Below are 288358 nucleotides of genomic sequence, written 5' to 3'. Positions count from 1 at the left end.
TATCAAATGTCATACAATTGATTAAACATAATAAACATAAACCTTTTTTAGAAAAAAAAACTACTTATAAGAAGAATGCTCACTAGGTTCACACACACGCGCACACACACACAAAACAGCTTTAAAGCATGTCAAACATTCCTATCTTTAAAGCACACTGAAAATAGTTTTAGAAGCTTCTTTAATTAATTTTAAATATAGAGTCTATATGGAAGAATGCACATTATAAAGTGATAAATGCCTGTGTCTAATATAAGAGAAATTCTACTAGAAATAAGTAAGAATAAACACAAATCTAGTTGTTTTTAAAACCTGCTGAGATTCAGTTCCTCTGCCGAAGATCCAAAAAAGTGTGAGACAGAATAAATATCCTATTTTCTTTCTTGTGCCTGGAGATTACTTTAGTTGAATAGGTGATTTCGTCTTTTTTTCTTTTTTTCTTTTTTTCTTTTTTGTACTTTTTGTAATTCTAGGACAATTGCCAATGACACGTTTTTCTCAACTATTCTAAGGCAGCAATTCAAACTTGTTTACACAAAAATTTCCAGGAAAAATATTTAGCTAAAATATAGTCTGTCTGTCTGTGTGTCTGTCTGTCTCTCTCTCTCTCTCTCTCTCTCTCTCTCTGGTCAGTGCTCCCCATCAAAAGGCATTAAGATTTTTTTCCTGTGGCAATTAATATGAAATTGCCAACATCCATCATTTTTAATGCAAGTAATATTCAAACCCATCAGGGAAATATATGAAAGACAAATATCCAGATTGTTTAAGGTTGGTCTCAAGGTCAACCTTAACGATTCACCAGAAACATTTTCAGGCAGCTGAAACTGCTTATAATTTTTTAGTAATCTTTTAGAGCACTCTTCAGCAGATAAGTTGTATCTCTGTAATTTGAAGTGGTCAACACACGTTTGACTCTAAGAGACAGATCTGGACTGGGTTAAATGAAAGAGAACATTTTTGTGGCAAGGGAAAGCCAATGTAGACATCTCCCCCCATGGTCTTTTCCACTAGAGGGTTTGATATACCTCTTTGATTTAATACAAGATTATCTAGAAATAAACCTTGTACTTATTTTTGTTTATGGAAGAAATAAACAGTGTGAGGTTTGAAAAATATTTCGCTTCTGAATTTTTTTTATGGAAGAGTTATCAATTGAATAAATCTAGAAGATAAATTCCAAAACTTTAGCGAATTTCTAAATTGGATATCCATCCAATTTTACAACAGACTTTGAAGATGTCAGTATGTTTCTTACATGAGATGGTGAGCCCTAAGTACAGAAGCCTTGAATATAAACTAAAATAAAATTTGAAACCAGGACAAAATATCCTCTTATAAGAAATTAGTGAAAAAATGCTGACAATTTAGCAGCATAGACCTTAGAAGAAAAATAAACGTTATTTTTTTTTTTTCAGCAGATGGGGCAAAAACAAAAAAGGAACCTACGGATTAAATTTCCAAGGAAGTCAGTTAAAAAGAAAGGGCAGGTATCAACGCTGTCCTACAATTTTATAATAGTATGAGATTAAAAGGAACCACCAGGTGTTTTCATGCTTATTTTTTCCATGAAGAAAAGTTGTATCAGGTCTGGTGGGGCAGATCAGATGATCTGAGAAACCACATCCTCATTACTCAGAACCAGATTCCACCTCTCGGTATTTCAGTATTATTAGTTCTGTCCCCAATTTCTTCCCTTGAAACCACTGCGTCTGTTCTCAGTGGTCCAGTGACCACTACTGATGTTAATCAGGTCCCTCATTTTCATAACCATAGTGATGTTTAACACGAAGTAGGTCAGGCAAAAGAGGGAAAAGTTATAACTGGGGAGTGGGTCAGCATGCATTAGAAATGTTAAGTGCGCACACACACACACACACACACACACACACACACATTCACAAACACACTAACCTTTCTGTGTTAAAAATGGCTGTTAGAGTTAAAATTGATTGTCTGATTTCTCTTTTCTGAGTTTTTAATGATACCTGCTCACTATTGGTGAACACTTAATCCCATTTCGCTATTTTTATAGTAGTTCACATACCTAGACGTAAACGTTTCCTGCCTTCCTTTTGCTTCTGCACTCAGTCCTCTCTGTGGTAGAAGTGACTTATCTGATTTGAGATTGGAAAGAGGCTGCATTCTCCTTAGACATTAAGAGTTGGGCCATAATAATTAGACATAAGTCACTCCATGGAAACAAGGACACTTCCCCTCTCCCTCTCCTGTTGCCCCCAAATATAGGATAATCTCCAATTCCTTTTCCATTTGTAAGGAAGGCCAAGTGAGTTAGAGCTTCTTCACTCTGAACTCAGACTGTGACTTGTTAATTCAGAGTGCAGTAAAGAGGCTCTCCTTTGTGTAATCTAGTTTTACCAATGGGTCAGTTATCCACAGCCACAGAACAAATCACCTCCAAAAAACACAATCACCATTTCTAATCTTTCACAGTTTCTGTGAGTTAGAAAGTCTGACAGAGCACAGTGAGGTCAGCTCACCTCTGCTCCATGATGTCTGAGGCCTTAGCTAGAACTTGAAGATTGTAGCTTTAATCAACCAAAAGCTCGTTCACTCATGTGTCTTGCAGTTGATATGGGCTGAGACTATAGTTGGGCTGTTGACTGAAGCACCTACACATGGCTTTTCATGTGACCTAGGCTTTCTTGTAACATGGTAGCTGGCAAGTGTCCCAAGACAGAGATAAAGAGACACAGACAGAGACAGAGAGAGACAGAAAGACAAAGAGGCAGAGATGGGGAAAGGCGGCTATATCCTTTTACGACCTAGCCTCCGAAGGCACACAGCATCACTCCCACTATACACTGTCGGTCAAAGAGTAACAAGAGGAGGGGACACAGACTGGCTTCCAGTGGGAAGAGTGTCGGCCACATTATAATAACAGCATGTGTGATGAAACATGTATTGGATGCAATACCTTTGAAAAACACAATCTGCCACCACTAGCAATAGAATGATACTGTATGTTCGACCTCAGTTGAATTATTAGGCTCTCTTAATCTCCAACTATTTTCAACAATTATTTTAGTTTCATGAGCATGAATTTTCTCCATATACAAAGCAATATGCTAGGTAATATTACAAGAATATTTTTATACTAAGATATAGACTCTGCCTTCACAGACTTGATCATTTTTAATGTCTCACATTTCCATAGTGTTTTATCTTTTCAAAACGTATGCTATTAACTATCTTACTTTATCCCTTAGAGATTTTTATGATTGATTATATCTAATTTGTATATGAGTACATTGAAACTAGGGAGTGTTCGGGGACTTACCCAAAGTCATACAAGTAACATATAATGGAAACAATATTCACATTACAGAGAATACTTTCTATTATTTCTTTATTGTCTAGTGAGGTGCTTTTCTATCTGTTTTTATTCTCTCCCGCTAGACTTTAGAAGTTTAATTTAATCCAAAAAGAAGTAATTTTATTACATAAAAATACTAGTTCGAAGAAAATTATTATAATCTTGTGTTTAGTACTCCTCAATACACTCCCTACTCCCCACATCAAAAAAGGAAGAAGACTAATTGAGATAGCTACAGGTAGAAACTGCCAAGGCAGAGATGGCCAATAAGGAGAACCAAGTCAGAGAGCCACTGGGCTTTTCTCTGTCTTTGGTTGGAACTGACTACGTACAAGTCAAAGTAGTGGCTATTTCCACTGCCCTTTGTGCTTTGTGGACACACCTTGAAGGAGTAAAGCTTATATTTCACTAATGTAAATTTTAAGAATGCTTGATGTCTGCACAAAGGCAAAAATAAAACTCAACACAGTCACATCAGTGAAAAGACATCTAATATTTGTCTGAAGTTTGTATTCATTTTCTAGGATTACCATAACAAAATACCACAGACTGGGTGGCTTAACCAACAAAGATATATTGTCTCGCAGGTCTAGAGGCTAGAGTCTAAGGTGTCAGCAGGGTTGGTTCCTTCTGAGGCCGCTCTATTTGGCTTATTAATAGCCACCTTCTTGCTGTGTCTTCATGTGAACTTCCCTCTGTGTGTGTCTCTTTCTCTTCATGTGGTGCTCTTTTCATAAGGACACCAGTCACACCGCATCAGGGCCCATCCTAATGACCTCATCTTAACTAATTATATCTGCAATGACCCTACTGTCAAATAAAGTCACATTCCGAGGTATTGGATTAGGGCTCCAAAATATAAATTTGGGGGGAGGGTACACAATTCAAGTCAAAACAGAATTCCATCATCTCTATCGCATAAAAATAAATAGAAAGGCCTCGCTAGTAACATTTAAGACAGGCGGCCATTCAGTGGTACGCTGATCGGGATGAAGTCACATTTCACCGCACAGAGCAGAGCTCTATGGTGAAACAAAAGACACAAGTAGGGCCCTGGGAACCCATCGCTGCTCGCGGGTGGGCTGAGTTATTGTAGAGGAAGATGGTATTTATATTTTCATTCTGGGGCCAGAGCCAACACAGAAGCATTTTTCTATTACTTTTTAGCTCATCTATCTACCACAGTCTATTTACCTGGGTTGTCTCTATAATACCCTTTATGTCTGGGTTGCTATGAATGATTCCAATAGAGAAAAAGACAGAATCTACTCAGAAAGCTAGTTTCATAATGGTCTTGCTGCCCGATGTGCAAGTAGAACCCAAGGATTTATGAATAAGGCACTTTCGGGTGCCTTGCCAAATATATTCAAAGCACCGAGAGAAAGGAAAATAAATTTTGATTCAAGACTAATCACAAGACAATGAATTTAATAACAATTCAGATTTGACTTTAAAATGTTAAAATTGATCTAGATCATATCTATTTTCAGTACCTTTATCATTTCATTATGTCTCTTCTTATTAAAAATATAGGAAGGAAATAAGCTTCCTACTACATCTTTCTTTTAGTTTTTGCAAAGTCATTTAAGTAGAGACATAAGTGCCTAAACACATTAAATTTTAACAGCAACTTGGTAAATCCCACATTAAAATAGTTTTTTATGAAAAAATTTAAAACATATGAAAAATAGAATAAGATAATTTATTTTATACTTATAACGATATTCAATAATTATCGAGAATTTGCCACATTAACTTCACCTATTGCTCTCTGCCTCTCTCTTCCCATCTCTGTCTCTTACCCTTTCTCCCCACTTTCTCTTTCCCCGAGTTATTCCTTGGAGACCCAGGCATCATTTTACCCCGACATACTTCTACGTAGATCTCTAAAAATGACAAACATTTTCTCACAATGCTCAGTGCTGTTACCAAACCGAACAGAATACGACACTCCTTAACGCCACCTCAGACCTCATATACAAATTTCCCAGATTTTCTCCAAGAATGTTATAGTTGCTTTGTTTAAATAAGGATCTGGTCTACAGCCATGCCACCCTGAACAATCCCGATCCCATCTGATCTCAGAAGTTAAGCAGGGTCAGGTCTGGTTAGTACTTGGATGGGAGACCACCTAGGAAGACCAGGTGCTGTAGGCATAAAAAATTAAAAAATAAGGGATTGTAAACTGACAAGGTCCTTGCAATCTGTGAGGTCAACCAAGGGTTGCCTCGCCTAAACAAAAAAAGATCAGGATCTGAATAAGGTGCTTGCATCGTCGCTACTAGTTGCAATCATTAAAGTGTTTTGAAAACTGAATTAAAGGTTTTAAGCAATGAGCTCATAAGACTTATATGAGGCTTTTCCTTATGTACCCCACTTAGAGAACTTCCCCACCCGGCACTGTCTTGACTTTGTTCCAGCATACGCGCTGACCCCAAGTCAGGCCTCAAATGGCTCAACTGAGAAAATCTCGCGCACCAGGGAAGGGAAGAGAGAGAGAAATCACAGCAGGACAGGAGAAGGGAAGGGATATTCTGGGGCAGGATTTGTGAAATTTTACTTTTGGGAGAAGAATTAAAATTTTTCAGAAGCAAGTAGGCAAAGAAGAAATATTGATGACCATACCCCTACTATACCTATGAAGATACTATTTCTGGACTCTAAATTCAATTTGTAGCATTTATCTCTTACACAGAGTCCGTTGTAGGAAATGGTTTTACTTCTGTGCTTCTGAAGTGTGTGGTGCTTATCGTACTAGAACACGTAGAGGTTTATGCACTGAAGCCCAAGGAAAGAAACTCTCCTGTCTACTAAGTAAATCCACATGGGCATGAACACTAATATAATTATAATCACAAAACACAGATGTATTTTGGCAAGCAGCTTCCAAGATGGTCTCTCCCTGGTGTAAACATCTTGTATCCTCATCTTCCCTTGAGTGTGGGCGGGACCCATGCATATGATGAGATAGTTGCTCTCTTGATTAGGTTACATTTTGTAAGACTCCCTTGTTCCAACCTGGGGAGAGCTGGAAATCAAAAGCATTGTTAGCCTGGAAAAAGTGCCCGTCCATGTTTTAAACTATCTCTGGGGGTCACGGGATGGGGAACTGCCACAAACTCTAAGAGCAGGGAGCCATTCCTGGCTAACAGCCAGCAAGAACATGGGTACCTCATTACTACGCCCACAGGAAACTGAATTCTACCAACAATTTGAATCAGCTTCAAGGGGGACCTAGAGCTCTGGATGAGAACACTGGTGTGGCCAACCCTTGACTACAGCTCTGTGAGACCTTGAGCTTGACCCAGGCAAGATCCAGCTTGCCTGGAATCCTGACCCACACAACCTGTGAGATGATAAATACGTGTTTTAAGAAGCTAAATTTGAGGTAATCTGTGGTGCAGCAATAGAAAAATATTATTCTATGACTATTTATATATTATAGCTGCATATATTTACAGATAAGAATAACAGATTACAGTGAGTCTGGGGTCAAGAGGTAATTACAGTATAATTGTGATGAGTAATATTAGGAACAACTGTTTAAACTTCTTCCTGAATTACTCTTCCTTGCTAAGAAAACCTTGATTTTATCCAACATGTAGGTGTGTCCTTTGGGGAAGGAGCCAGCAGCCTCAGAGGATGAATCCAACTTGGCGTGAGCCTATCCTGGTGGCCTCGTTGTCCTGGTAGTAATTAGTTTAGATGAGCATGGGGCAAAGTTCTGAACAGTCGCCTATAGAAGGAAATATTTATTTTTATTCTCCGAGACTACCTGGATATGCTGGCTGCAACTGCATAAGCTTTCTTGGGTTAGTAAAGAGAGTCAGCATAAGAAATAAATCCAAAATGCTGAAGGCAGCAGAATAGAAAATTAAAATATGAAGCTATGACCTTGATGATGTCATTGACCCCTTAATTAAAAAAACATGAAGTCACCCTACTATAAGACCTTTTGTTGTTTGAGTTAATAAATAATAAATTAAGCCATTCGGATGTATTTTTTATTTGCTACCAAAGTCATTTTAATTTATGCTTCTGTGAAGTATTACACAGTGTGTGTGCGTAGAAAGAATACATACCTGATGAGTGTTTATTATCAAGATGTCCAAATAAATTGCCCAAACTTTCTTCTCTCTTAATATATTTCAGATCCTTCCTAAATAATGTGAAGATGATTTTTTACTAGAGCAAAGAGAGTCTAACATTCAACCCATACTCTAGGCAAGGCTCTATGTTCGATACTCTCATATACATTTCTTACTTATTCCCCAAAATAGCTTTTCAGTGTAGATATCATACATAAACTTGCACAGTGTTTCCCGGAATTTATGGTTTGTCACAAGAATACTGCATCCTCAAACTCTTCTCCAAAGAGTTCTTTTTCTTGCACTCATTGAAAGCTGATTCTCGCCTGTAGACAGTGCTTCTCCTTTGGCTTTCTCAAGTAATGCAAGCAGTTTCTCACTCAGCCCCTATCAATAAAACTACATGTGGGGTAGCTATCCAGCTTGATCCCCTGGCTGCTTCCAGACCATCCTCCTTGCTTAAAACCCCATGAGATCATACCACCCACTATTCATTATTCCCACTCCTTCTCCTCATTTCTCTTTTGATTCCTTCTCACTTCTCATGGCTCCCTGTCACTCCAGAATGACTCCCATCTTACTTCTTGGCCATGTCAGTATGCCCAGCGATAATCCTTCCAATATTCTCAGTCTTTCAACTCTTGTCTTTCCATTTGACCGTCTTATCTCAGTGACTTCCTCTTAAGCACCTGCATCAGACTTTGTCATCATCAATACCTGCAACCTTTCCACAGTCTCAGTTCCATGAATTACTCTAAGCCTCATCTCTTTTCACTTCTTTTCTTTTATTCTAATGTCCACAATCTATCTATTTTACTAGGACTTTTAATCTATTGATCCCATCACTATTCAATGTTTTTCACCTCCGTGATTTCCTCTCTTTCCTCCTTACCTGGATTAAATTCCATAGTCAATCATTTTAAACATTCCCTAGCATAGACATTCAATTCTATTGCCCATTAAAGCCTTCGTTGGACTCTGACAAAACCACAAACGTAGTAAAAACCAATCATCTGTGCCCTTTGCAGCTATATAACAAAAGAACATAGTAAAAGAAAAGCACAACCATACTACCTGGTACCATTTATAATCATAATAATCAAAATCCTCATAATCATAAATAATCATAAACCCCAAGTGTGCTCTGAATAATACCCAGCAATCATACTATGACTCTGTAGTCCATTTACTCTCTCACTGTGGTAACCGCCTCTTTCACACCTTCTTTTTGTTCCTGAAACCTCCAGCATTTCCTCTCCTATCCTCGTGCACACCTGATGACTTTGCTTCTGACCAGACTAAAAAAAGAAGAAAAAAAGTGAAGTAATAAATGATTTAATTTCAAGTGAAAAGGGACTAGACAATTCCTCCATTAAAAATAAACCATGAAAGCTGGAAAAAAATATGTATGGAAGTTTTTGAAGGCAAGAAAGAACCAATAACATAGTGAAGAATTGTGACATATGATCCAAGAGGAGAAGAAAACCCAGATATAGTTGAGCCTGCCATTTGTCCCAAGGATACCTGCCAATTCGGGATGAGGAATGTAAGAAGATGAGAAGCTACATAGCACTTTCAATATCCTTTCTGGTCTAGGGAGACAAATGGAAAATAAGTCCTGCCAAGAAGGAGAGACCCTGATAAACTACATACACTTTGAGTTCAGATACTGAAAACCAGTTATACCAAAAAAATAAAGCAAATTCAGAAATAGACAAGGTTTGAATTACTTCAATCTCTGTAATTGGATTACATGATTTAGATTGCTGGTGCCCCTAGATGCCCACCAGAAACAAAAACATATCCTTCCTGAAGGGAGGCATCATCTGCAGTAATTTTTTAAAAACTATTTTGCATGCTATGTCCAACACTTAATCAAAATGGCATGCATGAAAGGTGATAATACCACATGAATAATAATCATTAAGAACAGAAAAGAAAATAGATACACAGAAAACCCACAAAACTGTTATTAAATGACTATGTTTAATATACTTGACGAGATTGAGAATTTTATTTTTTTAATTAATTAATTTTTTTGGTGACATTGGTAAGATTGAGAATTTTAAAAGAACACCGAAAACAATAAAATAAAATTTTAGACCTGAAAAATATGATGACCAAAATTAAGAATCCAATGAAGAACTTTAGCAGCAGATTAAACAGAGCTTAAAAGAAATGTTGAACCAGAAGGCAGACAGAAGAAAATATTCTAGACGAAACAAGTAGGAAATATATGCATAGAAAATAAAAAAGAGGGAGAGAAAAAAAAAGAAGCTATCTAAAATATATGTAAATTCCCAGAAAGAAAGAAAAATAGGGCAGAAGTAATATTTGAAAATATAATGATTGAAATTTTTCAAAAATTGATGACCATTATGAAAAACAGATTCAAGAAGCACTGTGAGACATAAGCATTATTCATTTTTAAAAAATAGGTACATCATTCTAAAATGTTGAAAATCAAAAATTGAGAAAATCTGATAATCACACAAGGGACAAAGAAAGGACCAAGAATTAGACTGCAGGAGACTTTTTCAACAGAAACAACAGAAATCAGAAGACACAAGGTTAATGTTTTCAAAGTATAGATACAGAATGCCAACACAGAATGCTACACCCAAAGAACACAGTCTTCAAAAGTGACGTACAACAAAGATATTTTCTGACAAAGGAAAACGGAAAATTCAGCTCCAGCAGACTTGCACTAAAGGAAATACTGAAAAGTATTCTTCAGACAGAGGGAAATGAAACCAGATGGAAGCTCAGAAATCCATGAAGAAATGACAAGCAATAACAATGATAAACGTGTGTAAAGATTTGAACGGATATTGCTTCTAAAACATAATAAGAGTATAGTGATATTTAACAAATATATATGTACATATGTATATATGTGTGTATGTGTGTGTGTATGCGTTTGTGTATTTGTAAAAAAAAATGTGTGTGTGTTTGTGTACACACAAAGACAAAAAATACCAGTATAAGCCAGGAGGAGAATAAATAAAGTTGAAGTGTTATATGGCTCTTGCTCTGCTTGGGAAGAATATAAAAGTCCCAAATACTCTGATACGCCAAGGATGCATGATGTAATTTCTAGCACAATCACTAAAGGAGGAGTGGGAGCCTATACTACATAAGACTAATCAAGCAACAAAATGATAAAAATAGTAATAATAACAATAATCCAAAGGAGGCAAAAAGATAAAAGGGGAACATACAATAATGGGGAGTTAAGAGAAAAGAAATTGTGAGATAGTGAATTTAAACCTCAATATATCAGTAGTACATTATTTACTGAATGTCTCTATTTAAAAAAAAAAAATCAGGTCCAATTCTATGCTGCTAAAAAGGTAAATATTTATAGTATAAAGATATAGAAAGGTTAGCAAAAGTATCTCCCAGAGTGATTACATATTTCACTATTTCTCCATATAGTTCTGCCAAATTTTACTTTATATAAATTGAGACTGTGTCATAGGTGAACACATATTCCTATAATACATTTAAAACCCATATTGAACAAAAAGAAAAGTTTTCGATTACCTAACAACTTGACCTAAAAGATATACACTGCTACCAATAACTGCAGAATATTTTATTTTAAAAAACTTTATTTTTTAATAAATTTCAAGTTATAGAAACATTTCAAAGATAGGACAGAGCATTCTCATATAACTTCTATGTAAGTTCACCCAGTTTCCCCTATTGTTAACATTTTACATGTTAACTTGTAAACTTGTACAATAAATACCATTAACTAAACTATAGAATAAGGTTAACCTTCACCATTTACTTAACATGGCATCTGCCAGGTTTCTTCACTATAAAGTTACTGTTTTTCGCCTTCTGAACTCTATTCTTCAGAATAAAGTCGCTAAATCCTGACCACACTCAAGGGTAGAAGAATTAATTTCCATTTACTTATATAATTATGGACTCATGAATATTTATTTTATTTGGGGGTTTATAATCCAATTTCATGATTACTTATTGTGTTACTCAAATTGTTCTGCGCTGGCCACTGGGCAGTTACTCAGAAGGGATCCTATGTCCCTTTGACTTGCCTTTATCTTTATGTTTGGTTGGTTTTGTTCTTTGAGCACATCCTTCTTTCTGGCACTACAGGAAGCTCTAAATTCATATTTTTTCTGTCTCAGCAGTAGAAATCAACCACTTAACCAAGAAGTCCTTCTTCCTTTCATTGAAAAATGGCACTTAAAAAACCAAGATCTGGGTGCTGGATGTGTACACTGCTGCTGGGTTGTCACTGCATCTAGGTCCTTTATGGGAGAAAGCTAAGAAGTATACTTATATATGCTGCCTCAAATACACATACATGAGTTCATACTGATTCCTCTGACTCTAACCCAATACCGCAGGTTCATTCTCGTCTCTCCTCCTAGCTTATTTATAACTTCTTACTCTAACGGTGAAAAACCTAGCTTTATTCTAAATGCTATTCTTAAGCACATAAAAAAAATTATAAAAATCATTATAAATTGTCCATGAAATGTTTACTAAATTACACAGAATCAAAATTATGCAGAGCATATTCTCTAACTCTAGTGCATATATCCTATACATAAATAACAAAAAGGAAAAGTCTTCTAAGTTTGGAAATTGAGAATCTCCTTTCTAAAAGTAACCCTTGGACTAAAGAAAAATCAAAGTGAATATTAGCAAATATTTTGAACAAAATGGTAATGAAAAGAAATATATCAAAATTTACAGTATGTAGGAAAGCTATGCTTAGACAGAATTAAATGAATACATTAGGAAAGTACAATTATAATTAATTGAATTAAACATCCAATATGAGACGTTAAAAAGCAAATAGCAAATGAAACTTAATGAAAGTAGAAGGAAAGACATCCAGAAAAATAATAAAATAGAAAATCAATAGAATCAATAAAGCCCAAAACTTGTTCTCTGAGATTAACAAAATTTGCAATTCCCTGGTGAGACTAATCAAAAAATAAAGCACTAATATATAATACAAAGATTGAAAAAGTGACAATGCGGATTCTAAAATACTTAAACGATTATAAGGGGGTAATATAATTTTTATGACTAAATTTGAAAAATATTAATGAATTGCACTAATTCAGTCACCTAAACAGAAACAAGAATAAATGGAAAAATCTGAATAATCCCACAACTATTAATGAAATTGAATCCGTAATCACAAACCTTCCCAGAAAGAGAATTTCAAGACCAGATGGCTGTACCTATATTCTATCAAACATTTAAGAAAAAAATAATGGCAGTATTACAGAAACTATTTCACAGGAGATAAAAAAAGAAAAACTTCAAAAATCATTATTATAGGAGATGAGTATAACCCTGATACCAAATGATGAGGACATTATCAGAAGGGAAGATTATAGACGAATGTTACTTGTCAACATTAGATGCAAAATTCCTTTTAAAAATGGCAAATGTAATCCAGCAATATGGAAAATACAAATAAAATCACAACTAAGTAGTTATTCCGGAAATGCAAAATCAACTTAACCTTTAAGAATAAATCAAGATAATTCATTTTTGATGGTTTTGAAAACTGAAAAAAAAATGCATATAATAAAATTCAACATCCATTCAAGATTAAAACTCTCAGCAAACTAAGGCTAGAAGAATATTTCCGTAATCTGTTAAAGAGAAAACCTACAAGAAACATCATAACCATTGGTGGAATGTTGAAGTTTTCTTCTGATAAATGGCATAATCATTATCTCCATTTCACTACTTATATTCAATATTTTGCTGAAAATTCTAACCAGTGTGGTAAGACAAGAAAAAAAATTAAAGAAATAATCATTGGAAAGAAAACTGTCATTATTCATCACAACATATGATGTACATGCAAAAAAGTCTAAAAACTCTACATATAAATTATTCAAAATATTACTAGAATATATTAATTATTTTTATAAATGTTTCTAGATGCCAAAATAAACTATTAGAAAATGAAAATCAGTAAAACACCATTGATAATAAAATAACATAAAAAATTACATGCCTAAGAATAAATCTAATGAAAGTTGTACAAGGTCATTAATACAGAAAATTAGGAAACAATTTGAGAGAAATTAAAGAACACAATATACCAGGCTTATAGTTTGGATGACACAATTTTATAAAGATGTCAATTTTCCCAAAAATTGACTGACAAATTCAATGTAATCTTCATTAAAATCCCATATGTTTTTGAAATTTAAAAGCTACTTTCAAATTTATAATTAAATGAATAGGGGTGTGTATAACCAAACACTTAAAGAACAAGCAGCAATGGTAGAAGGACTTACTCTTTAATTTAAAACAGATTATAACACAACACTAATCAGATAGCATGGCATTGATTAAAATGGAAATGCAGAGACTAATAACATGGAATACAGACCAAGAAACCTACTCAATCATGTATAGATACTCAGTTTAAGACTAAAGTGACACTTTGGAGATATGGAAAAGAAATGGTCTTTTCAGTAAGTGGTGCTAGGAAAATTGTTTCCTTATGAAAAAAATAATTAATTTTGACACTATTTCACACACACCATACTCAATTCCAGACCAGTTATAAATCTAAAGGTGAGAAACCATCAATACAACTTCTATAACATAATATCTTTTTAATCAGGCCTAGGAAAAGTTTTCTTATAGTATGTAGAAACCACTAAGCGTAAAAGCAAAAAGTGATAAATTGGACTACAATAGTCCCCACTTAATCACCACGGTTTTAGTTAGCCACACTCAACCGCAATCCAAAAATATTACATGGAAAATTCCGGAAATAAACAACTCATAAGTTTTAAATTGTGCACCATTCTGAGTAGCAAGACGAACTCTCACAGCATCCAGCTCTGTCCAGCCCAGGAGGTGATTCATGCCCTTGTTTCTAATATCAGCCCTAGTTGAATATTCAACATAAATGCCCCACACATGTACAATAAATTTCATAGCAGGCTAAAACTTCAAAACAAGAAGCAATCCCAATGCCCATCAACTATAGAATGGAAAATCAAAATATACAATCTTACAACTGAATATTCAATAGAAATAAAAATAAACGTACTACAGCTATGTGCAACAAAGTGGTCGAATTACATAAACACATGTTGAAACAAATGCAAAACATTATATATTAGACTTCGAAGTTCAAAACTAAACTGTAGGGTTATAATTCTAGATTGCGGTGGAGGGGAAAGTGCGTGAAGATTATGAAGGAACATGTAACGCTTTCTGGGGCGCCGATGATTTTCTAGTGTTGGACCAAGATGAGAGCCACAGAGTCCTCTTGTAGTAATAACTTATTGAGCTGGTATAATTTTCTGTGGGTTATTCTCAGCAATAAAAAGTTTTTAAAATATTAAGCAACCAGAAGAGAATTTTCAAATTTACCACCACCAAAACAATCCACCTACCTGTGACTCTACTCATATACAGTCGATCCTTCGACAGCAGCGTGGGTTTGAACTGCACGGGTCCACTTATAAACAGATTTTTTTTTTTCAATAAATACAGTAGGCCTTTCCCACCCTCCAACTTTGAGTCCTCGGGTTTCTGTCCTCAGGTTTCTAATCTGCGGATTAAATCAACTGCGGATTGAAACAGTATTTGCACATTCCCAGCAGCAGATTCGCAACCCAGAGCAAAACCTGTTTTTCATCTGAAGTTGGTTGAATCTGCATTTGCGAAGTACCAACTGTAGAGTCAAGAGTTATACATGGATTTTCTACCGTGTGGGGGTCAACACTCATAACGCCCTCATTTTTCAAGAGTCAACTGAACTGTCTTCTCATTTAATACTGTTGATAAGGCCAGACCCACAACCTGTGCTATAAATTTCATCCCTGCCTGCCTCCTCAAAAACATCACTCTAAAACTTCTTTCCTATCTCTCCAGCATTAATATTTTACTCATTTATGAATCATTTCATCAACATTTAAACAAGTTATTCTACTATTGAAAAAAAATACATTAAATCGATGCTATTTTTCCCACCAGTTAACGCCCTATTTTTCCAACTTCTCTTTGCAGTCTGATTTCTGGTAACAGGTGTGTCAATGTGTTGCCTTCCCTTTCCTCTCCTTTCATGTTCCCTTAAATGCCCTCTCAACCAACCTTTTCCCTCACTCCATGAAAATTATTATCTTGTCAAGGTCTCACTAATGACCTCCCTATTGACCTTCCGATGACCTTCATCCTCATCTTGTTTAACTCATCTGTAAGACTGGATAAAATTGATCTCTTGCTCCTTGACATTCTTTCTTCCACTAGTTTCCAGAGAGCCCCACCCTGGCTTTCCTTCTACCTCACGATGGGTTTCTTAATTTTCTTTTCTGTTTCATCCTCTTTTTCTAAATCATGTAATGTTCTAACTGAGTCTTAGTTCTCTAGTCTACATTCCATACTCTCTTTATGACCTTATTCGGTTTCGTGGATTCAAATACCCTCTGTAAGTTGACACCAACTCTCAATTTAAATCTCCAAACCAAACCTATCTTTAGAACTCCAGATTCATCAACTCCACTACCTACTTGATATCTTCATTTGGATTTTGACATCTTAAATTTCCAAAGCTGAACTTTTGATTTGATTCCCAGTTTGCTCCACTGACTTCTCCCCTATCTCAGAAGCGATCCCATCCTTCCAGCTACTCAAAACAAAAATCTTCACCATCCTTGATTCTTCCCTTTCTCCGAAACTCCACATTTAATCAATTAGGAAATCCTATTAGGCTCACTTTTTAAAAATCATCTAGAGCTTGACACTCCCTCCACATGTGCCATCTTGTTCCAAGCTACCATCATCTCCCCCCTGAATTACTGCAATGGCCTCTTAAAGGTCTCCCTGCTTCTACTTTATCTTCCTCAAACTACTCCAAAATTGGCGTCCAGAGTGATATTTTAAAACTACTGATCAGATTATACCACATATCTCTTTAACCTTTTTCAGTGGCTATTCGTCTCATTCAGAATAAAAGCCCATGTCCTTAGATCTTGATGATTTGCCTCATGTTACTTCTCTGTCCTCATCAGCAGGATGCTCCAATTTACAAGTTAAAATCCTCTATCTCCTTCCTTTGATACAGTCTGGAGCAATATTTTCTGGGGAAAAGAAAAAGATCTCTTATCCATGCTCAACTAAGGGACCTTTTTTATTTCTCTAAATGGTCATGCCTCGTTAATTCCAATCTTCATCCCCTCCTACTCCTCGTTCATCCCCACCTGCTCCTCCTCACCTGCAACAGCTCCTTGCTGTTGCTCACATATGCTGTACATATCAACATTCCAAGGCCATTGAACTTGCTCTCTGCCAGAAATGCAAATTTCCAGATATTCGGAATTATTTCCCTCACCTACTTCTGTCTTTGCCCATATTTAATCTTCTCGATGACTCTTACTCTCAGCCTTCCATTCAAATTGCAACCTGCTTCTTTCCACCTCACACTCCGGATTTCTTTAGTCTTATTGTATTTTTATAGCACTGATTATCTTTATAATACTAAATAATCTATATTTATTTATTGTGTTTGTTATATACTGTCTGCTTCCCTCACTAAAATATAAGGTCACAGGGCAGCAATTTGTATCTGTTTTGTTGATGTATTCCAAGTGGCTCACACATGGTAGGTATACAATAAATATCTGTTAGATCAATGAATAAATTTATACAGTCTGGATATGAACCCAAAGCTCTTTTACATGCTTCATGAATATATTCAAGGAGAGGAAAGCCACTGAAAGATTATGAGCAGGCGAATATTTTTTTAAAGCACAAAAAGAGAAAATTAAAACTGATATTGATTTTTAAGAGTAAGATGAACAAGTTATGATCATATAAATAAAAAGTTCTGTTAATTGAGCATAGATAAGAGATCTTTTTATTTTCCCCAGAAAATATTGCTCAAACTCTATCAAGAGAAGGCGATAGAGGATATTAAATCTAAAATTGGAGAGAGTGGGGGAAGATAGAAAATGGTAGAATACTACACAATCATAGGGCATTAAAAAAGTAGAAATAAATAAATCAGATGGCTAGTACAGAGAAATTTCCATCATCCCTTACTTTATAAAGAAAGGAATGCCACTACTCCTAGTATGATGTGCTAGCCTCACCTGTGACATTCTCACTGATTACAACAATGTGATGTATGCTCAGCACATTTGCAAACTTAATTTTTATTAACTACAGAATGTTGTTTTATCTAAAACTCTAAATCTAGATTATTTCCCTTCATGATCGCTAGCATTCACACTTAAAGACAAGCTGTTTTATAAAAATATGTTCTCCCCAACACTAGATATTTGGAAATAAATGACAAGAAACAAACAAACATCCTACAACCTCATAAGTCTCAGACCTCAGGCAGGAGGAGGGCACCTGGACTTGCTCTAGGACAATCTTTAATTTACCAAATAATGAGAATTCTTCTGTAGCTGGTTTCTCAAAATCTGTACCTATGCTCTCTGTCACCAAGGGTCTACTTTGATCAGAATAGAATGGTATAGGTAATACTATTACTGAGAAGAATCAAAGAGAAATCAATACCTTATATGGAAAAAAAACATGTATATAAGGCATATGAAATGCTCTAATTATTTCATAATATTTTTTGGAAAGGAAAGAGACTTCTGCTATAACATTTAGAAGAAATCTAAGATAATTCCACTGAGGCCTTTAAAGAACAGACTCAGATCTATTCATTCATTCATTTGTTAACACTGTATATTGATTGAACACCTACTGTGTGCTGGGATCAAGGACAAAGCTCCTCAAAAAATTAACAATCTATCTCTGAGAGAGATAACTGTACTAATATTTTGAGTGAAGTGTTGTAAATATTATGTTAAAACTAAATAAGGAATAATTCATGGACCACGGGAACAAAGAAGAGAAAAATAATCTAGCTCAGATTAGAGATCAGTTAACCTGTCACAAATTCAAATAGAGAAAATAGAGAAAAGGGAAGACAAGAGTCACAAGGGAGGAAAGAACAAAGGTACACATGCCAGTGCCTTTAACAGTGAGCCAGCCGTCTGTACGTCACATTGTCTGTGGTGAGGCTCGCAGATGAGAATGAATGATAGTTAAAGCTAGAAAGAAAAGCATGGACCTGATTATGAAATGCTTTGTTTGCCAAGCTCAGCAGTTTAGACTTTTCTGAAAGCTATGACAAACCGTTGACAGAATTTAATCATGGAAATGCCATAATTTCATTTTAATTTAATAACCCTCTGTAAGTCCTGTGAAAAATGAATTGTAGAAAAAAAAAGTTTGAGGGCAGGAAGAACATTCAGGAGATTATACAATAATCAAGGCAAGAAGAAATAAAACAGTAAACTAAAGCAGTAAGAAGTAGGAGAGGAGAGGGTGTGTTCCAAATAAAATATGGGCAGTAAACACAAAAGAATCTGGTGACCAAGTGATGGTGAGAACAGGACTGGCAGAGAAAAGACTTAGACTGATTTCAGGTTTCTGGTTTAAGAGACTGAATGTGATGGTATCAGAGACAAAATAAAGGAAAGAACCAGTTTTGAAGGGAAAGGATGGAGTCCAGTTTTCACCATGTTGATTTTGAGAAGAGTGTAAAACAACCAAATGAGAAAGATCAGCTAGTAGCTGTGCTTATGATTTTGAAGTTAAGAAAAGAAATCTGGGCAGTGGATATAAATTTGGGAATCACCAGGTGTAGGCAAGTTTACTAATAGGGAATATATAGATAAGAAAAGCAAAAGATCAAAGATTGGAGGCTGGGAAAGACTAATTCAGAGTTGGATCGAGAAGGCAAGTTATCAAAGGAGACTGAGAATGAGATGCTAGAGGTTGAGAAACGTGGAAGTCAAAGGAGGGGAAAACTCAAAGAAAGAGAGGATGGTCCACAAGATCAGATATCACAGGGCAATTCTGTGAGATGAGCACAGAAGAAAATCTGCCTTATCTGGAAATCGGAAAGTTAATGACTTTGGTCAGAGCAGTTTCCACTTGTGATGGGAAGATACTCAGGTGCATTGGGTTAACAGGTGACAATGTGATGAGGTGGAAATGAGTATGCATCATTTTAGGAAGTTTGCTTTCAAGTGGAAGGAGAAGTCTCCTTTTCCTTCCTTAAAATATAGGGATAGAAATACCTATCTCATTGGGACAATGTAATAATTATTATGATTGCAGATATAAAGCAGTTAGCAGATATAAAGCAGTTAGGCCCCGTGATAGTTTCTGAGGACTGGTCGAGTAGTTCTTATTATTGTAATTGTCATTGAAGCCGCTTGTTAGCTTTCAACCCTCTGGTAATGATGACCACCAAGGGCACCCTATTGCACTTTTCACCAAGCCAGAGTCTGTAACTCATGTACTTGAGCAAAAGCAACAGGAGAAAGGGAATGATATCGTCAGGTTTTACCCTAGGAGGAAGAAAAGAATAACTAAGATTTTGTTTTTTGTTTGTCTTTGTTGTTTTGTAATTATCTCAATTGTTACTCTTGCGGTCTCAAAAGCGAACATCCCAGATCATTCCTGAAAACTGGCATTCATTTCCGTTTCACCTCCAACAGGGGTCTCCCTTGACAGCCTTAGCAGCTGGATACGGGTACAGCCAAAAGTAAGTGGGGGCTTCCTTTCAGCTCCTTAACCCTGTTGAGCAAGGGCCCCCTGAATGCTTCCAACCCGACAGCACAGACTTTTGATCCAACACCTCGAATTTACTCTTCTTTGTATTCCAAGTTTTTGGAAGTAAATCGTTATTCACTTTGAAAAGCACACATTTGTGTGTCCATTTTAATGTATAGAGAAAATCTACACTATGTAGATTTACTGTGGAGAAAATTCTTAGCGTTAAAGGAAAAATTTTTGTCTATGGCCATGCCACCCTGAACAAGCCCAATGCTGTCTGATCTCGGAAGCTAAGCAGGTTCGGGCCTGGTTAGTACTTGGATGGGAGACCACCTAGGAAGACCAGATGCTGTAGGGGTAAAATATAAAAAAATAAGGGATTGTAAGCTGACAAGGTCCTTGCAATCTGTAAGGTCAACCAAGGGTTGCCTTGCCTAAAAAAAAAAAAACCTTATAAAAAAAGAAAAAACTTTCCTCCTAAATGTTTTTGTCAAGTCTTGAGCATATTCTATATATCAAATCTTATATATGTTCTATGTGTTTCATATATTTTAAGTAATTTCCCAACAATACACTAAATGTTATAAGATAAAGAACTACTTAATCGAAAAGGCATCTTTTTCAAACACAAATTAAGGAGTGCTATTAAGATTAATCACTGAAACATAAAGTTGTCTATTTACAGCTTGCATGTATTTAATTTTCCGACTCACTGTTTTCATTGGTTTTCAATTTTAATTCTGTTCTGATAAAATTTAAAAATATGATAAAATTATTCAAATCTCTTAATTTAGTACTAACAACATAATGAGATTATTTCTGTCTCAAAAAGATTTTTAAAAAAAACCTTTCTCACTCCTCCAACAATTCATTTGGCTACTGACATCAAGAATTTCAGAAAATATCACACAAAGGTTGTTATTTTAAAACTACCTTTTCCTTTTCTTCCTTTCTTCCTTACTTTGTTTCTTTCTTTCTTCCAATATATAACACTTATCTGACTGTCGATAAGGGACTATCCTAGTCACCCAGACATAAAATGCAGTGAGATGCTGTCCATGCCTTTGTGCAGGTCACCTTCTTGGAAGGGAGACATAGATGAGGCACGAGATGAATTTGCATCAGGACTGTCTTTGTAGGAGTATTCAGAACAAATGAACCTCTCTAAATAATTGCCATTTCAAACACTCTGCTTTCTAAATCTTTGTTGATTCGTTGAAACTTTAAGTGGACAGGAGCCATCTGAGCAATCTATTGACGTGCAGATACCCAGCCCTCAACTCCAGAAATCTTAGTTCACTACATCTTGGTAGGGACCCAGAAATCTGAGTTTTAAACATGCACAGACTAGGATGAAAATGCTCCACAGACCACACTTTGAGAAAAGTTCTATTTGTTGTGTCTTGTGCAACTTCTTTTTCTTATCATCATTGTTAACATCCTGCCACACCAGTAGAAATCTCAGAAAACTCTTCATGCTCAAAGACTTCAGGGATTGCAAGTGCCTGGTGTGCTGAAAAAAAACAGTCTAACTTTATTTGGTGTTGCTCCTCAGTCATCTGATTAACGTGACTCACATTCATTTGTAGCTTATTAAATATATGTACATTCGGTTATGATTATTTCCCTTTGTTATATTGTTTATATTTGCAAACTTCTGTCATGTGTGTACGAGGGGAAATTTTTGTATTGCTGGTAAATGTACAAAACAATATTACATGTGGTTCAGAATTTATGGGCACCTTTCCCCAGAGGTGCAGATTTTAGAGTACCTGAGTTTTGTGTTAAGCCCCACTTTTACATCAGTCACAGCTACTAAGGGTTGCACGTACAATTAGACTCCGATTTCTCTCTTATTGATATTTTCTCCTCTTTGAGTCCCCCTTCACATTGAAGCTGAATTTTTCATTCCTAAACACAAACACATAATACACTCTGCTTAAAGATGCATGATGTCTCTATGTTGTCTATAAATAGCTCTTGCTATTGTAGCCCCAGCACCTAGAATGTCACTCTGCACTTAGTAGACACTCAATAAGTGCTTATTTAATGATCAACTTGATGAGGCTATGTGCTTGTGTGCATATATATCACAATATATACACATACAAAAATTCTAGAAATTACTTTTATATACAGGCTTTCTTTCCATTTAGAGAAGTTTCTCTTTCAAGATGTCATGTGATGTTTTTATTTTGCTTGAAAGTGAGTGCACTGCCTACAAGCTAAAGACGATGAGGAAACAAGGCTCTTTGCTGAAGTCAATGCATAGCTCTTATTTTATAGTCGGATTGCATCTGTCCTTTCAGAAAAATAAAAGCAAGCATGCTCACGAGGAAAGGGCAGCCCATTAAGGAGGAAATTATATTTTCATGACCAAGAACAGCGTTTCCTTTTGGAAGTGCAAGTGCAAAGAGATGAGGCTGTAGTCGCTTTGCCTTTGTAGAAATTACAATATAAAGTCTCTAGGACTTTCCAAGAAGTCAGATGAAATTTATTGTTTTTAAAACCACAGGCCAAAGCTTCTGTTGTGACCTCCAGCTGATCTTCCGTTGCACAGATTTTCCAGTGCAGTTTTCCCCAGGTAGCTCAGGCCCAACTCGAACACGCCTTTCAGATTCTATAAGGTCATTTCTGTAGTCATGTCTTGCTTACATGGGCACAGTGACAAACCAAAAGTAAATGACTAAGAATATATTTTATTAATTTCATGTGAAAATGTGTATTTTATTTCAAGAGAGGATTTTCTCATCTGTTCAACAGCATTTTCAAGAGTAAATATCCACCTTACACCTATGAGGGCAATAGAGGTAGACTCTTAAAAAAAAGTAAATGTCTCAGAATGTAAAATTCACACAATGTCACCATACACAGCTAGATGCTTAATTAATGACTTAACATGCTATAATAAAACAGGAACTCGTTATTTCTTTCCACTCCGACATGCTCCACCTTCCATATTCTCTATCTCAAGTAATTGAGTCCCCATTTTTTTCTTTTCTCCTTATCCCAAACATATAGGTAATCATTAGGTCCAGTCTATTATATCCACTAACTATTTCTCAAATCTATTTCTTTCCAACTCTTCTGCCCTTTTCCTAGTTTAGGCCATAATCACCTTGTCCCTGAGACCTCTAATCTTTATGTGTTCCTGCCCATTCTCTGCTCTGCAGTCCACTTCTTACCGTTCTCTTAAGACACTCTGTATATCGGGAGCGCCCATCCATCCTATTCTTTCTGTTAGCCCACTCTCTTTAGCAAACTCTGGCTTATCATTCCAGAACCAGCAGAGTCGCAGTTACATCATGCCCATTTAGTAAATTCAGCCTTCCAGGCCCACTAGGGTGACAATGTCACCCCCACAGTTCAGCAGAACAGCTCTGCAGTGGCTCTCTGCCTAGGTTAGGTTTCGACTTTAGAATTTAGGGGAAACACAAACATTTGGTCTATAGCTGAGTCTCAGGAAACAGTGCAGTGAAGAACCATATTGAATTTCATTTGACTCAGGAGCTCATTAATTATCATTTCATAGGATTTCTCAGAATTATAACCTTGCAGTTATAAAGAGAATCACTGTGCCTGATTTTCCCAGACTCTATAGGCCTTATAAACACAGGCAGTCCCAATAGCTAGCTCACCAGCCAGGCTCATCCCAGGACTCTAGTAAGTTGCAAATATCAGGAATCATGAGGAGATAACAATAATAACACAACTGGCATTTATTAAATGCCTACTACTTGTCAGGTAGTGTATTGTTCTTAGCATGTATTAAAATCCAATTCTTAACAATGCCTCCTGAGATAAGTAGTATTAATACATCGTTTTACAGATCAAGAAACTGAGACACTGAGTTGTTAAGTTTTTTGCCCAACATTACTCAGTTAGTAAGAACTAGGATTTATACCAAAGCAACATGATTTCAGACTTATGGTCTTAACCACATGCTGTAGCCCATCTAAAATAGCCCAATCCAGCCCCATTTCAGTCTCTCCCTGTCACAATTGCCAGTTGAGTTTTATCATTGTAGACTCACTGTGTGAAAACGTCTCATATATCAGATATCTCCCCCTCCCATTGGGATATAAGTTCTACGAAAGCAGGAACTACCTGTGCTTGGTCTAGTTATGTAGCCAATAAGCTTAGAACAGAGGCAAGTATATATTTTGTTAAAAGGAAGATGAAAGGATGGGTGGATAAATGGATTGATGGCATTAGAGTACAACAACTGAATTTGATCTTTTTCCATTACTTGTTTCACTTTGGAACGCAATTTAGGCTCCATGAGTACTTCACTGGATAAATTTGAAAAATAAAAGGGATATATAATTTTTGAAAACATGTCTAAAACTGTGTTTTTCTCAATACTAATGTTCCTTAAGACATCAGAAGGTGGAATGAAAAATTAAGAAATACTGTGTCAAATGAAATTCAATATGGTTCTTCATTGCACTGTTTCCCTGAGACTCTGCTATAAACCAAATGTTTGTGTCCCCACCTAAATTCATAACCTAGGCAGAGAGCCACTGCAGGGCTATCCTGCTGAATTGTGGAGGTGACCTTGCCACCTTAGTGGGCCTGGAAGGCTGAATGTTGAGCCAAAGTGGATTATTCTTGAGCCTTCACGCCTAACAGAATTTGCCCCATTAGATTTTAGACTTACTTGAAACTTGTCACTCCTTCCTTTTTTTCTATTTCTTCCTTTTAGATTGGAATTCTATCTTATGCCTGTTCTGTGGAAGCACATAACATATTTGATTTCACAAGTTCATAGCTGGAGGAGAATTTGCCTCAGGATGAATCATACTTTGAGTCTCATAGTTTATTTAGAAGATATTTAAATGAGACTTTGGACTTCAAAGTTGATGCTGAAATGAGTTAAGACTTTGAGAACTATTGGGATGAAATGAATGTATTTTGCATGTGAGAAGGACATGAATTGGGAGTGGGGCAGGAATGGAATACAATAGATTGAATATTTGTGTACCCCCAAGAGTCATATGTTAAGTATAAGCCCTCAAGTGATGGTGTGAGGAAGTGGGGCCTTTGGGAGGTGAGTAGGTCATGAAGATGGAGCCCTCGTGAACAGGATTAGTGTCCTTACAAAAGAGACCTCAGGAAGCTCCTTTACCCCTTCTACCATGTGGTGACACAGCAAGACTGTCATCTGTGAACTAGAAAGCAAGTCCTCACCAGACACTAAACCTACCAGTACCTTGATCTTGGACTTCCCAGTGTCCAGAACTATGAGAAACAAATTTGTGTTGTGTACAAGCTCCCCAGTCAATGGTATTGTGTTATAACAGCCCTGGGTATTTAAGACAGACTTTGATTTGCTAAATGAGCACCATGTAACTGCAACACTGTAAAATGGTTTTCAAATTTTTTTAACATAAAATCCTTTTTTCCTCCTCAGATCACTCTATGATATATTAGCTCTCCATGAGAACTGTTTTAGAACACACTGAATCTTAAAATCGTTAGGCATTTTTATTATTGTTCTACAATTACATAAATGGATCATTAAGTTGGCATTACCTAAAGCAGAACAAATGAAGCCAAATTAGATCCCCAAATCATACTGAATATTATGGCTGGCTTAGATTAATGTGTAAAGCTTTTCTCTAACCTGGATAAATTTTAATAAACATCCTATGTAGAATCCCATGATCACCAAGGAATACACTGCAACCTTCTGATAGCCAAACGATTCATCATGGTAAGAAATGCTTGCAGAGGAAACTCCCATTTTACTGTCACTTATATAGGATAATAAATTAGCACTGTTCACTCTAATAAGGTGTCCAATAAAATTCTAACTCATAAAAAAAATTCAGGGCATTAGAAAGATGAGCAACATAACTAGTTGCCATATCCTTATGATGTTTCAAATGGGAAATAAAATTGACTGTTAAAGATAGTGAATATCCTCTAAACTTTAACTATTTTGGAGTACCTACTATGTGCAAGAACCTCCACTAAACACAGTAGCACAGTAGCTAACTTCTGGTGAACTTGTGCTTGACTCAGAGGCTGGTTCTTATCTGTGCCTCCCTTCTATCTTGATGGTAAGTTTTCTCTGGTAGTTGCATAGGTTAATGGCAGCAGCAATTTCAGTGGGGACAGCACTGCCACCATGTATATATGCCCCAAGATCACAGAGTTTTGTTTGCTTTAACCTGCCTCTGCACAGAACCCCTCTATTTAAAGGAGAAAATCAGGTTGCAGAGGAATATCAGAAAATATTGTAGCATTTGCATATTTATAATTTTGTACCAAGATACATATTTTACTGAGAAAATTAAATATGAGGCCAAGAGTCTTTGGATGTTTGTTCGCATCTAAATGAATGTCTGTGTTGGGTTTTTTTCTTAACCCAAATATTGTGCCATTATGAGGCCAAAGCCTGTAGAGAAATCCTTAAGAATCTGGACTCTGAAAATTTGACTCAGATTCAATAGTCAATTAAATGAATAATAACTGCAAGAAATAAACATGCAATTCTTGGTTTACAGCTAGCCAGTTTTAATCAACAACTGACTAAAGATTATATTTCATGGGATCATGTGTTTTAATTTTTTCAGAGGTTAGTACCTATTCATATTCATATTTTATATATGTGATAATTGACTCTAACTCTCAGTAGGTTTCCTAATTAATATTTATGTTCTCTTCTATGCTTTAGTACAAATTCAATTTTTCAATCAATGTTATTGAGATATAATTAACATATAATAAAATACTCATATTTTGTTTTAAAGATATAGTTCAATGAGTTTTGAAAAACATACTCATCCATACAGCCACCAACCCAATCAATACATAGGTTTCTATCACTCCAAAAAATTCTCTTATGCCCCTTTTAGTTAATCTAGCCCTGCCTCTTGCCCAAGGCAATCACAGATCTGATTTTAATAACAATAGGTTAGTTTTGCCTGTTTTAGCACTTTATATTAGTGGACTCCTCCTATAAATGTATCTCATTCCACATCTCACCTCTCTCTGGTTAGAATAAGGATTTTTTATGACATGGAAGCTGTTGAAGATAGACATATTTGATAATTCTTTGATTTTCTTCCCTAAGAATCTAGTCCATTTACTGTAAATGCCTTACTAAGAGAACATTGTCCACCAAATTTAGTACGTTACCAAAAGTTATTTACAGATTGTAAATCATTTAAAGACTTTTTCGCTCTCTGCTTTCCAAAATTTGACCAAAATTTCCGCTTCTCAGCCAAATGAGATATTTACAGTAAGCATTTGCAATCTGTCTAAATATGTAATAGTGCTATGTTTTTTAATTATAATTTTAATAGGTTTTTTAGTCTGACCCCCAAAACTCATGAAAACATATCATTCCACTGTTTTCATATTTATAATAATCCCTTATTTAAATTTTGAAATTTTTTTCTCTTATTAGCTTATTTTTCTCATTTTTTTTTTCAGTTATACCAGTGGAAACTTAGTAACATGTTTCCCTTAAGATAGAAGACTCTGACGCACACTCATCGTTATCAAATATGACACACACCTCAGGGATTTGCCTACATATACAAATAAGGAGCAAGTTGTGTTTGAAAAGGAAAGAAAGAAAAAGATGCTTATTGCAGTGTGATAGAAGCTCCCAGGCTTGAATTGTTTTAAAACTAGGAGAAAAAAGACACAAACAGCAATGTAAACATGACTGTCAACAGTACCATCCAAAACCGGTCCCATATGGCCAATGTGTGTCAACAAAGCAATCCCTGTTTAAGCAACGCAACGTAAAATTACAGAGAAATGCTGCCAAAATCTTGCAGAATGCAATCGGCCTCCACACATCAGGAAACAAAGAGACTCTCTGAACACATGAGAGGAAAGATGGAAGCTCTGCCCCTGGTGATCTGCCTGGGAGCCAGACCTTACCTGAGGCAGAAACACGAAACTACTAGATGGCAGTGTGTGCATTTCAGAGGCGCACCTGAGTCAGGAGGCAGACACAAGCGTGTCAAGAAAGGCAAGTGACAACAGTCATTATGGCCACGATGACCATATATGAGTATGCATTAATCATATTCTAAGCACTATATAGGCAACAATTCAGACAAATAGGTAGTATTATAAAATTAATGGATCAGCAAAGTAGAGCTCAGAAAAATTAACTTGCTTGCTCATGATCACTTAGCTGGTAGAGGACTAAGTTGAGATTCAACTTATATCATCCCTTCCTTCAAAGTAGTTGTCATTCATGAATGTTTATCACCTACCGAACACGGTAGTAGGTGTTTTATGTACATTAAACCACTTGCTACTCACAATAGTAAATGCTATTATCATTGTTCTATGTAGCAGAAAGTGGAAGCTTAGAAAGGTAAAGTAATTTTGTAAAAATGGCAGAACAGGGATACAAGTCCAGGTCTACCTGGTAGCATAGCTCAAGTTTTTTCAGAAATGTATGTTGTCACATAAAAGTGAGTCCACTCTTAAAATGGGGGATGAATGTTTATATTCCAGTCTTCACCTGCATCATACTATAAGTCTACACATGAATTTACTCTACAAGAAAAAGGAAAAATGACAATCATTGAGAAAGTTCTCTAACCTAGACTACAAACATCTATTGCTACGTGTAAAAAAGAAGAAAGTAGATAGATATAAAAATATTTCTCTAAGGAATTGTTCTTATACAGCAGAAGATGTTCTCCAAATAGAAACATAGTTAAGAAAATAAAGTTTTTCTTTTTCAAAATTAAGGCCTTTGAATTCAAAATATTTAAGTGACTTTCAGAGGAAAAATAGGAGAAAGTCACTCTCAGTGAGCATGATGATTATCTATTCTTAAATACTCAAGTACAGATTATTTTGCTAATGCAAAATTTTTATAACAATGATAAACAATAACCACTTTATGAAATGCTGAACTGGATTCAGAAAATATTGTAATTATACATAGAATTTCAGAGGCCTCAACTAATAAGAAAGGTAACTCAGAAAGTAGGACTTGAGCCTAGTATTATAAATCTAAGTCCCTTGATGACATTGCTTTCATCAAAATAAAATGTTAAACATACATATAATTTCCTTAATAATATCCACTCTAAAGTAAGCTATGAAAAGAAAGCAATTGACATGCTGAGAATTTGCAGTTGTACTGCATTTCTTTGCATATGTTCAGAATCGCGGTCCTGAGCAGGACCCATGCTCCCTTGTGATTTTCCACAAGCCACCTTAGCTCAAGTTATCAAAAACAGATGACAAATGGCTAAAAATATTTCTAAAGAATGCTAAACCAGCAGCAGCCCAGCTGAAGACCAGCTGACTCACCAAATTTGGTAAATCCTGCCGAGAAATGCTAAAATAGTCCAACCTTTGGATCAACTGTCTTATAACGCTGCTTCATCAGAAGCAAATTGTCCAAATAGGAGGACAGAAAGACAACTCTTAGTCCTGGAGAAGCTCAAGGACACAATGTTCATATTGACAGAGCTTAGGCCCTTTCCTGTCTGCCAGGCACCGAGAAGGATGAAATGAGTTGGTAGAATAACCATCTCCACGCAAACAATACATTTTTAGCTTAGAATCTTAATTTCTTTTGCATTGTTCCTAGCTAAATTATTCTTACATATTCTCACATATTTTTACAAAAACTACAGAACAGAAAAAAGGTCACAGACTCATGTGTATATCTTCTGAAACTTTTGGCCTTGTTGTAAAAAGCGTTATCCCTATAATGAGCTCATTCCATCACTCCATAGAATGGTGCTCAAGTAGAAAGAAGACTGCAGTAGGTCCTCCTTTTATCAGGTATGAGAAGTGGGATAATAGTGCTGATCACAGATAGACAAGAAACAAGCACTGCAAGATATCAGACCAGATTCATGGTAGTACCAACTGACAAGGCCAAACAAAATACCACGTCCAGGTAAACAAAGTGAAGTAACAACTCCACTGAAAACTAGGAGAAGGGAAAGGGAGAGAAGGCCTTAAGCATTTTCTCTAGCTGACAAGCCAGAGTCCATGCTATGTGCTAGCATTTTGTAGAACGAGGTCTCCAATTGCTGCAACTAATAATGATACCTACAAGAAAGAAGCACAGAATCTTTCACCTTATCAAACCACAAATCTAAAACTGTCATAAAAAATGCTGAGCTAATAGTGTTTATTCTGGGTATTTCCAACAGTAATCTCTTGTAAATGTAGACACAACTTTATAAGAAAAAAAAACTGCTTATATTAAAATTTTAAACTATCTGCAAATACTTGATTTTTTTTAAAATAAGTTTTTAATCTTGTTTAAATCAATGTCTGGCCCTTCTGAGGTTTAGGGATTATTAATTTAGTTTGGGTCACATCTAATGTTCTCTAAGAAATTTTCTTTCTGGCCATATGCAAAGGATATTGATAATATCATTGTCTTATATTCTTATGTATTGAATTTACTCTTGATACTGTTATTATCTTTGTAAAAATTGTCAGACTTTACTTTGTCTCACACAGTTGCTGCCAAATTTAACTTTTTTTCTATTCCACAACTAAAATGTTCAATTTGAAGTAAATAAGTATGATATTAGGTCATGTGGATTCTCTCCGTGTAAGACTAAATCTCCAATGAGAACAAAATGTTCTCCTATAAAAATCTAACCTAAAAGATTTTTCTCACATCCAGATCACTGTTGGGTTATATCAAGGCTTAAGCAATGATTTTCCTTTAGATGACAAACCTAAACTCATTTTTCGTTAAAACTAAAGATCCTTCAATTAAGTAATAGTTGTTACTCTTGATTCTGTCTTCCATTGTAATGGACGTTAAAGACTATGGACTATAGGCTGGAACTTATAGCATCTTTGTCAATAAAAAAATCCTCCTGTCTAGAATGAGTTAGCGATTAGGAAACAAAATCTCACATGTACCCATTTGGGCACCTTAGATTCAGCAGGTGCTTGAAAATAAATAGAAAGTAATTTATAAAACCGAATGCTAGTATTCTTCAATATACCATGATCAGTGGCAATATCTAAGAGATTGCAGAAACCACACACTGTGCTTGATCTGCATGACACAGGGTGGGAGCACAGCGAAGTAGACAGTATGGATGGATCATGGCCTCTATACGAAAACATAATGTCCAAATCTTGGCTCTCCTATTTTGTCAGCTGTGTGGCCTTGGATAAGCTACTTAACTTTTCTGAACATCATCTTCCTCACTCATAGAATGAAAGTGGTTATTCCCATTTTATGAGTATATTATGAGTAATGTGGTAGGTGTCTTGTAAGTGCTCTTCCTTTCTTCCACAAGAACCTAATGTCTTTCCCATGAGCTAAAATAAAGTGAACAGAACATAAGCACCACAGACTGAAAACCTCGTCTTCTACCGTTCTCCCTCCCCCTTCCTCTATCCCGTCACCTCGTTCTTTCCCACGGCTTTAGGCTGGGTCTCCCTCCCTCAGGAATCTGTTTCTCCCAGACACCCAGACACAGCACTTCTTTCCAGGCTTTGGCGAAAATGCCATCATCTCAGTGATGTAATATTTTGTAAAATTGCAACTCATATTCTGATCCTCCCCTGCCACGCACTTGACCACTATCATCTAGCTCTTTTTTATATATCATTTACCATATTTTAACTTCTTCCTTCCTTCTTTCCTTCCTTCCTTCTTTCCTTCCTTCCTTCCTTCCTCCCTTCTTCCCTTCCTCCCTTCCTTCCTTCCTACCCTTCTTATTCCTTTATGTCAGAATACAACACGCTATAGTAATGTAAGTGCCACAAGGATAGGGATATTTGTGTTTGTTTATTGAAGTATGTTAAATGCTTAAAACAGTACATTATAGGTATTCAATAAATACGTCTTATTTTACACTTTATAAGAACACATAAAGCTATTAAAAAATAGGTTAAAGCTAGATATCTCACTTTAACTTTTAATATTTTTATAATGTTCCCTTAAACTTTTTCAAGTTTCTAGAATAATTTTAGATTCACAGAAAGCTTACAAAAATAATACAGAGTTCTCGTATACCCTTCACTCAGCTTCCCCGAATAATAGCATCTTAAATAACCATAGTACATTTTTTAGAACTAAGAAATGACGTTCTAGCAATAACTTTTTAAACAAATGAACTGTTATAAAGCACCAACATATCTATGAAGTTTATGGTCTTGTGTTCATGTTATTAACCCAGAATAGATAGTGACAAGAACAGAATGTCCTAAAATTATTTCACTTCCTCTCTGTTTTCTTTCATATTTTGTCATCTTAGAATCCTTTTTGCGTGAATAACATGTATATTTAAGGGCTTGGGTTGGTAGATTTGCAAAAGAGTTTACTGCCAGAGATCTCTAGGAGACCCCTGAAAAATCTCTGCTAGAAAAGCCTTTACAATTCCGGTAAAGAAATCCTGGGACTGTCTACTAAATCACTAGCTGAAAAGAAAAGCTCCTTCATTTCTAAAATAGCAAGATAAAGCACACAGAGAACAGATAACATTATTCTTAATGAGAAGCTTGTTTTGTCTCTAACATGTAAATGTTTACTCAGTGCCCTGGGAAATGGTTCTAGAATGCCAAGGTGTTGACAAACTGCTAAGGACTGTGCTAAACATCCTCATTAGCTTAAGCTTAGATAACAGAACTCACAAAGCACCCTCCATGCTTCACAGTTTGTCGGCAGGGGATCTGTGTACAACAGCCATCAGTTTTTCCAGTCCCTAGCAAAAGCAGCTGGGAAGAAGCAAATGCATGATGGCGCTCGATCTGTGACTAAATTAAGCTGGATGGTACAGCTGGGACTTTTGCAATTGCAAGACATTCAGCATTTGCAGTTTGTGGGACTCTTCAGTGAACCTCTAAGAATGTTTCTAATCATACGTGGTTCTGGTCTACCTTGCCACCATCCCTCTTCTTCATTCGCCATCTTATCTAGCATGGCCTCTAATCTTATTTCAGTTCAACTCATTTTATTCACTAATTCAACAAGCATTTAGACACCATTTGCCAAAGAGACTTATACATGTTGTTTCACTCAATCCTCATCACAATCCTAGGACATATTACTACTCATTGAATAAATGAAAAACCCGAAGTTCAAAGACCATAACAAACTTGCCCACAAAAATAACTGCCAACAAGTGGCACAGCCAGTAATTAAACCCATGTGATTTCGAAGTCGTTATCCTTTCTATGATGCTTTCCTGCATTTTGAGAAAAATAAAAATTATACAGGAGTTTCTTTCTTTCAAAACAATTTCGTGAAATCAAACAAATTTGATAAATTGACGCTTATTGGACAAAAGAATCTTATGATTAAGGTTAAGCCAAATTAATGGGTTCTCGACGTCATGAATTTGTCATTATGCCATAACGAGATGTGGAAGTGGGGAAGGGGAGAGCAAAAGAGAGACATGGCCTTTTCTTCAGTGGATCATGGAGAATATGGAATGAGAAAATGGGCCCCAAATTTGTTCAAAGATGTTCTTCTCTACGTCCCAGCTGAATAGAATACCTCGTGCCCCAAACCCTCCCTGGGCTCTTCCACCTCAAAGCTCATGAGGATCTCTGCTCTTACATCCTCCCTATACCTTGGACTTCGATTTGCATCTCTCTGCTCTATCAGATGGTATTATCCTATAATGGCATCTACCATGATGCCTGCATTTGCAACAAATTTTTAGTTGGAAGAACAAGCTTCCCAAGATGGATGTCCTAAGAACAAGTTACAAAAACAAGATTCCCATTTGATAAAGCAGCGAAGGTCAAGGTGGGCTGGGGGAGGACATGCTGAGAGAAGGCCATGTCATTTGAAAACAAAGAAGTATGTTCCTTTTCTTGAATTATGGTTAATCATAGCAATTATTTATCCTGAATTTCAAATATCACAAATGGAGATCGTGAAATTTATACTTGCTTTATGAAACAGGAATGAAAATTATTTTAGCTCTCTGTGCCTCAGTTTCTTCATCCGTAAAGCAGGAAAAATAATCTTATTTGTAAGGATTGAATAAAATTATCTATTAACACACTTGGGCCATTATCTGGCCCACAATAATCACTCAAAAGAAGTAGTCATTTGCATTGTTATTAATATTGATATCATTGCTACTTTGTAAATTTTGACTACCTTAAGCAGATCTCCACATCTTTCTCATCTGTATATAATAATATCCTTAGTACGCCTTTCAGATATTAACTTCTAATATTTTAAGCTTCACGATAGTTATATATTTCAAATTGACCCAGCATTATATAAGAATTTCAGGCCTCTAATATTTTCTTTCACCACAGTTTGTGTATTTACATGATAATTTTATGTATTTATTTCCCTGTATGTGTGTGGTACATGATAGAAAAGTTTGAGCCAAATAAAACTTATTTTTCACAACATTCTTAAGCAACAATTCAAACCTTTGGAATATTAAAAATATTTTTACACAGTTTTAAACTGGTATTACATTAAGTCTGAGAGAAATTAAAGTTGTTACAGAGAAATTTAAATCAGATGTGTTCTCATCAATATTTATTACCTCCTTGGTATATTTTGAAGTTCTAATCTGTTATGATTCTTTAAAGTAAACAACACTCGATTTAACCCCAAATCCAATATTTTGATACGAAAAAGTAATTTTTGATATTCCATCCCTTTTCTTATTCTTAAAATAAGATATTTTCAGCTTATCTATTTTCAATAGTTTCTAAATAATAGTTTGCTTTGGATGATTGACCATAGGAATTTTGCTCATATGGTATCTCCAAAGCATGACATTTTAAATCATATACTCTTTTCACTTGTAATGTTTAAAGTGAATTTCACATTGTTACACAATTTATCTTTTGGAGATGGAACAAGATATTTACATGGATTCCATCTATACCTCCACAAATGAAAAAGTACGGCCAGGTTTTTTTGAAACCACGCCTGCTTGGTTATCACATCGGAATGGCATTAGGGAGGAATGGTCTTCAGTGTACATATTCGAGGGCAAACACATGGAAATCAAGGCCCAGTGACACAGAATGACATACAGGGCACTGATCTTCCTTCCAGGGGACTTTTCAGAGATCCCTGTAAGAACACACACACGCTGTGAACTTCCCACTGAAATATAGCACCACTCTCTCCTGCTTCTACCTCCCTGCCTTCTAGGTCACTTCTATTGGCCCCACTTCCTCCAACTTCCCTGAAACCTGTCGGTGATCCCCAAGGTCCAGTCCTTGTACCTTTTTAAATTCTAAAAATTCTCTAAGCCCTCTCCTGGCTTCTACTCCAAAACAATATCACTTGTCTACACATCTCTCATGAGCTTCATATCTGTATGGCCAACAACCTACTAGACATGTTAATTTAGTCATCCCACAGCGAGCCAAACTCCTCCATCCCTACAAAACAAGCTCAGTGTCTTTCCCTTAAAGTTCCATATTGGTTCTACACATCCCGCCCTGTTAATGACAATAAATTCTTTGGTAGTCATTTCCCCATGTTTAAAAATTAAAAACCTGAATTTAGTGTTCTATCAACCCATTCATCTGTGATGTAGGAATCAAACAATAAAACATCACTGGGAAACTCAGCGGATAAATGAGATGCTGCGTTCAGTAGACGGTATTTAAATTTGTCAGTTGAGCAATACTTATGTGAGTTAAACTTAGGTGAACAAAAGTATGACTGGAGAACAGAGAGACAGAGATCCTCAGACACATGTGGTAGAGGAGTGGAGCAGGAAAGCTTCAGTGAGATATTTAGACTCAGTGGAATAAAAGCTGCAACTTGGGAAATCTTAAGAAATAAATATTGGTTATGTGGGACTCAACTGGGAAGGGTTTTGACAGAGGGGTTTGAAATGAATGGGTTAGACAGCCAGGTGACATTACAGTGTATCATGAGAGATCACTGTGAGAAAGAGTGACTTGACAGTAAAACAAAAGATGGCTGAGAAGGGAAGAAAACGAACAGGACGTTTGGTAAAAGGATTGGCTCTGTAGGCAGACAGTGCGGCCTTGAGTCCGGGGTCAGCCACTGACTCCATGCTGCCCACTGGGCCTCGGTTCCCTCTCTGTGAAATGGAGCATGGTGAGGAGGAAAGGTAAAGCCTGTGGCAGGAACTGTCAGCTCTTGTTGTGGTTTTTGATGACATGAAGTGTGTGATGTAAGCCCGAATAAGGTGGCGATGCGACTGAAATCACATCAAAGACGTGCTTTGAAGACAACACCAAGCCAGAATATAGGGGGAAGAAATGTAAAAATGTAAATCTCATGTTAATAGCTTGGAAATTTGAAGAGCTACTGAACCTCAGAGAAAAACAGGGATAGTTGGGGAGGGAGCTTTGCCTGATGAAAAATTGCATGATCGCCCTGTTGGTCAGCCTAGGTTGCTAGGTCATTTTATCATGCTTTGCACACAGAGATATTTGGGAGAATGGAAGCCATTTGTATAATCCTAAAATGAAGGAGAATAATGGTAGTTCCAACTAGAAAATTGGGGAAAATGAAATATCCACAAATTTACTTGCAATTTGGCATTTAATATTTCATTGATTCTGCATATGACCTTAGATATGTCATGTCAAAAATTCTAGGCTTGACATGCACCAAATAAATGTTTACAGTCTTTTGGCTTTTAAAAATAAAAAGCAACAAAATTTTAGGACAAACTTCTTCTGGCACCAAATTATGACTGAATAAAGAGCTAATATGCACTGCAGGTGCATATTTGGGGGTGGGGGTATCTATCGAATTTATGCCTTGATATTAAAGGGGCATACAAATTCACTTCACTGGGACATTGACGTTCAGAGTAAAACACAATTACAGATTTTTCTAGAACTGTGATGTATCCACACACACCTGAGCATAGAGTTCAGTGCAAATGGAACTCATATAAAATCAGTGTTTAATGATGTCAAAAATCTAACTTTTGTGTTGGAAATTACTTTCCATAACAGAGGTAAAGGTATTGAAAAATATTTGATATATTTACTATTATTATTAATACTACAGTAATAAAACCAATCTGTATTTTACAAAAACCGTTTCTAATGATCCATGCAACATTTTTTTAGGCGTAAACTTGTATGCAATTCTAACATACTCAACCTCTCAATGAACATCAATATTTGTAAAGTGCTTATTTTATATAGAGCACTGTGTTGGGCACAGGAATACATCAATGAGCAGACAGGTGTGGACCCTGCCTTTCAAGAACTAACATACAATGTCATTTGTGAGAAACCTGAAGTTCAGACAACTTGAGTAGCATCAGTCTTTTTAGTAAGGCAGCAGTATACCTAAGACTAGAATCCAAATCTCCTACAATGTGATATTCTATCAAAGATACCATTATCATTTAACATGAAAACCAGCTAAAGTCAGTCAATCCCTGGCCCATGCAATCTGTCCCCAAAACCTCTACATTCAACCTTCAACTCATCATACCCACCCTTTTCACATTTCTTCCACCATCACCTAGTCCGTCTCACCATCATATGTGTCCACGCAACTATAATAGCCTTTTCACTAAAAGTTTGTCGTCTAATCTGTCCCCACTACCCATAGATAAATTTTTCTATATTGCAACCTAAGTGATCTTTCCGAAAAGCATATTCTGATTATGTCATATACCCATCTCTCATTCCTATGACGAGGACAATGCAATGCCTGCACTGGGCTCATGAGATATGGATCATACTTCTCCATACGCTTTACAGGGCCCTCTGCCTCTTCTCGTTTGTCTTGCATGTGCTTCCTTCCACAGTCCATACTGCAGCCGCACTGGCCTTCTAGCAGTTTCTCAGTACACCATGCTCTCTTTCGTCAAAGATTTTGCACATGCTCTTTAGTCTCTTCTGGAAGCACTTATTTCATTCCATCTTTCACCTTTGTAACCACTCCTTTGTTAGATAGCAGCTCAACCATTGCTTCACTGGGGACTCCTTCCCTGATCCCTTAGACAAAATCAAACCTCATAACATTCATTTATCATAGTTTTAATTTTACATATGTATGTGTGATTATGAATATCCATGGCCCTTACAAGCTATGGGATGTTTGAATGTGGATATATCCCAGGTAGTTAGAATGTTGTCTGGCATATAATAGAAATTCAATGATTTGAATCAAATGAAAAAGACTGCCTCTGTTTTTCCACACTATTATGTCCCAGTGTCTAACACTCAGTCAGTACAATATCGATAAATCATTGTTAAGTAAATAACTAAATTCAACAAATACTTCTTAAGTAAATCTTGTGCAACACCCTTATAGGAATGATAAATACGAAATATATGTCTCATGTTCATATACATTTATAGATATAGAAAATAACTAGAATCTATTTTATATGAAAATAAAAGCACTGTAAAAAGGGCATGAAGTCATCATCTTTTAGAGTACCATAAATGTGTGGATGATCTGAGAAACTATAGAAGGATATACTCCATCCCACAGGGGACTCGAAAGCAGTTTTTATCTTTTATTTTTAATCTTTTGGCATTGTTTGAAACTTTTAAAATTATAATGTATTAATTGCCTATTTACAGATGAAATAGTAACTATTTCTAGTTTTATAAGAAAAATAGAAATCAAATTTAAATGACAACAGAATATAAAAATATGTTCACACATAATTATTTACTCAGCAATTTATCACTAGCAGATACTCAGAGAAAACTACTTACAGATATTCTTCAGCATAAAAGAAAAAAATGGTCTCAAAAGTATCAATAAACAAAATTGTTGGTTATTTATAAATACAAAAGCTTTTTGTCTATGGAAATATATTAATAATTCTAGATAATTCTAACATGAAAATTATAGGATGAAGAAAAGAAGGCGAGTGCTAAAGTATGTTAAGCTTTTATTTTAAAAGGAAATTCAGATAGTCTTAAAGCTTTGGGAAGAAATATAAGTTTTTGTGTGTATATTAAAAAATTTGTTCATATATTATAACACCAGCTCTCAAACTGTGATCTGGGGATTTCTAAGAGCCCTGAGATCATTTCAAGGAATGCATATTGTCCTGTCTTTTCTAACCATATATCTGTATAAGATTTTATTTTATTTATATTCATCAGTTGAAATAATATGTTGGAACAGATTAAATGCAGAAGCATATGAAAATCAACCTATCCTCTATTGAACCAGACATTAAAGACATCTGTAAAACAATGCTGTTCTTCTCACTAATTGTTTTTGTTTGGAAAATACAGGTTTCTTTTAATGCATTATTTATGTTAACACATAATAGATTAAATTTTATTTTAACAAATTGATAAATAATTTTTTATATAGTAAATGTTGAAAGATATAACCCACATGAACAAAAGCTCTTTGTGGTCCTGAATACGTATTAGGACGTAAAAGTTTTCCAAAACCAAAACATTTGGGAACTGCTGTACTAATATAACAGCTATGCAATGTATAACTTCTAATAAATCAAGAAAAAAGGAAGAAAAATTTGATACTTTTTTGTGAAAGGATTTTTACCATTTACTTAATTACTATATCCATCCTCTCACATATTTATCTTTTTTTGTAAGAACATTTAAGTTCTCCTCTCTTAGCAAATTTTAACTGCATAATACACATTATCGACTGCAGTAATTATGTTTTACGTTATATTCTCAAAGTGTATCCCTCTAATAAATAAAAATTTGTTTAATCAATCTTTTAGAAAATAAAAACAGGTAAAAACCTCCCCTCCTCCAAAAAATGTTGAATAGAAAACACAAAATGGAAAATATAAGTCCAAATATATTAATAAAAAAGTAAGAATAGAATGGTTAATTCACCTATCAAAATATAAACTATGTTTATTAGAGTTCCACAAAAATAAAATTACCCAGAAAATTTAAAATAAAGACAAATAATAACCTAGAGATACTTCAAAATAAATAGAACAAAAAATAACAAAATAACAAAGAGAAACTGACATCATAGGAATAGCAGGAAATTTTTAGCTTAATTCTCAAACTGATACATCAAGGAGATATAATTGACAAATATTTGAATAACAACTTCAATAAGCAAATAGATCCATAAAGAGATCAATTCCAAAGAACGATATCATTTATACTGTCCCTAACCATAATGCAGTAAATTTGGGAATCAAACCCTAAAATATAGCTTCCTCATTCCTGTACAAAGAAAATGTATAAAAACTTAAAAAGAAACCACTTCTAAATAATTCCTTAGCTACAAAAATAATAAAGAGCATATATGAATTAGAATGCTAAAATAATGAAAATTGAATAATTATTTCATATTAAAAATGGAATGATATGAACAAAAATATATTTAGAAGCAAGTTTATACTGTTAAACTCCCATATTAGAATATAATAATAATTGAAAATAAGTGAGGCAAGCATTCAATTCAAAAAGTAGAAAATAACAGTGAGCAAACTCAAAGAAAAAGAAGGAAACAAAGTTTAAAGAAAATGATTAAATAGAAAACACAAACATACATGCATATGTTCACAAAACAGTAAATATAAACATTCATATGTTCACATGCATATATACATGCATATGTTCACAAAACAGTAAATATATATAAATATAAATATAAATATATATATATTTTTATATTTTAGGTGAGGCAACCCTCGGTTGACTTCACACATTTCAAGGACCTTGTCATCTTACAATCCCTTTTTTTTTTTTTTACACCTATAGCACCTGGTCTCCCTAGGTGGTCTCCTATCCAAGAACTAACCAGGCCCGATCCTGATTAGCTTCCGAGATCAGACGGGATCGGACGTATTCAGGGTGGCATGGCCATAAATCCAGGTGATTTTAAAATGTACTATATCTTATAGTAATCCAGAACTCATTACTATACAAAATATTCCGGAGAATAGAAAGAGAAGGAAGAAATAGAAGGAAAAGAATTTTGTAAATCACATCTAACAGTATATCAAAATATAAGATAATGCAACAAAGTAGTGTGTATTCCAGGAATTCAAGAATAGTTTAACCTCTGGTAATTTATTTGTGCTACTTGCCACATTACCAGATTAAAAGAGAAGAAAAAAACACACACAAAAAGAGTCATTCAATAAAACTTAATGTCCATTCAGGATGGGGGGAAAAAAAAAAACTCTTAGGAAACAAATGTTAGAAGGGAGCTTTAATAGCCCAATAAAGAGAATTCACGTTACATCTAGCATCGTGATTAATGGTAAAATTTTAGAAACAGAAACATTAAAGTAAGGAATAGGACCAGGAAAACCTCTAGCATTCCTTATATTCAACATTGTACCAGAGGTATTAGTTATTGTAATAAGACCAGGTAAAAAATCAAGAGGTAGAAAGATTAAAAAGGAAAGGCCAAACTGCCATCATTTGCATATAGTATATATAGAATCAATAGGCAACTCTGAAAACTAGTTCGAGACTTCAGTAAGATTTCCAGACACAAGTCAATGTACGAAAATTAATAACGTTTCTATATGCCAACTATATTCAAATATTCAAATATAGCTGGCATATAGAAATGTTAGGAAGCCAGAAATTGCCTTTACATAATGATTAAAATTCATGGAGTCACATCAATTGGGTTTCAATTCGACTACTTTGATTAGTATCCTCATGGCATTGGTCAAATTATTCAATCTCTCCAGACTTTGATTTTCTCATTTGAAAAATGGGAATAATAACTGGCACTTTTCTCAGAGGATTAATGAAAAGATTAAATGTAATATTACACATAAATTACCTTAAATGGTATCTGGCTCAATTTGTGTAGTAGTAGTAGCATTTGTAATACACATATAGGCAGGAAAAAAATGTAAAATGTTATGCATGGAAATAAAAGAATTGACAAAATAAAAAATATTTGGCTATATCTGGCCATTATCTTGAAGATTTTGAATTTCCCCATTTTAGTCTATCAATTCAGTACATTTCCGATCAAAATGCCAATAAGACTTTATGAAACTTGAAATACTAAATCTAAAATTGGTAAGAAAGAAAAAAGTCACAAGAATAGCCAAAACAATTTTGACATACAACAAGAAGGGCACTAAGAATTAAAATATATTACAGAACTATAGTAATAATACAGAGTACTAGTTAAAGGAATAGACTGACTATAAAAATCAAAAACAGTTCCCTGAGTATGTGAGAACTTGGAATATGATAGTATTAAATAAATGAAGATTATTTCTTCAATAAATGAGACAACTGGTTTTCCTAAGAAACATTACAAAGGTAGATTTTTATTTCACACCAGACACATTTAAAATCTCAAGAACTAAAGGTGAAAACATTTAAATAATCAAAAGGAAAATATCTATATATATTATCATGGTAAAGGTTAAAAATATTTTGCATGAGTTGATCTATCTGCAGAAAAATGTTTAAAAAATAAAATTCATACAGATTTTTTGAAACACACAAAAATCAATACTACTACCATTTTTTACATATTTGTATATAAATATATTTAAATGAACATTAAGAGTACATATCAAAGTCATAATTATGAGTTCCAAAGAAAAGATAGAGAAGTAGCAGTTAAAGAGAAATTTAGCTCTATATTTAATATCATTTTTAATAATACCATCAGAAAAAAAATGAGAATTAAAACATATTTTTATATGTTCACAAAATTCAACAACAGAATCTCCAATAGTTAGAATCTGCCAGACAAATCTCATATGGGAAGGAGGAGAGAAAGACCATGCAACTCAGCACCGTTCCCTAGAAACCAATTTTTCTTTTAAAGTTTACTTCAACCATCACCTTTCTGGTCTCAGTGGGGGAGGGGGAAAGATGTATTTCCCTTTACAGTGGCTCAAACTAGCATACGATGTTTGTTTGTTTGTTTGTTTGTTTTGACTCCCTGCATCTAGACTAATGCTTTAAATATCAGAGAAAAATTTGTTCTGGAAAATAGCAAAGAGAAACTAAGCCCAGTACCTGAACTTAGAAGTGGCTTAGATCTCAGATGCCCTCACATCCACATCTGCCAAACTGCTGACTTGCTCTTTCTTCCCCCCATCCCCTCCTCCCTTTACCTTCCCGGAACAATGGGAAAAGTGTGTCATTGCCACCAAACAACCCATCCACCTGCATTTGAACCTGATCCCCTCTCACTTTCCCAAGGGTTAACCTTACTGTATGGTTTGCTGAATCGGGGACGGGAGGGCTGATATGTCTCCAACAGAAGGACAACGCATTAACTCCTTCAACAGTCCTTCAACATGCATCACACATACACAAGTAAATCTGGGGAACCAAATTTAGTTGATACTTCATTTTTACCAAAAAATGCAAGAAAATCATGTTGTCTTTTTTTAAAAAAAAACTTACATATGAAATTATTTTTCAAATCATCCCCTACTGAATATTAAAGGTAGGCTCATTCTAGAAAGTATATTTATTACAAACTGATCTTTAAATAATGCTAACATAAACACATCCACTTGTAGGTATTAACTGCAGCTTCTTTACTTGTAGGCCAGATGCTACAAATAAAACAGTATGGACAGGCAGCATGCCCATTCTGTCTTAACAAGCACACAGCATCTTTTAATCAACAAGTCGCTGTACTTAAAAAAAAAAAAAAAAAAAAACTTCTTTTCTTTTTCATTCTGAAATAGAAAACTGGTAACATTTCTTCCAGTTAATTATCATCTTTTTAATTTAATTGGAGGATTTCAAATGATTCGTGACAAAAATCTGACCTCAGTGAAAACAGAAGCTTGGGCAATTGTTAAAAAGTATGGGGTTTTTTTTGTTTTTTGGTTTTTGGTTTTTTCGAAAAGTTAATACTATTTTCATCCTCATAAAATTCCAATTCTGTCAAACAGGGAAGGTGACATAAGCCAAGAAATACATATCCTACCACTTCTACTTTTATGATTTTAGAAACCATTAAATTACTGGAAAAAAATTGAAATGCAGCCAAGTAGGAGAGAAAATGGGACTCTGTGTCTTTAAGCTAGGGAGAAAATAAAGCCCAATCATTCCAAATGTATTGCTTCAGTCATCTGGTTTCATTCTATTAATGACCTTTAACATCTGCAAAAATATTGTGAAAAGCTAATTTTGTTTGTACTGAGGTAGTGCAGAACAGTTTCTGGCTGTCACTCTAGGATGTGCTATAAAATAAAATTGTCTTTCTGGGAGTCTGACAAAAACCTACTGTACAGATCTAGTTTATTTACAACATCTAGGAATGAAAAGAAAACAGAATTTTACAATATGCCAACATGCAGAAAATGAATAGTACTTACACATTTGTATATGTGTTAGCAATACCACATACAGATATTTCCCAAGATTAAAGATTTTTAATAATATTTTATGATATCCAACAAAAACTCTAACCAGCAAAACTATTTTTCAACAAATGTTATGCTGCTAAAACATGAGAAAGCGTTATTCAATGTAGTATTTTGATTTACTGCAGGAGCTCTTTCGAAAGGTGAAATGGTCTCATTTCCTCATTTTGACAAGCCTTATGTTTCTATTAATTAAATAAGAATCTTTTGAAAAGAGGTAGCGTCATCAGGGTTAATGTATTGACTTTACATCCTTAGAGGCCAAGGTTAAAAATACACCAAATAGCCATCAAAAAGAATAAATGTAGTCATGCTGGCCCTGGCCTTGTATTCACTCATTCTCAACTGTACTATCCAATTTTGTGAATGATTTGTGGACCCTGCCGTAGGAGTGTCTGGGCCTGAAGAATGCAGGCATTTCATAGCTCAGAAGTTTGATGGGAACCATAGGCACAGCTCAGAGGCCATTGATTAGTGGATATCAGAGCTGGAAGAGGCCTTACAGACATCTAGCCAAGGTTCTCACCTGATAACTAAGTCATCCCGACAAAGTACCTGCCATGAGGCCAAACACTGATGCTTGATAACTTCTAATGAAAGAGCATTCACTACCGTCTAAGGAAACATTTTATTTTGAGAAAGCTTGGCCAGAAAGTTTTCAAAATATCCAGCTGAGTCATTTCTTCTGAAAGGTCCCCTTTGGAGCCTAGGGGAATTCCCCTCTGCAGCATCATCCTTCATAGATTTGAAAACAGCTAAAATTTGTCTTGTACCATGAACACATGGTATGATTAAGATCCACTCATTATCAGGGGTTTTCAGTTATTTATACATAGACAGCAAAGATGAGGATGAACGAATAGATAGATGATGATAGACAGGTACATTTTTGCAAACATCCTGAAAAATGATCACTGAATCACAAGTTATTGCTTCCCTTGTCTGGGTATCCAGATTTTGGTAATAGTATTATTTGGCAGACACATCACAACATTTACCCCATACTGAACTCACCAGCTTAGCCAAAATTGCTAAGCCTTTCACAGTCATTCCTAAACTTATTTCCTAAATCTGCAATAAAGGTTTTAAAGACCTAACTCAGAACTTCATATCATATGTTTGAAGTTTGATATTACCGAATATGTTATATCTTCAATAGAACTACAAGGGAAAATACCCATCTCATCCAGCACACCAGAGGATGGGTAAGAAAACCAAACCTTCCCATTTGTACTTACGGAAGAGTTTTACCCTCCCATTTTTAACCAGTTTTATTTTGGCCTCCTAACTGTAGTTATAATGGAGGGAATTTCAAACTTACACTAAATGGTGCCAAATAAATACTTGGTGGGGTAGAATTCACTATATGGGTGTGGAGAGACAGATATCTATAAGCAGTCTTCAAGTCAGTTGACAGGGTTTCAAGATGGATAAAGTTTTATTTTAACCTTTCCTTTATGATTGCCTATTCTCTCCCCACTTAGCTATCATATTCTCACTCTTTTGCGAGAGCATAATGACTAGACTTCAGAGTTATGTATTTTCTTTTCATCTCCAAATACATACAGTTTTATAATGGGCCATCTGTCATTTTGTGATTCCATGTAGACAACAATGCCCTAAAGTTTTGTTGTCATAGAAACCACACCAGAATCTCTGAAGCAAACTCTGTAGTCACCCTACTCTCACGGTCTATCCAACATGGGCCAGAGGTGGAGGCTACAGTTTCAGAAAATTCAAGTTCCTAATAGTTGCTGTCTATTCACAATTAATGCTTAAGCTACTACACCTCAAATTTCAATGAATTAGATTATAATTCTATTATTTTTAAAAAAGAAGAGCAAAATGTCTTTTATAAACTATAATTTATATTGTTTTAGGTTAGTTTTGTTATAGGGCTTAAGTCTCAGTTTGAATTCTAGAGAGATATCCCAATGTAGCAATCAAAACTTCGTTTTCAATTTGCTGCAGACCAATTCTAGAAGGAACAAGAAAAAATTCAGCTCATTGTTCATGTTCTTATCTCTTAGCTCATAGTATTCCAGAGCATCATGCCACATTATAGCAGAATAAAGGATCCAAGAGTAAATTCTATGAGAAGGGGAGGGTGAGGAAAGCATAGTTTTTTTGTTTTGTTTTGTTTTTTATCTCGATTGACTTTATTTGTTTCTTCAGAGACTATCTTTTACTTATCTTTAACATCTTTCCTTTTCCATAGGCATGAGAACGATTCATTTTCTTTCCTTTTTATTTGCAATTTTTAACAGCTTTCACAGAAGGTATATAAGCATGGCGTGAGTGGTACTGTTTCACAAAAAAATGAAACAAAGTCAGTTGGTACCTACTGCTTTTAATATAATTTTTGTTCTTCCTTATTTTGACCCCTTCATCATAGTTACAATGGTGGAAATTTCAAACTTGTACTAAATGGTGCCAGATAAATATTCAATGGGATAGAATCCTCTATATGAGTGGGGAGAGAGATTTTTTTTGTCTCTGTCTTTGCTCTTTGCTCTTCCTTATACTGTCTCATTTCTTTCAAGCACTTCATAGTTTTGTCACGTTTTTTTAAAATTAAGAAATTGAGATTTAATTAATTTAGTTACTTATTGAGAAAACTATGGAAGTTGCCTGAGTAAGAGGAAGGAAGGAAACAAGTTGTGAGGATATAGTCAGAGGCCATTGCAAAAGTCTGGGCAAGGAGCAGAAGTAGGGGCCCTGGGGATGCAGAGAGGATATCGTTTGCAGAAAACATCTTAGGGTATTCAGTCATTCATTCAACAATATGGTGGACACTGTCCAGTTTAATATAAAAGAAGCAATGCAAAAAGTAGTAAAATATGATCCCTATAACTGAGGGTGTGGAAAATGGGCATTCTCACATATGGTTGGCAGGAATAAAACAGATACAACTATTTGATAGGGTAATTTAGCAGTATACATGTTTAAGGTATAATGTTATTTCATTTTTATTGTACTATAATGCATGCTCATTATTTGCAATATTAAAAAAGAAAGAAAATATATATTTTTAAATACTCATGGCCTCATCACCTGAAGATAATCATCCCTAGCTTTTCTCGTGCTATTTTTACATGGATGTGTTTTATATATACAAATCACACATATATTTCATATATATAATAGTCATGTCTATATAATTATTTATAAGTTTATGTTAATATATAATTATATATTTCATATAACTTTATATATAAGTATATATTAATATATTATTTATACAAATATATGTAAAACTAAAAATATGTCATATATTTATATATATTTCATTCTGGATTGCCTCCCTTAATATGAAAGCATAAGTACTTTGCGTGTTAGCACACTGTATGATCATCATTTTTAAAGATTTTGTAATTGTTCATAATGTGCTTATACCCTAATTTTACTAAACCAAATGCTAACATGATACCATAGAAATAGTATCTACTAGATTTTCCACTTTTAAAATATTTTCTTAAAATATATTCAACAAGTAGAATTAATATTTCCAGGGTATAAAAATTATATTAAAAACAGTAGGTACCAATTGACATCTCAAACAAACCTTGTATGATACTTTGGCTTTCCTTGTTTTCATTGTCCTGCGGCTGATGTATGATTTCCTGAGTATCTGAACCACATGCCCAACTGCATCCTTCTAGGGACTTACGGGGTCAGAACTTCCTTGTACTCTTTGTCATCAATCACATGGACCTTAACTTTGTTCTTTCGTTACGATTTTCTCAATCAGCTCACTAAAAGAATAAAATTCCCTCAGTATTTCTTCTTCTAGGGACTTCATTTATCCTTGTGAAAGTTCTTTCAAGCTTGGCTGAATGGAATGGCTTTTCTGGTGAACTGAAGGAGTCCTAATCTATAGGTCCTGAATTATTTTAGACCATTTTAATCTTTATATTTCCAGTGTTCATTTCCAATCTATTTCCCCAATGGTACCTTATAACAATCCAGTCTTCTTTATAAAAATGCATCCCCTGCAGTAATCCTGTGCTTAATAAAATAAAAACAATGTTAACGACTGAACATGTCTCCCCAAAATCCATATGTTGAAGTCCTAACTGTATTTGTAACTATATTTGGAGAAAGGTTTTCAAGGAGATAATTAGGTTAAATGAGGCCTTAAAGGCGGGGACCTAATCCACCAGTACTGATGTCCCATAAACCAGGAGTGCATGTGCACGGAGGAAAGGCCATGTGAGGACACAGCTGGAAGGCAGCTGTCTGCAAGCCAGAAATAAAGGCCTCAACAGACACTGACCCTGCCAGCACCTTGATCTTAGATGTCCAGCCTCCAGAATTAGGAGAAAATAAATTTCCACTATTTAAACCACTCAGTCTGAGATATTCAGTTCTGATGGTCCAAGCAGATTAATACAGATTTTGGTACCAAGAAGTGGGGTGCTGCTATAACAAACACCTAAAACATGGAAGTGGCTTGGGAACTGGGTAATGGGTAGATACTGGAGGAGCTTTGAGGTGCATTTTGGAAAAACCCTAAATTGCTTTAAAGAGACCGTTGGGGAGAAGAAATGGACATTGAAGATGCTTCTGGTGAGATTTCAGATGGAAATGAGAAATATGTTATTGGAACCTGGAGGAAAGGTGATTATTGTTATAAAGTGGCAAAGAACTTCACTAAATTGTACCCTGGTGTTTTGCAGAAAGTAAAACTTGTGACAAATACCTTGGTGATTTAGCAAAGGACATTTCTAAGCAAAGTGCTGCAGCCTGGTTCCTCCTTACCACTAACAGTAACATGTGAGAGGGAAGAGATAAATTGAAGAAATCGTTAAGCCAAAGGAACCAAACTCGAATGCTTCACCTGCCTTTAATCATTTAATCCTCACAACTTCCCTACGTGATAGATAATGTAATTGCTCTGATGCAGCTTTAGCCGCATTGGACCATTTGTCCAAAGGGAATGACAAAACCGAGATTCAAGCTCAGGTCTGTTGACTGCAAAGGCTATGCTACTAAACTCCACACTGGGCTTGACACGTGTTAAGGAAGAATTATTGCGAGAAGTTCAAAGCAACAGGAAATTGATAATTCTCAACGTAATGGTCCGTTGAGGAGGTACGACTTAAGATGGCCTTTGAGGTAGGAGCAGAGTACTAAGATATGGAGACTTGTGTAGGTATGTAAGCTTAGAGAAGATTTAGATTAAAATCTCGAAGAAGAAGGGATTCTAAGAAATTTTCTAAAGAAACTGAGAATTTTAGGTTTTGTGAACAGGAAGCTGAGACAATCATATTATAATACTCTTTCATGAAGGTGCTTCCCCAGAGTGTGAGAAACAATAAAGGTCATAAGCTAACACATTAGAAATTTCAAGCTTTCATAATGATGAAATAGTGTGATGAAGTAACAGGATGTTTCACCAATGAAGACAATGTGCTGACTTCAAAGGCTTAAGGGGAACAGGCATCCTCCAATCACCGTGGAGACCTGGAAAAGTTCCTCGTTGTGGATTATCCAAGCCCATTTTCAGCTCAGTGAGTCGAGTGCAAACCTCCTTCTGTCCATATGGACCATACTTCCTCTTTAGAGGCTGAGGTGTAAAATAGGAGAGTCTTTTCTAAAAGCATCTGTTTGAAGTCCCATGTACCCAAAGTCCATGCACCTGAAGCCTCAAATGGTATAAATGGTGTGTGTTTGTGTGTATATAAGTGTGTCAATGTTTTGTGCTTGTACATATGTATGGATGCATATGTACATACAGTTGAACAATCATAACTTCTCCTTTTTACATTCCTTTACATCGATAACATAGTTTCAAGATGGTAAAAACCTCATAGGCATTAATCAGTCGTTGGAAAAGGTGTCTCTCTCCTTGAAAGTTTATGACCGAGGTAGGGGATGATGAGCAATATAAGGCACCAGTTAACCTTTATACTTAGCTCTCATTCTAAAAGAGAAAAATAAAGGCTGCCGAACACATTCATCTCACTGCCTCAATTACTTGAAGAGGATAATCAGCTTAACACTGTAAGAAGATGCTGAATACGTGTTGATTTTTCTTTGGTATTGATTGCTGTGCGTTGACGTACTGTTCTTGTTATTCTGCACCGAGGCACCACCTGGCATCATTGTCTGTCTTAACTACTCACACATCAGGTGATCGTCTTTTTTGCAGTTTTTCTTCATTGTATTTAGTTGCCGATGTATATGCCTAGAATTTGAGACATGGGTTATTAGTTTAAATAACAGTTTATATTTTAAAATGCTGTGTTTTGAAAACTACACAGGTTTAGATAAAAATCTTCTCTAAAATTCAATGGCAGATTTTTCTGGAATGCATTTTCCCTCAAGTTTCTCTTACGAAAAGTGCTATTTCTCATTTTAGGTAACATTTCAGTTTCTTAATAGGTAAAGGTCCAAATGTCAGTTGCAGGTGCCCCAGGGCACACATTCTTTGCATAAATGTCCCTACACGAACAACCAAAATATGTGCATATGTTTATTGAACAACCATAACGAGAATTATTATTGTCAGCTTCCACAAAGAAGCATATGCTTAAATAGGGCACTGTGTCTTCCTATCCACCTATCTACCTAGCACCAGGCCAGCAACACGTGGCCCCCAGGTAATCAGCAAAGCTTGCTTCGTGCACTGTGGGCACCTGAGATCCAGGCAGCGCTTTTGTAGCTCCAGCACCTGAATTGCTAGCGTAGAGAGCGCTCTACAAACATTTTAGTTGCCCTTGAGAACAGTGTCCATCAAGTCAAATCCTGCCAGTAATCTGTCCCAACCATTTCCCTGCCTTTGATGTGTAAATCCAGGAGAACACTAGCCTTACGCGTTGCCATAGCTCACATTTTATAAAAGGAATATCTGTGCTGACAGCCCAGAGTCTCTTAGTCTGAGCAAGTCAATCAGCTCAGTCCCAGCCAGGGCTTGAGGCTTACTGGTTTTCTGACCAAGAGCCAATAAGAATCAAGGTCCTAAGTGTCCTGAAAGCCCCTCATTCCAACTCTCACTAGGCATGAGGGTCTGGTGCTGGTCTCCGCCTCCTCACCTGCTACCTGATGTGCTCAGAGCTGAGCTGCTGGAGACCACCGTGAGCACAGACCATCTCTCTCCTCTTCGCCAACACGCTAAGGGGAAGTACATGACTTCTCAGACCTCCCAAGTCTCTGTAATTTGCCATGTTGGCCCACCCTGGGCAGCACCACTGGCACTGTCCTCGCTTAGCGTCCAGACCCCGAAATGCCTTCTGTGACAGACCACGTATCTAATCGGCTAATGATGAATCTCCAACTCTCCCAAGAGTACCAGCTCTTCAGTTTATGGCAGACACTCTTATACGGGAATTTGTCTTTGGAAGAGCCTCAGCCAGAGAATCTGGCAATTGCTTCTCCATGGAGAAACTAGAGCCTGCCTTCTCCGGAGATGTGGAATTTACTGCAGGATTGAAGGCATGTCCAGTTTAAAAAACAGAATCTGCAGAGATGAATTACAGCTTGGGAAATAATGCTGTGCCTTCTAAACTTGGAAAAATACACTAGTCGTTGACATATTTAATCTAAAATGGAGATATTTAAGAATGGAGTCTGCCTAGTCAGTGTATGCTGGAAACAGTCGGGCTTCCTATTCTGCGCTCTCCCCCAACGTGAAGTGGCCTCATGGCAGCTCTGAAGGAGTACGTTTTCCATGCTAAGGATGAAGCTGGTTTTAAAGAAAAAATTTCATACTCCATACCTTCTCCCCAAACACACACACACACACAGTTGTTCCAGTTCTCTTAGGAAGTGGCCAGGACCCTAAGATTTGGAATTTCAAGTGAACTACTATTATGACTTCATTGCTTTATGTTTAAGACCAGTACAATCAATGAATTGACTAATTTTAATTTCTATATGAAAACGTTTTTTGGCCCCTTTGGTGTTTGTAGACATTTATCACTTTTCTTCTCTCCGATAACGCAGAAATTGGTGTTTTAGCATTCAGGCCTCTTATTTTTTTTATTTTTTATTTTTTACATAATTCATAGGCTTCCAACTAATCTATAATGACTAGACAAGCAATGAGGAGGGTGAATTTTCATAGAAGGACATTGAGCAGCAGGACCAAGAGACATTGAATTCTTGGTGTCCGCGTGGTGCTTGCAGTGGCCCAAGAGCTAAAAACTTGGGTTGCAAGCTTCACTGCAAGAAAAAGTGTAGAATAGAAGGTAGCGAAAAGGATGTTGCAATGAACTTTCTCTCCTTTGTCTTCTCACCTTAAAGTGTATCATCCTTTTCTCTTTTACAGAAGTAGATCTTTGGGTTTCCTTGTTGCTCTGACCTAGATTCTGCTTGGCATGTTTCCATCAAATATCCAAGGCACCGGGGCAGAGATCCACTGAGGCCAGCATTGAGCTTTTGCCCATGGCGGGCAGTGTCTGTTAATCACATCAGTGCAGATAACTGCAGAATAGAGGCCAGGGATACAGGAAGCCAGATCTTGATAGTCTTTCTGCTAGAACGTACCATCAGATATCAAGATACTTATTATCTGTACTGGTTAATTCATATTCTTCATATTGCTATAAACAAAAACATCTTCAGGTTTTATCGTCACGATCTCTTCCACCAACCTTGCCTCCACTATCAAATCGGCATCAACATACAGTCAGACCCGCTCAGCCCCAACTAAACTGAAAACCTTCCTAAACTTGGTCTCGGGGCACTGATTTATGCTCCCTTCTTCTCCCCACCCCCACATTCTCCACACATAGATGCATAAGCAAGTTCATTTCCCGGTTATGTCTCTGATTAGCTGTGTGAACTTGTGCAAATCGCTTATTCTATGAGTTTTGGTTTTCACATGAGAAAAATGAAGGAAATGATGTTTGCTTCACAGAGTTATTATGGGAATCAAGTAAGATATTTCTATGGTAAAGCACTTTGATGAAGAATATTGAATGTGCATATGCCGCCCACAATTGGGGCTACTTCCTCAGATGTGTGCACATCCTCTTTCCCGTCCTACATCAGAATGTTCTTAATAAATCATATCTTTAATGGAATCCATAAGACCTATATTTGTTCCCCAATAAGTGAGCCACCTATTAAAATGCACAATGGGGCCAAGTAGCTATTTTTCCTCTGTTTAGATTTTTTTTAAACCCTCTACTTATTTTTAAAAAGCAAGTCTCTATCCTGGAATCAAAATTAATATATTCTAAAGCAGTCCTTATGCCTTATACTTTGCTCCTGTAGTAAATAGGGATCGTGGCTCCATCTTAACTAGCATAAGCCTTCATTCGGATTAGTAACAATTCAGTCAGAAGATGTAAAAACATTCGAACCCAGGAATTTAAAGAGGAGCATTGTTCTTGAGCTCTATAAAATGAAAGAATGCATTTTGGAGAGTAAAGAGTCAAATTCTTCCCCTGCCTGAGTTATCATGCCAGCCCATCGCTCCCCCTTGCTGCTATTAGCCTCTCATAATGTAAAACATTTCTTCATTTCCAGCAGATAATACTTTCAGTGAAAAGGTAATTTTTGAAGTCTATTACTTGTATTCTTAGTGAAGAGCACAATGTAGCATTTTGTTCTAATATGCCATTGAAATTGTTTGAGTAGGTACACCATGGAATCAAATACAAAATGTCAAAATGGTTCCATTAACTATGCACATTTGCACTGCTTCCGTTAATGGCCATGTTTTTGTTCTTTTCCTTCATCTTTGCATCTATAAGATGAAATGATTCAGTTGATGTAACTGAAAAGTACATTGAAAAGGTAGAGAGCAAATTACAAAAGCATCAAGCCACAATTCCACCCACATGCTTTATTTTATAATGAAGTTTAATAATGATAAAAACTGTCGCTAGATTTAAACATCCGTCATTTCAGCAATTGTACTTAATGTGAATATCTCATACCAAGTAATGTTTTATAAAAACATGGCAGGGATTGTGTATTATATTGAACTGAAATGTCATATTGAAATTTTAACTAGATGCTATTATTGTAATATATATTATGTTAAAAGAAATTTACTTCAACTTGAAAAGCTAAAATAAGTACTATATTTCCTTCAACATCATAAGTTCAGATAAAATCATTTTACTTGGAAGAATTTTTTTTTCTTTTCTAGACTTAGCATGAGCACAAATTAACACCCACTACTTATTATAATAGGTATTGTAAATAAATAATAATATTTTTGTTGTGTATTTACCACCAAAATACATGTATTTTGGTGGTAAATACACAACAAAAATATTATTATTTATTTTTCTTTGACAAAGAATTAACTCTAGGAAGAAATTTGTGATTCTTATACAGTAAACATTTACTAGTCCCGAAAGTATTTGAGTTTCTCCTTAAATCTATCTTGAAAAGGAAAAGATATTTCCAATGGCAAAACCTTAGAGCCAACACTAAACAAACTCAATTACAAGAAGGGAGAGCCCAAGGCAGCAAGAGGAAAGCTGGGCCAGGTGGCCATGCTTGCTGAGTCATTCAGCAGCAGCCTTCTTTGCTTTGCTTCCTGGTAGCATGGGTTCCTGCTGACGACTGCAAAGCAGGCATGGTAATATCAAGTGAAATCGGCACCTGACAACTCTCTCATTTTCCACTGCCTACCCACTTTCCACCCAACTCACAGCAATCTCTGCCCACATCAAAAAGATTTAGCAAATCTCTGAGAGTGGTGAGGAACATTTCACAATTTCATACTCACATGACGAAGGAAGAAGCGTGCAGCAAATTTTCATCTCTAAGTATCATACGCTTTCTTCCTTAGACTAGTAGAAAGGATGAGAAGAAGAAGGGTAGCCGGCTTTCCAGAGCATTTTATTTCCCTGGAGTCCATAGAAGTTTAAGAGTGATTAGGAGTTCCAGAGCAACTGGCCACAGCATTCTCGTGCTGTGCATGCATTTGGGGCAGTTTCATCACTTTCACCTCACGAAATATTTTTTCTTGTTAGTTTTGGTTCCCTGGAGTTCTCTGTGCTTTTATGTGCCTTTTCATATTAGAAGTTTCACAAATGCTGCTGTAGAAACTCACTGGATTCCACGATATGTCCAAAACAGTTCATCTTTGCCACCAGATGGCAGCGTAATACCATTCATGCGTGCAACAAGGATCCAATGGGCTTATGGGACTTTGGATAAGTACTACTCACTAAGCTATCCCCTAAAATTTGATATTTCCTTTAAATATTAAAAATAGATACTTGAAGATAAAGAGATTCATTGCTATGGAAAAGGAATACTATTTCCTTTATATACTGCTGTGCAACCAACCATGCAACAAAATTAACTGGTATAAATTACTATTTATCATAATTCTGTGGTTGAATGCACTCAACTGAGTCATTCTTCCAGATTTACCTTTGCTCCACAGGATAGAGCTCAGGTCTCTTATGTACCACTTTCCACTGTGATCAGGGCCGGGGCTGAAAATCCTTAGATGGCCTGTCATTCTCCAGGGCCCTTTTTCCCTTGGCTTATGACTATTTAAATCTAGCACAAACTTCCCCTAGAGCATGGCAACCAGCTTCCAAATGATAGCTTTCCAAGTGAACACAACCCATTTTTAAGTGTCGAAAAAGTCCTCCTCCTCTGCTAATGTTCTATTGGCCAAAACAACTGGCCAAGTGGCCAAGCCCACAGTCAAGGTGAAGGGGTCTATACCTGGGCATAAATACAAGAAGGCAGAACCAGCAATGAGACAGTCTATCGTAGATCCACAGAAGGATCCACAGCTCGGCAAGCACAAAGAATCAGAAAACTCTCCAATTCTGATTTACATTAGAAATGTCATAAATTGCTAACTTCTTTTTTTGGTAAATTATAGGTAAAACAAATGGTGCTGGCAAGGTTTTAAAATGTCAGACAGACAGACCACCTGGCTGCTCCCCACAGCACTTTGCTCTGCGGTAGAAGAGCACTATTCCAGGCTGTGGCCTTAAGAACGCAGAGCCTGAAACTCACATTTTAAAAAACATCCATTATGGATCAAGCTATAGAGAAAACTAGGGCTAAGTAAACTTAAAAAACACAACGTCATCAACCAGATGTAAATTCAATGGTTTACAAAGGCAAATCTGTCAGGTTTATCAATGGAGGCTATTTGCAGACACTATCCTGGTAGATAAATCCCTCTAGGAAAACACATTACAAAAGTGGAGATTGCTTTATGAACACAAATTTGAAACAAGGGGAGCAGGATACTCCTAAGGGATAGTTCCATTAAAGTTGATGAACTGTCTTTCTCCATTCTACAAACATCTCTATTTTAAGAACTGACTCAGTTCCATCGAATTACAGCAACATTGCCTCTTAACAAGACTAGAATAACACTGATATAACATTTTCTTTTCATTAGCAAAGATTATTTACAGGATTAAGATTGAAAGTCAAAACTTTTTCTCAACATTATGTGTTGCAAAAGCCAGTATTTTTTTTCATCCAAGATAATATTCATACTCATTATGCATGACCCAGAAAGCACTGTTGAAACATAATGTTGATTCAATAATGAATGCACTTCCATTTTTAATCTGATAATCCCCATGGCTAACAGGTTGCCATAGCTAAGCGATGCTTTTATAGTTTAGTTAACATCTGCCAATGATTGAACCTAAGGACAGTATCCTTCAGCAACTCCAAATTTGCTTTTCAAATTTCTAAAACTAAATAGCAAGGTCTTGCATCCTTTCAGGCAGCCTTTTAAATTCATTTACATATAAAATTTATATGCTCTGCAAATGTAACTGATACATACTGTCATTATTCTTGATCTTTCAGTGAATTAGAAACAAAATGAGAGAAGGGGCATTTATCAAAACTTTCAGTAAAAGTTTGTGTTCTTGTTTGGGCATTAAGATAACAAATACATAGTCTGAGAAATGGAATATGATTTATATAGATAGCATTTCTTCATTTGAATCCTGTAGGCTGAACTCTCAACGTTCAATTTTCATGAGGGAAATTCAAGATGATGATTGTTCTTTCTCCCATGGCAAAATATTCTTCTTTATAATATAGCCAAGGATCAAGTGATTCATTAAGTGATGATAGAGAAATATTCAACCCATTAACTGTATCATTTGTAAAAGAGCTTTGTCTTTTTAAGTATTAAATACCTCATGTGTCAATATCAAGATGCCAGTTAAAAAACATTGCTACACAAGGCAGGCTCTCTTAAGAAATGTATTTATTTGAGCATTTATTGAATGTTATGTTCAATACATGAAGAGCCAGAAAGTGGCTCTGCATTTGGAATCACATTAACTATTTTAGGCACCTAATTCTTGAATTTACAACTCACAACAAAACAGCTCACAGTGGAATAGTCTGCCATCACCTAAAAATCGACGTGTTGCGTTGGACTCGATCAGTAATATTCATGTTGTTCTCTGAGAAATGATGCGGATGGAGGGGGAGAGTTTCCACAGCTAATCAAGAAGTGACAGACTCAAGAGGGAATCTTGTAGAACTTGAGACTCTGCCAATTCATTTCAAGCAGAGAAATTCTTTCACTTGTTTCATATAATGATTTCCCCTAAAACCTTTCCAATTTGGGCCAAGGGAAGTAAATATTGAGCACATGATATGTGTTCAATACACATTTATTCTCTGTTCCATTCTCTCCTCACTCCACCCCAAAATCTGGTATAGCTTGCCAAACTCTCCTGTTTCTATCAACATTAATATTTTTCCCTAGTTTTACAGTCTTGAGACTCTGAATTCCTCCTAAGCTATTCCTTTCATTCATTCCCAATAGTCAATTTTAGTGTGTGCCGTAAGTGATCTTTCATATTTCTCAAATTCATCCCTATCTCTCCATTCCCTCTAATATTATGTTCAAATATTCTTGTGCTGGAAGTCCAGCACCAGCTTTAGATCTGAATTGCCTGCCCTGATCTCTTATTTTCATCTGGACAATGCTGCCACCTTCTGCAGCTCTCCTGCTCTGAAATACTTTCAGTGTAGTCTATGGTATGGACTTGTTAGCCTGCTTAGGTGCACTCTGTTATGCAAAGTAACTTTTTAAAAAATCTAAAGCTACGCCTACTTCAATGCCTTTGAAAAACTCATCTTCGCCTGAGACCTACTGGTGGTAGTTCTAGTTGATATTATGTGTTCAAATAGTCAATATATAATTTAGTAGGGCATCCCCTAAAGAATTTTCTAAGCTACTCTCTTCAGATCTTCCTTTAAAAAAAAAAAAAGGAAGACAGAGAGAGAAACCACTTGTCAAATGAGTTTGAGAATCTCACATAATCTATTACGTTCTCAAGTGTAAAAAATGGATATTGCCATATTACAGGCTCTGATAAGTACTGCAGTAAAGAAACCTGCTTAACTTTTCTTAACTTTCTATTCCACAAATTCATTTAAAGATTAAATCTCTACTTTTATTGTTTTTATTATTATCTTTGCAAAAATTATTAAAATCTTGTAGAATGTGTGTTCTAAAAAAATTTGGTAAATGCTGCATTCGTAGGCACTATGGGGAACACAAATATTTAGTATAGTAAAGAGTAGTTATTACTATACTAGTATTATTCAGAAATGTCTGGTAGATTAAGCCCAAAGTACTGATTCTGTAATTCATGATCCTTTACTATTTACTGCATCTTATGTCCCACCCCACCCCCTTATAGAGGTGACAGTGAAAACCATCGGTTAAGTCTGATGTTCCAATCCTAGGTCTGCCACTTGCTAGCAATGGGATCCAGGGCAAATTGCTCAGTCTCTCTACCCCAGTTTTCTCATTTGTAAAATGAGAATAATGACGGTACCTATGTTTCCTGAGTGGGTGAATTTCTGGACTCATCACATCTACTGACTCTAATCTTCTAGAAGAACTCCCTGCATTTTCATCTCCCCTGACAAATCTCACTTAAGTGAAGTTAAAGAGAAACATTAATCTAGAGGGAGTAAAGTAAATTTAGTATATGAAAGAGGAACATCACTGCTCGCGCTAGTAGAGATAGTGTGCCCCATAAGAGGATACCGGTTTTGTCTGGGCCCAAAAGACAGAACTAGGATCCTGGTACGAGTAAGAAGAGGTAGATTTTAGTTCATTATAAAGATAGACTTTGCAACAACAATGGCTATGCAAAGATTGTGAAGACTTCTATGAGAAATAGATGTCTGCCCTTGTGCCTGAGATTATTCATTTAATTGGAGACTTCTCTTTTAGAGGACGTTCGTGCATCTCTAAGTTTACCTTCCACTCTTAGGTGTTACAATTGTGAACATATCACACATGGGAGCAGACGTTCACCAAGTCACGTTCAGTCCTGAATGCACTTGTTTGTTCCTCGTTTTCACTCTTAATACATTTGTTCAACGAAGAGTCTCTTTAAAAGATTTTGGTATTTAAAGTGTTCTTTGGAAGTTATCTTCAAATATTCTCAGCTCAGGAAACTAAATCATGTATGCTAAAAATGCTCTAAAAGCATCTTGTCTTAGAAAAACACATAGGAAGCTGTCTCCCAGAAGGCAGAGCTACCAGAATACCATGGAAGAAAACTTCCTGGAGGCTCTGCTGGAGATCCAGGTCCACCAGCAACCATTTCTTAAAAAGCTGGACCAAGCTCACAGAGCTCTTGTAATTAATCTTTGAATCCTGAAGGAACCATTATGCTTCTTCTCACAGCTGCTGCTATGAGTCACATAAAACATCACCTTAGTTATGAGACCAGAACTTTAATCATATATTAGGACTCAAAACACAGCCTAAAAAGGCATAAAATCCAAGTTGTTTCTACGCCACTGTAGCAAGTATTAAAAAAAAATACCTACACACTTTTATAATATGGATTTGTGAAATGACGAAAATGCTGCTATCATTTATAGTTTCCTTTCAGAATGGACACTTACGTACAAATGAATGGTTCTGTAATAACCCAATGGCACCTTCATAAATCTCTCCAATGTATAGTACTCTGTAACACATCTGATGAGAAATGTGTTTACTTCTTCAGGATTAAAAATAGAAAAACACAATAGAACAAGTTCATTGGCAGGTTCAGGTGGCCACTTAGTTTATAATAGAATCAGGAAATGAAAGTGCCCTGTGGTGCAGTAAAAAACTCCACTACAACCCAATTTTAGCTAACACAAGCAAAGCATGGTACTGAGTTTCCTCAGTTGTCAGCATTAAAAAAAAAAATTAACTGTATACCTCCTTTCAATCAGCTAAATGTTTATTCAAATCTTTAGCTTGTTATTTCTTCATTAACAAGGTTTCCCCTGCTGCTCAGCAGAATATGGGAGGACCTTTGCAAATGTCACAAGCACTCAAGATGAATCAACCAAGGGAAGTGAGAAAAAGGCTCGTAATCAAGTGGAACTACAATAGTGGCACATTTCAAGCTGGGAAATAATAGATCAATACGCAAGCCTCTTTCCCATGGGATAATACTGCTATTTGTTCTTATTTTGTGATTTGTTTTTACTCATCAAATCACAAGCACAATGCATTTCTGTGTTAACCTTCAATTTGTAAATGATCATTTGTATTCTAATCCTCAGAACACTGCAACAGAGAAAAGAGGGTGCAATTTTGAAAGAAAAGCTGAGTCGTGTGAACAAAGGAGAGCAAAAAAAAACTAAGCAAAACATCGTAGGGAAAGAATTAGTGCTTTAGGAGCTCCCGGTTAACGTGCGAGTATCTTCTTCTAATAGGTAAATCAAGCCTAATACAGAGTTTGCGAAACACGAAAAACGCTAACAAAGGTCCTCATAGAAAAAGAAAATGTAAAGCTTCAGTTTATTCAGGCATTAGGGAAGTCTAACATGTTCATTTGCTTGTTTTGAAAAACCTTGTTTATTACCTTGAAGTTGCAGATGTTTTACATTTAATTTTGTGGTTTGGTAAGGATCTTGGTTTGTGAGAGCTCTTCTGCTATTATTATTCTAATGTAAAATCTTATCAACTAATTTTTTTATTTTTTTATTTTAATTAGTTTCAAGTATACAGTACATTGATTAGACATCTATATAATTCATAAAATGATCCCCCCAATTGCTCCCTCCCTCCCTTGGCCCTCCACCTAGTCAACATATTAATGTTAACTGCATTCCCTATGCCATGCTCCCCATCCCCGTGACCATCTATCAATTACTAATTTGTAGTTATTTAACCCTTCTCCCCATTCTTCCTGTCCCCCAACCCCTCTTCCCTCTGTCCATCACCAATTTTGTGCTAGTTTCAGCACCATTGTCAAATAATAAAAAAATGCCCTAGTCAATTTATCTTTAAACCAGTTTCCTTATATCATTTCAAACATATATTATAATCTACCAACTCCAAATTATAAAAAACTTGGTTCATAAACATAAACCATAGATATAAACCATAGATACATTCCTGACAATTGCTATTTCATCATAAAAGATAGTGATGTGATATCAAAACAGACTTTCAAAATATGTTTCCAAAATCACAAAGAAGAAAAAGTTTCAGCCTCTAAGTAAACAAATGAACCCACGAAAATGTAACAGTGATAGTGAACATCTTCTTTAATGATGAAATCGTACATTTACTTTTCTCTTTCTAAATATAAACACTTTTCTATACTAGAAATGCACTATTTAAAAAATAAGTATGTGACCCATCATGAAAAGCAACAAGTGGCTGGTCACCCAAGTGCTCTTCATTGCCAACTGATGACAGTGATTATTATGTGAGAACATTAACAACCTCCTAACAGATCCCCAGACAGGAGTAAGAGCTGGCAATGCTGAGCTGTGAAGTACCCAGAAAATCCAAAACTCACCACGTCAATGTTTTGGCAGGCTTTTCAAGTCTTTAAACAGAGGAAGAAGAAAGAAGACAGCACAGGTGAAGGTTATTTTTTAATCCCTGGTGCCTACGTTCATTCATAGACCCTACAGACGAGTTACCTTCTCTGGCCAGCTTGCCTTGCTCCTCTGAAAGGGGTCAGCACTCTCCAAAGAGGCAAACTTTGTAGAAGATGGATGTAAATGAGGGCAAGTTCGTATCACTCCTACCATGCTGCCATGTGAAGACCCTGTCTGCAAAGGTTGAACACAATCTTCCCAGGCTAAGTGACTGTTGATGAGATCGTAATATAGATAGCGGGGCTGAGTGAAAAGGGGTAGAATGGCTTACTTAATAAAAAGAAAAAGGGTAATTCAAGGAGCAGAGTTTGGCTACCCCTCCATAGCATAGGGATTGATTTTACATAATAAACAAATGAAATGTTAACACCACTTATAACTGCAAAGTCATCCTAGGACAAGGTCTATGCATGAGCCACTCGGGGCTGTAGGGAAAATCAGGTAATGCTTAGTTTAAAGCTATCCTTTCCTTTGCATTCAAACTGGGCTCAGGAAATTCCATAGCAAAGATCACTAGGTGTGTAGTTTTTGTCTAATATTTCCTAAAGAAAGCAAAGATGCTTTACAGGACTCCAACATCCAGGGAGATGTGCCTGCACATGATGCTGTGAGTGATTTTGTAGTGGTTTCTTTTGTCCAACGAGTTCTCTTTTCAAGTTGGTTGAGAGTTTATTTTTCTACTTTGTATGAAAATTCTACAGAGAACCTAATAGCACAGAATGAAGTCCAGAAATCATTTGTAATACTCAACCGCAACATGGATTGTATTTTATGCCTCCTTCTAAATAAGTCTTTTCTAAATATATTTTTTAGGACTGACAGCACATAAAAGGGAGCTATTAAGGAGACCCACGGGGTGTCTGTGATGGGAAGGGCTGATTTTTCCTGACAGCCTGTAACTTTGGGATTCACGGAAAGGCAAACCACACATATTTCAGTGAGGCTAGCATGCAAATAAATTTTATGCCACATTGCCCTTCTCCCCTTCATCTGCTCTTTCTTCTCCCCCGCCTTCCCAATTTCTTCTAAAATGGTACATCTGTTACAAGGTGTTCTCCGAAGCTTTCTGATGTCATTTGAATCAGCAATGGCATCTTTTTGTGAAAGGTAAACTTGCTTGGTCCTACAGGAGCCTCCTAATAGAATGTACTGTAATTATTTGTACACCCTTTGCACTGCATTACGAAGCATTACTCTGTGGTAGGATACTCTGGGAAAAGCTCGGTGCTGTCCAAACACTGAATTTCAGGGAGGTCCTCAGCAAAACCTTGAAACGAATTTGAATCTTATCCTTCATTCAGGTTTCAGTCTGTGACCTTGCACCCAGATTCCATGAATAGAACATTGTCCTCGAGGGGCAGAGGCTCAATAACTGGACATTTTCTGGGTCCCTGAATTTGTACAATGAGATATCAACGCCAATCTGCGAACACAATGCTCCAGTGACTGTCGGGTATGGCTGCAATATCGATGCCTTTCAGTGTGGATCACATTATTCACCCAGCAGAGCTCAATAAAATGGTACTGTAGTTAACAAGTTTTATAACATGAAGTTACTTTAAAACATGGAACTAATCAGAGGGAAGCCTGTTTATGCATGTCACCACTGCCTTTAATTGTCAATAAATAAACAAAGATCTGCTTCACCTATTGTCATGTATATCAAGTCATTAATCTAAACTAATGAAGCTTAAGATATACAGCAGACAGTTTTTATGGAGCGCCTTCTTAATGATATGTTTGCTTTTCATTTCGATGCCAAGAGCCCATTATCAAGAAAGCAGCACATTATGGTCCAAACGCATTGAAATCCACAGCACAACTCTTTGTTCCGAGTTCACAATGAGCAGTACTTGCACTTACATATTCATGTACTCTGTGAGATGAAAAGCATTCGTTAGAAATGCATAAAGGGAGAAGGGACAATGCATCTAATGCTCCTGTTTTGTTGGGGGTCCCCCCACCCTTCGGATTTTTAAGCTCACCTGGAAAGAAAAAGGAAACTAAATCCAGCCCAATTCATGCACACACATCCATTGTGAAAAACATGAGTGAATATGTATCCTAAACACAATGAGTCCTAATCACTAAAGAACATCCTGATTCTCCCCAGAGCATAAACCCAGGATGCCGAGCTGCAAACGAATCACTATTGAATGAGAAAAGCAGGCATTCTACAATTATTTCAGTGTTCACATTGGTCCTAAAGCTCTGATGGTTTCCAAAGATGAAGTAATTATTTGTCATTCTGCTCCTAGTTTGAAGAAGAATAATGTGGACAAATTAATGTCTATCAAACCATGATGATTCCTATACCTGGTGACATGACAAATTCGAAATAGTCGACCCTTTGGGCCAACACCACCGAGAGACTGCTGCAGGCTCCAAAAACCAAATGAAAGACTCAGTCATATCACAGTCTGGTTTACTTAAATCTGGAGAAATATACCATAAATGGAACCAGATTACAAGAGGACACAATATGTCTGTGTGCAGGGCAGGACAGACTATTATGTCTAGCCAAAGATCTTGACTGTCTCACTCCTACATGTATTTACAGCACTTCCATAGGCCCCGGCCCATGGCAGATACTTGCTGAATATTTGCTAAGTCTACGAAAGCAACTATGATACAAGAAACAGAAGAATTTTTTTAAACTTTCCTGGAAATACCTTCTTCTCTCTTGTCCCATTCTACCACTTACTCTAGTAAAAACAGGAAGTCTTCCATTGGAAAGTGCCCTTTCTTCTCTGTCTCCAGGGTCAGGTAAGAAGGGCCTTTATTAAGTCATAACTCTATTCCTTCTTGAATTTTCCACTTGCTCAAGCCAAAGAAAACTTTAATTCATTCCTTCAAGAGATACTCATGTTGCATACCATGAGTATCTGTGGGCCCTCACTGAGATCACAGACACGCCACCAAAGAATTAGGAAACTCGGTACGTGGCATTTTAGAGCGTGTAAACAAAGTCCTGGGTGCCACAGGAGCACAGAGGACGTGGGTTGTGAGTGGTTCAGGGATGGCTTCCCAGGACACATGTCATACGAACGAGGCCCTGGAGGGAGACTTAGCTTCTTAAGAGGCAGACAAGTGAGTGTTCCATGAAGAGAGGTAGAATGAGCAAATTAACAGAGCATCTAAAGCACTGAGTGTTCAGGGATCAGCAGGTGGCCTAATGTCCTAAACAGGGAATAATGAAATGAGACTAAAAAACGTCATCTGAGACAGATTCTCTTTAATGATCAAGATCATAACCATTGTTAACGTTCCTTTAGCGTTTATCATTCCAGACACACAGGCATTTCCTTTTCATAATGAACCTCATTTTCTGAGTGAGGGAACTGAGCTTCCAGGGATAAGTGACTGATCCAAGGTAACATGGTTATACGTAAGCACCTGGATGCAGCTCCTGTCTCTCTGAGTTTGAAGTCCGAGCTCTTACTCATTTTTTTCCACAAACGCCTGGAGAGAGTAGCCTGAGCAACTGCAAGGCTGACGACAGCCTTTTAGTGAAAATTCTATATTTTCAGGCCTGTATGCAGAAAAAGAAGGGAATACTGAGAAGGGAAATAAAAACCAAGAAAGAGTTCGTTTTCCACTCATTCTCTAGTTTTTATGAGGAAGGTTAAATTAGCGGGTGACCGAATTGGCTCTTACGGACAAGCTTGGTTTTAGTGAACTGTTATTTCCATGTTGTTTCCAGAACAACCGTATATCTCCAAGGATGCCCAGTGTCCAATCGGGTGCCCTGTACGAAACTAGAGTCCTAAGACTGGAAGTGATGACAAAAAATAATAATTAAAAACACCGGATAACCTCTGACCCCTCTAGCTGGGACTGGGCCACAGGCATTCTGGACAAAGAGAAGCTGCCTCATTCATTAGAGTTCTGGAAAAAGTGTCCCATATGCTCTTTTAATCATTTATTCCAGCACTTCTCCAACTCCGTGATCAACAAGCTATTCCCAGTATGTAAGCCTTGATGATACATCTTAGACTTATTATCCAGCAAGCTTGAAGAGAGGGGTTTCTGGTTAATAAAGCATTGTGTTTGGTAAAGAGTTTTTGGGTATGAAGAAAACTGGTTTTAATTACCAAAAAAATTATAACATCTTAAAATACTCTATACCAGGCTTTCTCAGCTTCAGCACTATTAATATTTTAGGCTAGACAATTCTTTGTCTCAGGGGACTCTCCTTTGCTTTGCAGGATGTTAAGCCGCATCCCCAGCCTCTACCTACTAGATGTCAGTAGTAATCTCCACTTGCAACAACCAAAAATGTCTCCAAACGTTGTTAACTGTTCCCTGAGAGGCAGAATCACCCTAGGTTGAAAACTCCTGCTCTGAACGTTCATATTTAATGAACATAGTATAACTTGTTTTTGGTGATTCAAAAGGCACATTAGAATCCAGTTGTGATTTAGATAAGAACATGAGACCATGGAGAGAACAGAGGCAGCTTACTGTTCTAATTAACGAAATATCAGATAACAGAGCTAACAGTAATGATAGGTAGCGAATATTTGTCTGTTAGAACACAATTAAATCCACCCATGAGGAATGTATTCATCATTTACACCATTTTGCAAATGAAAAAACGCAAGGCTCAGGGAAGTGAAATGACTTGTCCAATGACATATTATGAAGTCTTGGGCAAATGTTCTGGATTCCCCATGGGAATCCTGGGGGGCTTACCAATCCAGCTTCCCTATTTAAATAACACAGGGTCCTTTGACCTGCATTTTCTTAGTGAGCCACCTGATGATAACCCCCGCTCATATTGTCTTACATTGTTTTTTAACTTCTCCTTCGGTATGTAACATACAAGGCAAGAATTTCATTGGACATGAGAGAGTAATTCAAACCCCAAGATGTGTGGATCCTTTATTGCTTTGTGGAAGAGAAAGAAAATGAAGATTTCAAGAGCCCACAAAGACAAGAAGGCCTTGGACCTCCCTGGATACTGGGCAAATATGTCCGGGACCAAATGCAAACCGAAATGGAAGATACATTTGACAAAGACTTAGCAAAGATATTGCTACATTGCATTTGGCTTTAATACTGAAAGTGACATTTTATTATCTTCTTTTATCTCACAAGTACATGATGCAGTACAAATTTATCCTTTCTTGTCCTAACTAGTTTTCTTAAAAACAGCTATTTCCAAGTCTCTCTACCATCTACCACCGTCAAAATGGTTGAAGTCCAGAGTTTGGAAAACTCGTGGCTCAAGTATTAGCTGTGGTCCAAGAAAATGTGCCAACTTTCATGGCCAGGAGTTGAGCCATTGGTCAGGAGTGCATACATTTGGACAGGTACCGTGTACCCTGGGAACTCTTTCCCATGGATTTTTTTCCCCACAAAGAGAAGCCATTCAACCACTTAGCTCTTCTAAACACCCTGCTGTTTCCATTACTCAAAACTCACTTCTGAGTGATTAACCTGTTAGATTAGTTTCTCCCAAGAGATCATGGCCCAAAAAGTAAAAGCTTCCTCTCTGCTTCTAGGAGAAGTGGCAACGTCCCTCCTGTAGAACTGGGCAAAACAGGGATGTATCAGGGCCTTTCACTCTTGAGGAAGACGAGCATCACCAAGGCTGAGAAGATCCCTCCTGGTTTTGAAATCTGAGCTGCCTTTCACAACCACATAAGCATTTCTCCTCCAGGTTCCCATCACCCTCCCCTCACACGGGGCACTGCCCTCTAGTAAGATCTCCCAGCTTATAGCTGATGCGGTGCAGGAAACTGGAGAGAAATCCCAGCCACCAGGCCCTCTCGGCACCCACCCTTCCCTTCCCATCCCATCTACCTCTCCCATCACAGCTACACTCAGAGAGTGGCCCCATGGGCAAATTCTAGTTCTTTGTCTCTCTTGATCAAGAGGAAAGTTAGCTTCTTAGCTGCTAACTGTTATTATTTTATACTAACATTTGTATGTCTATTACTCTATGCTAGACACAATAAGTGCTTTATATGTATTAACTTATTAAATATAGCTATACTATACATGTATTATGTCAGTTGTATTATTAGTCTCACTTTACAAAGGAGGAAACCAGGTCTATGAGTTTTAACTTCTTCATCAGACAGCTAGTCAGTGTCCCAGCTGGACATCAAACCTAAGTCATCTGGGTGCAGAGTCCACACCTGTGACCGGTTTCCCTTCTTTGCGTTCTGGACTTCTCAAGAGGAATCTCAATGTAACAGGCTTTTCCTCCCCCAAACCAGGAAGTGCATTATAAACTCTCCACGCAAGACTGGAGGAGGCAGAATGTCGCTACCGTGGGCACATATCTGAGAGTCCCAAAAAGGCGCAGAAGGCACACCTCCAAGGCTTTGTGCTTCCTACTCCTTCTCCTTCACAGTGGATCAGATATGGGTTCTTGAAACTTCCCCAAATTTTCTTCACACATTTGACCGGCGTGTGCTAATCCAAAGGCGTGAAGAATCACAAACATGTTCCCTGAAAAATGGATACAGTCACACTTCTAAGGCCTACATTAGGAAGTGTATCTTTGCCACTTTCTTTTTCAGGAAAATAAAAGCGGTGTCTCTGGACTGTGGGTAACGCTAGTTTCAGCTCTGAAAGGATCAGTATATGCACCTGACGAGCTCCAATCCTTTACTCACGTCTCTCAAAAAACGCTTTCTCCACAAAGTGCGTCTCTGTCCCCAGAACCAAGCAAGGTATCTTTCCTGAGAATCCCCATCACATCACATGTTTTTCTAAAACCAGGCCACAAGTTAGCCTTTGTCTAGCTGTTTGACTTATTTGGTTGATTCCTGAATCCGTGTTTCCAGAGGACAGGCTGTATCTTGCTGAGGTCTAGAATTAAAATGGTAGCTGACATTCGTGAAGTGGCTCCATGGTGGTGGACCTCCTACTGAGTGTTTCCAATGGTTTATCATACTTGATCTTTATCATTAATCTGTAAAGTTACTTTCATTCTTTTCTTACTTTTCCAAACATAACTGAAGTTTAGAAGGGCTGAGAATTCAGCCCAATTTTCCTTTCCTGGCAGAGGCAGATGTTGAGCACAGAGCCATCTCCCTACTCATTGTGCAGTCCCACCTCTTTGTGGCACCTGCCGCGTGTAGACAGGGCTGTATTCAAAGCAGTATTTAAGGGCCGTGAAGGCAGAAAGTACGTGATGTCAACTTTCTGTCACTTAGAGGAGTGACTGTAACTCTATGTAACTCTAGATGGGTCACTGAATCTCTCTCTGCCTCAGTTTCCTCATCTGTGAAATTGATATTATTATATATTAGTATTAGCATTATATAATGACATCTGTCTGACAGTGTGAGCATCAAATGAATTACTGCATGCAAAGTGGGACATGAACTAATATGGCATAGTAAAGATGAACTATTTGTCTTTAACTCTTATTCAATTTCCCAATTACTACTCAAGTTGGCTAAATTTCCATGTATCAAATATGAATGCGTCCGTGTGTTTGTGTGTGAAATTAGATAGTTAAAGTGCTTTTTGATGACAATGAAGGACGTACAAAATCATCCACAAACAATTCAGTGAGAATTAACACGCATAGATTTTATAGTTAATTTTATAGTTTCTAGGTTAAATTCCAGTTAAGATAACACATATTTTCAGAAGTCAAATTAGGCCAAGCTGTTTGCATTTCCTGAAGGATCAGAACTCCTTCTTTAGCTTCTGTTTGTCCTCAAGATGATATGGAAACAACTCAATTGAAAAAAAAATGGTGAATCTCTACTAAGTCCCTTTCATATCTTCAATTTCTCCTTTCTTCATTCTTTTACTCTCCACCCCAGAAAATCAAATGTTGCTGTCCTGTGTTCATTCTCTTATTCACTGTCTAACCTTCTTGCCCCAAGAGCGCCTCTCTCAATCAAATCAGAAAGCTTGGGACGGCAATCAATTATAATTTTTCATTGATTTAATCATTATTTTCTAGTTTGAATGATTTTCAATATGTAAGTTCATCCAAACCTTCCAAATCAATGAGTGGAATAAAAGGCTCTTTTTCTTGCTAAAATAAATTCTCAAAAATGACACTGGTAAAAGAGAAAGCATGATCAAAAAATTTTTCCCAGGAAATATAAAGTCACTGAAGGACACCTCCTGTTCCCTACTGAATGTGCCAGGCCAAGAATTCTACCAATCTCTCAGAGACCACATGACCCGAGTGCTTCTTAAATTTTCCAAGGCACAGAAAATAAAGAAAATCTTCTAAACCCTGTCTATGAAACAAATTTAACGTATATACCTAAATCTAACAAAGATAGTATACACATACAAACCTACAGAACGAGCTCACTTATAAACATCAGTGAAAACTACTAAATAAAACATTAGCAAACAGAATCTGAAAGCACATTTAAAACACTTATAATACATCATGACCAAGGAAAATTTATTCCAGGAATATAAGAAATCATATTAATGTAATTTACCATATTATGAATCCAAGTTTAAAAATCATATTATTATCTCCATAAATACTAAAATATCTTCAAAAATTCAATATTTATTTTAAAAATCCATTATACGTATGTGATGAGAGCTCACTAGACTCACTAGCTGCCTTCCCACTGAGTCAGGAGTAAGGCTAACATGTCCTCTACCGTCACTGCTATTTACAGTTGCACTGCAGTCACGAGCCACGGCCATCCAAAAAGCAGAAACAACTAGAAGCATGAGAATTGTGGAGAAAAGAAGTAAAATTATCTCTGCTTTGTAGATGATGTTATAATGAACCTTCAAAAACTGAAGAAGCAATGATAAAACTAATACAAACACTAAAGAAATTAAACAACCTATTAGGTTATAAAATTAGTACACAAAAGGGAAGAAGCTGCATAAACACAAATGATACCAGTTAGAAGATATGTTGAAAAAGAAATACCTACTTACGGTAACAAAAATAAAAATATACTTAGAAATAAACTTTGAAAACTTTAAAAATTCTCTCCTAAAGCCTAGAGTGAGAGACAGAGACAGACAGAGAGACAGACTAGAAACAAAGAGAAAGACATTACCTCTTCTTGCATATAGCAATCTTGCATTATAAATATATGCCAATTCTCCACAGATTTGGTACACTAATTCCATATAATCCTAAGAAAGTTACTGACAAGTTTATTTTTTGTTAAGGTATGTGAATTAATTCTTTAAATTTTTAAACTTTATTAAATTTATTGGGGCGATATTGGTTAATAAAGTTATATAGGTTTCAAGTGTACAATTCTATAATACATCATCTGTATAGTGCATTGTATGTTCACTACCCAAAGTCAAGTCTCCTTCCGTCACCATATATTTGACCCCATTTACCCTCTTCTACCTTCCCCACCTTCCTGCTAACTACCATGCTGTGTCTATGAGTTTTTTGTTTTTCGTTTGTCTTGTTTGTTCAGTTGTTGCTTTTAGTTCCATATTTTACATGTGAGTGAAATAACATGGTTCTTGACTTTTTCCACCTGACTTATTCCTCTAGCACGATATTACATGAATTAATTCTAACGTGCATATGGAAAAAACTCCAAAAAAAAAAACCTGGGAAAATTTTAAAAGGTAAAAATAATAACAGGAGGCTACTGTTATTAGATATTAAAACTATAAAGATCAATAATTAAAACATCATATTTCAGGCATATAAATAAACCAATGGAAAAGAGGATTTATAAACTTAAACTGGACCATCTTTAGCATGAAACAAAAAAGTACTCAAAAATAAATGCAACAGATGAAAACAAGGAAGCCAGCTTGCAAGGGCTTGCATTGGCCAGTTTTTCTAACGATTTGAGCATAATAAAAAATAATGATCTTAATATATGAATCCATAAGGACATTAAAAGGGTAAGAGGAAAGTTAATGAAAGATCTTAACATCAGAATGCCAATAAATAAACTCAGAAGAAATAATAGAATAAGAAAACGGTCATTTTCCAACTCACATGTATAATTTATTTAGTCAAAGCTCATTAGTAGGTACTAAAACTGCTATGTAAAATGTGATTGACACATGTTCTCAATGTAGTATCCCACATTTTAATCATTACAAGAGGAAAAAAGTACTGTTACATTAAAGAGGTCTGATAGATGCCTCTTTAACCAAATGATCAAACTAGTGTCACCAATAATTAGGTGACCATTTCCTAATCGACCTGGGACATGCTCAGTTTTCACCTCATATTTTAGAGTACTTATTAGTAATACCTCTTTTCCCTCTCAAAATTTTCCCTGTTTGAATGATAAATTATATGGTCACTCTTGTGATAATATACCTCCTAATGTGATGCAATCAAGATTATATAAGATCACTTACATAATATCCTTGCCAGAAAAAACTTCCTAATTAAATAGGAAACAATCAGAAAAATCATAACTATGGGACATTGTACAAGACAACTGCTTTGAACTCAAAAAATGTCAAGTGTCATCAAAGAAAAAACTGGGTGTGCTAATTGTATTATAGGAGGGTGAAAGAATAGCCTTGTTTCTTAGGAGATAAACGCTGATATATTTAGACAGCATGAAGTTGGGTCTTGTTTTTTTACCCAGTTTAACAGTCTCTATCTTTAAATTGAACTTTTTGGATAATTAATATTTATTATGCTTATTAATATATTTGAATTTAAATCTATCATCTCGCTATGTGTTTTCTATTGCCCCCTCTATTCTTGATTCCCCTACTCCTCTTCCTCTCCTGATTTTTTATTTTTATATTCCCTTTTATACCCTAACTTTATTTAATAATTATATGTCTTCGTTTAACTGGTGGCTCTAGGGCTTATAAGATGCATATTTACTTACCACAGGCTGCTTTCAAATGATGTTATATCACATAGTGTATAATGTATACTTCCATCTCTCCCTTTACGTCTTTTGTCCTGCTGTAATTAATTTCACAATAGTTACTTAAAACGGTTAAGGACTTTTTAAAGAGATGAAAAGAGGGGAGGAAAAACATCTTTTATATTAACCTCCATATATACTATTTCTGGTGTTCTTTATTCCTTCATAAAAATGTTTCCACTTGGTATAATATTTCTTTAGTCTGAAAAACTTTCTTAAGACTTCTTGTTTTGCAATCGTGTTGACAATAACTTCTCTCGGGTTTATTGAAATAAAAACATTTTTTGAAAGATATTTTTGAGCAGTACAGAATTTTATTTTGAAAGTTTTTTTTTTTCCATTCAGCACTTCAAAGATGTACTGGCTTGCAAATTTCTGATAAGTCTGCAATTAATTTTTTGTTTCTATACACAGTGATTCTTGTGGGTTAACTGTCCCCACAAGGAACATTTAGACAATTTTTATTGCCACTAGCAGGGGTGGAGGGAGGGCGGGGAGGTTGTAACTGTCATCTAGTCTGTAGAGGTTAAGAATACTGCTACATTTCCTGCAGTGACCCACCCAGCTCCCACAGCAAAAAATTTTCCAACCCAAATTTTAAACAGTGCTGAGTTTGAGAAACCATACTCTGTATAAAATGTGTCTATATTAGTCAGACTAGTTTTAATATTTTTCTTTTTATTATTGATTTTCAGTTATTTGATTATGATGGGTTTGGGTGTGTGTGTGTGTGTGTATGTGTGTGTGTGTGTGTTTCATAAAATATGGGGAAAAATTTGACCATTAAATATTCAAATATTTTTTCTGCCCCTCTTCTTTTTTCTCTTTTTCTGGGACTACAATTACACGTATGTTAGACCACTTGATAGGATCACACATGTACCCGAGAATCCATTCTTTCTTCACTTTTATTTTCTTTATACGCTTCCTTTTAGATTCAGTTATGATTTAAAAGTTCACTGATCTGTTCTACAGCACAAAATCTTATTTTCATATCATCCACTGAAATATTTATTTCAAAAATTGTATTTTTAGTATCTGGAAGTTCCATGTAGTTCCGTCTATATCTCTTATTTGTCTTTTTATTATGTTCATCTTTTCTTAATAGTTATACATTGTTACAATTGCTGTTTTAAGGTTCTTATTTGCCAGTTCCCTTGTCGTGTTCACTTCTGAGTCTGTTTTCCTGGTTACAGGTCATGTTTTCCTGCTTTTGACACATCTAGTAGTTCTATTAGACCCCGGACATTGTAAATGTTATGCTGTAGAGTATGAATTTTGTTGTACCCTTTAAATAATTTGGGACTTTCTTTTGGCAGACAATTAGGTTACCTGCATATCGATTTGCTCCCTTTAATATTTGTTCATAATATTTTTCTAGGGTGGGTCTAGAGTAGCCTTTACTCTAAGAATAGTTCAGCATCAGTAAGTCATGACCTGTCTGGGGTCTGTACGGAAGGTCCTGGTGGATCAACTCCACTCTGACTAGTTGGAACATGAAATTCTCCCACATTGTATAAATTCAGGTAATTGTTCAGCTTGCTGTTATCTGGCCATTTTTGCTCAGCCATGTGAGACATAGTACTCAGCAAAGTATTAAGAAAAGCCCTATTCATATTCCTGGAGCTCTTTTTCTAAGTAGCTCCTACTTTTCTGCAACTGCTAGCAACAACAGTGCCTAAACTCTGGTCTCCATCTTTTCAACTCAGCAAGTTTGTGTGACTCTTTTTGAGTTTCCCCTTTTTTTGCTTGAATCCAGAATTTACTTCCAGGCAGAAACCTGCAGTGCGTACACCTTGTTTATTTCCATTGTTTATTTCTATAAATAAAGGTCCACCTTGTTTGTTTCCATTCTCACTGTAATCATAGTCCTGCTCTATCTGTTGTTCAATGTCTGAAATCAATTGTTTTCTATATTTGGCCCATATTTTAAGTTTCTTATGGTAAGAGGATAAATATAGCCCTCATTACGCCATTATGACCGGAAGTGGAAATCCATAGTAATATATTTAGAAATAAAATGACATGATGCCTGCAACTTAGTTTCAAATGGTTTGCATAGAGACAGATTGTAAAAGAGAGAAAAAACAAATATGACAAAGTATTAACAATTTGTAAATCTAGGTTAAGACTATAAAATTATTCATTGCATTATTATTCAGCTCCTTTCATAGCCTTGAATTTTTTTCAAAATAAAAAGCTGAAGAAAGAAATTGTCAGGCTATGCTATTGCTTCTAGCAATAATCCTCTGAAATTTTCAAAAAAAATTTTTAGAATTTTCTAACCATAATTTTAGTAGCTATATATAGAGAAAATATTTGGAGACTTAATTATAGTTTCCCTGATGAAATAACACCATCTCATCTGCCATGAACAGTGTAAGAAGACATTTCATACCTAGGCTGTTTATTGCCTGTGCCCTGGTAGAGACCCACATCTATAACAACTAAAAAATTTTGAAGCCTTATCTCCACTTTGTATATTTTTATAGATAAATATAAAAGAAACCTATGGAAAAAGTAACTATAACAAGAAAAAGGAAATATTATCATGAAAGTCCAGAGGAGAAAACAATCTCTGAAAGAACTTTATCATAGGATCCAGAAGTAAATAATTAACATATAAATAATTAACATAGAATGTCTTTAATAAAACATAAGCTGACATCATTTCCTTAAAGAGGTGCAGAAAGCCATAAGGGGCAATAGGGTAATGTGATTGGAAAGCAGACTAGAGTAAAAATACTAAGATCTGAAAGGAAAACAGAAAATGGCATGAGATAAAGATGAATTTATAGGGCATTTAATTAACAAGTTCTAACCCACATTAGAAGTTGTTTAAAAGAAAACAAAAGAAAGTCATATTAGTTATATAAAAAACAAGACTTAGAAGTGTTTTCAAAATATAGAAAAAAATAAGAGATATGATAGAATAAAAGAATAGAAATTGAGAAAAATAACTAAGACAATTAGAAAATAAATAATAAACAGAAAGTGAAATAAAACTTCAAGATACAGATCAAAAGTGCTAACTATGGCCCAGAGAAAAATAATAAAAAGAAACACATACTCTGACATAACAGTGGAAAATTTTTGAATTTCAAGAACAGGGTTAATTTTGTAAGCATTCTTTTAGAGGAGAAAAAAAAGGTGCCAAAAACTATGAGATGATTTTTCACATATCAAATCTGTAAATATTTATGAAGCTCTTGTTATTGGGCAAAAACTTTGGTGGGATGCAGATATAAATTCACGCACTGGCTCTGTTATTTTTAAGCTGATGACTTGGACAAGATACTTAATGCATCTATGCCTTGGTTTTCTTGTCTAAAAAGTAAGTATAATAATAGTGCTAATTTCATAGGGTTGTTGGGAGGACTAAATGAGATACTTTTGTCTGGTGATGATGCTGTCTGTAGGAAGTATACCATAAAAGGGCATGATCATGATTGTTCTACTTACTCCTGCTGAGGTTGTGGTGAAACAGGCCTAATGATTCTGTTAACGGATTCCAATGTGTGTGTGAGGGGATGGGCGCATGACAGAAGGCCACACCACCAAGCAACTCTTGGACACCAGCTAGGTGTCCCATCATTCAGCTCAATTCTGCCCCTATCCATCCAGAGACAGATTCCACAGGCTAAGGGCTCAGTCCCACAAGCTTGCCATCTGCTTCAGATACCAGTCAAAACTTCAGCTTGTCACCTGTGCTTCTGACCAACTGGTTATCAATCAGAAGTTCCCAGACCCCCTCCTTGAGTTCCAGTGATTTGCTAGAGTGGCTCACAGAACTCAGAGAAACATTTACCTACTAGATTATCAGTTTATGATAAAACAATATAACTCAGGAACAGTCAGATGGAAGAGATGCACAGGACAAGGTATGTGAGATGGGACACGAAGCTTCCACGCTCTCGTTAAGCCCACCATTCTCTTCACACCTCCACTCATACACCAACCCACCAGAAGTTCTCTGAACTTCGGGGTTTTCATGGAGGTTCATTACATAGATAGGCACGATTGATTACAACACTGGCTGTTGGTGATTAATTCAACCTCCAGCCCCTCTCCTTTCCCAGGATATCTGGGGGTAGAACTGAAAATTCCAACTTTCTAATCACAAGGTTGGCTCACCTGGCAACCAGTCCCCATTCTTTTGTTACCTAAGGGCTTTCCAAAAGCTGCCTCATTAACATAGCAGAAGATATTTTTATTGTTCTCATCACTAAGGAAATTCCAAGGGTTTTAGGAGCTCTGTGCCAGACACAGGCTGCAGACTAAATATACGTTTATTATAAATCGCAGTATCACAGGCCTCTCATACACTATTGGTTAATAACAATTTGTCAATAAGTATCGTGCAGTTCCAAGTCTATGTATTTTTAAAACTTAGTTTCTTAGAAAAAAAAATACTCTATCCCTAGGAAATAGAAGATTTATGTAAGAGGATATTCATCACAACATTTCTTTGAAGTATGCTAAAATGCATAAAATAAGAAAACACCTCCTTCAACACATATTAAAATTTTGTTATATTTTCTGAAGGCCTTTGTTTTACTTTTTATTTTAACAAATAAAATATTACATATAGCCAAAGCTCTCCATGTTTTCCCTTTCCTATCTCCCCAAAGCTACCTTCATTCTAAAGTTGCTGATCATCATGCCCATGCACATGTTAGCTTCCTTAACATATTTATACTCAACAGTGTCGGTTCAGTCAATTAGTAAAGCTGAGTCTTGTTTTAGTTATCTCAGACACATCATTGAACAAAGAGATATCAATCCCTGCTCTAATGGAGCTTACTTTCTAGGTAGGGGGAGACAGAAAATAAATCCTACACCTTAACAAATACATACTGTAGTATTTTAGAAGCTATTACACAAACTACAGCAGGAGGGGAGGGATTTGGATGGTTGCAGAGCTGGTTATGGAGAATAGTGTGTTTAAAGTCGGCCTGATTGAGAAGATTGAACAAAGATTTAAAGAAGGTGAGTCTACGGCCATGCCACCCTAAACAAGCCGGATCCCATCTGATCTTGGAAGCTAAGCAGGATCGGGCCTGGTTAGTACTTGGATGGGAGACCTCCTAGGAAGACCAGGTGCTGTAGGTGTATAAAATAAAAAAAATAAGGGATTGTAAGCTGACAAATTCCTTGCAATCTATAAGGTCAACTAAGGGTTGCCTCACCCAAAAAATAAAAATACATAAAAAATAAATAAATAAAGGAGGTGAGTCACGTGGATATAAAAGGAAAGTGTGTTGCACAGAGAGGAAACAGCCAGAGCAAAGGCCCTAAAGTGGGTGCGTACCTGGGGTGTTCATGAAATGAGGGTAGCCCCATTGTAGGGACCAAATGGTCAGAATGCAAGAGGGAGACAGACTGTGAAAGGGTTTAGCCTTTGTAAGACACTGTCTTTTATTCTTAGAGGAACAAAGAGCCATTAGAAGGTTTTGAGCTGAGGAATGAGGAGTGATACGATCTGGCTTACACTTTAAAAGGCTTAATCTGGCTTCTGAACTGACTGTGGGGAGGCAGGGTGGAAACAAATTTGCTGGGTGGGAGGTTGGAGTAGTTGTCCAAAGGAGAGACGGCAGTGGACGGAACAGGATGGTAGCAGTGAAGATGGTGCATGTGGTCAGATACTGGATATATTTTAGAGGTAGAGCTAATAAGATTTTTTACAGAAAAATATGGTTTATTAATGAACAACTAGAAGGATGACAGCAATGACTATCAGCAGAAGATACCTTGGGAAGGAGATCAGGAACATTTTTGACACGTTACGTTTGAGATATCTCTTCGACATCTGAATGTCTAGTAGCAAGGGGGTCATACAAGTCTTGACTTCAGTAGAGATGTCTGTGCTGGAAACATCTATTAAAGAGCCATTATCAGCATAGAGATAGTATTTAAAGCCATGGAACTGGAAGAGAACCAAAAAAGTGAGGCAGACGTAGCAAGGAAGAGAACCTAGGATTCAGGCCCTGAAACACTCCAACCTCGACAAGCCATGGAGAGAAGGAGGAACTGCAAAGAGACAGAGAAAAAAGAACCACAAAGACACCAGATGAGTGAGAAGAAAACAAGCGGATGTGGTGTCTTGGAAGCCAAGTGAACAAACTATAGCAAGGAGAAGGAATGATCACATGAAGCTGATAAAACTAACTATTGGATCTAGCAACTGGGAGGGTCCTTGTTTGCCTTGAAAAGAGCTGTTTCAGTGGGACGAGCAGGGTGAAAACCAGACAGGAGAGAATGAGAGGAGAGACTTGAAGATACCTATGGATTGTGCTGAAAGGGAGAACAGAAAAATGAGACGTTAGCTAGCAGTGGGGGAAGCAGGGTGAACAGATACTTTTTAATGAAGAAAGTGGCTCAGGAGAGCAGGAAAAAAATGATGATGCAGAAGAGAGGGGAGCAAAGTCTCTGAGTAGGAAAAGGCATTAGAATCTTCTGTACAAATGGGAGGATTGGATTTAGATAAAACATGGATATTTCATCTCTAGCATCAGTCTCAAAGGCTATTTGGTGAGTAGCTGTGCTGCTAGGCTATAAACAATATATAGTATACGCCCGGTTAAAATTTTTTTTTTATATGTGATATACTGTGAATCCTTTCATCACTTTCTTTTTGGTCCTAACTTTAAGTTTGGGAGATTCGTCCATGGTGACTCACTGTAGCCTTGGTTTGTTCAGTTTATGCTCACTGGACTGTACTACTGAGGTGCTATATATTCAATGTGCAAGTCTATGCATCATTCCATGGTGTAAATAAGCCTCAACATATTATATGTTACCCTAATGATGGAACACTTAGCTGCTGTAAATAACAGAGGAATGTACACTTCTCTTTCTATAACACATAGGCAAGAGTTTCTTCAAGTTATGTACCTAGAATAACATTGCAAGGCTATTGGATATACACAGTTCTTACTCTATTAGATATAGCCAAATTGCTACTAAAATATGAACCGGAGCATAATCGCATACATTAATAATTATAAGCTATGTAAGTTTCCCAAAATGACAAAATTAAAGTTTTTTATATTGATAAGATATATCACAAAACAATTATAAATCTTTTTAGATAATAATTAGGGGAAATGTTTATCACATAACTTTATATTTAAAAAGAAGAAAAGGAGATAACACCATAATTTGTATTATTTAAAGATTGCTTTTTTAAGGTGACTTTGCATAGAAAAATGACTAAAAGTAAATATTGTCAATATGTTAATAGTCATGATTCTGGGTGATGAGATCATGAGTAGCAGTTTTTTTCTTATTTTTACTTTTCTGTGTAATCTAAATTTTCTACACAAACATGTATTCCTCTAAGTAAACAAATATTTGTATTATTATTAAAAGAATTTCATAGTAAATATTAAAATATTTTTAAATTTATTATAGTGACATTGGTTAACAAAATCCAGTAAGTTTCAATTAAAATACTTAAAAAATATATATATATAAGTTAAGGCTAAAGATCAGGAAAGTTCCAATATAAGTGTTTTGAAAAGTCTCTTTGGTACCATCAACCACTCGCTTGCATCACTTTAGAGTGCCCTACTGTATCATGTAAGGGTAGAATGACCTGTCGGCCTCAGGATTTTACGATAGTAGAGAATATCATCCATATTATATTTAGGAATACAAAGGCAGATTTCTCTTCCAGGATAGAAACACCATCTACCCCAAGCCACAAATGATGTAGCTCCACAATATTCGGCTGCTAATTTTTGTGTAGCAAGTGACTCCCAACCATGACAAAATTCAGGTAATAAAAATTATAAGTCTCCTTGTTTAACACATCAGCACTTCATTATAAAATGGAAACTAGTCAAAATATAGCTGATCCAAGTGGACTTTGTGAAAATCCTGGGTGCTAATGCCTCCCCATTTGATATTATGAGGGCTCTTTCTTTAAAATCAAAGTAATGGGGTTTTCGTTCTGTCCTTAACGACACAATAACATCTAAATATGAAATGATACTGGGAATAAGTGTGTTTCAGCTGTTCGAATATCTCTATTTGGAAGTATTTTATCCTTTAGTCCTTTATGGAAATGTCATATAAGCTCACCATCCACCAAAAACAAATATTACTACTTGTATCTCAATACTGTTTTTGATATATAGAACTTAAACTCTTTCTAAAATCATCTTTGGTTTATCCGGCAATTTTCTCCCTTCACCTTTATTTCCCAACTTCCAGGAGATAATAAAAAGAAATCTCTGTATTTTTACAGAAACATTTACATATCATCTTGAAATGAACAAGGCCACAAGGTCTATTTCCATTAGTGAAAGAAACCAAGAAGAGCTTTCAACCTAGAAATGCCAGGCACCATTACTTTCTGTGCGGTATGAAAATGCTACATCTGTTGATGTCAAAGAGAGCAATATGTCTATATACGTATGAACATTGACGATCACTGTATGCTTCAACAGACTCCTGGCAGGCTGCAGATAGTAATTGTTTTCACAAATGGCCAGCATAAAAACCACTGCAAGATGAACTTTTTGCAACAAAAAATCATCTAAACAGACTTTAAAAATTTTACCAGTGAGCTTGCATTTATCATTGGACTATTTTACAAAGAGAGATTATCTTAATTTAAGTAGAGGTTATCTTAATTTCAGTAATGGCAAATTACATCATCACAGGTTTCATTGCAGGCATGTGTGCGTATGTAATAAAAAATATATTTTATGTTTCTACATGTTAATAGATATATGTAGCACAATAAAAATGCCCAGATACAAGTATAAATCCTTGTTGGTTATTATAACAAGAATTCTCTTTATAAAGATAAAATTATATAGAATGAGAACCAGCAATAAAAAAATACACACAAAAAAATTTAAAGGTCATATTTTAAGTTCCCTTCCATACAACCTTTTCTTTTGTAATTTCAATTTCTGCCTAAAATGTCTACTACAGATGCAGCATATAATTGCATCCAAATAAAAGACAAACATAAATAAGGTATTTCAAAGCATCATTAATAAACACAAATGAGCAATTTGAATACTGAACTCAACCTAAGAAGAGAAACTTAACTTTTTCCAAGATTTCTAAATGAGTCTAAAAAATACAGCCCATGAAATCTCTTATCAATGACCCAGATTTTAGGCTTTGGTAATTCCTAATCTCAGCCAAAAAGACAATGCCGACTCCAACTATCTGAAAGAACAGAGGTAGGACTGGGTCTCCAGGACAGCTGAAACCAGGAGCTAGTTCAAGTTCGGGACTCACTCTGCTTTTCATCTCTGCTGACAATTCATTATCTCTTATGTAGTCCTATCTCTCCCATAGAGGACACCTGGCTTCCTATAACTCCTGGCTTCCAAACAGGACTACTATTCTTTTATTACCTCCAATTAAAAAACTGCGGGGAGACTCTGACTTGGGTCAGTTTGGGTCATACAGGTCCATTCTGAAACTGATGCCTGTAGCTATGAGATTAGGTACCATGGCTGTCCCAAAGTGAAACAGTGGCCTACTCTTCACTCAGTCACTGGCTAAGAAGAAAAGATTCTATAAAAAGATGACTTCCACTAAATCTCATTGAGAGGAAGACACTTTCCCACAAGAGGGTAAGTGGGGTGTTGGCAAATCTAATAATATATTTCAGTAGACAAATACATTCCTGCCAACTTCAACTCTTCAAAATAAATGTCCATACAATATGCTGAATTATATTTCTTCCCAATTAGTCAAGCTTTTACAAAAGTAAGGAAATTAAAAAATAGCTAAAATTCATTGAACACAAATTAGTCTTTTCTAGGAAACTCAGAAGACCTATTTTCATAGAGCCCAATTCAAACTGAGTCATCATAATTATCTTGTCTAGAAAAATATAAATCTCATATCTTCCAAGCTCCTTAATCTTATTTACTTCAATTTTCTTCTTAATCTATTTCAACAAATCTCATTCTCACAGTTACCTTGAAAATGTAAAAATCATAGATGCATTAGATACTCTATATGATGTTTCATAGGCGTTACTAATAAATGTGTTTATTTTTTTAAAAAAGTAAACTGTCTATAATTTCAGGGATGTTTACTCCCATTTGTTGCAAACACATTTGATGAATATAATGACCACCATGACAATAAGTCATATCATAAAAAGATTGTTTATAGCTGTGAAATTCATTCTCTCCAAATGAATTGTAGAGTCCTCATTTTAAATGTACTCTGGACTCTAAAAATTCTTGTAACGAAGTTGTGACCAAAAAGTCAATAGGTCTTATTGTTTTGCACGCAAGGAAGATGGTGAGAGAAAACTCAGTGTGCTAAAAAAGAAAAAAAGAAATGAAATATGGTATTGATGGACATGTTGCTAAATAAAAGGGCTAAATTTGGTTTCTGTTAAAGAGCTTGAACAGTCCTCAAGCAGCAGGACTCAGAACTGGCAAGTGTTGGTTAAATGCTTTCCTAAAACAAATAAAAGAGGGAAAAAAGAAAGCCACATTTTACTTCGCAGCTGGTTTTTTGTTTGCTTACTCTATCAAGGGAGTTTTTTAAATTATTGTTTTGAATAGCAAGTGCTCATTTGCACACATCTCTAACCTTAATTTTCTGATTTTCTCAGAGATGAGTAGAGCTGGTGAGAAACATCTGTGAACACAGAGGGAGTGGTAACCTCACTTTCAATATCATGGGCCAACTTTCCTCCCATTACGATTCTGTCTCAGAATCAAAGTCATATAGGAAACCCAGCAGGTGTAACTCTTTCTCTGTGATCAACTCATTTTGTTGTTTTTTTTTTAATGCTTTCCTGAACACTGCATAATTAACTTCCCTAATGGTTCTAAAACTGCTACGTAAATATATTTAATGAGCTCCTACCCATGTTGATAGGAAAAATGATGATTCTCAGATTTGCTCCTAGGAAATGCACCAATACTCACAAGTTATTGGTAAAAATATTGACCTACTGCATTGCAGATTCTAAGCCGGTTTTGATCATTCCCTCCAGTGACGAAGCAGCAGCAAGGTGCTGCAGGCATTCCTGAAAAGTTTAGAGTCATTTCCTATGCTGTGTAAAGACCATGACACCACGTAACCATGGCCCCAACCCTTCATGCTCCTGCTGAAAGTGGAAGCAGGTGGATAAGATCAAACCAAATCCTCGATTCAACCAACACACACTTATTGAACACCTGCTATGCAGCAGAACTGGTCTAGATGCTTTTAAGAAAACTGTTGTGAAACCGTCCAACAGTATTTCATCTCATTCGAAGTGAAGGCCAAAGTCTTTACCCCTAGGGACCTAGAAGGGGCCCCAGGATCTTTACTCTGCCTCATTCCACTCCAGCTACAGTGGTGTCCTCTCTATTTGTCTGACACAGTTTGCATGCTGCCTTCTTAGAATCTTGGCACACATGGTTCCCTCCACTTGGAAAGCTTTTACCCCAGATGTGTGAGCGGCTTTGCCATTTGTCCCTCCCTCCCTCCCTCTCTCCCTCCCTCCCCTCCCCTTCCCTGCCTTCCCTCCCTTCCTTCCTTCCCTTCCTTCCTTCCTTCCTTCCTTCCTTCCTTTCTTCCAGTTTTTACCCAAATAGAACCTCAGAGAGGTCTTCCCTGGCCATATTTTCAAAGCTGGAGCACTTCTATGCACTTCCTAATGCTTTTCTACACTTTATTTTCTTCGTTAGCACACTAAGTCACTCTCTTAGATAGTGTATATTTTACGCAATATGGTCTGTCTCTATCATTAGACAATAAGCTTTAAGCAGCTGGAGATCTTGTTTTGTTCACTGCCAACTCCCAAAGGGGTGCCTTGCAGATAATAGTCACTTGATAAATAATTTTGAGTTATCAATAAAGTTTTGTTGCATGACTCTATGAGGTTAGTATTATTTCTTCATACTAGTGAATAAAAGAGGCTCCGAGATTAATCTACCTGAGGTTCCAGAACACATAAATGGCAAAGCCCTTGTTATCTCCAGATTTCCAGTCTGGACTCCTGCCTCTCTGCCATGGGCACCTGGTGAGTACAGCCCCAAATCAAGGTGGGGTAGGATGAAAATGGATGCTGGAAATGGATATGGGAGCAGCAATCCTGTCCTAAGGGGTTGGTGAGCTCAGGGGGGAGATGGGGACACGCATCATATGATAGGATGGATGAGAGAGGCTCCTGCACTTGGATTCAGATCCTGTGCTTATTGGCAAGTGGCTGAAAAATGTTTCAGGTTGCTATCTTATAAATTTAAAACTTTTAAAATTACAAAGATGTCCTTCTTTAATTTATTTGTAATTATTCCGCATGCAATCTAGGGTCGCTTCCAAGGAAAAGAAACTGCATTGCCTCTCATCTATGTGGTGTAGTATGAGCTCCACTGTGGTGTGAAATGAATGCTTTTGAGTTACATACTGGTTGCATTACTGTTCTTATGATTGCTGGCACATACTCTTCTTTGAGTTTCATACCGATTGAATAGTTCCATGTGGCAGGATGGGGGAGACAGAAATCCCAAGTGAATAAAATGTTAATCTCACACATATGGCAAGTTTTTCAATTTAATATTGTTTTCTAGATTCTGTACAACGAAATCTTGTAGACACTAATCAGGGCTTAATCAGACTCCTGTATCACTACACTCAAACAAGTAAACCAATTTTTTTTTTTTTTTTTTTTAAGAAAAGCAGGCTTATTTGGTTTAACAGAACCAACTTGCTCTTTCTAGTCCCTAAATACTTCTCCCTGGTTTATATTTTCAGGCTTTACGAGTCAAGACTCTTTTGCTTGACGATGGCAGGATATCTAATCAAACTCACTTGAGCAAAAGAGCAATTTATTACCAGATGTGTAGTAAGAAAAAGACGAAAGTACAGGTAGGACTTAGGTAGAAATGAAAAGAAGAAATGTGCTCTCCACGTACTGTCCGTGCTTTTCTCTACCTGGATACGTTGCTCTCTCTTACCAGCTAGAAAACTTAGCCACCAGCTGCTTCTCTACCTAATATCTCAAAGCTTGGCCACCATCTGGGGACTCTATGTCTTTCCCTGTTTATGTTTGCAAAACTTCCAGGGAAAAATTCTTGCTGAGCTGGTTTGGAAGCCCGCTCCTGGATCTCCATCATCTGTGACCAGATTAGAGTCAATAATAAAATGACCACGCCTTTCGGACTCCACAGCTGGGATGCGTTAGGAGCACTTCCTAGAGCAAGGGGTGGTGCTGTCACCTCAGACCTCAGGACAGGGAGAAAGCCAGGGAAGCTTAGGGGCAACAGAACAATGCCCACACAGGCTTACCTTTCCAAGTCTCGTCACATGCTATGTACTCTATTTTGTTAAATTTTCCCTCCAAATTTCCTACAGCCCACTACATTACGTTTCCATTAAAGCACTAAAAGAAAGATTTTTTTGGAACCCAAGACGTAGTCCCCTGCCATCAATAAATTAAGTGAGTTACGATGAAGATTTTCAACAGCTTAGTTATTCAAATGTCAATTTTACTTGAGCCATTTAATCTATTTTTGCCAGCCCTCAGGACAAGTTAACTAGAATGTAGTATACATGTTTGAGTCTAAACTTCTTACTGAAACAAGCTTTTTACATAATTATTTCACTGAGATGTTCATATACATATATTTATTTATGTTCTGTGCTCCTCTGTATAAACTAAAACACACCCAGCAGTTCTCCTACTATCTCACGGTGCAAGATGCCAGTACCAAAGGTCACGCATTCATTTCTATAGCATACCCGTTATAGGCTGATAGTCACCAATGTGGAGTTTAATAATCATAACATCTTTGGAACATCATAAACTCGCAAAGATTGGCCCTTGCCTTAGCATCATCTTCCTTCATGACTTATGTGGCCTATATCTGAAATAAGGAAATTGAAAAAAAAAAAAAAAAACCATGCAAAATTGTATTTATTTTTCAGAAGAAATAAGTCGCAAAATAAATTACTTTCACATATACTTACACATACACACACACACACGTGGCCTACCTCTCTCTTTGCTTCACAATAATTGCATTAAGGAATTTCAGATTAGTTTGGAAGAAAAGAAGCTTTAAGAACTTTTCTCAGATTAAAAAAATGTCTATGAATATTCTCAGCTTCTGAGAAAACTAGTGTTGATTCGATTCAATAACATGATTTGCCTTATCCTAGTACATATGAGAGAAATCGGAGTCTAACAATAGCCACAGATTTATAGAAGATGGTATAACTCACCAACTGAAAAATTGCACTTGTTGTGCTACAGATGACTACTTTTCAGAATACAGTAACTTTCCAAATAGCTACAAAGAACAAAGTAAAGAAAATTCTGTTAATCAATATCCATCTCAACCACATAAATCCTTCCATTAAAAGGAAACACAGACACAGCCACAGTCATTGGTAAACCCATCATTATTCACCAGTATTCATTATTTGTCATTCGTTAACCTCCATATGTGACACATTTGCTAAGAATCATACAAAAGAAAGTCTAACACAGTTTCCACACCATGAGCTTACAATAAAAAAAAAATGGTGAGGAGATGCCCTGAGTAAGGACCAGAGAGAGAGAGAGCGAGCTCGGGGGGCGGCGGGGGTAAAGAAATTACACAGGGAGAAGAAAAGTTCAAAATGGAAATCTAAACCATGCAGGATTTGAAATTTGAATTCCGATTTGAGGTTAAATTCACCATCAAATATTAGAAAACAGCTCAAATCTTTAAGAAATATAATAGTACAGTGGACCAGAAGGAAGAGGAGAAAAATAAAAGGAACTGTAAATCGCTTCAGGTCAAAGGCAATGAATGGTTTATTCCTTTTTTTATTCTTCAGAGTCCCTAACAGAAGAGTAGGAACACAAAACACATAGTAGGTTCACAATAATTATTAAATTTAAAAATTAATGAAAATTTTTAAAGCAGCATGGTTTAAAGATTTTTGTGGAGCACAATATGCCAAGTCTGTACACAAAGGGTTTTATGGTCAAGTAAACTCACCCGTACTGTAGAACTGGCAGAGAAGCAGATCCTTGACTTGCTCTTGGCAATGATTTCTTGGATAAGATACCAAAAGCACAGGCACCAAAAGCTGAAATAAGCAGGTAAGACTATATCAAACTAAAGAGCTTCTGCACAGCAAAGGAAGCAACAAGAAATTGAAAAAGCAACCTATTCAATAGGAAAAAGATATTTGCAGACTATATATCAAATAATATCAAAAATGTATTAAATACCCATACCAATCAATAGCAAAAAATAAAAGCAAATAATTCAGTTTAGAACTGAGCAAAGGACTTGAACAGACATTTTTCCAAAGAAGACATACAAATGGCCAATCGGTATGTGAAAAGATGCTCAGTATCACTAATCATCAGAGCAATGCAAATTAAAATCACAATGAGATATCACATCACACTTGTTAGGATGGCTGTTATCAAAAAGATAAAAGATAATTCCTGGTGAAGAAGTGGAGAAAAGGAAACCCTTATATATTAATGGTGGGAATATAAAGAGCACAACTATTATAGTGATTCCTCAGAAAATTAAATATTAAACTACCATATGATCCAGCAATCACACTCCAAAGTATCTATCCAAAGACTGGAATCCATATCATGAAGAGATATCTGTTCATTGCAGCATTACCCACAGTAGCCAAGACATAGAAACAACCTAAGTGTCCTTACGTCCTTCGATGGGTTAATAAATGACAAAAATGTAATATATGTATACATACAATAGAACATTTTCCAGCCATAAAAAAGCAGGAAATCCCGCCAGTTGCAACAACATGGATAAACCTTGAGGGCATTATGCTAAGTTCAAAGAGCCAGACAAAGACAAATACTGTATGGTATCACTTATATGTAGAATATAAAAAAAAAATTTAAAGCCTATTTCATAGAAAAAGAATAGAATGGTGGTTGTCAGGGGCTGGAGTAGGGAGAAATGGGTGATGTAAGTTGAAAGATACAAATGTTCAGTTATAAGAAGAAACAATTCTGAGGATCTGTTGTGCAGCATGGTAACTATACTTAGCAATATTGTATATTAGAAAGCTGTTGAGAGTACATCTTAAGCATTCTCACCACCAAAAAATAAAAAAGTTAACTATGTAGATGATGGACATGTTAATTATCTTGCTCTTGGTAACCATTCCACAGTGTACAAGTATGTCAAATCATCACTCTGTACACTTTAAATATGTACAATTATATTTGTCAATTATTCCTCAACAAAATTTAAAAAATAAAATTTTTTAAAGAAATCCAGAAAAAAAGAGAACATTTAAATATTATTAATCCTGTTTTTCTCAACTCATATGACCTCAGAATCTTTCTAGTTTGTTTGTTTTTGTTTTTGTTTTTATTATTATTTTAATTTAGTACTTATTTAACTTAGCACCCCAAACTATTCTTCTAATTTAAAGCATGCAATTTGGGAAATACTGCCTTCAAAAGTCAAGGAAGAAAAATATAAGAAATGGTTTTTAAAAATACTATTAACTCTAAGAGCTCAGAGATTGTGTTGGTTTTACTTAATGGTTGTATATACAGAGCCTAAGAAAATGACCAGACACAGAGAGTGTTCAGTAAATATTTGATGAATGAATGGAGAAAGAGAAAAGATTATCATTTGTCTAACCTCATGAATCCTGGTTCCGTTAGCCAAGAAAAGGGAGATAATAAGTCCAGTATTTGACAGGCCGAGGTTGAGGCAACTGTGGGAAAATCCAAATGGAAATTTTCAGTTGGATTGATGAGATTAAATCAAACTCAAGATCTGATATAGGGCAAATGTTTTAGGAGTCATCAATGTGTCTGAATTAATTAGCGTCTAAAACTTTAGGATAGGCAAAATCACCCAGAAGAAAATTAAGCCAAAGAGATATGCCTGATGAAAATTTTTAGTTAGATGCTAAGGAGTGGTTAATGTCACAGGAAGAAATTCATGCATTGTCTTCCCACTTGTCCCACCCCTAGCCTCCATATCCCCTTCTGCTCCCTGTACTGTTTTCCCTAGCCCAAAAAAAATGTCACACAACTGTCCTGCCTCACAGTACATGAAAACTTGAAAATCATCCTTACTTACAAAGTCTCCCTCATCAATATTTCCGAACTCCAGCCAGAAATCTGTTTGACACTGAATGATGAGTACCACAAGATAGAATAAGTAATACCAATAACGAAATTTCTCTGCCTTTACACAGCACTCTATAGCACATTTTCAAAGATGCTACCTCATTTAATTCTCATAATAACCCTGTAACTTATATCATTATTTCCCAGAGAAGAAAACTGAAGATAAGTAACTTACTCAGATCACATAGCAATGAGAAGATCTAGGAATGAAATGAGGAAACAGTTCTTTGTCTTTTTCAGAATTAATCAACAGATGTCCATTTAGCACATTACATCACAGAAAACAAAGAAATGAAAAAATGTAATCAAAGAAACATAAATAAAAAATATGTAAGTCCTTATGACCTTCAAATGCTGGACCCCTGAAAATAACTAAGCGACCTGAAAGCAAATAGATATGATTGCTTACCATACCACAGCAGAATGCTACCTTGACTTTGGAGGGGCTAGGCGAAGTCAGGATATTTATGAGGTTTTGGATTCTAGTTTAAGATGAATCTGTTGGTATGGGAGTTAAACAAGGATTAGATAAAGATCATGATATAACAGTTTAGGATTAATGGACAAAGCAAGGAGAGGACATCGATGCACAAGTAGAAAAATCTTGGGGAGCGAATAGTCATTTAAGGCCGTCTATTCAGTAGTCAAACAATGTGATTTTCATTTAGATGGAGTTTTCACAAAGTTCCAGGTGTGTGCGATAAAATTATTTTGTCCTCCTGGGCAAAAGTTTCCCAGGATATAAAGTCACATTGACGAAAATAGTGGAATAATAAAGTTCAGTTAGTGAAGAGAGCCAAACAGTACGATTATGTTAATATTGACGGCAAGCTGTATGAGAATAGATGGTTTTGATTCTCACCACCAAAGTTGTATTGTATAGTGGAAAAATAAATTCTCTAGAGCGATTCAGATTTAGGTTTGGAAAAACATTTGCCACGTATTAACTCTGTGGGCTCAGCCAATTTACTTAACCTCTTTCACTACCAGCACACAATGAAACCTATTTAAGAGGCTCTGTAGAAAAATGCAATACATCAGAGCTTAGGAAAAGGAAAATAAAGAAAACCCAGAGTATTTGGAGACAAAAGTGAAATACAGAAGTAGATCTATTTGTACACTTTAATGAAGAAAGCATGATTAAGGAAAATATCTTTATCAATGAGCTACAAATCTAGATATGCATGCTTTTAATTTTTGTTTTCTTTGGGTACTGTTTTTTGATGGAATGAGATGAAAAATAATCTTTTAACTATCATCAAAAGGAAGGTGGGAAAAGGTGAAATTGCAATCCATCACAATTTATTGATAAACAATTTTTATCCCACTTAGCAAGAGTAATTTTTAAATCAAACATTGGAGTTAATTATAATCAAATTAAGCACCGTTTAAGTTCTATTAGTTTACTGACCCTCTAAACTGTTGAAATGTCAGCTAGTCTCAGCCATTAAAGAATATGCACCAACTCAATCTCCTTTAAAATGTTAATTGAGCTAAAACAAAATTTCCTTATTCATAAGTACAGATTTTCTTGTTGCTTAAATGTGAAAAATACATGGCAGATTAAATATGAACGCCATGATTACCAACTGAAATGTGAGATGCTTAGAACTATAAAATGACAAACTCAATGAAAAGTGTGCGAGAAAATAAATGAGAAGACATTTTCTCTTTAAGTGACAAAAGCACTGAAAAGAAAAACATAAGAAAGCTAGTTATTTTATCATCGAAATGGTATAACTTGTCACACATACACACAAAAAATTTGAACAAAAAATTCCTATCATATCTGGAGAGGGAAGAAAAAGCAATAAATAAAGCAGTTTTGCATTGTGTGGCAGCGTATCACCAGATCTGAATCAGAAGGCAATTGGGAATAGGGAATTTAGAAAACAAAGCTTTAGTGCCAATGAGAAAACTAAAAGGTTAGACACAGAGACTCATTGGATTGACTTTGGCAAAACTCACATACTTTGTCATGAAAATAAAGTTATTAAAATTGAAACTGAAATTGGAATTGAAATAGTGCAGACGCCAAGAACCAGAAAAACATTACAGCACTAAGGAGCCTAGCATTTCCCCTAGAGGAAGTAGAATTGAAAGTCACTGCTATAATGAAACATGAAAAGATGATATTTGGAAATATGTCAAAGAACCTTTTCTATTTTTTTTTAAATCTAAGACTATTTAGTAGAATAAAAATATTAATTTACTGGAAAGAGATATTCCCTTGATAACTAAAACATGTTTTTCATGGCAATCAAGTGTTGATTATACTTAAAGAGGAAGAGGTGAACATGTAAACTATCAATCTGAATAAAATGTTTTAAAAATTAAGTTTCAAGGGATTTGAGAGTATTATTTCACTCCACACACTGGGCTGTGCATTTTTACCCACAGAATTTGTGTTGCCCAGGGCCAGCCCTGTAGTAGCAGAACTGCAGCCTATCTCTGTGATCCGATCCAAAGAAATACCAAAATCCACCTGGCAAAATATAGCCCTACTATTCTGCCATCACCTTACTCCCTGTTCTCTTTGGTCCAAAATTCTTTCCCTGAGGTTCACTGAACAAATTCATTGACTTTATGTCTTTGGGGGGACATCTGAGATCACCTTATATATGTAACTCCAGCAAAATAGTTGAATATAGAAACTGAGGAATGTGGAAAATAAGACCAATGGTCTCAGTGTGTAGTTACTCTCATCTACAGTGGTTAAAAGTCTGAGTATTTTATGTCTTGGGACAAAATATTCTATCCTCCTCTGTCCTTCCCGTGTTACTAGCCTCCCATCCTCCAGCAATTCCTCCTCTCCTAGATGACCATGTTGCACTCTCTCTTTGTCCTCAAATCCCCAAAACCGGGTATGCTTCAGAGCATTTCTAGAATTTTTTTAATTGCCTGTGGTCAGGTTCTTATGTGATAAAAAATATTTATATAAATATTTATATATGAGTCCAGACTTTTCACCCAGGCAAATTTATGAAATTCTACTTGATTACCACCATTATGGCATCAGACAATAACAATGTTTTGCAGCCCTCTAGAGAAGGTGATTTGCAAGCACTCTATCACTGTTATTTAGAAAGTATAGTCTTCACAGTGTGTTTTTTTTTTTTCCCTACAAATGTACCACTTTACTCAGTCCGCCTAGAAATAGTTTGAAGGTCCAACTCATCACAAGCCGACATCAGGGAACACAGTGGTAGACAGAGATCTCAGACATTGCCGTAAACACATTTGAAAGCTCTAGTCACCTCTCAGATTATCATTATATTTACTTCAACATGAGAATCATCGGAGAATTGGTTGTAGCAAATCAAATCTGTAGCATCAAATTGTAGGCACTCCTAACATTAGATAAATCTCCAAATCTTTAATTAGAGCAAAGTAAGGATTAAAACTGTCATTTGTCTGGCAAGCTTTTTAGATTAAGCACAGGTATAAGAATATGATATATATACATATATACATTTATACATATACATATATACATTTATACATATACATATATATGAAATATAGATGTGCCATGAGAAACTATTTTCTTGGTGATTGAACATAAAGAATCCATTCTGAAAATTATATCTATAGAAAGTAAAATTGTGTCTGATATACATAGCATAAGTGAAATCTTGTAAATTGCTTTCTAAATTATAACATAGAAAAATGAAGAAGATAGGCATAGAACTATTTCCTAGCAAGCTAAATGTACAAATATCAGGAAAATAAGGATAGGAATAGAAATATAGTACATAAATACATGCAATGAAGCCATACCAAAAAAAATAGCTTTAGGTAAATCAAATTACTGGTTATAAAACAAAATTCTACTTTTAAGAAAAAATTCTCTCCTAAATTGGCAGCAATAAATTCAAGGGGAAGCAGAAGAAAGTCCAAGTGGAAGTACCTAAAGCCAAATTTTTGAGAAATGCAGGAGATCTGATTTTCAATTAAAAATATTTAATATTTCTTGACGAGTCCCAATATTCAGTGCTTTGGAAGAGAAAAAGAGATTCCACTTTAAAGCTAAGGTTCCCAGCCCTCAAGGGCTTCACCCACATGGAAATACTTAGAATCTCTGCATCAGGAAAGGGAGTTAGCTTTGCTTATTTTCACTTTTTTTCTAATTTATTCCCAGGCTAGGGTTTTCGCCAATATTGAAAAGAATTTTCTAGGAAAAAGAAAAAAAAAAACTGCTGACAATGTTAGCAGGTCAGAATTCCAAATATCTCTTCTTTCATGCTTTTTATAACGCATAGTAAATCAGTATTCTTGGCAATCAAACGTAATACTAGCCAGCCGTACTCAAACCAATATTTTTTGTGACACCATGTGAGAAACTGTCATGTAAGTCTCCAGGAGCTGCCTTGGTATTGCCATGTGCACATTACGACAACAGAGCCAAAGTTAATGTACTTCACACTCCACAAAGCCGATCACGTATGTTTTCCTTAGACATGTCAGCAACTAACATGCACTAAGTGGTTTATTTACCCTGAGATTAAGGGAACTTCTCTTTTTCAATTGCAAGTTTTCTGATTTTAGTTATTCTTTGGTATTCTCTCCATTAGTTTGCAAGTCAGCAAAAAGTATAAAACTTAAAGGCAAGAACAGCAAAGTTGGCTCTGTGAAGCCAACAGCCAATTACTCTGATACTTGATGGAAGCAGGATATTAATATAGAGCTGTCTGCACTATTGCTGTGAAAGCAACCAATTAGAAGGGAAAAATAAGCTCAGAGAAAATTTTCAATTGCTGATTTTGTTCACATCCACTAGGGTGACGGTCTATTAGGTAAAGGGACCATTTTTTTCTCTCTCTCTCTCTTTGAGTCCGGAAATAGCTTCCTAGGACCCAAAAGAGAAAGAGAGACCCATGGAGTAGCTGATGAGTTGTACAACTCGTAGCAAGTGCCACCTCAGCCCAGACAGTGATTTCTCAGACTTTTTGGATAAGTTTCACAGAGCAGGAAACTATAGCAACAAACAACAGCAATTTTAGCAAATGAAAGGGACCTAGAGGCTGAAATACTGAGCCATAGCCCTTCACTAAAGGGATGTTGGAGCAATAGCCAATTCAAATAGGAAGCAGCTCACTCAACCAACATGAAAACAAATGAGTAAGCAATGCACATTAAGGTCATTTTGCAATAGACTGATAAGCACCCATGAGAAAATGTATACCTTTATGAGAAGCAGCAAAGGATTTCTTTCTATAAATGAATAAGAGATATTAAAAGAAATACTACCCACAACATTAGCAAGAGAAAAATAACAAGTAATCAGATCAGATGCAATAATATATGAAAGCATTTATTGTCACCTGAAACCTAGTAGATAATTAGCATGTTAACTCTCTCCACACCAAGATTAAAAGATACACAGTAGTCCCCCAGCCTTTACCCATAAGAGATATTTTCTAAGACCCCTAGTGGACACTTAAAACAGTGGATAGTCTCAAACCCTACATACACTATGTTTTGATCTTATACACGCACTTATGATAAAGTTTAATTTATAAATTAGGCACAGTAAGAGATTAACAACAATAACTAGTAATAAAATAAATTATAGCAATATGCTATAATAAAAGTTATGTGATTGTGTTCTCTCTCTCCAGTAATTTTTATATTTTTCAATCCTAATCTATTCCTAATTTCAAGTAACCATCCTTCATTTGCAGTAAATGACACGGTGTCACTCATTTCAGGGGTCCCTTGCTGAAGTATCTGTATAGGCTCAACGCTTTCTCGTGCAACACATGCCATCGATTAAAACACGTTTTTTGTTCATGTCTTTCGCCATAAATTTAATGCCTTTTCCATCTTAATTAAGCATTTAACTAAGCACCTACCATGTACTATGGCCATAACTTCTGCAATTTGGGATGCGACAGCAAGACTAGCATGTATTTCTTTTTCCTTCTTCACAATTTCATGGGTAGAAGATTTGTTCTTAGCACAGACCTTACCAATCTCAGCATACAATTTTTTTCTTTCCTTATTAAGTCGAGAACTTTCACCTTTTCACTTCAAGGAAGCACTTTAGAGCTTCTCTTTGGCCTATTTGAATTGCCAGCATCACTACTCTTGTGCTTTGGGGCCGTTATTTAGTAAAATAAGGGTGACTTGAACACAAGCACTATGATACAATCGATGGTCGAACTGATAACTGAGTTGGCTACTAAGTGACCATCGGGCGGGGAGTCTCTACAGCGTGGAGACGCTGGACAGAAGGAGATTCATATCTGGAGCGGATGGAACTGGATGGCTCAAGATTTTCTCATGCTATTCAGAATGGCATGCATTTTAAAACTTATGAATTGTTTATTTCTGGAATTGTCCATGTAATATTTTCAGACCATGATTGACCACAGGTAACTGAAACCACGGAAGATGAATCTGTGAACAAGGGGAGACTCCTGTAATTAAAGGTTGACTTGAGCCAAAGGACAGTTTTGCAACCTTTACTCAATTGTTATTACTGGTCTATCCATCTAAATCTTGCTTTTTAAACAAAATCCTGGAAGAAATATATGCTTCCCTCATAACTCTTTCACATTTCAATTTGCATCAGATTAAAAATCTATAGTCAAGTATAATGAATTTCTAGAAAATAAGCCAGTCCTAAACAGATACCACTGAAGATGACACAAGCCAATTGTGACTGGATGACTGCGGATGTAACATTATGATGATCGTTCATTCGCTCACTAACTCATTCATCCAACAGCATAAATTTATGGCATGCTCATGGCTGGCTAGTAGAAACTGAAATTAGAAACATGGAGCACATAATATATCTAAAAATCCTTTGGAAAGTATAAAATACCATAGAAATGACAAAGTCGATGATGATGATGATGTAATCATAGCCTATCAGAGGAAAAGGCAAAATAGTCTCTTTAAATAAAGGAAAATCATGCCTGTCTATTAAGTATTGAAAAGAGATTCTTTATTCTCATTTATTTCGATTTTTAAATAGCTAGTGAAAAGAATCTGTAGAAAGTTAATTTTTCTGGTTCAAATCAGTTAACAAAGAACTATGGGAAATGCTTTGTTTGCGTGAGAAACATGGAAAAAGAAGACATTTCTTGATATAAAGCATTAATTAGAATAATCATATTTAACAGTTTTATAGATCACTCAGAAGATTTCAGAGTGAAGTTTTCCTGTTTGCAAGACAACTCTCAGCTCCCAAGCAACTAAATACCAAGCTGGCTGGCATCCAATAGATCTCGTGAGGCTGTGGCATGAAAATTGACAAATCAGTTTAGTTATCAAGAGTCGAAGAGGATGTCTGAGGTGAAAATCATGGAACAATAGTTCTGAGAGGATGGGTTCCAGTGAAAATAACAGAAAAGAACCTGTTGCGACATTATCGTCATTGCCCGTTTGTGCACGAACTTGGTCAGGGCTGTTCAGACTGTCCTTTCTTCAACTGAGTTATGTACATTGCTGTTTTGACAAGTGTTATCAACGTGTTTTAAAACGTTTTTGGTTTGCCATCAGTATGAAAGGTCATTGTGAACTCAGGAACACATGGAAACAACGGAGGTTGTGGGTTTGACATTAGCAGAGCAAATATTTCTTGTTGGAGGAATGACGACAATGTTTTCTTTGAAAAGCAACAACTAAATGGGTTTTGCAACAGAAGAAAGGAAAATGCTCACAAGTGGCAGAAGCTGGGATATGATTTGTTACTGAGCAACATGCAAAAGTCTGGCTTATCACACACCACGGAATACTAGTGAGGGCAAGAAATATTACCCAATCCCTGCAAACACAAGAAAGAAGTATGAATACCAAAATAGGCTAATTTTGCATTCTCTGGAGTTATTAATAAGACATTGAGTCATCTTTTAGTTGCTAGCGTTTTTCCCCTCTTGGGAAAATAATGGTGTTTCTTATAATCAATAGTATATTAGATCTAATAAAAATGCAGTCGTTGAATATTTGGGGGGACAGCATGTGAAAAGTGTTGCAAATGTGCAGACAGAAGGCCAAGGCAGTTTGAGCGGAGGTTTCAGGGGATGGACAAGCAAAAATAGGGACATATATCAAGCCATGCAGGGCCACATGGGTGTTTTGTCGTTCTAAGAGCTATGGGAGACCGTGAGACGTTTCCAATGGAGGTGGGGGATACAGTGGAGGTAGGAGAAAGACTGACTCTGATGACACTCATTCTGGCTACAGTGTAGAGAAATGGCCCCAACTGGGCCAGGAGTGAATGGCTCCCACACTGGACAGAAGCTCCAAGCCTGAGACAGGATAGCTATAACATGGAAGTGACAATAAGCAGAGAAATAAATACTGTCTGGAGATAAAGGCATTTTAATAAGTACATGTAGAGCTTTTTAAACTTGTCATGAATCAGTTTTGAGGCCGTGATACATCTGCCCAAATCACCCAGGGCCAAGCACCAGACACCAGGAGACAGTCTCTATGCCTCAAAGTTTGCTGAAATGATTCAAACTAGCCAATCCTCAGCCTGCTTAGCCCGCCTCACCAGTTCCCTCCTGCAGAAACCTCAGGACTCTCTGCCATGTTTTTCCTCACCCTCTCTGCCTCCTGACTGATTTCAGGGCTTCTCACGCATGGCCTGCGTGGTGTGCTGTGTTCTCCCCAGGTAACTGTGAGTACAACAAACTGCAAAGCTCCTTCTAGTTTCTCTCCCTAAATCTGCATCTGGCCTCACCACACCTCATTCAAGGTAACATGGTTAAAATCCTATTAAAATCTAAAACGTAAATTTGAGTTTAGGTAAGTCTTAGCCAAAATATTAGATAATGGGGAGAGGGGAAGAAAGGATAGTGGAAATTTACATGTTGCTCAAACATTTAGCAACTCAGAGACCAAATTTATCGAAAACTCATAAGAAGGAGAGAACAAAAATAAATGTCCTTTCCCACCAAATTTTTAGACAAGTAGCAGAATTACTTGATCTGATTTTTATTTTATTTTATTTCTCCTGCCTATCATCAGAGATGCTAAAGAACAATGAACAATTACACAATCAAAAGCAAGCAGAGAGGCAAGGAGGAAGAATAAAAGGCCTGTGAAATCTTAAAATTAGATAAGAAATATTTGAATAATTGTGCTTTACTGGCATAATAGCTTAGCTTCTGTCCATAACGGTCCCTTGATAAATGTTTGCTTGAGTGAAGAAAAGAACCGACAGGATTATTTAATTGCATGGTCATTCAATTAATATTAATTATAAGATGGAAAGTTCATATAGAATATATAACTCAAAAATATATTACATTGAAGAAAATAAGACCTGTCCCTTTGACATTGTTCATCTGTTCACAATCCTAGAGTTGTATTCATGGTTTAATCCAACTGACTTCACATATCTACATATATACATATTCCTATATTTGAATAAGTTTGCACATATTCAGTTTGGGGCACATTTATTCAGCCTGATCACAATGGAAAGCCTGAGTTATTTTCTGAGTATAAACTCAACAACGACACATGGAGGATAAAACCCATATTTCTAAACCTGCTTGCAATTCTAAGAAATTCTGGTTAGTTCAAAAGAGTTACTTCTGCTGACAGGGATCCAACTGGGAATTCAGATATTATGACATATACACTTTTAACAGATAAAAGCAGAAAGAAAGACACCAAAGCTAAATAAGAATGTCAGGATGAATTGCACACCATTCTTGAGGATAAAATTTGGTCTTGCCTATAGGGAATCATCTCTAATGTACAAGACAGGAGAGATATAATTTAAGATTTTAAACTAGGGTTTCTGTACATAAGAGAAAAATAAAGTTAAAAATGAAGTTCCTCCTGCTTTGAAAGGAACTCGGCAATGGCACAATTAGCCAAATTTCTTTTTATAAGTTTTGGTATCAAACTTTCGGTAATAAAGTCTACTTTTCACTTTATTATAAAAGTTAGGATTACGCACTTCTGTTGGCTGATATTATAGGTGTCCATCTCCGGTTAGCTCTAGTTGAATAGAATACATATGCTGTTAATAAAGGCCACATGGCAGGCTCTGTTCTTCTTAAGCCATTTAGCCTTGCTTTGTCCTTGCCAGAGACTACAGCCATCCCAAAATGTCATGCCATTAGTCGGAAGCAGACCAGCTAAAGATATGGATAACGATTCTCCCAATGAAATATAAAAGCAGAGTTTCCCCCACTGAGAACAACTGCATCGTCCACCACGTGGAAGCTCAGCCTCAGCGTCCACCATTGCCACCCCCCGCCCCCCACCCGCCCAAGGAAACTTTTCAGAAAGTAAATCGAATCAGTCTCCGCTTTAACCCGGAGAGGTTTCTCATTGCCCTTTAGACGATGAAGATAAGAAGAACCAGAATTCTTCTCACAATCCACATATCCTCGCACAATGTGCCCCCACAGCCTCATTTTCTGCCATTTCTGTCAGAGTCCATTTGATCCCTCTCTCCTTTCTCCTTTGCCACTCCTATTAGCCCCAGCTCAGCCACACTAGTCTCTCTATGCTCCTTAAACACATGAAACCCCATTCTTTGTCTTCTAATGTCCTTTCTCTTTCACTTTCTTACAGGTTAAAGTGCTGTACGATTTGCAGTTTAACCTTAGTTTCCTGGAGCAGCCTGTAACCCACGAGAGTAGGACAATGTCAATATCTGTCTTGGCTGATATAATGCTATAATAATACTCAAACGTATTATTAATAAAGGTAGAATTAAAATTATCTTGAGAGATATTAGGGTACAGCTTTCACCCTGAGGGTCTGCTGGGTTATTTACATTAAAGTCTTTCTCATAAGAGGATTCAACGCAGACAGGAAAAGGAAGTACGTTATAAGGGGTGCAAATGACAGTTCAGGCCCAGTTAATGGAAAAATCAGCCTATTACCCTTGCTTAAAATTGTTCCTATCTTCTTAGATATCCCCATTATTCCCGTCCTTCCTGACATTTACTAAACTGGAAAATAGAAACTGTATAACAAGTTTAAACTATTACAAGCAATAACGTCTAAATAAATCTAAAGGTGATAGATGTTAACTATACTTGTAATCATTTTACAAGATATACATATATCAAATCATTATGTTGTACACATTATGTTGTACACAGATACTATTAGCTGCCTAGATTTATTTTATAACTATTTTTTCTCCCTTTTATACAGAGCCCTGATTTTCACTAAGCATATTGTCCCCCTAGAATATGACTATACTTACCAGCCAAACTTGCAGCCAGGTACAACCAAGTAACCATGTTCTGACTAATGAGAGTAAACTCTAGAGCTCTGTAGGAGTTCTGGAAGGATGCTTCAAATAGTTAATCTGCTTTTTGACCTTCTACTTTTATTCCTTTTCCAGGCTGGAGCTGCAGCAGCCATCTTGGACTAGTTGACCAGGAACATGAGAAGCAGACATTATTAGGATGTGCATCAGAAACACTGGACCCTGGTCCTCGACGACAGTTGGTTACCCGGGCAGCCCTCGAATGCTGTCTGCAGACATCTTTTATGCAAAAGAGATGTCAGGTCAGCTTCTATCTTCTTTCAGCCACTGTTGCTTGGGATTTTCTGTTTTGTGTCCTTGAATATAATCTTAACTAAAACAGATAGAATGTTCACAGAAACTGCATGTAATCAATAAAAAATAAAGCCGAAAATGAGCAAAGGTCTAAGCTATGAAACAATCATATGCATTAATATGATAAAGATTAAGCACCATTAAGATGAAGAAAATAATACAAAGACAAAACAAGTTATACTGGGTTCTGTTCAAGATGGCAGGGTAGGTAAACGCTGAGTTTGCCTCCTCCCATGACCACATTAAAATTACAAGTAAATTATAGAACAATCAACCTGAAGAACCATCTGAAGACTAGCTGAACAGAACTCTTATAACTAAGGATATAAGGCCATATTGAGACTGGTGGGAGGGGCGGAGACCTGAAATGAGCTTGCCCCACATGCTCATATGGAAGTTGAGTATCGGGAATATCTTGGCTGCAGACATCCCCGTGGAGGAGCGAGGGGCCCCAGCTCCACACCGGGGCTCCAAAGCCACGGGTTCCAGTGCTGGAAAGAGGAAGCCCCACAAAATCTGGCTATAAAAATCAATGGAGATTCCGACCATCCCAGGTGAGACAGAAGGCTGCTGGAAATGCAGAGGTCCCCTTAAAGGGCCTGAGCACAAACTCACTCGCAGGCACTTACTCTGAGCTCAGGCAGAGAGATAGCAATTCCGGAGGTGCCAGAGACATACAGGAAAAGACTGAGTTGTGTGGCTTCAGGGTGGAGATGGTGGGCCAGCTGCCATTGTCCCTGCGTTGAGCCCTCTTCCTGTGCAGCCTACAGGTGGGCACTATCTTGCCTGTGTTGAGCCTGCCCCCACACGGCAAAACCTGAATATGCATTGCTCTGGTTAACCCTGCTAGCTCCACCCCCATGACTCCCAAGGACCCTGGCCCACTCAACTCTCAAATTGCCAGAGGCATTTTCATGGCCAGACAATCAGCCCCATCCAGCCCTCTCAGCAGGAGGCTCTTTAGCAGCAATAAATAGGCCTTGGCTTTTGAGTCTTTAAGACGATTCAGGTGGCAGCAACCCCCCACAAACTACAGTATTTCTTAAACTCGTCTCTGGGGTCTGAGGGCCTGGGGCAGGCAGAAGCTAGCCCTGGTGTGATCTGAGACTTTTGAGAAGGGCCACAGGCTCAGCACTGGCACAAATTTCTGAATCTGCACTTACCTGGGACCTCACCTCCCCCAAACCACATACCACCCGAGACTCCTCTAGCTGCTGAGCCTTAGTGGCACCTGACAGGCAGTCTTAAGCTATCTATATGCCAAGAAGCATATGGGACATCATCAAGCATAACAGTATTCAGAAGAACAGAGAGAACAAGGGATTGAAAAGAAAATTGAAGAAATAGTGACAGAAAACTTTCTAATCTTGCAAAGGAAATAGACATACAAATCCAGGAAGTGCAGAGTCCCAAAAAAGATGAACTCAAAGAGGCCCACACCAAGACACATCATAATTAAAATACCAAAAGTTAAAGATATGAAAAGAAAACCCTAAAAGCAGCAAGAGAACAGCAGCTAGTTACTTACAAAGAAGCTTCCATAAGACTGTCAGTTGATTTCTCAACAGAAACTTTGCAGGCCTGAAGGGATTAGCACCAAATAATCAAAGTGATGAAAAGCAAGGACCTACAATCAAGACTACTCTCTATTCAGCAAGGCTATCAATTAAAATTGAAGGTGACATAAAGATCTTCTCAGACAGGAAAAAGCTAAAGGAATTCATCACCACCAGACCAATATTAACAAGAAATGGTAAAGGGACATTTTTAAGAAGAAAGGAAAGGAAAAAAAACATAAATCTGAATAACAAAATGACAGTAACTATGTACCTACCAATAATCACTTTAAATGTAAATAGATTAAATGCTCCAATCAAAAAACATAGGGTAGCTGAATGGATAAGGAAACAAGGCCCATATATATGCTGTCTACAAGAGACCCACTTCAAGTTGAAAGACACATATAGACTAAAAGTAAAGGAATAGAAAAAGATATTTCATGCAAACAGAAATGAAAAAATAAACTGGGTAGCAGTACTTATATCAGACAAAATAGACTTTAAAACAATGACAATAATTAGAGACAAAGAAGGCTATTATATAATGATAAAAGAATTAATCTAACAAGAGGACATAATTCTAGTAAACACTTATGCACCCAACATAGAAGACCTAAATATATAAAGCAAATATTGATCAACATAAAAGGAGAGATTATCAGTAATACAGTCTCTGATAGGAGACTTTAATACCCCATTGACACCAATAGACAAATCTTTTGAACAGATAATCAACGAGGAAACAGCAAGCTTAAATGACACACTAGACTAAATAGATTTAATTTTTAGAGCGTTTCACCCCAAAGCAGCAGAATTATATTCTTCTCGAGTGTACATGGAACATTTTCCAAGATAGATCACAGGTTAGGCTACAAAACAAGTCTCAATAAATTTAAGAAGATTGAAATTAGATCAAGGGCCTTCTCTGATCATAATAGTATAAAACTAGAAATCAATTACAAAAAAAACCTAAAAAATACACAAACACATGGAGACTAAATTACATACTACTGAACAATGAATGGGTTAACAATGAGATCAAGGAAAACATCAAAAGATACCTTGAGACATATGAAAATGAAAACATGACTCAAAATCAATGAGACACAGCAAAAGCTGTTCTAAGAAGAAAATTTATAGCAATACTGGCCTACTTCAAGAAACAAGAAAAATCTCAAATAAATAATCTAAACTTACACTTATAGGAACAGCAAATAAAGCTCAAAGTAGGAAGGAACTAATAAAGATCAGAGCAGAAATAGATAAAATGGAGTCTTAAAAACTACAGAAGATCAAAGACACCAAAAGCTGCTTAAAACATTTTTTAAAAATTAATAAATTTTTAACCAGACTCATCAAGAAAAAAGAGAGAAGACTCAAATAAATAAAATCATAAATGAAAGGGGAGAAATGATCACTGACTCCACAGAAATACAAAGGATTATAGGTAAATACTATGAATAATTGTATGTCAACAAATTGGACATTCTAGAAAAAATAGGTACATTCCTGGAATTATACAATCTCCCAAGACCAAGTCAAGAAGAAACAAGAAATGTTTCTGAACCAACCAATTACTATACTAATGAAATCAAAACAATAATCAAAAAAGTTCCTAGCAAACAAAAGTCCTGGACCAGATGGCTTCACAGGTGAATTTTATCAAACATTCAAAGAAGACTTAACACCTACTCTTCTCAAACTATTCCAAAAAATTCAAGATGAGGGAAAGCCCCAAAGCTCATTTTACTAGGCCATCATTACCCTGATTCCAAAACCAGACAAGGATATTACAAAAAAAAAAAAATTACAGGCTGATATCCCTGAGGAGCATAGATGTAAAAATCTTCAACAAAATATTAACAAACTGAATTCAGCAATACATTGAAAAGATCATACACCGCGAACAAGTTAGATTTATTCCTGGGATGCAAATTTGGTTCAATATTTGTAAATCAATTAATGTGATATACCACATTATAAATTGAAAGATAAAAATCATGTGATCATTATCAATAGATGCAGAAAAAAATGTTAAACAAAATCCAGCATCCATTTATGATAAAAACTCTCAGCAAAGTGGGAATAGAGGGAACATACTTCAATATAATAAAGGCCATATATGACAAACCCACAACTAGCATCATACTCGATAGGAAAAGCTAAAAGCATTTTCCCCAAGATCAGTAATGAGAAAAGGATGTCCGCTTTTACCATTTTTATTCAACATAGTATTGGAAGTCCTAGCCACAGCAGTCAGACTAGAACAGAAATAAAAGGCATCCAAATTGGAAAGGAAGAAGTAAAACTGTCATTTTTTGCAGATGACATAATATTATATAAAGAGAACCTTAAAGATTCTACCAAAAACTGTTAGAACTAATAAATGAACTAAGTAGCGGGATACAAAATTAATATTCAGAACTTTGTAGCATTCTTATATGCCAATAATAAACTATCAGAAAAAGAAATTAAGAACACACTCCCATTTACAATTGCATCAAAAAAAGAAAATATCTAGGAATCGACTTAACCAAGGAGGTAAAAGACCTCTAATCAGAAAATTATAAGTCATTGAAGAAAGAAGTTGAAGAAGTTACAAATAAATGGAAGTATATACATTGCTTATGGATAGGAAGAATTAATATCATTAAAATGTCCATATGACCCAAAGCAATTTACCAATGGCATTTTTTGCAGAACTAGAACAAATAATTCTAAAATACGTATAGAACCATAAAAGACCTCGAATAGCCATAATAATCTTGAGATAGAAGAATAAAGCTGGAGGTATCACACTACCTGATATCAAACTATACTGCAAGGCTATAGTAATCAAAACAGCACAGTACTGGCATAAAAACAGATACATAGATCAGTGAAACTGAATAAAGAGCCCAGAAATAAATCCACACCTATAAGTTCATTAATCTATGACAAAGGAGGCAAGACTATACAATGGGGTAAAGATGGTCTAATCGACAAATGGTATTGGGAAAACTGGACAGATACGTGCAAAACAATGAAATTGGACCGCCCTTTATATGAGAATAAACTCAAAATGGATTTAAGATTTAAAAGTAAGACCCGAAACCATAAAACTCCTAGAAGAAAACCTAAGCCGTAAACTCTCTGACATTGCTCTTAGTGATATTTTTTCTGATATATTTTCTCAGTCAAGGATAATGAAAGAAAAAATAAACAAATGAGACTACATCAAACTAAAAGTCTTTGCACAGCAAAGGAAACCATCAACAAAACAAAAAGACAACCTATCCTACTGAATAGGAAAAGATATTTGCCTATGATACATCTGATAAGGGGTTAATGTCCAAAATTTATAAAGAATTCATACAACTCAAAACCAAAAACAAACAAACAAACAATATAATTAAAAAATGGTCAAAAGATCTGAGTAAATATTTCTACAAAAAGGTCATATAGATGACCAATAGACATAAAAAGATGCTCAATGTCACTAATCATCAGAGAAATGCAAATTAAAACCACAATGAAATACAACCTCACACATGTCAGAATGGCTATCATCAATAAATCACAAAACAAGTGTTGACGTGAATGTGGGGAAAATTGAACCCTCGCGCACTGTTGGTGGGATTGCAAATGGGTACAACCACTATGGAAAACAGTTTAAAATTTCCTCAAAAAATTAAAAATAGAACTAACTACCTAATGACCCAGCAATTGTACTTCTAGGTATTTATCCAAAGAAAACCATTACACTAATTTGAAAAGTTACATGCACCCCTACGTTCATTGAAGCACTATTTATAATAGCCAAGATATGAGATCGCCACAATATGCCCGGTAACCATCTTCACCATACAGTTATTACAATATTGTTGACTATATTCCTGTGACTTATTTTATAACTAAAGGTTTGTATCTCTTATTCCACTTCACCTTTTTCACTCAAGATTTTTTTAAAAAGGATTTCTGTTAAGTGAGATTCCCACAGATAAGCTCAAAGCAAAGATTTATTCCATAACTTCATGCAACTGATGAGTAAGCATAGTTTTATTCATCCCACTATCTATGAGATAAAGGGATGTGGTCATAAATATAACACCTCCAACCAAGAATATATGGGTATAAGAAACTCACATCTCTAGCCAACAGCCATGAGCCAGGATAAGGGAACACTTTGAGGCACATATTGAAAATTATTCTCATATTTTCTTTCATGGATGCTAATGTTAATAGCTGTAATGTTTTAATATAAGAAAAAAATACCTGTTATTATGAGAAATTCAAAATTCAATTTGTTCTTTATTTGGAAGAAAAAATAATACATTTGTTAAGGCTCTCAGATAGCATGGTCTTTCTCTAGACTTAGTTTCTTTTGAAACTTGCATTTCAAGAAAATGTTTAAGCAAAATACAGCTTTTTTAGTATGACTTTTTTTTCAATTTTGAAGTCTATAGACTCCCAGACTTTAGACAAAATTGCTTTTTCATGGAGATAAGAAATGAATGGATTCTAAACTGAGCTTGAGCTGGCAGTGCTCAGGGAGAATGGAGAGATAGATATATCTGGGGGTATAGGGCTCACAGACCAGCAGGTTTCCCTTTCTCCCCCACCCCCATGGGATATGATGGACAACACTTTCAAAAAATACAAAAACTATTAAATTATGTAATTTTTCTTCTTTAGGTGCCTCAACAATACAATACTAAGAACAAACATATGACTAAATTTGGCAGATTCTCTTATTTCAAGTCAAGATTATCATTTGTAGAAAAATACACAATAATTCTGTATAATGACTCTCTTATTTAAGATTATCATGGCAATTTTTGCAACAATTCGTTATTAAATGTGCATAACCATACTTAAGTGGTCGAAAAGAAAAATATAACAATGTGAACATAAGATTTCTTACCCATCCCCCAACCTGTCAATTCAACATTTAACTTATATAATATTAATGATGCTATAGACTTATTATTTCTGAAGAGAAAAAATAAAGCCATGAAATAAAAATACTAATGTTTGGTTAAGCTGTTCGAAGCCTTAACTCAATGTCTTTAGTTCTGGCTCTCGCTGGCTGTCTTCACTCCATCTTCCTCCATGTCCACCCCTCCCACCCTGCCTTGCCCAGGCCAGCTGGCTGGCAACTCAAAGGTGCTAGCATGCATCTTATCCCATTGAATCAAGCCATCATGACAACGAGCAATGGCCCCTTTCACCAACACATCTGGGCAAACAGCAGTCGAGGACCATCCAGGTGGTTTTCATGTGAGACTGGAATAGGAAAGGCAAGGTAAAGGGAATCCCATAGCAAAAATAGGTGGCATCAAAAAGTACAGAGAATCACTAGAAACTTCGTGAACTGAAAGTCAAAGTAGTATCATCCCCAAGATAATTGGAAAGATAAATGAAGCTGATCCAAATGGAATACGCAAGATCCAGCAATTGTATTTCCTTGTCTGAATAGACATTGATGTGAGTATGTTGTGTATGTACAGGTACACACACTTGTCTTTTAGAGAGTGATCTCTCCCAAATAAGTAACTTTCCTAAATTCTACCTCTTTTAGCAGCAAATATTTCTTAACTGTTAACCACTGCGATTAAACCTTTTTAAAAATGTATCACACTGTTACCTTTTTAAAGTGCATTGAAATACAACCCCATCTTTTTTGAGGACGTGGGGCATTATTAACTCAACATATATTCTGTCTATAACATTAATAGAGCTGTGTAGCAGTCGAAGTCTGCAATCTAACACGCCCCACATGCGAGGAGCCCCGCCTGCCATGCCTCCTCCATCTCCCTGGTCTCCCGGCTGCTTGGTGCTGCTCTTATTTTAGCTTGACAGCTGCTACTTGATTCCTTAATTATATACCTGAATCTACATCTCTGGTTCTGAGCTGATTCTTTGCCTGATATAGAAGAAAGAACAAGGTGATTTTGACAGATTTTTCTCACTGTTGCTCAGCTTTCTCTCTTACCTCTGAGATCGTTGCCATGTTCAAGAGACTTAGAGCTAATAAAATTTTCAATGCTACAGATAAGTGTCTGTAATCAGTGGTAGTTCTACTTTACAAAACCACTTATAATTTGGTTTTAGTTTAAGAAAATAAAAGTAGCCTTTTGTCTAAAAATGTTTTTCTAGTAGCATAAAAATCCCATCTTTAGGGGCACTCATTTGGGTTAACACATTATCTTGTTTCAGATTATTATTTCAGAGGACTGCCCACCACCAGGGAATAAAGTCCTGATGAAACAGGACATCTGAATTTTGATGGAAGGGCCAACTATATTCTGGGAAGGAGGACTGAGGGGGAGATTCTGAATGGGAGGCTTTAGCGGGTCAATGGTGAGGCTGACAAGAGTGAGCTCAACAAGAGGGTGATAGGCAGCAAAGAATCAGTGGGGTGACCTCTTCCAGTCTCCACGTAGCCGTGTGGGGTTAGTCCTAGTTAAGGGCAGATGTGGAAAGGGATGTCAAAGAGGAAGCCAGGCTGTGCCTCACACAAAGATTCCAATATATGCGCAGAGAAATTCTGTTGTAAAAACAGATAAACGTACCAAAAATAGGTTAAAAATAATAAAGTTGCGTAAGCCTATGCCTGTGTTACCTCCAATGGACCAGCAGCAGGTACAATAATAACTTAATAGCTACAAACATCACTATCTAAATAGTTCTCTTCAGAAGAAATTATTGCTTAACTTCAATCACAGTTTATTATAAAAACTCCAATTTGCTGACAATATATAAAGTCACATTTTGGGCCTTGTAGACAGCTAGACTGGTAAGTGTTGGGGGAGTGCTGACAGCAAGAACCTACCTTCAATATTTTGATTAGTTCCACTTGGCTTGTACAAAATCACCCACGTTAAATAGAGCAATGCCTTCGCAGTAACTTAGCAATCATTCTGCCATTATATTGGGCCCCAAAACCTGCAAATTTTACCAAATAAACATTTTACAGAGATCATTATTAGATTTTAACAATTTTATTCCCAATAAATGCTGTGAATGTACTGCTGTGAATATACCTCTAAAAACATTACATGACTAGAATCCAAAACAATATAATTGTTCTTAGGCTCTCTGAGTAGAAATTTTCCCTGAAGATCACACAGGGGAATTCAAGTAGGCATGAAATAAATTCATTCTAGATTGAAAATTGGGGATTTGCATGTTCAAAAACAAGTGAAAATATGGGAATGAGCTAGTTAGAAGCAGAATAAAATTAAAATCTGATAGACAAGTAGAATAAAGATAACATTAGGGATATGAAAGAAAGCCTGTCCTCATAAAATTCTATATATAGTTTCTTATCTTTTTATGGTCTCTCAATGATGAGTATACAAACTACCTGAATGTTTCAGTTATCAGTTGTTGTTTAGCAAACCTCCCCAAAACTTTGCGGCTTAAAATAACGAATGTTGATTGGACTTGGTTTTGTGGGTGGCTTGTGTTTCTTCTGCTCCATGTGATGTAGGCTGGCATTACTCTTCAGCTTGAAGGCCCAAGAAAGCTGGGGTCGCCTCCACGTGGTGCCTCTCCCTTCAAGTGGCTTCTCTCTCCAGCTTTCTTACAGTATGGTGGTGGGGGTTGGGGGGTCTTGAAGAACAAAAGCAGAAGTTTTTAGACCTTTAAAGGACCAGGTCCAGAACCACACGGCACCATTTCCTCTACAGGTTGGAATTTCCAGATTAGAATGCAGACTCATTAACAAATCCAAAAAAAAATATGCCTTAAAAGACTTCCTTTCAGTATCCAAGAAAGCATAAAATAGTAAGTAAGAATCCACAACAACACCAAAAACCAAGGACAAGCAATGACCTTACCTCAGAAACAAGAAATGATTGCAGAATGTCAATGGGAGGAGGTGAAAAAATGCCGTTAATGGCTAATGCACATTCTGCCTTCTGAATCAAAATGATGAGAAAGGGAAATTAGAGGTACTAACTCTGAGTGCTAACCCCTAATATGGGGACAAGAAAACTTCACTAACCTAGAAACAGAAAGTACAAAAAAAGAAAAAAAAAAAGAGACATTGAGAGAAATCTAGGGAAGTGGCATATTTAAATAATAAAAATTAAAGACTTCTCTGTTGTTTTCTACGGTGTCTCTCTGTGCCAAAACCTTTATGATGCATTGTTCCTTGCAAAGATGGTATTTTCAAACTCTCTAGTAACAAATAACTCCCATAAAATGTAAATCATTCTTTTATGTTTTTCAAAAAGGCAAAAGTTGGGGCAGACATCTTAATTAAAGAAATAATGGCTGAAAATTTCCCTCACTTGGAAAGGAAACAGACATCGAGATCCAGGAAGCCTCGAAATTTCCAAATAAGATGAACACCAAGAGACCCACACCAAGACACATTATAATTAAAATGTCAAAAGTTAAAGATAAATGAAGCTGATCCAAATGAAATAACTCTTCTGATAGTCTTATGAGGGTCCTGCACATAACAAGTTATTTTTCTCTTTTAATATTCATCAAAGAGCAATAGGACACACATTCTTCTGAAGTGCACATGGAACATTTTCCAAGATAGATCATATGTTAGGCCACAAAACAAGTCTTAATAAATTTAAGAGGCCGAAATCATAACGAGCAACTCTTCTAACCACAACGGTATGAAACAAAGAAAACAGTAAAGTTCACAAATACGTGGAGATTAAATAATATGATACTGAACAACCAAAGGATCAAAAAAGAAATCAAAAAAATTTTTAAAAAAATACGTTGAGATAAATAAAAATGGAAATATAATATACCAAAAATTATGATTCTAAGTGGGAGGTTTATATCAATAAATGCCTAACTCAAGAAATAAGACAAGTTGCAAATAAACGACCTAACTTTACACCTCAGAAAACCAGATAAAAGAGAACAAATCCATGCGTGAAGGCTGCATCTTCATGACCTAAGCATAATCCAAAGATCCCGTCTCTTACTACCACCACATTGGGCATCAAGATTTCAACATATGAATATTGGGGGGACACAAAGATTCAGACCGTGGTACCCACCAAAAGTTAATTTGAAAAGATCAAAATTGGTAAACCATATATATTAGAAGTGAGACTGCTATATGCCTAAATTTATGTGGTATTGAAAAGAAAGAAAATTCTTGGATTTCTTATTTAAGCTCCATTAAGGCAAACTGATAGGACTTTATATTTTTAAACAGTTGAATGGATACCAATGTCAATGTATGAAAAATGAAAAATTTTTGTTAAAACTTGTTCACGTATTATTTTGATCCATTTCTTTCTGGTATTTGGTGCAATGAACCTCTTGAATTTATCCTGCACTTTAAAAAAAAAGCGAAATATAATTTAAAAAATTAAAAGGGCAAAAAGTTAATTGAGCAAAATACTTTCGGCAAATATCACAGACTCAGAGAAAATATATACATTATATAAAGAAATAGTACAAAGGCCTGAAGTACCAGTGTGGCTAGAATAGAATAAATAAAACCCTGTGCCTAATAATCACCCAAGGAAACAATATCAAAATGGGGGAAAGTTATACCTATGAAAACTAATTAAAATGTTATTTATAATACTAAAAGCTCAAAAAAGAGCCTAAATATTTGACAACAGTGTAATAGTTAAGGAAACTGCGTTATGTTCATTCAATGGACTATTATGCTAATATAACAAGGGGTAAATTAAAAATAATCAAACATTGGAAAATGCCTATGAATTAAAAAAAAGAACAGCCCAAAACTCTAGAGAATGTTTACAATCCACAATATAATGTATATGTGGGAAAATACTGAAAAGATTATACCTGAAAAACGATAATAGTTTTGAAGTTTATTAAGAAAAATATGAATAATACTTTTGTACTAAATTTCTCTATTCTTCAAATTTATTGAATGAAACTTTCACTTTTATTAAAAGTACTTTATAAATATACGTATATATTCACACATTTATAGGCTGTCCTCAATGGCTTCTATTTCTACTAAATTTAAGATGAGTCACAATATGTCCGAAGCCTCTTTTTCCAACCTAAATAGCAACTATTTGCCTATAAGAATTCTCTGCTACAGAGAACCAAGTCTTCCTGATTTTTCCTAAATCTAGCTCTGGCTTTTCCTTTTCCTCCTTGCTCGAGTCGTCCTCCACCTCAAGAATCTTGCTTGGCCTTTTTTGCTTAAAAAAGCCCACATGTTGTTGAAGGTTCAACTCAAAATCACCATCACTATAAAGCCATTCTCGATTCTCACTCCTGGTTATGATCACTTTAGTTTTACTTATTTACTTTACCTTGGCAGAACTGTTTGTCCTGTAGTGACGGTGAGACCCTAGATGAAGTTGGCCTTGAAGCAAGTGGTATTTTTCGATGTTACCAGGTTTTTTCTTTGGTTGGTTGGTTTATTTTGCAGTCTCGGCACAAGTTTCTGCCTTTGTCATAATCTTTCCAGTCAACAATTTGTTTGTATTAAAAATAAATGTTTTGCATAATTTGTATCACTCTTTTTTCACAGTTTATTTTTTTAATTGATCTCCTTCGCTTGTAAGTGGCCACACCCACTATTATTATTACATTCCGTTTCTGAGGTCATCAGAGGTCTACACATCTAGTTCCCCATATCCATGCCAGATAACCCTCTCTTACTCTCCCCAAAATGCTTTCATGATAAAGCGTTGATCATAGTATCGTGTGAAGACCTTATCTCTTGTCTGCATCCCCCTCTAAACTTGGGATATGAAATTTTCTCATTCACTGAATTATCCCCAGCATGTACGCACAAGATAAATATTTTGTAAATCGAAAAATGTATATGGCAACAGTAAAAGCACAACTGAGTTTAGATTATTTGAAGCAATTGGTCATCTGCTTGGATCTAACTCCCAATTACCGAAGTTTGCAAGAGTGTGAAATGCAGGTGCTGCTCTTGTGAAGTGATGCTGCGGGCATGTTACTTACTTCGGAACTGTTTTTTGTTTAAAAAGAAATCTGACAATGTCCATTTCAATATATTGTTTTTAAAAAAGTCCCCAAAATACAATTTCTGATGCCAAAATTTATGTTCATATATACTGTTTGGTTTTTACAAACTGCACCTGCTCAAATTAAACACAAAGCAAGAACATGTTTGTGTGGAAAAGCTAAGTGCTCTGCACTCTCGTTACTCTGGGAGGGCACTGGCTCACCTTGTGGAGCTGGTGGTTTTCTGCAGCACTAACACGTACAAGGAAAGCCCTGAGGGGCGGTGGAGCTAGCTGTGAGGCAGGCAAAGCTGTCACTGTGTCTTGTCTGCCTTAACTCCTTCACCCACTGCCCTCCTCTTCTATTTCCCCGTTTTATCCCTTTCTCATCTCTCATTATTGAGCACAAGGGCTGTGTATGAGTGTCTAGCATATGGTGCCTTACACATAGGAGGTACTCAATGTGTGTCGAATTTATTTTTAATAAATGAAACGTTTATAGATCACTGGTAAATTTCAACTCATAGCAAAGCAGAGCTCTTAAAATTAGGAATCTATTAAGACAGTGACTAAAATGCCTACACTGAAATCTTTAAAAGATTAATTTAAAATGTGTTATTGTATGTTTGAGACATCACACAGATCTTTCTTAAAGCACACAATTCTAAAAAAAATTCTTTAGTCAAAGGTCTTTGATCATTTTCCTTTTATTTTTTTGGCATATTCAGTGAAATGAAAAGGATTCTATAAATAATCAAGAGGCCAAGGAAAACTGCGCTCTAAGAGTTCATCAGGGTAAAAGCCTTATTTCTCTAACAGAGCCACACTGTGTGAGGGTAAAGGCTGTGTTTAAGCATCGTAGCAAATCCAACTCTCCCAACACAATCAGTCTATCAGCCTAATTCACATTCAGAAGTTTCAAAACTGGCAGTTTTCAGTTTCTCAGAAATATATCTGTCATGTACTTTGTGCAATGAAATAAAACATATTTTTAATATTTGGCCGAGACTTAAATCCTCAAGAGCCAAGATTCAGAGCAAATATTTCCACATTAATTGAAAATTTTATCGTCAAATATATTTCATGGTTTATTCATGCAGAGTTGTGCTTCTTGTCTTCTACCATTCATTCCAATGATTTCACGGAGAAGCCAGGGGCTATTTTCAAAATTGGGGTGACATTTAAAATCAGGGTGACATTGTTTTTCTCACATGCAAAAATAATGATTTCTTCCTTTATGCTAAATATTTTCTCCAATGGGTGATTTTGCTGATAACAATATCTTTCCTGCCTAGCTCACAGGTTGCTTATGAGGATCCAAAAAGAGATAACACATGTGAATCTACTACATAAACTGTAAAGGGTTTTATAAATATTGCAGGTTATTATCATAATTATTATTATTCATCCAAAGTAAGACTCAGGCATCAAGGACTCAAGGAGATATGGAACTCAACTGAGGAAATTAATTTTGAAATATACACAGAGTGGAGAAAGAGAGAGACAGACAGCCCACTGACTAAGGCGTTGTTCTGGGGTACGATTGTCTGTGTCTGGTTCTGCCTCCACCCACTACTGGCTCTTTAATCGTGGGCAAGTTACATAACTGATCTAAGACCCAATATTTTTAATTCGTAAAATAGGCATAATAAGAGTATTTTATCATATTACTATATACTAAATACTCATTTTCTAGCTATTATTACTTCACTGGATTATGAGTACCACAAAAATTGGACTATATCTTTTTCATGCATTCATTTATTTATTTGTTAAACAAATTTATTATCAGGTTCTGTTTTAGGCATTGAATATACAGCAGTGAAGACAGAAAGGTCTTTGTTTAGGGACAATCAACAAGTAATTAAAGTCATTTCTGATATGTACTGCAAAGAAGCTAATACAGATTAATTACATAGAGCTATGGTAGCGCAGAGCTGGAAGCAGGTGATGTGGACAGGTATCAAGAAGGCCATCCAAGAAGATCATGTTGGACCTAACCCCTTCTCATCACTCAGGTGTTAGGTCACAGGTGCCAGCTGTGCAAAGATCTGAGGCAAGAAAACTCCAGACTGAGAAAATAACATTTACAACATATATGTCTGGGACAAAAAAACTAACTTGTGTTCAGAAGTCAGAAGGGCCCCCAGTCTGTCGAGCTGTTATCAATGAGAGAAGTTGATGAGAAGGTGAGGGAAGCGTGGCCACATCACTGTGTGGGATGTGTAGGACACAGTAGCGTATTTTTAAATATAAATTAAAAGCTGAATTGTGTTCCACTCTTGCATTATAAGTTGGAATCCCACGGCCTCTTGTATGTATTTGTTGAATAATATAAGTAATAGACACACAAAATATTTTCTAAATAATTATACTAAGAAGGCATTTACGATACTTAGAGACTTTGACACTCTCAAGAGATGGCTTTCTCAAGGAAAAATTAGAAATTAGCCATGCATTCCATTTTTACAACAGTGGTATCTATCCAATTTGGAGTGACTCTTAATGCTACATCTCTCCTTTGTTTATCTCACTCAACAAAAATGGCTATTCCGATTATGCTTCATTGGGCAAAGGTGAGACTTTGCTTTGAACCTGAAGCAAAGATAGTCACATTTAGGATTATAACACGCATGGTTTATATCTGTGATAATGTAAATGTTCTATGTTTGCACTGCCCAAAATATGACCATTTAACCCTTAATATGTGGCTACCGTGATTGAGGAACTAAACCCTTAATTTTACTTAACTTTAATTAATTCTAAAGACCCCTATGTGGCTTGTGGTTACTGTATTGAGTAGTATAGTTTGTATGTTTCTCTACCTTTGCCATTTTCCATCTTAAAGTGGCTCATCAGCCTTCAGCATCTCATCCACATTGGCATTTCCTTCCTCTGACTCTTGTCATGTGCTGTGGCCCATTTATTGGCTGGGATGTTTCAAGTCCTCGTCATGGATAGGGTTGCTGTATGAACCAGTTCCACTTGCTCTGCTCCTTCGTGCTGACTCTATTCCAACCCACAGCCATCTCTTGCATCTGTGGTGAGATTGTGAGAAAAACCTCATGCAACCACATAGGTGCAGAAAGCATCTCTGCTGTTCAGGGAGTAACCCTATGCTGATGAGTAAGAAGCACTTCCATTGTTTGCCAAGGGCAGCTTCATACGCCATAAGTGAATTGCTGGTACAGTGCTTTTGCTAGGTAGAGAAGGCACATCTATTTCAGATCAAAACAAGATGAAAGGTGTTCCAGAACTAGCCTACGCATAGTTACTCCAAAATTCAAGAAATTCTTATTCTTTTTGGTTAGTTAAATCTTCCAAATCTGTCATTTTCTCAATATTGATAATAGTGAAATTATTGAATAATCTTTTTTAAAAGAAAAATAACAGCTGTTTGAATTGAACTGCAAATAAAACATTTGACTTTTAAATATAGCACTCCACTGTATCTTCCGTGTGAAGGGAGGACGAGAATGCAAGTTTTTTGCTTTTCTACTCAACTTTGCCTCTATTCAAGGAGTTAGTCACAGATATGATTATGAGACAATGTTTTCTTTTGTGATGATATCACAACTTCCAGACATAAACTTTTTTTTTACAAAGGTTACTTAGGTTCCTTAGACATCAAAGAACACTTACTTTAAAAACAGATTTTGATGAGTTAGGCGTAAATAAATCAGAGGCAGGCAGATTAAGTGTCTGTGAGGGAAAAAATCTGGAAGAAATGTGTGTGAGGAAAAATTCTTTTGAGATCATCTTGAAAACAGGACATTTAAAGAAAAAAAAAAGTTTATTTTTCCAAATTCACCTATTATAGGATACAAAATTAAAAGCTTCTTTAGGAACTCAGATAACAGATTCTATTGTTCCTTGATATCATACATAGTAACCTTAGGCACCCTATCATGGCAAAGTTCTTTTTGATACGTAGAGAATCCCTAGCGACTGAGTCAATAACGCAGTCTTCCAAGATTTCTGTGGCAGATGTAGTTACTTCATTCGACAAACACTAATACCATTTTCATCCAGCTTATCTCAAAGACAGCATCCCACAGTATCTACAGTGGTAACAGTTTGTTTCTTTTAATTAATCTTTTCCTTAACAGAGTAATGAGTGGATAGTGGTTCTCTGGCCTACAGGCATTGTGGAGTTCTTTGAAGATGTTCTATTCTAGAGTGATATTTTTCAGATTCAGATATCTAGGACTCAGGAGTGTATGTTTTTGGATCCCCCAAAGGGCAAGGATATCAGAATGAAAATTTGTTATTTGAAAATGTCTCAGAAGAAAATATAATCACAGACACTGAAAGTACATAGCAAAGCTCAATCGTAATGTGGTCATCTAAGAGATCCAGAGTCTCCTTACAATTTTTTTTTTTTTTTTGCTCATAAGTATCTTCGTAGTATGAACACAAAATAATAAATATTCTTAGAGTAATGTTGGACCTCAGAAAACAGAACCAAGAACTCCAGTTCAAGAAACACTACTCCAGAAACCACACATTAGTCAATTACAACTTATAAAACGCCGACTTACTTTAGGTAAACACATCACTGCTATGTCCTCCTTAGTTACCATAGAGACTGTTAAATAAATAGCAATAATGTTTTGTCTACATAAACTAATATGTTGAGAAGGGAATCAATTTCTAACTAGGGTTCAGAATAAATCCATTGAAGTTTTGTCCATTATTCACCACCTTGCAATGCTAAAGAATCATCACTTAGTTCTTAACACTGAACACTATGTGCTCACTGAGTTTTCTAACTTACAAATAACGTTCTTCTGTTGGCCAGGAAACAGAAGACAATGTTACTCTATCAGAAGATGTTTTGACTAAAAGAAATTTGAGTCTGATATTGCAGGTCCAATCTAATTCGCCACCATTTTCACCACTGAGATTAATATATTGACCCCGAGATGAACTAGAAAGCTGTTGAAGAAGGCATAGGCTCAGATATTTGTGGAAACTTGCTTTTCAGCCAATCCTTCAAGGTAGGATAATGAATGCATTCAATAAATATTTGTTGAGTGACTATTATGTGCCAAAAAATATAAATAGATATTTGAAGGATATAAATATGTATGAGACAGCATATATCTGTAAGAAACTTACTAAGTAATCATGGATAGATAAAATTTTAGGCTAAGAGATGAACAAAATACCTTCAGAACATCTTTCCTGATGTCTCTTGGTAAATTTGTGACTTTTGGAATAAGTAACTATACAATTATAAAGTTAACACTTGGAGAGATCTTTACAGAGAAAAAATTAATCATATCAAACACAATCTCCAGAAAGCTTTCTTTCCACAGCATAATTTTCTTTTTGCTCAATCCTGCAGTATGAACCTCATGTTAAGAAAGTTCAAAAGCAGCTGGCACTGTACTTCATTTTGGCTAATTACTGTCAACTTTATGCAGTTGAATAATGCTGTTCCCTAATGACATAGGTACTGTAAAATGATTAATATTCTATACTACGGTCTTGTAGAAGCTACTTTATCTAGAAATATATGTTAACCAAGACTATGTACACGTATAGTGCAATAAAAATTAATGTTTATAATCATGTCCTGAGATCTCAAGATACTTTCTAAAAAATGTCATGTAAAGCACAAAGCAATCAATATCAATCAATCAGCAAACATCTATTAGTCTCTATTATTATAAAGTCAATACAAAAATGTGTTAAGATATAGTTTCTGCTCTCAAGAAGCTTACAACCATAGACTTATAACCCACCAACGAATCTTTAAGAAAGATAATGTAAAATGTTGAGAAGGGGATCTTTTGCCCCCATCCCAATGTCCTTTTCTAACCCTCCTGCCCTCAAATGAAGACACATTGCTGTTGGCCAAAGCATTGGACCTTTATTGAGCTTTGTTTTCCAATGGGAGGGGCCAGGACTCCTACTCTGAGGCCATCTTTCACTTCCTGCCCCCATGTGGTAAGCAGATTTCTAAGATCCAGTTATCCAAGATTCAGAGGGAAGTTTCAAGCTTAAGCCATGTTCTCCTGCATAGATAATATCAAGGAAGACTGCATTAGAAGACATGGGATGACTGCTAGCTATTAATATTTTGGTATTTGATTAAGAATTGCTATATATAAATCACTTTGCATGAAGCCATGAAGGAAAGAAGAATGAGTAATAAGTTTGAACTGTGGACATGGTATTTGACCAGAAAGTAAAACTAAGTTTATATTTATTTGTGTTATCATAAAGTTACTGTCATAAGATAAACTGAGGCATATTAAAATTTTAAGCAAAAATCAATTGCAATCAGGCAGCAGCAAACTGGAAGTGGTTGGAATTGCTCCACCAATAAGAGCTGGGGAAAATCATTTATAGAGAAAAGGCTGAAATAAGGAAGTTATTGATTGGCTATAGCTCAAAGCTTGGTTGGCTGTGATTAGCTGTCCTTAGCTTTCAAATTCATAACTTTGAAGCATTTATAGGCTTATATTTTGATTTGCTTAGATAGGCCACCATAGTATTAGAGCCACCTCAGTCTAACGGCATCCTAGTTTAATTAATTTAACTTTTTTCTAACTTTATTGAGATATTCTTGACCTATGACATTGTATAAATTTAAGATTTAAAACATGTCGATTTGATGCATCTATGTATTACAATATGATCGCCACCACAGCCTTAACTAGGGCCTCCATCATATCATATAATTACCATTTCTTTTTTTGTGATGAGAACATTTAAGATTTACTCTCTTAGCAACTTTCAAGTGTATAACGTCGTATTGTTAGCTATATTCACAATGCTGTGTATTAAATCCCCAGAATTTATTCATCTTGCAACTGGATTTTGTACCCTTTGACCAACATCTCCCATATGCATTTAACTTTAGTTGAAAATATGTATGTGATTTCCATATACATTGCTTTTATAAACAATATTTACATTTGCTTTATATATGCCTTTTCTTATCTGCTTCAGAGAAAATGCTAGAAAATGAAAAGTGGATTGCATGACACACATAAATGAATTATTACATGACTGAGATTCTCAACTAGCACTGCCTCCCTCATTCTCTCTTTTGACTACAGGCACTTGGAGGGCAAACAGTGACACTTTAGAATTTAACTCAGTGACTGATACTTAGTGCTTAAAAAATGTTCATTGAACGAAAGAATGAATTTCTAGCCAGTGTTTGAAGAAAAAATAGTTAAAGTGCTACCCGATGTCCATTGTCTAGGTAATCAAAATATCTTTTAGGACTTATCGATGAACTAAGAAGTAATCACTGAGGTGTCTGGTCTGGATGCATCTGTTGTCTCTTTTCATCAATAAGTAGAAGATGATGTTACTGGATTTCAAGATGTTTCTGACTTAGAGTAGCCCTCGTGGTATAAAGATGACCTATAGGACGCACATCCCCAATTCATTCTCTCTCCCTCTCCCTCTCTCTCTCCACCTCCCTGCCACCCATATGTGTGTATCACAGTTATACAAATCAAGACTTTTAGAATTAATATCTAATTATCAGTCATGTCCAAATTTTATCAATTGTTCTACTGATGTCCCTTATATTATAATTAGTTGTCCAGTCTCTTTCATCTACTGAAATCTGAAATAGTTCCTCAGTCTTACATTGTGTTTCTTGTATTTGATATTTTTGAAGTGTAAGGGCACAGGCAGTTACTTTGTAGTATGTTTCTAAATTTGGGATATATACATATCACCAAAATCACACTAGTTGAATTTTAGTCTATGCTCAAAAATCAGATCTAAATCCACCTCACACACATCCCAATATATGCGTACCATATTCCTAGATAAAAGATGAAGAGTAATTCTGTTTTGTCAGCTTCTGAAATGTGAGTTAAATCCACGATCATTTTCTCAAATTTGCTTCAGAGAAAATTTGGAGCATTGGAAATGGGCCCAAAATGAAGGGTCCCATGCAAAAGTAGCCAGACAAATGTTTTGCCAATAGTAATGATTCAATTGCCAGGCCGTATTCAAATATAAGTATGTGGCTATTGATGATATTGATGACTGAGGAAGAGAACATTATACTCCTATCTCTTTCTCTTTATAAGTTTTAATTTTGACAAAATTTTAAACTTACAGAAAAATTGCTGGGATGTATATATGACCCTTTACCACCTCAACTCACCGGTTGTTTACATTTCACTCTATTTGCTTTATTATTCTCTCTCTCTCTCCCCTGTGCGTGTGTGTGTGCATGTGTATGTATATGTTTTCGTATTTTTCGGAACCATTTGAAAGTAAGTTGCAGATTTCATGACACTTTACACTTAAATACTTCAGCGTTTATTTTCTAATGACAACACAGTTATAAAAATCAAGATTTTTAGAATTGATATATTTTTAGACAGTCCATGTTTAAATTCTATCAATTGTTCAAATAATGTTCCTTACAGCTCATTTTTCCTTGTCCATGACCACACATCGCATTTGGTTATCATGTCTCTTTAGTCTCCTTTAATCCAAAATAGTTCCTAAACCTTGCTTTGTGTTTCTTGCCCTGGATATTTCTGAATTATACAGGCAGTTATTCTGTAAAATGTCCCTCAGACTGGGTTTGCTATTTTTGAAATGTAATTTGAGGAGTGCTACAGGACACCAGTTACCTGAATGGATCTGTCTTATAAACATATCCACATATCTGGGATGCCCAACATTGGAATAACTGTTTTAAATTGAGACACTGTTTCCTGAATATTCCTGTTAAGTCATTTATGTTATCTTGAATCAGTGCTTTAAAATCCATTACCTTAGTTACAAAATAGGCTAACCAGCTATAACAGAGACCCAAATATGACTTAAACTAAACTTTATTTCTCATGTAACAGGCCAAGGAAAGGAGTTCAAGACCTAGTTGGTACAGAAGCCATGTTCAGGCTTCTATGTCTGGTCCAGAACAGCTGCTCTAGGTCTTTCTGTCACTCAACCAGTGGGAAGTGCCAGAGATGTGCACACGTATCTCTTTCTAGAGACATGAATGGAGATATGGCAACATCAGTTCTACTTGCACCACACTGTGCAAAACTCAGTCATAGAGAGCACACCAAGCTGCAAGAGAGGCTGGAAAAGGGCTCTCTCACAGGTGGCCATGTATCCTGCGTTCCCATCACTAGAGACAGCAATCAGTACTTGGTGGCCATCTGACAGTCTCTGACCCAGAAGCTAACCACACATTAACACTTCCTGATTAGCAGACTGTCACTTAAAGAGTACAGTATCCAAAGGTACAATGTAAAGGGAAAAAGGAATTTAGCGAAAAGCTCAATTTATAGAAAGCCCACCTAGGCAATACACACCCAAGTGGAAAAACGCAAAGGGAACTGATGAGATGATAGACCTCTTAAAGATCCCTTAGATGCCTGGGGAAAGGTGTTCAGTTGGTCACGTCTCGCAACCTTATTTCTTACCAAGCACTGTTCCTTGTGCATAATACTACAGAGACACCAAATCACTTGTGGTTTTCCTATACACCGTTGCTTCATGCTCTTTCCAACTTAGGTCTTACTTGTACCTCTATGTAGAATGTCCTTCTTTTTGTCACTACTATCCAAGTGGCAAAACCAACTTATCTTTTAGCAGGTATTCAGATCTCAACTTCTCTATGAAAAATATCTTGACTCCTAGAATATAATGAGTACTCCCAGACAGCTTACATTTATAGCACTGAGTATCCCAGTGCATTTTACACATCTGTCTCACACTATTGGACTCTGAGTTTGGGGGGCACAGACTGTCTCACTAGTTTTGGGCCCTTGCATTCTGTGGTTCAGAAATGCAGGCCCATGTTGTATACTTTTCCAATATGTCAGAGGGTGACCACAAGGAGAAACTCAGGAGGTCATAAGAGCAATGGAAGGCAATCAGGACACGAGGATGTTGAGCTTGAGAATAACTGATGACTAACGAAAAGAAGCCAATGAAAAGGGAGAGACGATAGATGTGGAAGAGAGAAGAGGCAATAGAAATAAGAACATGAGGCTTGTCAAAGAAGAATATCTAGATTTGGAAATAAGGATGAAGGAAAAGACAGTAAAGGGAATTACAGAGAAATGCTAAAGTAGAGACAAAGCAAATTGAAGTTACTTGTATATATAAATAGATAAATCAAGAAGTCATATATTAAATTCTTTTCAAATTTATGTGTTTATATTAAAAATTAGGTTATAAGTTTGACTCTCTACCAAAATACACTTAAACAAAGTAATGTCTGTAATTTAGGACCCAAATTTTGTTTACCACAGCATTTTTATTGGAATCTTGACCTTCACATACAGTTCTGGTAAAATCTAGCAACTCTGGGTTGTAGTGACTTTTAAGTAACTAACATTATTAGGAAATAAATTGAAAAGGGATGTGAAGTGAAAGACTGATAAATGCATTTGTTTCTAAGTAGTAACAAGGTTCAGATACTTTCCCCAGATGGCTTTTTAATTTTTTCTTTTTAGAAAACTAAGCTGGTGAATAATAGTAAATACCAACACCAGAGTCTAATTTGGATACCAGACTCGCACTGGGCAGAAGGGAAGTGTTTTTCTGTTATCTCTCCCTTCCATTTGTCCCCTCCCGTCACTCTATCAAGAGCCCTGTCATTTAGCAAATGTTTCCCTGACACACTGGCTGCTTGAAACCAGCACCTCTTAGGTGATCCCAGCGCAGGCCCATTTGGTCTTGGGCTGCCCTCACTCACCCTAATAATCTAAGATTCACTACTATTCGTGTTACTTGGGATAAAGGGATAAAGGAATGTTAATAACCCTGTGATGAAAATCGGCCTAACCTGAATCATAAGAGTGTTAATAATTAAATGACACGATCAGCGATTCTAGTGAGGTGTGCTCCAGGAAGGAGCCCAGAGGGCCTCTCGTAGAATCTTTTTACCATTCAGATAATTCTTCAAACCTTCTGAAGATGAGAATTTCTGCTTTTCTTCCAAATCCAACAGAGTTTGGCTCTAGGTGTGGTACAACTATGGCTGACAAGAAATAAAAATAATGAAATAATAGTTGATATTTATTCAACTCCTACTATGGGCCAGGCATTGGCTACTTACATTACATCCGTTATTTCCTTTCATTCTTATAATAGTTCTATGAGCTACCTTAGACCTCTGTTGTCTAAATCAGCAGTCCTCAACCTTTTTGGCACCAGGGACCAGTGTTCCTATGAGAATCTAATGCTTGATAATCTGAGGTGGAGCTGAGGCGGTGATACTAGCGCCGGGGAGCCGCTGCAAATACAGATGAAGTTTTGCTTGCTCACCTGCAGCTCACCTCCTGCTGTGTGTCCTGGCACCCATCTGTGGCCCAGGGGTTGGGGACTCCTGGGGACTGCAACTATGATCTTGACTTGTACAAGAATTCTACTTAACTGCTGCAGTCCATGCCTTTAGGGGTTCAGTTGCTAATTCTTTTTTGGTGTAAGAATTACAGCTGTCACTAAGATGAGAATCATATAAAAAATAAATCAGAACCTTATAGTAATAGATATATTGAAGCTCTAGTAACAATAGCCAAGATGTGAAAACAGCCTCCACTCAGAAACAGAAAGTATAGCATAAGGAATATAGCCAATAATATTATAATAACTATGTATGGTGTTAGAGGGGTACTGGATTTATTGAGGTGATCACTTTGTGAGTGACAGAGGCATCTAATCACTATGTGGTATGTCTGAAACTAATATACTGTTGTATGCTAACTATAACTGAAAAATAAAAGACTATTATTTTAAAAAAAGGTATCAGTTTTTACAGGTCTTATCTACAACAGGCACTTTTGCTACTCTTTTGTTTTTCAAGTGCATGTAAGGCACATTTCCCTCTCCTTCCCCTTTCCTCTCTACAGAACACTACGCTAAAATTCCCCTAAAAACATTTACTTTTTTCTCTTCTCTGTGTCTCTTCCTACTCTAGTCTCACCTCAAGAATTATAGTAATTAAAAAAAAAAATCTAATAGTCAAAATGGCTACTTTCCCAAAACTCAAAAAAAAAAAAATTATAATGTAGGTAGCCTAGAAATTTTCTCTATTTACCACATAGTTAAGGACTAAATTTGATATATTTTTCAGAAATATCTTTGCTTGTCAGTATCATGGTAATGATTCAAGAATAGTTACGTTAAATGCCTCAGACTTTTTAAGCACATGGCCAATAACGTGAGTTTTTTTCCATTTTATGAGCTGCTGTTGACATTGAGATTTTCCACATCCTCAGAGAAGCTATGCTACCTCTGTTAGAAGGACTGGCTACTTTCGTTAACATGAGTTGCTCTAACAAAAAAAAAAAAAAAAACAAAAAAAAAACAAAAAAAAACAAAACAAAAAAAAAACGTTCCTAGAACATCCTCTGGTGGCGACAATGAGAATCATCACTTTCAACACAACTAACCTTTCCTTGCCCAGCTGGCTGACACTTCCCAGGAAACGGAGATAACAAGAGAGAAATCTGCTGCTTTCAAGACATTTTGACTACCCAGCCACACAATCAGTCATTCTGCTGTCAAAGATCTTAATTCGTGGTGGCATCATCTCCCCACAGGACTTACTGTACATGTTTTTCTACCGTGGGTATAAATCTGAAAGTGAAAAGTAAAGAGACCTTGTAAATCTGTTGTTAGAAAGGCAAAGTCTCATATACTACTTCTTTGCAAATTTCCAGAAAAATAAGTAAATTATTATTCCATAAAGATCAAATTTTTTCTTTTTAATATTTCACACTTAAAAAAATATGGAACCCACAGCAACAGAGAGTGGAATGGTGGTTGCCAGGGGATGGGGATGTGGTGAAATGTTGGTCAAAGAGTCCAAACTTTCAGTTATAAGATGAAAAAATTATGGGGACCTAATGTGCACATGGTGACTATAGTTAATAATACTGTATTGTCTTCTTGAAATTTGCTAATTTTTTTTTGCATTCTCACCACAAAAAAAAAAAAATGGCAGCTAAGACAGATGTATTGATTAACTTCATTGTGGACATCATTTCACAATGTGTACATATAGATCGAATGGTCATATTATACAACTTAAATACATACCATTTTATTTGTCAATTATACCTCAATAAAGCTGAAAAAAATAAAAAATAAAAATTCCACATAAAAGATAAGAAAAATGCAGTGTTCAGATTTCTTTGTTATAAAAATTAAAGTTTAATAAAAACTATCCGATAGACAGTCCAAGATTTAGAAGCTGCAGTGACATTTCTCCAACTGATGGTCATGGTCTTCAATGCTTTGCTTCAACACTGCAAACCCCACAGAGACTGTTCTTTTTCTCCAACAGTAAATCATAGAAGTCAGTAAACAATGACAGTCTTCCTGGGAATGGGAAGGCTAAGGCATCAATTATGAATTAATTAAGCTTATGTGGCAATCAAACTCTGTGAATTAGGTGAGAAGCAGCATTCATTTAAACCAGTGATGAGAGCTATTGAGAGCTATTGAGGCTGATACCGGCCACATGTTCTTTGAATTTTATTATACATCATGAATGAATTAAAACTAATGAGGCTGGCTTGTGTTGCTAATTTCATTAATGATTTGGTTAATGCAAAGTTTAAAGGATGTGGCACATGACTATATGTTGAATGTCATAGAACTAATAACATTTTATAGGTCATGCAGCTCCCAGAGATGTCATCATCTACAGGAATTACTACTTTGTAAATGTTTCCTTTGCAAATTCTTTAAGATGTAAAGAAGGTAAATATGAACATGTATTCCTGAGTTATAGGCTAGAACAGTAAACTTAAGGCAATCACAGGTTGAAAATAACAATACTATGACAGTAAAAATAGAAGTGTCCTTTGCCCTATTTGAAACAAAACAGATAACCAGCAACACTTCCCAGACAATGCAATGCTTCTCATTACTTACCCTTTTTACTGGTTGGGGATTCTTCAATTTCAAGCAACAAAAGCTGACCTCTGGATAGATGAAACATAGGGTAATTTATTAGAAAAATCTGGAAAAGCTCCCATCTAGAGAGCAGACTGAAAAACCCTGCTCGGAAAAGTCAAAAGAGGCAGCTTCTCAGAGTTTATACAGTTTCACCTTTGCCATGTGCAAGATGATAATATCAAGGACTGAAGAAAGGAGATACAGAGATCCCTCTGGTTTCCCTCACATAAGGTCAGGCACCTGTTACCATCCCACCCAGACTAGGCACAGTGAGGGAGAAGCATTTTTCCAAAGAGAAATGGAGAAGAGGTAATATATGCTGGGTGACCAGGAAAAAAATGCCAATAACCCACTACCCAAACCATGGTCACCTGCCTTAGCATGTGCCATATCACCTGTCAACTGGTCTTGGATCACTGTGAGCTATGGACAATATAACACCACTTAAAATCCTTTTTTGTCTACTTTAAATGTTTTATCTTGTTTTGTTGTAAATTTTCAAAATTTTAATTTTGTTTTTAATCCTAACATGGCATATGTCTTCTGAGAAACAGATGAATAAAACTGTCAACCAAGGCTTGGTTCACTATTTAGGGTGTCAGGCAGAAGTGGGTAAAACAAAGATGACATCTCTCTTGATTGACAAGACAGTCAAGTCTAGAGTCAAGTCTATAGCCACTATTGACCATGCCCTTGCTTAATCACTGGGATGACAAATGATTCAAGTACAAATTTGAACCTGGAGAGTGATAAGGCCTAGGGTCCCAACCAAGAAAGATGGGGTTCACAGAAAGGCTGCCAGTTCATCAGAGAGCCAAAGCGCACACCAGAAAGTAGTCTATGGACTGAGCCCACGCAGACACCCAGGGACAAAGGACAGAACATACACACTGGACACTGAAACCAAAGACAGGCACTAGAGCTAGAGCACCCCTGCTGGCAGGGATTGGGTTTGAACACATTTCTCAGTGTGACCTGCCATGGCCGTTCAGGACTGCACAGAGCTGAGCTTGTGGAAGGCAATTCACCAATGTTAGTAGCTGAAAGGTATTAAATTTATAAAGTAATTCCCACGTGTGATGACATCTCCAAAAGACAGGCGACCTATAAAATGGTGTTATTGTCATTTATGAGATAATTATGTGGCTCAGATTGATGAAGTCAGAAAAAAACATAATCGCCATATCTGTTTAGTCTTGCTTTATTGACCCTCCCACCCCATCCCCAAACCAAGGAACAGGAAAAGCATTTTGAGTTCATTGACAAGATACAGGGAAGGAGATCTCATAATTTTCTAGCAATTAAGAGGTAGAAAGTTGAAATCAATACCTACTCACCTGTTATTGCCAGGTTCAAATGAATTAAGTATCTATAATATGTTTTCTGTATTATCTTTATTGTTATCATTATCTAAATAACCATAAATAATATTTGCAAGAGTCAGTATATATTTCATCCCAACATTAGTTCCCTTATGACTAATGGACATTACCATATGTGTCCCAGAGAAGTGTCTCTCAAGGCTGAAGAAACTGTTGTATAAATGTAAAGCAAAGTGTAGAAGAGGTTTACCCTGCAATATTCTAGGAAGATGTTCGGAGATAATCAGAACAGATTGCATTTATTTCTGGTGGGCAAAAACTATGTTTATTGTTTGCAGTGTCATTTATATTAATTTATCATTGGGGCTAATAATAATACAAACGTTGTGCAATGGTTATACTTTGTCTCAGTTTAATCAGCTAATTGTTTTCCCAGTTCATATGATTGAATATTTATGTGACCCCAATCAATTAAGTGCTATACGGTTGTAGAGATGATGTCACATGACGTCTGCCCTCAAGGCGGTTATAGTCTAGTACTACAGAGATAGATAATAACTACAAGGCCAAGTGTAACGTCAATAACCACAAAGTGTTAAAGGAATAAAGAAAAGGCAAGCTCTATGAAATATGAGATCCTCAGAAACAAAAAAGAGCTCGTGACAGATATTTTACTTGGTGAGACTTTTCTAATTGAGAACTTCATATATTTATTCTTATTGTCCCTCACATATTATAAATAAAACATTATTATTCTTCATACCAGTGGATCTTGAACTTCAGTATGCATAAAGATACCTAAAGAGATGGTAAATATGCAGATGCTTCCTCAATTTCTAAGCATCTGATTCAGTGGGCCTACATTTTAGTGTGTACTCCAGGAGATTTTGATATGGGTGTTTTTCCTGTAGTTTGAGAAATATTATCTAGACATTGATATTTTGTTCAATGTCCTTCAGTGTTTCCACTCTAATGTTACTGAAGTGAGGTGATTAGCCCTTGGTGAAGTTTATAAGATACTTCATAAAGATATTTCCCTTCTTGATGACACCCATGCGCTTTGGCATGACCAGACTAACTCTGCCCACTCTTTGCTTTAGGTAAGAATGTGACTACATTTTATGGGGCTAATGAAGAATTCTAAGAGAAGTTAAGCAAAAGTTACACACCATAAGGTCTAGATATCATTTGCCCGCAAACCATTATTTGGAAAGAAGTAGATATATTTGACTTAACAATATTTAGGAGAGACAAACATAGACATTTTCACTTTTTGCATTGCAAATTTTATGTTACTTATCATTATATCAAGAAAAGTCATCGGATTTATAACACTGATTTGTTCTTAATAAAATCACATGCCTATGTCTCAATTCATTTGATTGTAGAATTCTGAATAGACTATAAAAATAAATTTCTAGAGTTAATGACCTAAAAAATTACCATTAATTGAAGTACAAGCATTTATTTCAATTAAAGAATGTCACAATATTTAGTTTACATCTCAAAGCTACCACAGTAAATCTAATCAATGGAATAATTTATACTGAAGAGCAATTTGAATAATTTAATACACTGTACTTAATGTTGGTCATTAGATGTAATTGCAAATTTATACTATTATAAATGCAATATGTTCTGTACTATTTTTCATTCTGTTTATTTCCTGTCATATTACTTACTATTAATATACAAAACATATAAAACCATCCCTTTTTACCAAATAGCCTCAAAGGAAGTTTAACCAATGTAATCTCATGGGTGAAATCCATCTTTCAGAAATAAATTCATAAAAACAACAGACCTTATAAATATTTAATATGCAATTACTTGGGATTATTCAATAAACTCAATTATCTATATTCTGATTTCTCTTTTGTGTCAATTAGCTCTTATTAAGGCAACATTTAATTTCTATAGAAGAAAAGTAAAAAGCAAATGTATGATTGCAAGTTATATTCACTTAATGCTTCCTACTTCAAATACTCCCTTCTCCAGGAGATAAGGTAAACATCATCCGGGATAAGTCATGAAAAGAGTATGTACCCCTGATATGATATGGTGAGGTGACACTTCACCTCTGTGATCTTCTTCCTCAAACCACAATCCCAGTCAAACCATAAAAAAAATCACAAAAACCCAAATTGAGGAACATTCTACAAAATACATACATAACCAGTACTCCTCAAAGCTGTTAAAGTCATTTTAAAAAATGAAACTGAGAACATGTCACAATCCAGAGAAGGCTAAGGAGACTTGACAGCGGACATAACTTGGTATCCTGAATGAAATTCTGGGACAGAAAAAGGGCAGTGGAGAAAATTAATAACATGTGAATGAAGTATGGATGTTAGTTTGTGACATTATCAATATTAGTTCATTAGTTATGACAAATGTACAATAATAATGTGAAATGATGTTAACGATAGGGAAAACAGTGAGGAGTATACGGGAACTCTCTATATTACCTTTGCAACTTTACTGTAAATTGAGCATTATTGAAAAATAAAAAAGATTATTTAAAAATGGAAAAAAACAATACTATCAAAAGACAATCTAGGAGAAAATACTTGTAACATAATAATAGGCAAAATTATTAGTATCTAGAACGTAGCCTACAAATTGATTAGGAAAAAGACAAAAAAATAAAAATGTGAGGAAAGCACTAGAACAAGTAATTCCCTGAAAATATAGACAAATAGCCAATAAATGTGAAACTATGTTAAATGTAAGTAGTGATCAAGGAAACACGAATTAAAATGACCACTTTTTATCTATTATGTTGGCAAATGTAAAAGGACTACACCTAGGTATCAATCAGAAAAGGCAGGTTGCCATGCGCTGCTGGCAGAACCAAGAATGTGACAGAATATAACAAAATTACAAATGCTCACACCCTTAAACCTAGAAATCCCAAGTGTCATTATCTATCCTAGGCACTAGTGGCCAGAAAATGGGCATAAGGAATTCCATTGCTACACTATTTGTAGTGGTAAAAAAATTTTAAACTATGCACATATTCATAAACAGAGCAATTGTTACATAAATTAAACAATATGATAGTATATGTATATGTATATAACATATGTGATACATATATATATAGTTTAAAATATGAGCACACATGAACAGATCTCCAAGATTTTGCTGAAGGGGAGAAAAGCAAGCTACAGAACCGTAAGTTTATCGTGTCACTTTAAAAAAAAAATAAAGAGAACAAATGCTAATAAAATTATATGTTTTGTCGGGGAGCCCAAAGATATATGTAACTACATAGAAAGGAATCTGGATGATGCACACTATACTAATAGTAGTGGGTGGTCATGGGAGTGAGATGCACAGCACGTGTTAAGGATGCTCTTCCAAGAGGATTCTAACAGGTGCTGTGCTACTACAGGTTTAGCAACCAACGTTCCCACTGTAGTTAGTGTCTGCTGCTTTCTTAGGAGTAAAACATTCACTGCAGACAATTTCAGAGCTCACGAAATTCCCAAAACTTTAAGAACTGTCTCCTCCAAGCCAGTACGAGCCGGCTCCAATAAATCACCTGCTCTAGCTCTACCTTTTTTTTTAACTTGTATAGTTAGCAATTATTTTTCTAATTTAAAAAAATATATATCTGAATTATTCTGAAATTTCTCCAGAAGCAGAAATTTCCTGAGTTGTATTAAAACCTCTAAATTTCATAAAGTATTCCTGATGTCCATTAAAATTTCTGTGTCAGCAACAGCAGTTCTGGGACTATTAGATGATAGGCACTCTCTCTATCTCTCTGACAACAATATAGGTGAACTTAAAAAATAATTTTAAACAAACGATTTAACTACTTTGCCATCATTAAGCTCCATGATCCAGTTGAATGAATGGTGAGATAATTAAGGGTGTTGTATTAATTTTCTATTGCCGCTGTAACAAATTACCACAAACTTAGTGGCTTAACACAACACAAGTTTATTATCTTACAGTTCTATAATTCATAAGTCTGAAATGGGTCTCACCAGACTAAAATCAAGGAGTCAGCAGGGCTGCATTCATTTCTGGAAGCTCTAGGGGAGAATTCACTATCTTGCCCTTTCTGGTGTCTAGAAGCCACCCACATGCCTAGCCTGTGACCCCTTTCTCCATCTTCAAAGCCAGCAACAGCAGGTGGAACCCTTCTCACATTGCATTACATTGACCTCCTCTCCTGCCTTTCTTTTCCCCATTTAAGAATCTTTGTGATTACACAAGCCCACCTGGATAATCCAGGATAATCTCCCCATTTCAAGGTCAACTGATTAGCAACCTTAATTCCATCTGCCACCTATTTCCCTTTACCATGTAACCAAACACATTCATTAATTCTTGAGATTAGAACATAGACATCTGGGTGGGGGAAGTGGGAGGCAGGGGGCATTAATCTGCCTATAGCAGAGTCAGAAAATGAACTGTTGAAAGAGAATACCACCATTAACCAGTAGGACCTGCCTGCCTCCCGTTCTAACCAACCAGTTATTCTATACATATGCTGCTTCCTTTCCAGTCTTGGATGAAGTGTTACAAAGAAGATTGTGTGCTGGTTGCTGACCATTTGTAATGAGTGTGTGAGTTTTTCTAGGAATGAAGAAGCTGGTCCCAAATGTGTGATTCAAGGTAAATAACAGCGGTACCGCCAACTGCCAAGCCTGTTTTCTTTCTGATGAATGCAATAATAGCAATATAACAATACTACCAGAATCGTCTCTGGTGGCATTTGGTGCTGACATTTTTTGGTTGCTTCACTTGATAATATATAAAGGTTAAAAAGGAAACAATGATTTTTTTTCTCTGGCTCTCAGAAATGCTGGACTGAGTTAGCTGGCACTTCTGTTCCCATCTATACCATACATTTCAAGCAGCAGTGTTCCCTTGCTAGTTCCAAGATCAAGGTAGCAAATAGGAAAGGGTGGTAAGTATGCTAGGGCAGTAAATGGATCATGAGTGGACTTCTGCTCTATGCTATGGTGGCTTAGACTGGGATTGGCCAATGGCATTCTTAAACCAATGAAGTGTTGAAGCCGTTATATCTCTTGTCTATTACCTATTCTTAAACTCAACGGAGAGTATTTTGTCCAGATTTAAGTATCAAAGGCATTATAATGATGTTAACAATGAACTATACAAATGCAAAAATTAAACAACAAAAGTTTTAACAGCACTGAATGGGAAATTGATGTTGTATTTATGAAAGAATGGAGAAGAACACAATCAAAAGTTTCAAGATGCATTCAGTATCAATGTGGATACACACACTGACTTGCACAGACAATCGGTAGGACACAAGGAAGTTATTCAAGTAAGAAGGAAAAAAGATTCATATTATTCCTTCCACAGAGAAAAGGAATTTGGTTCTTCAAAAATACTATTTTATATTTTCAGCTAATTAATACAGACACCATAATATAATCCAGGCCTTAGGATCTAATTTAGTGCTACAGTAGTTTGGTTAAAGTATTCAAATGGGTTCAAGTTCGTTAGTTGTTAGATCCATAGTAAGGATCAGACCATGAACACAGGAGCTGGGTCTCGCATGGCATTGAGACTCAGATGTCTGATGTGGCATCTGGTCTCTTGACCCAAGGCTGCAGGTCTGGCTCCTTCTTGGATGTCCAGTGAACCTTACGTAAGTAAAGAAACTAAGAGGACTAAAGAAATATAAGCTTGGTCTAAGATGGTTAGGTAGCTACCTTGTTCTTTATTCCCCCGTCCTTTTTGTACTCCTCTGAACTTCCTTGTTTTGGGGAAAAAAAGTATTAAACTAATCTTAAGAGGAAACTTCACAGATGAAAAAGTATTTAAATTTTTGAAAAAATATGATTATCTCTGCTTCCCAAAAAGGGGACTAAAAAAACACTGAAGTGAGAAATTACTGTTCTATTCTACAAATCAGAAAATACAAATCAAAGAAAAGCTAAATTGCTTTCTCCCAAACTACACCAAACTACACCAAAATGCAGGGGTTTCTTGTATGTGAATGAAGGAAAAATCCATTTCTGCATCTATTATCTCCTTTTTGTGTTGTCTTATTTCAATACAGAATCTATGAGGAGAGGGTAATACAATGAAATAAAGAGATATGGAGTAGGAAAAAAGATAATAGATTCAAAATAATTTTAATTCCCTCATGTATACATATTCTTATATCTCAAGCCTGGGAATGATTTTGTTGCCAGGGGAAAAGAGAAATAGATCTTGTGATCCAGTTATAAATAGACCAATATTTATTTTTGTGTTTCAAAAGAAACGTTTTAAGTAAACTGATATATATATGTGTGTGTGTATATATACTACTTATTTGAATAATATTGTATTTCTAATCCTAGAAGCATTTGGAGAAATTGTATAATTCAAAGCTTTATTTTCCCCAAAGAAACAATGTTCTAATCAGAGAGATAACTCTAAGACACTTACGGTTAGATGTAATAATATTGAAGAGTTAAAGTAGAATATAATGATAGCCTGGCAAGAAATGAGAGTGGAAAGGAAAGAGAAATTCTTATGATCTGCTGCAATTTGGTTTAATCTTTCTGTTGGAATGAATATTGAATTCAAGGAGGCACAATTACCAGCAGGTCTTAGAAAAAAGAGTGAGTTCCTAGCTTAATCATTAATAAACTTAAATTTTCTCAAAGTAACTTTTAAAACTTGTTTCTTTTATCTACAGCATTTTATAACATCAGCAGGTAGCTATTGAATAGCGTCCCCAGGCAATCATATCGCAGTGATCGAAATCTCTGAGATTCTATAAAATGCCATCAATATAATCAGGATAAATTACAATGTAATTCCATATGACTTTTCTTGTGCAAAAGTGTCATTACTCTCCTATTGGTTGCATGCCCATCTTCTAAAGTAGTATGAACAAAAAATAGATCATGTGTAGAAATTTACTTTTAAAGAAAACATGGCTTTTTGACTCAGGCAATATAAATACATTTATTAATCAGTTAAAACTGTAGAAGTCATGGGACTCAGAATGTTAAATCTAGAATAATTTTTTAAATGTTTGTAGTATACAGCAAGGAACTTAAATGGGAAACTAGAATAGTAATATAATCAGTTTCAATCAAATTTTCAAAAAAAAAGGAATATAAATAATTTGTCCAAAGTTAGCTATGAGATCAAGTTAGCTTCCTAAATAAAGCATTTAATGATATGGATAGATAAATTGAGGAAGATATACATATATTTATAAATAATATAATGGAATCTCATTAATTTGTAGCTCATTAATCAACTCAGATAGATAACACAGAATTTTATAATATATGGAGACCCTAAAGATATTCAAGAGAAGATTATATCATCTGGAACTTTAAATTATTTCTATAATTTCAGTGTCCAACAAGGTCAGAGATAGCTAAGCATCCAAAAAATAAGATCCTATGACCAAAAATCAGCAGAAATAACAGAAAAACTGAGCCACAGGAACTCTAAGTAGTGGAATTATCAGATGTCAGCGCCAAGCTGATGGAGAAGGGAAGGTTTCGGTGGTGAGACGCCCAGTTGGAAGAATGCATAAGAGACAGACGGCAGGCACCAACTTTACTGTGGAGAGTGCTCTTCTTCTGCGGGGAGTGCGGTTCTATTGCAGGGAGCGCAGTTCTATTGCGGGGAGCGCGCTTCTGCTCCTGCTTCTGCTTCTGCTCCTGCTTCTGCTTCTGCTCCCCTTCTTGTGCTCCCCTCCTGCTCCCCAGGGGACCACATGGCTCCATATATAACAGACAACATACAATAGTGGCATTCAGCCCCACATGTGTAATACAATAAGCTGACTTACGTTCACATATTTTAGGAGCAGGCGCCCTACTACACTATGTAACATTCTAAATCTGGGGTCCTATTCCTAACCGCGAGCCTGGATCACAGCCAGACCTGTGACCAGCCAGGCCTGGGACCCACATCTGACAACAGACTAGATAACACCTATTGTTATTATAAGCCAAGCTTAAAATTGTAAGCAGCAAAATGGTAACTATTAACTAGTGACATAGATTATTTGGAGAAGAACAAAGTAGAAAATATAAAATTGAAAAATACCATAACCAAAATGAAAAACTCAATGGGAGGGGTTATCAGATCACACCCAGCCGAAGAGGGTGTGAGTGAAACAAAAACAGATTAGAAGAAATTAGCTGAATGAAAAATAGAAAAACAAAAAGATAGAAGAAAATGTCTAAATAAAAGTGTAGGAGACATAGAATATGTAGTAAGAAGAAGGTCTATCATATGTCTAATTGAAGACTTAGAGGAAGAGAATAGAAAAAATGGAGCAGAAGCACTAACTAAAGAAAGAATAGAACAGAAGCAACCTCTGAAGAAACAATAATAATAGCTAAACATTTTCCAGAAATGATGAAGGATCTCAATCCACATATTTGTGAAACCTAATGAATACCAAGCAGGAAAGTCTAAAAGAAATACATATGTTCTTATAATAAAACTGTAAAAAATCAAAAACAAATATACAACTTAAAAAGAAGCTGATGAATAAAGGATAGGTTTATGTAAATTACACACAGAGAGACAAAAATAAGAATGACCGTCAGCTTCCGTTGGTCTGAAAAAGTCTTTATTTTGATTTTATTTTTGAAAACTATTTTGCTGGGTATAGAATTTTGGCAATGGTTTTAAAGGGGAAAATGTTTCTATCGGGGACACAACAATGGCATCACTAAAACTTACACCTGGCCATTTGGGGCTCCTTACACCACTGAACCAAAAGGTAAAACAAAAATGTTAGTGCACTGACAGGGGTGATTGTCCCGAACAACCAAGGGAAACTGGCTTGCTGCTGCCCCATGAAGGCGAGCGAGTCCGTCCGGAGAGCCCAGGGGACCCTCGGGAGTGCCTCTTGGTGCTTCCATGCCCCAAATTAAAGTTATTAAAAACTAGAACCAACACGGAATATTTGAGGACTTATACCATTCAGGAAAGCATGTTTGGGTCACTCCACCAGGTAAAGCACCTAGAGTAGCTGAGATCCTGAGTGAGAGCAAGGGAGATGTAAGATAGGCAGATCTTGTCACCGATTACAAAAATGAAGACAGTATTAGCTTTGTATATTTTCTCCTCATTATTTGCATATTTTGTGTGTATACCCTGGACACTTTCTTCTTTCTTCCCATTTTTATTTCATATACAAATTATTAGTTGGGTTTCAATTTCAGTTTTTAAGTAACAGAATATCCAATAGGTCTGTGGCTAAATTTGAGGAGGAATTAATATAGTCAGCAATGAATACTATGATGACTATGATGATTAGAACTATGTTTATTTTTTTCCTTTTTGGGAACAGATGAGAACTTTGACTTGTCAGTTGGATGTATCTTGTTAGATGCAGATATAGGGTTGTTTTGTTGATGTACAGAAGCTCAGAGGTGTGTAGAGGAGCTGAGTAGTCAATAGGAAGACTGCCAGTTACCAATTTATTGTCTCTTAGCTCCAAATTCAAACTTTACTGTCTGATCTGCCAATATCGATATGAACACTTTAACGACTTTTCCCTTGCCAGGTGGCTGTAACTTTGGAAAGTAAAGAGGTCTGGAGAGATACTGCAGGAGGAAAGTGCTTTCCATTCAGGTCGTGGTACGAGCCTGCAGCATGCGGCCAGCAGCACTCCGTGGCCAGCAGCTCTCCCTGGTTCTCCCTCGGGTGGTGTTGTAGTGGGGTGCCTTCAGTGAAACGCCTCCCCATGACTAGCTTTTCTTAGCACCGTTGGGTATGAAATTTTAGCTACTTCCAAGGGCACATTTCTAGAAAATTCCACAGCATGGCACCACGGTGACTTCTCTGCCATCCGTGAGCCACGGCTGTGCCCGGATGAAATTTGGATCTCAGCCCTGGGAGGGTGGCTTCTTTGAGTTCTCCATCTCAGCCCTAGGGGAAGCGACTGTGCCTTAGAGCCGCTACTCCTACATTCCTTAGAGTTCTCTTTACTTCCTACTAATCAACCTCTCATTACACAACCCCCATTAGTTAATAATTCTTTATATTAAACTTTCTCTTTAAATTCCTTTTCCATTCAAATTACTGTGTAGTTTCTCTCTTCTCCTTGGACACTGACACAGTGTAATCTTCTTTATTTTTATTTTTGCTGGGATTTGTTGATTTTCTTGATCCTCAAATATTTTTCTGTACTACCCTTATTTCTCCTCTTATTCTGGGACTCTAATTAAACATGTGTTAGACGGCTTGATATCATATCATAAGTCACAGAGGTTTTGTTCATTGTTTACAGCCTTTCTCATACTTCATTTTGAATGATTTCTATTGCTTTGTCTTTAAATTCATTGATATTCTGCAGTGTATAATCTGATGTTAATCTCAATCTATTTTTTTATGGATATTGTATTTTTTCTCTCTCAAAGTTTCATGTGGTTCTTTATCATGTCCACCATTACTTTTGTCACCTTTTTCATTTTTCTCTTATATCCTTGAGCACATTTAAAACTTACAATGTTGCCTTAAGATCCTTGACCCCTGATTCCTTTATCCCTCATTTATGGTTCTTTTATACTGATTGATCTTTCTCCTGGACACTGGGAACATTTCCCTACTTATTTGTAAGCAGAGTAATTTTTTAAAATCATTTACTGGCCTTTGTGAATTTTATGTCATCGACTGTTAGGTTGCGGTGTTTTCCTTTAATCAGCGTTTGTCTTTCTCGTGGCACTTTGACTTGCACGTCATTCTGCCCCTCTCATGGCTTACTGTCAAGCTGTCCTTGGGTGGGCCCAGAGCAGACTATCCTAGAGCTAATTAAGCTCTGAGATGACATGTGACCCCTCTGAGAATTCTGTGCAATCCCCCATGCTGTACCAGATTTCCTCACTCAGGCTGCTGAGCTCTGGAAATTGTCTGGCTCCTTGCTTTCTGGTGGCTCTTTTCCTGGCTTATGAAGATTCACTCTCAGCCTGTGCAGATTAGTATGTAGCTAAAGATTCAAAGAGAACCCTCTGCAGATCTCCAGAGCTCCCTGTGCGTGCGGCCTCCTCCCCTCTTTCCTATCTGAAAATTGTGACGGCTTCAGCCTCCTGAAACGACAATCTCATCCCCTCAAGTCAGCAAACTACAGGCTACATTTGTGTTCTCCCACCCCGTGCCACAGCCTGGAAACTGGGGTCATTGTAGGGCTCGTTTCATTGTTTTCCTTTTTGGGGGGTCACAGTCAGTTTTTTAGGTTGTATGGAAGAAGAGCAATTTCCGAAGCATTTAATTCTTCATGGGCAGAAGCAGAAGCTTTGCAATAGCTATTACTTTATGTTTTCTTAGTCATTAATAGTACAAATGTCATCTAGATTTAAACCTATTTAAGTAGCATACACCAACAGGTATTTATTTCCAGAATTATAACAATAATCACAAATTATTTTTTTCCATCTAGCAAAGCATCTCTAAAAGAGATATTAGCAGTATTCTATTTATGTAAATATATTCTTTGCAATGAATACTTCTGAATTTCTTTTGAACAGTCCTATAAATGGCTTTTCATTCACTCACCCAACCACAGCTTTTCTAAATAGCACTAATTTTATACCTGAAACCTCAATGAGTACATTTGCTACTTGTTGGAGTTTTGAAAGAAAAGAAGCTAGAAGAAATGAAACTGATGCTTGACAGTGGTGAAATCTGAGGATTTCACATATGCATAATAACAGTTCACTTTACCGACAGGATAGAGGGCCACTTGCCCAAGGTCGCACAGCTAATGAGAGGCCACTGCCATTATGACTGCAAGTTCAAACTCCTTCCAAGCCATTACTTGTCTACACTGAGTGCCCCTGTTCATCACAATGACATTTAGCACTTACAACAAACATGAGTAGAAAAGTGAAGTATTTATTTTCTGACACAACTATGTCATTGACTGACCTACGACCCTCGGAGGCATACAGTGGAGAGAGCACTGAACTTGGCACAGCTCATATGCATTCAGGTCTCCATTTCTTCCCCAACCACATATAAACAGGATAGTGAAATATAAAAGTTCTTCACATGGCAAAATACAATATCTTGTCTCTATGTGTCTGAGAATTTTTAATCCAATCAAATTCTGGGACAAAAATTGTTAGTATTTCATGTTTTCTTCCTCCTCCTTAACCTGTCACTTGACCGTTATCCTCTTTCTCTTCTTCAAATATTTGCTTAATCTCCTGGCTATCACTATAAAATATTCAATGGGGTCTGGTATGTGGAGAAACAGAAATGCATTGTATTGATTAAGCTTCCTGCTGCCCTGGTTTAGGGAGTAACGAGGAAATCTTATCTGTGATGATCTGGATGGTCAAGGGTTAAAGATTAGCAATTTCTGTTTCAAAAATGACAATACATTACTTGTCACTTCCTGAATCTAAGTCATTCATATCAGCCTGATAGCTGGCATTTTAAAGAATAGATCTTTCTCTGTGATTTTTTCATCAAATTTATTTTTGCTATTGCTCAGAAATGTGTCACAGGAAAGCAGTATGTATGTGCATCCTCTGAGTAAGCACACTGGGCAAAGAATTAATAGAATGAGATATTGGTATCTATGAGAATGGGGAGGGGTATGTGGAAAGATTTAGGTAATCGAGAGGAAGGTAAATTTTTGAAAACCTGGTAAAACAAAATATTACCATCAACGCTGAAAAAGTGAAGAAAATTTTAACATCCATGTAACTCCACCACATGAAGAATCTTGAGGTTTTAACACTGTATCATAATCTTTCCTATATTACAAATATATAAGTGCTGTATGTTTGCAAAGTTCTCATGAACATAAGAAGATGTGTATTTATGACATCTTTGAATGGAAGCAATCAAAATGACCACCAAGTTGGGAACAAATAAACAAATACAGCCTTATAAAATACTCTACAGCATGGAGAGACAGCAAAAACATAATGCTGGGTGGAAAAAAAAAAAAACAAGATGAAAGAATACTAATATAAAAATAAATGAATAAAACTATGCAAAAGCAGTATTATGTAGTCACATATATATGCATTTAGACGAACTGGAAAGCTGCACTCTAATTATGATTGTCTCTGAAAAATGAGTTGGGAGTGGGACTGGTAATGGTGGTTAAAGGGGACTTTTGCTTAATGTCATGTTTTGCATCTTTAAAAAAGATAAGCAAATATGACAGGTTTTTTTAATAGTTAACTCTTGGTAGTGGGAAAAGTAGATATTCTTGATTTTGTTATTATTTAGACTTTCTGTAAATTAAAATTTACAAAGTTGTCATTCAAAATAAAAGTAAAGTAAAACGATACTCCAAGTCTGAGAATTCAGCAACAATTTTCAGTAGTTTGGAGTGACGATGGAGAGAAGACACTGGGATCATGAGTGAATGCAAGCTGAATAAATGTGACTTTGTGTGACAGTCTTCTCAAGCTGTGGCAGGAGAAATTTCATTGTGTTGAGTACCCTGAAATCTGTGGAGGAGAAGCTGTTATACAGCCATATATATATATAAACACGAATATATAAAAAACACGAAACTGGCATACTGATATGTACCCTTTGAACCTATACATATACAGCTATATATATATATATAACACGAAACTGGTGTACTGATATGTACCCTTTGAACCTCCAAGAAGGACCCTGGCTGAGGGGACAAAAGCCATTAAAAAAAAATTCCAGTAACATGGGATGGAAGTACTTGTATGATTTATACACTTCAGCAGGGCTCTTTGAAAGAAAGGCCAAGAGAAGGAGCAATGGCCAACTTTTTTTTTCAGGTTATTTTTATAGTGTTAACCAGTGGTGATTGTGGACATATAAACTGGTGAAACAGTTGGAGGAAAAAAAAGGTGGGAGGAGGAAGTATGAAACTGGAAGTGGCATAAAACAATTAGAACAAAATAAATAGGCGGGAAATCTTTTAAAAATATTTATAACTTTTTAATAACCTTTTTAAGTTTAAAATATCCAGTAAGTCACATATGAGATTATTTATTCAGTTATCATCCACTGAAAAAATAATTGCAAAAAGCTATTTCGAATTAGGTAATATTTCTAAAGAAGATTTATTTAGTTACTAATTCAAGATTATCTTTACATACTTCAAAATAATAGCATTTAACAAGAGATTAGATGGATAGATAGTATTATTTATTTGCTTTACAGGCAATACATGAAGTATCTATGATTCCACAGATCCCTGATAATAATTTTATAAGCCCCCATCCCTTTCCATCCAGCTGTGGCAACAGAAATTTAGAAAGAACTTTTGGCTTTGGGTGGAAGATGATTAGAATGAATGGAAAAAACAATAACTCTACACAAATTTGTTGCATGAGTTCAGCCAAGTCTTCTGTGGACTTAGAAAATGGATTAAGAAATCCTACTTGCCACATGCTAAGTGGCAGAGCACGGATTCGACTTAATCTGTTTAATCTTAAAGCTTGCCCTCCTCCCACTAATCACAGCATATCGCTTTTTGAACACTGCATTTTGTACACAGTGCTAGAATGAGTAAAGTAGCTAAGGCCAAATTCAACACAAGCCCTAAAATGATTAATTAAATGAGATAAACCAGTTACATATTATACTGGGCTATTTTTCTTTATTCCAAGTAAGATCCAGGTAGTGTGACAGGGAGCAAATAAACCTGGTACATTGAATGTGGCAGCCTGGCAGAGTGTGGGGGCCACTACTGACCGGCTAGTACTTACAGCTGTCTCACTGCCCCTGCATCAGCGGGTGCCTCATTCATGGGTCCTGAGACCACCTGTAAACCTACCTTTTCATTTTGTCAATATTAAAATTAGAAAAGACAAGGAGTGCAGAATTGGATCAAATGTACAAGTAGGTGACTGAAGAAAGCGATCAAATAAGCTGGTGCTTAACCTTCTGGTGTTCCTCATCACGCAACGAGACCAAATTTCTTATTCACATTTCCAGGAACCAAATGCTGACTCAAATTTTATTTGGAGTCTGTTTCTGTGCACATTCCTGCATCTATATTAACCCGTAAGCCCCATGGGAGCAGAAGCTGATTCACAATGTCCGCACAGCTATATCCCCAGCACCCGGGACAGTTCCTGGTAAGTAGAGGCACTCATAAATATTTGTTGAATTAATACATACTAGTGGCTGAGAGGATTTTATCCCTTTCCTGTTAGTATAAATTATAAACATAATTCACTTGGAATAATGATACTTCAAGCAGAAAATGAGGATTCATCTTAAGAATCGATACCTTCCTAGAGCACATGAGAGCTTAAGCACATTGCTCACTCTCTCCCTTCACCTCAAGTTCCAAGCTGTTCCAAGTCCTTCACCTGTGGTCACTGATGCAGGTGAAGGACTTGGAACAAGTCTATACAGATAATGCACGCTGTAGGTAGTAGGTCTATTTCACTTTTACTCAGATTATCTCAATCATCACACCAAATCTATAAGGTAAACAACATTATTGCCAATGAAGAACCAATGGTCTTGTCAAGACTCAAACTAGTCTAAACAAAATGAAACAAAAAAGGTAAAATAAAAAAGTTTGATTTCATATCATTGAAATGTCCAGAAGTGGACCCAGGTAAGTTTAGATGCAGAGACTCAAAACGTATTATCAGGGCCCTCCTGTGTGTACTCTTTCAAGATCTGCAGGCTTCCTTCTCTGTGGGCTGAAATTTATTCCCAAGCAAGCTCGTACCTGGAAACTAAGTCAGCACCACCCTTATAGCTTGTGATCTTGGAGGATAGCTCGATTACTCCTCTTTTCAGGAAGCTCCAGCAAATTTCCAGGTTGGCCGGTTTTGTCCATGTATCCCTCTCATAATAATCATTGCGGCCATTAGGGATGAATATTTAGATTGCCCAGCCTGAGTCATATTAGGGAGCATGTAGGATATTGGCAACCTTGTTAGGTAAGAGCAACGTAATTCCTTGGAAACTGCTGAGCAGACTAAATGTGATAGGTCTTCAGAAAAATTCAATTCCATACACAAAACACCATAGCCACTAAGAGGTTGAGCACTTGAGTGCATAGCACTTTAAGTATTTACCAACTAAATAAACTTGAGCCTGTGTTCAAACCCATTTTCTTTCCACTACACGTGCAATCTCCTACTTTTTGAGCAAAATACTGAACTACCGCAATATGCTCAAAGTGAACAGGGTTCACCATGTGGACTGACATAGCACATCGAAACATAAAATGGTAATTCTTAGATGAACAGTGGTACACGATACTTCCCTATCGTCGAATGCTATTACTTTGGGATGTAAGGATTTGCTAAATGATCTTGCTAATAACTGGCAAATGAAGCATTTTCAGTGCAGTCGGCCTACCAATATCAGAGGTAGTTTAGCTCAATCAGAATGACAGGATATGCTCCCTTAAGAGATGAGGAGCAGGATTCTCATGCTGCTCCTATTTCTACCCATCTTTCATCTATTGTATTTCATCGCCTTTCTTTTTCTCAGAGTCTATAGATAAGAACGCTTGATTTGAATTAGTGAGAAAATGAGTGGCTAGTGCCTGTAAAATGTTTTAAGAAGCTGTTTTATCTTCCAGAAATCAAAATGATTTTTATTTTCCCTTTAGAGTATAAAAGAGAGACAAATCTGAAAAGTATCAAGCACAAATGGAGACATTTACATTTATGCTTCCACACTAGTATTTTTCTAGTGTCAACAAATGGAAAGCTTTATTTTAAAAGTTGCCAGATTTTGCCTATGCTTCATTATTCCATTCTGCTCCACTACAAAAGGAAAAGAAGGACAGATACTCTTTCTTTATCATCTAGGACTCCTGGGGAAAGACTGAGGCATCTTATCTGGCTTTGAGGTAAATGTGTGACTTTTATTAACATTAATGGGAGTGCTTTGCGCTGAAAGAACAGACTCCATGTTTTAAAATGCTTGAGTGATGATGCACACGAGCTAGAAAAAGGCTTTTTGTCTTATGCCCACTGTTGCAGTACTAGGACTACGAATCACAGTGGGCTGTCCTTTCAAGACAGTTCATCCATCCAGTCATTTCAGAATGCTCGTGCAGAAAAAGATGTCATGGTGAAGCGATGCAATGTGCCAGGCATGGCTCATCGCTCCGACATTGAGAGAGAAGGCTTCCCAGAAACACTCTCGTTAGATCATTGTAAAAAGAAAGACAGCTAATCGGAAAACTGCTTGGGACTCTATCTTTTTCTCTGGTAGGTTTTAAGGAAAAGAAAAATAACACTATTGCTCCTGTATTTGCACAGGCTGAAGAAAACCCACCAAAACATATGGACACAACAAACTAATCCTGGTATTTTTTCATCCTGCATTTACTGCATAAACAAAGTGATGCTGTTTTTTATGTTCACTTCTAAATAAGAAATATATAACTTAATAACCTTTTAAGTAAAATAATTATGGAATAGGAAGAGATATTAATGGTTTTTTAAAGATCCAATAAATCACATAAACTAGTCTTTCCAAGTAATGTTTGTGAGTTGCTAAAGATATGAAGAGAAGAAGAAATGACTGAAATTAATTCTGGAGACAAATCCCCATCAAAATGAGAAATAGTGCACTAACTTACATTAAATAAAAAATCACTCACGTGTCATAAAGGGGATAGAATAAATCAATCTTTTAAAGGAATACAAATATTCAATGGAGTGCTATTTAAAAACAAACAAAAAAGAGCATTAGAAGACTAGATGATGACAAGGTAAGGGATGGGCCCCGCCAAGCCACCTGGCTGGGTTTGCCAGCTCTCCCAAGCTTGCTTTGAGTCTCATGAGATTAAACATCCCTCAGCCCGTAGATCTCCCTATTCAACCAGCCACTACCCCCAACTCTCCATAGGTGGGCAGAGGAACACCCAGTGCCCACCTCTTCAACTTTGTCTTATAGATGTGCACCTCCAAAGTCTTATACTCCGGCAGCCTGGAGAAAATGGAGACCTACAAGGTTACAAGATAGCTGAGGGCGCTGGGTGTGTCACAGTTGACCCAGGCATCCTTTTAAAAAACACGTTAAGAAAATAAAAACAAGATCAGAAGCTAACAAGACAACCACATGTTCATTAGTTTTTATCAAGAAGAAACACCCATCCTGAGTGTGTGACCCTGAACAACTGTGTTGTCTGCAAGTCGAAAAGGAAATGGGCGACCTGGCTTTAGGATAATATTAAAGGCTAAAAAGCTGCTGGGTGCTTTCCAGATTGCAAAGATTTTTACCATGAATTCAGCACTAATTGCTGAGAAAAGATGAGGGGAAACACATACACATACACGTGTTATATTTTACAATTCAAAAAAAGATAATAAATTTGTATTTAGTTGGCACTGATGTTTATATTTGTCTGCTAATAAGTTCGGAATCTGTTATCTAATTGAGAAATCTGTCAGGCATCAAAGGTATATGGGAGAACACTATGCTATGCAGATCTATCAAAGAGATTGAAAACAGTCCTTAACCTCTGAGGTGCTTATAGGCTATCTGGCAGTTATCAGCCATGAGCATAACAAAATTTTTTACAGACAATTTATAAACAATACATTTAAAGAGAGAGAGAGAGATCATTATCTTATACTTCTTAAAGCCTGAGGAGGAATGTAAAAAAATTGCAAATGACTCCCCCCCAAAATAAATGTAAGGGTTGCAACTTATGTCTGGACTCATCTGCTTGTTAGATGAATGACTCATGAAGAGAAGAGCTTGAGATAAGACAGGAGGCAGCCTCAGACACTGGCTCTCAAGCCAGGAGGTAAAGCAAGCACCTGTCCTGCCTCATCTGCTTCTCCATTTTGCTTCTTGGCCCTGATTTCTTTCCATCTGCCCATAGGGAGCAACTGAATTGTGTGGCCGCAAGGCAAGGGCTGGAGGGACAGCCGCCATCATCCCTGTGTTGAGCCCTCTTCTCCCACACAGCTAGCAGATGGGCACCATCTTGCCTGAGCTGAGCCCTCCCCCGACACAGCCAAATCTGAATCTACATTAGCCTGGTGAACACCACTGACCCCACCTTGGTGAGCCCTTAAGACCCCGCCTCACCCAACGTGTGCACCTCCGGAGGCTCTTTCAGCAGCAGACAGCTGGCCTAGGCCTGTACTCCGTTGCAGTCTTTCTTAAAAACTCTCAAAAGTTCACAGGCCCCGAGCAGGCGGAGGCTGGCCTCGGTGTGCCCTGTGCCTCTTGCTGAGTGGCCCCAGGTCTGGCACAGGCACCAGATCTGAATCTGCATTAAGCTAGTGAACACTGTTCACCCCGCCCTGGTGACTTCCTGAAAGGAAAGTGTCCATGTATCCTTTATCCTTCGATATTTCAGTGTCTATTCCAATGCCTGCTACTTCAGTGCTCAATAATTAACTTGCATAATGGCTCCATTCTTTCCTGTAAATAAAGGTCATATTTCATATTCTAGCTCTCAAAATACTCTGATTCCTTCACTCTGCCTTTGATCGTAACACCTCTCCACTTTCTTGTGTATATTTAGATTCAGCTAAAATGGTCCATTCATCAACTCTGCATCAGACCACCTGTTTCACCCTCCTCGGATGTCTCCTCCTATTGGTCTACATACCTGGAGGATCCCTTCTCCTCCCCTGCCCCTCCAACCTTCCTCTCCAATTTTCAAGTGCCCATCTTCTCCATAAAACATTCCCTGTTTACTTCAAGATGTTTTTTTTTTTTCTTTTTGGAACAAATAATTTGTGCCATCCACGTGGATTTTAGAAAATGTTCTCAATTATAATTAGGTGTGTTTTGGCCAAGGCTTGAGTTTTCCTTACCACCAGCACACTAATCAACACACAGTAAGAATTCAATAAGTATTTGTTGAATAAATAAATAACAGACTTGCACCTTGTCCGCCTCACTGCCAAGGGAGAAATGTCAGATGTTAGCAATCATGTTTAATTAACAGCAATAGAGGAGGAAGAAGAGAAACAAGTCAGAGGGAGGAGCTTAATTACTGCACTCGGCTTTGTCCACCTTTCCCATGCCATCTACAGCCATCTTCCACACATCCCTCCTACTGTCCAACAGGCCTTGCTCTTGTGGATTCAGATACCTGCTCATCAAAATGCAAAATCTGCATCAAGACATGCATTATATAAAAGACAACTATGACTATAGGACTAGTATAAAATCATCATAATGGGCTTTTGTGACTCCAGTAACATGTAATATTTTATTTTCTGCTTCGGAGTGAGCCTGGCCATCATTCCAGCAGACATCTCAAGAAGCAGCATCACTTACCCCCATCACTTAGGGAACCATCAGTTGGACTGCTCTATAGAATTCTCTACATCTCTAAAAGTAGACAACGCATCAGCTACCCACATTCATGAAAATACTTTGCTTCAGGAATAGTTTCATAATAATATATGGGGACATTTGTTAAATATTTCTGATGGATGGAAATTGAAAGGCATATCAAATATATTGCTACAGAAAATTCACTGGTCCTGACTAGAGATTGTGCATGTAAATAAATGGAATGTGCATATTGAAGAAACTTATCAATACTGATACAATAAATTGGGATTTTGTGATATAAATTTATAAAGAAACAAAATACGGTAGGGCTTCAATAGAGTAGAATTAGGACTGCAGGGGGGGTGGGGATAGAATTACAGGTGCTGCTGTTGACTCACACTGATACTCACAATCACCTCCCACAAACCAACATCCTGTCCAAGAGGGGACTTGCCCATTCTATAAGAAAATGGAAGTTGCAGTCCCAGAGTGACCCCCAGTCCTCTTTGTAACTTAAAGCTGCACTCGGTGTGCAGAGTCCTGCCGTTTCCTAACTACGCAATTCAATAATCCAGTAACTGACTTTTTAGAAAGTTGTCTAAAATCCAGTTAAAACAAAACTATTAAAATTCTATTGTACCAGAACTAGATTAAATTCAGCAGCTTAGGACTCATGAATCAAATAACCGTCTACGTTATCTTCGGATTCTCTTGCTAGAGTGTTTATAGGCAGAAGCTTTGGAAAGTCTGTTCGTGTTGTATATTTGCTTGGCAGCTGAAGGGCAAATGAAAATCTTCCTCTGTGTGCACACCAAGATAAAGCAAATCATCCATACGTTGCATTCATTTGCCTTTGCTGCTCTATCATTATGAAACAGTCTGATCACCAACATTGATGGGCGATTGAGGAGCTCACTTTCATTGACCAATCTGGACCTAAGACGTGCCTCAGTAGTGGGCAATGAATAGTCACAGACGAGTTCCAAATGCTGACTCTCCATTGCAAGCGAAAGCCATGAGTGTTGATATTTAGGATATGGGAAGTCCTCCAGACAGCAACAGTTCCACTTACCTTCACAGTGCTTTCAATTCTTTCTTAGCTAAGTGGCTCTTGGAAACTAAATATTCTTTCACTTTCCATTTGAGATAAGAAAAGGTAGGAATTCTTAACCTGGTCATTATCTAGCACACACAACACTGGGAATGAATCGATTTAAAAAATGATGCCTCGTATTACCCAGATTTCATGTTACTGCATAGGAAGCCTGGCGTGTTGTGAGCCAATGCGGGAGTTCATTCCAGTCATTTCCTAAGCAGAAAGTGACTTTTTCCAGCCAGAATGGTGATAAGTATGACAGCTATCATTACATTGTTGCGAATACTGGCGTCACTAGAGAGAAACAAGCAGCTGTAAAGGACACCGAGGCTGCTTACGGCGCAGAGGAAGGCAGAGGGCTGTGGCCTCACGGCCATTTTCTTCCACAAGTCCCTGTGGCAGTCATCACCTCATAGAACATTACTGAAAAAAGAGAGGCTTCTGAAGGAATCCTCTGAAGACAATTCGGGACCTCCAAGACTGCACTTAGGGCAAGTACATAAGCAAAAAACTAAGAATTCTCAGTACTCAGGGAAAAAGTAGTTAGCTTGGATGAGAACAATCTGCAACACAAGAGAAGGATCCAGAGAGAGCCACATTTGTCCCCTTTGCCACATCGCTTAAGGGTTAGTAATACTTCCTTAGTGAGGAGTAACTGTAGATTTGTGTCTGCACCTACTTTCTCTTCTTTACAGTTTGTTGTACATAAATAATGGGTATGACTCCCTTTACCAGCTCGGGCATCAAAAATGGGCAGAGGGATCCTGACAAGATCTAGCCTCAGCCCCCAAAATGCTGGAACCAGTCCCAGTCCATAATCCTTAGGCTTCAGCGTTTATCAGGTGTCACTGGATCGGCCTGTCCCTCCACATGTGGTGCCTTGGGGTGCCCTTTCCGAGCACTGAACCCCCACAGGCTTCTCTAACCATAAAACCACTAAAGATGCTTGGCTCCCTCACTCCCAGCAGGACTGAAGCTCCTAACAGAAATAGCTTCAACTCCACCCCCGAGCTCTCCTTATCCAAGATGGATCCCCTTTGTCAAAGTCAAAACGTCCCTCTGTGCTCTTCCTCCAAGCAACGAGGGCCTAGTTGCCTACCTCTCTAAGAGGGGTCCCTCAGGGACTCTGAAACCCAGAGAAACTGTACCCTAAGTATAGGACAGGCAGATATAGTTAACTTCTTAAATTATTTGTCTGCATCAACAGACAATAGTATACAAAATTACATGTGGCCATCCCTCATTTCAGAGTCTGACTTCACTCATCTTTCACAAATTACTTCATCATCTTTTTTCAAGTATTTCGATATTCAGTCACCTACTTGAGGTTGATCCTTCCTAGAAATATAGCTGCTTTTAGTGCCTAGTATGTGGGAAGAAGAGAAAAAGGATGAGAAGCACCTGCGGAGATTCTGTCCTGGGGAGTGACAGTCCTCTCAGTATTTGAGGACATACTAACATAGACATATGCTGCAGAGAGAGGCCCATGACTGTGCAGAGGGCCCTTGGTGCAGCCGATAGGCACAGGGATGACTGTCCTTGAAAAAAAGAAAAGTTGAATGAGAAAGAAGAGAAGCAGGTGACTGCGTTGGGCAGTCTTCTCCAACAGTCCAGTGCTCTTGGCCACTGGTGAGGTGAAATACCTCCTTCACCCATCAACACACGGACCTGGCAACCATCACTATGGGAGCTCAGAACCACAAGGATGGTCCATTCCATTCTCATGATGGAGCTAATACATGTCATAACAAGGTAAGGCACTGAAAGTACAAGGCAGTTCTAGTTCTTCAATCTTTATATCTTACTCAATGTTACGGGAGTTTCTCATGTCTGCTATTTTGTCATATTGCTATTAAAAGTTCGATAAAATCCACCTCATGATTCTGACTTGGGAATGAAAAGCTGTAACTGGGTATTGCCATTATCAGTTATCCTGAGATGAGATCTGGGGAGATCGGTGTAGCCCTGGGATGCCAAGAGGCTGAGCACAGAAGCACGTCTTTTGCAAAGTTTCTGAGAAGAGTAGAGAAAGAGCTGGCAAGCTGAAGTTGGCAGGCGGCCTACCCACTTAACGCCCATCAACTCCATGAGGGCAGGGATTGCTCCTGCCCCTTCTTCACTACATCACTATCACCCAGTACAGTGCCTAGAACTTTTAAAGGTGCTCAATAAACCGTTGTTGAATGAGTGAATGAACTCTTTTATAAACTATTAAAATACAGGTATATGGCAAAGGGTTTCTCTAATGTTTTAGACATTCCTAGAAGTGAAGAAATAATACTAGCACTTATTCAAACATCCCCATGAGTGCTAAAATAATAAAAACAAACATCTTAATATTTAAGTATTGAAGGTCACGCACTGCTGGCAGAACTCAGATCCAGGATTCAAATCAAAGAGCCTGGCTTCCATCTATGCCTTGAACCTTTGTAATTCCTGCCATCTGGCCACATGACATGATGTGAGCACAAGAACATATTCCCTAGAGCTAGTCACAAAACTTTGCCCAGAGAATGGTATTACAAATACCACTTTGCATCACCTAAGGTATTGACCTGTATCTACTACAGTCTCCCCCACTGTGGGTCTGGCTTCACTGAAATTCCCTGCTCCTTTTGTGAAGTCTTCAGGGCTTCTTTCATTTCCGCACCTACAGGGACATCCTCTGTTTGCCCTTCACTCGGTGTATTGTGGCTCTCTTTCCAACTTCAGCCAGAGGAGATACGCCTGTCTTCCTACTACTTATTGTCTTGCCTCACAAGGTGACAGTGGGAACTAATTCTGTTGGGGAAAGGTTGTTCTGGTAACTTTAGGGTATTGGAAATACCCTAAAGGAATTCAAGATAAAAATAATTCTTCATCGGATGTATAGGTCTGACCACACATATTTGACATATTTTTCTTTCTGGTCAAAAAAAGGAAGGCTTTCCCTTGTCTAAATCAAAGGACAGAATTTAAAACAAAAAACAACCCATAAATCAATTATGTCATCCTATCTGGCCCATTTTTAAAAGATGATTTAGAAAAAAAAAAGAAAAAAGTTTCTTCCATCTGAAATATTTTAGCTAATTTCCATAACAAAATGATTGTGATGATTAAAATATATTTAATATAAATGCAAGAAATGTTAAAAAATAGGCCAATTGACAGTAATCCAAAGGTAAGAAAAGCCCCCAGGGATAATACTGAAAACATGTGAACTCTTGCCAAGGACGTACAAGTTAACAATAGTAGATCCCACGATCTTCTCAGGGAGGCCCTGAGGACAAAACGCAAGGCCGCAGCCCAAGCGTCGGAACTGTGTTGAGAAATAATAGGCATAATCAGTGTCCATAAAATGTTTTCAAATATGTACTTTGTGCAAGGATAACAGTAATAACAGTCCTAACCTATACGAGAGGACTATTCCTTGAGTTAAGTGCTCACCCGCTACTTGTCTCTCATGACACAGTGCCACTTAGGACATTTTCTCACACTTACATAAATGAGAAAATCACCCCCTTGATGCTTTAGAAGCATTACTTCCTCTTCCTGGGAAGACCGATTTACTCACAAGAATCGTATTCACATTTCCTTTCTGTAGACTTAGAAAACAAAAATGTGTGAACTTATAGGCTTTTCTCACCTGGTATCCGTTTTTCCCAAACTGCTTCACACTTCCGGTTATGTGTGAAGGCTGAGTTTAGCCATCATGAAGGTGGGCCTTGTCCACCAAAACGGCTGAGGCCCAAAGCAGAGGCAAGTCCCTTTCTGCGAAAACATAGTAACAGACTTCCCCAGACTTGCATGTGAATTTTTCAATAGGGCTCCAAATATATTTATTGAATATTTGGAACTATTCCATATAATTTCTAAATATGAGTAGAAAAAAGAGAAATCATATATTATAGTTTTTCATATTAAGATTTTTTCATTCAAATGAGATTTGTTCAAAAAAAGTATTTGCAAGGAAATTTATTTAATGTGACAAATTGCAAGGGGTCAGTTTTCATCCTAGTCTTGGGCTATAATAATACTGTAGATTACTTTTATTCCATAAGTAAGCATCTTTATGTAAAAGATAAAATATTTTTCATGCAATGTATAGACTTTGATCTGCATTTTTAAAAAAAAATACCTTTGGGCCAGATTCTAATACAATTTCATGGGAAAAAACTCCTTTTGAGGATGACTGAATTCCAATATAATTTGAAAGCAATTAAAGTTTAACAAAGGAATTGTTCAGTAGAGTTATTCTGGAAATGAATCAGGCCCAAAGGGAATAAAACAAGCATATTCTGGTCTTTGGAGCAGCTCTAAGAAATTTCTAAGTTCTGTTGACTCACTAGAACTACAGTGTTCCAGTTGGAGAGGAAAAACGCTACAAGGCAGTCGTGTATGCAGATTCACTTAAGTTTCAGATACCGGAAAGTCCCTCAAAACTCAATAGCATCAATTCTCAATAGGTATTCCTGTACAACCTGAAGCATGAAACATTTAGTTTGTTTTATTAAAATGTAATCTAGGTCTGACACGATACAAAATTTCCAATTTAAAATACTTTCTTCTGTGTTGTTTTTCTCTTTGTCGAAAGCATCTGGAGGGTCATGTATGTCTCAGAACCTCATTACCTCGTGAGTGCCAGTTTCATACCCAAGTAGCACAGGAAACAACTCTAAGCTAAGGAAAGGAACACAGAAAAAAAGGAAAGAAAGGTTCTGTGTGCATAACCTTAGGGGCTGCATTATGCCATTGGTGTAACGCCTCATCTTTTTTATCATACTCTATACTATGACCCAAGATAATATTCTGCATTAAATTAATACAGGTTGCTTTTTTAATCATGTCGATATTTGCTGCATTAATATTTTACAATAGAACTGGACAGATTATTAAAGAATGAGGTTTTCTGGATATCTATTTGTACACATTCCATCTTGGGGTTAAATCTGTAGAGTTAAGACATAGAAAGCATTAACCAGCACATACTAATTAATCACTTTTAATTAATTAAATAGAGAAATAAATTGGTGAAACAAAATTGTCAAGTAATTAACTCAGTGAGTTAATGACTGATATGTCAACCTCATTTTAAGAAACTTTAAGTTACTAAAAAGCATGAGTCTACCCTTAATCACAACGATATCTGACACAAAATTCTGAAAAATGTGCCTACTCAAGTGAAAATTCCAAAAGAGAACCGACAACCTAATATTTTGAGTAATGTGCTACCTTAAATGACAGGGAATTGTATCCAGAATGGCAACATGAGGAGCCATAACTGGTGGAATTAAAAAAAAAAATTAAAAAAACCATTTAAAGTGTCTGGAAATTCTAAAGACATATAGCAAATGCAAAAGCATTTATTCAAGAAAATCTCCTAAATCTCAGTAAGAACAATGAGAGTATTCGGAAGTTGAGCCAGAAACCCACCCCTTCCCTTCCCCTTTCTCAGCTTGGCACGGTGAAATCTCCACTCTAGGTGGGGTCGGCCAAGATGGGGCACCCTCTTCTTTCAGCTCCCCATCAATGGATACTGAAAAGGCAGCAGAGGCTAAATCCTTAGGGACTATAACCAAGAGTTTGTGGGTCACTTCCCCCCAACCCCTACTCAGAGAGCAGAGGTTCTACTAAGTGCACATAGAACATTCTCCAGGATAAACCATGTCTTAGACCATAAAACGAGCCTCTACAGATTTAAAAGGATTGGAATCATGCAATGTTTTCTGACCTCACGGAGGGAAATATAAGTCAATCACAGAAATTTGGGAATTCATGAATATGTAGAAATTAAGCAACACATACCTAAATAACCATGAGGTAATGAAGTTGCAAAGCAAGTTAGAAAACACTCTGCGATGAATAAAAACATTAATTTACAGAATGCAGCTAAAGCAATGCTTAGAGGAAATTTTATAACTATAAATGATTTTATTAAAAAAGATCTCAAATCAACACCTTAATCTTTCACCTTAAGATACTGGACAAATTAAATCCAAAGCAAGAAGAAGGAAGGAAATAATAAAGATCAGAGTAAAACATAATAAAATAGAGAATAGAAACACTGTAGAGAAAACCAACGAAATTAAATGTTGATTCTCTGAAGGGAACAATAATATTGGCTGGCCGTTAGCTAGACTGACCAATAAAAAAAGAGAACTCAAATTATCTTAACTGACAACTTTCTAAGAACAATATTACTTAGGATCAGTACATTAATTATTATGAATCAGAGATGCTTTTAGATGCTTTTTCCCCCTCTGTTAGGCAAACAAAATCCATGCTAAATTAAATTTCAAGATCTTTGAAATTTGTCATTTATCCCTAGTTAACTCCCCTGCCGCACACACACTTCTGCTTTGGGAGGCTCCACTCCCATTTCAGTGTCCACTATATGCCTTGTATTTATTTTCCCATGCCATCAAAACAGAACAGATTTGAGATCAGTTCTTTGTATTTTCGTTGATTAACAAATTACCCTTTCAAATTCATTCCTGCGAAAGCATCATATGAGCAGCATTCACAGTCTGGTCTGAGGTACCTAATTGTTAAATGAAGGGGTTTTCCTTACTAGAGGATATTAAGCTTCCACACAAGCTCACAACAGATACCACACACTGAACCAAGTAGTTCATTTCTATTTTTTGACTCAGAAAATGTACAGCAAATAAATTTGACTGCTTCAATTAAAATATATATTGGCAAGGGAAATATGGGAAACTAGGTACCACCTTGAAAATCATTTGAATTTGTTTTCGTAGTTATGTTTATTTTGGAATTTTAAGAAATAGATGGGTGGAGACTACAATAAGCGTCAGAAGTCAGGTCCAAGAACAGCCCCTGGCTGTTCTGTCCCAAATGCATCAGGGGCAGAGAGTCTGGGTGTCTTGTGTACCATTTTGTCTCAGGGCCTGAACACAGGGTCAACCAAAAGAGGCCAGCAGCGCCATTCGGCCTCTCATTCCCGAAAGGCTTCAGGGTTTGCCTTTTGATGTGAAGTATCAACGAGGCTACACATGCAGCCAATGTTTGGCAAGCATGTGGTATCAGTTTTAGTCAGTAAGATATAAATGTTTAAATATGCCACAGTTTTTGTAACTGTGTTTTGCCATTTCTTCATTTCTGTATATGTATGAGAAACCACAAAAAGAAAGAATCCAGGCTGGATTGGCCTGGATTCAGAGGCTCCACCTGACTCTGCCCTAACGTGGTCCACGGCTACCACAGACCCTGACCTTTCCAGAGCCTCTGCTTCTCCTCACTCTGCCGCAGCTCTAGTCCTCTCTCTCTCGGCTCAAAGTTCCACCACGATCCTTCTACACTTCCGTTTTCAGATACTTGGTGTGATTTTTATTTGAATTTAATGCCCTCACTATTACAACCTCTCCTCAACACACTTAAAATCTCTCATCACATGCTTATTCCACATGTATTATTTCTATTTCTAACTTAGATATTTTGCATCACAGAATACCCCCAAAACGGGACTATGTTATTGAAGTTATTAGTTTGACAACAAGAATTATAACAACAAACATTTATTAAGTACTTGCTTTGTGCCAGGCACTCTACTGTTTTACATAATTTATCTCATTGTGTCACATCTAACTGTATCTAAGCATATGCTTTGTCAGTAGCACTTAAAAATAATTAAGATAAAGATAATGTTGGTCGTCTCGGAAAGAAACATCTCAATATATCGAAGATGTGAAATTCATAGAATAAAATATTCTAAAGTCGAAAAATGTACAACACTAAATTATTATAGGATACTATTAAATTCATGTTTCTACTATGGAAAAAAATGCTTTCTTTTTGTCCTATTTATTTCCTATATGTTTCTCAAATTCCTAGAAACCACAGCTTTTAATATAGCAAATAAATATAATTAGATTCATATATTCAAATAAATCCTTTTACTAAGAAAGCAATATATAAAGGGAGTATTAGGTTCTTGCATTAACTCCCAAATTATTTTCCATAATAACAAACCAATTGTGGTATGAGGGCTGAAAAATAACATGAGATATGATTTTTACTAATCCTTTATGTTCCACTTTGAAGCCGCACGTTGTTCTTGATCAAAACTCTTATTTTATTATCAAGACTTACATTATTCTCCGAAGGAGTGAATTTTCTGTTGGAGACAGGAAATGAAGGACTGTTAATGCATTTTTCTGCCTCAATATTAACACACGATATATATTCATAATAACTCCAAAACTAGTTTCATTTCTTCTACACATAAACAATAAACAGTATGTGCAAAAATATGAATCCCAGCAGCAGTGATGTGGCTATATAATATGGGGTTTCTTTTGAATGTACAGCCATTTATAATATTTCATTCGAGCATGTGTACAGGGAACTACCACAGATGTCCATCAAAGCTGGATTAGATGAAGACAAACAATGCAGGCTTTGAGCATAAAACGAAGCTGCAGTTCAAAAGTTTCCGATTCTCATCCAAGGGCACTATAGGACCACTGTCTTCCTCCTTTATGCAAAAAGAATGAGTCAATTATATTACTGACATTCTTCCACAGCAGACTGAAAAGTCTTTTTACAGTCAAACAAACGACAGTGAAAACTAAAAACTGCATAAGAAAATGTGGAAATTTCAAAAATATCTTCATGCTCAAGTTTGTCATCTCTGCAAATTTTCCACAAAGTCTGCCATAATTTTATGGCTACGACAGCATCTATTAATGAAAAATTGCATAGAAACAAATATTTTCAAATAAAATAAATACATTAATGTTTGAACTGTTTCTAAACAAAAATTTACATATCGTGTTTAATAATAAAATTAAGCTTTCAGTTATTGTTGTTAATTTCATGTGTAATAATCTCAAGTGGTAACTGCTTGAGCACAAAGATCACTTCCTCTTAGTCCCCAAATAACTTCACAATTCTATTAAATAAGTGAATAAATAATAAATAGAGGATAATGTATGAAACAATAGTACTTTTTGAGATCATGAATTTTCCACTTAGGAAAATGACATCAGCTTTTAGTTTAATAACATCCCACTTCTGTTGCGAGTTGAGAGTACTTTTTGAGATCATGAATTTTCCACTTAGGAAAATGACATCAGCTTTTAGTTTAATAACATCCCACTTCTGTTGCGAGTTGGGAGTGGTGAAACTTACACATACAGTTACTAAATGTAAACTAGTGCAATCTTTTGGACAATAAACATCCATAAAATTTAGAATGCATATACTTTTTGACCTGGAATTACACTGCCAGGAGTTTATCATAGAGATATAACCAACCAACCAGACAAGGATTTCATGTGCAAGGATATTCACTGGAAACAAAAACTGGAAACAAACCAAATGACTTCCTTCCTTAATAATTATGATACAATGGAGTATACTTTAAAATTGTCCATATATGTTATGTGTGTGGATGTGCCTGTGTGTGTGTATATATATATATGTGTTTATATATATGAAACATGTGAAGACATGTTTATATATATATATATATATATGCTATTGTCCATATATGTTATGTGTGTGATATGAAAAGTCGTGTGTGTGTGTATATACGTATATGTGTTTATATATACACACACACACACACACAATAACACAATAATACACACACACACAGGCACATCCACACACATACAAATATATATGGGATAATATATATATATATATATATATATATATAAACATGTCTTCACATGTATGCATATGTACATATAAATATATATAAGCTCTGGAACAATTTATTAGAAAATATTTATAATACTGGGATATATATTTCCAAACTACATTTCAAATAAGGTAGTGAGTCATGACCAAATCCTTTAGATTATGCCTCAAAGCTATAATTTCAAAGGTAAAATATTTTTAATGTATATATTTGACAATTTTAACCCATGCGATGAGAACCCAGCCATTCCGAGTTGCTGTCTAGGATTTTTGCAGTATGAAAATCCATCTCACACGGGAGGCAGGACGCTTAGGTAAGGACTCAAGCTGAGGATTCCCACCACCAGTTTCGGCCTTGCTTTCCCAGGGCACCTTTTAAAATGACCACTCAGAGTTGAGCCCATGAAAATTTAGGGACCGCTGCCCCAGCCACCTTATAAGTAATAGGTGTTTATTATCCTGCTCTATACTCCCACTCACTCGGGACCTGGGACGGAAAACTACCTTTCCCAAGGCTCACTGTGCCCCCATCCTGGGATCAGTAAGCAATTACCCACAGGACACCGTGTTTCCACTGTGTAAAGGTACTGAAACTGTGCCTTCAATTCCCCAAAGTGGGAGCTCAGATGCCATGGGCAGGACCCGTAGACCCCGTGTGGGTGGCCTGTGCCTTCTCATTCAGAAGGTCATTCTGCATATTCTTACCTAAACACAACCCAAGAAATTTTAAATCAAAGTGACTGACGTGAAACTGACTGATGACCAAAATTGTAAAGCCACTGCATTTCAGAGCTCAAAGGAGCCTAAAGGTCATGAAGTATGAATTTTCTGCAAAAGAAATATAACCTACAGTCCTCTGATTCCTAAAATGTGTTCCATATAACTCTAGAAGTCAATTAGAAAAACAAATCCATATTCAAAAAATCTGTGAAAACTCTGGTTAAATATAATAAAATATGGTTCTTTCATACAAAACCACCTCAGAGCCTCTAATATGCTAATATGCATTGTAAATCTCCAAAACAAGACTATTATATCCAGGAGCCTCCAAATTTATGTGGACTGTCACCCTTGACTTAACAAACACCGCGATGGCCCAGAGCTCTGCAGAACAAATATATTCAGGAAAATCTAGCCTAGAGGCAAATATTCCAAGTTTATGAAAGTAATAAAATTTAAGAATATATCCAATTATGCTAAAAATTAAGCTACCATGGTCCAAAACATCAATTAAACCAAATATAGGTAAGAAAATATGCAATCACTCTAATCACACAAGGTCAAATCTTAATCCAAAGGATTTCAACAATGAATATATATCCACGTGGCAACAGAGGCACGTGCTCATTGCTCTCACTTTCGTTTTTAAAGTTCTAAGGGTCTGACTTAAAGGTTTTTCAATAAATGCCAAATGAATTCTAATTTACCTGAGTGTGGACTCTGCTGGTATATTTAGGTACTCATTCTGCTAAAATCTCTCACAGAAGAAACTAAAAATAATATCCTATGCTTATTGAGCTTTTGTCAATTTTTTTTTCCAAAGAAAATATCACCTCCCAATGCCAACGCACTCCGAGGATGATCTTTATTTTAGCTCCCTCAAAAGATGAACACTTGATCTTGTTCACGGCAGATACCAGATTACCTGGGAAATATTTCAATTGATCCCAATATGGGGTACGAATTCGGAATCAGGGAGACTCAAGTTCACATCCCAGCTCTGTCATCAACTTGCTGTAAGAATTTAGGCAATCTACGTGTCCCTTCTAAGCCTCAGAAGGCTTAACAGTACCTATATTTCAGAGGTTTTGTGTGAGAATGTAATATGACAACAGATATGACAACGGTGCCTCCCAGGCATATAACTGAACCACTAGGGACAATTTCACTCACTGCTGAAAACTGACCTACAGTACTGTATGGCCTAATATTTTCCATAGCGAATGTCTGAAATTGACCTTTCAGCATTTCAGAGAAAGCTTTCAAGGGATGGAATCACACTCGATCTCATCTGCGCTGTGCTCCCCAGGTCCAGCACAATATCTGGCCCAAAGCAAACACTCCAAGAAAGTGTGTGTGTGTGTGTGTGTGTGTGTGTGTGTGTGTGTGTGTGTGTTTACACATACATTAAAAAGTGTAACAAAATGACAGTAGCAGTTGCTCCTATTTGCAGACTTTTTTATTTGCATCAAAATTAAATATGCACATACTTCAAAGTTAAATAGTTCTAAAAGGTTAGTTACAAAAACTATCAGTCCACTGTCCCATATGACACCAATTTCTTCCTCTTCAAGTCTTTCAGCCGATTATTGTATTAACATCACAGAGCTAAGTAGTGTGATTGTTTTGCTCCTTTTCAATTTTCTATTTTAGTATTGTCTGTCACTTTTCCTATAGAGAATGAAGATGTGACCCTCTTTCCTCCTGTCAGCCCCTACACACACACACAGAGCCTTCCCTTCACCCCATTTTCCCAAAATGGTTACGCAGTAATTTTGGTTGGATCAATATTCAGCTTCAATTATTGTGATGATGTAAATATTATTCAGAGCTGAACTACATGCATTAATATTGCAATTTAACAAACGTCTTTTTGTTTTCTCTGGAGTGAATTACCTTGGGTTTTTCCCACCTTAGTTTTCTATGCACTCAAGTCAAAACTACCAATTGCCTGACTTTCCTCTCAAGAATTTAAGACATATCATGCAGTCTATAATTTCATCTTCCTAAACAAAACTCTTCTAGAGCCTTCTCTTCTGCTCGCATCTGGACTGACACCCTGTGTGCTGCACTCCTACTTCACCATCCTTCTGGCAATCTTCTTTGCCTTTGTCCTTTGTCAGATCTCCTGTTTCCTGAATCCCACATCTGTTTTCTTGGCTTACTCCATTTTGGTGAAGCATATCTTCCAGCAGTTTCCTGGGAAGTAAATTTCCAATGACTTTTATGTCTGAAATGACTTTGAAAAGTCATTTCAAATTATTCAAAGTTTGACTAGGTAAGGAATGATGGGTGGGTTGTAATTTTCCCTCCGAATTCTGAAGGTCATGCTTCACAGACTTTTAGCTTCCAGTGTTGCTGTTGAGAAGTCTCATACTCAAATTCAAAACTCTTTGTTTTATTCTCCCCATAATTTTCCCTCAGTGTTAAGAAATTTCACAATAATAGTGTCTTACTGTAAGTGTACGTTGATTTACCGTGCTGGAAATTTAGTGAGTCCTTACGATTTATAAATTACGTCCATGAGTTCTGAGAAAATGTTTTGAATGGTTTTGTCGCTGGTTCCTCTCCTCCATGTCCTCTGTCCTCTCTACTTTTCTATTTGGATAATGAAGCTCCTAAACTGGTCCTCTAATTTTCTTATTTTATTCTCTCTTGGTTTTGCTCTACTTTCTGACAAATTTCTTCAATTCTGACTTCTGATTCTGCTATAAAATTCTTCACTTCCGCTTTCGTGTTTTGAATTTCCAAAGGCTCTTTTTTTTCAGATTCCTTTTCTTAATAGCATCCTATGTCATGGGTGCGATTTCTTTCCTAACCTCTCTGAAGATGTGAATGATTACTTTTTTGAAGTTTTTCCCTTCCTAAGTACTTCTTTCTTATACTTTGCATTCTTCTGTTTGTTTTGGACTCTTACATGTTATAGATTTTCTTCAAATATCCTTAATAGCTCATACCTGAGAAAGGGAACAACCACTACAAGAAAACTGGAGTGAAAGCTCCACACACACTAGGGGTGCTTATCTGTTGTATCCTCACCACAGTATAAGCCAGCTGGGCTATTTCAGTAGAGAAGTCACTAGGTGTCAGATTCTCCAGAAAGATCCTTCCAGCCACCTGTCTAAGTAGGGGCCTTTCTGTCAATATATTGGAGGCCAAGTAGGAGAGGAGGGGAACACAAGGCATGAGGTTATTATTTAATCATCCTCTTTTCAGTGATGTATCCTGATCCTCAGTTGTGCCTGTGTCCCTAATAGAAAGACTCTCTTTATCATGTCTGAAGGGTATCCCCAGGCCTCTACAAAAGACTGGGAAAGGATTTGGGGATGTAACTGCTTCTAAAACAGCTTTTAACCTAAACAGATGATTTAGCCTCCTTTCTCTCTAACTTCTAGAGATATCTGTTGCCACCAATTCCTGGGACTTTGATTCTGTCACGTAAACAGGCTCGTTGTTCACATCTGCGAAATCCATTACCACACAACCATCTGCTTCCAGCTTCCAATATACGGTTGCTGTTGTCTCCTCTTTTGTTTTCTCTATCCTTGTAGCTTTGTGCACTTAAAAAAAAAAATCTCTTTCCTGTTATTTTACTGCAATTTGTGGTGGAAACAAAATTGATTGCCTATGTTTAACAGATTATCATTATTTGATTTTAAAAAGTTCCTTTTTACATATTTGTGTATTTTCTAAAGTTTCTACAATATTACTTAGTAATCAGAATATAAATATTTTGGTGAAAGAGTCGAAAGAAATGACACTTTGAATATACAAAGGTAATCAGACTGAGTTTCTCCCCTTTGAGACTTCCTCCATATACTCATTTATCTACACATAAATAATAAGAAAGCTTAACTATAAAAGGAAATGTTCTATCATACAATGATCATTGTTTGTAATGAGACCTTGAAGTATGGCCATATCTTAAGAAGTCTTCTAAATTATCAGCTATTTCAATATAATTATAACAGATGCCGTCTTTCATGTGACTATTTCTGAACCTTAAATTATCCTCTATGAAGAGACCCTAGGGAATGAGTGCAAATCAAATCACTATTGGAGAATTTCCTGAAAAGCTATCAAAAATTTAAAAAGCACATGTGTGCACACGTCCTAAGTCTCAGAGGCTGCTGCAGGTCACAGGGCTGACCTAAGTTCCAGCAAGTCTGGCTTAGCTCACTGATGACCTACTAAAGTGTCCTTCATTAAGCACAAAAACTCAATGTAAAATCTCCAAAATAAGACTCTTTTAAGAAATAGCAGTATGCTCGACATGAGGACACTCCCTCTCAGAATGGTCTCTTTCTCCCGTACGCAGGCAGAGCCCTCTCTGTCAGGGAGGCTGCCATGTGCTGCTTTGGCTCGGAGTTAGTTGTGTGCACTAGGCTGTAAGCTCCTTCAGGGGCAAGTCTCTGTCGGACTATGCTTATATTTTCACACAGCCCCTTGAACACTAACATACACAAAACAGAAGGTTAAAAATAAATGTCCCTCCATGACAAGCAAGGGCATATACCTTCATTTTCAACATACCCACTGGAAACAGTATGAGCTCATGAGGGAGGAAAATAAAGACAGGAAGAAAGAAGTCAAGGGTGTCGAATGCTCTTGAAGATTCAAAGGAGAGAGAGCGAGGAAAATGTCACTGGATTTAGAAGTAAAAATCCAAGCAAATCAGAAATAAGAAAGGGGTACCAGACATCACTGTTAATTATTTAACATTATTCTGAAAGTACTAGATGATACGATAAAATAATAAATATTAAAATTAGAAAAGAGAAGATAAAATTATCATTATTTACATATGTGATCATGGCCTATTTAGAAAACTCAAAACAATCGGCTAAAATATTACTGGAAACTATACGAAAGATTAGTAAGAAAGCCAGGACAGACTTATGGAACTCTTTTTTTTCAATGAAATAATATTAATCAATATAAATATATAATGGAAAATGACAGCAATCGAAATCGATAAATAACAATATCAGCAATTGCTCACATTTATGGAGTGCTAGCCCTCTGCTAAGTACCGCACTGTGCATTTTACAATGTTCCGTTTACTCCTCACGACATCTCTAAGGGGTACGACTCTTAGTTATCTCCATTTCCCACAGGAGGAAACTGAGGCTGAAAGAATATCAATAATTTGCCCAAGCTGTGGAGCAGCAAGTGGAAGTGCCATGTTCCCCATCAAGCCACACCCCAGTCCAGCTCCAGAGCCCGAACACACAACCTGGAGTAAATTTAATGAGAAGAGAGAACTATACAACACAGAAAGAACATAAAAAAAAAAAAAAACCCTTTAACAAGCATAGATCTATGCACTGATCTATGCATTGTTCCTTGACAGAAAGGTTCAGTATTGTAAAGATATCAATTCTCCTCAAATTACTCGATACATTCAATACAATCCAAATGAAAAATTCTAGCAAGATTACTTTTCCTTTCTTTTTCTTCCCCCCTCACTCTCTTTTTCTGATCTTTTTCTTTTATTTTTTATTTCACTCTTTCTGATAAAATGATCCTAGAGTTTATCTGGGAGAATTAAACATATGAAAACAGCTAGGAAAATTCTGCCAGAGATTAGTAAGAGATCTTGTCCTACCAAATACTGAAAGATACACTCTCGTCACCAACATTGTGATCAATGCTGATGAACAGACAGATCAATGGAAGAGAACAGGGAATTCAGGAATAAAACCATGTATTCGCAGGAAACACTTAATATAACAGAACAGAGTCATGTTTAATCAGACTGCAAAGGATAAAAAACTGAAAATACTCAGTGTTGGTAAAGGTAAATAGAAATAAATGTGCAGTTGGGTATATCGTTAGTGGAAGCATAAACTGACGTAACTCTTGGAGAGAGCAATTTGCATTGAAATAAATGCATAAGTTCACCACTGTAGTGTTGATTATAGCAAAATATCAGAGATGACCTAAATGTACAATGATAAAGGAATAGCTCAATAAATTTTGGTACATACTTAAAGGAATTTATATACAATCATTTAAAAGTATGCCATATATCCAATGACATGAAAAGATATATTATCAAGCAGATAGAAAAATAGCCTGAATAATAGAGTCCCATAAGGAATATTATATGTCTAGTTATCCATATGAGATATATGCATAAAGAGAGATCGAAATGACAAAATAATGTAAAAGGTTACATTTATTGAATACTTACACTGTGGACCAAAAATATGTTATTAAACACTTTGATTACATTAGCTCATCATAGCTTCATAACCGCCCTAAAAGGCACACACTATTATGGCCTTTTTAGTTATGAAGAGACTTAGAGATATCAGTAACTTTTTCAAGGTCACACGACTAATTAGTGGTGGAGTCAGAGTGCAACCTGAGCCATCCCCTACTGTGCCACAGGGTGTCCCTGTTCGCCAGAACACCCCCGTGCCGGTGACAGCTGTCACTGAGAGGAGGGTTTGAGAGACATGCGCTTTCTCTTCCTTTTGTTCTGTATTGTTTGAATTTTCTGCCATGTACATGTATTATATTTGGAGACATGGGAATGAAGAGAAAAAGAGAAAGAAATCAAAGGTGATTCTTGCCACGGCAATTCCAACAGGTAAACGGAGATAAACACATTTCAAAAAAGTGAGGAGTAAAAAAGAGAGAGAGATGAAAAGCATACAGAGAAATTGATTTAAAAATGGCAAAAACGCCTTCTCTAAAATATTTAATTAATGGTGGAAGCGTAAATTAGCATAACCCTTTATAGAGGGTATTTTAGCAATATGTTACCAAAAATAAAAACATGCACGTCCTTTCCCCCAGAAATCTCATTCCCAGTAACTTACCTAAAGGAGGTAAGGAGGCAAAGTATACAAGGACTTCAAAATTTTCTGCCCTTTGTCATTTGAAATGTGGCATAGTGAAAAGAGCTCAGGGTTTGCCATTAGACTTCCCTAGGTCTGAATCATTGCTTTGCACTTTATTGGCCGTGACCTGGAGCAAGTTACTCAACCCCTCTTAGCCTCAGTTTTTTTATCTTTAAAATGAAAATAAAAATACATGCCTTACAGAATTGTTGTGAGGATTAAATTAGATAAAATTCAGCAGAATGTCTGAAATGTAAAAAAAGCATTTGCTTTTTACCTTCCCATCATTCACTAATATGTGTAACTCAGAATGAATGCATAAACTTTAATCGAAACTCTGGGATAAATCATATAGCTTGGTCATTTTTACATTACTCTGCATCCAAGTATCATAAAACATTAAACTTAGCTTTTAAAGTTATTCAGCAGTAAACCTATGTTATGATACTTTGACACTTTCTCAATCTCATTTAGCACTAAGCTAATTAACAAAACTGTTTTATACACTACAGTGAGTCACATTTTTCTTCCTTCTTCCCTAATCCCTGGTGTGTTGTAAGGGTGATTGAGTATCTAATTACTTCTTAATTGAATGCACATATTATACATTTTTCACTAGCTCAAGTTTAATGCTTTTAGTCCAGAAAATCAAAGTCAATGAAATTAAGTTGAATTGGGATTTGAGCAACTACTATAATGAGAGAAGGTTTGTATTATGTCTAATTATAAGTAAATGTGGATTTTAGCATTATTTCCTATGGAAATATTTCAGATATAGGAATGTGCCATAAACGGCTAACTTGTATGATTAACAACATTGTTATTCTTATTTACAATCTTTTATTCCTCATTATAGTGATTTTATTGCTGAGACCCACTAAATATAATCATTCTTTAAGGAAAAGATATTAGAGAACTGTTGGTTGTCTCCATATTAGATCTGAATGAACATTCATATCTGTGAAAAATTACAATTTTCTCTGCAGCATAAAGGTTATAGGACTTCTCACAGGCTGCAAAAACATAAGAATAAAAACATAAATCTTGGAATACTTGGAATATAACCAGTCACATTAATCAAAAATATTTATTTACAGCAAACCATAAAAATATTACTATCCAAATGGCATTCCAATTTAGTTAATACTTTACAGACAGTATTTCATCAGGTTTTTTTTTTCCTTTTTGCATTAGACAGGAATAAAAAAAAAAAACTCTGAAGTAGACATTCTCAGACAACAAGGATTTGTTTGCTTGTTTGTTTCTAGTTCTGGGGAGCAACCATCTGGGCTAATTTAGTTGAAGACCTCTTCAGGCAGAAGACTAGATTAAATAATTTTCTGAGATCCAATTGAATTCCGTGCTTCTGTGCTGTCCCTGAAAATATTTTCTGCAGACAAGGCCTAAAGGCCTTTACGAGTTTCTAACCACTAAAAGTACAATAAGAATTCAGAAATTTTGAAGAGGTTTAAAGAAGCACTGTAATGGAAAACAGACCCATCCAAAAGCAATGTGGTTTTATTTTTTTTTTAACAATTCACTCATTTTTTTGAGATTGTGTTACTTAGTAGCAAATTTCTTGATTAGGGGAACCTCCGTATTATCTAACAAACATTTCAGATTTTGTCCAAAATATTGGGCACTGTCTAGATTATTGTAGCTTCGTATGTCAACAAAACCAGTTTTAATTAATTTTGTTTAATTAAAACTGAAGTAGTCAAAAAAATTAAGCAAACCAAACCTATTTGTACTAACATAGAAGCATATCTAAGACCTATACAGTTAAATGAGCAAAAATTTTGTATGGCATATTTTTACTTAAAATATTTTAAAATACATTGTTTCTCACCCTTGCGAGGGTCATGTCAGTATCTACCTTTGCTCTTTCATGGTTTCTTCTCTAACTTCCCCTTTCCGTCTTCAAGAGATGGCTTCCACCTCTAATAAAGAGGTCTGGGTGAGTTCCTGCACATTGTCACACCCTCATGCCATTTCATTTCCATGCTGAGATTTCAGATTTCCTAGGTTTTGCTATCTGTAAGCAATTTGTTATGTATAATCATCAGGACCATAACTATTACATAATAAAATGAAAATATTAAAAAGAAGGTAAATCAGGGAACTTCAACATTTGTTTCTGTATTTCCTTGTAAATGCTAACACCAAGCTACATATCAGGAGATCTAAGGTAGATAAATTCCAAATTTACAAAGCCCATTTTCAAAAGGCTCTGCACCTTAATAGCTGAGATATTTAAATCAGATGCCAAGACATGGAAGCAACTAAAATGTCCCTTGATAGATGACTGGACAAAGAAGATGTGGTACATATATACAATGGAATATTACTCAGCCATCAGAAAATATACTGCCATTTGTGATAACACGGGTGGACCTTGAGATTATCATGCTAAGTGAAATAAGTCAGACAGAAAAAGTTGAGAACCATATAATTTCACTCATATGTGGGGTATAAAACTAAAAGCAATAAGCAAGACAACCCATAGACACAGACAAGAGTTTAGTGGTTACAGAGGGGAAGAGGGGAGGTGGGACACAGAAAAAGGCAAAAGGGTCAAATACATGGTGACAGAAAGAGATCCGACTTCAGGTGGCGAACATACAATGCAATATACAGACGTTGAATTGTACACTTGAAACCTATATAATTTTATTACCCAACGTCACTCCAATAAATTTAATAATAAAAAAATAAAATAAAAATAAATCAGATGCCAATACTACTACCTATATGGATGGCAATGACAAACTACGATACCACCACCGGTCCCCATGGCAGATGGTGCCAATGAGTTAGGTACTGTGCTCAGATGTGGATTTGGAATCCTTGACACTCTCGACCAATCTCTCAGAGCTGACACACACGTTTGAGTGCTCTCTGTCATCCATGTCTTTTTTTTTTTTTTTTTAATAAATCTTCAGTTGGCAGTGAGGATGCTCTTGCAACAAACAGTCTAGGTGAGAGACGATGCTAAATTTATGGGTTGTGATGATGGAGATGGAAACACATAGATGGATTTAGGAGCCACCAGTAGGCAAATCTGAAGAACTGGAGGATAAATGGAACGTGAGCTGAGGTGAGGAAGAGAGGTGTCGAGTCTGACTTGGGTTACTAAGAAGACTGGAAGAGATCCAGGTCTGTGAAGGAAGATCGAAAATATGGTCTTGTACATATTGAGTTTGAGATGCCTTTGACACATCCAAAAGAAAACTCATCAAGACAATCGCGCATTCTGTTCTAGAACTTAATATAGAGAGCTGGTCTAGGAATGTACACGAGTGAGTCTTGTGCACTTAGTGGTAACAGAAGCTGCGGGGGCACATGAGTCACTGACCGAGAGAGTCGGCCCCACAGGCCGAGCCGCGAGGACTCCAACATATATATATATATAAAACTCATGAGGTTATCTTAATAAGACTTAAAGTGGAAAAATAAAGCTAAAAAATTAACTTGAGGAAATTACCCAAAATGGTCATTCGTGAGGTGAAAGGCGTAATGGAACAAGTTTAGAAGAGATAACCTGGTCTCAGTGACTTTCTTATGGAAAATATATCCTTTAGGTTTAAAATCATGAAATCAACTGTATTTAAGGTATCAGAATAAATTAATGTTCAACATACATTTTGGCCCATGACTGCGAAACATTCTCTTTGCTTCTGCCCAAACACAATTTTGTTTGAATTCTTAGGAGAGAAAAAAATCTAAATCTTTTAGGAATGTTTATCTACGATAAATAATTAACATTTCTAAAACATAAAAAGGGAAAAAAAGGACAAATATGGAAGCAGGTATTACTCTCCTTGTTTAGTAATCTTGAAGAAATGCCTAGACAGCTTTAGTACTTTTCATTCTTGGGTTATTAATAACTTTTATATATCACATAATCAAAACATTATAGATAGGATAGTACTCTTGGTATTGTGGCCTCTTCCTGAAATTATTTTGAAATTCTTTAGGAAATTCATTCCGTTTTTAAAAATTATCTGTGATACGGTAAATAGAAAACGGCCATATCCATCAAGCTTTCATTTCTCACCCTGACGCTGTGCATCATGTTATTAGCGTGAGGAGAGTTCAGGTCCTGTGGACTGAAAATATGGCGCTGAGCTTCCCATTTATCTTGTGAGGATAATAGCTGTTACCTACTTTGGTCATTCTCCCTTTCCCCACATAGCCTCTACTGTGCTATAATGCCTCATCCTTTTCTACCTGATAACTCTTAGGTTGCATGAGAAAACTGATATTGATGTTAGTTTGCACCTTCATTAAAGCCATAGTGATAACATTTATTAATTGAAGAAGAGCATGGAAGAGTTTAATTACAGTCAAGGCACTTTCAAAACCCAGGAAAGAAAAACGAGAGTTGTGCCTTATAAGCAGCTTACCAGGAGATGGCTGCTTAATGGAGCCTTCATGTTTTCTAATCTATTTGAGGCATACTTATATTTTCCCATTTTAAGGGGAAAGAATGAAAACTATTTAAAGAACTTTGTGGCATTGCTTTCTTTTATTTACAGAAAGTAAATAATTATAATTAATTATAGTACAGTAAAAGTGTGCAGTTTAACAATACTCGAGTCACAGAGGAAACAGGCAGGCAGGTCTTTGAACGGTCGAAATAACCTTTTAAAATGGGCTAGCACTTAATGAAACAAATAGGTAAATAGTAATTTTATTGATAAAGTAGTACCAATATTATGATACCAAGAGCAACAAGTAAACTGGACCTAATGCTTGATCTTATTTTTTGTTCGTTGTTATCAAGATTTGGTTCTCTACATCATGTAAAAAATTCAGTGGGTAAAGGATCATTTAATATCAATTGGCTCACAGAAGTATGAACGAGCACCGCACCTGGGTGAGTTATATGCTAATTCTCTATACAAGTACAAAATCAGAGTTCATACTTCTTAAATAGTAATATAAAAAGTCACAGATTATTCATGGGAATAATAAGTCTTGGTTATCAAAGCCCTCCAGATGTCTAGAGATGTCATGCAAAAAAATGTCATTTTAAGTCCAAAAAGTAAAGTTATTTTAGTAAAACATAGCTAAAATAAATCTAAATTATTTTAAACATTTTTTAGAGAACTACCAGGAAAAAAGTTTTTTTCTTTTCAGTTCCAAGAGCTTAAATGAAACATTCATGCATTAAATTCAAAGTCTGACTGTCAAATCATTTCACTTTAATAAAAATTTGAATTACCTGCCTTAGGGCATTATTAAATATCAAATAAAAAGCATACATCCATAAGTCTGATTTCCCAATATAATTTTTATGTAGAACTATAACTAGATTTGTATAACATATTTCAAGATAAAAGGATCAAAAATGTATTCATAAAAGGATGAAGTCAGAATTGGAGTTGCCTTTGAAAGAATTCCTGTACCATTCTTAGGAATTTTTTAGAAAAATGGCCCCCTTTAAGTAATCTCAGACTTCAAGATAAAGACACAAATCCATCCTCCTTTTTAAAATACCTAAATTGTAACTGATTTAAGACCAAAAATTACAAATTATCTTCCTATAATTTAATGAATATAAAGTATCCAAAATATACATAATCTTTTCATTAACATTAAACTCTCTGCTTCAGGTGTGTGTGTGTGTGTGTGTGTGTGTGTGTGCGTGCGCGTGTGTAAGAGAGAAAAATAGTGATGGTTATTTAGATATTTAGAGAGGACCAGATATGGATTAAAAATTCAAGGTAATAATCTCATTTCATCAGTCCCTTAAGGCTACTGATGCTCACAAGACTATAGAGAGTGCACAAAACCTAGACTGGAGAAATTCATAAATTCATGTTCACCAAACCTCATCGCACCTCACTTTCTGCCCCTCTTACTGGGTCGCTCCTATAAGCCCGCCTTTCCATCCTTCACTCTGCTCCAATCCCCCACCCCCAGCTGCTACCCCATTCTTCCTTAAATAATAAAAGTAGGTCATGGGATCACAAAGTCTAGAAATCAACACTTCTCCCTTCCAACTACAGCACATAAAGTGTCCATTCTCTTTACATAAGTCAGTCTCTGAACCTGCTGAGGATTTCATCCCCTTTCAACTTTTCAGAGGCTTCACAGTAGGACTCGCCCCTCTGAGAAGCAGCATCCTTGGCCCCTCCTATCTACTGGCTCATTCTCCCAAGTATACAGAAAAGATCTAGTATTTTTTTTTTAAAGTCTCATTCTCACGACAAAAAAGAAATGACATATCTGTGACCTGATAGAAGTGTTAGCTAATGCTACAGTGGGAATCATATTGCAGTATATAAATGTATCAAATCGACACCTTTATTCACCTTAAATGTACACAATGTTAAATGTCAATTATATGTAAATTTTTTTAAAGTCTCCTTCTATCTCATGTCCTCTCTGTTGCTGCTGCCTCTACTCCCCTCCCAACCCAGTTAATCAAGAGCTGCCACCACATGGCGTCTCGACTGCTCCTTTCATGGTCTCTTTGTCCAGCGGCCACGTGCATCCCCCATTGTCATGCCACCCTGACCACCAGTGCGGGGACACGCTCTGACCTCTGTCATGTAGTTTTTAAGGAAAAAGGCTCTGCCAGTCAGGCTGCCTGGGTCCACCTTCCAGTTCTGCTGCACAGTGACTGTATGACTTTGGGCAAGTGACCTAATTTCTCTGCGCTCTGGTTAACGCACCTGTAAAGACTCACATAAGACTTTATGAACCCTCAATGAGGTAATCCTTAAGTAGTATCAGAGCATTTTATATGGATACATCTATAGAAAACCTCTATGCCAACGACTCCCATGTCCAGTGATCTCTACTCCAAAAGTCCAGCCACCTTCACGACGGGTCCACTGTTTGTGACTGACGGGTGTCTCTCATTCAGCGTGCTCCAACTCAGCTCTCTCATCTTTCCATCCCGAATGGCTTTCCATTCCTCCTCCAGCTTTCCTGCTGCCACTCAATGGCACTCTGTCCCCATAGTTTCCAAAGTCCCAAACCCCAGAATTGATCTCTGAGGTTTCCATCTTCTTCCGCCCTTATCCAGTTCATCACTAGCCAGCACTTCCGAGGTTGTCTCCCACACCTCCCCATCTCCACTGCTGCAATTCCAGGACCAGAGCCGCTCTGTCTTTCACCTCGGCTACGCAGCAGACCTCTGAGATAGCCCCCGACTCCTGCCCTGGCCCACGACAATCTAATGTTTTCATCTTCTAGCCCCCGTGATCTGTCGAAAACATACATGCAATCGGGCCACTCCCCTGAGTGAAAGTCTTTATAAGTTCTCAGTGCATCGACGACAAAATAAAGATGCTTTAACGTGGCTGACAAGGGCCTTGCCTGACACTCCCCTTTGATTTCTATCCCCTGGACTCACAGGATCTTCTTTCTGGTATCTCAACGCATCAAATTCCTACCTCCTCTCCAGGGAGTGGCCTCTCAGGACCCTTGTAAAGACATTCCCTCTCCTGGAAATCTTCGCTACACTTCTTTGTTCTTCTCATTCATGGAGTTTATTATGATTTGTCATTGCATATTGTTTTTCCACTGTCAGGCTCCTCACCTCAGACTCTGTTTCATGAGGGCAGAAACACATCTGGTCTTCTCAGCTCTGTATACCCAGAACTGATCACATAGTAGGTGCTCAATAATGATTTCTGATTACGACTTTTTTTAGCTCATCTAATCTAAGGCTTAGCTTAAAGCACTCTTGGCTTTTCTTCATTGTTACCATATAAAAATTACTGAAAGTTTCTTCTCATCCCTATCAAAGGCAACTTTGTCTGGCCCTCATCATCTCCAAAATTAGAAAGAAGAAATGAACCATACTGGCTAATGAGGAAACTGAGAATGAATGAATGAATGAAACTGGCTGGCCGATATAGGACATGTATAATTAGTTCTAAGGCAGCAGTCTCCAACCTTTTTGGCACCAGGACCGGTGCTCCTATGAGAATCTAATGCCTGATGATCTGCGGGGCAGCTGAGGCGGTGATGCTAGCGCTGGGGAGCGGATGCAAATACAGATGAAGCCTCACTGGCTCACCTGCCACTCGCCTCCTGCTGTGCAGCTCAGCTCCTAACAGGCCATAGACCAGTCCTGGGCACCCCTGTTCTAAGGAACTTCTAATTTACCTAAACGCATTTAAGATACAAACTGTTACATGTCATGATGGATTCAAAGTAAAATAAACATGTTTCAACCCTTATGAAGCTTGAAATCTAACAGAAAAAATAATACACAAATCGCTAAATGGAAGAAAGAATGTGAAATGAGAGGTATGATTTAAAGGGAAATTCATGCCGAAAGAAGTATTTGAGTTGGGCCTGTAGAGCAGCTAGGATTTCAACAGGCAAATGTCGGATGGGGAGAACTGTGTGAGTAAAGCACAATCACAGAGGAAAGAAGACAATTTGGCTGGAGTTCTGGGTACACGATGTATAGTAATAATAGAGAGACAAGAAAAATGGATTGGGAAACACATGGACAAAATGATCACTTTTTAAAATTCCTGTGTTCACTGTCTAGCTCATGAGAGAGTAAGTTCCTTGAGGCCAGAGACTGCTTTTCATCTGTGACTCCCCGGTCCATTGTATGACTCACCTTGTATCTGAGCACATGCTCCCAACAGGCCATAAACAGTCAAAGCTCTGTCCTGCTTACCTAAAATGTTATTCCAATGGACACTTCTCTCTTACGGAAGCAGTGGACATGCCATGCACACCGGCCTATATATGTACCCTCAGGTGATTTGCAAGGTAAAGAAGTAATCCAGTGAGTGTATAGTCATTTATGTATATTTTATCTTTTCCATGTTTGCAATGTTTTATTTTGTTAGCTCCTTAAGAGTAAGGAATACATACATTAAATAAATTCAACATATTAAAATGTATAGATGATGTTTCAATCCATAAAGAGATATACTATATTCAGATCATTAATAAGTGCTTCTTGATCTATCAGATAAAGCACTTCCATAGGACAAGTATTTTTATTCATGCCAGATCTGCCTACATATATCTCGATAAACAAGGCAATCAAATCTGCATTAGACAATGAGGGTCAGCGTTGAGGGTCACAGACCCCTGAGTCCCTTCCTTTATGTTCCTCAGTCATCAGGAGGTGACTGCTACAGTTTCAAGGGTGCAACACAGGAAAGTATTACAGGGGTGCGAGCATCTCACTGCTTCTCCATCTCAGTGTCCCCTTCCTTACGATATTAAAGCAAAACTTGGAAGGAAAGGCTGTTCTCATGAGAAAATAGGATTGCAGAATTTTTTTTAACATTGCATGAAATTTTAGAAAGCCACCTGACCTGTAATGAATGGGGCTTAAGAATATGTCATAATCTTAAATTTCAAAATAAAGTGCGCTCATTGCTAAATCATCAGCATCATCATAAGAATAACTCTGACATGACAGGTTTACATAACTGTGTGTCCATTTCCTTACTTAATCTGCACGTACCCAAATGAAGGTGGCGGACTTGTCCTGTTCTCTCTGGCTACTGAAATGCAGCTCTGATGACTCTGTCACTAAGTGGCTGAGTGGGTCTAAAATTGTCTCCTAAAATCCCATCACAGCCTTCCACAAGTTCTGCCCCCTTAACATGTGTCCTCAGCCTTCGAAATTCTTCGATCTGAAAATAAAAGCAGGAAAAAAATAGATTAATCATTTACCAGATATTAACAAAGATTGGAGTTTCATAAATAACTTAAAATATGCATACATTATCACAATTATAAAAAGAAAAAACTAAACTTCAAAAAGAAGAAAGTGGGCTTAATTCTTCCAGACCTAAGGCATTAGACACAACCCTTGCACTAGAAATGAAGACAACGGAAGTAGAGGTATCAAGGTCAACCCAACAGCCATAGACACCTGCTGGGCTTATTAATGCAAGAATGAGATAGGCTTTTCTCAAAAATCTTTTCTGCCGGCCTGTAGGATAGTAAGAGTGAACGATTGCATGTCCCTATAGGCTTCCCAGGTGTATCTTTGAGTTCTGTTTTTGCTGTACGTTAACAAAGAGTAGATGTTAGATTAGATGGAGGTTTCCTTCGTCAAAAGACTCTGCTGTTCTTCTAGACCTGTGGAGAACACAGGTCTAAAGAATACCTCAGATTTTCCAAAAGTTGAAGCCCAGCTCCCTCCCTTAGCAATGTCGATTTTCAAGTTCATCTCTCTTTCTCAGGTGGCCTCTCCAGGTCCCGTGGTTTCCCATTACCTGTGAACAGGTTCCCACAGTCCCCAGGGACCTTTCCCATCAGCTGCACTGCAGTTTCTGTCACTGGCTAGGTCTGTACTTCCTAAGAACCTGTAGCCTGCCAGACACCACCCTCTGAGAAGTATTTAAGCAAAAAAGCAAATATGGAGGATGGTTTTCCAGGCTCATCCCCATTTATTAGTTGATTTACCTATAGAACTCGTTGTCTGTTATTTCATTTAAATGCCATATAGTCACATGACAAAGACATTCTTCATTCCTTACACAAAAGGAGAAGCTGAGACCAGAAAGTTTCCAAACTAGGCCTGACAATTCCAGTCCACCTGCTTTTTCCCAAGGTCCACAGCCACCTCTTCAGAAATTCCAGTCCAATCAACAGAGCCTATATCCTGCATATATCCCAGGATGTTGAGCAAATATGATTTGATCAGCATCAATCCACCAAAAGTTCACCATCTGTCTATTAGAGGGTTATATCTACACAGGTCCTTCATACAGCACAGCGATAGAACTCTGCCATTCATAAAGTGAAAGAAATTGAAGATCAACTAATTTAGGGTTCTTTCTAATAAAAGTCTAGAAACCCCTACAGATTTTAGGGGGCCCAAGAAACCCCTGAATAATATGCAAAATTTTTCATGCGCATTTTTCTAAGTAAAGGTTCCCTTTACAAGATTTAAATTCGACCCACTCATATGCATGTTAGGAAAAGGAGTTGGGGAAAAATTAAATGGCTTGTTAGATTAGAACTCAGATTAGAAATCTGACTTATAATTTTATTTTCCCATAAATCCAAATACTCTTTGATTTCCTTACTACACAGAATAAGTTTGATCCAACTACAAGTGTCCTGTTTTTTTAAGTAATTAATTCCTACATGCTATGTTTATATAGAAGTGCCAAGCAGATAAGCAATTAGCTATTTAACCTACATGTGGTTTCGCACTAGAGTTCATTAGGGTCTTAGAGTGGGAACACAGGTAGCACGTATAGTTTCTTGCATCTGGAGAGTTCCCAGAGCCAAGGCTGCATGAGAATCTCCTGTAATTATTTGTGGAACGTATTTTTACTTACTTTTCCCTAAGTACAGAGTGGAAAGGAACCTGATCAGAGGATCTTATGCTTTTTCAAAAGAAGAATATGAAAATGATGGCAGTGAGTTCTGCATCAAAAAAAACAGTTCTCATCCTGGCTCTGCCACCTACAACCCAAACGACCAAATTACGTCACCTCTTTAAGTCTCAGTTTCCACATGTATACAACGAAGGTGAAATAATAGTATTTGCAAAGAAGAAGTTAGAAGTAAATAAGGAAATTCATGAAAATCATTTGACATAGTTCTAAGCACATAGGAAGTATCTGATAAGATAGTAGCACAACTTCTTTTGAAGCCAAACCTTTAGCATTTCGAATTAATATTTAACTCCAATTTTATATGCAAAAAGTAGACAGGAAATAATAAACCAATTGATTGGAAAATAGAAAGTCATGTCTCTTTGTATTCACTTCACATGTGATTACATAGTAACAGCTGCAACCAGGATCTATAAACTTTGGACAGGGTCACCAATGTGGACTAGAACATGACCTATTTAAAAAAAAAAATACTCTGTTTTTATTGACTTTGAAACTGTTTTAAAGCTACGTTAATTTTTTATTTACGTATGCTGAACTAAAGATAAATCATTCGGGCTCCAGGCCTCAGCCTAAAGCACCTTCTGTGAAAACAGCTTCTAGAAGATATGATCTGAATCCACAGCGAGCCAGTCTCAAATCACTTCGTTCTTAGAGAGCATTATTTCAGAAGAAATCTTTTTCTCTGATCATAGCAACACTTTTAAGACTTTAAACACCAACAGAGATCAAAAGAAAAATACGTCTTTCTGAAATGCCAATTTTTCTGAAGTAACCCCACCCCCCACCAAACCCTTTAGTCACTTCAACTGGTGTCAAGTGCACATTGCGTTATCCCACACTGAAACGAGAGAGAGTGAGAAGGGAACAGAATAATACCTCGGGATAAAAGTCTCCACCAAAACTCAACTGTCGGGGCAATACAGAGACTATTGTTATCACGTATATCAAAATCAGCATGTGTGATGTTGGTTTTTAACGCTGCTCTACTTAAACATGGTATTTGTTTTTAACCAATTTAAAAGCAATAGATTCAGAGACAAATCTTCATCTTCCAAAGTTACCACGGTTGAACAGCCACTGTTCTCTCTGGACCTGGGTTGCACTCCAATTAGTCTAAATAAGACATTTATACCACTTTCACTGACTCCTGAACCAGATTATTCACTCGAAATTCAGCTTTAAAACTGCTTTCTTTATGAGTGCATCTAAAGGGCTAACGTCCAGGGTTTGAGGTTTGGCACTAGCAATTTTTAGGAGTTCCCAACTTTCTACGCACATCCTCTGACTGACTTATTTTGCCTTATACCTTATGTGCCATTATGTTCAAAGAGAAAAATAACACATGAAAGCTGGTGTTCTCGTCTTATTTTCTTTCATCATCAGGCAGTGGTGATACAGGAATTGGAGTAATATGATTTGTTATGGTAGCAAACTATGCTTAAACAGTCCAGTCCACATATACGTATATATCGTGAGATTTTATATGTGTATATCTACCTTTCAAGTACTGCAGCCTGTCCTTTTTGCTTGTTCCATTTTCTTCTACCCCATTTGTCTAACTCTCTTTCTAAAACATCTCTTCCTTTCTTCGCTGACCTCTCGTCCATAAACCAACCCTCATCCTACCACGCACGCCCTCATCTGGTTTTTTTGTTGTTTTTTTGTTTGTTTGTTTGTTTGGGTTTGTTTTTTTTTTTTTTTTTTTTTTTTTGAGGAAGAGTTTAGAGAAGAGAACATCCTTCCCCAGTAATGCGGACGTAAGCTTTCCTCTTATTCCATCCCTGACCCTGATCTCTGCCACTGCCTTCCCCTCATCACTTCAGGGTAGTTTCTGATGAGCCACACGTATCGAAACATACTCAAGAATGACAGATTACAGAGTATATGAACACAGCGGAGGTGCTCCCTACCACCGAAGACACTGAGGAAATACATACAAAATTCCCCACGAGTGCCGAAAAATAACACATTTTAATAAAGGAAACAGGGAGTCTCCGAGGAGAGAGAATCCTAGAACTGCACTGTCCGACACCACAGCCACCGGCCCTATGCGGCCACTGAGCATGTGAAGTGTGGCTAGTCCACGCTGAGCTGCACTGCAAGCACAGAAACACACGGAAGGTGAGACTTCGTGTGAAAATGAGAATGTCATAGATCTCATCAGTCATTTTTATGTTGGTTACATGTTAAAATGGTACTTTAGATACTGTGTTAAAACACACTAATTTCACCTTTGACTTTGACTTTTTTTTTTAATCTGGCTACTAGAAATCTTAATCTTACATATTGGGTTCAGATCGTGTTTCCGTTGGACAGGACTGGTCTAGGGCCACCCTGCAGAAACTCAGCATTCTGGTGTCCAAATGCTAAACTAAATTACACATGGAGAAAAATGTCAGCGGGTACAAAACAGTGGTTCTCAAAGCACACTTCCTGGAATAAATCCCTGCCCCAGACCTACTGGATCAGCCGCTCTGGGGTGGGAGGCAGGGGACCAGCAAGCTGTGTTTTAACAAACCTTCCAGGGGACTATGTGAGAATCACGGATATAGAACTAAATTTACAACAAACGTTCCAAATCACTTGAAATCGTTTTCAAACAGGACCATGCTGCGGCCCTGCCACAACGTGCTCTTCGGGTTAACAGCCCCTCGAATCCCCTATGGAACACAAAGACAAGAAAGGCCTGGACACAGTCAGACCACCTCAGCCGCCCAGGGCCAGATGTGCTCCCAGATCCCACAGGCCAAGCACACACCACGCCTTGACTCAGGCTGTCGGGAGCTTTGAGTCTCTCCTTTCAATCCATAGGAAATATGGAATGGGGAAGGATGACGAGGAGGCAAGGCTGGGAAGAAACAAAATTGGAAATGATTTTCCCAGTTCTCACAGTCATATATCCGCACAGTGAAAAGCAGGTAACATATTCCATATTCTTTTGTTTCTCTTGCAGTTACCTAATGTTGAAAGAGAAAGGAAATCACAAAACAGAAACATCTAGTTTGAGAAAGTAGGTAAGTTAGGAAATAGAAATAAATTAAGAAGAGGAAAATGTAGGAAAAGAGGGAGAAGAAAAGCAGAAAAAGGAGAGGAAAACATAATGATCAATCCATTTCTCTGCAGGTTTGTACGTGTGCACACATATTTGTACATATGTCATTCTATCAAAAGACCACGTTATCAATTATGAGTATTGTTTACATTTTCATGTCTCTGTGAAGTCAGAAAGTGTCTTATAGTTTCTACTGTCAGATTTGATCAAATTATTACGTTCTTGGAATCTCATTTCTGAATGTAAAAATTCAGCTGAAAAAACATTTTTTTACTTCAGCTTCTTAATGTTTAGACTACTGTTTATCTTAAAGTAATTTAATGGTTATTGACCATAAAAAGAAGACAATTACATTCATTTGAATCCATCCAATTGTGTGTGTATTTTCCCCAGCATATAGTATGCTCACCAAGAATAATATTAAAAAAGTCAAGGCTTCCAGTTCCATATTCTAGAATCCATAGTACACAGGAAGATGTAAATGATAGGCTTAATGGTCAACACTACACTTCAGCAGAAAACTATCCCTCCTTGAATCAAGCTGCTGTGCATATCCTAAGAAAGCACTGTGACTTGAAGCTTTTGCTTTAATGCTGCTAGTGCGGACACGTTATTATCCTATGGCAGATGATGCCAGTTGTTTCCATACTAATATCTAGCAGCTTAATCATATATGTTAACCCTATGATATAAGAGGGGACGTTTTTCTTCAACACAAAGTCTTGTATTTCTCAATCTAATCAGCTGCACAGAGATCCACCTGCCATTCGCTATCCCTTTTATTTTTGTATCAATTCTCGTTCTCTATCTCTATCTTTCTCTGCTCCTCTTTAAGTGAAATAATATGAGATTTAACAATTTTTCTTGGTTTAGATGGTAGAATCACATCCTGTCCCTTTGGTTCCTCTAATTTTAATGCCTTCTCTGGACCTTTTCTATTTTTTGTTCTGCTTTCTCTAAAATCATCTGAGCAGCAACAGTGAAACATTCAAGTCAAGGACAGACTGATCGATATTCTCTTAAGATTATAATTTTTCCTACATCACTCCTAATTACATTTTAATATGTGTCTGTGTGTGTGTGTGTGTGTGTGTGTGTGTGTGCGCGCATTTTAGCATTGCTACCCTCTGAACAGATGTCGTAATAGAGCTTTGTGCTAATGGCACCTAAATCTTTTTTTCTTGAAAAGCTACAGCTAACTGGAAAGTCATCTATTCTCCAGAGCAGCTGAGATTATTCCTTCCAATATACACTCCTTTGGCTTTGGCTCCCCTTCAAGAAGATATGGCCAATTCTCAAGGAGCATGACTTAGTGAATTAGTCATGTTAATTCACTTACTGGGAGAGACAGTACAAAGCAAGGTTTTTCTGAAGCCAGCGAGACCTAAAGGCACGATGATTTGTCTTTGGATTTTAGCAGAACATACTGGTTAACATTACATCTCACGTTTATAGAACACCAGGTAACAATCCCAAAACAGCTCAACATTAGAATTCCCAGTACCATGCCAACAAGGTAATGCCTAATGGAATTCTAAGTGAAATTGAGAATTTTCTTTTCCGTGGCTCACAAAGTCAATCCTGAGTTTCAAAAAATAGAAATTTATTGTGGTCATAGAGAAAAATTTTATTTTTCACTAAAAGGTTTGATCATTTTTAAGAAAATTACCCCTAAACAAATGAAACTGTAGAGCCTGAGTTGCTTCTGCTTCGTCCCCAAGTCTGAGATCTCTCCTTGTGGCTAAATCCAATTAAACTTTTCAGAATTTCAGAATGGCACAAAATATTTCACGTGATGAAAACCCAGGATCTACAACCAAGAACACTTTAGCAAAGCTATTATTTAGAGTCAAAGAACAGATAAAGAGCTTCCCAGACAAAAAAAAAAAAGCTAAAGGAATTTATCAGCACCAAGCCAGTATTACAGGAAATGCTGGAGGGACTTCTTTAAGAAGAAAAAATATATGTCAAAAACATGAATAAAGAATGGTAATAACTACATTCCTATCAACAAGTATTTCAAATGGAAAAGAATTAAGTGCTCCAAGCAAAACACAGAGTGGCTGAATGGGTAAGAAAACAAGACCCTACATATGCTGCCTACAAGAGATTAATGTCAGATTAAAAGACACACACCGACTAAAAGGAAGGGGATGGAAAAAGATATTACTTTGATGAACCTAGAGGGGATTGCGCTGAATGAAGTAAGTCAGAGAAAGACAAACACCGATTGATTACACATATGTGTGGAATCTAAAGAACAAAATAAACGACGACAACAAAAATGGAAACAAACTCATAGACACAGAGAATATTTTGAGGGCTACTAGATGGGAGGCAGTTTGGGGGGGACGATGAAAAAGAGCAAAGAGATTAAGTACAAATGGATAGTTACAAAATAGACATGGAGATATAAAGTGTAGCATAAGGAAAATAGTCAACGATGTTGTAACAAATCTGTAACAGAGAAGAGAGGCACTAGATTTAGTGGGGTGATCACTTTGTGAGTTATATAGATCTCTAATCACTATGCTATCAACCGAAAGTAATATATTACTGTATGCCAATTATAATTGAAAAAACTCTTTGAATTGTGCAACGTAAATATGAGCAGTTAATTGTCTATTTCAGTAAAGTTGTAAAAAAAAAAAACTTTTCAGTTCTTAACTTAATGTGTGTTCAGAATTTGATATTCTCCATCTCTCTACTCCCCACTTTTTGAAGTTCACACCTCGCCTTCCCTGACTTCCAGACATCGTGTCAACTTCCTGACTTTTCCCAATTCTCAAACCATTCCCCGGGGGCAACTCTTCCAACGCACACCCCTTATCAGCTTCCACTCTCCATCACCCCTTTTCTCTCCTCTTCCACACTCACGGCTTCAACCACCACCTGTATATTATACCCCTTTCTTGGATGTCTCAAAGGTATCTCAAACTCGCAATATCCACAACCATAAACTCATCACATTCTCCATAAACCTGCTCTTCCTTTTTTATTCCCTATTACAGTGCACAGCAACATCTCAAACTCGCCAGTCACCCAAGCCAAGATCCAGGGACTAAACACGCGGGTCCTTCCTCCCTGAAATTCCTTCTTTGTCATCAGTCACCAAGTTCTACTGATGCCACTTCTTTACTGTTTCTAAAGTCATTCCCTGCCTTTCGCCCCCCTGCCACAGTCTTACGTCAGATACACATCTTCACGCTGTTTCAGTCATGTCTCTTTCTCAGAACACTCCAGTGATTTCTCGCTTCCTTCAGATGAAAGTCCGCCGTCCACTGCACAGATCGAGGCCTTTCCATGAAGGGTGGACCCATGCTCTTTCCTTCAACCTCGTCTCACGCCACTGGCCCTTTACACTACAGCGCGCTTTCTCTTGCCTCTGTGCCTCTGCAGACACTTCTCCCCCACCTGGCAATGCCTGCTAACACCCGCGCCACGCCGCTTCGCCTGGTTTGAGAAAGGTCTACCAGATGGCTACATCTCATCCAGGTGCCTTTCCTGTGTGACAGCAGAAGGCCATGTTCGTGCCATCTCATGGCGCTGTGTAGAGTACATGAAACTATTGTTTTTTTAAGAGTAAACGTATTTGTCTTTCCCCCAGATGATGAATTCCTAGAGGACAGGGCCATGTTTTATTGGTCCTCCACTTTCAGTGCCTACTGTGGTACCTGGCAAATATTAAATTTCAATTACCAAATGAATCGGTGCATGTGAATTAATGAATAAATTATCAATATCAGTTTCAAAAGAGCAATTTCATAAGCTAACATCAAGCTATGACAAGGATAAAGGAAAGGAAGATAGAACTATGACATATATTACCTTATTACATCAATAAATTGCTTGTATTAATAGGGCCAATGACATGCAAAGGCTGGTGAGTGCATCCCAGGGTCACAAAACATACTGTGTATTAAGCCTTAGTGCTTTGAAATTTACCCACGTTAAGATGTTGTGCTCCCTGAAGCGGCAAAAAGGAAATATGTATTATTGTCTAGAATCAAATTGTAGGAAAAGTAAATGCAGAGGGAGGTTTGGCCTTTTACATAGGTCATTCACAGAACAGCAGCCACCGCATTACCCCTACTCTAGCAGCTCAGGTTGCAATTTCTTACCATCTGACCCGGACGGGGCAGCCATGAGCAAGCAAAGCCTTCACACGCACCCCTGTTAATCCCAGAACTTCTTCCCTGCTTTGGAAATATGATATCAGCGAGAGAAGTGACCTGGCATAACTAAGTGGCAAATGGAGAGTACTAAGTCCCGTGGGGCCCTACCATCTTAGAAGAAAGGTTACCCTCGGGACAATGTCCCAGGAGAGCGCCTTCCCCTTTTTTCTGCTCTACTCTTCTTTGCTCTTTTCTCAGGCATCTCCTTTGTTTGTATCGTTCAGCTCTTTCTTTTATGCCGATGAATCCTAAACCTGTACGTTGGGCCTCAGCCTCTAAAGGTCTTGTTTTCTGTTTCTAACTAACTAACTGAAAGAAACCAAAGTCCTCCAACTGGGGACACAAAACGTATGGATGACAAGGTAGAAATCTTCTCTAATACTATTGAGATTTTCCCGACAAAGTCTCTTATAGAAAGAGGGTCTCGAAAGAATTATAAATGTTAAAAAGGGCAAAAATGGAAAGAGGAAAACTGTTACACACCCAGCATTGACATCACACAGAACTAAGCTAGATCCCAAATCTACCCTCACCACCTGTGTGACCCAGGCAAACGTTTCTTAATCTCTGTAAGCCTCAGTCTCCTCATCTCAAAACTGAGAATAACTGCAGTCGCTACATCATGAGATGGACTGTCCCATTCTTTGGCTCCTTCCACCATGCCTCCAGAGCTTCTATTGTCTCCCAAGTTGTCTCCTTGCTTTTCTCAGAAAACTTGAAAGATAGTATATGGTCTGTACTTATCCTTGGTCTCCTTCTATTTGCAGCTCAACATTCTGTGAAAACTTCTCACTTCAATTAACAATGACCTAATTGGCAATTACAGTCCTAGTTCGTGCACCTTACTTGCAAATGATGAGGCAGCTCCGAAAGGAAGTGAAGGCTTCCTCCTTGGTGAGAGTCTCAAGAAAAACTGGTTGGATGGGTGAGAGAGTTTGCCTTGAGCAACCAGAAGCAGCATGATGGAAAGGATGGCGGGGGATGGTGATGGAGAAGGGGAGCCAAAGATCAGCAACAGAGAAGTGCTGATACCAGGACTGAGCAGCGTTCACACACAGCCAAGGAAAACCAGAGTGAAGGGTACGAACCAAGAAGTGGCATCTGGGCACATTTTTTACAGGGTTTAGTTATGTGCCACTTGGGTAAGCAGCTCTGATGCTATTTCTATTCTCTGCAGAATGTGTTACTATTAACCTCCCTCCTCCACATCTGGAAATACTCTCCAGTCCTGGATCCCAGGCCATCATGCCTCATGGCTGTCCTCAAGGCCCTGGGCAATTCCTTAGTTCCTTGTGTAGTGCCACTTCCTTACCTGCACTGAGGTTTTGCACTCAGCTGACCTATCTTATCACCATCTCAATTTGAACTAATCTGATCATCGAATCCATTTCTTCTTGGACATGAAGCTAAAATGCACTTACCAGCCTCCCATGCAGTCAGGGGTGGCCACGACTGAGTTCTAGCCAACAGAAAACAAACATAAAGGATGTTCACAATTTCTAGGACTGGCCCTGAAAACAATTCCCCTTAAGATCCTCAAAGCTCTTCCCCTTCCTGGTGGCTACAGGCCCACACCTCGGGCCACCTTGGAAGCGAAACATTAAAGACGGCAGAACAACTTCCACCATGGTCCCCTGAATAACCGCACAGAGAAGAGCCTTCATTGTGAATCCAAAACACATCTGTTGGATGTTATATAAGAAAAAACTTTTTACTGTGACAAATCACTAAACTTCTGAGGTTTATCTGTGACAGCAGCTACCATCTTTGCTGTTAAATCCCAAATCTCTATATCATTAGTCTGAAACTCTATTTTTAGACTCAAATTTCTAATTTCCTCCCTCTCCTTCACCAGACTGACTGCTAGCATCTTTCAGGGATGACTCCCTAGACCTCCCAATCTGGGCTGAGTTTCTTTCCCATATGCTTCCAGCACACCTTATTTATTATAAATACTGTAATTGTCTGCATAATCATCTACCTCTCCGACTCTCTGATGAATTTTTGGAGGGTGAAGACTGTGTTTTAATCTCTGCATCCTCTGTGACTGGTTGGCTCTCGGAAATAGTTTCTTGTAAGAATAGATAAACAAATAAATAAAGGAATTAGGATTTGTCGTATTAGAAATATGAAGGCCCAGACATGCTATAATCAAAGTTTATAAAATAATGGAAAGATGGAAAGCTGGATGAGGACTTTTAAAATTAATCTTTAGAAAAAGAAAAGTTAGAGAAAATTGTTAAAGGTTGAAAAAAGAATTTTAAAGATTTAAGACAAACAAAAGAAGGCTTCACTGAGTAGTTAGTAAACTTGAACTTCTTATAAAATGATAGTGGATAGAATGAAAGTTTGTAAAAATGAACTAAAGAAAACTTGGTTTATTTACGGTATTGATCAAGCTTTTTGAGGTTGATCACGAAGAAAAATAAAAGCCTTCCGGAACACATCCCTTAGATACCTTACGGAGAAGAGACACGTAAAGTAATAATATCAAAATCATTGTTTAAATACATTACAGTTACGTTGCGTCATGTTTTCCACCGGGTAACATCCCTGTGACAATTCACCTCGGTGCCTCCACACACTGTGCATTAGCATTTACAGCACCTATGCACAACTCAAGGTGGGAGGTAGGTGATAAAAAGTGGGGCTACAGAACAATCCAGAACTTTCCATGGTATTCTAACTCCATCACCCTTCTTCATACAGAATTTTCCTGTGCAAGCCAAAGAAGAACTATCACAAAGCCCATGTGTGACTTACAGAAATAACCAGCATTTTCACTTTACTTCCAAGACCTTTTTCCTCTCCATGCTTGGGAAAATCACATAAAGGAATAACTAGACTAATGAGAAGTTTGATTATTTCAGCGACTGCTATTTACCCTATAAAAACTGACTGTTAAAACACAGAGCATAAATGATAGCTGGGTTTTCTTCATTCTTGACCTTTCCATTGCTTTCACCTGTTCAAGACATTTAATTTTCATCTGCAAAGATGTGACTTATCTAAAGAGAAATAAAACATAAAACAGACATTTCCCTTTTATAGAAACAAAATTTAACTTTTAACTCAGAACTTCGTTCTAAAATATTTAAAGTACTCACCTGTAGCTGAGATATAGTTAAAGGGTATCGGAATAATATCCAGGTAACTCCTTCGCTGCAGGGTGGAATAGTAAGAGAGCCTTCGTATACCCAATAATCACGCAGCAGAGGATCTGGGTAACCATGTGGACATGTCACAAAAAGACAAGTTAGTTAATAATAATTATGAAGACTCCAACAATAATTTCCAAAATTATAAACTGTCCACTTCTCGGCACTTCTCAGACTGATGTCATTTTTAAACTAGAGCATCACATATGTATTCTTAAACTAATCATCATAGAGAAAATAACCAATGGACAATATCATGAATCCTCTATTATTTATAGTGATTTCTATCAATAGATTACAATGCATATCCAAACATGGCTATTTAAAACGGAGATATATAAACTTGAGAGATATATATCAAGTTTAGTCACTTTAGAAGTGTGTCCATGGATTTTTTTTACTTTATTGGAGGATTTACCTGACCGATTTTACCTAATATTTATTGAAAGCTTACTATAGGTGAGGTGCTATTCTAAGCATTTTACATTAACTCATTTAACCATTACAACGAACTGACGAGATCGGTCCTATTATTAGCCCCATTTTTCAGACAGGGACACTAAAGTACAGAGGGCTAAATGATTTGCCCAAGGTCATTGGGCTAACAACTGGCAGAGGAAGGATTCGAACCAAAGCAGCCTGGCTTCAAAGTCAATGTTTTTAACCATTCTGTTACAGCTACCTCTGGATTGTTTCTTCAACAGCAAAATATTAAAAGCATATTATGATGGGATAAAAGAAATCTTTTTTTATTAGTTTTGGGTATACAGTACATTGGTTAGACATTTATACAGTTTATGAAGTGAACCCCCCAACTACTCTATCACCCATCTGGCTCCACGCAGAGCCATCACAATCTTACTGACTCTATTCCCTATGCTGTACTCTACATTCCCGTGACTATTTTGTAACTATTAATTTGTACTTCTTCATCCTTTCGCCTTTTTCTCCCAGCCCCGCGACAAGAAATCATTCTTATGAAATCTTTTAGCTCTGCATTAGACGAACTTCTGATTAAACATGATGGGTAAATGTTCAACATATGGCAAAAACTGGTTTGTTGTAGAGCAATTCAATGTAGAAAGTAGGAGATATAAAGCATCTACCTACTTGGTTTTGCTTGAAACACTAAGAAATTTCACATAATTGAGGCGAGATACGTGAGGATCAAAATTTTGTACAAAACGACCTTTAACTACAAATTATATTTTGAGTATTTTATACACAAGTCTTACCTATTCAGGCAGACCTACATTAGAATAATAGCTAAGTATCATTGCAAAGAGGTTATCTTACAGAATTAGATGTAAAGTTTATTTCACTCTAGAGATTAACAAATACTTTGCCGATTAATTTTAGAAGCATACCAAGGTTATGTTATTATGCTGGTGCTTACGTAGAGGTAGCAATTTTAACAAATGACAATCCAAAAGAAACGCTTCATGGATTAATGGAACTAGTGGCAAAATATTGATTATTTCAAAAGGTTTACTCCCACGTTTGGAGCACAAAAGGCATCTCTACTAGAGAACATATGCTGTAAAGAAACTTTATTAACTAATCATAGATAGTTATATATATTTTGAGGAAAACAATGCACTTATATCCACAATTAAAATTCATCTTGTGCAGTTGGATGCACACTTACCTGGTAACAATGTGTTAGGATTAAAGCAGGGTATTGTTTTGGACTTTCCCTAAGAAAGAAAAAAAAAATTGCCCCATGTTAACATAAAATTTCTTAATTTTAGAATAAAAATTCATTAGCGGTAAAAATCCGAGTTGATATTTTTTCTGAATGGCATCATCAGACCCCACAGATTTGTGAGTGTCCCATTCTTTCTGCTCCTTGGAGCAACAGTGGCTGGTTCCAACGAGATACTCCTGCTCTGAGTCTGTGGCTATTTTCTTTGCTACCACAGTTCGATTTTCCCTATAATTCCTTGTGTGAAACACAATTGTCTACCTAGTGTGTCTGTCCCATGTCAGCTACTTTTCCTGCTCCTAGCATATCCATACCAGAGACTTGGGCCTTGGTGTAAAATGCCCGAACCTTGGCTCAGGAAATTTTTTTGAAGCGACTTTCCTCCAGGTACTCTGACCTCAGCTCCTAATGTTCTTGGCATTATAACCTGCCACCCAAGTCTCATTTGGTCCCTTTTGGATTTGGCCACTCAGCTCTAGGACCTATTCTAGATATTCTCCTCCTCCAGAGAGAGAGATCTGACACTCAAATGAAAACATTTCAACCAACTTTTATCAAAGCTAGATTTAATTTTCAAGGAAAATATTTGTGTCTTTATTCAATAATTCATATTTAGGATCACTATTTTAAATAGTGCCATATAAATTGCACAGGCCTTTGAGACAGACAGACCTGTCATGGCACTTGGGTATATCTTCTAAGATTACTCTATGAATGCAGACACAACAAGGAAAGGCAATGCATAACCTCTACATCTCTTCCTTACTTCTAGAGACAATCTGACACATAAAAGAATCCAGCTGACTTGCCTCCCACCATCCTCCTGCATTCCATAATGACTGATGTCATCTTAGCTGAAGAAATAAAGGAAAATTTCTTGGCCCATTTCTATTGGACAAATGTCAGTCAAAATGTGTCCTCACACTTTTTTTACCAACTTCTTCTTTGACTAGTTCTGTGCTTTCCCTTGGTAGCTAGATTCACTCTGAGCCTGCTCAGGAGGCCTTTGGTAGAGTTTCTTGCCTGATTCAGGATGCCCTGGGCTGGTGCTAGCGTGAAAGTAATCAGACTTCATTCCCAATTGATTTTAGGATTGGCTTTGGATCCTTGGATCCGTGCGGGGGTTCTCCATTAGCCATACTCTCCTCCCACTCCCCAAGGCCACTCAGATCGTATTGACTCAATGTTAGCATAAAAGGTACTGTTCATAACAGAACTTGGCTTCCCGGCAACAACGGGCTGAACACCTAACAGGGGCAAATCAGTCTACATCAGTCTCCCTGGATAGATTATCTTATGGCTTATGTGTGCCTGTCTCTTTTTTTCACATAAATACTTTGAAGTATGGTTGCCACAATTTTCATTTGTTTCATTTACACAACTTTCCTATAATCAATGGGAGGAAATGGTTAACTCAGCAGGCATGGGTTGCTTAAATCCTCACATTTCAAAAAAAGGCCTGTCTTCAAGACTGATCTTTGACTGGCTCCTAGGTGATGACCTCTGAGCCCTTGGGATATTCTGCCTCGTAGTGTGTTTTATGTGCTGGGCCTTGAGCCACGCTGTACCCATTTGACCAGGTAAGTTAATCCCGAGAATGTGGTTTATAGTGAATGCTGGTTTTGCTAAGGGTGGAGGTGCGAGGGCTGGGGTAAGAGGAGCTGAGGTCAGTCACACAGGCACTGCATGCTTACATGACTGACTCCTAATAAAACTCCTGGACACCAAGGCTCAGGTAAGCTTCCTGGTTGGAAATACTTTGCACGTGTTGTGACACATCATTGCTGAGAGAATTAGGGGCGTCCTCATGTGTCTCCACTGGGAGAGGACACCTGGAAGCTGTGCCTGGTTTCTCCAGGACTTTGCCCCCTGGGCCTTTTCACTGTGCTGGTTTTTCATGTGTATGTTTCTGCTGTAATAAACCACAACCATGAGAATAACAGCCTTTCTGCAAGTCCTGTTAGTAAATCATAGAGCCTGAGGGTAGTCCTGGAGACCTCTTACACAACCAACATTTTTACTTTCTTTTAAATAATGACCTACCTTGTACTGAATATCCTGGAGGATTTCCGTCACAGCCTTCAGGCCTACATGTTCTTTTCCTATCTGAAATATATAAAGCATAAAAATTTTAAATACTTAGCTGTTACTCAAAATAACTAATAGAAGTGAGGCTCAAGTCCACCTGAATGGCCTTCTTGGGGAATAATTAAATGACCCTTTCATTAATAACCAGGTAAATATCTACCAAAGGTAATTAAAGTTGTAACAGAAGCCAGCACCATCAAATACTGGATATGTTCTTGGATGTTTCCAAGAATCCATTTTAAATTCATAAATGTGTGTATAAGCCATCAGCCACTGTACTACACATCAGATGATATAATACTGCAATAAAACAGCTCCAAGGATATTTCTGAATCGAAGTTACTCATCACATGCCCAAATGCTTGCATTTTTGCCTCTGGCATTTCTAGATCATCATTATAAAGATTTTATCGATGTTGAAAAAATTTTATTAACTCAGAAAAGTGAGTGTGTGATTTCATATATTAAACTCAACAAATTAGAACATTTCTTGATTACCACTGTACATAATTCTATAATCACCTTTTTATTCTCAAATTATAAGAATATGCTGTTCACAGCTTTCTATTTTAAAACATTATATATCATTACATATTTTTAGTGCATAAAATGCTCCAAAAAATTTGAGACTTAAAAAGAAAATCTTACATTAAGTATTCTTGACTGTACCTTTAAAAATTATAAGTGCAATTCGATTTCCAATTTTGAACCAAGTTTTAATGATCCGTGATAGTGGAGGACGGTAATAGCAGAGATAATTATCACCTCAGATAAACAATCACTGTTATTGTTCGCTTTTTCTCTTCTACACAAATTTTTAGCAAATGACCTGTAAGGAGCTAGAATAGATGACAACATGTTCACATTCTCTGTCTCTCTCCACATGAACCAATTGTGAAACATGCAAGGTGAAAGGGCATAAAAAGGGAAAGGAAACAGATAAGAAACTTACATAATCTAAGATAGGCCAATCAGTTCAAAAATAATGAAGACTTTAACTATTTTCCAAGTGTTTGCAATTCCTGAGATAGGCTCTAAAAACAGAAAATAAATTCTTCTCTGATTAAAAAAAAAAAAAAACAAAAAACTAAGGCAAATGTCTTCATGAGTGCAAAAGCCTGGACCTCGAGGCAGAGGGCTTTGCCAGATCTCTTTGCTTTACAGTTTAACCTTGATGTAGCATTTGGATGCCTATGCCTAGAGTGAGAGTGTTTTCACTTCATGCATCTCCTGTCAGATTAAAACATTTTTTATGTATTATATTTTTTTATTTTTTTATTAGTTTCAAGTATACAGTACATTGGTTAGACATTTATATAGTTTACAAAACGATCCACTGAATAACTTTATGAAGAGGCCATATCTGAATGCTGTAAGGACACATAAAGCGGTGGTTCAAGCAACGTTATTTGCGCTGGGTGCCTAGGTTCGGATTCTGACTCACTTTTTAGCCTTGAGTAAGTTTACTTAACCTCTATGCCTCATCAACACAGTGGGGAGAATAAAAGTGATAGAGTTGAAGATAAGACTAAATCAAATAAAGACCTTAGAAAAGGGCATGGTGCATCCTAATTCAATTAGTTTCATCCACATTATTCTTTCTCAGAATGCCATACAGCACCAAAACAGTGTTTTATCTAACGTAGTACTTAATAACGATCACTGGCTCCCTCTACCTATATTAAGATTCTCTACTTTATGAGCAAAGCCTTATATTTAGCCACACACCTGAGCCATTATTCCATCTCTTTTGCTTTCCTCCTTTGCCAAATTTTTGTCTGCAGAGGTTACAACCATCAAAAAGCTAATGTGGATGATACTCTGCACACTCTGGCCTCTAAATCCAGGTAACACCACAACCTGGTACCAAGAATTAGACCAATTAACTTCTTACCTCTCACCTTTGCCACCTTTTACCACCATCCAAAATGCAAACCTTCTGGACAGTTTCCTCTCCTAGAATCTCAGCCCTGTATCTTTCCATTCCTCACTCTAACCTCTCCTCATTTCCCACTGTGCCCTCTGGAACAGGATGACTCTGCATCTTTGACAAGCTCTGGTCTGTGTGAAACCCCCGCCAAAGGTCTGCCCAAGGACATAGCTCTCCCAGGCCTTTCAAGTGGACACTGTGCAGTCTCCCTCACAGAGAACTAAAAGCTGCAGTCAGTGTCCTGCTGTGTTACCTTTGGATGGGTTCTCTGACCCACAAGCACAAGACTGTCCTCCAAGCAGACGGTCCCCCACTGATACTATCATGCTCTCCTTGTCATTTACTGACCCACTGGTCACTCCCTCGCAGCCATCACCTCTGCCATCACTCTGGAGGACTTCGACATCCATGTGGGTGACCCATCCACTCCCCGTCCTGTCTCTTTATCCCTCAGCCCATGGCTTATAGCCCCATTCCACCTCAGCAAACCAACCCGGAGAACATTCTCTGAATTTGTTTTCATTATGAAAACTTCTCATCCATCCAGCTCTCCTCTTCTTCTCCCTCTTCCCATAGGTGGAGGACAAAGAGCCAAGGGTCTCAGGAGCCCCTTGGATTTGTCTCTTTTCCTTCCTGTTCAACCACTCTCGATTCTTTAATCCCTTTGTCCTCCTAAGTCATCTGCTATGCAATAGATCAATGCGATAATTTGCTAGAATTCTGTACTCCTCTACCCGAATTGAGAACAATCCACAATACACTGTCTTGTACAATGTGGGATGTCCAACCTCAAATGGGTCTACCACTCTGACTGTCAAGTCTATTCTCATTTCTCTCCTGGGAGAGAAAACTAATCCCAAAACCATGTTTCCTTTGCTCTATAAATGACTTTGCTTTGTATTCTCAGAAATAATAGAGGTCATCAGGCATGAGCTCCCCTAGTTTTTTGCCTTTTTTCACCTAAATATTCATCCCATTTGTACCCACCCTTTCTTCCTGGCCCTCTATTTTGAAGAAAGGGTGGGTCTCCTCCGATCCAAGGTTAGTCCATCCCCATAAGCTCTCCATCCCATGTCCTCCTGCCATCCCCAGGGCTTTTCTACATCTTTTCCCCCTTTTCTTGCTGGTATTTTTAAACTCAATGTCTGCACTAGCTCTATTTGCTCAGAATAAAAATGCAGGCACAATTCGGATCTCAAAATAAAACAAACAGGACTTCACCGTAAATCACCACTAGTTATTACTCCTTTTGCCTTTGTTTTCTTGAGTCAAGCTTCTTCGAGGGGAAGTCTATACTCACTGCCTCTGATTCCCTCGCCTCCCATTGTCCCACTCCTCTCACCTAAGTGTAAGACCCCTGGATGGACAGCAACCCCTCTTCTCTCTGCTTCAGCTAACACTGCTGATCAGACCTTCTTTCCCTTATGAAATTGTGTTCTCATGGTTTCTATAATTTTACTCTCTCCTGAAAGGCATTTTCACATAACCTGAATTTTTACACAGAGATAACTTATGGAAAGTTTGAACAAGGGTGCTAACTCGGTGTTCTTGAGTTTCTCCTTGCCTCCAATAATGAGCTTGTTCCTGGAAATACTGATGCTAGTTCCAAAGTTTTGGCTCTCAAATCCAGTGCTTTAATAGGTCCTGTCGTCTTTTACATGTAAAGAATCAGTAAGTGAAAATATTAAGCTATCGCATTTAATTCCATTCACAAATATTTATTGAGTAGCAACTTCAAAGATGAAACTAACATGTTCCCTTCTTTTCTATGCATGAGTACTTTGTTATTTGCATTCTTATTTTTATATCATTTTGTTTTCTTATTCTTATTTTTTAATAATGAGACAAAGCCTTCTATTTCTGCTGCCTCAATTTCTCAAATTTGGATGCTTTATTAACTTTTTCTGGTTACAAAAACTGGATTTTAATAGTTATTACTGGATTTCTGGTCAAGATGGTGTAGGTAAACACTGTGTTTGCCTCCTCTCATGACCACATCAAAATTACAACTAAACTACAGAACAACCATCACTGAAAATTGCCTCAAGTCTAGACAGAAGTCCTACAACTAAGGACATGCCGAAGAAACCATTTCAAGACTAGCAGGAGGTGTGGAGACACAGAATGAACTGGTCCCACCCCACCTGTGGCAGTTGAAAACTGGGTGGGATATCTCAGCTGCAGAGGTTCCCCCATGAGGAGTGAGGGGTCCCAGCCCCACACCAGACACCCCAACCCAAGGTTCCAATGCTGGGAAGAGAGGTTCCCACAACTTTTGGCTGTGAAAACCAGCAGAGACTGTAGCTGAGACAGAGAGCTGTGGGAGCTCCAGGTATTCCTGTTGGAGGGTCTGCACACAGGCTTACTCACTGACAAATTCGTCGCTCTGGGCTCCAGAACTGGGGCAGCAGCTTGAAGCGTGCTAAAGACAAATGGGAAGGAGCTGAATTATCTGGCTTTGGTGCAAGGGCTGGAGGGGCAGCGTTCTTCCAGACAGAAGTACTGGCACAGGCCACTATTCCTTTGTTGGACCCTCCCCCTACCCAGAGTGCAAATGAAGGCAGCCACCATATTTGAGTTTCCATCAACCTAGCTAACACTGGTTGCCCTGTCCTGGTGATTCCCTGAGACCCCACCTCACTCAACTTGAGGGACCACCCAAGCCGCTTCTAGTAGCTTTTTCATACAAGCAGCCTGTCTTGGCTCATGCTTCAGACTTTTCTAAAATTTCTCAAAGATTCACAAAACCCAAACAAGCAGCATCTAGCCTCTGCATGCCCCATACCTCTTGCTGAGCAGCCCCAAGCCCGGCACTAGCAGCAGTTGGCCTCAGTTCACAACTTAGCCTCTCAAGGCACTTTCAAGCCCAGCAAGAGTAGTAGTCATCTGCGACTGCTTGGTGGTTCAGGTAGCCCCGGGAAGGGCACAGCCTTTGGACCAAGCCAGAGCATCACCCAGGGCTGCATCTCAGGATGACAAACTCAGAGAACAGACTAGGCAGGCACCAGAGCCATGCTAAAGCAAGTCCTACTCCAAAGAGTCAGCCCTTCTCTAACAGCTCCTCCACTGTAGTCACGCGAGTCCTCACTACCAATAAGCTTGAGAGTCAGTTCCTTTCACTGATGTACCAACAGCAATCAAGGCTCATCTGCAACATGGGGCATACACAACCCACATAATGGACACACCTGGAACACCTGCTTAGGTGACCAGGGAGACTATGCCACTGGGTCCCACAGGACATCTACTATATAAGGCCACTCTGGGAGACACTGAAGCTCTACCTAATACATAGAAACAAATACAAGGAGGCAGCCAAAATCGGGAGACAAAGAAACATGTCCCAAATGAAAGAACAGAACTTTCAGAAAGCTCCAGAAAAAGAGCTAAACTAAATGGAGACAAGCAATTTACCTGATGCAGAGTTCAAAACACTTGTTATAAGGATGTTCAATAAACTTAAGGGAAGAATAGATGATCCCAGTTAGAACATCAACAAAGAGATAGCAAGCATTAAAAAAAAAAAAAAAACTAGAAACCATTAAAAAGAGCCAGTCAGAAAGGAAGACTACAAAAACTGAAATAAATAACACATTAAAATGAAGCAACAGTAGATTAGATAAAGCAGAGGCTCGATCAGCGATTTGGAAGACAAGGTAGCAGAAAACACCAAATCAGAAGAGCTAAAAAAAAATCAAAAAAATGAGAATAGTTTAAGAGACTTCTAAGAAAACCTCAAGCATAACAACATTCGCATTATAGGGGTACTAGAAGGAAAAGAGAGAGACCAAGGAATTAAAACCCTATTTAAAGGAATAATGACAAGAAACTTCCCTAACCTGGTAAAGGAAATATACATATAAGCCCAGGAAGCACAGAGAGTCCCAAACAAGATGAACCCAAAGAGGCCCACAGTGAGACACATCATTATTAAAATGCCAAAGGTTAAAGAAAAACAGAGAATCCTAAAAGTAGCAAGAGAAAAGCAATTAGTTACCTACAAAGGAGCTCCCATAAGACTATCAGTTGACTTCTCAAAAGAAACTTTGCAGGCCAGAAGGGATTGGCATGAAATATTCAAAGTGATGAAAAGTAAGGATCTACAACCAAGATTACTCTACGCAGCAAAGCTATCATTTAGAATCAAAGGACAGATAAAGATCTTTCCAGACAAGAAAAAGCAAAAGGAGTTCATCAGCACCAACCCAGTATTACAAGAAATGTCAGAAGGACTTCTTTAAGAAGAAGAAGAGGGGGGAAAAAAGATTAAAAAATATGAATAATAAATTGGCAATAACTACTGATCTATCAACAATAACTTTAAATATAAATGGATTAAATGCTCCAATCAAAAGATAGGGTGGCTGAATAAATAAGAAAACAAGACCCTTTCATGTGCTGCCTACAAGAGACTCGCTTCAGATCGAAAGACACACACAGACTGAAAGTAAAGAGATGGAAAAAGATATTTCATAAAAATGAAAACAAACAAAAAAACTGGGGTAGCAATATTTATACCAGACAAAATAGACCTTAAAACAAACTTATAACAAGAGAAAAGAAGGACCCAGTTATAATACTCCTGGGTGTTTATCCAAAGAAATCCAAAACAGTACTTCAAAAGGACATTGCAAACATATATTCATTGCAGCATTATTTACGATAGCCAAAATATAGAGGGAACCTGGGTGTCGATCTATGGATGAATGGATAAAGAAGTGGTACATCTATACAATGGAATATTAGCCATAAAAAAGAATGAAACCTTGCCACCTGCAACAACATGGATGGAAGTAAAGGGTATTGTGCTGAGTGGAGTAAGTCAGACAGAGAAAGACAAATGTCATAGGATTTCACTCACATGTTGAATCTAAAGAACAAAATAAACAAACAAAATAGAAATAAACTCATAGATACAGAGAAATTTTGATGGTTGCTAGATGGGTGGGGGTTTGAGGGCTGAAAAAGGAGAAAGGATTAAGAAGTACAAATTGATAGTTACAAAATAGTCATGGGGATGTAAAGTATAGCATAAGGAATATAGTCAATAATATAGCAACTGTGTATGGTGTCAGATGGGTAATAGATTTATCGGGATGATCACTTCACAAGTATATAAATGTCTAATCACTATGTTGTACACTTGAAGCTAATATAATATTGTATGCCAACTATAACTGAAAAGTCAAAAAATTTCTTTAAAAAGTTATTACTTCAATATACTATAGATTATCAAAATATATTTGTATAATTTAAAACATTTTTATCAATTTTTTGTGAGTCCATTTTATTTGTACAATGCTGTTGTAAAATAGAAAGAATGTAGGGCCCTGCCTATGAAAAAGCCATGAAATAATTTGTGAGAAGATGATTCATTTAAAAATGTAAAGACTTGTTTTTAAATTCTATGACACTTGTTATATTTTCAAGAAACTAATTTAAAAATATTAAAAGGCTAAAACTTGCTACATTCAAACATCAACAAATATCTTAGAGGTATCGATAATAGAAAAATTTTGTAATTAATAATATTATTGAAATATATGGCACGACCCAAAAAAAGCAAGTTTCAAAAGGCCCATTATCCAACTTTCTTTGGAAAATCAAATTACTAAAGACCACTATGCTAACATCACTTCTCTAATCCCAGACTATCCAAAAGGCGCCTTGGAACCACACAGAGTGGAAGAATGTTTTTCTGAGTCTGACTGGTGACATTAAATCGATGTGTGACTATAAACAATGACTTGACCTCTCCAGCCCTTGATTTCCCTTCTGTAAGATAGGAGAGGAGGAAGCCTAAAATTTCCAGGGTCTCTATTTAACCTCTAAATCATTTATCACGTAGATGGTAAGACAAAGTTAAAAAAATTCACTACAGAGCTCAAATCCAAACTTTATATTTGGATTTGGTAGACTGTATCTACCAAGTCCTTGCCAGTCTTATTTTATCAATGTTTTCTATAAGGCACTTCAAATTATGTGAGAGTGAAATTTTACCAACGAAGGACTAAAGGGATATATTACATGATTATATTACTGATTTTTCTTAGATTTTTCAATAAGTCAAAGTCCAAGAACATTTCTGAAATTCTTTTTTATTAATAAAATGTCTGCTTTCAGAAGACATTTTCTAAACCATTTCTCTAAAGATCCTGAATGCCACTCTGAGGAAAACTTTTAATAAGTAAATGCACTAATTTCTATCAATGAATATGGCTGCTCTCTCATGACCCACAAAGATCAAGTTTTTTTACTTTTAAATTATCAGTGTTCTCTTTATATGTTTCATGTCACCTCTAAGTCATAAAATTCAGAGAGAACAAAAAAATATTCTGGGTTCCAGTTTCAGATGGTGGTATAGGAAGATCCTGAGCTCACCTCATCCCCCAAACACAAGGATTCTACAACTACATGTGGAATAATTCCCTCTGAAGGGTACCTGGAAACTGAATAAACAGCCTCCACGATAAGGGACAGCACTGAGAAGGGTAGGAGAGGCAGAAATATGGCTCCACTACGGGAAAACCACACACTAGCTGAGGCGTTTCACAGTCAGGAGGGATCTCGAGGGCACGAAACTTTTCACTGAAGAACCAAGTTTTCAAGCCCCACTCAGGCACAGGATCCTGTACAGGAGAGATAAGCCCCCAAAACACCTGTCCTTGAAAATCAATGACTAATACATCCAGGAAAACTGTAGAACTGCAGAGAAAAAAAAACCCTCTCCTGAAGGGCTCATACACAGACTCACTCCACCCAGAAATTAGCTCAAAAACACCAGACAGCAAAGCACATAAACTACAGGTGAAGGAGTCTGGCTTATTAATCAGAAGGTGCCTTCCAGAGAAACAGGAGGCAGTTGAGACTTTCTCTGGGGACTGGGACACTGGTGGAAGCCATTTTCGCAATCTTGTTCTGCCATGTTCACTCCAGCACTAGTGAGTGCCATTTTGGAATCCCCTTGCCAGCCTGCTAGAGCCAGGGACACACCCTCTGACAGTTCTGCCCACCAGTATAACTCAGCCAGATCTGCAGCTGGCTGGGTGATAACCCCACCCACCAGTGCTCCCCCAGAAATTGCCACCCTGTTACAACAGAAGGGCACATGCAGCCCACACAGGGGACACCCCTGGAGCACCTGACTCTGGTGGCCAGAAGCAGATTGCCCTACTGGGCTCCACAGGACATCTCCTACACAAGGCTACATCTTTAAGACCAGGAAATGAAATAGCAACTAAAAATAAAAAATAAAAAATATCAGTGAAACTAAAAGCTGGTTCTTTGAAATGATAAAATTGATAAACTCTCACCCAGACTCAAGAATAAAAAAGAAAAAGGGCCCAAATAGATAAAATCAGAAATGAAAGAGAAGTTACAGCTAATACCACAGAAATACAAAGGATTATCAACAAATACTTCAATTATACACTAACAAAATGGACAACCTAGAAGAAACTAATAGATTTCTAGAAACATACAATCTTCCAAGACTGAATCATGAAGAAACAGAAAATCTAAATGGCATGATTACTAATCATGATTGAATCAGCAATGAAAAAACTTCCAACAAACAAAAATCCAGGACCAGACAGCTTCACTGGTGAATAAATTCTACCCAAGATTTAAAGAGTTAATACCTATCTTTCTCATCTCCTCCAAAAAACTGAAGAGGTAGGAAAACTTCTGAACACATTCTACAAAGAAAGTATTAACCTGACACCAAACTAGACAAAGCACTACAAAAAAAAAAATATTGTAGGCCAATATCCCTGATGAACACAGATGCAAAAACCCTCAACAATATATTAAAAGGATCATAAACCATGATCAAGTGAGATTTACTTCAGGGATATAAGGATGGTTATATCTGCAAATAAACAATATGATACACCATATTAACAAAGGATAAAAATTATATGATCCTCTCAATAGATTCAGAAAAAGCATTTGACAAAATTCAACATCCATTTATTATAGAAACTCTCAACTGGATATAGAAAAATCTCAACATCAAAAAGGCCATATATGACAAATCCACAGCTAAAATCATACTCAATGGTAAAGAGCTAAAAGCTTTTCTTCGAAGATCAGAAACAAGACAAGGATGTCCACTTTTGCCACTTTCATTCAACGAGGCACTGGAAGTCCTGGCAATCAGACAAGAAGAAGAAATAAATGGCATCCAAAATGTAAAGGAAGAAGTAAAACTGTCACTATTTGCAGAAGACATGATACTAAATATAGAAAATCCTAAAGACTCCGCCAAAAAACTATTTGAACTAATAAATGAATTTAGAAAAGTTGTAGGATATAAATATACAGAAATCTGTTGCATTGCGATACACTAAAACAGGCTACCAGAAATAGAAATTTAAAAAACAATTCCATTTACAATTACATCAGAAAGAATAAAATACCTAGAAATGAATTTATCTGAGGAACTGAAAGACCTGTACTCAGAAAACTATAAAATATTGATGAAAGAAATTGAAAATGACACAAACAAATGAAAAGATATACCACGCCCATGAATTGGAAGAATTAATATTGTTAAAATGTCCATACTACCTATGGCGCATTACAGATTCAATGCAATCTCTATTAAGATGCCAATGGCATTTTTCACAGACCTAGAACAAATAATCCTAAAATATGTATGGAACTACAAAAGATCCTAAATAGCCAAAGCAATCTCGAGAAAGAACAAAGCTGGAAGTATCATGCTTCCTGATTTCAAACTATACTACAAAGCTATAGTAATCAAAGCAGTATGATAATGGCGCAAAAACAGACACGTAGATCAATGGAGCAGAACAGTGAGCCAAGAAATAAATCCACACTTGTATGGTCAGTTAACCTATGAAGCAGGAAAATTAAACAGGGAAAAGACAATAAACAGTGTTGGGAAAACTGGACAGTTACAGGCAAAAGAATGAAATGGGAAAACTTTTTTGCACCATATACAAAAATAAACTCAAAATGTATTAAAGACTTAAAAGTAAGAAGTGAAACCATAAAACTGCTAGAAGAAAACATATACAATAAACTCTTTGGCATCAGTCTCACAAACAACTTTTTTGGATCTGTCTCCTCAGGCAAGGGCAAAAAAGCAAAAACTAAACAAATGGAACCACATCGAATAAAAAGTTTTTGCACAGTGAAGGAAGCCATCAATGAAACAAAGAGGCAACCTACTGAATGGGAGAAATATTTGCAAATGATATATCTGATAAAGGGTTAATGTCTAATATGTGTAAAAAACTCATATAACACAATATCAAAAAACAATCTGATTGAAAAATGGACGGAGGATCTAAATAGACATTTTTCCAAAGAAGACATATAGATGGTCAACAGGCACACGAAAAGATGCTCAACATTGCTAATCATCAGGCAAATGAAAATCAAAACCACAATGAGATATCATCTCACACCTGTCTGAATAGTCATTACCAAAAAGACAACAAATAGCAAGTGTTGATTAGAATGTGGAAAAAAGGGAACCCTCGTACACTGTTGGTGGGACTGTAAATTGGTGTAGCCACTATGGAAAGCAGTATGGAGGTTCCTCAAAAAATTATAAATATAACTACCATATGATCCAGTAATTCTACTTCTGGGCATTTATCCAAAGAGAGTGAAAACACTAATTCTAAAAGATATGCATACCTATGTTTATTGCAGCATTATTTACAGTAGCCAAGATATGGAAGCAAAGTAAGTGTCTACAGATAGATGAATGAACAAAGAAGATGTGATACACACACACACACACATGGCATATTACTCAGCCATAAAAAAGAATGAATTCTCACCATTGGCGATGACCTGGATAGACCTAGAGGGTATTACACTGTGAAACAAGTAAGACAGAGAAAGACAAATACTATATGATTTTACTTATATGTGGAATCTGAAAAACAAAACAGACCAACAAACAAACCGACAAACAGACACAGATAGAGAACGAACTGATGGTTGCCAAAGGGGAATGGGTGAAATAGGTGACGAGATTAAGAAGTACAGTTATAAGATAAATAAATCACAGGGGTGCAATGTAAAGCATAGGGAATACAGACGATAATATTGTAAAAACTTTGTATGGTTACAGATAGTTACTAGACTTACCATGGTGATCATTTTGTAAGTATATAAATTACAAATCCCTGCTGTTACACCTAAAACTAATATGTTGTATGTCAACTATACTTCGATAAAAAAATAAAATATGTTGCTTTCAAAAATATATATATTCTGCAGAATGAATTAGAAGTAGGCATCTGACCTATAAACAATCATAGGAGACCATTTACCTGAACAAACAAAGCAATGATGGCAATTCCATGCGGCTTTCCCACGGCCTCGTCGATGCTTCCGAACAGAGTGGAGTTCCAGTGGATCAGATGGAGCTGGGTGAGCAAACATAGACAGGCCGCCTCTTTACTTACTGTACTTCTATTCAGAAAAACAGAGCTATATCAACTTTCCTTACCCAGATTTATATGGTATATAAAGAGTATTCCGAACAGACACAAATGGACTGCTGCTTTAACACAGGTTCTCTGTAGGCATTCTTCCTTCTTATTTCTGACCAGAAGCAATGCTTCGTGGATTGCTGCCTCTCAAGTTCTGTTTTAGTCCTAATCAGGACCACATCTCAGGGAACTGGCAGATTTCACATTGATTTAGTTGCCTTTCCTTAAATGTCACCCCCCATGGATCTCAATGGAGCAAAATTCTGGGTCTGGACACAAACACTAAAATTCACTCAAAAGATTAGTATCTGTAGTATTTCCATCAAGAATAAGACAAAGCGGTCTCAAATTAAAGTAAATTATTTCAACCCTGTAAGAATATCCAAAGATAAGCTTCTATTAAGAAAAAAAAAATGCTGCATCTTTTTAAAGGCATGGTAAAATAACGAATGCTGATATGGAGCTCTAAAAAAAAGGCCATTTCCTGCACTGGAGATAAAATTTTATCTGTGAAGGAATGACAAACAATGCTCAGAGGACTCTCTCACTCTTGGCCTCATAAAGCTACAGCTTTCAAGTTTATCGAGAATACACACTTGTTCCTATAGCCCTGATAAAACACTTGCAAGAAGCCAAATTCAATTCCTTGGTTGAAATGAAATTAAATGGCCACTGAGATTCTTAGTATAACAGTAGCTAGGTAAACCTTCTGCCTAAACTATTATCTTCACCACTATAGCTTTTAATCAAGTTATAATTACTTACCACCTTAAAACACTGCCTCATTTAAAAATTAGCTGTAATCCAAAAAGACATAGCTAAAATTAAATCACCGTGTCATTTCAGTATCCATATTAAAATATTATGGAAAATTATCATGAGGATTAGCCACAAATTTGATTTTTTCTAAGGCTAAATTTGTCCGAGAATTTGAGATTATAAAGCTGACCACTAGAGGGAGGTAATGAAATCCTCCGCCCATACAGTGCAGAAATGGTAACGTAGGAAAAGACTATACCCAAGGCCAGGTTGTCAGGCTATGACAATAAACGTAACTGTCTAGGTACTGTCTTTAAGAAAACAATGCTTTATAACCTTTCAGTTAATAATGAAAGACAGACCAATTTTAATCTTTCCGTTTCCGGCTTCGACAATAGCATAGGAGTCCCAGTGGTGCAGATAAGTGTACAGTTGGTATAGATAAAAACTGATTGCCTTAATTAAATCAACAAAGAAGGCCCAAGGTTAAAATCTATTTTTATTTGAAAAATTACAAAGTTCAAATCAACATTTTTACTTACTTCTCAGAGCAACATTATGGAGTATTTTTTCTGATTCGAAGCAAATAAACCAAAAAAGCATGGTCTTTTTTTTTCCCACCCCTCACAATTCAGCAATATCATCACTCACACCAGTTCTTCAAAAGCTGCTTCACATTTTTTATGGGTTTAAAAAATTGAGGGTACTCACTCTGTAAAGAGATGCTGCACGCGGTGACTCCATTTCAAAGGGTAGAGCACAGAAGAGTAACTTTAGAGTGGAGAAACCTCACAAACACTATCTGAGCAGGTGATCAAGGTCAACACCAACAGTTTACCAGTCATGTTGACAGCAGGCACCCTTGATGCGATGTGATGAAAATGACACTTTGCCTCTGTGGTCTTCCTCCCAACAACCCGTAACTCAGGCAAATCACGAGAAAACCATTAGACAGCTCTCAGGAGGGGAGCATTCTACAAAATACCTGCCCAGTACTCCTCAAAACTGTCAAGGTCATCAAAAACAAAGGAAGCCTGAGAAAATGTCACAGCCAAGAGGAGCCTAGGGACACATGAGAACTAAACGTAATATAGTATCACAGGGAGATCTCGGAACAGAAAAAGGACATTAGTTTAAAATAAAGAAAACTGATTAAAATAAGGACTTATGTAGAGATTTTGGTTCACTATTTATAATAAATGTAACATGCTAATGTAAGATGTTAATAAAGTAGAAACAGGGTATGGGTTATACAGAAACTCTCTGTACTATCGCCGCAATTTTCCTGTAGATCTAAAAAAAACTCTAAAAAATACAGTCTGTTAAAAAAAAAAAGAAAAGAAAGAAAAAGAAAAGAAAAATTAAGGGAAATACTAGCACTTCGGCCAACCCAAGCTAAAAAGGATAAAGGAAGATTGATCGCTATGACCCTGTGCGAGCAGCACAATAACACAAAACGAAAACAGCACGAGCACTTCTGCCACCGTCTGGGTCGGAAATAATCACGTCAGACCTGGAGGTTCAGCAGCAGTAGAGAGTCTTCCCTCACAGTCAACAAGGATCCCAAGCTTGGAAAACAAAGCTCTGTCCTAGTGCTGACTGAGAATCCCTCTTCCCTTAGAGGCTCTTTCACTCATTTTAAGACAAAACAAAATGTCATCGGAGATCTCCTTTCCAAACCATTTAAGGATGGTTGATTCAAGTACCAAGTAAATTTCCAACATATCCTGGAAATCGGCTGTAACCTAGTATGAATGAGTAGTAACTTAGATGCACAATCCACAAACCTAACACTCCACATTTTATTGCCTCTCAGCTTTAGCTCTCCCGGTGCTCCCGGACCCTTCCTCACTCCACCTGTATTAGGTGCTAGCGCTTCCATAACAAAGTACCGTAGACTGGGTGGTGTAAACAACAGATATTTAGTTTCTCACAGTTCAAGGCTGGAAACAGTTCAAGATCAAGGTGTCAGCGAGTTTGGTTCCTTCTGAGGCCTCTCCCCTTAGTTTGTAGATTGCTGCCTTCCCCCTGTGCCCTCACATCATCTTTCATCTGTGCATGTCTGTGTCCACATTTCCTCTTCCTACAAAGACGCCAGTCATACTTGATGAGGGCCTGCTCTAATGACCTCATGTCAGCCTAATTACCTCTGTAAAGATCCTGTCCCCAAATATGGTCACATTCTGAAGTACTAGGAGTTAAGACTTCAACATATGAATGGTGGGGGGACACAATTCGGCCCATAACACCATTTATCTCACCCTTTCCCCACCTAAATGAAGTTTTTTGAGATCTCAAAAGCTTGAATTGTTCATATCAACTTCTGTTCTCCCATAGCCCCTTCTTTATCCCTATCATCTTATATTCTGCCGTATATTAGTGTCGTTTGTTCCATAAAGCAAAGTCATAGAGACAGGGAAACTATCAGCGCACGTGAAGGACAACGAGTACCTTTGTGGGTGGCTACAGGGTATGTGACTCTGGCAGCAATGTGAAAGTTGAGGCTGGAAAATTAGAGGGGTTCAGACTGTACAGAGCTTTAAATTTCACCACAACTATGTTTTGGGAAATACTAAGGCAATAGGTTATTGCAGCAAATATTATTACTTATGCATCTTTAAATCAAACCAACTCCCCTATACCAATGTCTTACCTTCAAAGGTCCTTTGAAGGATGGACTGGAAGTGGTAGACATGGGAGGCTGGCAGATAAGTTAGGAAGCTACCACATAAGTTCCAGCTGAAAACTTATGATAGGGATGTGGGATGGTTAATTTTATGTGCCAACGCGGCTATGGCGCCCAGATGTTTGGTCAAACACCACTCTAGATACTGCCGTGAAGGTAATTTCTAGATATGATAACATTGCAATCAGTAGATTTGAGTAAAGCAGATTAGCCTTCATAATACGGATGGGCCTCGTCTAATTAGTTAAAGGCCTCACAAATGAAGACTGAGGTCCCCCAAAGCAGAAGCAATTCTAACTCCAGATTATAATATAAAAATTCTACCTGAGTTTTCAGCCTCTGGTCTGCCCTGCAGATTTGGGACTTGTCGGTTCCCACAAGCACATGAGCTACTACCTTAAAATAAACCTTAATTCATCTTGACAGATGATAGATTGATAGATAGATAGATAGATAGATAGATAGATAGATAGATAGATAGATAATTATCTATTTCTCTGGAGAAACCTGACTAATACAGGTTGTGCAAACAAACCAAAAAAAAGTATGAAGAACCTGAACAAGAATACTAGTACTAGGAATGAAGACAAAGGGCTCTAACAATTAAAGTGACAATATCTGGAATTTATTCTCCTAAGACTACAAACACGGTTTCTTTGGAGAAGGGAAATGGGGACATAACGATCCGCTGAGGATCAGAAAGAACATATTAGAACTTCTACTCGTATTTTATCCAATGCCTTTTTTATTTCAATTTTTCTATATCTCACCAAATGGATTTAATAATACATATTAGTTGGTGAATGTGATTTATTAATAAATATGCATATATTAAAGATATGTGCTCTAAAATTTCTTTAGAAACAAATGGTTTGAATGGAAAGGCATATGATACTAAGAATAGCATGTGATAATAAAAATATAGAAAATGAAGAAGTGGCCCACTGAGTCCAAGGGAGGCTTTAAAAAGGTCCAAGCAGACAGTTCTTATCAGTCAAGGGAGTCTTGGGACTAGCTTTAAGCCTGACCGTGAGATGGCTCTGGGGCGTGCCTGGTCTACAGCAGAGTACAAAATGGAGACGCAGGGGCACGGCACACCTTTGCAACTCACTGATAAATTCTTAGAGGTAACGTGCTCTCATAGGAGACTTCTGAGTTAAACATCACAAATCTAAGACTCTTGTTTTAGCTCCACAGCTCTTTAGCTCTGTGAACGTCACAAGGCACTAACTTCTTTGAGCACTGGTCTCTCTAACATCAAGGACAGCTACATCTTAAAAGCTTGGCTTCTTCACATCTGTCATCTCATTGTACTCTCTTTATTTCTACATTATTATCACATTTCATTGTCATTAGCATTAGTCTTATGTAGCCAACAAAGGCACAGAAACAGAGTGACGGATTTTGAGAATGGAGAGCTGCTCACCAGTTTACAGAGAAGGCCAAGTACATAAATGTCTAAGGAGTGTAGAGGTTAGATCGCATTATTACTACATCTGCTGCCTACACTCAGGCAGTCCCACCCCACTCTGTCACTTCGCTCTTTCAGGGCCCATTGGACTAACGATGACCCCAGGCAGGATTCAGCCTCATTAAGGCCTTCTGGAACCTAGACCTTCTTCGCCTTGTAAGCAGGTGGCAGAGGGCTGCTCTTTCAGTTTGAACCCAAACTCCTACCGTGGCCATCAACAACCATAGTTGAAAAAAAGGGAGACGAGAATGCTTCCTCAACTGAAACGATGGGCAATTCTCCAGTCTCCCTTCACTGATTCTCCCTCAAAAGGCAGAAGGTTTTGGCTTCCTCCCAATTTAGGTATGTCGGAGTAGAAGAAAGTGGTTTTTATAACAATTAAAGCTGAGTCTCTCCTCACTTCTTACTGTTCTTCCCCCGAGCTCCACCACTCCCCAGCCGCCGAGAGCTCAATGTATGTGGATGGATGTGGCCCCGTGTGTATTTATGTATTACAAAGGAATAAAAAAAGCAAAGGTACGTTATTACTATATCAACATCATGACCATCATTCCTTCCCATCAAAAAATCTGACCATAGGATTACAACTATAAACGTCCTTTTATACTTTTAGAGAAAAGCCTTAACTGAGCCTCCGCCACAGGGCTCACACATTCAAATTGCCTGCAATCGATTGCGCTGCTCTGCCACCAGTACCTGCGAAACGTTAATCTTAATGTACTTACCTCACGGCCGAAGATAAATTTGTCCAAAGTTATGAAATTGTGACAAGCCGTAGCCTTATAATCATTTATTTGTCACCAAGAAAAATAAGTTTGAAGATTTCATGGCAACCTAACAGAAAGCTATCTTCAAGATAAATGAGGTTTATTATTAACATAAATAACATGACAGCATTAAAGTACAAAAGAATGAATCACGAGGAATGGAAAAAGCAGTAAAAACTGAAAAGGCAATTATGACACAAATTTCTTTCCCCAGCTCCGTGCACTCACACGAGTTCTGTGAAGTCTCCCATTTTCAAGTGCTTAATGAACATTTCCTTTCAAATGGCTTCATATCACCTTAAGCTAAATATTTCTAGGACTGATATCAATTCCCTCAACAACAACAACAACAACAACAACAAAGGCGTCCTCTCACTGTCTCTTGAAGGAGTCCCCCACCTCACAGGCTTGCGACCTTGAACACTTACCCTTTATCGCCCACTCACCAAGGCCTTTCCTGGCCCCTAATTGTTTGCATTACGAAGCCCAACTAATCTCTTCTTAATGCAGCTTTCACCACATTTTCTCTTTTAAAAAATGTCTAATTTCCTTTTTTTTTTCCTATCTATATCAGGCTTAAGTTTCTCTAACTCCATCCTAACTGTCCCTAAAATACTCAAATCTAGTGTGTCTCCTGCCCCTCACAGCAGCCCCCCAGTCACCACGTGGAACGCCATTCCACACCCTGTCCTGCCACTTATCCTAGCTCTACCTATCCTCGTAGATTGTGACGGGCATTTGACAGACAGAGATAGACTGGAAATGGAGATGATGGAGAGGAGACAGAGATACAACTTGAACCAATAGAAGTGAAGGAAAAGGGATAACTGGAGTTTCCCTCCTAAATCACTTACCAAAAGTAAGATGAGCTGAGTTTTAGATTAGTTGAAAGTTACATCAGAACCATCAAACTGGTCTCCCATAAGAAAGAGATGCAGATCTAGAACTGCCTTAAGAAGGAGGGGCTAAAGGTACAGGTTGCAGATACCCCTGAATATCTGCAGAGAGCCTTATAGAGTCAGTTCACTCATGGACCAAGTCACAAAAGAAACTGAAGGGCAAGGACTGAGCTTTGAGACGTGGTGGCATGAGGAAAAGGGAAACATCCAATATGCAGGAAGAAACCAAGAAAATTCCCAAGTCCTGTTAGGACGAAAGAGAGAAGACTCTAAAAGAAAGTGTAGTCAACAGTGTCAAGGCTACAATAGCTACCAAGAAACAAAAACAGATGAGGACAAAAAGAGATTTGGGATTTTTTTAAAGATTACTGAGAAGGCAGCTGCAATCCAAGGAAGCAACAGAGGCAGAACGTAAATGTATTAGAATAGAACGAGTGGAGCAAGGTGGGCAGTAAAATCAGAAAACAGATATCAAAAGGTAGCTGGAGTGAGCGCTAAGTGTTTTGTTGTTGTTGTTGTTTTTAATAAGAATCGGTATGCTTGATTTGAGCAAAATTCATCTTTTGCTTTTAGTATTTTTTAATACTTTAATGGGAAAAAGTAAAACCCGAAAGAATCACAGGCTGCTATCAATTCTGATGTCAGAAGTACTCAATGCACCTATGAACTCAGGTGTAACTGAACCTGAAACCGTTTTTCTGCCAAACTATAGTCATCAAGAATTTCCCTCTGAGCAAGGCAACTATATATAGGACATATTCACAGAGGAAAAGAAGTCATCAAGAGCAGATCCCGGTTTCTGTGTCCTGACTCTGCTCAATTCCTTTCTTCGGTCCCAAAGAAACTCAACTACGGGGAGTTGTAAAAAATCCAGCTAGATTTTGAATTTCAGAAGCCAAGTATCTCATCTTACCCATTCTATATTGAACTCCAAATAGTCATTCCCAGAGCACTCAGAAAGAACTAAAAAAAAAAAAAAATCAGAAAAAGGAATAAAAAGGTTAATGTCTCAAATACACTTATGATACAGGGAGTTGAAAGAAAGATGATATTAAGCATTGAACTTTTTTAAAAAAGAATAGAAAACAAAGTGAAATGTTTGAGTAACAAACTGGGAGGGAGCATTAAATAATTGAAAAACAGCAAAGAAAGCACCCTTTCCAGACCCACTCTTAATTGTATGAAGCAGCCATTCATCTGCAGATAAATTGAGATTTAGTGTATATTATTTTCAGGTGCTGCTGCACTTTAAGATGTCATTGTCAATATATTATGCAGCTATTATTCGGTGAAGGACTTTCAAGGTGTAGACAGATATAATAGTGACAAAGTGCTGTAAAGCATGAAATGGAAAATAAATTATTGAAATTCTATCTCTAACTGTCACCTACTTGTTATGTTTGCCTAAACTTAATTATGTATCTTCTTATATAGGTAAAAAAGAAGTAGGAGGATGTGTTGGACCATTTCAGAGCAACTTCACCCATTAATATATTAGTATCAAAAGGTATTTATAGTGTTTTAGGGTTCAGAGTCCTCAATTAAAAAGGCACTAGTTCTATGTAATTTACAAAAGGATTTTTTTCAGAGCAGTATGATTTCCACTTTGAATGCTAATTTCCTTCTGTTTACTTTGACATTGCTGCCCTCTTAGGAAAGGGCATACTAATACTGTTAGGGCTCTTCTCCCCGAAAGTGAAGCTTCTTTTATAAAGGAAATTTGCTACAAAAGGTTGGAAAAGGGTTGTTGGAGCAATCATGTTGATAAAAGAAAAGAAAATGGATTATTTTGAAATATTTTATGTTTAATGAAAGATCAAAAGCTATTAGAACTGATTCTCTGGCATCAGATTCTTAGTTTTCCATGAAACACCCCTCTCTTATTTTCTAAAATAAAAAACCTAAATTGTGGGTTATGGCTGCAATTAATCATTGCTGTAATTTAAATTCTCTATATTTCAGTTTTTATTCTATAAAATAAAGAAGGTAGAGATGGTCAAAAGGTCTTGGTGTTAGAGAATCTAAGTCAGATGTAGATTGCACGTGTTCACTTTGTACAGTGATCGGTGAATACTGCCTGCATTCTCACCCCACTCTGCCCCCAAATGAGGAACACCTTTGACAAAACAGTTGTGAAATAATGTCAGCATCTATCAAAACATTTATTGAGTCCCGATAATATTTAGAGTTGTAGTATTCACTGCTTTCAACACTGGAAATACAAAGACCTCAAATCTTTTTATAAAAGAATCTAGGGTGTAAATAAATGAAAATATAAAATTGACTTTCAGAAGATAAAAAAAAAGTTGCATGTAAAGGGTTAATGTGAAATATAAATGATATAAGGTATCCTGGGTATTTCTATTTTGTTTAATAGATAAATATAGCTTTGATGCTATATTCTCCACTAGGTACTATTCTTTGCAAACATTACCTCACTCAGTCTTCATTATCATCTTTATAATGCTAGATGCTACGACTGTCACCAACAGCCCATCTTAACAAGAAAAAAATGGAAGCACAGGTGAAGTAGACTGCCCTATGTTGCACAGCTAACAAGTGACAGAGCCAGCATGTGAACCGAGCGGTCTGACTCTTCCACCTCTATGCCAGCTCTCTCCTTCAAAGAGGGAGGATAGGGAAGATAGAAGACTGATCAGGGTAGAATGCAGTGTGAATGTTCACACAAAGCGTGGAGGAATGGCAACCATTATACTCTGTGAGACGAGGAAAACCAGGGGAAAGAAGTGGAGAGTGTGAAACCCAAGAAATGGCTAGTAATCCAGTCAGGCTGTGCCCAACACCAACAGCACACAATGCCAAGGTGCACACCTGGTGTGAATGAACACTCTTATGATCTGGGGAAATTACCTGAGCTCACAGAGTCTCAGCTGTAAACGATGGATCGCACTACCAAATGTGTAAGGCCACGACAAGGGCAAGAGGTATTATCTGGAAAGCTCCTGGTAAATATCAAGTAAGTGCTGACTAGAGGCAATCAGAGTGGGGAGAAGCGGTAGACGCCAGCGAAAGCTAGACAGGGTTGTATTCGAAGACCATGGTCTTAAGTGAAATAAGTCGGACAAAGAAAAACAAAACCCCTATGATTTCACTTATATGTGGAATCAAAAAACAAAACAAAACAAACGAACAAAATGAAACAGAAACAAACTCAGATACAGAGAACAAACTGATGTTTGCCAGAAGGGAGAGGATAGGGGGATGGGCAGAAAAGGGGGAGGGAATTAAGAAATGCAAACTTCCAGTTATAAAATAAGTCACAGGGATGAAATGTATACCATAGGGAATATAGTCAATAATATCATAATAACTATGTACGATGACTAGACTTATCGTGATCACTTTGTAAGGCATATTAAATAAGGTGTATTAAATGTTGAATCACTATGTTGTACAACTATGTTGTATGTCAAGTACAATTTTAAAAAAATAAATGAAAAAGAAATAAAAGTAAAGAGCACGGTCTTTGAAAATAAAATGCTCATCTACCTTCAGTTAGTTATGTTCTCATTATGCTGCCTGAACTCACCTATTTGTTTTCTTAAGGTTTAAAGGTAACTAACAATGCTTTCCACTATAAAAAGCCAGATCGCTTCCATCAGAGTCACAAATTCAGATGCTTCCAGGAACTAAGCTGATAAATGAGAGGAAGTATGAAACGAAGTAGGGAGGAGAGCTGTGAAAACCCAAAATCAGCGCCCTGCCCAAAGGTGATTAAACTCCAAAATTTAAAAAAATACAGTACCAGCTGGATCCATCCCTAAGTCCCACCTAAAGGCCACCAGTTTGCGGCCTCTCACGTACACTGCTAATATTCTAACACCAAGATCCCCTGCCTAGAAGAGAAAAATAAAACCATCAGCAAAGAACTGTCTCCCTTCCTGCCAGGACGCCCTCGCCCTGCCGTCCTGTCGTCCTTCCTCCCGACTTGACGGCTGAGTTGTCCATCCTCTTCTAGGATTCAACGTCTGCCTCTGCTCTGCTCCATTCTTCCCCTCAAGGGTCTCTCTGGTCCATCAGTTCTTTACTGAGCCTTTGACCTGATGTCGTCCTCTCTATTAGCCCCTTCTTATCATCATTTATATCTGCAGATTTTTCTCACCTTTAAAAAAAAAATACAACTACTTCCTTGATGTCACATACTACTTTCTCTTGGCAGCAGATTTTTTCAAAAACTTACGTACACTCCCCATCGCCACTTCCGCTCTGCCCTTTCCCTCCACAACCCATTAAGATCCGTTTCTCATCCCCATCACTTTAGAGAGACTCCTCTCAAGTTCACCCGGAACCTTCCAGCTTTGGCCTTCTTGGCTGCTGCACGGCATCTGAGACCCAGCCTGCTCCGGAGCTGCCCACTTCCGCCGCACCACACTCCCCCGGCTTCCCCCTCCGCAGCAGCCATTTCATCTCAGCCTCCTTCACTTGTTTCGATCCCCTGACACCCCCCAAATGGTGGTTCTCTTGGGGCTCCATCCTCTCACCTCTTCCACCTCTCACTTCTTCAATTGTCATCTAGATGCCTATGATTCCAAAATCAACATCTTTAACCAAAATCTCTGTCCTGAGTCTAGATCCGTTTCCTAAACTGCCTCCCGACATACTTTAGAGTTGGCATTTCATCATTCGGTCGCTCCGCCACCACCCCGCAGCCCCGTGTCTCCCTCTTTGCTCCTAGCTCTGCGACTGGACTCAAGCCAGAATTTCTCCCACCGTCCTCTTCCCTTACAAACAACCAGGAGCTACGTCCTGCCATTTTTCTGCCTCCTTAAAACCTCCAAACCCATCCGCTTGGCTTATTCCCATGAACGACGCGTTAGAGACATCCATAATTTGTTGCTAGAATTATAGCCCAGGTTTCCTAACTAGTCTCCACGCCTCCCAAATTCTTCATCCTGTGGTTCTACAGTGTGAACCGAATCCCGCCTTGGAAGGTTCATCCATCCTGACTGTCCACAGGGTAGAGTCCCACTCAACATGCAATGCGCTAAAAGAATATGTCCTTCTATAATCTTTGAAAGTGCGGCAATTTGGGTTTATTACATATTAACTGTTTCAGGTAAGTCAGGTATAACAATTATAGTAATAAGCTCTTTATAGTAATAATTATGAGTATATAGCAATTTTAATTGGATTTAAAATTCAGCGCCATTTCATTTCTCTGTGAAAAACCACTGTCAATTTTCACGCTCCTGATTTTATATACCTACTCCACTGCCTAATAACCTAATTTTCAGGAACAATATGTTTTTAAATTCAATTACAATATTCGAAATGTTACAGTTTACAATAAAATGCATTTATCTGAAAATGTTAAAGAAAAGCCATTTTAATTCTCCCTGTAAGCACAGCATACTCACAGGCTTTCACTTTTTGAACTGCAATTATCTAGAGCAAAAATCAGAATCATTTTATTAGAAATATGAGAAGGCACATATTGTAGAGGGAAGAGAATGGTAGTTGGTCCGCACCTCAGCCATTGCCGATGTCACCTTGGGCAACTTATTTAACACCTCTTTATTCAGAGGTGTTTACTAATCAGACCTGATTATTCAGGTGACCAATAGACATCTACCTCTAAGGGATATTTTAATGATTTAATAGGATATGGCGTGAGCCTGGCACACACACAGTCTTCATAAGCGTTAGCTCTGTCCCACGATTCCCTGCAGACTGCAGTAAAATGAATCTTTCATTAACTCCATGGCCATGAGATAATGTGAGGGACATAAAACTTTCCAACAACATCCTGTATCTCTGTTTCTTCAAAATATTGTGAACTTTGACAGGCTAAACAAATACATATATACACAGAGACGCATGTCACAGAATTTCACCAGAAACATTCTCCATGAAATGGAGAAATTTCCCCCCCAATCTACAACAGATAGACTACAGAGGAGGGCCATCCTCATCTACCAGACAAAAAGCTCTGTAAAAATCTACACCTATGCTTTTCCCACAAAGTGCTTCCTTATTATATAATTATTGTAACTTACTTTAAAATCATAACTAATCCAACTCCCTTGTTGTTCAAGAGACTCACATGAAGAACCATTCTCTAGCAAACTCGCCGTAAACCACATCACCGCCAGCACTAGCTGAAGGGGGCCATGCTTCCCCGAGGTGTGTGTGTGTGGCTTTCTGCTAACTCAGGAGCAGTGTTCCAGGGGACCAAATACAGATCATATTATTTTAAAGGACATCCTAGAAAACTGGACTGGAACCTACTACTAGCCTAAAACATCGAGTCCAAGTTTCTTTTCAATGCCGTGACGAGGTAAAGTATCACTTTCATTGACTGAGGTGGAACTTGTACCAAAACAGCTCGGGTCAAAAAAGGTCAACTAGGAACAGGAAAGGCACCATGGGTGTGAACCAGAAAAGGCACAATTCAGATAGGAAACCTAACCTATGTTTATATCGCAGTGCACTTCAATTTTGTACAGCTCATACTGACACGGGGGAAAACATTTCTAAGATGAGACGATTACATTTTGTACATAATCCAAATGTGTTGTCATCCATGACGAAAGTGCTTAAAATGTTCAGAGGACGGTCACCCGTCACGGGACATCGATTAGCAAATGAGGACTTCGCCCGCACCCGATCTTGCAACCTCTGGGCCTGTGTTTCCAGGACTGGCTAGTCTCTGCTTTGCAACACTCTGCTTCCCCTGGCCTGCGTGAGCACAGCTGTCTAACCAGTACACACAGCACACTACTCAACCCCTTTACCATTGTAGTCATCAAAACCATTCTCCAAAAGCCTATGTGAATTCAAATAATAGAAGCAAAGTTACTGTTTTCTAAAAGTTTTTATTATATAGCATATGTTTATTATATAGCATATGTTTATACAAATGAAGTATATCAATGAACAACCTGTATTTTTATGTGTATACTGAGATGAGCCCCCTTAGAAAAGTAAAACCCTTCCTTGCTCTAAAGTAACACAACTCAGAAGACAATTTTGCTACCTGAAATCATTATAGAGGTATACAGTTATCATCTCTGCATTTATATAACACTGTAGTCGATATTTTAATTACTTTGCTGTTAAGCTTTGAACAGGAATGGAAGTTTAATAAAAATATTTTTGTGGGAAAATGGTAACCACTTTATAAGTGAGCACATCACAGCACATTTTCAGTAAGGCACTGTGAAGTGTAAAGTAAGGACTAGCAACACTGCACAAAGGTGGACGTCAATTTACAATGGCAGACTCAATGAAAATATATTATAAAATGTAAATTAAAATGAGGAAACAATCACAATAGAAAATATTTATTGAGCACTTACTATATTTAGCTACCCTGAAACTAAAAGTCCTGGTAAATTTTCAAAATAATTACAGAGGAGATGTCTTGGGAGTAAAAAGCCACTTTTTCAGATAGGCATGTAAATGTTTTAACTGGATGTTCCTTCATTCAGTAGACATAGCTGACTTCTACTCACCTTCCACTTCCTTCCCCTTTCCTCCATGCAAATGGAACCTCACTTGCATTTATATATCAGGAGGCCAAGTGCTTATGGGATGGCAAGAGATATCCTCAGCTCACAGGGTGAATCCTGATTAAGCTAAGAAGACAGTTATAGCCTTGTCTTGAAATGCCTGTTTCAATAATCTGCATGTATAGAAATTCCAGCCAATGATACATGACAGGAATTCTGTGGGCAGGCAGGGGTAAGGAAGACTTCTGGGAGACATTTCTCTAACTTTAAAAAAAAAAAAAAAAAAAAAAAACGACTTGAAAACTGGTAACAGCATGGATTAGTGCAACAACTTTGATTAACTACTTGGCAGTATCCACTAGAGCTGAACTATGCCTGTCTATAACCCAGGCTACACATCTAAGTATATGGTCACCAAAAGGCTATGATATTCACAGATGCTATGTTCTAACAGACCTGGTCTGAATGCAGTGCAAATGCCTACCAACAGTAAAAAAATACATACTGTGGAAACTTTACGTAATGAAATACTATACTTGAAAGTTAGCAAATGAAAAGTACACACCACAATACAATACAGATGAATCTCTAAACATAATGCTGAATAAAAAGAGCTGGACACAAAATAACACATATTGTATGATTCAATGTATATAATATTCCAAAACAGGCAAAACTTACCTATGATGTTAGAAGTCAAGATCATGGTTAACTTTGGAGGAGCCATGATGTTTATGTTCTATTTATTAATCTGAATGCTGGCACATAGATATATTCACTTTGTGAAAATGCAACGAATTGTACACTCGTGATTCGGGCACTTTTCTATATGTATGTTATTTAGCTATAAAAAATTTACTTTGAAAAATAGAGATGGCACCAAATGCACAACCAATAAAAGAAAAATGATAAATGAGACTTCATCCAAATCAAAAACTTTTGGATGTCAAGTGAGACCATCAAGAAAGTGAAAAGACAACCCATAGTATGAAATAAAATATCTAGGATAGATAAAGAGCTCATACAACTCAATAATAATACAAATAATCAAATATTTTAAATGTGCAAAAGATTCAAATAAAAAGATATATGAATGGCCAATAAGCACATGAAAAGATGCTCAATATGATTACTCGTTAGGGAAATACAAATCAAAATCACAATGAGATACCATTTCATACCCACTAGAATGGCTATAATCAAAAAAACAGACAATAAGTGTTGGCTGGAATGTGGAAAAAGTGGAAACCTCATACACTGCTGGTGGAATTGAAAATGGTGCTGCCACTTAGGAAAACAAATTAACAATTCCTAAAATGTTAAACGAAAGGTTATCATATGACCCAGCATTTCCACACCTGGGTATATATCCAAGAGAAATGAAACCATATATACACACAAAACTTGTACTACACAAATGTTCACAGCCACATTATTAACTGCCAAAAAGTGAAAACAAACCAAATAGCTACAAACTGATGAATGGATAAACAAAATGAAGTATATCCATGCAAGGGACTACTCTCCAGCAATAAAAAGTAATTAAGTACTGAGATAGGTTTAAAAACTTTATGCTAAGTGAAAGAAGGCAGTCAGAACAGACCACATACTGCATGATTCCATTTATATAAAATGTGTAGAATAGGAAAATCTATAGAGACAGAAAGCAGATTAGTGGTTGCCTAGGGCTGAGGTGATGGGGCAGGGAGCGTGACTTCCTTTCTGGGGTAATAAAAGTGTTCTAAAATTAGAATATGGTGATGGCTGCAAAACGCTGCAAATATACTACAGCCATTGACTTGTACACTTTAAATGGGTAAATTTTATGGTATGTAAATTATATCTCAATAAAGCTATTATTAATGCAAGATAATAAAGTTTCTCTTCTTATAACCTTTAACCATTAATTTCTGAGGATCTGATGCTTAGAGGTGATACAATCATCTGGCAACCCTGAATGGAAAAAAAAAAAGCCAAAATGTGAAATGGCTTAGCAGAAAAACAAAGAAACTGGTCTTTGGAAATAGGCTGAGAAGCTGAATTAACCAGCCCTGGCACTGCCTTTTGGGACTTCTGGTAATGTGGGAGGAAAACTTTCTTATTATTTCTTAGTTGCATCTTCCATTACTTGCCTGAAACCAAGTAAAAAGAGATGTGGGAGGCTGAGCAAAAGCAGTCCATCAGTTACTTACATCAAATCTTTTAGACATATGCATAGCATAAATAATTTAATAAAGAAAATTTTCATTGCAATCGAAATTTGGGCTTCTAATAGACAAAATGTAATATTTCTTGATAATAAAGTTCTAGCTAAGAGTAGACAAAAGTAGATTGAGCTTTTTGTTCTGATATAAAGATTTTCACCAGAATAGTCTATAAGGCATCTACTATATCATCATTCTATAATACTCAGAAAAGTAAAGACACGAAGAATATAAACTAGTTATCAATGAGCATAAAATGTATCATCAGCTAACTCAATTTTAGGAGCATAAATTTAATCTTAAATCTCTTATACTCACATTAATATTTCTTAATAATAAACAATAGATTGTTTTACTGGGTTATTATTGAGTGGATTAATTATTGATGTGGATAAGGATGACATATGCTACTATTAGAGCCACAATCATAGTGTGTAAACTAAGGCCATAAAACCTAGGTTCAGGAATATAATTTCCCCTTGGTAAAGTATGGCATGATCAGGCTTACTCAGGAACTTACATATTCCTGTGATACCAATAAGCAGTGGTGATAGGATATCTAATTAAAATTGCAACTATTATCCCATGACATTAGAGTAATAAAAGATACTGTGTGTTCTTACATTAACTCATTTACCTAGAGCCAGATCTAAATGGATATATGAATAAACATCAGCTGCTGAAATAAATCCTGGTCTGGAGCCTCTCTTCTGAGTTTTGGATCTGAGTATCTAGTCCCTTCCTGGGCAATTTCACTTGGATAAATGGCAACCATCAAATAAAAAATACGTCAATGTAGACGTCACAATATTCCACCAAAACAGTCCCTCTTTCTGGCATTCCTTAAGAGCTCCACCATTCTCCAGTTGCCAAGGCTCAAATCTTAGAAGAATCGGATTCCTCTTTTCCCTGATCTCCAAACTGGCAAAGCCCTCGGAGAGCTCTGACAGCTCTCTCCCCACATCGCTTCTAACACTCCTTCTTTCCCCTGTCAGTGCCATGACCCCAGTTGATGTGATCTGAACATCTTGCATGGTTTCTAAAATGATTCCCTAAAGGGCATCACCTCTTCTGGTCCATTAAATAGATCACATTTTACTAGAAAGGAAGTGATTTTTGCATATTTTGTCATTTGTGTGTCCCCAGTACCTAAACATACATAGTAGGTGCTCAGTAAATATCTGGTGAGTGAATGAAAAATTCATAACGGTGAAATGTAGAACAGTGATCTCACTGTTCTTAGTAAAATACTACACATACATCATACATGTGACCAAAGATGATCTTCTCAATGGAAACCTGACATTCAAGAGCTTCCACTCTTTGTCCCCAACCTGTCATTCTAAACTTAACTCCAGCTACTTAACATCACGGAGGCAAAACTGAAAAAAACCGAAGCTGTCCTACTTCGGGCTCATCACAAAGAGGCAGGGTTCTTTGGAAAAGACAGTAACGCTGGGAAAAACAGAAGGCAGCAGGAAAAGAGGAAGACCAAATGCGAGCTGGACTGACTCCATAAAAGAAGCCACAGGCATGAGTCTACAGGAGCTGAGCAGGGCTGCTGAGGACAGGACACTGTGGACGTCACTCATTCATATGGTTGTCAGGAGTCAGAGCCAACTCAATGGCATGTTACACAAACAATTTCCAGATCACCTAAATTCCAGCTAGAATAGGTTACTATAAAATAGCTATATTTATATGTTCAGATATATAGTATATGTGTATAAATAACTATATACTTATATATTATTAAATTACCATGAAATGCTATGAAAAAAAAAACAAATTAGAGAAGGGGGATGAGGACTGAAAGCAGGTTAAGGAGAGTTAAGGTTAGCCTCAATGGATATGTGACATTTGAATAGAGACCCCAAGGTGTTGCGGGGGCAAGCCATGTGGCTATCTGGAAGGAGAATATCGCCAGTAAAGGACCTAGCCAGGGCAAAGTCCCCGAGGTGGGAAAAGGACCTCTCTGTCCTATTTTCATTCTCGGCGCCCGGCACTATGCCTAGACCTTTCCCATCTATTCTTGCACCCACCTGTTTACATTTATTTAAAGCTCGCCATATGCCAGGAACTTAAATTCTATTAGAAGCCAAACCGAACTTCCAAATGTGAAAATTCCTAGAGTTTATCTTTCAGTTTAATTATATAAAAATGTCAACCAATCTCAAATTCAGCATAACTACAGCTGACCTTGACATCTTTCTCACAATTCCCTCTCTATCCTGGCATTTAACAATACGCAGTGCTCCCAAGCCTCCCCCTCAAAGTCTCATTCCTTTTCGACAAGAATAACACTATGTACATGCCTACTGGCTATTATTCCAAAAAATATTATAGGAGTCGCTCAGTCTAACTTTATACCTATTGTTGTCTTCAAGCCCCCCTCTCCCCCCACAAAAAAATGTGTTGAGGAGAGAAAGGCAAAGTCATCTGCCATGATCTCAAATCTCTGTCCCTAACGGATTCAATATTTATTCAATAAGATATGTGATATACGTTTCTGACACTTAACTCTAACAGCCAAGGATGATTCTTCCCATAAAGAGGGATCGAATTTAACTAGAATCGAAAAGCAGAAAGTCTAGTTCTCCAGAGGCTTTTAGCTCTCACAGATCAATAATACCAACAGGCAAATTCTAGTAATCTAAAATAAAATTCTGTTATTTACACAAATATAATCTTCACGCAAAATTCAAAATAAAGCTCTATTAAAATTTAGATATATAGAAATGTAAATATTCATCTAATTTGCTGCATCTTCATTTGTTGTTTTCACAGTCAAGGCCTTTTTTATTTCTGCCACTTTTGACAGAACATGGATATCTATGTTGAATAGTAACATGGGGCCATAGGAAGAGTATCAGAGGAAGAGAGGCTCCCGGAACAGCAACTGGCAACAGAAAGATCTAGCGATTCCAAGGAGCACAGATACCAGGAAAAAACCCCTGGAAGAATATGAACACGGAGCGGTGCCACCGGGTATCCCCTTGGGAACCCGAGCAGAAGTCCGCATTACCCGGAGAAGATCAATAAATTAAGACCATTAGACTAAAAAAGAGGAGACGAAAATTCCAAAGCTGAAAAATTTCCCCCTTAAGAACACAAGTCAACTCCAATTAACAATAAATAAAAACTAAAACCCAGTAATCTTCAGTTTAATTCACTCTTCCGTTGTATGGAGAAAGATTAGGTCTAATTACAACTCAAATTACAGAAGGCTTAGTATAGCTTCATATGTTTTTATCTCGTCATCCTACCCACAGCTAAGGGCATCTTTACAACTTTTTAAGGAACTGTGACACCAACTACTATTGTTCTTTACCTAATTTGAGAGTGTTCTGGGATTAAAAGCAATATTGATAGTAAAAGGGTAAAGTGACTTTTGGTAAAATACTATCGTTTATTACTCAGCTTCATCAGCTTCTCCCAGCATGGTACCTCAGGTTCTGCCTCTCTTTTTTCCTATTAATTGTCCCATCACTTTTCCAATTACTCAGGTTCCAGTTCTCGGCATTATATAGGCCTTTTCTAATCACATCAAGCCCGAGCCATGTGCCCTCTAGTGTACCTCTAGCACCCATGTCTTCTTTTTCCATCCATGTCATTTTTATCCAGCAAACTCCTACTCAATCGTTAGAGCCCAGCTCCAATATTCATTCCTTTCCACAGTTTTCTCGGCAGAAATTCCATGGTGTGTGTCCCCTTTTATATTTCATTCTTAAAGCTATTTTCACACATAATGGCCTTTTAATTCATCCTTCAACCTGTTGGAATGTAAACTTCTCCTAGACCTTGATTATTTCTCATTTATTTTCATACATCAGCTCCAATCGCAGCAGAAAACACACAGTCATTGCTTCCTAAGTGTGTTTTGAATTGTTTCACGTGGTCATTTAATCCTTCGATTGCTCTCTTTTCACATGTTTCTACCTTAATTCCACCTCTTCCAATCAGACTAAAGAATCATTAAAAACAAATGCTGTTTTTTCACATTTTATATTTCTCTTAGGGTTTGGCTTTAAATACAAACACTTGTATCCACCATCTTGCCTTCCTAACAGACTCAAAATTCAGTAACATCTTTTATTTCACTTGCTCGTGGGGAAAACAGCCTCTAGAGCAGCAATCCCCAACCTTGGTGGCACCAGGAACCGGTGCTCCTGTGAGAATCTAACACCTGATGGTCTGAGGGGGAGCTGAGGCGGTGATGCTGGCACTGGGGAGCGGCTGCAAATACAGATGGAGCTTCGCTCGCTCACCCACCGCTCACCTCCTGCTGTGCACCCGGTTCCTAACAGGCCACGGATTGATACCAGTCTGCGGCCCAGGGGTTGGGGACCCCTGCTCTAGAGGAGAAAGAGCTACACAGGGAGCAGTCCTCTGGAGCTCAGCTGAGGAAAGGGTAACCCGATTTCGAATGGGACAGTCTTTATTCCACTATGACCCAAGCCATTGACAAACACAGTCAAGCTCTTTCATCTGATTAAGCTCTAGATTAGTTAGAAACTGGCAAGATTGGGAACACCGTTAAAGCGTGTTAGGGCTGATAAGTTCATTAGGAACAATGCCCGCTGATAAAAATCTGTAATATTTGTTCCATATCCTCCATAACGAGGTGGATTAGTAACATTTGTTTTTAGAAATTATTGCGAAGTTCTGAACAACCCAAATTTAGAATAGGATTAATGATTTAAGACCCAGACCCAGATCACAATTTTTGAAAAATGAAATTAGTTATGTCTTTGTTTTAAACAATGATTGGCCCAAGCTGTGACAGTGAATTGGGCCAAAACCCACCAAAATAATTAGAAAGAAAAATAACTTAAATCCTACGCATGCTTCAAAATTTTTGCTCACTCCACGCAACTCCTAGAATGTGGAAAACAGTAACTATCTTATGTACAATGGAACAGCAAGCAAAAAGGGACATGGTCCCAGATGGTTAAAACAAACAAATCTACAACAAAAAGGAAATGAGATTTCCTTCACCAATTCCCAGATGTGGCTGGTCTCTTGCTAGTGTCTGGTGTCATAGAATTTTAAAGTGGGAGAATTTGGAAGAGTTGGTCTTATTAACAGGAAACGCCTCTTCCCTGTTCCTGGTTCCTATAAAGAGGGATTTTCCCTAAACAAGGCTGGCCTTCCTCTTCAATCCTTTGACTCACTCCCTATTTTTTTCCTCTTTTGAAATCTGAGCTACTCTTAGAGAACAGGCTAATAAATCCTACCCTGGAACCACACACACACACACACACACACACACACACACACACACACACATCACACCACACACACATATACACACACACACACACACATTCATTCTTTCTCTTTCTCTCTCTGTCTCTCTCTCACCGCTCTTTCTAGCCTATAAACTAGTGGGCAACTCCTTTTCCCTCTTTCTATGAGCTATGCCTCCGGCACAGTTCTAAGCATAATAGAGGTGACATTTCGTTCTCCATCGATGACTCTAATAACGCCTTACTTCCTGATTTGTTCAGAACTCAGGCTGGGAAGACAGGATCTATTTTATGGGATCTCCTCAGAGAACTCACCAATTTACAGAACTCACCAAGGAATATTCATGGGAAATACATGAATTCTGAAGCCAAATAAATTGGTTCCACTACATAAACTCTCATCCAAAGCTCTAAGTGATTCGTTAATCTGGGTGTAGAGAAAGTACTTGCCTTAGGATCCCCAAGTGAAAACATTAATTGATAAGAAAAGGTCCACCTTTCATTTGTCAGGTCTTATAAGCATAAACGTCTTCCTTCTATAGTTCATGTTTATATTCAACAGCTTAAATCTGTATTTATTTTTTCCTACTCATTTCAAGACTTCTTAAAAGAAAGCAAAACAGCTATAGTCCTAAATTACAACATTTGCATCCAATAGAGCTAATTATGCCCTTAAAATGCTTTTAGAAAGCACTTTAAGTAAATATCAGATTGTATTTAATAAAAATATTTTCCACTACTCTATGAGATATTCAGCATATTGTGCCTCCAATATTGTGCCATTAAATTTTACATCCTCCCCCTAAGTTTCCTAGGGGCAGGTACAACTGTGTATCTTTCTGTAGGAATTGAGGTTAAACAGCTACACAGAAGTCTGATAGCAAACGCCGGGGTGAACTGAACTCAAAGCATAGCTCTCCCTGACACAATTTACATCACCAGAGCAGGCTGCCTCCTAGGAAACCATGGCACCAAAAAGTCCAGTATCCTTTCGGATTCATGGTATTTTGTTCTAGGATTCCACGGGGAGTTTTTGTTGTGCATAGCTCTAAGAAGATTAAAAAAAAAAAAGTATTTGAGTACAGCAAAACAGTGAGTTATCATACCCACATCACTGTGCCATTCTAAGCTGGCATTCATAAATACAAAAAAAAAAAAAAACACAAAAATGTGTACAGTTTTTATATTGGTTCAGATCTTATGGAGTTAAAAAACCTCTGAACATCCTTTCATACAACTAGTTTTATCATACTGTTATCCAACTATCTTACACAGGAAAAAGTTATTCGATTTTCTTGATTTTCACTACAAAATAATCTGATGATGTAAATTATACTGCATATGAATGCATAATAATTATTTAAAAATCTGTTAGGAAAAATGACGAGGAAATGTCATATTGACTAGACTTGTAGAAGACAACACATTCAACTAAAGGCGTGAGTAGGGGTTTTAAAGGAAGAAAGACTTCAAACTTTTCTCTCCATTCATATTCTCTGCATTTCTTATTTGTAGTAACAAAAAAGCATTCGGTTTCCCCTCAGGATATTTCACAAGATTATTATCATCACAACCACAACTGCCCTCCATCTCTTCCTAATAACACAAAACACATCCCGAAGGGTTTACTCATTGGCAACCTCCAAGCTAGTTTCGAGCCCTTTTTATAGATGGGAACATCGGGGCTAAAAGAGGTTCACTAGTTTGCCCAAGGTTGCAGAGCTTGGATTTAAATGTTGGTTTTCCTGACTTCCAAGCCTCAACTCTCACCAACTACACCATTCCGACTCCCTCCCCCATGGCTTCCCTGTTAATCCAGACAGCAGCACTGGTGCCCTGTTTTCTTGTGGCTTTCCAGACCACAAGAACCTAGCCCCTTCTTAACTGTCCTCTACCACCAAATCTTTCCTATCCTGTGTCTCATGTACCCCACTGATTTGATTTTGTTAGGTTATCGTAGTTAATCTAGCCTACAACTACCTGTTACAGTGTTACACCTAGCACAGTGCCTTTCACATACTAGATGATAAATATTTTGTTTGGTTGACAATCATTTACATCTCAAATAACATATTTGCTTTCTAAGTGTCTTCAAAATCTTCCTCTAATTAGGTTTAATGGATAGAATTTGCATACAGAGTAGAGGGGATGAGGCCCTCTAAATGCCACAGAAACAATTATATCTTCTAAATACTTATTAAGTTAAGAAAGGGGGAGGAGCCAAACCACATACACTGCATTTGGACTCCCTTAACATAATAAACACTCCATGAGTTGTCTATTGCACTCATGACAGTATCCCTATCACCTACCCTAGGGCCTGAAGAGCAGGTTCCCAAGAAATACTTGTTGATTGGATGGATGGACAAATGGATGGATGGACAGACGAATGGACAGATGGTAGGATGGATGGATGGATGGATGGATGGATGGATGGATGGATGGATGAACAGACAAATGAATAAATGAATGGAAATGAGTTATTTTAAAGTTGGCCACTTGGTTATGGACTATATATTTAAATGAGTCTATTCTTTAATCGAAGGCATATTAAGAGTGTACAATTTTACTGTAAAATTTAGATCTGTTAGAACCCAATTTAAGGTATTTTGTACTTTAGCAAGTCTATAATCACCTATAAATTAATTATACGTCATATTCATTTATAGGAACTAACTTTTCATTTTCTACAAATTTGGCTTATGATGTAAACTCAGCTAGAATACAAATGCTTCTTTCGAATTTACTTTGCTAAAAAAAACCTTTTATACATCTTCGAACACTGACAAAGAACAATCTACTAAAAGAAATACTTGCAAATATAAAATCAAAAGTAGGTTCAAAACAACCACTTAAAGGCCGATTTGGCCTTACACGGTTGTTTCTAAAGTGGGAATGGCAGATTGCCGTGTTATGTGGCACAACTAAAAGAACATTTCAGTTTGCTCGACTTTATAATTCATTTTCCATTCAGTAGACTGTGAGGTTTCTGCACTAAATGTATTTTAATAAATGAAAAAAAAATTAACATGCAGATTCAAAGCAGGAATCGTGATTTTAATGGAGTAAAACTGCAAGTATTCATCAGATTTCAGGAAACATAAAATTTGTTTTTGTTTTTGTTTTAACTAAGATGTGAAAGGGAGTTTCACAAGTATGACCACTGAAGAGGCCACAGCACAAGGTTCTAATTCCTGCATCTGTTTATCCATGAGGCTCGATCTGCTAGCCCTATGGAAGATTCCAGAATACAAAGTAATAATAATCGTAATAGTCATTATATTCAGAAACGAGATGTTCCTTTTTCTGGCCAAAATAATAAAACTTTCCAGAGAAGCTGAACATTCAAATTTCAAATGGTTTCCTTTAGCATCAGTCTCAACTCTTCTTCAGGGCAAGCTTTCTTTTTTTTCCCATAAAGCCACTTCAATCCAAAGTATTAACGACCATTGCAAATAAAATCTCAAACTAGAGTGGATTTTCCTAGTAAGAATTGGCTCCGGGAGGTGAAAAATAGCAGTCCCTGGAGCAGAAGTCCGTTCACAGGTCTCACCTGGCCCCTGCCATTTCTTAGGTGTGCAACCCTGAGCTAGTCACCTTTCTGACCTCAGATGAGCGCTCGGCAAAGTGGGTGGGACCAGATGGTCTGTTAAAGCCACCCCAGTCCTTGGGGCAGTGAGGGTTCTGCCTTCGCTAAATCACACTCCTATACCCTCACAAAGCCACCCAGGTCTTTGTCTTCACAGCTGTAAGGCCAGCGCGCAGTGCCACAGCTTCGCTGCCATCCTATGCAAGGCTGAAGCACACTGGCCCCTGAACCCGGATGCGCGCAGCCATAAAAGCCGCTCACAGGGGCAGGAGGGAGCAGGAAGACTGTTGCGTTTTCTCTTTCGATCTAAACCATTAGAGAAAAGATGAATAATAAAAGATAATTCTTTCTTAAAGGAAATATTTAAGTAACCAAAATAGACTCTTCTTCACCCAAGCCATTCAGTATGGTTTCCCACAAGTTGCCCTGTGACCCTTAACCATTTGGAGCCTCAGATTTCTCCAACGTTAAACAGAAGTTTGGACCAGGTGATCTCTAAAGTCCCTTTTAAAAATGAATTCTTTGATTATGTATCATATATGTCTAATCCTCATCATGTCTTGTCTCACTAAAGTCATCCACTTACATGTCTTCAGAAAGGCAATGGAAGTCTCTATTTTGGACGAGAATCACACCACAAAGCTCTACTTGAGATGTTCATGAAAGTAAAATAACTTGAAAAGATCATCATTTCACTATTAAGCAAGCAAACTCTTCATGGAATCTCTTCGGAATAGTAAAACTAATGCAAATATACAAATGATTTGGGAGGCAGTAACCCAAAAGGCCAGGTCGTTTTTACTAAAAGAACACTTAAATGGTAGACACTACTATTTGCCTGAAAAGAAAGGAAGAAATATAGGTTATCTGGAGACCTGGAATACTGGGGTGGGCGGATATAACACTCAGGACTGGCACTATATTATGAGATATATTCTTCATAACGTTTGGTTGGCCTATTTTGTAACCAAAACCTGGACTCTTCCCAACTAAAAAATCCTTCTCTCCACAATGAAATTCACTTTCTTTCTATTTCCTAATGCACTCAACTTTTCATCAACAGCTGGCTTGTGACTCAGTTATCTTAGGGCCCTTTCAGGGTACACAAAGCGATAGCTGCTCTTTAAATACAATATAAATAAAGATAAGAGTCTGCCCTACAATATGCTGTGCCTTTTTCTTGGTAATTCACCCTCAAATCATAAACTTTTATTTAGGTCCAAAGGGCAAGAAAGTCAGAACCACCACACATGATCTCCCGCTGGTCTGAGGGCAGAATCAGTGCCCACCCTGATACATCTATCATTCGTTTAGTGAAATGAGATAAACAGAAATAATATAGAGTTTTCTAAAAGTTATAACTATTCAATTTATAGGTCTGAGTTTATTCTCAGACTACATCCTTCCTACTTTAGCTTTTGAAGACCTTCTCTTTATAGAGCAATGGGGACAACAGAGAGTTAGTAACATTTTTATTTGAAAAAAATAAAACTTAGCCATTGTGTTGTTCTCCCCATCTCCTTTTTCTTTTTTTCTTTTTTTTTTTTTTTTTTTTTTACTGATCCAGCATAAAATCTAAATGCCTGGGAAGTACTTTCCCATAGATGGATAAAAGTAGCTATTCACATATAAAGATTAATCAAAATTTTCCAAGAGTTATACAGACCATAGAGTTAGGATACCTTGAAATAGCAAATAAGATGACAGTTACCACAGACAAAAGATGAAAACAGAACATATAGCCTGAAAGTTGAATGTGAGCCTAAATACCTAAAAGTTTTTCCATCAGTTAGATTTCTAACAAAAATTAATATGAATGAAATAAATAATTCTAGTGGTTTGGTGGATGCACAGAGCATACCAGTGTTAGCAAAATGGCAAAATTCATATAGCATTGAAAGTTGGACTTCGAGTGCTAAGACATCTGATGACATCCAGAGAAAATATGAAGCTTCCACAACCATCAGAGGACAAACGTACAGAAATTAATTTGATCAGATCTCAAATTTGTCTCAACAACCTTCTACTTATGTCTTGATTAAATATCACGATGCAAAATACTCACACCAAGGAAAATTATGTTTCAAGTAACAGGAAGAAAAATGTAGCACAATTTATTTTTCTTAATAAGAACTGTCATTTAAGCACAAGAACTCAGGTTTACAAGATTAAAGAGTGGCTAGAAATGTGTGTTTATGAAAACTAAAAATCTCAAGAAGGAAAAACAGAAATGGCATGTTTCATTCATCTTGCTTAACAAAGAGCTAGAGTTTAAATTTTGATACTACTAGTTTGTTACTAGTAGTATCAAAACATATTCAGGATTGTTTCTATAATTTTATTAAAATTATTTAGAATTCTATATTTATAATTTTAAAAAGCCAAGAAGGGAGGTTGATGAATTTCTTTTAAAAGCCATTCCTGTGTTACATGTAACAGACATGGTAATTATTTGTTTACAGTGTTTGTTTAATAAACTATCCATTTAAGTTTAAGCGAAATTAACAAAAAGAAGTATGTATACACATGTGATTTAGAGGTTAAACTTAGCCTTAAAATGTAAATGAAATATGAAAAGTGTCCTAAAAATATTTTTTAAATCATATACCCAAAGGGGTACCTGGTTCCCTCATACTCTGCTGTCCTGTTGGCCACAGCCTTGTGTTGTAGGTGGCCCTTGATGGCAGTTCAGGACCAGGGCACCAGTGGCAAGTTACTTACCTGTCTCCTTACTAGTCATCTCATTCCCTCTTAGACTGTTCTATGTGGAGTCCCTCTCTCCTCTCTTTTAGCACACCATGTGAACCCTCCCCTCCTTAAATCCTAGCCTCCTTTAAAACAAACAAACAACAACAACAACAACAAAAAAACACCTGACGGAGGTTCCTCAAAAAACTAAGAATTGATCTACCATATGATCCAGCAATCTCTCTACTGGGTATTTACCCCAAAGACTTAAAAAATCATATCCATAAAGATATTTGCACACTGATGTTCATAGCAGCATTATTCACAGTGGCCAGGACATGGAAGCAACCAAAGTGTCCTATGATAGATGATTAGCTAAAGAAGTTGTGGTACATATATACAATGGAATATTACTCAGCCATAAGAAGAGATGAAATACAGTCATTTGTGACAACATGGATGGAACTCAAGATAATCATGCTAAGCAAAATAAAGCAGACTGAATAAGTTGAAAATCACATGATATCACTTATATGTGGGATATAAACCTAAAAGCAACAAAGGAACAGGACAAACAAACAGAGACTCATGGACATGGACTATAGACTAGTGGTTACCAGAGGGTAGGGAGTGGGGGAGGAGAGGAGAGGTAGATGGGGCAAAGGGGGCCAAATATAGGGAGGTAGGAGGAGGGTGAAGTGGGTAAAGGGGATCAAACATATGGTAGCTGAAGGAAACTAGACTTTGGGTGGTAAACACACAATAGAATATACAGATGTTAAATTATAATGTACACCTGAAAATTATATAATTGTATTAACCAATGTTACTCCAATAAACTTAATTAAAAAAAAAAAAAAAAACATGTGGCTCGCAGATATCTATCTCTAATTCTGCATACTCTCAGCAGTTACGCACTCAATAAGGTATAGCCCTAAACAAACCTCGGATGACTGATATGAGAATTTTCTCTAGGTTTGGATCAGGGATAATCCGGGATAACACAGAATACAAATATTATTCATCACCTATTTTGGAAAAATTACAGTCAATAATTCCATGATGCTAAATATAAATACTTTTGCAGAAACAAATCCTCCCAACCAGAATTTAATCTTCACTCAAAACTAACCATTACCTGTGCCTAATGGCCCAGTGCAGTCACAATGCCACCAAGGAGCAGGCCAGTCTGAATATTTGGTCCAGAAATTCTATCCAACTGCAGAGCAAAGAGCACACACCACTGACTCATCTAAATTTATTAAACTTTCCCAAGTCTGTAAATTCTGTGTCACAAGCAAAGCCACTAAATTCTCATCCAGAAGTTGTTGCTTACCCAATTATTCCCATTTCCCCCAAAGTTTTTATTATTAGAAGACGTCTTTGAGGACAGGTGGAAACAAAATGATGAAGTGGCCTTTCAAACTCAAAGGGCAGGGCAGGGCGAAGGCCAACGGCTGGGTGTTTCCTACCCTCACCTCGCTCTCCACCAGCCGGTACATGTAACTGCTCTGGCTTGTTCTGTGTCCTCCCCGCTTTGTTGCATTCTGGTGTGACCTTTTCCTCTTCACATAGGGCAATCGCCAGAGGTGACACAGAGACAGGGTGGAATTTTTTTAAGGCAGTTAGAAGTGAGAGGGTGTCTGCAGGCTCTGAGAAAAAAAAGCCCCTATAAAAGTAACATCTGAAGATCTAACCTTCCCCATCGAGAAACGAATTTCTCTTATTGTCCTCATTATCACATACCTCACAGACTCTTCAACATACCGCGATAGTTTTTTCCCTTCTATCCTCAAAACACTTAATATTTCACTTCCGATATTTGTCTTTTTGAATGAAATGGATATCGTGAGCTCCCCAAGGAATTTTTTTAGATTATAATTAAAGTCATGTTGAGAAACACTTCCTCTAACTTCATTCTTTGAGGTATATATATCATTTATATAAGTTATGCAGTAGTGATCTCCAGATACAGAGGTGGGACTGGACGTGCATCCGACCATGAGCAGGTCCAGACTTAAGTACATGTGCAGTTGAGAACGACAGAGAAGGAAGACTGGCAACCCAGCATCCCCGAAAACACACTGTCACCTGCCACCGAACGGCTATTTCCTGGAGACAACTGCAGGTCCTTCTAGAAAGAAACATCAACAAGGCCGGGACCAACAGACATCTCCTCAATTTCACCGGCACAGACCGTCTCTGACATTCCTGGCACTGGGCTAAATAGTGCAAGTGAAAAGGAGAAGGAGAAGAAGCCATTTTCTTCAGGAGCTGCCTTAGTCAGCTTGGACTGAGTAACAAATTAGCAGAGACTAGATGGCTTAAACAATAAACATTTATTTCTTCATTCTAAAGGCTGGGAAGTCCAAGATCAAGGTGCCGGCAGATCTGGTGTCTACTGAGAGCCCCCTTTCTGGCTTGTAGTTGGCTGTCTTCTTGTTGTGTCTTCACATGGCAGAGAGCAAAGAAGCAAGCTTCCTCTGGACTCTTATAAGGGCACTAATTCCATTCGTGAAGGCTCCACCCTCCTGACCTCATCTAACCCTGATCACCGCCCAAAGGCCCACCTCCTAACACCATCACACTGGGGCGGGGTAGAGTTTCGACATATGGATTTGGAGAAGAAACAAACATTCAGTCCATAACGGAAGACACTCTAGACACTAAAGCTTACAATCCATGAGATGAGCAATCTACCAAGTACACTGGGAACACAGAGGAGGGAAAGATCTATTCTGCTTAGAAAAAGAGCACAGAGACAGTCCCAAGGAAGAAATGATATTTCGACTAGATACTGAAAAAAGAGCAAGAGTTGACTAAGGAGAGAATGCAGGAGGGACTCCTTTAACCAAAAGAATGACTCTCTAAAAATCTCTTCTCTCTAATTGCTTAGATTGTTGAGGTTTCTTCAGAAGTTATTTGTTTTCATATTATCACTGATTCAGAGCACCTACAAAAGTGACCTACTGAATTTGCAGAGGCAGCAGAATTTTTACAACAGCAATAATACTAGGATGAAACTTAATAGCTTTACTTAATAGATTACCATTATGGCCAAGAGCCCATGCGCATTCTCCAAGCCCCCTAAAGTCCCTGGGATGCTCCATTTGCTGCCCCAAGCTTACATTCATTAAGTACCTATTTTTTTTTAATGTAAATTGATAAAAATTCAAAAGCTATGCATCTACTTTTAAACAAAACCATTTTCAGTAAGTCGCTGAATACTTTACATGAACAGTAAGAGTTTTACGAGATGATTTGTTACTCTTACCTCCATGGGAAAAGCTTTGAAATTAACTGTGTGCTCAGAACCACGCTGATTTTCTCTTCCCCAGTGAAATCTGACTTCATACAGTTCAAACTCATGCCCTTGAGGCAATGGACCACCCGACAGAACTGAAAAAGAAAATAAACTCTATTTAATTACATCTCAAACGTACTCCTCAGCACAGCAATACAAACATTGGGAACATGTTTTGTCAAACACCTCTCCTCAGCCCTATAAATTAAATTCATATAGCCAAAATGAGAAATATATCAACTGTGAGATAAACTCAAATTATGTGGGTTGGAAATTCTTGCAGCGGCTATTCAGTGGCTATTGTAGAAGTTCAAACACTCGGAAATACTTGGTAATGATAAGTATATCATTTAACTTTAACTTTGTTAACTTTGGATGAAGAAACCAAACTCAGTAGCTATGTTCCCCGATATATAAACTTAGCACTGATCAGGAAACAAGACTATGGTTTGAGTCTCAGACTGACCACTAATTTGCTATTGACCTATCAATAAGTTAAACCTTCTTTACGGATCATCCGTTTGTACTAGTAGGCTTTCAATTTAGAAAATAGGGGTAGGCTAACAAAACTATACACAGAGACTTATTATTAAGTCAATCTGATTTTTCAACAATGAAATCACACTTAAAAAGCAACTTACCTGTGTCACATACAGTGCAAACAAAATAAAATTGTGATAAAATATTAACCACACTTAAAATATTAACATCAGTCCTACAGGGCTCTGTCTCTATTCCTCATTTCTGGATATAATCCAGAACTTTGTCTCAAACAAAGGCACTCCAAAGGAAAACAAAAATTAAATTTGAACAAGAACCTATCTTGAAGCAATAAAATACTTTCTTTAGTTAAATATTCCCTAATATCACATGGAAAAACTGTTCATTCTAAATGGTATCAGCTAAGAATTATGGGTTATTTTTTTCGTCAAGAAGCTGACAAAATTCGCCCCTTTCCCCCAGGAGTAGTCTCTCTCAAACCGATTAGCGTCCACACTTGGGATGTGGGAGAAGTAACAGTGCCCAAACTGCTCTGCTGAGGAATGGTTTTGATGTCCATCCTCATTCCAAAACTCAAAGGAGGAGAAAGCATTTTGGTGCAGCAATGTTTGTTTGGTTGGTTCTTCATCTGATACTTGTTCCAAAAAAGAATTTAAGGCTGCTTCTATCAAGGTACATATAAGAAAGGCAGAAGCATAAATTAGAAAGAAGAGAGAAGAGGGAGAAAAAAGACATGAAGAAAATAGATGGAGAAATGAGGCTACCACACAAACAAATGTCATGAAGTCCTTGTTCTACAAATCTGCTTCTAAGCTTTCTACCAGCTCAAAGAAGAAAAAGAGCATCAGTAGCAAATAGCAATTTTAATTTTTCAAGTGCATAAACCTCATCTCGAGGGTGGAAGGGGCGTGAGATACATGGCCTTTAGGAGACTATCTCTCACCATTTTAATGTTCTTCCTCATACTTGGTCTTATGTGAGTCTCACAACAAATCCGAGGGATTAGCATTATCATCCCCATTGACAAGGACAAAAATACAGCTGAAAGGGGTTAAGTGGGACCTGCCCTGGTCACCCAGCCCGCAAGTTCCAAGAGCCTGAAATTCCAATCTTCTGACCCATGCCCCAGCATGAGACAGGGATGGGGGAAAAACAAATTTCAGTGTCTGTGAGCATGAACTGAAAAAAATGAGTTCTCAGATAACAGAGAACAAACTGGTGACTGCCAGATGGGAGGTGGGTTGGGGACAGGGTGAAAAAGGGGAAGGGATGAAGAAGTACAAATTGGCAGTTACAAAATAGTTATGGGGATGTGAAGTACGGCATAGGGAATACAGTCGATAATATTGTAATTACTATGGATAGTGTCAGGTGGGTACTAGTCTAATCGGGGGATCACTGTGTAAATTATGTAAATGTCTAACCACTATGCTGTACGCCTGAAACTAATATAAAATATTGAATGTCAACTATAATTAAAAAATAATTTTTTAAAAAATGAGTTCCTTAAGCCTTAAATTTCTAAACCACAGTCCCTTCTTTGAGTCCTACAGCTCATCTTATTTCCCAGGAAAATAAAAAAAAAAAAAAATGTAAACCCATGGATCACAAAGGATTACAGAAATCTGGAACTGCAGTGCAGGCTCATGGAATATCTTCTTCAATAACCACCCATGCTGTTCATGGATGGAAGAAGGTAGGAAATGTTCTTTCAGCCAGAATGCCAGTTTCTGAATACCCTCAAAATTCGCTCCTTTGCCTTGGCTGTCCAAATTTGGTCTTGAGGAAAACTGGGGAGAAGGGTGGGAGTCTACCCATGGGGTCACCCACCTCTCAAATTAAAGAGGGAAAAGCTTCATGGAAGTCTCCTGCACCCCAAGCCTCATCACCAGAACCAGGAAACATACCCCTCCCCCCGCACTGGCAAGCACACCTGATGCGAGACCTCAGGGGGGATTCTGTAAGCCTCTGGTTTTACAAGAAGGTGAAAAACTGTCTTGAAGGAGGCTTAGCCCCACATTGCTAAGGAAAAAGAAAAAGGAGTATTGTGAAATAAAGTTCGTGTGAAATGGGAGGATTAAAAAAACCCTTCCCTGAAACCTCCTCATCCCATACACTTGGCACATAAACATATGCACGCCAGCATGAGAGCGCACACACGCGTACGTGTGCGCACACACACACACACATGCACAGTGTTTCTGAAACTGCTACAGAGCAATCTGCTGGTACTTTCTTATAAAAATAAATAATACAACTGATGACAACAGTGATTTCAGGGGACCAAAAGGAGACCCACATTTCAAAAATATACTCCTCACCTGTTCATTGCCCAATATTTCTTTAACAGTAATGAAGCCTTTAGTTTAAAACTTGGGCATATTTCTAGAGCATATTTTAAATGCCCTAGAAATTCAAACTCCACAGATCTATGTCTTGATGGAAAGAAGTTCAAGGCCCACAGGGATCCATTTAATCATCCTTTCAACAAGTATTTTTTGATCACCTACATTGTACCAGGCACTGTATTAAGTGCTTAGGACATGCTGATTTTTGACAAAACAGACAAAATCCATGGTCTTGTGGATCTTACATTCTATTAGGTTGAAAATGAGCAAAGAAGGGAAGCATTTTGCCCAAGCCTAGTCCCAGGGCGATGTGACAAAGAAGCAGTTTTTAGCCAGGAATCAGGCACTTTTCACTTTTGCTGCTGATGAATAATCTAAAATTAAACCAAATTAAAATCATATGGCTGTACAAAGCCATAAAAAAAATGACAAAATACTGAAGTCAGAATTTTATGAGGTGCCAGGTAAAAGCATTCCCTGTTCATCCCCCAAGAATAATTGTGTTTATAGACTAAAAACGAATGGTACTTCTGTTTTACCCATTTCACTACATCCTCTTAAGGCATTATTCTTCCTTTTTATAGCTTTTTGTTAAAATAAGGAAACCAAAAGGTATACACTTCTCCTACATTTACGATTATCAAATTTTGCTGAGTGATAGTTTGTCGCTATATGGCAGGTTTATTAGTTGTGATGTCATTAAGCTCGATAAAATTATAGTGAAACAACAGTGAAACTCGTATTGATGACATGCTGTATTTCCTTAGAATAATGAACTTGTGAAAAGAATATAAAATAAACTGATGTCATTGCTACTAGATCCATTTTCTTTAATGCTCTTTAACAGTCATGGCAATTATGCTTATGAGATGTAAAAAGAGACCCTTCTGCAAAATGTGAGAACCCCATAGAGACATGATATATATACATTTACCTAAATCTGTCTAAGCTTTTATAATCCTTTGCCAAAAACAAATTTGCCAGATTCGAAGGTTGTTAATCAAGGCTTAAGCTTATCCCCCTTCATTTGGTTTGAGTTCAACACACACATTTTAAGATGAACTCCATGCCTGGCCCTGTGCTGACCACTGAATAATACAAAGAAAGTATAGACTCGCTGCTGGCAAGGTATTCTCAGGGCTTAAGGAAGTGAATTTAATAGTTTAAATAAATTGCATCAGAAGAATACAAGGGTCAAGCCAAAACCAAGGTGCATCAGAAGGTCAGGGAACTTTCCGGAGGAGATCATAGCTAAGCAGAGCCTTGAAGAGTAAGCTAGGAGAAGTGAGAAAGTATATTCCAGCAGAGAGAAGAGGCTGAGAGGAGCTCAGCAGTATGAAACAGCTTGAGCATGTTCCAAGAAAATAAGGTCAGTGGTTACCAATGGCCAATGGTGGGCCTCAAGATGTGAGCATCAGGAGGGGACCTGCAGCCCATGCTTAGGGGCTGGAGTTCAGCACAGAGGGAATCGACAGCTTTAAAGCAGGAGACTAACATTTTTGCATTTTAAGATATTATCCGCATGTCTGCATGGACGGTGGGCCAGCAAAGGGCAATCTAGCCGGCTAGGAAGCCGCCATCAAAGCCCAGACAATGACGGCGAGGCGGGAGACAGCCTGCTGGGGCCACATCTCCATCAGGGAGGGAGATCAAAGCTGATGGTCCCTGGCGTGTCCCCTGAAGGATCCAAAGGCCCAAAGAGTTCATTCTCAGTAGGTTTAAAGATTTTATATCCTCAGTTTAACATTTAAGGAATCCCAAATTCATTCACGAAACATTCCAAAAATAGTATTAATTAGTTATTTTTTAACATCTTAAGTCTTAAAAGCAAAAATTAATGTTTTTATTGTCTTTCGCTTTTAACCTATAGCTTTCATAGTAAAGAATAAATATCGTCAACAATGTGGAGAGAAGGCCAATCAAGCTGGGTCTACACAAGCAAAATGAAACAGATTAAGGCACCTGTCCAGATAATTCAAATCCCCCAAAGTTAACTAGCACTAAATATAATCATTAAAAAATTTGACCTTGACATTTTATATAATCAATGCATAGTTTCTTCTTAAGTGAAAATAAGATATGTTTGGCTTCATCTTTAAATCAGCAAAATTGCTAGGAAGCACTATAAAATGTTGTCATTTCTTTAAAGTATGATTAATAATAATAAGCTAGTCTAAAATTGAGAACTATAAAAGACCCAGAAGTAAAATTTTCTAATTAAGGTTTCTATAATACGTTACAGTGAAGGGCACAAATGACCTATCTTGATTAGCAATTTCTCCTACACCGATGGCCCATTAAAAATGTCATTACCCTTAACACACTGCCTGTCGTCAGACAGAATGACATTCAATATATTGCGCAAGCTTGGGCAGTCACACACTTTTTCCCAACTGAAGTATCAAACCACTCAGGCAAGAAATCTATAATTATATTTTTACATTTAAGCTACTTTTTATGTCACTATAAGTATGTTCCATTTCAATTTGTCTGTATATACTAAATTGTTAAGATTCTTTTAGTACAGTGATTCATATGTCCCACAAAGAAATTAATGCTATATGTGGTAGCCTTAATAAAACTCTCTATACTCATAGAGACAGCAGGACCAACAGTCAAGTCAAGTCACACCTGGAATGCGAATCTGGCTCAACTCCGCGTTAGGAGGCACTCTGCCACCTCGAAATATGTTCAGAGCAGAGGGGAAAAACGGTGACAGGATCCAACACGCAGTCCAGGCATAGGGGCTCCACCCTAGCCCATCCCTCCTCTCCTCTGGTCCATGTAACCAATCACTGGAATTCCATAGGTGGCATCTCAGAAATCTCTCTCGTGTCCATCCCTTCCTTTCCATTGGCACTGCCAACATGATAGCTGCAGTTTGGGTTAATTGAGTCTCACGCACTAACCTTCAAACTGACCCCAATTTCTCCTAGATCTCATCTTATTCAGTGCTGCCAGGTTAATTTTCTTAAAGTAACATGCTAATTATGACTTTATCCTACAGAAATAAAAGATGATACTCTATACCCAGTTCTAGGTCCCTCATCAATTTGCTCCAACATACCCTCCCCATTATATTTTCTATCGACCTCATTTACCATGAATGAAACTTTTCTTCCAGATGTACTTAAGGCTGTGCCTTCTCTGTGTGCTCTCTGGCCTTCCCATAACCATGTCTTGTTTGCATACTGCTCTCTCTTCTCACACGTCCCAATCTCCCAGATCCAAATGCTATTCGCCCTTCAAGGATCACTGCAAATGTTACTTCCTCCACAAATCCTTTCCTAATAATTTCAAGCAAAAATATTCTCTCCCTGTAAACCTACCTTTCACAACCCACCCCTGTAACCGCCTTGAGGGCAGGCATGTGTGACTTATATCTACCTTATCCAAGGCATGGAATACCTTGCAGAGAGTTAAACAGACATTGCCAACTGCACCTTGTAGGCCGGAGGAACCCAGTGAGTGTGTGTGTGTGGTTCACAGGTCCACACCTTCAGCTTTTCCTGACATATTGAACATCTGGCAAACTAGGCTCGCTCTCTGCGGTTCGCTGGTTTCCCACGGTCCCCATCAGTCTCTATTGCCTCCCAACACTACAGACAGAGCAGGGGGTCAATAGCTATTTATAAGTTTTGCTCTCCTTGCGGTTCTCATTTGTAGAACTTTCCTGCCTCTCAGAGACAAGTGAGTTTGTAATTCCTGTAGTTAATGATCAATAAATAAGTATTAATGAAGGACTATCAGATGAGGAACAGGTGTAGGAAGTGATATATCCGAAAGGGAAAACAATTTCATGATATGACGATGGTAGTCAATATTCTAAAGGATGTCATATGACAGTATAAATTATGTTTGTTCTGGTTCTCAAAATAGAAACAATGAGGGAGATCACAAAACTTTTCCATCTTTGAAATTACTCAAAAGCAAAATGGATTTCCTCAGCGAGGAATGAATTTCTTTTCCTGAGCTGTTCAAGCTGTGAACGCCAGGCCACCTGCCGGAAGTTCCGAGATGGGAGGCTGGAATGGCTGCCCTCCAGGGCCCATTCCACTCAGGGAATCTACGACTTCAACCCCTTTCCTAAACTCATTTGCTGTCTTATCGTAAAACAGAACACCGAACAAAGCAGCAGACAGTCTGTTGAGTGGACTGCCTCTGGGGTGTATGCTGTACAAGAGAATAGGGTCAAGGAGGAAACCTTGAGAAATCCTATTATTTGAGGATGATGGAGAATGAAGACTTGACAAAGAAAAGAGACTCAAAACTAAGAACATCAGGAGGTCATGTGTCACAGAGACCAACGGGAGAGACTTTCCACAACTTCCACTGCAACTGCAGCAACATTTAAATATTTTAAGAATTTTAAAGTGTCCATTTGATTGTGGAATGAGAAGATCATCAATGACCTTGGTTTGGAAATTTCCAGGAGGGGCATGGGGGTAGAGGGCTCATGCTCAGGACATGCCTCAAATTGAAATTAAGGTAATTTATCCAGATGGGATTATATATAGGAACTATATTGTTAGGATTATGTTAAAAACTTTAATGTGGATAAGCATTTAAATTATGCTATGATTTTTATAACTCTTTTTGGTAATTCTTTATTATTGTTTACTATAGACAAAGCCAAAAAAAAAAAAAAGAAGAAGAAGAAGAAGAAAAAGAAGAAGAAAGAAAAAAACGAATTAGCTCAGGCCACCAACAGCCTCCATGAGGCCTGGCGTTTCAGTGGAGTGGTGTGTATGAAGTGAATTTCATTTCATTAAAAAAAAAAAAAAATTGTGCTTATTCTATGAATTTTTTTATTTAAAAGGCAGTATCCAAGAAAACTTCAATGTGTTTTACTAAGTGAAAGAAGTCAATTTGAAAAAGCTACATAATATATGATTCTACTCTATGACATTTTGGAAAAGGTAAAACTATGGAGACAGTAAAAAGATCAGTGACTGCCAGTGGCTGGGGGGAGAGAGGGATAAACAGGCAGAGCAAGAGGATTTTTAGGGCAGCGAAACTGCTCTGTATAACTGTGGATACATGTCCAAACTCACAGAATGTACAACAAATACCAAAAGTGAACCCCGAGGTAAACTACGCACTGTAGCTGAAGATGAGGTGTTAATACAGGTTCATCAACTGTAACAAGTGCCCCCCTCTGATTATACACCCCTGCCTGTGGTCAATAACCAGCTGCTTACAGCCAGTTGTGAGTCATCACCCACCCTTCCCCAGAGAAAGTGATAAAACCTGCAGACTCCTCAAACAACATGGCCAGTTTCTTACCCAATCACATTACTGTGACGTCCACCAGACCACAATTCCTGCCCATGTGCACAGAACTTCTAATCCACCTTTTAGACTCATTCCAAAATACAAAGAGCCAAAGATCACTAGATATTTGAGGAAAATCTCCAGTAATAAGAGAAGCCAAAACAAAAGGAAGGAACACAGAGTACATGCCGCAGAAAAAGAAAAAAAAAAAACAGTACAGAAAAGAATGGAGACAGATTCTGTTTTCATCAATAAATAATGGATGCTGTATTTTAAAAATTTAAAAAAAAATTCATAGAGCACAACTTTTTAGAAATTAAAGATACAAGAGCAGAAGTTAAAAGTTCAATAGAAAGTCTGAAAGATATGTTGAGGAAATCTACAGAAAGTAGAGGAAAAAGAAAACAAAAGTTACAGAAAGAAAAAAAGAAGCAAAAACAGAAAACTTACCAATGAAATAATATCAGAAAATTTCTGAGAAATTTCTGAGATATACTGGTTGAAAAGACCCACATAGTACCCGGCACAGAGAGTGAAAAAGGACCCACACCAAGAAATCTGGTTGTAAAATTTCAAAGCAATAGCAATAAAATGGAAATTATAAAAGCTTCCAGAGAGAGAAAAAGATCACATAAAAGGGTTGAAAAGCAGGATGGCACTAGATCTTTCGACTGCAACACTGGAGGCTAGAAGGTAATATAGTAACGACATCAGATATCGGCAGGAGAATACTTCCAGACTGGACTGCTTTGCCTAGGCAAACTCCAGTCAAGTGTGAGATGTATTAAAGACACTTGGAGACACACAAAGTATCCAAACATTCACCTTCACATGCCCTTTTTCTCGGGAAGTTACTGGTAGATGAATAAACCTAGAATGAAATAAACCTAGAAACTCCAGAAAAAAAGTATATACATATTATTCATGAAAGGAAAGAGAATTTAACCTCAGCCAGAAATAATAGTTACATAGTCATAATAATAAAAACACGGAGTATTAATTTAAATAAAAATTATAATTTGAGTATATAGGGACAAAAGGGGAGCAAAACCATGATAGGGGAGGGCAATAAGAGAACTGGCCTCATCTTCCATTGAGATCTTAAATATCAAAGCATGACAGTATAAACACATTAAGAAGTATGGAAGCGACAGCAGGAGAAACATCTGAGAGTTAAGGTGGTTGTCACCAGAGCACAAAGTTTTAGGTGGGAGGAGTGGGGTAGAACCCAAAGGCAAATTAAAAAACAGTTCTAGTCAACTATGTAAATTACGTTCGTATCCTATTTTGATAAAGATAAAACTTGAATTAAATAAGTGAATCACGGGGTGTTTGGATCTTGCAAGCTATTCCTTTGAGAAGCTTAAACATCCTAGAAAAAATAAATAAACTGGTGCATGGTATTTTTTGTTAATTCTTTTAAGTTTGGAGAAATAATAAAGAAGAAATTATTTATAGCGGCAGAAAGGAGATTGGGCATCTGAAGAAGCAAGTTCTCCCCAAGGAGACAAAATAAGGGGTCTAGAGCATGTGTACCTAAATTAGGCCTAGTCAGACAGACAGACTGACAGTCACAGACAGACAGACAAACAGGCAGGCAGCTCTTCCTCGGTGATCAGGGGTGGTGGATGGAGGAGAATCAATGGACAAAAAGCTGCATGAGGAAGAAACATACCTGTGGTTAGAGAACCGAGACAATGCTTGACAGTCTCTTTTGGGAGTGAAGTAGGAGGCCAGAGAAAATTGTGAATGTTTGAGAAGGTACCAGAAGAAAATGTTCACTTTAATTTGATCAAGTAAATTTGATCTTAGAGCAAGAATGGACACATGCTGTCTTAACTGACAGTGTTTGTACTCAGTTATTCCTCTACGCTCCCATAAAACTTTCTAACACTTACCTAAAGGATTGTTTTCACTAAACTATGAATCCTCAAGAACCGTCGTATCTATTTGTATACAACCAACACTGACTCCTCATGGTGCCTGACATGAAATGCATTTTTGTTGTATAGATATACAAATATTTTCTTTCCAGAAGCTAAAAAGCATGTCAACACACCAACACGCATATATTACCTTAAAATGTTTTTTCTATGCCAGAAGTTAGCATCCAATAATTTTGCTATATATTTTTTAAATAACATATAATGTCATATTACTGGTAACCCCCTCAAAAAAATTCTAATGTAAGGTCGAACTTAGATCTGAAGCTGTCTCTCTAAGCACATACAAAACCAAGAATCTGTTTGGGTGATGCCCATAGGTTGACTAAATGCAGACCAGCACGAAAGACTACGTGAACCGGTGACTGTCTCAAGGATTCTAAGTTAAAGCTCAGGAACATTCACAGTGAATCGAAAATCCACACTTGGTAATCAATATCTGTTGAGCCTAATAATAAACCTAAAGATTTCATGGTTTGAAATTTCAAACTTATTGATTCAAATAATTTGATCAGTTGGTCTCTGTTTATTAAGCACTCCCTAATATTTCAATTTACTCTAATTTTACATTCTAAGAAGGAAATAGTTATTATTCCCTATGCAAAGCATGATATTAGTGCTAATTTTTTTAAATTCTGCTTTCCTCTCCCCTACTTTTAAGCCAAAAACCAATTTCCTTGGTAATTACTCAATATCTTTTCCACAAAACATTTCAGATCCATCTCAAACAGGTTTGAGGGGAAGAAGGGGAGTTGAATGAATGAATGAATGAATGCAAATGCTTTGTTCGTCATTTAAATCTTTTGCTGAGTTTAGAAGATGTTTTTGATTGCTATTAGTTGAAATTCTTCTTGTCATAGTAATAGAGAAAGTGATTTTGAAAAGTCTATCTTGAATGCTAGCTTATGTCAATAAATCCTAATCTTCAGTTTTACAATGCAGTAAAACAGAATTATAATTATCTAAATGATTTAAGCTAATTAACAATTTAAGAAAAACTACAGATTGGTACACCTGTGTATACTTTTCCTCAAATTCCAAAAACGTTTAAGTTGACCAACTAAGATTGTTCCAGTAATATCATAATGTAGAACAATCGAACTGACATCTTCATAATTTCATCCTTTTATCCTTTCAAAAATGTGTCAGAAAATAATTCCTAAAAATGCATTTTAGAATGTACAAAGGTATTCTGACAACAGAGTTATGTTATTTCCACCTTTAAGGTCACACAAGCCAAATGAGAGTTCGATCGCTCCAAGATGACTTCTAGTTTATGAGAGCATGCAAAAGCACCTTCTAAAATACCTGATTTTGACTTCAGGATAACCTGAATGCTGTGTCCGTCGTTAGTGACTTCACAGTCCCGGCAGACCACGTAATTTGGTGAGAGGCGGACGTCCAGCAGGGAGGGGTCATATCTAGCTTCTCTGGAGTTCAGGTTAATGGGAGACTGATACTCCCCATTGGCATCAGGAAACACCAAGCCCCACTCGACACCTGAGGACAAAATGAAGCAAATTTAGAACAGGTGAAAAGAACAAAGTACAGTAAAATTTAACGTGTAAAAACTAGTTTATAGGCTACTTATGACTTGACTTTATGAAGGAGATTATGACTACTGTCTTTCTACAGATGAAACATGGTAAATGTGTGTGAATTTTTGCATTCATATTTTGAATGATCTAATATTACCAAATACCACAAACAAAAACCCGGACTAACAAAATATTCTGTTTGTATTTGTCCACATAGACGTAATAATTTATGACTAAAAAATTTAGGTCATCTTTAAGCGCTTAGAAAAAATAATAACATCACAAAAATTTCTTCTGCTCATCAGAGTTCAATTATCTGCAGTACTTAGGAAATATCTGTAACTCTCAACATGCTAGGTGAGAGCCAGAAACCAGAAATCTGATGCTAGTGAATAAACACCACTTATCAGAAAAGCAAGTACAGTATTCTGAAGTATGCACATGTGTATATATATATATATATATATATATATATACACATACATACATACACACACACACATTCATACATATATACTCTTTCCATATTTTTTATAATTAAAATTATAAAGTCTACTTTTTTTTCATAGATGTAACAAACATCAGCACCAGTGGTCAGCTCTGTTAAGAGACCTACATCTTTAGGAACGAATTGAGGAAACCAAACTTTTTAAAAAGTCAACCGCCTCCTCACCGAGCCCACTGATTCAGCCTGAAATCTAGGACATGTTTGGGAAGAGTTGAGCCTTGTTAGTCTCCTTCAGGAAAAGCGTAGAGACAGAAATGATTTCTCCCACCAGGGTTCTCACAGTGATCAAGAAACTAATAGTTTCACCAACACCGTATTCTCAAGGCGTTGCGTGAAACGTTACGCTGCTCCTCTTAGCTCGTGAGAAGACAGAAATGTCACAGCTCTCGGCTCGCTCTGCGGACTGAGGCAGGTGCCAACTGCTGCCCGGCAGGAAGGCCAGGCTGCCCCACGCGGACGCAGGCGGCGGTCCCGCCCGCTCTCCCTGCGGCTCCTCGTCCGGAACCGGCCCGGGGAGTGGGGAGGCGACAGAGCCCCACGTGGAAAGCGGGGCCGCAGAGGCGCTCGCAACGCGCGAGGGCAGCGAGGTGCTGAGCCCCGGGACCGCGGCCACCTGCGTGCGCGCGCGTTACCTTCCTCGTAGCCCCACTCCACACCCTCCTCCTCCTCCTCCTCCTCCTCGTCCTCCTCCTTCTCCGGGAAGGCGACGGAATCTTCGATGAAGCTCAGGTCAGCCATGGGAAGGCCGGGGGTCCTCTCTGCCTGCGCCCCTGCAGGGTGAGCGGGCTGGAGCGAGCGCGTGAGCGCGTGTGCGAGTGCGGGTGAGTGAGCGTGTGTGCAAGTGGGAGCGCGCGTGCGAGTCCGAGCGGGCGCGGGGCTCTCGGGCGCCCGGCGCGGGGAGCGCGTCCTGAGTCCCGGCGCAGCGCGGGAGAAGCTGCGGCACCGGGGGCGACGGCGGGCGCATTATAAACCCGGCCGGGGCGTGTCTGGCACGTGAGGATCCGCCCCCTCGGTTCGGTGGCCCGGGGACCCGGGGAAGGACACCAGCCAAAGGCCCTGGGACGACCGCGTGGAAACAACGGGAACAGCGGACACCCCGGCCCCTCTAGCCGGTCAGCTGCCCACCCTCCCGCGCTGCCTGCGGGGGCTCGGCCTCGCGCCCGCCCCCCGGAACCCCGCGCGTCACCCAGGCTCTGTCCTCAGGACTCCGGTGTGCAGGGCCCGGGCAGGCCTTCCACTCTATTCTCATCCTTACTCCAGGAAACAGCAAAAGAAAGAAAGGGGGTCGAGGAGGAGAGAGAGAGACTGCCCAGGGTAAGAGAAAAGAGAGGGCTGGGAGTCCCCCTAACACACTGAAGAGGGTTTCCCAGCTGCGAATCTTTCTTGCTGAGTATTCACTTTGAATTCGCCCTTGGAACACAATGGAAACGATTATGGAAACATTTCCAAGAAACTTGTAGTTCCTAAAAACATTTAAGAAAAGAAAATTTGTTTTAATCTAGCGAAGTAAATATACCTTAGGGAAAATTTTCCATGAAAAAAATTGAGTCGTGAAAGGCAGTAAAGAAAGCGTGTTTTGGTTTTAGTTTCAGACTCGGGGGTGCTGCTGCAGGCGCAGCTAGCAGTGTACACAGCTCCCAGTGGCCTAATGAAATCGTGTAAATAATGAAATGCACACATTGCGTAACAAACAGGAACTTTCCTGATCCAAAAAGGGCGCATTGTTACCTCTTAAACGTGCTTCCCAATGCAGTGCTAATGACTTGAGCCCCCTATTCCAACGCCCTTTAAAAGCTTTTGCCACTAACCCCTGAGCAGGTTAACGCCTGCTCATTTTTAGAAGATCTATGCATAATAAGCTCAGACTTGGACCTTCAGTAAAATTTGTTTTTATATGCTCTATGCACTCACTAAAATGTGTTACTAGTTTGAATAGTGGGTTTCTAAATCATACCATCCTTATGAACTCTTAATTCCTCATATAAGGATGGAGATGCTTATTTGGGGGATTTGAGGGTTCTCTGCCTGCTGAGTCCTTCCTTTTTTAAAAAAAGCCACTTCACAGACTGTTAAAAATTAGTCCATAAAATGGATTAGGACTGAAAGGTGGGGCAGGAAGCAGAGGATATCAATCTGCCACTTTCTAGAATGTTTAGCCAAATAGATGGAAACTATTGGTCAACTTTAGCTTTTAGGATAACCTGTGGATTCCATGTAATTCGAGTGATTTCTTTTTCTCCTTAACACGGACACCAGAAAGCCCACCACTCAGAGGACGGAGACACACCCTGAGGGACACGAAATCCGTGCTTCCCTCCCCGCCTCTGGGTGTTCTTCAGCGAACAGCCCCTCTCCTCTGCGCCTTACTGAGCCTGGGCGGAGGCCCCCAGAAGCAGCAGTCTATCCTAAAGCTATAGCTATAAAAATAATAGACACCACCCCAAATATAAATTATTTTTCACTGAAATTCTTCCAAAAGGAATATTTCACTTCTTTCTCCTTTCTTGAAAACTTTTTCACAGTCCTGAAATTTTTATTAAACTTTATTTTGAGAAGTATGTTCACACATTAATCGACTGCTGCAGCTAATGGACCCCATGGACAGTTCCATAATAAAATTATTCTGCCACCCTGAGCTCATCAGCGATGTTCAGTTGCCTCTGCCCCCAAATGTACACAGACGCTAATTCACAGCCATTCTGTGACCACCAACTGCACTTAAAGTTATCACATGAATTGTAGAGATGTTTACGAAACCAGAGGACATCAAAATCACCATGACAAAAAACTTCGTTTTCACTGAATAAGTGGTGTGCCATATCTACAGCAGATAGGCTAAAAGATTGAATGATTAATATTTAATTTTGCATATAGTCAACAGTGTATCACCATTCATAAATGCAGTAAACTGCCAAGCAAACATGTGTATCGTATTTGTCCTTTGTGAATTTTTCAACATCATGCGTATAATGTAACTCCTCTAAGTCTAGGGTAGCCTGTCCAGCAACATATGAGCCGTTCCACCATGCATCCAAATATTCAATTAGCAGCTTTAATTGCTTTGAGACTGTGTGCTTCAGATTTCTGCTAATTAATAGCACCTTAAGACCTTCTCTTCTTGAGTCCCTGTACTATATTATCACTAAAGATGGAATTTCTATTTCTAGTTATTACAAGGTATCTGTCACCATAAAACCTAAACACACAAATGAAAGATACAGGACAATTCTTTGATTTACAGAATAGAACGAGCACACCTAAATCTAATATCAGAGAATCTAAAAATATTCATGCTTTATATTTGAACATAAGTACTCCGAAGCATATCCTTCTATACAATTTTAATGCATTTTAAGTTAATATATTTGATTCCTTAAATTAACTGTACATTACTCACTTTCAGTATTTGCATAACCAAGGTCAAACCACATCAGTAGAACAATTTATTAAAAATAAGACCTATATAACTAATTACTATTTGGTACTAAGAGGATATCAATAGAAATACCTAAAAGGGACAAGCTAATCTAGATGTCAAAAGAACTAAGATTGCTTCCCACACCCCTTACCTACATAACTCCCTCCTGATCTTTTCTCCCACTTTGCCTATCTTACCAAGTTTTCTCAGTGTATAGGTGACTTATGACCATAAAATAGTCATAAACAATTATTACCTTCTCGTTGTGTGCACCTTATGCTCTGGGAACACCTCAAAGATAGAGCTAACGTACGCACATCAAGTGGCTTTAACCAGGTTGTAAATTTCTGAACTTCAGCAACAATGAATGAACTGTGTTCCTTCATGTACACTGCTGTGCACTAGGCGCTGTGGGAGACCCCAAAATGAATCACTTTTTCTAACCCTCAAGGAAGTCACAGTTTTCTTGGAGTAAATAATTAATGATAATAACGGCAATATGTTAAATAGAGATGCAAGTACCAGTACGTCTAAGAAGTTGCAGTTTGTACACATAAAAAAATGATACAGGAAGTTTTCTTGGAAAAGATGTCATTTGAGGCAAACCAAAAAAGATAAAGATAAATTAGGATTTTGGGTGGGCAATGAGTGAGGAAATAGCTTTCCAGGCATGAGCAATGATGCCGAATAATGCCAGTGATCGTTGTAGATCTATTTTCTCCTCTCAGTACCTTCTGTGACCTGCCAAAACCAATCCAGATTACTCAAAAAATGTGAGCATCAGTGGGCTCATGTCTGGCATTAAGAGAAGATGCAGTGGCCAAATTAGAATGGCCCCTTGGCCACACCTATACTTCAGTTCCCACAGCAACTGAGACACCTTATTCTGCCTACAGCACGCTATTGGGTGTAGGAGATGCAGGAATGCCAGTCGTGCAAGATCACAAACCAATTCATAGGAAAATAATAATTTGAGCACCGTGGTTTTCTTCAAAGACGGCTGCCATAATTCCTGCCCTTCTGTAGGCATCTGTTGCTCTTTCCTCTGAGAGGGGAAGCTATTTTCTCTCTCCTTGAATCAGGGCTGGTTTTGTAAGCTGTTTTGTCCAATAGACTGTGGTAGAGTGACCCTGTGTTAGTTTCAGGCTTAGCTTTTAAGAGAGCTGGCCAATTCCTCTTTTGCTCTCAGAAACCAATCATCATGTAAGAAACCCTACTACCCAGAGCCCACCATGTTGTAAGGAAGCCCAACTAGCCACGTGATTACACACGGAGGAGCACAGAGGCACAGATGTATGAGTAAAGCCCTCCGGGATTTCCGGCCCAGCTTCGCCACCAGCTGAATGCAGCCAAATGAGTGACCCCAGCTGATGTTATGTGGAGAAGAAAAATGGCCCATCTGAGTCTTGCCGGAATTCCTGGCCCACAGAATCACGAGAAATCATAAATCATTGTTTTAAGCCACTAAAGTTTGGAGTGGTTTATTACAAAATGTAGATAACTGAAACACACACTTACTATGTACCAGATACTATGTAAGTGCTTCCCATAGTTTCCTTTAATTCTCATAAGAGCCTCAATAATATCATCCCATCTTCACATGAGAAAACAAAGGGTCCTACTTGTCCACAGCCACAGAGGTGGTGAGTGACATGAGGTGTGTTTCTCTTCAGCATCTGTGCTCCGATGAAACTCCAAACTTTCTGCTTTCGGAGTTGGTGAACTCGGCTCCACTTTCACCACCAGAAGAATGTCATTTGTAGGAACACTGTTAGCAACTGTTAAACGCACACTCCAGCCCTATTGTGTCCTGCCTCTGGGCAAACTGGGAGATGTGCTGGATCGGTCTTGGTAGCTAGGGTCAGAAGGGTCAAAAGGGAAGAGTAAAAGAAGCTAAGTTGGAAAAAGACATACAATAACTGAAACTGTTCTTAATTAATAGACATTTTTTAGCAGTTTTTGTTTGCAGAAAAATTGAGCAGAAAGTACAGACGGTTGGCATATATCCCCTCATCTCAGCCCACTTTTCCCTGTTATTAAACATCTTGCACTGGTGTGGTACATTTGTTACAATCAATGAGCCAATAATAATGATACATTATTAGTAACTAAGTCCATAGTTTACATTAGGGTTCACTCTCTGTGTGTTGAACATTCTACCTATAATTTTGAGACTCCAGGGTGTAGAAGAGGGATTCAGTGGCTGGAATCCTATGTTAACAAGATCTGCTCCTAAGCCAACCCTACTCAGCAGTCAAGCCTCAGTCCAGCTCTGCCCGTTCCGTCCAGGTCTGAGCTCCCTCCCTCTCTGTCCCTCTGGCCCGTTTGTTTTAGCCCATTCTCAGGCTTTGATGCCTTGCATCATGCCGCTCCCAGTCCCTTATCTCCAGCCTCAGGCTTGCCCAGCTCAGACAAACAAACCAAGGTTTGATTTCTTGCTGGACTGCAGAGTGTTCTCTCATTGGCTGATGATGTACTAATCGCCTATTAAGTATTATGTGTATAATGTGATTTAGCTCATTAATTCATAATAATAGCACAATGGTATATTTTTATAAAGCAACTGAAACTCAGATAATTAAGTGCTTTTGCTAAAAATGAAACGGTTAAGACCACAACCAGGTCTAAGCAGCTCTACAGCCAACGTTCATTCCATAACCCTTCCCCACCATAAAGCTGAATAGTTATTCATCCATTCACATTTGCAACCAGTTCTCAGTGGGATATGAATTAAGTGCCTACTTAGCAATCTAAAATGCTACTCCTCGAAAACAGAAAGCATTCAAGATGTTTTACATTAAATATTTCTATTCCATAAAGAGTTTGTGTAATGAGGAGGAACCAAGAACAATAATGAAATACATAAAGCAATACACATTTTTATAGTAATGGAGCACAGCATGTTTACATTATGACTGGAACCCCATTGATTAGGCTTCATTGAATATTACTTTTAGCATAATTATCACTGATGGAAGAGAGTCTGTCTTGGTGCTGAGTACATCCTAAGCACTAAAGACTGACTGCACTAGTTTCAACTGGGTCTTAAAAACTTAAAGGCCAGTAACATACCGCATTATAGCTTGATATCCCCCACCTTGACCAAGGTGGTAACAGAAAAATAGACTAAAATTCCAACAGGTGAGATTGAGGTGAGACACAATAATTATCATATATTAATAGATATTTCTCCAGAGAGAAAATATAGATGGCGAAATATAGATGGCTAAATATAAAATATAGGCTAATTGACATATGAAAAGGTGTTCAAGGTCACTAATCATCAGAGAAATGCAAATTAAAACTACAATGAGGTATCGCCCCACGCCTGTCAGAATGTCTATCATCAATAAATCAAAGAACGACAAGTGTTGGCAAAGATGTGGAGAAAAGGGGACCCTCAAACACTGTTGGTGGGATTGCAAATTGGTACAACTGCTATGGAAATAGTCTGGAGAGTCCTCAAAAAATTAAAAATGCACTTCTGGGTATTTATCCAAAGAAAACCAAAACAATAATTCACAAAGATCTACGCACCCCTATGTTCATGACAGCACTATTTACAATAGCCAAGATATGGAAATAACCTAAATGCCATCAACAGACTATTGGATAAAGAAGTTATGGTTCATATATACAATGGAATATTACGCAGCCATTAAAAAAAAATGAAATCCTACCATTTGCAAGACATGGATGGCCCTAGAGGTTATTATGCTGAGTGAAATAAGTCAGACAGAGAAAGATAAATACCATATGATTTCACTTATATATGGAATCTAAGTAACAAAAAGAACAAACTAATCGAAAACAGACTCACAAATATAAAGGACAATTGGTGACAGCCAGAGGGGTGGGGGGCTGGGAGAAAGCAGTGAAGGGTTAAAGAAGTACAAGACAGTGGTTGATAGATGGTCCCCGGAATGGGGAGCACACATAGGAAATGCAGTCAGTAGTAATGTAATAGCTAGGTGCAGAGCCAGAAGAGAGAAAGAGCAATGAGAGGGATCGTTTCATAAACTATATAAATGTCTAACCAAAGTACTGTGTTCTTGAAAATAATAATAAAATTTAAAAACCTTAAAAAAAGAACGATTTAAAGCAGTCCTCTTTAAAGGTCTGATGGAAACATTTATCTTGTTAAATATATTATTATCATTAGCATAATATAATATGTTGAAAGGCAGTATAGTATAATGGTTTTGTTGCTTACTAAATTCTTATCTTGATCAAGTTATTTAACCTCTCTTTGCCTCAATTTCCTCATCGATAAGATGAGGACAATAGTAGTATCAAACCAAAATACTCCTATTGTCGGGAGGATGAAATAAGTTAATATAGATAACGCACTTAAACTAGAACAGTCAGTTCAAATGAAATGCTTGTTTTGAAAATGAAATTATTTTATATTAGGAGCAATTTGAGCACAAGACCTGCCTGTTTGCTTGTGCCACCTTTGTCTGTGAGAAGCACAAGATGAACAGAAAAAAATGCACCCAGAAGAAAAGTCATATATGCAATATACGAAATGCGCACGTGTGCACACCTCAAATGTCTACCAGCTACCTCAGTCACTGTGTGTGAGGAGCCACGCCGTCCTCATCTGATGTTACAAGTGTCCGTCAGACTTCAGGTGACCCTCCTTCCAACCCTTCACAGTAACTCACAGGATGTAACCTTTCTAACACCCACTTCCATAAGCAACTTCAGGTCTTATTTTAGCACTCATGCACTTCTTAACCTTTGAGCATGTGCAAAACACTTTTATTTTATTAGATTCCTTTTTTTTCTTTTTGATGTGTCACTGATGAAGTTTTGAATGCTGTGCCCCTAAATCCATTTTCCCAGGAGCCCTGTGGTGGTTAGTGACAGTTTTGCATGGCAGTGTAGTTTTTAAAAACACATTTGTCACATTATAGCAAAATTGACTATACATGGCAAGTAATAAGCACTCAAATGATGTAATTATTATTGTAATAATAAGAAACTGACATTTGGTCTATATGACCTGCATATTTTCTTAGATCATTTCAAGTTTGAGTTAATTTGATTATTATCATTCAGTTTGAATTCTATCCCCATTAGTAGTAGCAGCAGAGAAGTAGTTGTACTAGTATTCATATTCGGGAATGTCTTTATGATTTGCATATTTGTGAGATTGCTCAAAGTATACAAAACAATACAGGAAAAGCCCATCACTTAAGGATTTCAAATATATTGGATGAACAAGTAGCTCGACCATACCGCTTGGGACCACAGATAGAAATAGGACCTGATGATAATCAGCAGTAACTCTAGGTGTTCGACTTCAGGATATTTTGGTTTTGGACAACAACATGTATTCTGGACTAGTTATCCATGAGACTCTTTAATCAATGGTCACATAAATGGGTGTGATATTTACATTTGGGGTATGAGGGAAGTCATCAGCAAGTCCACCAAAGGAGCTGAGGTCATGGGAAGAAGGCAAGAAAATCATTTGAGATGTGAGCTCTTCCCACACTTTCTGTCCTACTTATGCTCTTTCAAAAATCTCAAGTCACATGTGAGCTACCTTCAAGGTCTTAAGGTCCTTTTAGGTAGTCTGTCAATACTACAGCCATACTGTTCTACCTAAGCTTTGATGACTTGGACGAGCTCTCTCACTCATTCATTCATTCATCCAGGCAACATTTATTCATTAAGTACTCCATGGTAGATATTGTCCTGAAGGCTCGAGATACCATGGTGAATAGAACTGGTCTTTGTCTGTAAGGAGCTTACAACATTGAAGATGGTACACCCACACTCAGAACACCTCAACTAATGACCCTGAGCAACAGGCTTTACAAATTATAGTATGACCATTGTAAAAGGTCCCAGAGCTGAGGAGCTTTTAGGGTCCCCACAGAGTCATCGACTGGTAAAGCCTGATTTACCAAAGCTCTGACCCTAAATCAAAGGACAACCATTTGTGTCTTCACTGTGAAAAGAACTTTGACCCATTCTCTATTTCCGGGTGGATTTGAGGATGAAGGTGATGACAGGAGCACAGGTGAAGGAAGACTGAGTACCAGTGAGTGCATGTGCTTCTTCTTCTGGGCTAGGAACTGATTGAAAACGTATCTCATCTATCTTTGCATTGCTAGGGTCTAGTGGGTTCCCAGCCTACAGCAGAAGTTCAGTAAAATTTATAACTAATGACTTTACGGCACTATTTCTGTCTCTACAGGGTTGCAAAATAGATCAGCCAAAGATAATCAAAGATTCAGCCTCAAAGAATCAGACTATCCTAGGAGAGTCCCTTGGACAACATCCAGATTTCCACTGAAAGGACAACCAGGAATCTCTTTTGCCCATTTCAAATGTCTTTTGTGACTTTTCTTGACAGAAGGGATCTTGACAATCCCTTAATTTTGAAGGCAAAGCTCACAGAGGTCACGTGATCCCCCAAGTTTACACCTCTAGCTGATGGAAAGCCAAGATTAGAGACAAGTTTCAAAACTTGTTTTGACGCTTGACATCCTTTTCTCTCTCCATAGAGTCTTTCACCATTTCCTCTCAGCTGGGAATTTCCAACTTAGAACTCTAGAAATCCTCTTTCTCTTCTAATTAATGCTCTCCAGGTTTCTAACTTTCTCTCTGACAACACACTTTCTTGGAGTCTCTTAGTAGAGGCTCTATAAGAGTTCTCTTATAAATGGTGGAGTTATCCTGGATATTCACAACACAAAGAAAAATCTAAATACTTCCATCAATGACTGTAGTTTCACCACCTGTTTTTCTAACAGCCTCATGTTTTACTAACATCTACAGAGCTGAGTCTTGTCATGCTATAAAAATCTTCTAATCTAGACTAATTCTTAAAATCATCCCAACTGAACAAAATTAAAGAATGTTAGTACATTGTTTCTGCCAGAAAAAAAAAAATCCTAGCTCATTTTGTGACCCAGAAAAGGAATCTCTCACAATGAAATGAACTTACACAAATGGTACTGAGGAATAGTCATATGATAATTTAAATGCTATTCTAAGTTATCAACACCATCCTGCAGATTCTCAAAGAGCATCCCTGTGGACCTTGTTCAGAATATCTGAGAGCAATGACCATTGTCCTTATGAAAAACTAAAATAATGGCCCCAAACCAATTCTTCAGAAGAATTATTTTAAGTGAATTAACAGCAGTGGTTCTAAACTGTGGGAGAGAATGAAAGCCAAGAATCATAATTTTTAAAATCCTGTAAGAAGCCTGATGGAAACCTGGTGTTCCTGACTAGCAAGCACATCCAAGCCCATTGACATCTGGAGTTAATGGGAACCTTGCTCATTTGTGATGACTGAGAAAATGGCTCCAGTTGTAGTCCGGAACTTCCTAAAAAGGAAATAAACTTTTGTTTCTTGGTTACGTGAAAATAAAGATCTGTGTTTCTTTGTATCTACTGAGAAGAAACTTTTGTCTTCTTGGCTACCAAGAATATCCAGGCCTGTCTTCTTCTCCAATACACTGATGCAATTCCTCCCTTTTTTCATTTCTCTTTTCATAACTGCTTTACTGCTGATGGTTTTTAAAGGGCCAAACCAAAAAACTTGTGCAAGGAATGGGAGTTTTGATAGCATACGTTGAAAAGGGAATTCCTTATCGATATAGATGGATATAACCAATGGATAAGTACCAACAGATAAGACCCTAACTAAAGTTCCCAAACATATTCTAGACACATTCCAGTTGGGAAATGATATGATGTCAGTAAATTAGGCATAGATGTGTTTGCCAAATTCTGGAATAATAAGAAACCTCCTCTTGGAGATTAAAACATGTAATTTTAGGAAAAATTGGACAGATACATGCAAAAAAGAGAAACTGGACCACTTTCTTATACCGCATACAAGAATAGACTCAAAGTGAATTAAAGACTTAAATGTAAGACCCGAAACCAAAAAACTTCCAGAAGAAAACATAGGCAGTGAACTCTCTGATATTACTAACAGTCATTTCTTTTCGGATATATCTCCCCAGGCAAGAGAAACAAACAAACAAAAAATTAACAAATGGGACTATATCGAACTAAAAAGTTTTTGTGCAACAAAGGAAACCATCAATAAAACAAAAAGACAACCGACTGGGGAAAAGATATTCGCTAATGATACATCTGATAAGAAGTTAATACCCAAAATATATAAAGAATTCACAAAACTCAACAACAACAACAAAAAAAAACAATTCAATTAAAAAAAGGGCAGAAGACCTGAACAGATATTTCTCTAAAGAGGAAATACAGATGGTTAATTGACATATGAAAGGATGCTCGAGGTCACTAATCATCAGAGAAATGCAAATTAAAACCAAAGTGAAGTATCTCCTCACACCTGTCAGAATGTCTATCATCAATAAATCAAAAAATAACAAGTGTTGGCGAGGATGTGGAGAAAAAGGAACCCTCATACGCTATTGGTAGAATTGCAAATTGGTACAGCCTCTAAGGAAAACAGTATGGAGGTTTCTCAAAAAATTAAAAATGGATATACCTTTTGACCCAGCAATTGCACTTCTGGGTATTTATCCAAAGAAAACCAAAACAATAATTTGTAAAGATCCATGCACTCCAATATTCATGGCAGCACAATTTACAATAGCCAAGATATGGAAGCAACCTAAATGCCTATCAACAGACAATTGGATAAAGAAGTTATGGTTCATACATACAATGAAATATTACTCAGCCATTAAATAAATGAAATCCTACCATTTGCAATGACATGGATGGACCTAGTGGTTATTATGCTGAGCGAAATAAGTCAGACAGAAAGATAAATACCATATGATACCATACTTATAAGAGGAATCTAAGGAACAAAAAGAACAAAATGATCAAAAACAGACTCACAAATATAGTGGACAATTTGGTGATGGACAGAGGGGAGGGGTTTGGGGGGCTGGGAGCATGGGGTGAAGAGTTAAAGAAGTACAAATTAGTAGTTGATAGATGGTCATAGGGATGGGAAGCACAGCATAGGGAATGCAGTTGCATTAATATATTGGCTAGGTGGAAAATCAGAGGAGAGAAGAAGCAATTAGGGGGGTTGTTTTATAAACTATACAAATGTCTAACCAATGTACTGTATACTTGAAACTAATTAAAATAAATAAACTTTTTTTAAAAGAGCAAGGTGAAACAAGCAAAAAAAGGCCTACTTTACACAATAAGCTTCAAAAAATTATGATACGATTTAACATATTCATAGTTTCAAGAAGGATTTAGATGAATTCATGAGTTCAGTGGCCAAAGGATATGTTACAAAAGAAAAACGTAAAGAAATTTATGCCTCTGGCATCTGATATATTGGGAAATTGTATCCCATTGCTGAATGCCCTTCGTAAGACTACAACAATCTTAAACTCCCCTTTCTGCATTCTTATGTTAATGTTTATACATTCTCAGTGAAATCTGTAAATGTACCTCAGTCGAAAGTCCAATGCAAATAAAACATGAGGGGCTCAAGAATAAGATAATGATATAATAGAGGAAACTTTCAATAAAGACTGAGAAAGGCAGAATCATTTGGAGTCAACACAGAAAGCCTTAATTTCACTGAACAAAAACATCATCTCACAAAAATAAGAGACAGATGTCCAAAGCGTATACACATTGTCGAGAGAAGCATTTCTCACCTTATGTGAAAAGATCTTAGATTTGTCTAAACCAGTGGTTTTTAAAGTATGGTCCCTCAAACAGCAGTATCAGCTTCACCTAAGAAATAGTTAGAAACACAAATTCCTGGGCTTCACTCCAGACTCACTGAATCAGAAAGTTTGGAGGTAGAGCCCAGCAATCGTGTTTTAACAGATCCTCCAATCTGAAGTCTGAAAACCAATGGTCTAGACCTGTGCTATCTATTAAGATAATTACTAGACATGTTGCTATTGGGCATTTGAAACGTGCCTAGTCCACACTGAGTCCTGCTGGGAAGCATAAAAATACACACTGAATTTCAGAAACTTAGTAGGGGAAAAAAAAGATTTCACTAATGTGTTTATATTGATTAGGCATTGAAATAACAATGATTTGGAAATATCAGGTTAAATAAAGTGTATTGTTAAAATCAATTTAACTAGTTTTTTTTTTAATCTCACTACAAGAAAATTTTATATTACATATGAATTGCATTATATTTTTATAAGATAACACTGCTCGGGAGCAAACTTCTGAAATATATAAAAATTCACTCCACAAAATTCGTATAGAAATTACATAACTTTTGCCTGATTATTTTTAATGGTAAGGGATGCATAAATCAGCACTTTCAGGTTTTTCTTATATTGAATTAAGATCCGCTTTCTATAACTTCCTGTTTTGTTTTTTGTTTTTTTGTTTTTTTTTTTCATTTATCCTGGTTCTCACCTTCAGAACTACACAAAATAAGGACAACCCTTTGCTTTATGGCAATTCTTCAGTATTTTGTAACTTGAACCACTATCGACAATGTGTCTTGTCTTTGCTAGGCTGAAAATATTTCTGCACTATCTTTTGTCCACATCGTGCATGATTTCAAAAGCTTCTGCTTTCATAGTTACTCTCTGCTGAACATCCTCCTCTTTAGTAATATTCCTCATGTAGGAAAAAAAGGTCCAATTATTGGAAATGGGCAAATATTTCTGGTGTCTCTTCAGTGGAGCTCAGAGCACTGTTACTAGACCTTCTTGGATTGTCTCCAACTCTATAGGGGTGTGCTTTCGCTTGCCTTCGAGAGGCTAGGCTATTTCACAAATCCATCAGGACAGAGTTTAAGTTATAGAAAATGGGTAACAATGCAAATGTTGACGAACCATAGGAATGCAAATGATTACTGTGTATGGCAATGCAAATTTTGTCTGGCAGAAAATATAAATCTCTGTAAGTCAAAATCTCATTTAAGTGGATTTTAATTACTGAGTTAAAATACTTGACACATGTTTATTTCAGTTTTGCAATTTACCTTTTTGAAAATTATACTTTAACACCTTAGAAATAAGAGCACCAGAACACAGTAGGAAACACTAGACGTGGTCTGAATACAGTAGACTCCTCTATGCTTGCCTGGGTTCTCCACATCTCATAGCTCTAGAGCTTTCCTAATAACCTCATTAGAACCACTGACACATTGAGTTTATGGTGAAACCAAACACTTAATTGTTTTCTTCACAGATGTTACTGTGCCCGAGTTAGAACTCAAATGCTAGATATTTTCTTACATTTATGCCTTTGAAATGTAACGTTGAGAACTGGAGCACATTATTTCAGCCTGAGGAAACCACTGTCATGTCGTCATGCCTTTATGAAAGTGCAAACCAAATGCCAGAACCACTCAGAACTCAGGGGGGCTTTTGGTGAGCAGGGTCTGCTTCCACGGTTGGGGTGGAAGACAAGACGAAGAAAAGGGACTTCTCTCTAGAAGCAAGGTCAAGCAGAGGCTGATACAGGCATGTGGAGCCTGAAACATAAAATGTGAGGGCGAAGCATCAACTTCAGGAAGAATGATGCAAAATTGTTCACTCTCTTCGTGTAATGTCATACCTCAATCAAATTACTGTCCTCCAAATAATATAAAATTAAGAACATAAAGTTGCTAGAGTCCCTTCAAGGGACTCACAAGGGACCCCATAACAGTGAGGGACCCTGAGCCCACGCTTCTTTGGCTTCCCATAAGTCTGCCCTCTCTGAAGTCAGCTACCTTGCAGGCACAGAGAAAGTCCTCCATACCTGGTAGTGCTGATTTTATACACAGGTCACAATTTTTATGTTATTTATTTTTGTGACTTCCTACCTCTTAGGAAAGATATGTACAGCCGGCCCTCCATATCTGCGTGTTCTGCATCCACAGATTCAACCAACAGCAGATCAAAAATGCGTTGCTGTTGATGTGTGCCATGTAGTTAGGCTTATGAGAGTTGCGTCTATACCAAACATGTACAGAGAAATACAGTACAGTAACTATTTACATAGTATTTGTGTTATATTAGGTATTATAAGTAATTTAGAGATGATTTAAAGCATGTGGGAGGATGCGTGTAGGTTGTATGCAAATACTACACCATTTTATACAAGAGACTTGAGCATCCTTGGATTTTGGTATCTGTAGGGGTCCTGGAACCAGTCCCCCATGGATACCGACGGACAATGGTACAAGATTCCATGCACCTATTTCTCAGAATCATTTAAAAAGCGTTCTGAGCTTATTCTGTTTTCCCTTGTAGGTGTCTCACAGATAGCTATTTCAAGTGCCTGAAGTTTACTTGGGTTTTTTCTAGAGTAAAACAATGAGGCAATTGCTCTGAACAGTGAGGTGAAATCAACAGTGAGGTGGAATTGAGGATCGAATTTAAAGAAACAGGATGACTTACTTTTGTAGTGAAAAAACACTAATAGAATTTTCAAATGAAATCAACTTAGGGCACCGGGGGGCCAGCAGCAAGGCCCTGTCACCATTGGAGGTCACATTCTCCTGCAACTCTTGCCAGTAGGTAGCCCAGGAAACTCAGATTTCTCACCCTCTCCTCCCTATTTTCCCTTCTAATTCTGTATTTTTAAATATATTAAAAGAAATGTCCAACGGCCCTGAAAGTAAAGACAGGTCGCAAAAGAGAGGCCAGAAGAGTCAGCGAGGGAGAAGAATGTTCCCTTTGCCTCAGTGGAAGAAGGGAACAGACATACCGTGACCTTCGGTGCTCGGTCTCCCATCTTGGTAGTAATAAAGTCAAGGGTCATAAACAGCGTAGTAACACGAGGGAAAACCCCTGCCGGTCCCATCCGCATGCTGCGGCCCCACCCCTCCTTCACGATGCTCCCTCTCCATGGGCGAGGCCGCCTCGTAAGAGGGAGAATACGAAGCTATGAATCTACCTCTGTGTTATTTTCCCAGGAGTCAAAAGAAGAGAATGGTCTTACTGTCAAGCATGTGTGCGTTGGTGATCATTGTTATCACTGCTGTAGGGTGAATGAGAGGGTGTGTGAGCCACCAGGCCTGAATCTGTGTTTCAGCTCAGCCCATTTCTGGAACATTTTATGACAGACGAGGATCCTCTTCCAGGTCTAGTCCCCCACTTTATACCAAGGAAAGTGGCCTATATAAGTCCACAGAGTTGCAATGACACAAATATTGAATAATCAGGGCATGTGTTCAATAACACGTGGGAGGTCCTTTATAGTCTGGTATTATTTAGGACAAAATTCCAGCTCCACCACTTGCCAGCGGTGTAATCTTGGCAGATTACTTAAACTTCCTAAGCCTCAGTTTCTCCATCTGCAAAACACTATAAAATATTATAGCAACATTTACCTTATATGCAGTTATGGAGATAACATATTTAAAGGGTTTTCCCCACTGCTCAGCACACCCTCGGTGCTTAGAAAAAGGTTAGTTGCTATTACAGCAATTATCATTTGGCATTGTAATGACGTTTTAATAGTTATTTTGAAATATAATTTATATGACAAAAAGTTTACCTGTTGAAAGTGTATAATGCAGTGGTTTTTAGTATACTTAATCTAAGTTACCATAATCTAAGTTAAGAACATTCTTATCGTCTCGAAAAGAAACAGTGTGCCCATTAGCAGTCACGCCCGTCACCCCGGCCTGGAGGCCTGTCCACAATGATGCGGAGCAGAAGCGGTGACATGCGACACCCTCGCCGTGGGGAGGTGGGTTCAGTAGTGAGTTCAGTCTTTCACCGCTGAGCATGATCCTTGTTGACAGTTTTTCTGCACGGTATCTTAATCAGTTTGAGGGATTTCCCTTCTATTCCTAGTTCATTGAGTGTTTTTTATCATCAAAGGGTGGTAGACTTTGTCAAATATTTTTCTGTGTCTATTGAGATTATCGTGTAGTTTTTGTCTTTTATTCCATTAATATTGTGCGTTATATTAATCGATTTCCTGAGGAGCAGGCCGCTGACAGTGCGCCCCCCCCCCGGGTCGGCACCCCCTGTTGCTCTCCCCTCTCCTGGGCCCCTTGTTCTACAGCTGCCTTCAAAGGCGAGGGAACAGCACTCAGTGCTCCTGCATCGACTGGGTTCCAAGCCCCACTCCGTCCTCCTGTTGCTGTGTTTACCTGACACTTCTGCCACTGCAGGGCGTGCCTTCCTTTCTCACAGTCAACAGTGTAAGGAGTGCGCGTGCGTGTCTTCAGTGTGTGTAGGAGGCGAGTGCCCACGGGTGCTGTGTGAGCACGTGTGTGTCCATGTGTGCGCATGCAGTGGATGTGCATCTGTGTCTGGGTGTACACGGAGTGTTCTTGGCCAGGGTATCAGAAACTGGAAAGGATTCAGTGTGATACTGCCGGTATGGGCACTCCACTCATCATGGCGATCATGCAGTAAGGTATGCAAATATCGAATGACAACTTGTACACCTAAAACTAATATTGTATGTTGACTATAATTTAATCATAAATAAATACATTTTTAAGAGTAATGCTGTCAGTATTAATGGGTTAATTTTTGTTTTACAAAGCATTTCTTAAGCATCTCTGTATGCAGATTATCTATTGGCTAATGCACTATCATCTTGTGATATTTTTCAAATTATGCCTTTAGAAGTTAACATATCACTAAAATATATATACTCTGGTGTTTTCCCCTAACCCAGGCATAGGAACTGTGTTACTAAAGTTGAATATAAAGATTGGGAACCACTGATATCACTTACCCCATATGTCCAAGTCTTGTCCCGCTCTAAGGAAACAAATTTTTACAGTCTCTTTACTATCACCAATGGATAGACATTAGCCAGATTCTTGTTAGACAGATAAAATTTAGGAAACTGTATCCATAGACCGAGTTATTTATTAAAATAATACTTTTCCCCATTAATTCAGTTACTTTCTTGTCTCTCTTAGAAAACATCCTTAAATTCATTCTAAGAAAGCATGTATATAAACAGAAGAATGTTTTCTTAAAACTAAACAAAAATTTTTCATGATCTTAATAGCAGTCATTTCCGGATCATAAACACAAAAGCAATCTATATTGAAATGAACAGATATAGTTTTTGGATCTGGAGAAACCATATGTCTTTTTAACTGTTCAGTCGTTCGGGAGAGATGAACACAAAAGTGAATTTTTTTCTTTCTCAACACATCCAAGTTGAATTGGCAATGAATATGAAATCATTTTTCAGAGCTATTACAGAGTATATGTACAGTATTATCAAATATAGTCTAGACTTGCTATTAGTTTTGCAGCAAAGAAATGTTTCTATCATATGGTCCTTATCAAGAAAATTAAATAGAAGGATTGATAACTGGTGGGTAATAGTCTCTCATGAGCTAGCTTTAAATGGGTCATATTGTTCTCCCTTTTACTGGAAACTGAAAATAGATGCTCTATCAGCTATGTTTGTGAAAAATAGCACATTATCTGAAACTGACTGCTGGGGGTGGAAGACAGTATATTTCTTTATAAATTAAGCTCCTAGCAGAACCATAAAGTTTTTAAATCTGAGAGGAGCTTTATAGCTCATCTATTTTAAACCCCTTGTTTTCTATTTGAGGAAACAGACATCCAGAAATATTAATATTAATAAAACAACTATTTAGTATCAGAATTATAATTTCAGCTGTAAAAACATGTGTTTCTATTGAAGTACATTGTATGTAATTTTTTCTGAATAAAGATAGAGTGGAGAAAAAGAGAATTTACCCTTAGATTATTTTCTGTAATAAATATCCTTTAAAATTCTATAGATTTCATCCTTTGATGAGTCTTAGCTATAATAAAAGTCGATGAGTTAAAACGGAAAAACAAGGCAGAGAAACAATTTGCCCCCAAAATAAAACGGAAGTAGCCCTGTTCTCCCCACTCTCAGCAAACAGAATTTGGACCTTGCAGTGGTATCGGCCACAGCCCGTCGTCCCCTGAGCACTGACAAATGCACCCGAGCTCCACAGGATGCATAGCAGTTGTTCCTTCTGTGTGAACCCAGTGGGAACTGTGGCCTCAGCTCTGGCTACTTCAGTCTAAGATACAGAGAAAGAAATCAGCAAAGACTTTTCTCTCCCTGCTCCAAAAGGGCCAGTATTAATCTCCGTGTCCTGCCTCCCCAGCACCAAGGTGACAGTCAAGCACATTCAGTCTAAAGCCAGCCTTCAAGAGCAACTTTTGAATGAGATCAGATTCCCTCTAGTGCCAGATTGCCTTTGACCTTAGGCGACTCACCATTTACTAAATACATTACAGGTTGTATCTCATGTATTTTAGGCTTGACAGGCACGGGGTTGGGGGTGGGGGAGGCTGAAAGTGAAAGTTTTGTGTCCAGAACAATTAAATCAAGTTCCAATTAAGAACAACCTTTTTCCTGTCTCCTGCTTGCTGCTAAGAACCATTTTGAAAAACAAGAAAATGAACAGCTGGAAGGCTAAGCAATTAGTGGGTTTTTTCCTATGTACTTGATCTCCTACCTCTCAGCTCAAGGACATGCAGGGAGACTCCTGGCTCTGCTAAATTAGTAGCTAGTGGAAGTCCCTTGACAAATTAACAAGAACCGAATTAATAGCGTTCTGTAAGGTGAGGCCTGAAGCATCTCTCCGGAAGAGATAACTTAGGATGACCCAATTATGATTATAATGAAGGGCCGAATAAAATGATATTTCCAATAGAATTCTAAAAATTAGAAGATTGTGCAGTAACAATAACCCACATACAAAGAGAAGCTAACAATTATTGAACACTGCCTGACAAATAGCATGCTATTTACAAACGTTCATCTTGTTTATCCTTATAACAAACCTCAGAGGTGGAATGGATTATTATCTCCATTTTAGAGATGATGAAATAGAAGCTGAGAGAGGTTAAGTAACTTGCCATAGGTCACACAGCCAGTAAAGAGTGGAATCAGGCTCTGAATCTATGCAATCTGCCTCCGGAACCCACACTTGTAACTGTTCTTCTATAACTATATAAGGGAGACATTTATCAAGTTATGATGTCTTCAAGGATTTCTAATACGCACAAAATTATTGAAAGACCAAAGACTTATAATGGCTCCAAAGGTGAAAAAAAAAGAAGGTTTGCGAAAATGGGCCAAGACGTAGAGATGAAAGAAAGTAGAAAAGTCCGTGAAGGCAGAGAGGATGACGTTGTTAGATGGTCGAGGAGGGAAGGAAGAACAATACACTGTTTTATTGATATCAGAGAACGCCTAGAGTGAATACCTTTCCCCAAATGGTCCTAATTCCAAGAAAGTAAATAAAGCTAAATAAATTCACACGACTGGCTCTCACTGCGATCCAAGTTCCTTGTTCTTGCCTTGGAAAATGTAGAACGCGGTTAAGAAGGAATTGGAAAGGCCAAGCTCGTGGGGCTCCCCCTCCAGAGTTCAAAGTATGCGCTTGGGTGTGAAAAAACCTCCACTCTGAGTATGTCTTTCCACCAGAGTGAAGTCTGGATTTTTGGTTTCTAAGAATGTTCCAAAGATGTCATACAGCTGGGAAAATGGTGAAGAAATATTAGGAACAAACGGCAACCTTAAATTAAAACGAACCAAATTTTAACTTCGAAAAAAAAAAAAATCACCTATTTTATTTCCATGAAAGGGCCTCTTTTAGAGAGGTAACTGCCTTTTCCCCCAGTTTGTGTTATTTATGTCGTTGTTGAACCTTGGGCGTGCGCATCTGAGAAGCTCTGAAACTTGGTGTTATTTTATGTAAATCGTTTCTGAACTTGGGGAAGAGAGTCTCACTCTGGCTGCGCAGGGTGCACTCCCCACACCGAGGCCATCGGCTCACGTGTCCCCTGGTTCCATTTGCCTCTGAACAGCTCCTCAGTTCATGCCGCGGTGTTTGGACTACAACATTTTGCCAACTCTTGTACCAAATACTGACAGTTTTATTACAAATTACAAAATTAGAAAACCACAGGTATAAATTTTACACATTTCTAATATATTTAGTTTAGCGTATGATAGTTTTCAGTTTGCTACAGTTCCTTATTTTCATGTCGAGAAGTTACGGGAATATACATTGGATTATAAATTGCTTTCCAATAATCTGCTTGTTAAAGAAAAAGTTAAAACATTGGAAATGTGCCCTGTGCTCATTTGCGTACCTTCCTTTTAATCATACGTTGTGGCTTCTGCTGACTTAAGAGAGGCCAAGTGCTTACAGAAGTTCAGTCTTGACTATATAAAGTCTGGTAATCTTCCAAAGCATTTCTTAAGTCATTAATAACAGGGCCTGAACTATGCTTTAGAGAACCGAGCTGGGCTTCAAAAACAGTAATATTTCATTTCCAAAAGCACTTGACAGATTGGGAAAGTTTATTAATAAATACGGTTTGACCCAAATGAAAAAATATTTATTAATTTCAGTGCACTATGAAAGAAACTGCAGCAACAACAAACACGTTAAATGCCTTCTTTAGCCCCAGCGGCCCTCTTTAAATGGTTTGGAGGCTGGATACAATGGCTCTCAAGATAATTCTAGAACAACCACGCTTTCCAGAGTTTACAGTCTAGCTGAGGAATGGGCATGGGGGAGAACGCTTAAGCCCTTGTGGCAGGGGTCTGTGTTAAATTAAGTGTTACCATCCAGAAATACAGCCCTGCACAGGCTGTGTTCATAGCAGGGGTGGGGCGGGGAGGGAAGGGCAGGAGATAGAAGGGAAGGGGAGGGAAGGGCAGGCAGTCCCTGCCTCGGCTTATGATGTGGAGAAGGAGATACACACGCACTAAAGCGGTTTTGTTAACACAACCGATGTGATGAGTTCTGTGTGCTCTGAGTGGTAAGAAGAGACCGCTCCCAGTGCAGGAATCAAAGCTTTCTTCGAGGAAGTGATGTTTGAATTAGACCTTAAAGAACAGGTAGGATCTCAGGAGGCAGAGATGACAGGGGAGGATTTCTAGCAGAACAAAGACCTGGAAGCGGTAAGACACAGGGAGAATTAGGGCACAGCAGGTAGCACAGTTAGAAAGTAGAGCGCAAGCTGAGACGTAGAACTAGCAGGCAGGTGTACAGTATTTTCAGAAGGGTTTTGGAACCCCAGGAAATGTAAAGCTAAGTTTTCCCTAAAGCAAAGATATAAGTTCCTAAGATGCCTTAGCTCAGTGTTAAACCATTAATTCAATATGAGAAAAATTGATTATTTTGCTTCTGAAATCTCTACAATCAGAGGTCTCCCAAAGGCACAATTAGTATTTGGAAAATGCCTGAGGCAATTTCTGATCTCTTTAATGTTCCATTTGCCATTGGATTATTTATTAGGCATTCAGAGAGTTCGGTTATTCTCTTCTAGTTGTCTGGGATAAAACGATGTGGACACCTCTTCTGTCATTAGCATACAATATTACAAGACGATCATATCCTATCATAGAAAACAGGACGAGACTTTGCCTCCTGTTAGAGCTACACCACCCCTCAAGAGGTTAATAAAAGATGCTGTTTCTCTAGGGCAATATTATAGAGACTTTTTCTGGCGCTGGTCACTTTAAATAGAGTTCAAAATATGAGGCAGGGCAAAGTTTTACGAACCCTGAAACCTCGAAGCAGGTTTATCCCAAATAAGCAGACTTTGTCTGGACACCTAAACTCCAGATACCTCCTTAACGGGTTCGAGGTCTACTTTTCCCAGTTGAAATTATTTTGCTGCCAAGAATAGATTTCTCAAAAGCTAGGCTTTTATATATTCGCCACATCGACAGGTTATAGACATTACAAATGTCTGTTATTATTTTTCCCAGCTATGGGATTGGTCTTTTTCACAAACAACGGCTTCTGTGAAAGATTACCTTTTTTTATCTCTTAAATATATTTAAAGCACATTTTATAAGATCTTCATCCATTATTATGAGGTACTATAAATTGATAAAAAGTAAGATTAATGCTTTTGAGTTTTCCTACAGTAATTAAGATATATTTGATTTAAAAGATGGGGGGGAGTGGAGTTTTAAAGAAAATCAACTTATCCACAGCACGTGGCATGAGCGCTCCACCTTCTCTAGTGAGATTTCTGTGATGCGGTGTTAGTGCTATTAAAACTGACATCTTCAATAAATGTTAATTTATTGACTGTCTAAACACAACCAAAAGAATTTTAAGTCAAATCATATTTCTCCTAGGACTAAAACTGGATTTATCCAGTTTAGCAACTCGGTGAGTGAAAAATGTTAAGACTTCTGGGTATTGTGGTAATACTTCCAAAGTGAATGACCTCTCAAGTTTTTCAAGGAGCTATTCTAAGAGTGGACCTGAGACCCTTTTGGTAGAGACTGAGGCCCGCATGTCGGAGGGACTGGGAGTACACCGGGGAAGATGCAAGTTGTCACAGTAATCTCTGAGCTGGCAGTTTAGACATTCCATGCAGCGACGGCTGCATGGATCTTGGTCAGCAGGGTCCTGGCCAGTAAGCCCGTCCATGTACAGTCACCACTGCATTCATAGGCTCCTGCCAGCACTAGGGTGTCTAATGAGAGAGGCTGGCCGATGTCAACTGGCTGGGTCATTCTGGCTGCCCAGTTGTTTGGTGCCTCTCCGAGGATACTCTCCGCTGGGTGTTAGCGTGAGATGCAGAGGTCTTCCTTCACCTCGGGCACTTCACGTGTCCCTCCACGCGCGCTATGCACTTCCAATGTTCCTCCTAGACCCTTGACCAGCTGGTCAAGCCATTCACTGTTTCCCATGATTCTCACTATTTTCTAACCATGGGCCCCTTCTCTTTCATGATAAAGTGGGCGACCAGGTGCACTGCCCATCGGAAGGATTTTCTCTCACCATCCTTTATTGAGGCAACCACTGAGGGAGTCTGCAGATGGCTGCCATCCATATGCAGTTTGCCTCCACACATATTAAGCTCACCCTCTAGAAAGAAAACTAGGCCTTTTCCTCCTGCCGTAGTATCCCTTATACGGCCATAGGAGGAAGCTGAGGGAGGACTACAAACCTATGTGGTGCCATGGAATTTGGACTAGATGCTTGTGTCATTTGCTTGTGCCCATAGTGCAGCCCGTGCTCAATCCTGGATGCCTCCATTTCATCTCATGATGACTGCTGCTGGGTCACCTGACCTTATGACCTCATGGATTTTCCCAGCTCATGATGGAAAGATCCAACCAAATGGTCACTCGGCAGGCCACGGTCTGTCATTCTGTCTCTGCCAGAGCCCAGTAATGTACCAGGTGTTTTCCAAAAGGCGTATAATTCTATACTGCTGGTGAAACGGCATTACTGCAAGACTCCAGGGGCCTGGCTGGTGATTCTCCCACTGGCGCTTGCCACAAATTCACACAGCCTCTTTTCCCACCACCGATATGTCACTTACCTGCTGCAGAGACCTTTGCTATTCTGGTCACAATCAAGGCTGGTAAGCGGCCTTTTGCTCCACTCAGTACTGGAGCTGGTACAGTATTCCCAGCTGTAGAATATGCTGCTTCTGGAACCCAAAGAGAACAAACGGCTATTGTGACTCCTTCTTTGTGGCAGAAAAGGCAAGATGCAGCACTTTGGAGGGGTGTCTCAGTACATCCCTGACAAATGGATCTCTAAAAATTTTACAAATATGGCAACCACTCAGTCTACCCTATTCCGCAAAATACCTGAAGAAAATCTACATTTCGTTGTAGGACTATCTTTTTTCAGGGAAAAATCCAGAAAGTCTTGTCTTTCCTTCATGACAAAGGCTCTCAAAATGTAAAGTGCATAAAAATAATTTGCATATTTTCCGGAATATAAATTCTCAGGCCCCATCCATAGAGATTCTGATCTAAATAAATCTGCATGAGCCCGGGAATCTGCATTGAGAAGGTACCGCCAGGAGCTTCTGATGGACTTTAAGAGGCTTTATGCCTTTGAACATGCTGTCTGCTCTGCCTGTGATGCCTCCTCTCTTTTCCACCTGGCCAACTCCTACTCATTGCTCGAGATTCAGCTCCAACAAAATCCACCTCTTTTGCAGAGATTGTCCCAACTCTCTCCAGACTGGAGTTAGTCCATGATAAAGTTAGCTCATCAAGATATGGCAATTCTGATGCCTCTTTTAATTTCCATAGTTATTTACGTGAAGTCTTACCTTCTCGCAAGGCTAGAAGCTCCTTCAGCCCAGAGAGTTTCATTCACCTTTTATCTCCAACGGTTATCCCAATGCCAGGCACATGGTAGGCACTCACCACACACTTCTTAGTTGGATGAGTGCATGAAGCATGGGGATATAAACATGAACATGGTAACTGTGAATTGGTTGAGTTCCACATTATAAGAGGTTCGTATATCAACACTCATTTCTTTCATTTTCTCGATAAAAGAATAGTATGTGCTTTCTTCAGAAATTTTATCATATACCTTTCTCAATCCCTTACTGGGGGTACAAGGTAAGGCCCTAATCCCTCAAGGACTGACATTTGATCAGCACTTAAAGTCTTTTTCTAAACAGAGAATAGCTTTTTACCTGGACAGTTACAAGAACAATTTCCTATGAGTTTCCCACCTATTTCAATGGTGTACTTCTTTTGGTTAATGAATTATTAATTTGCTTGACCTGGCCCATTTTCAAAGTGCTGCAAATCCAGTCCTCTGTGGATCCATGTCTTTAATAAACCACAGCATGACTGGGAGATGCATCCTCACACTACCTCCCTTGTGAAATCTCACGAAGATGAGTTTACTTCATCCCAAGCCAGAATCAAGTTGTGGGTGGTGGTGGTGCAGTATTAATGCCTTTCTAAACGCTATGACCCATTTTTAAAAAGCGGAATGCCAACATAGTAATGGAACTCCCCAAGGTGAATGCTATTGGTATTTGAAGAAAATGAATCAAAAAAAGTAAAAGATCAGAACAATAGTTGATGCAACATTAGAAATTAAATGAATTCTTCAGAAACAGCCTAAGAACCTAAAACCCTGTGACCAGAATCTTGGTCTGGTTGTGTGATATTTTTTTTTTTTATCTTACCTGTGTTTTAGCCACAGAATTGTGCTAGAATAACTCAACAAAAACTACAAAACACATTGTCCTCTGTGGCACTGAACGAATTCCTCATATTGATGAAGAACCCTCATAGCCTGATTCACTCAAAGAGAAACTGCCAGTACATGGAAATAAAATAAAGTCATTAAAAATCAGGTAACAAACTAAAAATATATATGGAGCTTTTTCTGTACAATACGTACTAGCAACTGTCCTGAAAGAATAAAAATTATTTTAATTATTTTTGAGGAGAGTTTACTGAACAAAATTAAAGACAAAAACACATGAAATGTTTCCTGTAAATTCAAATGTATATTGACTATTACCAAAAGGGCAAAGTAAAATTTTCTTCTTAATAAAAGTGCATAATATAAAGATGTGTATCATAAAATTATACTAGAAAAGCTCCTGTTTATTTTAATACAGTCTCTTTAATCTTTCTTTGCCTTTTATGAATAGAAAAATTATTTTGAATTCTAAAAGAACAGGAAATGCTAGAGCGTAAGTAGAGGACCAGATACATTTATCTTACTTATCACTTCTAAAATCCTATATATTCCACAGGTGACTAGGAATTGTAGCAATTTTTTTCCTAGTTCAAAAAGAAAACATTGAGCTATGGAATCATTTCCAGTATAATCAAGCAGAAATTTGCTGAAATGAACCATGAAGAATTTGTTTTTTAACAATGCAAGAAAACAGTGATTTTAACAGTAATCAAATCTTTACAGCTTCTAAATTCTGCTCCTGTAATAGTAGGAGAATGGATGGCATATACAAAACTATAAATGAAAAAGGAATGAATCTTCCACCAACCACATGGCTGTTTACATCGACAACTTGTCAGATTAATCGACAACCCTTTGGGCCTCATAAAAACAACTGCTTTACAGAGATATATTCTCCCTCTTGATCTGGACATTTCTTACTCTCTTATCACCAAAATACATATACATCTCTGGAAACATATGTATATATGTTGCAATGGCATTGAAATGCATACACAGTGCAGTGGCGTTGAATCACACATTGAAAATTAATTATTTTTTTGTTAAGGGCATCCTCTTTCTTGTGGGCCTACTTTAAAATTAAAATATTTTGGGGAGGAGTAACATACATTGTCGTCATCTTACTAAAAAATTGTTTATCAGATCCTTCTTCTCTGTGACCCAGGTTGCAAAAAAGAAAGTGAGAAGGACAGGAAGTGAAGAATGTGTATAAGAAATGGAAGTAGGGGTCTCAAACACAACCTACAAGACGCTTTTGCCAACCCTGACAACCAGCATTGGAATTGCTTGCCAATGCATGAATGAGTTTTAGTGCAAGCACAGTTCCCAGAGTAAATACCATTCTGTTGCTACCACCAGCTACTCAGAAGACAAAGGAAAGACCAAATTCTTGTCGTTGTGACAAATTTGGGCATGTATAAACTAAAACCAGGGACAACAAACGTTTCCTTGGTGAGAAAGAAGAATGTCATTGCTCTCTGCCATCCAATTTGTTCAGATTCCAAAAGGAATTTTGATCTGACATGTAAACCATGTGTAATGCTTTATTGGCTCTCACACCGAGGGAAGGGGAGGTGAGGGGCCTGGACTGTTTCTTTATTGCTAGATGTAAGCAACACGGATCCTTTCCTACGAATTAATCATTAATTACTCTCTAAGCAGAAAGAATGATGTGGTGGTGGTTTTCTGGAAGCATTATGGTCACAAGTTAGCCAATGGTATTGCACACTGATGACACAAAGTTCTTTCCAAGAAATGAAAATAGATATTTGCTGCTGCAGATATAGACTTTCTGTACTAAATGATTCTATTTCATCACTAAGGAGAACTTACCAGTGGAGCTCTAACCTGCCACAACTATACCTGCAAAAGTTACTTTGTTCTAAACTCAAGATGAGTATTGTTTGGGAATTTGGCCAGTTTAGGGAGAGGTGGCAGGTTCCAAGTAGAAAATCAGTCTAACGTGTTCAAAAGTCACTGTGCCATTACAGCAGTTATTCCAAGTGAGTTCAAGTATACAATTCTAAGTCAGGACTGCCTGGAACTTGATGTGGGGAAAAATGGGGCCCTTATAATAGCTACCAAACAAACAAAAGCCTCCCCTCACCCGCCCACACACACACACACACACACACAGTCATTCTGGTTCTAGCTAGCCCTTATCTTTCTGCCATCAATACTTGGAAGATTTAAAGGGTAGTAATTTTTCTTCCAACACATTCTCTTTGAAGTATATTTCTTTAAACCTCACCCTGCCCATCCACCATACCACTAATATGCTTGCTGGCATGTAGGAAATTCAGTTAAAGGGTAAAAGATGTTCAGACACCAACCAGTATTGACACTGCAGTTGGGTGTGAGTCTTTCAAAGGCCTCAAAAAATGTGCATATTGTTGATCTAACAGTCTCATTTCCAATAATTTTTCCAAAGAAAATAACTAGAGATTTGTGCAAGGATTTAGCTACAAGGATTCTTATTGTAGAGTTGTTTTATAAATCAAAAATAAGCAAAAATCCTGAACATACGGCTATAGAAAATCTTTAATTTGTGGAGAACCTGTACACTAGAATACTTTGCTATCATTTAATAGTAATAACTATATCTAACCAAATGGGAAAATATTTATTGTACAACATTAAGCGCAAAAGCCTGAAATTCAACATTTTGTACTTCATAAACTATAAGGGTGAAAAAACTGAAAGAACACACTCCCAAGCTCTAAGGAGAATTATAATTGAGTGATGGGAATAACAATACCTTTATGGTCTTCTCTTTGCTTTTCTATATTTTCCAAATAATCTACAATAAATATTAGTTTTTTATTCAGAAAAAAAAACAATTTCAAAAATAATAAAGTAAATTAGGAGTGCAAATGTCAGTCACTGGATGCCCAGAGCTCTGGGAGACCATGGCGTGCAGATTAAGACGCGTGCTGACTTTGTATTGTGTTAAACAGAAATATGTGCTATTGCTAACACTTTTTTGTTAACAAATTATGTTTAAATTCCCTTAAGTGGTTGGAAACATATTTTTTAAGGAAGTTTTGGATGAGTATTTAATGTTGTCGGTGGGCTGAAGCAAAGAGACGAGGTATAAAATGTTGGCCCAGGAATAAAATCTAGGTAGTAACACTAGGCTTCAACCTGCAGGTGCTGTGCTCAGAATTCCTGAGAATAAAAACAAAGGTTAACAATGGCTTTGCCCCCGTCTCCACATGCACTGACTTTTCCTCTGCTCCCAGCATCCTGTTGCCACACTTCAGGTCCCGTAGGCGCTCAGTCCCTGTGGACTCGGGAGAGTGGGTGACGTGTCAGCCTGGAAGGCCAGGTCCCCAGCACTGGTCTGTTGTGAAGGGCCAGCACCAATCAATTCCAATGCACCGGGGCAGATGGTAAATGAGATGGTTCAGCCTCTAAGTAGAAGATGTGTTCTGCAAAATGCAAATGGCTGAAGTAGAAAATAGAAACAACAAGAGACCATGGGAAGGAACAAAGAACAATTCTGAGCTAGATTTCTGGAGACAGCAGACCACGGAAGTCATTAAACTGAACCAGAGAATCCAGCCACATACACACAGAAAGCCCTCCGGCCCATGGCGTGAGGCCTCTGTGTTCTCAGCGACAAAATGGAGACACCAGTTGATTCTGGGATTCACTGTAGTTCCGTTCTGTCAAGTGGCCGCAAACACTGAATTAGCGACTACTTCAGCGAAATCATTGCCTCTAAGAGGAATACCGGGTTAGGTTCCTGGGGCTTCTGGCCACAATATTTTAGTCAACCTATCATCATATAATCTTGTTTTATGTGTGTTTCTACTTAAAGTCACCTTATTTAACAGATATTGTTGATTCATTAACATTGAACTTGCAATGAACTAACGGCACTACGACGCAGGCCTGAGCAAATCTTATCTAACAGCCATTTTCTCCACAGGCGCGTCGCGGCCTTCTCGCTCTTAGGCACACTGAACAGCACTGCAGCACTATTGTCTGGGGTTTTTTTAAACAACGAAATCACCAACATGAAGCAAAAAAAAAAAAAAAAAAAAAGTGAAACGCGTAGCAGTAAACATATCTCCCAAATGGCACTTGTTTGCGGTATGACAGCTGAAACGGGAGCGCCCAGCACAGCCTCGCTCCACCTCGCTTTGGCACACGTGCGACAACCAGCTCGCATGTCTGCTGCTGTGCGCATGCCCATGTCCCGCAAGGCCTGGAATTGCCACAAGCATGGATTTCCGTGTTACGAATAAATTTCAGCAAGTAGGCGAATTCACAAATATGGACGCCCCAAATAATGAAGATCGACAATAATAATTCCTACTTCAGCACGTTGCTGTAGAGATAAGTGAAATAATCCACAAGAAGTACTGAACACAGCATTTTGTACATACATGCCAAATATGTGCCGAATGAATAACTGCTTTTGCAAGACATTTGAAGCCCCTATTCGGCGTTTGGTATGTAACTACGCGTGTTCCCGTGCACTGGAGGTGAGTACTCCAGAAAGAGGACTACGAAAACGACCTAATGTTGAAACTACCTGATAAACCGGTAGTTTCTTGCCATGACCTTTTTTCAAATGAACTTTAAAACACACGCACACACACACACACACACACAAAAAAAATGATCTATACATTTTGCGTAGAAGGTTTGTTGGGTTATAACTAAGACCTCTGGGAGACCTGGAAGTGGGAGGGAGGAAGCAAATTAATTGTTTCGTAATAAAAACTGCCCTGACAGATAATTAACCCTTATCCAGAAGTAAACAGTGCTATCAATAAAATATTGACAGGACTCAGTAAAGGGTGCTTCCATGTAATTTTTTTAATTTTAAGAACCACCTTGTCTGGCATTTATTTTTACTTAGTTGTAATAGGAAACACAAGGGGTCCTCTTTATTTGGCTTGGAATTTCCTTGCCAAAAGGTCAATATTTGATGATTATGTAAGGAGCTATAAACACAATTTCCTGAGAGATTTTCTAGGAAGAAGTTTACCTGCCTGAGCCAAATGGATTGAGACCATTTAAAAATAAACTTCCTTCCAAATGTGGCAAGGTGGGCATTGTCTTCTAATTCATTCTTCACAACTCTCTATGGCATTTAAACGCTCTTCTTCTCTTTAGGGTTTAGAGTTCAAAACTTTGTAGAAGTTGTTGTTGTTGTTGTTGTTGTTGTTGTTGTTGTATGAAATACTTGGAAAGTTCTGTCTATAGTATCTATAGCATCTCTCTCAACTGTCTAACTCCCAAGCCCTCCTGCACTTTTTGCCGATGAGACTACCAGTCCTGCAGTTGCCCAGGCTTATAACCTTGGCCACACCTGCTTTCTTCTTCCTCTTCATTGTCACATGCCAATCTCATCCATTTACTTCACCCTAATAAGGCGAATGTGCAGTGTTTGTCACTTACATCCCCACCTCTCCATTCCCATTGCCCTTTTCCTAGTTGATTCCCTCAATTCTTAATGCCTGAGCCAAGGCAACAGCTTTGACTCACCTCTCCACCTCTCCAGCATCTCCTCCCCCAAACCATCCTACCCACAGCAACCAAATTCATTTTTAATGAAGGACTCTTATTATCGCATCCTCTACTCAAAATTCTTCGATGGCTCCCCAGTGCCCACGCAATAAAGCGCTTACTCTCCTTTGCTGGGCAGTGTGACTCTTCAGAGGCCTGTCCACAATCTCCCTTCACAATCAAACCTCTCACAGTTGCCTTTCATGAAGTCTGGGCCAGGCCAACACAACCTCTTGTGGCTCTCTGTCCTTACATCCAGAAATCCCGAGTTTGGTCTTCTGTGCTACCTTCCTCTGTTTACATTTTCATTTCCTCTGACTCGGGTCCACTGCTAAAATTCACTTCAGGCCCAACTCAAACGCCACCTCCTCCCTGACACCTTTCCTAATTCAGGCTGCCACAGCGTGCCTCCATCCTGGGGCCCCAGGGTGAGCTCTGGCCTTGCTTTGTCGTAATACAGATATTTTAGCACAAGATTCTTCAACAAGGTGAATGGAGATTTTTGTCTACATTGTGGGAGGGAAATGGAAACTGAAACATTCAAAAGGAATGAAATTTGAGGTGAAGAAATACCAAATATACCCCAAGAGTATTGTGGGGAGGAAAAACAGAGGGCCTTTTCTTGAGTAATCAACTTCAAAACTTTTTTTTTTTCCTTCAGGCCATTAACTTTCTATTTAAAAACTGAAGAACAGTGTCCCCCAACTCTTTTAAAAGGCATTTCTTTTATCCAGAAGAAGTGGAGATATTCTCCACCTCTAATATTTTAGATTAAATGGAAAACTATTTTGGTTCTGTAAACATCACAGTTAGGAAGCTGCAGGATTTCTGATGAAAGGGTTTGTGGGTAAGTATGCCATATGGTAAGATCATCTCTGCTCCTCGAGGGAACCAATTACAGGGCCACAAATGGGGACCTGAAATGCCTCAAGGCCCTGTGGACCTGTGCATATCAAAGAACTGAAACTCCAGGTGCTGCCTTATGGGCAACACATTCTATAAAAAAGGAAAAGATGGGAGGAATTTAAGAAGCAACATATTCTAGAGGTTGCTATGTTCTGAAAGTTTGTGCCTCCCGCCAAAAAAAAAAAAAAAGTGTATGTTGAAATCCTAACCCTGAAAGATGATGGTATTAGTGGGGCAGGGGGTGGGGATGGGGGGGAGATCTTTGGGAGGTGCTTGGGTCACAAGGATGGAGCCCGCACAAATGGGATCGGTGCTCTTACGAAACAGGCTCCAGAAAGTTCCCTGGCCCTTTCCACTTTATGAGGACACAGAACAAAGGTGCCAGCTATGAACTAGGAAGAAGGCCTTCACCCAACCAAGCTGGCGCCCAGACGTCAAGCCTCCAGAGCTGTGAGGAGTAAATGTTTGTTGTTAGTGATATTTTGTTATAGCGGCCCAAGTAGACTGAGATGTTTTTCCATTTTTGGCTATGGTTTCAGGAAAGAATCCTATTCAGAAAGAGAACAAATTATAAAGAGAAACTTTATACCACTTATTAGGTTACAGAAATTAACTGTTCACATTGTTTTAAAATATCTCTTGATATAGCTATAGAGATATAGATAAGACCACAAGGGAAATGGTCATTATTTTGGGGTAGTGGGAACATTGTTTGTTTTCGTTTGTTTGCTTTTGTCTGGCTGTAGTTTTTTCACAACAAATAATGTTAGCCTCTAGGATGGTGGCTCTCAATTCTGGTTGCACCCCATTATCGCCTTGGAAGCTTTTTGTTAAATGCCTAGGCTTGACTCCCAGGAACTCTGGTTAGTCTGCGGTAGAACCCAGGTGTCAATATTTTAAAGCTTCTCTAATGAGCAGGCTGGGTTGAGGACACTGCTATATTAGTCCTTCCTCCCCATCTCACTCCCTTTACTCTATCACAAGAAGGAAAATGGTCCAGATTTTAGAGATGGAGACAAAGGAACTTCAATGAGCCCATAAGGAGAAAAGTCTGCTCTCTACTCTTTTTCCTCTGGCTGGCACAATGGGTTTTTGTTCTGTTGAAAAGCAGGTTCCCGAACTTGCAGGTATACAATGGTGCAAATCAAATGGGCAAACGGTGTGCCCTGGCTCCTGGCCAGTCATAGTAACCAGCCCGAGTGAAAGCTTGCTCTAACCCTGCTCCCCAAGTTCTGCAAGGCGGGTTGGAGCTAAAGCCCAACTAGAGAAAATGTATTTCTTTATAATTGGATATGCCCATTTTCCCCTGTGATTAAATCTCTATCAATAACCTCAGGAAGAAACGAGGTAACAAGGTCAACAAAAGATTCAGGCATTTGTGTCCCTTAATCAAATACCATCTAGTATCAACCCAGCAAAACCTTAACTTTTCAGAAGCATGTTTTACTTACGTAATAAAAAATAATAATTTTAAGATAAAAGAAAATTACTGTTCTTTTGGGGAGTGATTAATACTGCTTATTTCAGTTACCCAGCAAATAATCCAGGGAAAATCTGCCGTTCCCTGGCTATTGTTGGTTCTGTGGTTCACTGGGCAGTTTTTCTATTAGATTTAATGAAGATAGTAACTGAAAGAAAATGATGGGGACATCAAAGAGACATTTCAGTGCTGCTGAATCAATGTAGAATCTGTACTGATGAATCAATGGAGGATGAGATAAATGGAGGGTAGAAAATGTGCTTTAGTCGGGCAAGGACAATAATAAAGAGGAGGGGGCCCTTCCTTAGAGTAGATGTTACACAGAAGAAAACTCTAGGCTCAGAGCTACTAAATGACTCTGTAGAAAGCAGAGCCTGTTGCATAAACACACAACCAAAAGTTGTCTTCTGCTCTTTCGATGATAAAGGCCCAGCATACTATAAAAAACCCTAAAGGGTTATCTGAAGTTTCTGTTTGCCTAGAATTTTGAGACACTAAAAATTGTTTAAAATAAGTGGACCATCAGAGGTAAGTTGGAAATTTTCCCATATTCCAAATGTCCAATGAGTACTTCTGACCTGCAGATATAGCTCTCACATGACTTCTTTGTATCATTTACATATTTCAGGCTGACCTATTTTCCTCCACATAATTTATCAGAAATTCTTTAATTCTTTTATGTTCAATGATAATGAAAATAGAATTACCATTTATTAGACACTGGTATACATCAGATACTGTATTAAGTACTTTCCAGATATTATTTCATCTACCTTTATAACAGCCTGTGGAGTAGATGCCATTATCTCCATTTTGAAGATGAAACTCAGAGAGGCTAAATAACTTTTCTACAGTCAAAAACAAGTAACATAACCAGATCTATGCACTGCTGATAAATACTAATCTAATTGCAATAGCCAAAGCATTTTCTTTGTATTAATTAATAAATACAATCTTCTCATATTATAATCAAAATTTACAGAATAACTAGAAAATAACTCAAAGATTTCCCAGCAACTCAAAACCACTTAGCAAAATTATTTTCAACGGTTTTCAAAAAGAAATATGAGAACCAAAGAGAAAAAAAATACTTTCTCCAATGTCACATATAAAAATCCTGTCAGATAATAGACAAATTTTAATTTTCCCAGCTACCTTATGAGATAATTATTAATATCCCATTCTAGGGGCTCCATAAAAGTTGAATAAACTTGTCCAAGGTCACAGAGCTATTACGTGTGGGAGTCCGAATTCAAATCCACAATTATCTAACTCTAATATTTGAGTTACTGCTATGCTATAATGTTTCCCAAATAATTAACAACAGAACAAGTATAAGAATCAGAGGAAAGATAATTTTATTACAAAGTCAGTGTTTGGCATATGGAAAAGATTAAACATTTAGGGAACAATATTTCTCTTCTCCTCACCCTGTGGGCTGGAGGGGGTCGTGCTGTGAGGTTCACCAAAGTCAACCACCCTACAAGAGACCAGATGAATTACATAAATGGAGGAGAAACTCATACTCCATAGTATTATTATTTGTTTCCTAAAACTAAAATCCAGAGTTTAAAGTGGCAAACACATTCTTAAAAGGAGACAGAAACTTCAGGCCTCCAACTAACTGCAGCCTCACAGTGTCCACCTGCATCTAGAGCGACTAAATCAGGGAGGACTAACGGGCTGGTCTTGATATTTGATATTGTTATTTTTGTTTGATTGTTTTGTTTGATTTTTTTATGAGAGTTTATTTGATTTTATTTGAGCCAAGTTGATAACATGCTGGGAAGCAAGCTCTCAAATGCTCCCTAGTTGTTTGTATTATTTTTAAAACCCTGTATGTGGTGAGAAAAGTGATTATTAACTATAGACAAAATATAAAACACTACGTTCTTCCTAAATTTCTATTTTAAAATTATAGCTTCCATCCCAAATGAGGTTTTGAAACAATTCTTTGAAGATTAACATGACTGAATTCGAGAAGTGTATAACAGAGGAAGCTGACTTTGTTGTCAACCTCGGAATGCCAGAATCCCAAAAATTAACAATTTGGATGTGAATTCAAAGGAAGCTTATAATGTTGAGAGAAAATAGCTCTGCAATAATGCAGGGGAGCTTCCCAAAGAGTTTCTCTCTTTTTTGATGCAAGGTTAAATGAAGAGTTGATGAAATTCTATGACTTAGGACACTGAACAATAAAATAAAATTCAGACTGAACAGTTCTTCCCATTTCCTTTTAAACTAAATTGGCTGCTCTTTTGTGCACAATGATTTTTTTTTTAGTTCTAGAAATCTTTTAAAAACCATAATTATACAGAGTAAAAACAAAGACTTTAGTCAGATCTCTACTTTCCATGCTCAGTTGGTGATTTTTATACCTATTTCTTTTTAGCCACTGCTTTGAATTTAAACATTCCATCCAACTTCACGATACTGCAAATCTCTGAGATGCATTTGAAAAGTGATATCGAGGATACTGAATCATTTGGTAAGTAAAAATGAAATATAATAAATTTCCATTGCCTGCAAAATACAATGTACCTCCCAAAAATGAAAGTGTAACTAACTTGACTCTTGAGTTCACTTGAAAATGTTACAGACAGCCTATTTCAATTTTCCATTACCCCATCTCAAGACTAAATCAATATATCTTCACTTTAAAACTAAGTAGAGAAAAGAAAAAAAAAATGGACCTATTTATTTGGGTATCTGGACAAAGAGACAAAGAGAAATTGCCCCTCCCCCAATCTTTTAATACTGGTCTTCAAATGAGTTTCATGACCTGAAACTTCCTTCTCAGCATGGATATAACTGAAATTGCATGGGAAGTTATGGTCATTTGTTCTGTCTTCTGGAGTTGGTACCTGACCAGGGAGACATGTTAAGTTGCTTGGCTTATTCTTTGGGGCAAGTTTTAACAACTAGTTGGGTCTCAAACAGAACATGAGCAAGTCAGATGTGCAAGAAAGAAGCCTCACCTCCTGGCTACCTTTGTAACTCTTCTTACAGTGCATGCTCCCATCCCACCTCCCCGCTACACTCCAAACCCCTGACCATCAGAGCAAGACTAGCTTTCCACTGGTCTTTGTCCCCTTAGGCAGCAAGCTTTCCTGTATACTTGGGAAGAAATGATTTGGCTATGGTGGAAATCGAAATATTTCTCTAGCCAGAACAGAATTATCTGTAATCCCTTGAACCCTTTTAAGCCAAAGCACTTAATAAGCCCTGTGTTTCTCTTTTTCATTGTGAGAGAGAAAATATAACAATATTGTATACTGGAAAAGGTCTGCACACTGTCTGACAGGTTCTGACATCTTTTCCTTCCCAGCTCCCAAGCTTAGATAATTATTAACAGAACCTATACATCCATTCAGCTATAACATTTGCAAGATATGTCATGATCCCCTTTAGCTTTTTACTAATCCATTTATAACTCAAGATATACCTTCAATGTGTCCAATATATTTTATATTTATAACACTATATAAAGTATCTCTTAAGTCTACTAGGTTCATTTTGTCTCTAAGACAATTCATTAACAAGCACCATATTTGTTTCTTATTGATATGACCACACTTACATGAGCAATGAGATATAATAACCACGATGCTTTCTATTATCCCCAAATGGAGAAGAAAGGGTGAAGGTTTTCAGAACCATAATAAGAAGGCTAAACCAGCATAAAGCTATGTAAGAGATGCTCCTTTAATTTACATCTGAGTTTTGTAGCAAAGGTAAATAAACCATGCTAGGTTGAGATCACTATTATCCACAATCGATGGTAATTAAAAGTAAGGGACAACTGAGGTGGGGTGTGAGTTTCAGAATGAAATGTGTTAAGGGAATGTTGGAATGGGTGGAGAATATGTAAGAGATATAATTTATCACTGACATATTGTCACGGGGGGGTAGGAGGGAGGACCTAGAACATGATACTTTCCAAATCATACTAGGATGTTAGAGACTTCTCAACTTGATTAAGTAGGAATATGCCTTTTTGTACTCTTGATTTCTTAACTGAAATTGAATGTCACATCCTCCTTGCTATTACTTCTTGGGAAAATCGTTGCTAATTACTCTTTTCCGTTCACAAACTTGATAGTTAAACAATACATGTTGAAAGAACTGTAAGAAATCAAGACCAGCATTGTCCCCATGTCACTCTTCATTTCCTCTTTCTTCTTATCTCTTCCCTGACTCGCTCACTTTTCTTTTTATTCAGTTGACATGTTCTAGTCAATCGTGAATAGGCAGTGCATTTTGTGCTTTAATTAATTTCCGTACATTAATCCTATTTCTGAACATTAAATAACTCAGTGAAAGAAAAAAAATCACAACTCAAACAAGACAGATATCCAAACAAGTAAAATAAATGACTGAAACCATAGAGTCGGTTTTAGGAATTTTTATTTTGCTATTTACTCTGAGAGAAATATCAATTCACCTTTATGTGTCTCCTTTGTACAATTATAAAATAACCGGTAGCATCTGTGTGTGTGTGTTGCTTTTAAAACTTCATTATAACAGAATCCTGTACCTGCTATTTTCCATTTGCGATGCAAATAACTGTTTGATTATTTGGAATAATCTGGTGGTTGGTGTAAGCCATTGGTCACTAACCTAGCAGAGTCCTAGAGTTCCTTACAAAACCAGCTCTGGGTTCCAAGGATAAGCATTCATGGGGTTGGAAGGGAAGAGAGGAAGTCTCCTTTCTATGACAGCCTCGGAAGTCACATGGGATCCCTTCAGCCATACTCCGTTAGAGCAGCTGGGACAGTCACAAACCCTACTCTGATTCAAGAGGAAGAGGCTTAACCCTCTAATAGTCCCATCTCTTGCTGGGAAGAGTTTCAGTGATATTGTAAGAAGAGCATGCGGAATGGTATAAAATACACAGGAGCAGCCACCAATGAGAAATACAATTTCCCACAACCTCATACTCCGGTAAAGAACTTAGAGTGAGACCTGCATTTAGTCAACACCATGAAACATGTCTCACGTCAGGACTCCATAGGTGGTCAGAGAAGGGAAAAATCAGAGATGGTTTCTGACTAGAGATCAAGGCAGTTCACAGAAGAAGCAGTATTTGA

General features: G+C 37.5%; 1 protein-coding gene, 1 non-coding gene and 3 pseudogenes across 6 annotated transcripts; 3 read left to right on the top strand and 2 right to left on the bottom strand.

Annotated features, from left to right (window-relative positions):
• The first annotated feature begins 5374 nt into the window (after positions 1-5374).
• Positions 5375-5493, top strand: LOC120607542 (5S ribosomal RNA). The gene has a single exon (XR_005654168.1). It is a non-coding gene; the product is annotated as a 5S ribosomal RNA (ribosomal RNA).
• A 14786-nt stretch (positions 5494-20279) lies between these two features.
• LOC120607597 (uncharacterized) lies at positions 20280-20398 on the top strand (annotated as a pseudogene).
• Positions 20399-40671: 20273 nt separating this feature from the next.
• On the bottom strand, positions 40672-40790 carry LOC120607507 (uncharacterized; annotated as a pseudogene).
• A 37173-nt stretch (positions 40791-77963) lies between these two features.
• On the top strand, positions 77964-78082 carry LOC120607457 (uncharacterized; annotated as a pseudogene).
• Positions 78083-110205: 32123 nt separating this feature from the next.
• Positions 110206-250286, bottom strand: CA8 (carbonic anhydrase 8). Of its 5 annotated transcripts, none has more exons than XM_039868872.1 (9): positions 249662-250286; positions 248292-248483; positions 236888-237012; positions 205668-205763; positions 193377-193439; positions 191277-191325; positions 189578-189690; positions 177347-177518; positions 110206-110792 (listed from the first exon to the last, which is right to left on the bottom strand). In XM_039868872.1, the coding sequence occupies exons 1-8, from the start codon at positions 249765-249767 to the stop codon at positions 177384-177386; spliced, it is 879 nt and encodes a 292-aa protein (XP_039724806.1). In that variant the 5' UTR covers positions 249768-250286; the 3' UTR covers positions 110206-110792; positions 177347-177383. The 5 variants fall into 5 exon arrangements, with proteins under 5 accessions (XP_039724806.1, XP_039724807.1, XP_039724810.1 ...); XM_039868873.1 differs by lacking the exon at positions 110206-110792 and adding an exon at positions 122984-123110; XM_039868876.1 differs by lacking the exon at positions 110206-110792 and adding an exon at positions 128051-128070.
• Between the last annotated feature and the right edge of the window lie 38072 nt (positions 250287-288358).

This window comes from Pteropus medius, unplaced genomic scaffold (genome assembly GCF_902729225.1).
Source record: "Pteropus medius unplaced genomic scaffold, Ma_sr-lr_union100, whole genome shotgun sequence".
Lineage (NCBI taxonomy): Eukaryota > Metazoa > Chordata > Mammalia > Chiroptera > Pteropodidae > Pteropus > Pteropus medius.
Note: the sequence above shows the minus strand (reverse complement) of the source record. Positions and strands in the feature narration are given on the sequence as shown.

Excerpts from the sequence above, each read along its gene's own strand:
- CA8 (XM_039868872.1), bottom strand. The coding sequence starts at position 249,767 with ATGGCTGACCTGAGCTTCATCGAAGATTCCGTCGCCTTCCCGGAGAAG. Across the intron at positions 248,484-249,661 it reads GGAGTGGGGCTACGAGGAAG|GTGTCGAGTGGGGCTTGGTG; the intron begins GTAACGCGCGCG and ends TTTTGTCCTCAG. Across the intron at positions 177,519-189,577 it reads TAACTATATCTCAGCTACAG|ATCGAAGAATTTCGAAGGCT; the intron begins GTGAGTACTTTA and ends TTTTATTTTCAG.